At 42.0% G+C, this 245,042-nt stretch overlaps 1 long non-coding RNA gene and 1 pseudogene across 1 annotated transcript; both read left to right on the plus strand.

Moving 5' to 3' along the window:
• The first annotated feature begins 29,836 nt into the window (after positions 1-29,836).
• LOC106635478 (uncharacterized) lies at positions 29,837-231,601 on the plus strand. Its single transcript, XR_010109811.1, has 9 exons — positions 29,837-30,115; positions 96,752-96,848; positions 137,033-137,125; positions 212,242-212,414; positions 219,067-225,909; positions 226,582-226,786; positions 230,620-230,726; positions 230,811-230,916; positions 231,464-231,601. It is a non-coding gene; the product is annotated as an uncharacterized LOC106635478 (long non-coding RNA).
• On the plus strand, positions 31,168-35,483 carry LOC134728969 (large ribosomal subunit protein uL13-like; annotated as a pseudogene).
• Positions 231,602-245,042: the final 13,441 nt, after the last annotated feature.

The following is a 245,042-nucleotide window of genomic DNA, read 5'->3' on the forward strand; positions in this document are numbered from 1 at the left end:
TTGCAGATGGGAACTCATGCAAAGGCAAGGAAATATGAAGCTGTGTAATTTGTGTTCAGTGGGAGACTTCCACAGGCTAAAGATGGCCCACTGGGACCCAGAAAGAAAACAGCATAGCTTCTTTTCTGTATTTATTTTTATGTAAAAAATCTTTACTAATATTTAGTGTATGATTTACAGTTGGGCATATGTAATTTATCAGTTAAGTATAGCTGTGTGGTGAGTTGCATGCTCAAAAATGCTTTACCAAAAGGGGGCGCCCATGATCAAACTAATTTGGCTACTACTGCTGGAGTGGCAGAATTGGGGGTCCAATTCAGGCCGGCAACAGTGCCAAAGGAGTCTAGATAATTATGTTTCTTGTAGTCCAGGGTATCTCAAAGTATGGTCCACATATATATACCTAGAATGCTTGCTAAAGAAAAGTGAATTCCCAGGCCTATCCCACATCCATAAAATCAGTATTTCTCAGGAAGAGGGTCTGGGAATTTGTGTGTTTAACAAATTCACCAGGTGATGCTTATGGTCTTAGTCTGCTCAGGCTGCCATAACAAAGTACCACAGACTGGGTGGCATAAACAACAGACATCTATTTTTTCAGTTCTGGAAGCTGAAAGTCCGAGATCAAGGTTCCTGCAAGGCTCAGTTCCTGGTGGGGGCTCTCCTCTGGCTGGCAGATGGCCACCTTCTCGTTGTGTCCTCATATATTGGGGAGAGAAGCTCTACCCAGACTGGAGTTCAGTGGTACAATCTCAGCTCACTGCAACCTCTGCTTCCCAGGTTCAGGTGATTCTCATGCCTCAGCCTCTGGAGTAGTTGGGATTACAGGCATATGCCACCACGCTTGGCTAATTTTTCTATTTTTTTGTGGAGACAGAGTTTCACCATGTTGGCCAGGCTGGTTTCAAACTCCTGACCTCAAGTGATCTGCCTTCCTTGACCTCCCAAAGAGTTGGGATTATAGACCTGAGCCACGGCTCCTGGCCTCTTCCTCTTCTTATAAGGACACAAGTTCTATTGGATCAGGGCCCCACCCTTATGATTCATTTAACTTTAATCCCCTCCTTAAAGGCCTTATCTCCGAAACAATCACATGGGGGAATTTAGAGCACCAATATGTGAATTTGAGGGGGGCGGGGCAGGACACAATTCAGTCCATAGCACTTATGTTCACTGAAGTTTGAGGACCACTGCTCTAGTCTAACCAACAAAGAAACAGTAAAACCCGTGATAGCTTCTGACGGTAAGCTCCTTTGTTTTTGAGTCTGCACCGAGAGGATGAGCTAGAGGAACATGGGATTTCCAGCTCCCTGCCTTGCCTTTCAGACCAGCAGTGTCCACTAGAAACATAATGGTAGCCACAAATGTGAGCCACATGTGTAATTTAAAGTTTTCTATCAGCCACAATGGAAAAATGTTTAATGAGACTGTGACATCAGTAAGAAACAGGTGAAATTACTTTTTAATAAGTAGTTAATCTATTATATCCAAAATATTATCATTTCAACATAAAATCAACATAAAAGATTATGAGTAAGATATTTTACATTTTTTGTATGAAATCTTTGAAATTCTGTGTCATGTTTTACACTTTTATTTTAGCACAGCTTAATGTAAACTAGCGAGATCTCAAACACTTAGTGGCCACATGTGGCTACCGGCTACTGTGTTGGACAGGCAGTGCTAGACTATCCCAAGCTAGACTATTCTGCTTTGAAGAAGCAAAACAGACCAGGTGTGTTGTGTAACATGCTGTATAAGTACCGTTGTTTCTAAGAAAGGCTTTATGATTATGATTAGTCCTGAAACGTTTTGGTTAACATGACTCTCCTCTAACCAGAAGTTTAAGATGTCAAGTTTAAGCAGAGAACAGAAGCTGATGGCTCATCCTAGCAGTTGAAGAAATTGTCACCGTTCAATGTTCTGTTTACCGTTTACATAAGAAATCACAAGCTGCCAGCCAGGGCTGGCTGATGCCTGAGCCATGCTGACTTGATCATGGTTTTCCCTTAAATTAAAACTGAGCTGCATTTGATTTATCACCCAGAGCTGTCACTTCTCACCTCCAGTGAACCTTTCCTAAAACCACAATAAATGTCACTTCAAAGGTTCAGAACTGGATTTCAATGGTGAAGAGCATATTCATCCTAAAACAGGCTCCTTGAAACAAAACAGGGTTTGCCATCAGTGTTGGGAATGGGGAGAGGATATGGAGACACTCCCCTGAATTTTGTATAATGAAGAAAGCATTTGGCTGATCATGAGCTTTACCCATATCCACAAGATCAAGTTTGGGATCCCCAGGGGCAAAGGGTGTGTTATTGGTGCTGAACTCTGTCTTGGGAGCCACTAGAGCCCAAGAGCTTCTAGTTACTTTTGAGACAAGAAATTCTTGTTTAGTTGGAGTAACTTGGGGGCATTTGGTTAGAGAAGAGAGTTTGGTGAAGAGGGCATGACACATCACCCTCATGTATTTGAGAGCTTCTTGGAAGAAGAATTAGACCCATTCTACATAGTCAACAGGGCAGAATTAGAACATATCTTTAGTTCAAGATAAATAAGATATTTTTAATGAGATTGTGACATCAGTAGTAAGACACAGACATCAGATTGTGCTTCCGTATGGAAATATTTGTTGAGTAGCTACTTTGGGTCAAGCACTGTTATTTATATTATTTTAATGAAATTTCATAACATTTCTGTAAGGTAGGCATTATTAGCTCGTTTTCATAGATGATGAAATTGAGGCTCAAGGATGTTAAGCACCTCCCAGAATAGGTGCTTTGAGTTGGAGGGAGGTCTCCCAGTCACTGAGCCTGTTGAAGCAGAGGGTGCAACACCATCTGTATGAGCTGGGAGGTGTCAGCCATCTTGATAAGCTAATAACTGCTACTCTTTACTTGTGCTTGTTTTGTGATAAAAGATATTACAAATTTTGATTTATGTATTAAAGTGACATGGCCAAAGAGATATTACATAGACTAGTTTTCAAACTATTAAGAAGAGAAATTCTTTTTCCTTCCTGCAGATGGAAGCTTCAGCAGCAGGAGCCAGGCCCCACACTCTCCTGCTCCCAGTTGGTCTGTGGTGGGATATGGTGAGGCTCAGCTGTTTGCTGGTCACTTCCCCTGGTGACCAGTTAGTATCCCAGAGGAATCACAGATAATAGAGTGATGTGAAATGAACTTAAAAATAAATGTTTAAAACACTCAGAGGAATAAAGGGAAAATAGAATCCATACAGCAAAACAAGACCTTATAAAAAAGAACAGGCAGATTTGAACAAGAGATAGAAATTTAGAAAACAAAAAAAAGTAATTAAAATAAAAATCTGTCTTAACATGTTTATGCTGCTATTAATAAAATACCTGAGACTGAATTTACAAGGAACAGAAATTTATTTCTCACAGTTCTGGAGGCTGGGAGTTCAAGATCAAGTTGTATAGCAAGGACCTGGTGTTTGTTTCCAAGATGGCTCCTTGTGGCTTCATCCTTGGAAGGGCAGAAACACCATGGTCTCGCATGGTGAAGGATGGAAAGGCAAGAAGGTGAACTGTCTTTGCAGCCTCTTTTGTAAGGACATTAATCCATTCATGAGGCCAGAGCCCTCTTGACTTCATCATTTCCCTAGAAGCCCCACCTTTTAATACCACCATGATAGGGATTGAATTTCCATATGAATTTTGAAGGGGACACACATTCAAACCATAGCAGTGGTCTAGACCAGGGATCAACAAACTCTAGCCTGTGGGCCAGCTGCCTGATTTTGTAAATAAAGTTTTATTAGACCACAGCCATGCCCATTCTTTAGCATATTGTCTTAGGGTGCTGTTGAGCTACAAATAGCAGAGTTGAATAGTTGAATAGAGACCATGTGGCCACACACTCTAAAGTATTTACTACCGGGCCCTTTAAGAAAATATTTGACAAAGGTTGGTCTGGACTGAATGTGAGAGAGAATTAGTGATTTGGAAGGTAGAGATAAAGAAATCACCCAGGATACAGCACCAAAAGATAGACAAATGGAATATGGGACAGGAGGTTGAGACATGGAGCACAGAATAAGCACAACACATTCGTGTCACCAGTATCTGAGTTCCTCCTTTTCTACCAGGGTGCACTTCTAGACCACACAGCTTAGCTGGTTGTGGTCAGGTGGACCTTGTGATTGAGTTCTGGCCAATGAGACATGAGCAGGAAGGAGGAGCAGCACTTTGCTCTTGCCTGGACAATCTCTCCTACAATCTCTCACATACTCTCTTCCTTCCTGAGAAGATGGAAGTTCTTCTGGCTTCCTGAGTGACCAATTCTCCCTTTCCTCTGCTCAGCTGCCTCAGTTTGAATATGAATTAGAAAGAAACCACTGCTAAGCCACTGACATCTTGAGGTTGTTTCTTATGGCAGTTAGTCACTGATAGGGTTTGGCTGTGTTCTCACCTAAATCTCATCTTGAATTGTAGTTCCCATAATCCCCACATGCCATGGGTGGGACCCAGTGGGAGGTAGTTTAATCATAGAGCGGTTACCCTCATGCTGTTCTTGTGATAGTGAGTAAGTTCTCACAAGAGCTGATGGTTTTATAAGGGGCTTCCCCCCTCACTTGGCTCTCATTCTTCTCTCTCCTGCTGCCATGTGAAGAAAGACATGTTTGCTTCCCCTTCTTCCATGATTGTAAGTTTTCTGAGGCCTCCCCAGCCATGCTGAACTGTGAGTCTATTAAACCTCTTTCCTTTATAAATTACCCAGTCTCAGGTATGTCTTATTAGCAGGTATGTCTTATTAGCAGACTAATACATACATTTTGATTTATGTATTAAAATGATGTGGCCAAAGAGATGTTACATAGACTGAGTAATAGTTTTCAAACTATTAAGAAGATAAATTCTTTTTCCTTCCCCCAGATGGAAGCTTCAGCAGCAGGAGTCAGGCCCCACACTCTCCTGCTCCTGGTTGGTCTGTGGTGGGATATGATGAGCCACCCTGACTCGTATAGATTTAATAGAAGTTCCAGAAGGAAAGAATATCAACTAGTGCTTTTCAAATTTTAATGTGCATATGGTTCACCTAGGTGTCTCATTGAGTTCTCGATTCTGATTCCATAGGTCTTGAGAGGTGCCAGCTATTTTGCATTTCTAACAAGCTTCCAGGTGGTGAAGCCACACCTGGTCCATACATCACATTTTGAGTAGAAAGAGAGAATGGGGAAGAGGCAATATTCAAAGAGAGAATGGCAGAGAAGCTCCCAGAGTTCAATATGCCAGAGTTTACTCTTTGTCTGTTTTCTTCTGTGTTCTTATTTCCTAAGTAAGGAGACACTTACCTTCAAACAGATGACTATGTTTCAACAGACTGGGGGCTTTGGCTCAATTTCATGTCCCTGCAAGTCACTTTGGCCATCTCAGTCGCTCAGTCACATTTATGCACACATGCACACACACAGAAGTGATTGTGGAAGCCCAATGCACAATGATTTTTTTTTGGCGCTTTTCCATATTTTATGATCCTCTTTGCAAAGATGCCTGTTCAAGTGCAACACACCATTTCGTCTCCATGCCTACTCCTTTGTGGTCACAGATCTAGTGATTCTGGACCTCACTGGACTCTGTGATCCCTGGACAAAAGAACACCTAGAAAGCTTGGGTGTGGGGCTGACCCTGAGGCTCTCAGCCTAGACCACATGGAGTTAGAATGGGATTGGAACTACCCCAGCTTGGTGGGAATCCCCTGGAACTGAGAAGGCGAAGAGCTGCCCCTGTCAGCAATGCTGTGCCCACCCAGGCTCTTCTCCAAAGGTGGTGTTCCTCTGCTCTAAGACCATGGTGACAGCAAACAGGGATAAGAAAGGTATCAGCACTGGGGCTGGAACCTATGGAGTCCTCAGCTTTCCCAAGCAGATTTTATGCCGGAGGAAGTCCAATGTAAATGTCATTTGCTTTACATGCTGGATTGGAAAATAGACAACTTGTGTGTCTTATACAGTGGAACTTGAATTTCACAGGTGAAAGAGATGCATAAAAAACCTTTACAAAGTTGTAAAAGGTTTCTATTTAAACCAGTACTTCCCATTCTCACAAATGACGAGTGTACTATGGCAGAGTCGAAATTTTCTTCTTTAGGTGCACCTAAAAGTTTTTGCTAGCCTATATAATTTGTATGTCCACAATTATCTATCTATCATCTATCTATCTATCTATCATCTATCTATCTATCTATCTATCTATCTATCTATCTATCTATCTATCTATCTCTATCTATATTTTATTTTTTATAAATAGAGACAGGGTCTCACCATATTGGCCAGGCTGGTCTCAAACTCCTGGGCTCAAGTGATCAATTGCCTTTGCCTCCCAAAGGGCTGGGATTATAGGCATAAGCCACTGTACCTGACCCAATCTTTTTTGCTAAAATATATCTTGCAGTGCCCATGAAAGAATATGTTCAGAATTCATCTCTAAAATGGATACTGGTTTTACCTTCATCCTACCAACAGAATGTATTGTGACTAGAGCTACCTCCCATCTCTTGGGGCAGCAAGTGGGGCCTAATATCTTTATAAGATATAAACATAATTAAACATTAATGGCTAATATTATTGAGTAGTAACTGTGTGGCAGGCATTGTTGTAAGGGCTTTATGGTTTTTTTTTTTCTTTTTTTTTTTTTTTTTGAGATGGAGTCTCCTTTCACCCAGGCTGGAGTGCTGTGGCGCGATCTCGGCTCACTGCAAGCTCCGCCTCCCGGGTTCATGCCATTCTCCTGCCTCACCCTCCCGAGTAGCTGGGACTACAGGTGCCCGCTACCACCCCTGGCTAATTTTGTTTTTGTATTTTTAGTAGAGACAAGGTTTCACTGTGTTAGCCGGGATGGTCTCGATCTCCTGACCTTGTGATCCGCCCGCCTCGGCCTCCCAAAGTGTTGGGATTACAGGCATTAGCCAGCGCCCCCAGCCTTTATGGGTCTTAACTCATTTGCTCCTAATACAGTCTCCCACAATGTAGCTACAGTTATGACTCCCATTTTCTAGAAGAGGAACCTGAGGCACAGGGTGGTTAGGTAATTTTCCCAGGGCACAAGGAGTAAGTAGTAGAGTGAGGATTTGAACCAAGCAGTCTGACTCAATAGACCATGAGCATAATGGCTATACTGTGTGTTGGCATAGCAGAGCATAACTTTTCTCCTACCTTACCAGAAAATGAGCACACTGGAAGCCTCTGTTTAAGCCTGGACTTTGGCTGTCCAATGTGGTGGCCCCATGTGGCTACTGAGCACTTGAAATGTGCCTAGTACAAATTGAGATGTGTGGTAGGAGTAAAATACATACTGGATTTTGAAGACAGCGTGAGAGAAAGAATGCAAAAGATCACTTTTATAATTATTTCATATTGATTAAGTGCTGCAATGATAATATTTTAGATATGTTGAGATGAATAAACTATATCCTTATAATTAATTTCACTCTTTTTACTTTTTAAAATGTAGCTTCTAAAAAATTAAAAATTCCATGTATGACTTGCCTTTGTGGTCAGCATTTCTATTTGAACAGCGCTGGCCTTGGCAGTTTGCTCATTCGTTTGTTCACTCATTCATTCTGCATGTGTTGGCAACCAATAGGTGCCAAAAGAAGCTAGACTCTGAGGATACAGCAGTTAACAAGACCAATTTGATTCTTGTTGTCAAGTAGCTCAATATTCCAGAAGGGTGGGTGGGAAAAGGAGGTCTTAAAGACCCTAAGAAATAATTATGTAAGTAGTTAGTTAATTAACATCATTATTAAGTGTTCAAAGAGGGAAGGGGGTAGCTAGGAGAGATTGTACTAAGGGCATCTAACCCCTGGGTGCCATTCAGTAAATGTTATCCATTCAATAAATATTTGTTGAGGGAATAAATGAATCTGGGGGATTAGAGGAGCTTTCCTGAGGAAATAACTTTCAGATAGAATTCTGCAGAGATGGGAGAGAGTCAGGTGAAATATTGGCAGCTTCTCCTGTGATCGCAGGCCCTGTTGTGTGGGTGGCTTTGTCTACTCTCCCTTTATATAACAGATGGTTGTCTCTGGTTGGGTTTGGGTCTGCCCATTTTGATGCGGTGGGTAGAGGCATGGGGAGTTGTGTTCCTTGGTATGAAGAAGGGTGGTCTCAGCCACTGGGGGCATCCCAGGGAGATGGGCACGAGGGAGGGCACCTTCCCTTCCCTCCTTCAGCATCGCGCAGTGCCCAGCCCCTGGGGCCTCGGTTTCTCCCACAAGGAGGCTGTGTATTGCCTCCTTTCCCTTTCCTCCTGCTCCTACTAGGTTTGCCTCTGCAGCATTTTCCTTTGTTGCACAATCCATTTGACAGGTTTTTATTTTGTTGTTGTTTCTGCCCAATGTAAATGAGATCTCCAGTAGGGAGAATGACTTTTAAATCTTTTGTGACCCTGGAGTACAAAACGTTCCCAATTCCTTCCCCTGAGCAATTTTTATTTCTGTGGCAAGTCACAATAGAGTGCTTATTTTTGTCAATAACAGTTGGGCAGCAGGAAAGGTGGGAGAGGCTGGCCCCATGAAGCTGGGTGGCTGGAGTTTGCTGCTGGTAATGGTAACTAGCCCGAAGTGGGAGGGAGCTGGGAGCTGGAGCTGGGCTGGGGACAGAGGGCAGCTGTGGGCAGCCAGGGAGGAATGTGGGCACCCGCCCTTGGGCCCCTGTGCAGACCGCGGGGAGTTGATCTTGGATCAGCCTCCTCTGGACTTTTGCAGACACGATCCCAGGTTGCCAAGTTACCCAATGAGCCAGAAAGCAATAAAACCACCCTAACCCAGCTGGGGGTGGATTTTGCTTGGTTCAGAGCCTATCTCGCCTGGATCTTATATTGGACTTACACAGAGGGATTTATTCCAGGATGGGTAACTATTTTGGCAGGAAAATCAGGCACTGTGCCCTAAACATACTGGGCACTTAATAAATATTTGTTAAGTCAGTGAATACAAATTTGCAGTAAGGAATACCATTTTCAGTTAATTCGGGGCAGTTGGGCTGCCCTGAATGAGGTCTCAGCTGGGCTGGTTGTCTCAGCAGTCTTTTCCTGCTCTAAGATTCTGCAGTTCTCTGAAATATGCCTGGTCAGGGACAGGCTTCTGACCTGGAGGTGGGTTACGGTCCAGGATTTGTGCCTACCTAGAGGTCACTGTTTCTTCCTTACAGCAGGGTGTCTCGACCTTGGCACTGTGGACATTTGGGGCTAGAGAACTCTTTGTGGCAGGGGCTGTCCTGTGCACTGGGAGGTTAAGCAGCATCCCTAGCCTCTACCTACGAGATGTAGTGGCACCTCCCTCCACGCTCCAAGTGGTGAGAAGCAAAGATGCCTCTCTATCTTGCCCAATGTGCCCTGGGAGATGGGGGCAGGGGACAAAATTGTCCATGTCTGAGAACCACTGCTCTACAGGAGTAGAGGGAGACCGTGTGCAGATGATACCAGGAAGTACATAATTGCAGGCCGTTTCTGCTGCGATATATATCATATGGCTTGGAGGGTGTGTGGATTTATCTTCCCAAGCACTGTATTTAGCACACATTAGAATTGCCTGCTTTGTCTTAGTGCCCACTTGTTGGGGTGGGAGGCCTGGGGGAAGGAGGAGGGCTCCTGCAGCACAGCAAGGCCCAGGAGGTGGTTCACTGCACACGGACAACGCCCAGCACACTGCATCGTCCTCTGTCCACAGCTCCCTCCTCTATTCCTTGGGGATGGCAGCAGTTCTAGACACTGAATGTCCACTGAAATCACCTGGGAGGCTTTTCAGGACTTCGGTTTAATTGGTAGCAGCTAGCACCTGAGCATCTCTCACTCTTTCTTTTTTCTTTTCCTTCCTTCCTTTCTTCCTTCCTTCCTTCCTTCCTTCCTTCCTTCCTTCCTTCCTTCCTTCCTTCCTTCCTTCCCTCCCTCCCTCCCTCCTTCCTTCCTTCTCTCTCTTTCTCTCCTTCTTTCTTTCTCTTCGTTTCTTTTTTTTTTGACTGAATCTCACTCTGTCGCCCAGGTTGGACTGCATCTCAGCTCACTGCAACCTCCACCTCCTGGGTTTAAATGATTGTCCTGCCTCAGCCTCCTGAGTAGTTGAGACTACAGGTGTGCACCACCACGGCCTGCTAATTTTTGTATTTTTTGGTAGGGACAGGGTTTCACCATGTTGGCCAGGCTGGTCTCAAACTCCTGACCTCAAGTGATCCGCCTGCCTTGGGCTCCCAAAGTGTTAGGATTACAGGCGTGAGCCATCGCACCCGATCGCATCTATATTTTTCTGAAGCCGCTCAGGTGACCCATCTGTGCAGCTGTCCCGCTGAGAGTCCCTGGTGTGACAAAGAGCCTGGGCTCTGCAATCACGCACCCCTGGCTCTAGTCCCAGCTGGCCAAACTTCTCTGAGGTTACTTGTTGACGAAACTGGGAATAATAATTGCTCCCTCCCAAGCCGTAGTGATAGGTGAAGGAGGTAATGTTTCAAGGAAGCTCTTATTGTGAGGTGCCTAATAAGTGCTTATTAATGCCCTTCTCCTTTCAGGCCGTCCTTCCCGTAGCCACATCCTTCCCTCCCGGTCTCATTCCCTCTGGCTCCGAGCTGGGTCTCCAGGCGCTCTTTTGGGATCTCCATGTGGCTGATGTGGGGTTGTCTGTCTTGACTCCCTATGGAGCCTCTTCTGTTTTCTGCACCTGGAAAGAACCAGTTTCTGCACACTTTTGAGGCCCTAGGCCACAGCAGGGCTCAGAGGGATTTCCCAGGTACTTCTAGCAAAGCTGACCTGAGGGGCCAGCAGTGAGTGCCAGGGCAACACAGGAAACATTCCTGGCTGGCGGTATGTTTCCATTTGTCCTACTATTTGTGTGTGTGTGTGTGTGTGTGTGTGTGAATAGGGAGTGGGTAGGTGGGGCAAAGTAAGCCTGGGTCACACTTAGTAAGCCTGGGTCACAGGGGTCAGCTGAAGGTGACACGAAGAGGAGAGGTTCTGTTCATTCTGTCACTCACTTATCCTTTTATTTATTTTTTTAAATGGCCCACTGTAGATGCAGGCCCCCGGAATTAGAACAATGCTTTGGTTATGTTGAGTTAGGGAGTGATAAATATCCTTGAGAAGAATGCTCTTGTGTAGGCCTGTTGGTCTTGGGGCTACTGACCCAACACAATGTTTAACCAGGGGCAACGGGTTCCTGTGGACATCTGGCCTGAGCCCGCAGTTAAACCTACCCCCTCACCACTTTATCGAGCAGAAATTCGTAGTCATGGGTGTATTCACATGGAGTTGAAGTAGCCCTGTAAATTAGCACAAAAGTTAAAACCTCACCCAATTATTTCCCTAGTTCATTCTCTTCCCTTGGATTGCAGTGCTTGTCAAATATAGGAAATGAATGTTCTTCCATGGTTTACCAGAAAAAGTCATCCTGGCAGGCAATTTTTTAAAACTGGAAACTCTGGGTAGATTCTTTGACTTTGCCTAATACTAATAAGAAACCTAGTATGAACATTTTATTTGACCAGTGTTCTGAACCAGGGGTGATTTTTGCCTTCCAGAGGACATTTGGCGACGCCTGGAAACATTTTTGGTTGTCACAACTAGGGGAGGATGCTACTGGTATCTTAGCGAGTAGAGGCCAGGGATGCTGCTAAACACCCCATAGTGCACAGGACAGCTCCCCACAAGGAAAAATTAGCCCAAAATGTCAATAGGGTTGAGGTTGAAAAATCCTGTTAGAGAAGCAAGTGTCCAGTGCTGGCACTGGGATGTGAATTCCAGGCGCTTCTGTCCAGCTAAACCCCAGCTCTCCCCTGCTGGAACAGCTCGCTTGGCTTGGTGATGGTAATGGTTGGGTCTGGGCACACTCAACCAAATGATGATGATAACTATGTTCATGATTGTATTTCATTAGTACCTACTCGTGCTGAGTCCAGAGCTGGGCCCCTTACAGATATTATCTCGCTGAATATGCCGGCATCACAGCCCTGAATGATGTAGATGAGGGAGTAGCACCTCAGACAAGTGAAATTGCCTGGCTGCGGCCACACAGCCAGTAAGCTAAGGAATCCAGGTTGGTACCCACACGCCTTCCCTCTAGAGCATAGGTTGCCTATTATCCACGTAACCAAGGGAAAAGGCAGTGGCTAAGCAGCTGCGTTATTTATTAATTTTTTCATTTTTAATTTTTTTGAGACAGAGTCTTGCTCTGTCACCCAGGCTGGAGTGCAGTGGCACAATCATGGCTTGCTGCAGCCTCAAACTCCTGGGCTCAAGCAATCTTCCCATCTCAGCCTCTTGAGTAGCTGGGACTACGGGCGTGCACCACCACACCTGGCTCACTGCAATCTCCATCTCCCGGGTTAAAGGGATTCTTTTGCCTCACCCTCCCAAGTAGCTGGGATCACAGGCATGCACTATCACGCCCAGCTAATTTTTGTATTTTTAGTAGAGACAGGGTTTTGCCAGGTTGGCCAGGCTGGTCTCAAACTCTTGACCTCAAGTGATCTGCCTGCCACAGCCTCCCAAAGTGCTGGGATTACAGGCGTGAGCCACTGCGCCCAACCTTGTAGCTGCATTCTTTCATTCAGCTTTGGGACAGATGTTTTTCAGGAGTTGGTTGTTCCCTCCTTTAGGTAATCTGCTGTTGGATCCAGTCTTCACCTTTGTCACTTTTTTAGATGCAGGGTCTCACTCTGTCGCCCGGGCTGGAATGCAGTGGTGTGATCATAGTTCACTGCAGCCTTAAACTCCTGAGCTCAAGCGATCCTCCCACCTCAGCGTCCTGAGTAGCTGGGACTACAGGAATGTGCCGCCACACCTGGTGATGTTTCAAAAAAAATTTTTTTTAAAGAGATAAGGCTCTCACTATGTTGCCCAGGCTAGTCTTGAACTCTTGGCCTCAAGTGATCTGCCTTGGCCTCCCAAAATGCTGAGATTACAGGTATGAGCCATCCCACCCAGCCATCTTTGTAACTTATAACCCTATCTTGATGCATTTTCTATGAATAGTGATTTTGGCCGGCACCCTTTCAGAAGTGACAGTAATATCATTTCACACCACAGGCAGGGTAACTTGCTTGAGTTTCTCAAATTGCTGGCTAGCTAAGGAAAGTGGGTGGCAGCCCCTGTCTTTCTCTGTTTACCTCCAGGTGTTCCCCACCAGCCAGAATGCTACTGCTCCCATTCACAGAGGCTGTGGGGATATGGAAGTTTGGGGACCCTCCAGGCTGGCCATGTGTGGTGTCTGGGAAGACTCCTGTCACTTACATGCTGTCACCCACCAGCTGTGACTCAGAGGCTCCCTCTGGGCAGCTATGGAGAGGTCCCAGGGCACACTGGGTAGCTAGGCCAGAGACTTGATTCTAACACAAGTTCCCACAAACAGGCTTGTCGCATGGCTTCTTTGGGTCTCGGATTCTGCATCTGAAAATTAGAAGATGTGCTAATTTACAACTCTTTTCCCTTTTTGTGTCTATAATTCTGTGACTCAAGACAGAGAAACATTTGACTTCCAGTCTAAGGAATGTAAGGGGAAAGGGAAAGCTCAGAGAGATTCTCATCGGCCAAGTCAGAAGGGAGACTGGCTCTTCAGACTTTCAGAAGCTTCTGTGGCCTTTGCAATGTCCCACCTTTGTTATTTTGTTTTCTTGTGATTAGCAGTAAAACCCTGCATGTGGGGTGTCAATGAGGAGGAAGGAGGCAAACTGATTCTGGGGCCTTCACAAATGCTATCCTTGGCCGGGTGCAGTGGCTCACACCTATAATCCCAGCACTCTGGGAGGCTGAGGCGGGTGGATCACCTGAGGTCAGGAGTTCAAGACCAGCCTGGCCAACATGGTGAAAACCTGTCTCTACTAAAAATACAAAAATTAGGTGGGTGTGGTGGTGCGTGCCTGTAATCCCAACTCCTCTGGAGGCTGAGGCAGGAGAATTACTTGAACCTGGGAGGTGGAGGCTGCAGTGAGCCGAGATTGCACCACCACACTCCAGCCTGGGTGACAGAGCGAGACTCTGTCTCAAAAACAACAACAACAACAAAACCACAAAACACTATCCCTTAGATCTCACTCCATGTTCGGCATTCCCAGACCATCTCTGTCTTAGAGAGGGCCAGGGGACTATCTCTCCACTTCTGGCAAAATACTCCTGAGTAAATTCTCAGTCTCTCTCTTTTGCCCTCTCCCAGATACACTCTGAGCTGGCTTCCCCTCTCCCCACCCCTGTAGGGTGAGACTCTGCTTGTACTCAGAGGCCCTTTCATGTAGGCAAACACAACATGACCTCGCACTGCCTAAACTCCGCTATTCTGCACCTAAGGGGGTTCCTTATTCGCGGACTGGCCAGAGGGCAAGCTCCGTCAGATTCCGTCTCTGGGAATGTTCCAGTTAGAAGTCTCAGGAAGTTGCTTGTAAGCAGAAAACACTAAGGCCGAAAGATCCTGATGAGACGGGCATCAGGTGAAGCTGAGGAGAAAGCTGTGGACACTGGCCTGTGAGGACAAGTGGTCTCGAGGCCCCTGAGAGAAGGAGGGGTCGGCTGTAGTGCCCAGCAGCTTTCCTGTCCCAGATGGCACATGATGTACTGTTGTGGAGTCCCAGGGTCCTCCAGGGTCGTTGCAGTGAAGCCACCATGCATCCAGGCTGAAATATGGGTTCCTGTGACTGGAGGGACCTGAAGTAGAGGACTCTGTGCTTCCCCTGTGATCTGAGGAGCAAAAGAGATGCCACTTTATCAACTAAGAGGGACCCTAGGGTTAAGGAAACAAAAGTTACCTGTGGGTAGAGGGTTCAGTGCTTGACTGGCATGCCAACTTCCTAAATTCCTATGGCTATAGGAAAAACCACGCTCTTGGAAAACTCCCTAACAAGAGGAACTAGCAGGTAAATTGTCAGACCCCTCCTAAACCTGATCTACCTCCCAGACCACTACAACTCTGACTGGACAGAGGACCAGCCTTGCAGACATTCTTTTCTGATAAGCCACTGCAGACCTTAAACCAGTTTCAGCCAGCTGATAGAGGCTGCACACACACTGACTTTATGTCTTATAGTTCATCTTTCAGCATAAAGAGCCAAAGTCCACCTTGTGTTAATGATAAAACCCCACTCCAAAGTGAACACGGGATGTATGCTATGTATATGTTTACCCATTATGCATCTGTTTGGCTCCCCTCATAAATATGTGAAGCTTTCCCTCCAAACCTACTGAATATGTATGATACAGACCCTGTGAGGCATAAAACCCAACCTGTTCTTCCCCTCTTTGAAGAGAAAGGACCTTTGCTCTGCACTGGAGACTTTCTCTTCCTAGTTTGCAAACTGTATTGCCAATCAAGCTCTCCTTTCTACCATGTAGCCATCCTGGGGCCTTTTGGATGACACTCTTTAGCTGAGAGCACCAAGAGCAGTATTCTTCTTCCTCATCTGATTCTTCCTTGAAGAAGGAGGTATTTCTCACTTGGCGGCACTAGGAAACCAAGGTCACAGCCCATTTTCCAGGTGAGGAACTTGAAAGGTGAAAGATACTCATTGAGGGTCAAGATTTGCATTTGTGATGGAACCTGGGCAAGTCTGGATAGGCCATTTCCTGCCCTGAGCATCTGCTGCACTCAGGATCGGCCGCTTCGGGGTAGACAAAACAAGTTAGACAAGGCCTCTGCCCTCTGTAAAGTGCACCAAGAGACACAGCAATTAGAAGAGGCTCTAACAGGATTTGTTTTCTGACTTGCCCTTTGCTTAAAAGTCTCTTAGTACAAGTGGGACTTTGGATTTCATGAGGAATAGTGCAAGTATAAAATCTATTCTTTAAAGCCCAGCTTGGAGCAGGCCCTAGGCAAAATTATGATCTCTGTGAAGTTGGCTTCTAGCTCCACGAGGCCCTTGTTTCTGCCTGTCTTGCCTTCTTTCTTCATTCTTCCATCTATTCTCGCAGCTCCACAGCCACCTTTCCCTTTCACAAAATTTCCCTCTCTAGTAAAGTAAAAAAATGACTGTTAAGACAGTGTTACTTATACTCCTGGAGAATTTTACCTTTTGAGGACAAGCAGCCTTAAACCAAAGCACAGTTGCATTTGTACAGTAGAAAGAAAAGCCCACTGCAATAAAAATACTTAGCATTTCTTCAGCACCTTCTGAGCACCTGGCAACTGCAGTCTACATTGTTGCTTCTCTATCTAGCAGCTGTTCCATGCCAACCTTCCTTCTCCCTGGTTTTGTGTTTCGGGAAGGTGACTGTATCCCAGTGTTAGGAGGAGCACATTGCCTTGGTCTAATTCAACCATGCTCCCTGGATTTCTGTGGTGGGGAATTGACTTAGCATGGAGATGTAATGTAACCTTGCCAATGACACATAAGGGGCTTCTGGGCAAGGTTTTCCTCCTCGGTGTAAGCAGCATCTCGGGACAATCTGCCCTCCTGCTCTCCTGCTGGTTGTTGCTCCATGGGGTTGTGCTGCTTGGAGCATCTTCTGCCATCTTGTATCCATTCAGAAGCTGTGTTGAAGATGGCACAGCAGAATGATGGTGAGTATCTGAGTCCTTAATGACATTAAAAGACACTGCTTAACAGCTTTGGAACTTCTCGTTCTGGGAGATAATAAGTTCCTTATAGATATTTTTCATGATACTTTTAGTTGGGTCTTCTGTTATTTAGAGCCGAAAGCATCCTAATGAATGCCCTGTTGAATGTTTTATGTAGATCGTCTCACTTGATCCTCACAACTTTATGTTGATGAGAAAGCGAGGGCTTGGACAACTCAAATGACTTCCCAAATCATGCAAGCAGCAAGTGGGGCCTCAAACACACATACTTGCCTTCGAAGTGCTTTGCCATCAACCATTATGGCCCCAAATCTGGGTCTTGCCTCTACCTACTTCTGTGACCTTAAATAAGTCCCTTAACCTTTTTGGGCCTCAATTTTCTCATCCATGAAGAAAGGAACTATACTGGGTGACCTCAAATGTCCTTTTCAACTCTAAAACTATAAGAATAAAATTTCAGCTCTAAAATTCCCCATAGAGGACCAAGTCCAGGCACCATTATGCAAGAATGGAGGTCTCGATTTTGTTAACTCCTTGGATGCAGATAAGATAATCCAACTCTGCGTAATGTAAGTAGAAACAAATGTATTGTAACAGATCAGGTGGATTACAGTCAGAGTAATGCCTAGGAATGACCTGGTGAGGAGCTTATACCCCATGGCGGCCCACTGAATTCTGCAGCTGATGCCAGTGCTACCACCCTACTGGGCACTGGAGGCCCTTGCTGGTGGCCTTAGAATGACTTCTAGACTGTTTTTTAATTCTTTACTTGCTCCAGGGTGAAAGTCTCAGATAGAAGCATTTAGGTCCTATGGACTTAAGCTGTAGGCCCTGGTTGCCAGGATCTGGGAGATCAAGTACCTTAGCGTGGGTTTCCCCTGGAGCAACCCTGAAACAAGGAATTGAGTGTGAGTGGCTTATTTGGGAGGTAATTCAAGGAAACACTGGTAGGGGAGTGGGGAAGTCAGATAGGGAAGGGAGTGAAACAATAAAGGGTTTGTTATCAAGCAAGTTCCCCTGTGAGCAACTCCAGCTTAATCCTGCCTGGGATTCTGAAAGACAGTGTAGGCCATGTGCCTCAGGGTTATCCCACTGAGAGGCATGGTGGGGGGTCTAGGCTATTTACCCATCAACTCTTGGCAGTCATTGGCTGAGGGTCTGCTGGGTAGGGAGGTAAAGTGTACATCCCTGGCATTCTCTGCTTGTCCTGCAAAGTGGGCTCTGCAGGCCAGAGCAAGCCCTCAGGCATTGAGTAAGAGGAGTTGGCAATTGGAGTCTGACGTTGCACAAGCACCTGGTGTTTACTGCCTCTCACCAGCATTCTTACAAACATGGGAAGAAAGTAAAGATGCCAGGCAGCCCCAAATGATCAATACCCATCACAGGTGTCTTGTGAAATCTTGTCAAGCAGACAGCAACACTGTGGGGGAGGCTGCAGCCCACACAGACCTGGGGTGCTTGCAGCAACTGACTCGCTTTTAGGAAATGCAGCTGTGCAGGCCCCATGGTGTCTTGTGGCTTCCTATGTGTCCTCTCATCTCTTATGGGACCATAATCTTCTCAAAGGCAGAAAGCACCTTCAACATTTTAAATTCCCTTAACTCTTACCAACTGCACTCTTTACAATGCTCGGCACATAGCAGTCACTAATACTTTAAAAATTAAGTTCAGTGTTTTCATAAATACCATAATTTTTACTTCATAGAGGTTGATGAAAAACTAGAATTGTTCATATTTAGAAGGACCCCGTAAGTCAAGCAGAGCACACCGTGTCCACGCCAAATCCCCTTTGATAGCATCCTTGTTGTGACCGGTGGTCACAGGTATTGTCCAAGGACTTCCAGGGGGCAGTGTGGTGTCATGGTGAAGAGTGGGGCTCGGTGGGTGGCCTGCCTGCCTTTGAATCCTGGCTGAGCAATTTATGCATAGTCTCGGGCAAGGTGTGCCATGTTCTTTAGCCTTAGTATTTTTCTCCACAAAATGGGGATAATTGCAGTGTCTGCTTACATAAGGCCGTAAGCGTTAAATAGAAAAAACAGATATAAACATAAGTCCATATACAAATAATATGCATACATATATATTTATATATCTATACCCGCATCTATATAAATACAGATATTTAGCACAGAGCAAATAACAAACATTCCATCCCCAAGGTGGCTGTTATTATTCCAGAGACAAGTTATTCCATCCTCCTGAAGGTGGACTTTCTTATTTGGGAATAGCTGCTATTGTTAGCCAGTGTATCAACATATCAAGCCCAGATCTTTCAATATATCAAGCCCAGATCTTTTGTGCACACAAGGGTTCAATCTTCAAACTGTGTTTTAAATTTCAGTCTCCCAAAGAAATAATTTTTAGTTTTATTTCATTTTTAATTGACAAATAATATTGTATACATTTATGAGTATAAAGTAATATTTCCATACATGAATACATTGTGGAATGATCAAATCAGAGTAACTAGCATATCCATTACCTCAAATATTTATCATTTCTTTGTGTTGAGAACATTTAAAATCCTCTCTTCTAGCTATTTTGAAATATACAAGACATTATTATTAACTGTAGTCACCCTGACATGCAGTAGATCACCAGTACTTATTCTGCTTGTCTGAAACTTTATACCCATTGACTGATGTCTCCCCTTTCCCTGTTCAGCCCCCCTCCCACCCCAGCCTCTGGCAACCACCATTCTCCTCTCTACTTCTATGAGTCTGACTTCTTACGATTCCACATTTAAGTGAGATAATGCAAGATTTGTCTCTCTGTGCCTGGCTTATTTCACTTAACATAATGTCCTCTAGTTTCATCCATATTGTTGCAAATGACAGAATTCCCTGTTTTTTTTTTTTAAAGCTAAATAGTATTCTACTGTGTCTCTCTACCACACCGAATAATCCATTCATCTGTGGAGACACTCTTAGGTTTGTTTCCACATCTTGGCTGTTGTGAATAGTGCTGCAGTGAACATGGGCGTGCAGATGTCCCTTTGGCATATTGATTTGTTTCCCAAAGGAATAATTTTTAAACATGTGTTGATCTTGTTTTGCCTTCTGAAACTACAGAGGATAATTCTTTTCATTTGCATGATTTTCTTTTTCTTTCTTTTTTTTTTTTTTGAGACAGTGTCTCGCTGCAATGTGATGCCCAGGCCGGAGTGCAATGGCGTGATCTTGGCTCACTGCAACCTCTGCTTCCCGGGTTCAAGCAATTCTCTTGCTTCAGCCTCCTAAGTAGCTGGGATTACAGGCACCTGCCACACGCCCTACTAATTTTTGTATTTTTAGTAGAGACGGGGTTTCACCATATTGGCCAGGCTGATCTCAAACTCCTGACCTCAAGTGATCCGCCTGCCTCGGCCTCCCAAAGCGCTGGGATTACAGGCGTAAGCCATTGCGCCCAGCCATGATTTGGATTCTAATAAGAAAAGTGTGTTGTCACTCCTAAGCGTGTTTCCCAAGGTGTCTTCTGAAAATGCTACACTCCAGAGGATAAAAGTCACAATACCCACTTGTACCTTAAGGGCTCTGAGGAGTCCTGCAATAAATTGTTCCTAAAACTATCTTGAAGAATGCGACATCTTTTAATATCCCTGCAGTTCCTTGGCATGGATTTTGATTTGTTTGCTCTCTTTTCACCAAGGTTCTTGATGTTGGCCACAAATACTACAGACATTGAAAATAAGTGTTTTTCTTTTTCACAAAAACATAATTTAATACTTTTTTTTTTGGAAAGAAGTTAAAAAACTTCTTTTTCCACATCTTCCTCTTGCTCTTTTCAGAAGGGCATTTTCTACGGTCTGCACAATTGGAAAGAAACAAGAAGGGGACACAAAAAAAGCCTGCTCTCTCTGCACCTTTTTCTGCCCCTCATGTGGAAAACTCAGGTTTCTTAAATACCAGCTGCTCCCACCCCCAGCAGCTAGAGGTCATGGAGGAATTCCACATAGTACTAAGCTTGCTGCTCTTTCCCCATTACCACTGCCCTTGGAGAGTGGTTTTCCCACATTGTGAGCATAAAAAATTAAAACTCAAAAAGGCGGGCATCTTTTCACCAGAACCTTCTCCTCTGCACCCTCTTCTCAGTGCTCCTAAATCATCAGCTCTGGAGAGGAGTATCTGCTCCTTTCATAAAAGGAGCAACTGGGCTCCTCACCCAAGCCAGTAGTTTCATAAATACCATAAATTCGGTGTTTTCATAAATACCATAATTTTTACTTTATATAGGTTGATGAAAAACTAGAATCGTTCATATTTAGAAGGACCCCATAAGTCAAGCAGGGCACAACTTGTCCATGCCAAACCCCCTTCGATAGCATTCTTGTCGTAACTGGTGGTCACAGCTATTGTCCAAGGACTTCCAGGGGGGAGTGTGGTGTCTGATATTTTCACAGCAGAGCATGGCGTCTGGGTTCCAAGAGGGAATGTTCTAAACGTACCTTGAGAGAAAGCTCAGTTCCAGGATTTGAATGACAATGGCTGCTCCTCATTGTTTCTGCCCTGATCAAGGCGCTCCTTTTACAGGCAAACCATGTAATTAGGTTTGAGGGACAGTGCCTTGGGGAAGCACAGAGCCACAGGACCTCAGTGCTGGAAGGAGACCTGGAGATCACCAAGCCCAGACTTTCCCTTTTACAAATGAAACAGCTGCAGCCCAGAGAGGTGACGTGCTTTGACCCAAGCTGCAAAGCAGAGATGGCTTCTTCCTCTTGCTCCAAAGATACGATTCTTTACTTTCCTTTCTGCTGTTCTGTGGGTGGGGGTTATGGGGAGGAGGGGAGGGCATATGGTTTCACAAGTCTGATTTTTACCTTTCCCCCATTTGCAGCCAAGAAATGTATTGCTGTGCTTAAGATCTCTTTCATTCATTCGATAAACATTTATTAAGTGCTTACTGGGTGTCAGGCATTGTGCCAGGGCATTCTTTCACTGCGTTTGTTAAACAAACATGATTTATTTCTCTCTGAAGCTGGTAGAATGAGGCCTCAGGCTAGTTGCTATATGCACAAAAGCATACCAGTTTGTATATTCTGCTTCCTGGCACCAGACACTTTGGCCCCAGTCACCAAAGAACCCCACTGGTGTTTCCAGCTCCTTGGTATCTCTTGAACCCAGACAGTCCATGTCTAAGGCCTCTGAATTAAAGCTTTACAGAGATGACCCACAGAATCTTTGTGTACCTGTCTCCTTGCAGAGGATAAGAGGTGGCCTCTTCCTTGAACACCCTGGTGGTAGTGTGGCCCAAGGGTGGCACACTTGTGCCAGCCCCCACCTCCACAGTGCACGAGGCTTGGCTAAGCTAATTCGGGCTGTCTCTCAAATTCTTAAATTTGGCTTAAATTTGGTTGGGTGCGGCTCACGCCTGTAATCCCAGCACTTTGGGAGGCTGAGGTGGGTGAATTACTTGAACCGGGGAGTTTGAGACCAGCCTGGGCAACATGGCAAACCCCATCTCTACAAAAAATACAAAAACTAGCCAGGCGTAGTGGTGTGTGCCTGTGGTCCCAGCTACTAGGCAGGATGAAGTGGGAGAATGGTTTAAGCCTGTGAGGCGGAGGTTGCAGTAAGCTGAGAGTTTGCCACTGCACTCCAGCCTGGGTGAAAAATAAATAAATAAATAAATCATACTTAAATTCAATAATTATTCACTAAGCACCTTCTATATGCCAGTCTCAGGTCTAGGTACTTGTAGGTATCATTGAACAGAACAGGCCAAAATCTCTGCCCTTGTGGAATGCACCTAAGAACTGGCTGGCACCTCCCTGTGGATTCACTGGTAACTAAATCCAGAGAATAAATGACACATAAGACAGGCCCCAGAGGCTACTTACCAGGATGGAGTAAGGAAGTGATAATGAGGGCTTCCAGAGGAATAAACTTTTTCCACCCCTCAGGCTTTCTGGGCCCTGACTTTGCTGTGCTCTCAAGCAGCTATTGCCCATGTCTTTCCTTATAATTGAGAGCTCTGATCTCTGGACACTCCTGCAGCTATGGGCAGTGGAGGCTGTGCGAGGAACAGCCTTACCTCCATCATTCAACCTGCAGAGAAGGGGGCTCTGTGGTGACTGGGGACAAGGTATCCAACTTATTTCTGCCATTGACCTGGTGGACAGAGTCTAGAAGGATGTTCCACTAACACTGTGGAACTCAGAAGTATTAAAACTCAGTATTTCCCTGCCCCATCAAGTCAGAAGACTGAAGAAGCAGCTGTTCCATTACAGCCAAGGTTTTCAAAGTGTGGTCCTTGGACCAGCAGCCTCAGCATCAACTGGTGTGTGTTACTTATTCTTGCTTAACAAGTTACTCTAAGACTTAGTGACTTAAACAACAAACATTTCTTATCTCACAGTTTCTGTGGCTCAGGAATCTGGGCATGGCTTAGCTGGGAGCCTCAGGCTCAAGATGTCTCATGAGGTTGCTGTCAAGCTATCGGCAGGGGTGGAGATCTCATCTGAAGGCTTGACTCAGTTTGGGAGGGAGATCCACTTCCAAGTTCATGCATGTGGTTGTTGTTGGGCCTCAGTTTCTCATGGCATGAGCCTCTACATATGTCTGTCTTATAGCATGGCTTCCCACAGGGCAAACGTTCAGAGAGGGTGAGAAAGCACATGAGATGGAAGCTACAGTCTTTGGAGAACATATGCTTGGAACTGACATTCTTCTGCCATATTCTATGCGTTAGAAGTAAGTTCAGTCTACATCAGGGAAGGCTGATGTAGGAGTGCAGATGATTGCGTGCCTTATGCAAGAGGCTTATTTTAGAGCTGCCTACCATACCTGGAAACTTATTAGACATACAAATTGTTGGACCCCATTCCAGACCTACTGAATCAGAAACTCTGAGAGTGGGGCCCGGGAATGTGTGTTCTACACTCCTTCTGGGTGATTCTGATGCATGCTTAAGTTTGATAGCCATTGGCTTAGAGTAGGGGATTGGTGAACTTCATTTTAGGCACCAGGGGCCCCTACTATCTCTGCCTCAGCTACTCAACTCTGCCACATAGAGGAAAAGTAGTTATGGACCATATGTAAATATTGGATATGGCTATGTTCTAATACGACTTTACAAAAAGAGGCAGTGGATGGGATTTGGGCCCCCAGGCTATAGTTTGTCCACCCGTGCTTGAGAGTAGCAGGGACTTTTTATGTGATCAGCATTAGATGGTGTTACCTCCGTATTTTTTTTTCTTTTTAAATCAGGCAAAGCTGTTTTCTCTGTTTCCTTCCAGAATAGTCTGAGATAATTCTGACTCCCCAGCTCCTGAGAGATTACCAAGACTCAGAAAAAAGGATTGTGCATATGCTTGAGTTTTCTGACGTGTTTTTTTGTGGCTGCCAGTAAATCGCAAGTTCTTTGAGATAGTGTATGATGGAGGCTATGAATATGGGCTTTGGAGATAGACAGATGTGAGTTTGAAATCTGGTTCTACCGGCACTATGAACGTGGTGACTTAGCCTCTTTGTGCCTCAGTCTCGTCATCTGTAAAATAGAGCTGATACTAGCGTGCACCCCACACAGTTATAAGCAGTTGTTCTAATTACCTACTGTCAGGTGACCAATCACCAAATTTAGTGGCTTAAAGCAACAACAGTTGGGCAGGTCTTCCACTCCAGTGGTGTCATCGGTGGCTGCAGTCATCTGTAGGCTGGGTGGCGGTACATCCAAGGCAGTGTCCTTTGTCACTCACGTGGCTGCCAGTTGGTGCTGGCTGTCAGGAGCACCTTGCTGTCTTCCACATGGCCTCTCTCTGTGGCTTGATGTTTTCACAGCAGAGCATGTGCACTTCTTGGGTTCCAAGAGGGAATGTTCTAAGCACAGACAAGTCTTGGGAGCTGCACAGGATCACTTCTGCAGCCACTGTCAGGACTAGCTCAGATCCCAGGAAAAAAAAAATTGCAGCCATCTTTAAGCCACTCCAGGAGTAAATGAAAGTAATCACAAGAAGTGCTTGTCTCATGCCTGGGCTACAACAGAAAATAAGTACTAAGTACTTACATTAGGAAGCAGAAACTCTCTTGCCTGGTTCTTTGTGTCCTGTCCATGAGGGCTTATTGCTATTCAGTCAACAAGTGTTTCTTCAGGGCCTGCTGGATATCTCTGGAAGGTCGCCAGTAGGATTCCTCTCCTCTCTACACTCTTTAATGATGTAGTCAGTTTCCTACATGGGTTATCATGACACTTTGGTTTCCTGAGAGCCCTGTAGGCCTAGCACTCTCCATTCAGAAGCTACCTGCCCTTCAACAAGCCCAGGGAGAAAAGAGGTGGGTTGGACTAGAGGGATGCTCTGAGATGATTTGATTGGAACAAGGGTCTTGTCCCCTCTCAGCTGCTGAGATAAGGATTCTCAGCCACAGAAAAGGACAGTCTGTGGGTAGACAGAGGGTCAAAGAGGACTGTCAAAGAGAGGAAATGCCCTCTTATGCTAATTCTCCATAATGGAGACTCCTTTGAAATCTGTCCCTTTGTTAGAAGCCCTTGGGGAGGGGAAGTGCTGACTACTTAATTCCCACTAGGACACATCTTTTGGACAATAAGCAGCCCCCAAATTTCACAGCATAAGAAAATGAAGCTTGTATTTGGAAAGTTTATTCTAACTGGGTGTGAAGGCCTATCTCAAGCTAGAATAAAGTAATAGTTGCCAAAAAAAAAAAAAAAAAAAAAAAGGCAGGTAACATGAGTTAAGGGGCTGGGTGTCCCATAGTAGGGACTGGTGAGGACTGAGGGAAAATGGAGAGTGAGGCCCCATTACAGGGGTAGTTGCTGTCTATCTCCACTTGTGCTCTATGGGCAGTTGTGGCTGGATCTTCACATTTTTAAAGAAAAGTCTGAAATCTAGACTTTTAATTGGAATTTTCCACTTACAAAATGTTGGCAAATAATATAAAAATTTTAAACTACAATGTTGACCCATTACACACACACACACACACACACATACACACATCAGTGGTCAAAGTACTCCTGGCAGGTGTCCTGCAAATTGACCTGCAAGAGATACAGGCAGGAGGCTGGGCGCGGTGGCTCATGCCTGTAATCCCAGCACTTTGGGAGGCCAAGGCAGGCAGATCATGAGGTCAGGAGATCGAGACCATCCTGGCTAACATGGTGAAATCCAGTCTCTACTAAAAATATAAAAAATTAGCCGGGCATGGTGGCGGGTGCCTGTAGTCCCAGCTACTCGGGAGGCCGAGGCAGGAGAATGGCATGAACCTAGGAGGCGGAGCTTGCAGTGAGCTGAGATAGTGCCACTGCACTCCAGCCTGGGCGACAGAACGAGGACTCCATCTCAGAAAAAAAAAAAAGAGATACAGGCAGGAGATTGGACCCTTTTCCTGAGCAATATTTCTCCTTATTGTTTTAGCTTGAGGGCCATATCACAGAAGAAAAAGAACAAGGGCAAGGAGACATTGGGTATTTATGGAACATTTTGGGGGTAAAATAGTTCTGAAAAAATAATACAACCTTTTATCTTTACTTATTTTGTCACCAAAATGATGTCACCGTGCATGAGTGCTGATCTCTAGAATATCAGCAAATGATTAAGTTTTGATAAGGTTCACATAAAAGAGCAAAGAAATGTCCATGTCTACCCCACTGACTGTTTGAGGGCTTGTGGTGTCTTCCTATTTTAGAGGAGGAAATAGAGATTCACTGAGGTTCTTTTAGGAACTGACTAGAAATCCCAAGGAAATCCTATTCTTGAACTGAACTACTAAGAATATCTACGCTTGTATCCAGGTAAAACTACATGTGTTGAAGAGAAGTAATTATGACTAATATTAACTTGTGAAGATGGGAAAGCAGGAGAGATTTAGGTTAAATATAGGAAGTATTTAGAGATTAGAAGGGCTAAACAATGGAAAAAAGCGGAAGGCTTTTTTTTTCTTTTAACATGGAGTTTCTAAAAGAAAGAATGAACAGCTTTCTTCCTGATATACTCTGCAAGCAATTCTGCTCAGAAGGGGGTGGGTGAAGGAGGCACCCTATGGATACTTTTCCATCCTGTGAGTTTTTTCTTGGGCCCAGCAAACAAAGGCCCCCCAATTTACTAACTTACCAAAATGATTTACCAGCTGTCTCTTCCCCCAGGAGTTAAACAGGCAATAAAATAAATGAAATTCCTATTCTTTAGTACTTGATCCCCATAAATCATCACCCACCCAGGGTGAGCATTTATCTCTAAGGCGTCACAAAATATTTTAAATGCTATCTCCTTTATTTTGAATGAATTAGCAAAGAATCCAATGATGATAAATCTAAGTGTAATATAATTCTGCAAGCAGTAACTGATGAATTTCAGAAAATGGAGACTGTGTGTGTGTGTGTGTGTGTGTGTGTGTTTGTTTTGCAGGGAGTAAAAATTTTGGGGGGCTTCTCAGTTTCTTTTATTCTGTGCCAAACGTTTCCTAGGATTAGATCACTTTTGGAACTTCAGGTCCTCACAGAGCAGTTGATAGATAAGATCATATGGGATATTACTTTCCACATTTGGTTACTTATGCAGTCTATCTTGAACTAAAAGCTATTGTCCCAAATAGGGGGCTTTTGTGTGGTGCTGGTGAACACAGGGGTGCTATCCTGTCACCATGACAGCAAGCATTTGCATTAAGAGCAGGCTCCTCAGGCCACATTACAGTCATGTGGTCTAGAGGGACCCCTTTGAAGCTCCTGTAATCTTTTCCGAGCTGATTGTTAACATCTTCTGAACATAATCATTAACCATGTTCTGTAACAGATAATTACCTCCTAGAGTTAGCATATTCTATCCCTGAGTGGTCTGTGACATTCTTATAGGGTAAGACCTATTTCAGTGTTACTTTACCTAACCAAGCAAAATAGAGCAATTTGATTTCTTAAAATCTGAGTAAGTTTCCCTTTTACAGAAAAATATTGTGTTGACCCTGACATCATGTGTATCTGTCATCCTGTGCCCCAGGGCTGTTCTTTGCCCCTGTATTTGAATACCTACCACAGGAAGCTTCCGAAACGCCACAGGCTCCTTTCTTCCTTCTGTATCTCCTCGTTTTCCCATGATGTCTGCATACTTATTGAACTTCTACTGCCAGTTTTTTGTTTCAGATTTATTGCATTCACTTACAATAAATATTACTGGCATATAGGCATACTTTTCTTTTTTTTTTTTTTAACAAGTTTTCCCTCTGGATTTCTCCTTATTGCCTAACATCATTCCCTAAGACTCCCCAGGCTTGCGCCGTGACCGGGGAAATTCATGTTTCTCTCTTTGCTCTTGTACAAGGGAAAGCCTCCTGTTTCAAATTCCCTAATCTCAGCTTAGCTTTGAGGGGTACATTCAAAATTTCAGGAGAGCTAGATGAAATGGATGATAAAAAGAGTGCATGAGAGGAAAAAGGAAAGAAAAAAGAAAACTCCAAATCCGAAGCCATGCTAGAGATTGATCTTCCTAACATCTAAGGATATGATTAAAGCACTGCACTATAATATCCTGTTGTTACACAAATAGGATGCAGAATCATTACGATAATAAAGAGTGCTTAGGTGTTTTAAATGTCACCTGGCTGGGGTACCCAGAATCTAGAGGTCAAGCATTTGATTGTGATACCCCAAGATACCTCTTGAGGGATTGGCGTGGGGCCAGGAGGAGGGAGACTGTGAATCATACATGTCTACTCCCCACCCTGCTCATCTTTCTTTGCCAGTAAAATTTGACCAAAATGAGCACCCAAGCTATAAAAGTGCCATATTTTCTGAAATCCAAATTAGGACCCATGGCAAAGCCATCATGCTTGTGTTGGTGATAGAATCAATGTCTCCAAACTCATACTACTGAAGGAAGTAGTCAAACCTCTGCTGTGAAAGAGCAAATGGCCCAGGAGAAGAGGCAAAAAGTCTACCTGCTGGATGAGGGGTGTGGGGTTCCCTTGGGGAGGAGCTGCTCTGTGCTGAATACATACATACATACATATATATAATGGTGTCTGTATGTATATGTATGTCTAATATATGTATATATGCGTGTATATTATGTGTATATATAATTTTTAAACGAGCCACTCTGGTCTTTAAAACAGCAGCTGGCTGGGCCACCTCTATCTACTCGATTTGCTTCTGGCTCCAGGTGACTGATTCCTACAGCGTTACAGCTCCTCTTCCTCCACCTCCTGCTCAAAAAGCCCGGAAAATAGGGCCAACTCCCTATTTGTGCTGTACTCCAGGCAAAACTTCTATCATAATCAGCTCCCTTGTGATGCAGAAACCAATGAACTTGTGCTATGAATGCCCAATAGTGAACCAAATGATACATTTCTTTTTCCCAATTGAGCATTGTTTTATTTAATATGCTCATACCTTTCTAATGGTGGGTATAAAATTGTCATGTGTCTGGGAAAAACAAATTGAGCTCTGATAGTTTGTGTGTGCACATGTGTGGAAACCTCTTTGATTAACACTAGCATGATTGAGTCCTTCTGTGGTGAGGTGTTAAGATTGGGGGCACGGAGACCCCATGCGACCATCTTTCTGAAGGCCTAAAGCAGAGGAAATTCTTGAGGTACAGAATATAATTATCCCAAATAGAAGGCAGCTGAGGTTCTGGAGTTAAGATTTCCTGCGCTTACACACAGTCGGGTATTTCAAGAATCTTGTCATAACCGATTGGACACACTTTTCAGGGATGAACGGCAATGTGCTGGGGCAGGAAGGCAGCAGCTGGCTGTTTGGCCAGTCCATTGTTCTGCATTAATTTGACTTTATTTATTTATTTATTTTGGTCAGAGACCCAGTGGTGATGAGCTCATTTTGAATCTCTCTGCCTGCCACATGTCAGTTCCAGAAATATTCCAACGCAACGTGGCATTTGTTATGTGTCGTGGGATCCAGGCTGATCAATTGGATCCAATCAACGTAGATGAGCTTTATTCACTAACAAAATTAATAAACATACGTTGTGACCTGAGCCAGTCAGAAGACAGCTTATTCATAACATAATAGCTCAGTGCCTCTGGGATGAACTGATCCAGTTCTTGATTCATCTCAGCCAGGGGGTCTGCAGAGGCACTGTCAGAGAGCTGCACTGATATCCCTCAGACAAACCGATTAAATCTGCACTAATCAGAGTGCCCAGTGCAAGTGCTGTCAGTGCCCTTGAATATTGCCAGGAGGATCAATTGCTTTGGTTTGGAAAAATAGATGTGTTTCTATCATTGATGGAAGTTATTATCTGGTGACAATGTTCTAGTACCTTGGTAATGTCTTTTAATTAAAACTGAGGAATAAATTCTGACCATGACCACATGTGTATGCTACTCAGGGAGCAGGTGGAAAGAGAGATTGAATTTTTCTATTTCTTACATGGAATAACACACAAACTCCATTCAATGGCTTACAAGAGTCAGCATTACTGACTTCAGTCTGCCATCTGATCATTCCCTGTCCCTCTCTCTTTGTGTGCTATTCTCCCCAGATGCTGGCTTGTGTTCCTGCCTTAGGACTGTGCTTGACAGCCTCTGCCTGGAATGGTTTGTCCTCCAGATGTTTGCATGACTGGCTCTCTCTTGTCACTTACATCTCAGCTTAAATGCCACCTCCCCATGGAGACCTTCCCTCATCACCACATAGTAAGTCCCCATTCCCTCACTCCCTATTACATCATCCTGGTTTATTTCCTTTCTAGCACTTAGTGCCCCCTGAAAGTCTCCTGCTGAACAGGTTATTTGTCAGTAGCGTAGCTCTCCTGAGTTCTCCACTGTGTCCCCAGTTGCTGGCACTGAGTCTGGCACGCAGTGGTGCTTAATCAACCTTGCTGAATGACTGAATTTCTCTGGCTCCTATATCTGCTTTTGGACAAGTCAGTGGATGTAGGGTTTAGAGGGCAGAACATTTCACCAAAGGGGTTAGATGCTGCTAGACTGGATGCTACCTCTAACTTACAGGGTGACCTTGGATAAGTCACTCAACCTTTTTGAGCTAATTGACCACTTCCTCAGCTCTAAGACAGTGTTTCCAAATGCTGGTTTTGGTTGAGACGGGAGCAAGTTGGATAATAGGTATTTTCTGTTTTAATCATTCAAGTTTTAATCTTGAAGGGGATGGGAATAGGCTATGGAATTTTATCCCAGATGAGATGGGAGAGAGGTACCTACTAAGGGGCCAGTATGCAAATCATTGAATAGCTTCCACACTATTTAACAAATATCCAGTCGGCGTACCATCTGGGAGAGTGGTTTTCTTTCGTGACCTGTAGCCAATGAATATTTACAGACCAGTAAAATTAGATTATTAGTAAATGAAAAAACTAACACTCACCTTAGAATAGTTTCTGCCTAGATCCCCAAGGTCCAGTTCCTCTCACACAGCTTGTGAAGAAAGCTTAGGCAAAGCTCCAAGCAGAAGCTGAGTTGTGAGTAGTAAGAAAAGGGTCCCTGTGCTCCCCTCCCCATGGGGCCCCAGGCTGCTCTTTTATCCTGTGCTGAGGGCAACCCCATCCTTCATTCTTACTCAGCACCTTCAGGTTCAGGAAGCCTGAAAAGCAGATTCGTGAGGGGGGTGGCTATATCCTTTCCAGCTTTAAAAGGCACTGCACCATAATGTGTTTTAAAAGACCACAGCAGGTTGAAAAACGGCGAAATGCAAATGACAGAGTGCTTGTGTGAAAGTGGAGATACTACTCCCAAGGGTGGGGACTGAATGCTGTCCTCTAAGAAAAACAGAAAATGATGCTGTTAACTAAAAACAAGAACAGGAAAATCAACTACGCATATATTCTTCAAAGAAAACGAGGGGATTTTCACTAGAAGTTTTGGAGCAGTAGTTTTGTTTCAATAGATATGAGTGGAACTGATGTGATTTTCTGATATTATTACTTGTTTCTTGCATAGCAACCATCCAGCCTGCCCCACTACATTCATACACTAAGTGGAATACTTTTTATTTTCCTCCTGAAAACCAAAAGAGGAAAAAAGATAACTTTTCAGAGAAGCTTTCTATTGAAAGAAAACTCTCTGCTGCCAGTGAATAATTTTCCTGTGCTCTACACAAAACGTAGTTATTTTATATCCTATCAGCTTATGTTCACCCAGAAGTTATTATTTTTTATTATTATTAGTTTTTTGAGATGGAGTCTTGCTTTTGTCGCCCAGGCTGAAGTGCAATGGTGCAATCTTGGCTCACTGCAACCTCTGCTTCCCAGGTTCAAGTGATTCTCCTGCCTCAGCGTCCCAAGTAGCTAGGATTATACATGCCCGCCACCACGCCTGGCTAATTTTTGTATTTTTAGTAGAGACAGGGTTTCACCACGTTGTCCAGGCTGCTCTCGAATTCCTGACCTCAAGTGATCCACCCGCCTCGACCTCCCAAAGTGCTGGGATCACAGGCATGAGCCACTGAGCCCGGCTGCCGAAGTTATTTTATTGGAGGGAAAACATGATACTTTTTATTAAAAACTATTTTGTTTCTAAAAATTGACTATTTCATACACATTTATTAGGTTTCTGGCTATGATAATTCTATCGCTATAGCAGACCATTGGCTCTGCCAGGAGCACCTAGAAAATCTGGGTAAGGTACAAAATAAATGTATGTTTAAAAGCATCAGAAAGATACCACGCCTGGTATAACCTGAAGGGCCAGATTCTGGAAAAAAGAAAGGCTCATTGACATAAGCCATTTTTAAAACATGCTACTTTCTCCTTGGCACATTTTATGAGTTTAGGCCTGGGACAAGAAGCTGAGAATTCGGGCAGAGGATTGATTCCCAAGATCCAGGGCAGACTTCTGAGTTTTAAACAATCTCATGAAACTGCAGAGACAAAATCTAGAGTCCATATTTGCAGAGCAACCAGGAGTAAGGGTCCAAGATTCTAGAAAGAAGTGGAACAGAAGCACTAGTTTTCCCTTCAAGTCATTTACTGATTAATATCTGATTATCTGATTAATACTGAGGCAAAAAAAAATGCAACTGGAAAGCTGATGAAACAGAATGGAATCAAAGGCAGTTTTGAAGAGACAAAAATTTCAGTTCAGGGCCCATCAAGAAGGAATAGCCACAGGAAACATACTAGATTCTATGTTGGGAACCATGGATCTTGACTGGGCTGAGGAGATGAGCCTCTATAAAATGCTTGGCAGAGAATAGGGTGCACCTCCTCTGAGGGGCTATTATATAATGTAGAGCTTCTACAGCTTTTCATGTACAATATTCAGCATTCAATTAAAAATTATGAATTACACCAAGAGAAAAAAGTAAACTGGAAAAACAGATCAAGAAATGACCCAGACACCGGAAAGATCAGACATTGGTATTAAAATAACTGGGATTAATTATTCAAGAGAATACATGACAAAATGAAGAATTTAACTGAGAATAAGAATTTATATTTCAAAAGAACCAAATTCAAATTCTGGAAATAAAAAACACTACAACTGAAATTTAGAGCTGAGTAGATGAGTTTAACAGCAAATAAGACACAGGTAAAAAGAGTATTAGTGAGTTGTACAATAGGTGACTAGAAATATTCATAGTGAAGCATGGAGAAAAAAAGATGGAAAAATACATGAATAAGTATGAGACGTGCAGAACATGGTGAATAGGTCTAACATTTGAATTTGCGTTTAACAAGGGAATGCATTTAACAATGGGGTAGAAGAATATTTGCAGAGATAGTCAAGAATTTTCCAAAACTGATGAAAGACATCAAGCCATAGATACAGAAACTCACTGTGAACCCAATGCAGAATAAATACAATGAAAACCATGCCTAGACGCATTATAATAAAACTGATGAAAACCAAAAACAAAGAAAAAAATCTTAAGAAAAGTCAGAGGAAATGAAAAGATATGTTACTTTTAAAGGAACTACAATAAGACAGAAAGCTAATTTCATAACAGAAACAATAAGATCCAGAAGGCAGTGGCAAGATATCTATAAAGTGCTGAAAGAAAATAATCTTAGCCAGGTGTGGAGGTGCATGCCTATAGTTCCAGCTACTTGGGAGGCTGAAGTGGGAGGATTGCTTGAGCCTGGGAGGTGGAGATTGCAGTGAGCTGAGATTGCACCACTGCACTCTAGCCTGGGTGACAGAGCCAGACCCTGTCTCAAAAATAAAATAAAATAATAAAATAAAATAAAATAAGAAAATCGTCATCAAACTAGAATTTTACATTAAAAAATTGTTCAAAAGTTTAGCCTAGAAAGAGACATTCCAGGCAAATAAAGAACTATATTTCAATGGCAGAAAGATAAATAAATATTTTAAAGAATGGGCAAAAGGCATAAACAAGTATTTCCTAGAAGAAATACAAATGGTAGATTAACATAAAAAAAGGAAAAGAGAGTAAAGAATCAAAATAAAACTGTTCTAAGTTCCAAAGCATATTTCGTAATTCATTAGATCTTTTGGCTGGATGAAATAATAATAGACACTATACCAACCTTGAATAATGAAGCCAGGAAGATAGAGCTTTATCTTTTCATTTTACAGAACACATTTTATCTCATCTGCTTTACAGGGAGGAAACACAGAGGCAAAGAGGTCAAGATACTTGCCCAAATTTATGAAGGAAGTGGTAGTAGTAGGACTCATATTTTACTGTCCCTGTAGTCTTAGCTCTTCTTAGACCCTTCGACTGTTAGTGGAAAAAGGCAGTTCAACACCGGTGCCTGTCCTCTTGGGACTTACATTCTAACGGTAGGAGACAGACATCAAACAAATGATAAGGACTTTGAGGAAAAATGAAGCAGGTAAGAGGATAGGAGGCATAAAATAACCTTTCCGGAGAAATAGATCGGGGGCCTTCTGTCAGAGGAGGTAGTGTTTGAGCAGTTACCTAAATAAAGTGAAGGAGCCTTTCCCAGGCGGCTGCCGAAGATGGCAGAGGTGCAGGTCCTGGTGCTCGATGGTCAAGGCCATCTCCTGGGCCGCCTGGCGGCCATCGTGGCTAAGCAGTTACTGCTGGGCCGGAAGGTGGTAGTCGTACGCTGCAAGGGCATCAACATCTCTGGCAATTTCTACAGAAACAAGTTGAAGAATCTGGCTTTCTTCTGCAAGCGGATGAATACCAACCCTTACCGAAGCGCCTACCACTTCCGGGCCCCCAGCCGCATCTTCTGGCCGGCAGTGCGAGGCATACATGCTGCGCCACAAGACCAAGCGAGGCCAGGCCTCCGTGGACTGCCTCAAGGTGTTTGACGGCATCCCACCGCCCTACGACAAGAAAAAGCGGATGGTGGTTCCTGAAGCCTACAAGAAAGTTTGCCCTTCTGGGGCGACAGGCTCAAGAGGTTAGGTGGAAGTACCAGGCAGTGACAGCCACCCTGGAGGAGAAGAGGAAGGAGAAGGCCAAGATCCACTACTGGAAGAAGAAACAGCTCATGAGGCTACGGAAACAGGCCGAGAAGAACGTGAAGAAAACTGACAAATACACAGAGGTCCTCAAGACCCACGGACTCCTGGTCTGAGCCCAGTAAAGATTGTTAATTTCTCGTGCTTGGCCTGGCCTGCCCTTCCTCCATCGTCGCCCTGGAATGTGCGGGACCCAGGGGCAGCAGCAGTCCAGGTGCCACAGGCAGCCTGGGACATAGGAAAGGGTCTTAGTTACTGCCTTCTGACGTTACTTGAAAGCGCTCGGAGAATTGTGCAGGTGTAATTTATCTATGACCAACAGGAAGAGAAACCAGTTACTATTAGCACAAGGGAGCCGGAAGACTAATTGGAGGGGCCCTACCTTGTGAGTGGAGCGCCTGTTTAACTTTCTACCTGGTCATATACTATACTCTGCAGCTGTTAGAGTGTGCAAGCGCTTGGAGACAGCATGAGCTTGCTGTTGTACGCAGGGTATTTATAGCAGCACAGACTGGGAAGATGGGCAACAAAGGGGATACAGGCATTGCCTATGCTCCTCACCTGTATTTTGTAATCAGAATCAAATTACTTTTAAAGAAAAAAAAACAAAGTGAAGGAGCAACTCATGTAAATGTTTGGGAGAAGAGCATTCTAGGCTTCAAGCAAAAAGACCAGTATGACTAGAGCAGAAAGAGTGAAGGGCAGAGCGAAGTTGGGACAAATAGCTTTATGAAGCTATGTTGAAGACTTCAAGTTTTACTTTCAGTATTGTGCAGTCATTGGAAGACTCTGAGCAGAGAAATAACAGGATCTGACCTAAGTTTTGAAACAATGACCCTGACTGCTATGTGGAGAATAAAGGGCACTGACAATAGATTCAGAGTTTTACATTAGTCCAGAGGGTATTATATTAGCCCAGGCAAGAACTGATTGATAGAGGCCTGGACTAGGATGATAGTGGTGAATTAATGATAAATAGTTGTATTTGGAATATATATGCTAAATAAAGCCAATAAAGTGGGAAAGTAAATTAGTACAGCCATTATGGAAAATTGTATGAAGGTTTTTCAAAAAACTAAAAATAGAGTGACCATATAATCTAGCAATCCCATTTCTGCTTTGATATGATTAGGCTTTGTGTCCCCACCTGCATCTCATCTTGAATGGTCATCTCCATAATCCCCGTGTTTCAAGGGAGATACCAGGTGAAGGTACTTGAATCATGGAGGTGGTTTTCCCCATGCTGTTCTCTTGACAGTGAGTGAGTTCTCACGAGATCTGATGGTTTTATAAGGGGCTCTTCCCACTTCGCTAGGTATTTCTCCTTGCTCGCTTGTGAGGAAGGTGCCTTGCTTCCCCTTCACCTTCTGCCATGTTTGGAAGTTTCCTGAAGCCTCCCCAGCCATGCTGAACTGTGAGTCAATTAAACCTCTTTCCTTTGTGAATTACCTAGTCTCGGGCAGTTGTTTATAGCAGTATGAAGATAGACTGATACATGCGTATATGTCCAAAGAATTTGAAAACAGTATGTCAGAGAGATATCTGCACTCCCATGTTTATTGTGGCATTATTCACAATAGCCAAAATAGGGAATCAACCTAAGTTTCTATTGACAGATGAATAAAGAACATGTAGCATATATACCCAATGGAATACTATTCAGTCTTTAAAAAGAAGGAAATTCTGTCATGTGGGGCAGCATGGATATTATGCTAAATGAAATAAGCCAAGCACAGAAGGACAAATACCACGTGATCTCATTTATATGTAGACTCTAAAACAATGGAATGAAGAGAAGAATGGTGGTTATCAGAGACTTAGGGGTGGGGGAAATAGGGAGATGTTGGTCAAAGGGTATAAAGTTTCAGTTAGACAGGAGAAATACTTTTTTTGGAATTTATTGCACAGCATGGTGACTGTGATTAAGAATAATATGTTGCTGTGGGAGGATTGCTTGAGGCCAGGAGTTGGAGACCAGCCTGGTCAACATAGTGAGACCCCATCTCTGTTAAAAAATAATGAAGAAAAGAAAAAAAAAAGGCTGGCGCAGTGGCTCACGCCTGTAATTCCAGCACTTCGGGAGGCCAAGGCAGGTGGGTCATTTGAGGTCAGGAGTTTGAGACCAGCATAGTCAACATGATAAAACCCAGTCTCTACTAAAAATACAAACATTAGCTGGGGGTGGTGGCAGGTGTCTGTAATCCTAGCTACTCAGGAGGCTGAGGTAGGAGAATTGCTTGAACCTGGGAGGTGGAAGTTGCAGTGAGCCGAGATTGTGCCACTGCACTCCAGCCTGGGCGACAGAGTAAGACTCCATCTCAAAATAATAATAATAATAATGTATTACATATTTCAAACTTAATAAGACATGGAATTTAAATATTCTTACCACAAAAGCATTTGAGGTGATGGATATGACAATTAGCTTGGTTTAACAATTCAACATGTAAATATATAGCATCACTTTTTACCCCATAAATGTGTACAATTATAATTTGTCAATTTGCAATAAACACAACAGAAAATAAAATAAAGCCCACAAGATTTACTACAGGATTATTTTTGTGGAATGAGGAAAAGAAAGGAGCCAAAGATGATCTCAAAGTCCTTAGGAACTGAGGGAATAGAGGAAACATTTTGCATTCGCAATACACCAGGACAAATACTGCTAGAAGTAAGAATAATGGGTGTATCAGCTAAGGCACCTAACATGAGCATGAGGTGGAGTGTGGCTATGAGAGCTTTACTGTGCTCCATTTATCTTCTAGTTTCCATTGTCTTTCTGATTTTGTAAGTTTTTATTTTAGTTCCCTTCTTGGAATGGTCATTGCCTGATCCTGGTCCACTGATCTTAAGACTACATCCAGGCATTACTACCAAACTGAACCCCCAAAACAGAGCTCCCTGGTCACCAGGATGGGCTCTGGCTCTTTGCCTCGAGCTCTGCGCGGTCATCTGTGGAACCTGCAGCAGAGATCTAGCTATCAGGGGCAGAGTTATAGTAACTCACCAAAGAAGACACCTCCCTCCTCTCATTGGAACTGCAGGATGACATACCCAGCAGTGACCTCAGCCAGTCTAAGGGTACTCTATGGGTCTGTGGCTTAAGCCAGTCAAGGTTCACCCATGGAACTGAGAGTAGGGTCAGTTTTTCCCAGTGCACACAGTGGAGGTAGACATATGAAGGAAAATTAAACTTCCTTTTTAAAGAACTAGAGAAAATGCATGCTGAGTGGTCCAAATGGAAAATACCCATTCCATGAGGGAAGAGCATGCTCAGGAAATGGGTAGACAGAAAAGCACTTGGGAACATATGTGGTGCATGAACAATGACCCACCCAAGAATAATTATTGGGAGAACGTGATGTAGATAATCTATTCTGAGCTCATTTATAGATAAGCATCTCTGAGGACACACACTTAAGTTGAACCCCATCCCGCCTTTAGGTGTTATAAGGAAATGATAATGTGTGTGTCTAAGTCAGAGCTAGTCCTACCAAAGCACAGAAGCTTCTAAAAAATAATGCTCATGTGGACCCTTTTTCAGTCATCTTAGAAACCAGCCATTCCTCTCTCAGATTGAAGGCAGTACTAGTCCTGCTTCTGGTTTAGAGAAGAGTTCAGAGATGGAAGATGGCTGGTCTCACCAAATGCTGCATCACAGGTCATGCTGTGCTGGAGCTGAAAGGGATCTCAGAGGCTATTCAGTCCAATTCTTCAATTAGATGAGGAGAGGAAAAGCTTAGAGTTCTAGACACAAAATTACATATATATTTGAAGACTTATTTAACCTCTATGCATATTATATGGCCATTGTGCTCATAATTAGCTATTTCTGCTGGGTTCATATCTGAAGGAAGGGAAACTAGACTCTTATGCTATATACCCTTTGTCTGTTCCTGTTAGTCATTCGTTGATTAGAAAAATGCTCACTGAGTATCTATCACGTATCTGAAACTGTTTTCAGCTGAGAATACAGCAGTGAACTAGACAGACACAGATCTTGCCATTAGGGTCTAGAGGGAAAAAACAGAAAATGGTCAAATAGGTTGGGTGCGGCTGCTCATGCCTGTAATCTCAGCACTTTGGGAGGCCAGGGCAGGTGGATCACCTGAGGTCAGGAGTTCAAGACCAGTCTGGCCAACACGGTGAAACCCCATCTCTACTAAAAATACAAAAATTAGCTGGGTGTGGTGGTGTGTGCCTGTAATCCTAGCTGCTAGGGAGGCTGAAGTGGGAGAATCGCTTGAACCTGGGAGGCGGAGGTTGCAGTGAGCCGAGATCATGCCATTGTACTATAGTCAGATTATTTAGAAATTGTGGTATTATAAAGGAAATAAAACAAGGGTTGTGTAAACTAGTGAAAAACAAGGGAGAGCTACTTTAGATAAGGTGGTCAAGGCAGAATTCTCAAAATAGAGTAATTCAAAGAATTTAACTAAATATAATCTGAGAAAATTTCAACAGGCCTTGTTCAGCTCCAGACCCCAACGACAACTGAAGTTTGGACATTTGAGGTGACCCTTGAGCTACTCTTCTGTCTGATCCCTCAGGTTAAGATGCCCTAAGTTGCTGGGAGCTTCACCAACTTGGCATGGTCCAATTCATGGAGACCATAGCCAAGAATGGCCTGAGAACCAGTGAAACTCCACACTGGTGGTCTGGAGAGAGGGAGCATCAGGACATTCAAGTTTTGTGAACTTTAGCCCTGTATGTTTCCAAACAGAGTCAGCAGTGCAGAACTTGGAATCCAAAAGTCTTGAGGGCCTCTTAATTAGTTCTTTGTTCCAGGAAAGAAGTCTGGAAACTTCATGCTGTTGAGAAAACTTCCAAAACAATGAACAACTTGGAATGCTCACAGATCATCAGAGCCACTCTCCTTCTTCCAACCTGGTGATAATATGTATTTATTCACATGCCCTTTGCCCACTTCCCCCTCTTCTGTCACTCTAAGCTCCCTGAGAAGAGGATCTTCAATTCATTTATGCCTCCCGGAGCTCCTGGAACAGCACTGCCTTACAGATAGCAGGTACTCTATGACTGTTTATTCTATCAGTGAATCTGGCAATTTGCAGAGCTTATGTATCATGAGTCTGAGCTTTTTCAGCTGGGGCCTCCCAGAAAGGCTTGGCTCCTGGTCCTCCAGCAGAATAATTCCATCCTTGGGAGTTGAGAACCATCTGGAGTGGAGGCTCCCAGTGGGGAAGATGGAAAATCCAGCATTGAAATCAGGCTAGGCTAAAGACAGAACGCCCTCAGAACTCACATTCCAGTGAGGTCCTGAAGGTCTCTGCCTGAGCTGGAGTCGTGGACCAGAATGGGGGCTTCTTGAGACTCCTCTTTGTACTCAGGGCAGAGGGCTGAGCATCTCACCTGCTTTACCATCCAGAATGCCAGGATTCTATCCTAGAATTTGTATTCAGATGGAAACCCTACTTTCCTATTTTTGGCTTTGAGTCAAAAGGAAAGTCATTCTAAATGAAGAACATACTTAATGACCTTTCCCAAATGGAAGGCAAGATGCCCATAGCCCACAGTGTTAGTCTGAATCAATTCCTTTCCTAGCATGAAAAACAACAATAACTTCCGAGGAAGGGGAGTGCCAGAGGGGGACCTGAAAGGCTCTGGGGGTACTTTAGACACTCAGTAGTTGATTGTTTCCAAAGGTAAACCGATACTTTTACCTTGCTGGCTTCTGAGCAATTTGTGGGGGCATGTGTACCAGGCTTCAATAAAATACCATTGTGAGGCTGAGCACCAAGTGCTTTGTGTGAAGGCCAGATCTGTGTCGGTGTGTGATGTGCAACCACGTATGGGCAGATGCCTGCTGTTTGGAAAGAATTGCAGGGCAATTAAAAGACTTTTTGAGAGTTGGCAATATTGTTAATTCCTTTGCCATTTTATATGAGCAGGAGGATTAATTAGTGTTGGCTTTATGGAGTTATATCTAAATGCATATGTTTTGGGTTAGATATTTCTTTTTACTAGATTAGTCAGACTTGTTCCCAACTGTGCAGGCCACCTCATGGGATTCATTTGTGCTTGCCTGAATGCTTCTTGTTTGCTAGAGTGTGTTATCCAGGGCTGACACCAGAATCATTTACAGCAAGGCTGACTCTGTCCTCACAATATTACTTTTGAGGAAGAAATCAGAAGAAAAATGGGTAGGTATTTAGACTCAGTCACAGACTCAGTCACAGAATTTCTTTTGTTTTTGTCAATTTCTGCAAATGACTTTTAAAAACAGTCTTATTTTCCCAATTGTATTTCTTTGATATTTCTTTGTTTTCTTTCTTTTACAGAAGACAAAAAGAGACAGAACTCTTTGCAGTAGGGGCATCTTTTTAATGAAGCTCAGAATAGCCCTCCAGAACCATTTACCCAGACCTCTTCAATGTTCAAACATGAGCCCGTGAAGCTCCCAGTTCCTCCTTCTCTCAATTAAGCCATAATTAGCAGAATAGTTCTTCTTAGATACTTTGGTGACCTTGGAAATATAAGATATTCCAGAAATAGATGTATTCATGATTCTCTTATTGCACATGGTAATGGGGGTGGTTTGTCTTATTCATTTCCCAGCACTGGTTCTAGCACATGGGGGTGTATAGTCAATGTTTATTCATGAATGTTTGGCCCAGGGCTTGGGCCATCATCTGGGGAAGGGGTTCTCCATGTAGCTTGTATGAGGTTTACCGAGATGGATTGTTAGCAGAGTTATTCTAGGCTCCAGCATCCTGAGTTAGGATTCAGTAGATCAGAGGGAGGGTCCAGGAATCTGTATTGTTAACAAATGCCCTGATGCGTTTGGATACACATGCCCTTCGGACTGCACACACTGCAGGGAAAACTGCTCTGGGGAAGATGGCATTTTAGAACTTCAGAGGAAAAGTTTCTCCCACCCAGCTTAGGCTCCTTCCCATTTTGGTTCATGCCCAGGTTCTTCTCTGAGGATCCCCCATGATGACTCCCTCCTCCTTGGGTTGTTGCTTGGGAAATGTCTCCAGGTGCCACCCCCCATCCACCTTCTGCTTTCAGACCACTGTGGAGTCTACTTTGCTCCAGATCAGATTCCTGCTGTTCCTCCGGAGCCACCTGAGACTAGCATGACTGGATGGGACCCTCTGGTTTTGCTCTAGAGTTGCACACAGTTACTGAGTGACCAGAGTGCCTGGTTTAGGTGACCTTTCGAGGCAGCTGTGCTGTGTGTTTGACACAAGACAATGAGTGATATTCATTATGTGAGCTTAGGTGTATGAGTGAGATGATATATCTAAACTTGGCACAGTGCAGGATTCAGAACATAGGCTCCCTATGATATAGATGTTTCTCTCTCAGTGGATGGAAACCCCTTGAAGGCTAGAACTAGGTCTGATTTGGAAGAGCTCCTGAACTAAACTAGACCTGGGATAGTTAATTTTACCTGTCAACTTGACACATAACACTGGTTCACTGGGAGCCCAGATGTTTGGTGAAACATTATCCTGGGTGTGTCTGTGAGAGTGTTTCCAGAAGGGAATAGAATGTATGATAGGATAGCTTGCTCTCCCCAGTGTGAGTGGTCCCTATATAATCCACTGAGGGCCTAAATAGAACAAAAAGGTGGAGGAAGGGAGACTTCACCTCTGTCTGCTTAAGTTGGGACACCTGTCTTTTCTTGTCCTCATTCCAGGACTTACATCATTGGCTCTCTGGCTCTCAGGCCTTTGAACTTGGACCAGAATTACATCACTGGCTTTACTAGGTCTCCAGCTTAAGAATGACAGATAGTGGGACTTCTTCGCCTCTATTATTACATGAGCCAATACCTCATAATAATTCTCTTTATATCTCACTGGTTGTGTTTCTCTGGAGAATCTTGACTAATATAAGGCCTCCTGAGCACTGGAGCTAGAGCTGGCATTCACCTGAACATTAGATATCAGTCTAATATACTCACAAAATAAACTAAATAGCAAATAAAATAACTAAATAGCAAAACCCCAGGGATGCATCAGGTGGGCAGTCTTTAGCAACAGCTAAACACTGAAGGGGATGTTGACAAAGTGATATAGGAGGTAACTATGCACAAGGCCTTCCGAGCAGACCTGGTCAGTAGCACATGGCAGGAAAACATCTTCACATTCAGAAGCTGGGAATACTTAACAGCACCCCTCCTCATCCTCTCCCCACTGCTGAAGGAGCAGAGAAAACATTTTGGAGCAGGCAGATCTTGGTGTGTCTGCATTACATAAGAGTTGTACTTCTATAATAGCATAAATGTGTGCAGTAGCTAACAAAGAGGAATGGCTGTCTGGTAAGAAGCTGTATTAGTTTGCGAGGGCTGCTGTAACAAAGTACCACAAGCTAGGTGGCTCATACAATAGGAACTTATTGTCTTGCAGTGCTGGAGGGTGGAAATTTGAATCGAGGTGTCAGCATGGTTGGTTCCTTCTAAGGATTGTGAGAGTCTGTTCCAGCTGGGCATGGTGGCTCACGCCTGTAATCCCAGTACTTTGGGAGGCCGAGTACTTTGGGAAGCCCAGTACTTTGGGTGGATCACCTGAGATCAGGAGTTCGAGACCAGCCTGGTCAACATGGTGAAACCCTGTCTCTACTAAAATACAAAAAAAATGAACTGGGTGTGGTGGGGCACACCTGAAATCCCAGCTACTTGGGAGGCTGAGGCAAGAGAATCACTTGAACCCGAGAGTCGGAGGTTGCAGTGAGCCAAGATCCGCCGCTGCGCTCCAGCCTGGCCAACAGAGTGGGACTCTGTCTCAAAAAAAAAAGTCTGTTCCATGCCCGCCCCCATCTTCTGGCGTTTTGCTGGCAGTCTTTGGCATGTAGGAATATCACCTTGATCTCTGCCTTTTATCATCACATAGTATTTTCCCCGTGTGCATAGCTGTGTCCAAATTTCCCCCTATTGTAAGGATACCAGTCATAGCGGATTAGAGGCCCTACTACTCCAGTATGACCTCACCTTAAATAATTACATCTGCCATGACCTTATTTCCAAATAAGGGCACATTTTGAGGAGCTGAGGGCTCCTTGTTGGCTTGTTTGTTTGCTTTGTTTGCTTGTTTGTTTGTTTGTTTAGAGATGGGATATCGCTAGGTTGACCAGGCTGGTCTCGAACTCCTGGTCTCAAGCGATCCTCCCATCTCAGCCTCCCAACGTGGTGGGATTACAAGTGCGAGCCACTGCATCTGGCCCAACTTCAACATATGAGTTTTTGAGGGACGCGATTCAACCCATAGCAGTGTCAACCCATAACAGCAGTCAACTGTCTGCCACATGAGGTAAAGCAACAGGATTAACTTTACCATGACAATCTCAGCTGTTCTACTTTCTTATTTGCATGTATTGTTTAATTCAGTCTAAAGATAACTTGTGCTCTTTAAATGTTAGATGATAATAATAATGATAAAATCAATTGGAAAAGGATAAGGTCTAGGAACTTCAGAGAACATAAAAAATTAAAAATATCATTACTGTCATTATCATCATCAGTCCAGCCATTTTTGCATCTACCTACTTCCTTGCTATAATAGCCATAAAAAAACCCCACAGCCACTCTACTGGCAAATAATATTAAAGCCCTCAGATAGAAATCTAAGAAGCAATAACACTGTGTAGTTACTAAACTCCACACTCATGAGAATTGTTAAGTAACTCTAATCATTTATGAAATTTAGTCTACTGGAGTCATAAAATTGATTTTTCAAACACTTATATTCGTTATTTAAACACTCGTTTCCAGACTTGGCCATAGAGAACACATAGAAAAGTCAGTTTATTCATTTCAGACATTTTGGGACTATGTACATGTCAAAATTTATAAATATTTTAAATACCTTTTAGAGCTATAAAGTTATTATGTAACATTCTCTTAAAGTAGCTGAATCTATTTATTCCAACTTTTTATTTCAATGGAAAGCATAGTTCCAAGAAAATAAGAGCATGATATTTTCTACTTAAAATCTTTTTTTATAAAGCTTATTAAGAGGCATCAAATAAAGACAATAAAGAACCTTGAAACAGAATTATTTTTAACTTTTAAAAATAATTTTTCAGTCCTTGCTGCTGTTCCCTGGAACTTTCTGATGAGTGCTCATCAGTGGGGCAGACAGGTGCCAATCTGTGTTGGCAATTTGTAGGAAGGAGGCACCTGACTGGTGGACCGTGTCTGACCCAGTAAGAGAAGATGCAGGCCGGGCATGGTGGCTTATGCATGCCATTCCGGCACTTTGGGAGGTTAAAGTGGGCGAATTGCTTTAGTCCAGGAGTTTGAGGCCAGCCAGGATGACATGGTAAAACCCTGCCTCTATTAAAAAAAACAAACAAACAAACCCAAAATTAGCCAGGTGTGGTGGCACACACCTGCTGTCCCTGCTACTTGGGAGGCTGAAGCAGGAGGATGACTTGAGCTTGGGAGGTGGAGGCTGCAGTGAGCTGGAGTGCTACTGCACTCTGGAGTGAGACTCTGTCTCAAAAAAAAAAAAAAAAAAAAAAAGAGATGTGTGGGCTCGGGGGAGGCTGGCTTCACTGAGTCATGTGTTATGTGTATGGGAAAAGACCCTACCCAAGAATGGCTGTGCCCCCCACATCATGAATTTGGAAGGGGCTGAGATTCGTCTGAAGCTGCTCCATCCTGTGCATGGCCTTTTCTGTTCTTTTCCTGTCCTTTTTCTTTTCCTTTCCTTTTCCTTTCCCCTTTCCTTTAAGATTCATCTGAAGCTGCACCATCCTGTGCATGGCCTTTTCTGTTCTTTTCCTGTCCTTTTTCTTTTCCTTTCCTTTTCCTTTCCCCTTTCCTTTAAGATTCATCTGAAGCTGCTCCATCCTGTGCATGTCCTACCTGCCTTTTCCTTTTTTCCTTCTTTTCTTTCTCTCTTCTTTTCTCTTTCAAGTTTCACTCTTGTCACCCAGGCTGGAGTGCAATGGCATGATCTCGGCTCACTGCTAACTCTACCTCCCAGGTTCAAGTGATTCTCCTGCCTCAGCCTCCCAAGTAGTTGAGATTACAGGCGTGTGCCACCATGCCTGGCTAATTTTTTATTTTTAGTAGGATGCAGTTTCACCATGTTGGCCAGGCTGGTCTCAAACTCTTGACCTCAGGTGATCCAGCTGCCTCAGCCTCCCAAAGTGCTGGGATTACAAGTGGGAGCCACCATGCCTGGTCCTGCATGGTCTTTCTCTTTCTCACATGATGTTATGCAAAAAAGGTCTCTGTCTAGTGAAGATGTCCTAGGTGACTACCATACCAGGGCCACCACTTCTTTGGCTGGGCTATGGAAGAAGTAACTATGCCAAGAAAGGGCCTGGGCCTTGGAAAAAATGTTTTCCTCATGCCCTCACACAGCAAGGGCAGACCAGCTAGGACTCTTTTCATGGGATATACACAGGGCCCTCTTCTGAACTGCAGAGCCTGGAAAATTTGTACCAAGCTTGTTCCTTCCCAGCAGCCCTGCCCTTTGATAAACTTCAATGTCACCAGCTGCTTTATTTGCTCCTGCTTTATTGATGCCGCTCTCATCTCCTCTACCAGCCACACAAACATGGGGCACTCACTGGAGTGTAGCTATGTCTTTAAGTGAAATTCACATAACATACCATTAACCATTTTTAAGTTTACAATTCAGAGGCATTTATACATTCACAGTGTTTTGCAAACATCACCTTTACCTAATTGCAAAACATTTTCATCACCCCAAACGTGAACTCCACACCTATTAAACAGTCCCTCCCCCTTTGCCCCCAGCTGCCCTAGCTCCTGGCAACCAGTGATGCAGTTTCTGTCTCTATGGTTTTACCTATTCTGGATATTTCATATAAGTGGGATCATACAATTTATGGCTTTCAATGTTTGGCTTCTTACAGTTGCCAGGATTTTTTTCAAGGTTCGTCCATGTCGTAACATGTGTAAGGACTTAGTTCATTTTCATGGATGAATAATATTCCATTGGATGGATGTATCATTTTTTGTTTATCCATTCATTGATGAATGTTTGGGTTTATTGCTATTGCTATGCCCTCTGTTTTCTTTGTTTACTTCCTTTTTTGGGCAGAGAACCCTAGGCTAAAGTCGTTGACTATGGACTCATGGGCGTCTTGAAAATGTGACATACACAGTGTGTAGACTCTGGGGGACTGAGCTTTACCATTCCAGAAAGTGTTTGTCTCTCTCTTTCTGAAAGGACTTTCTGACTTGATCAGCCACCAGCTTGGGACTAACAGCCCTTCCTGCAAGGGTGTTCTCCCTCAAATGGGTAGCACTTGCACTTTCCATGGAAAGAGCTGGTTTCATCTTCCTTTCCTGGGAACTCGGCATCACTCTTGCAGGTTGTCTTTCCTGTCTCATAAGCTTGCTTTTTGCTTATTTTTATTGCTCTCACATTTCTCCAAAGACTCATAACTTCTCATACTCCAAGCACAGAGGTAGGGCTTGGAGGTTGTGATATAAACCCAGCAAGTGGCTAGCTCTTTTCAGTGTTCATGTTTTCCCTACTTGAATATGGGGCCTATGGAAATGTTAAGTTGCCTTGCAGTTTCAGAAATGCCAAGTGCTAAAAACATTATGTGTTTAATGGAAGGCCTAGGTGATTTTAAAAAACCTCAGCTATCAGGCTCCTTGTGGCTAATGGCAATAACGCTGCCCAGGTAGGCTTTGAAGGACAGGCCATAATTCTTACTTGGGGCTCTGCTCACTCCACAAGTCATTCCAGCTCCATCTTCAGTTTTATAATGTTACCAGGGTGCCCATTGGTATTAAAGCCCACGGCGGCCCAAGAATTCTCCTGTCAGTTGTATCAAGTGTGTCCCTATAAGCTCTACCATGTACCTACAGTCCTAGGGCTAGAGCTGGTTTTGGCTTACTTTCCTCATTGAAACGGTTTAGGTTCACCCAGAGGTGACTCTACACTTGTAAAATCCCCAGTCTGCTGGCATGATTAAGTGATAGCTCTTTATTTTTATTTTTATTTTTTTAATATATGGAGTCTTACTCTGTCACCTAGGCTAGAGTGCAGTGGAACGATCTCGGCTCACTGGAACCTCCACCTCCCAGGTTCAAGCGATTCTCCTGCCTCAGCCTCCAGAGTACCTGGGATTACGGGTGTGCCCACACCTGGCTAATTTTTTTTTTTTTTTGTAGTTTTGGTAGAGAAGGGGTTTTGCCATGTTGGCCAGGCTGGTCTCGAACTCTTGACCTCAAGTGATACGCCTGCCTCGACCTCCCAAAGTTCTGGGGTTACAGGCATGAGCCACTGTGCCTGGCCGACAGCTCTTTAAATGTGCAGAGTGTTCTCTACCATGAAGCCCAGGTGGGCCCTTATGACATATGGGGAAACCACTTCTAGCTGCATAGCATGTCGGGGGGCCTTGCTGGGCCCTTCTGGCCCACACCACTGATGTCTCCTTTAGTTTGTACTTTTAAATTACAAGAGTGAGAGGATCACATCACAAAGCCAAAGATTTCAGTTCTATACTGGATGAAAGAAAAATTTATCCTAGCCCTCTCTGTGAATGTGTGCCTAATGAGTTAGAAACAAAAACCCATAAAGTTTTCCTGTTACTGTGAGGCTTGATTCACCTGTTTATTCAGGCTTTTCCTGGAGTTGGGGTGACTGACGGGTTGCGTGTGGTGGAAGGGCCTCCTGGAGACCCATGAATGACATCTGGGCCACTGTGTTTTTGGACGATGTTCATTAGGTCAGAACTATGGACAGGGAGGAATGTTTTCATTACAAGGCTTAGTGCAGCTTCACGAGAAAAGGAATCTAGGGAAAGCTTCCAACACCCAAATTATGCTGCAGGCACAGGACCAATGGTGGCACTCTCTCTCCTCCACTCCCTTCTGCCTGACCCTCCCCTGTCAACACTGTCTCAATTTAGTTATAAGCAAGACCAAGCAGAAGTTCTCCCTTACCGCCTCTCTCCACGTCATTACACAAGCACCTTCCAGAAAGAACACAAGGGCCAGCTCTGAGAAATCTAGGGTAATCCGCTTCGTGACCTGCAGTGGAAGGAATTTGGGCCTTGTGCCAACATGCTGATGCCACGAAGGTTAACTAGTATTAAAAACAGGGTGGAGAACCCCATCAATAAAAGGAAGTAAGATTTGGGACTGCTTCTGCAGCCTCATTAAATAGGGAGTTTTATCAGGGGAAATTCTGCACCCATATGGGGGCTCACCCTGGGTCCTCAGTGCTCACACTGCCCTCTCCTCCTACTCTCTCCTGCCATGTGCCTGTCTCCTGGGAACAGTCCCCCCAGTATTGTCCAAAAAGCTCACACCTCCATGGTCTATTCTGGATAAATGCAATCAGTGAGGAATGTTTCTCTGTGAAATGGGACCTGAGGCTTGAGGTCCTTAGGTTTGGCATGAAAGGAGACAGGGGAGGTGGGACAGCCCCAGCCCCAGGGAGTCTCTCCCTGCCTGCTCCAGGCCCTCGGCTGGGCACATTATGCAGGCTGACTTGATGTATACTCCCTGTGATCCTGTAGAGTACAAATGATTATATTCCAGATGAAGAAACATGGTCTCAGAGAAGTTAAGTTTATTTATTTTGCTCCTTGCTGTTCTCGAAAGATTTGAGGTATTTAGCAAAAGTGCTTATGATTCAAAAGGAAAACAATACAAGCTTGATGGGGAGAGGGAAGATAAAGGCAATGCTTGGAAGGCGTGATAAGCTACCCAGAAATGTACACCATGCTGGACTGGTCGAGTGGTCAGAGGTGGCCATACATTTGGCTCGGGGTTTCCTAGAAGCCAAAACAGAAGGAACACAATTTATATTTAGAAAAGTGAAGCAACTGACACAGGAAGTAGAGTAGCCAGGATTTGAACCCAGGTTTTTCCAATGCCAAAGCTCATTCATTCCCTCATTTGTTTGTAAGGTGGGACTTGTGTTGTGGTCTTCAATGGAGGCTGAGGTCCAAGTCACAAGAAGTCCAAGGCACAAGAAGCTCAACTGCAAGTCCTGCCACACAGTGACAACAGCCACCAATGTGCTGTCAAGATTTGGATCAAACACTCCATGCCAGGCTCATCAAGAAGCAGCTAGATGGGGTCTGCCCCCTACACATTCCCCTCCCAGTGGCCCCTCCCTAGCCCGTATGGGTCCTCCTAGCACCCAGGCCATGTGTGGTGAGGGGCTGACATCTCATCAAAGGAGAGGGGATACTTTCCCTTCTTGGATGCCACATGTAAAGACTGGGGAACCATATGAAGGGAAACTACTTGGCTGGAGGTTTGCTGAGCTGTAGAATCCACAGGCTCACCCTATGCTGTCACCAAAATTCAGCATGATGAGAGAGCTCTTGGACAGGTCAACCTGGGTCCTGGAGGGAGAGGGAACATGGATGTAAAGACTGGTGCCCACACAGGCCTATACAGCTCTGAAGGCAGAGGCCCCCTGGAGTCGTTGGTACCAGTCAGACTTGATGGGATTGTGGGGCAGTGTCTCTGGGAAGAGGAGAGGGCAGCTCCAACCCTATCACATTCTCCACAGCCCTTGGAGGGCAGGAAAATTATCTTAGAAGGTTGTCGTCTTCTTGGCTCATTCTTAGAAGAGTTACCAGGGCAGGTAAAAACAAAAACCAGAACCCCAAAATCCTTTAAGGTAGAGACTTTGAACAAACTGTTGAAATCTATTAAGTCCTTAGTTTGTTCATCTATGAAATGGGCATAGGACCCTCTCCTCTACCCCCTAAATTTTGTGAGGCTTCACCGAAACTGTCTCATGGGCCTGATTCACATAGGTCACTTGAAACATGGTTGTGGAATCTGGTTTCATGTTATCTTTGTTTTTGTCTTCTTTTTTTTTCTTTTTTTTTTTTGAGTCTGTTCTGTTCTGAGGAATCCCCAGGCTATACTGTTCTTGTGAATTGCAGTCCTGTCTTCTTACTTGTACTGCATTAAAATCTTCTGGAGAATTTTAAAAACATATATTCCTGAGCCCACTCAAGTTTCTGTCTCCATCTGCCAGAGGGAAACACTAGAATCAGAAGGTTAAAAGCTCCCCAGGTGATTCTCTAGTGAAATATGAGTACTTCAGCCTCGGGCTATGCTTGGAAATCCTGAGTGGATTGTAGGTGTTATCCGCCCCTTGCTCAAATAGCACTCCTCTGCTTCTATAAAATTTGTGAAATTCCCACGAGGCTCTCACCTTGGCCTGAAAAGCAAAGTTATTTAAAAAGAGTGCAGAGAGCCATTGTTAACTACTACTATTCCAGCTCTGATGGCTTATTGAATCAGCTCATCAACCTCAGATGTCCCTGAAGGAGCAGGGCTTCTAGATAGATGCCCTTTGTTGAGTGAGTCGCTGAGAATTATTCCAAGCCATAGAATCTTGCTTGGGCAGCCAGTGAGAGGTGGTACCTTGAAGAGGGAAGAAAGGGGAATAGAAAAGGAAGCTAGTCTCTCTCATTTAATTAGCCTTTGTATCATGAATAATTTTTTCACTTTTTATTTGAAATAATTTCATTCTGTAAAGTAAATAGATTAAAAACATTTCTGGCATATAAAGTTATAAAAATAGTACAAGGACTTTCTTATATATGTTGCTCAGCTTCTTCAAATATTAACCTCTCAGAAACCAATTCTATGATCAAAACCAGAAAACTAACATTGATAGGAAAGAACTTTACAATGAGAATTACAAACCATTGCTCAAAGAAATCAGAGATGATTCAAACAAAGGGAAAAACATCCCATGCTCATGGATAGGAAGAGTCAATATTAAAGTGGCCATACTTCCCAAAGCAATTTACAGATTCAATGCTATTCCTATCAAACTGCTAATGACATTCTTCACAGAACTAGTAAGAAAACTATTTTAAAATTCATATGGAACCAAAAAACTCGAATAGCCTAGGCAATCCTAAGCAAAAAAACAAAGCTGGAGACATCACATTACCTAACTTCAAACTATACTGCAGGGCTACAGTAACCAAAACAGCATGATACTGGTACCAAAACAGGTACATAGACCAATGGAACAGAACAGAGAGCCCAGAAATAATGCCACACATCTATGATCATCTGATCTTTGACAAAGCTGACAAAAACAAGCCATGGGGAAAAGGCTGTCTATTCAATAAATGGTGCAAGGATAACTGGCTAGCCATATGTAGAAGATCAAAACTGGATCCCTTCCTTACACCACATACAAAAATCTACTCAAGATGAATTAAATACTTAAATGTAAAACCACAAACTATAAAAATCCTGGAAGTTGACCTAAGCAATACCATCCTGGACATAGGAATGGACAAAGATTTCATGATGACATCAAAAGCAAAAATTGACAAATGGGATCTAATTAAGAGCTGCACAGTGAAGGAAACTATCAACAGATTAAACAGCCTACAGAATGGGAGAAAATGTTTGCAAATTATGTAACTGACAAAGGTCTAATATCCAGAAACTATAAGGAACTTAAAAACAAATTTACAAGAGAAAAACAACACCATTAAAAAGTGGGCAAAGGACAAGAACAGATACTTTTCCAAAGAAGACACATATGCAGCCAACAAGCATATGAAAAAACTCAATATCACTGATCATTAGAAAAATGCAAATCAAAATCAAAAAGAGATACCATCTCACACCAATCAGAATGGCTACGAAAAAGTAAAAAATAACAGATGCTGGCAAAGTTGCAGAGAAAAGGGAACACTTAGACACTTGGCAGGAGTGTAAATTAGTTCAACCATTGTGGAAAGCAGTATGATGATTCCTCAAAAATCTAAAAACAGAACTACCATTTGACCCAGCAATCCCATTACAGGGTATATACCCAGAGAAATATAAATCTTTCCACCATATTGACATGTGCATGCATATGTTCACTGCAGCACAATTCACAATAGCAAAGACATGGAATCAACATAAATGCCCATCAATGACAGATTGGGTAAAGAAAATATGGTACATATACACCATGCAATACTATGCAGCCAGAAAAAATGAGGTCACGTCTTTTGCGGGAACATGGATGGAGCTGGAGGCCATTGTCCTTAGCAAACTAATGCAGGAACAGTAAACCAAATACCATGTGTTCTCACTTATAAGTGGGAGCTAAATGATGAGAACTTATGAACACAAAGAAGGGAACAACAGACACTGGGCTCTACTTAAGGTTGGAGAGGAGCAGAAAAAATAACTATTGGGTACTAGGCTTAGTACAAAGGTGGTGAAATAATCTGTACAATAAATGTCTGTGATACGAGTTTACCTATATAACAAACCTGCACATGTACCTCCGAACCTAAAATAAAAGTAAAAAACCCAGCTCAGTGATCAAAACCAGAAAATTAACATTAACATGAAACAAATTACAGATTAATTCTGTGGAATTCAATTAAAATTTGATTTCAAATTAAATCATTCAAATTTCTTCAGTTATCCCACAGATATCCTTTTTTCTGGTCCAGGATCCCATCCGGGATCCCATATTACATTTAGTTGCCATATTTTTTCCCCAGCGTCCTTTAACCTGGAACAGTCCCTCTGTGTTGTTTTTTTATGACTGATGCTTTTGAAGAGTACTAACTGGCTGTTTTGTAGGATGAACGCCAGTTTGGGTTTGCCTGATGTCTCCTCTTGATTCAATTTAGGTTATTCATTTTTGGCAGGAATATCACAAGAGATGATGTTGTTCCCTACTAAGGACATTACAGGAGGTGGCACAAGATTAAATGTTTGCACTTTTAGAAGAACATCTTAGAAGGGCATATACTTATTTTTACAATGAATACACAGTTTTTAGCAATAATGAAGAACAGGTGAAGCTGCATCCTGAACCTGCTCTATAAGCTCTCCTTCTCTGCCCTCCTGCACCACATCTTAACCTTAGCACTTGGCCTTTCTTTCCACATGCTTCCTTCGCTAAGCGTGTCTGCCTAGAATATAAGGACTCCTCTTAGAGGGGCGAAGTACTTTGGGAAAGATTTGTACAATTGCTCATGAAAAGAAGCCCAAAGAGTAATAAAAATGTAGTAACTGCCTCTAGTTAAGCACATTTTTTTTTTTGGAAAGAAAATTGGATGTAATAAAAGTTGAATGTGGTTGAAGAAACAAAGACGTTTATGCATCTGTGTGTGTGCAAGATTTGCCAATAAGGGAAAAACTTAAACAAACTGCAGAAAATATAGTTGTTAGTACAAAATTAGCTCATGTTTCAAGTGGGTAGGAGTGAAATACTTCAAAATAGTAGAGAAAGAGAGGAGCTGAATGGAACTGTGAATGAGAAAGTAAGAGCCAGGACATTTTTGCCTGCCCTGCACAGTTAGAGGTCACATAATTTTAGGATAAATTTTGCCAGAGTGACAGCATCCAGAATGTGCTTGTGTTGCATGGATGGATCGTTTGCCTCGCTTGGGTCCTTTAGGAATAGATTAAAAGCTTTATCATAGGAAAAGTATTAAAAGCACCAAAGACGAACTTCAGTTTTATAATTGTTCATCCATTTGATGATGTTGGCTGAGGTCAAGAAAAAAATAACCAGAGAATAAGAGGGCTTTATTTTTAGAGTTGAATGCCAATGACCTTATTTTTGGAGAAAATCATATTGTACTCAACTTAAAAGAGGAAAACAAAAGAGAAAAGGACAAAATACACAGAAAAAAGAAAATACACAGAAAAACATTTCCTGGATCAAACACTTAAACATTTTGGCATCGTTTAAGATCTCTTTTTATCCATATACCCACAGAGAGGTTTGCCATCTTATAATGAGACTGCACATGCTGGTTTCTATCCTGTTCTCTTTTTAGTCCTTCTCTTTTTCTGCTTAAAAGTAACAACTGCTTATTGTAAATTAAAAAAATCAAATGTTTTAGATCATATGTTTCATCCAAACATTATGATGCAGAATATGAAAATCTCCCCTAGTGATAAACATTTAAATAGTTTGATGTATTTTACTTGATTTTCTCTATATCGTCTTGGAGCTTAGTTTTTTCACATAATGTATCTTAGGCCTAACACCTGTCTAATGGATATAGAGGGGGTCACTTGACCTTTTTGGCATTCGAAGTTTCTTTTCTTTGGAATATGGTGGTATGAAATGTGCATTGATCACCTGCCTCTTAGGAGTTTCTCTCATTTCTTATTCTATATTTTGGGAGCATCTGTCTCCATTTGCTACCTCATCTCTGTTCAAAATTCTCCTGCATTGACTTCACGACACTGCTTCCCATCTCACCACCCTCTCCTTCCTCCCTGCTCTCCTCAAACCAAGGGCTCATTGCTGTTTCCTGATCCCTTGTCCAGTGTCCAGCCTGGTTTTTCATCTTGTTTCTCACACATGGCTCTTTCTCCCCCAACTCTGGCTTGGATCCCCCCGCCCCATGGGTGTTCTTCCAGGGAGACTGCGTACCTCCTACAGCTTCAGCTCTTAAGCGGGACCCTAACTGGGAATCTATATTCATTTCCTAAGGCTGCTGTAACAGAGTACCACAAACTGGGAGGCTCACAACAACAGAAATGTTTTCTCTACAGTTCTGAATGCTAGAAGTCTGAAATCAAGGTGTTGGCCGGCTATGGTCCCTCTGAGGGCTCTAGGGGAAGATCTTTCCTTGCCTAAAATTCTAGCTTCTGCTGGTTGCCTGCGATTCTTGGCACTCTGGTTTGTAGATGCATCACTCTGTTGACAAAAAGAGTCAAACTCTGTAAAATGGTAGAAGAGATGTATTCTGAGCCAAACACAAGAGACAAGTGGCTCATAACACAGCCCTCAAGAGATCCTGAGAACATGTGTCCAAGGTGGTCAAGGTATAGCTTGGTTTTATACATTTTAGGGAGACATGAGACATCAAATACACTTAAGATATACATTGGTTTTGTCCAGAAAGGGGGGACAACTGGAAGCTTCCAGGTCATAGGTGGATTCAAAGATTTTCTGATTGATGATTGGTTGAAAGAGTTAAGTTATTGTCTAAAGACTTAGGAATGTCTGGGTTAAGATGATGGGTTGCGAGACCAAGGTTTTGTCATGCAAGTAAGGCCTCCAGGTAGCAGGATTCAGGGAGAATAGATTGTAAATGCTTCTTATCAGATGTATAAGTCTGATAAGTCCATTTCCAAGTAAGATCACATTCTGAGGTGCCAGGTACACATCCATTTTGGGGGGACCTTATTCAACCCATTACACTGCTGTAGGTTATATTACCACTTTCCTTTTAGACATTTTTTGTTTGTTTGTTTTTTGTGATGGAGTCTCACTCTGTTGCCCAGGCTGGAGTGCAGTGGTGTGATCTTGGCTCACTGCAAGCTCCGCCTCCCGGGTTCACGCCATTCTCCTGCCTCAGCCTCCTGAGTAGCTGGGACTACAGGCGCCCACCACCATGCCTGGTTAATTAATTTTTTTTTTGTATTTTTAGTAGGGACAGGGTTTCACTGTGTTAGCCAAGATGGTTTCGATCTCCTGACCTCGTGATCCTCCTGCGTTGGCCTCCCAAAGTGCTGGGATTACAGGCTTTAAGACATTTCTTTGTTCATGTTCTGCAGATGTTTTCAACTCAATATGTCAAATAATAACCTTATTTTCACACCAATCCTCTAAGCAGAACCTGCTCCTTCTGAAGGGATTAATGGAGTCACTTTCCTTCCAGTAACAGGCTGGGGATCTTGGCATTTTCATTTCTTTTCATCTCAATAATCACTTGCCAGGCTCTCTGACTTCTCCATCAGCTATTTTCACATCCAGCCTTTCCTTTAACCATCACAGCCACTGTCCTTGTGTAGAGCTTTGACTCTGATGACTGGAGAGGCCAGAGAACAAATGTAATGATGAAAAGGGGGTGTGACACAGTAGGGAGGGACATGGACTCTGGTGGGCTGAGAAGCTGGCCTCCTCTGGAAGTATTCAAATCTAATTCCACCTCCTCCTCCAAAACTCTGGAGCTCTCAGTCTTCCTGTGTGCAACCCAGGTTCCACTCCTTGTGTCTCCAGCCTGGGTTAAAGTAATCATTTCTTTCTTTCTTTCTTTTTTTTTTTTTTTTTAAGACGGAGTCTGGCTCTGTCGCCAGGCTGGAGTGCAGTGGCGCAATCTCGGCTCACTGCAAGCTCTGCCTCCCGGGTTTACGCCATTCTCCTGCCTCAGCCTCCCAAGTAGCTGGGAATACAGGTGCCCGCCACCACGCCCAGCTAATTTTTTGTATTTTTAGTAGAGACGGGGCTTCACCATGTTAGCTAGGATGGTCTTGATCTCCTGACCTCATGATCCACCCGCCTCGGTCTCCCAAAGTGCTGGGATTACAGGTGTGAGCCACCGCGCCCAGCCTAAAGTGATCATTTCTTAAATACATTACCCATGGTAGCCCCAGTCCATCCATGACAGAGAGACTTTCCTGAAATACAGATTGGAAGCTGCTATTTTCTCTATTAAATTGTACCAGGGCTTTCCATTCTCTATGCTGGTGACTGGCTTCCAGTATGCAGACACACACATTAGGCAGTCTGCAAGAGGTGGACAGGAGGGAAATTTTGGAACTATGTATATTCTGATGTTAAAAAAGATGGAGGCCGGGTGCAGTGACTCACACCTGCAGTCCCAGCACTTTGGGAGGCTGAGGCAGAAGGGTGGTTTGAACTCAGGAGTTCCAGACCAGCCTGGGCAACATAGCGAGACCTCATCTCTACTAAAGATAAAAGAAATCAGCTGGGCATGGTGGCCTATGCCTGTAGTCCCAGCTACTTTGCAGGCTGAGGGGAGAGGATTACTTGAGCCCAGAAGGTCAGGCCTGCAGTGAGCTATTGCACTGCAGCTTAGGCGACAGAGCACAGCCTGCAGAAGAGCCAAAGCTTCACCAAAGTGCAAAGAGGGTGCCAGTGGAATTCATCCTAATGCCGCAATGGACATGAGCCCAGGGACAAGTTTTTAGTATCTAGTTTTAACTAAACTCTAGTAAAATGGACAAGGGGTTTGAAATTGCTTCAAGGACTGAAGAAGATACTAGTGTTGAAGTGCAAACAAACAAGAAGCTAAGTCTGGTTCCTGCCCTTGGTCAGCTGCTTTATGAGGTAACAGCAATGACAATCTATGGAGCCCTGCCAAGCAGTTGGCTAAACAAATTCAAAGTTGTGAAGAAGACTGTTTGAAATGCAGATGTTAAATAAAAGTTTTGCTAGGTAAATGTACATTGTGCTTTGAGGATGTGCCTCTGCCAATATGAGGCCATCACAATCAGCAAGGCATTTAAACTTAAAATCCTCCTTTTAAGTTAATATATATTTTTATCTTTCATAAGATAGTATGACACATTAATGTAGTGAATCAGATATATAATTTCTAAGTAAATAAACACAAATACCCATATTAGCGTTATGTGCTTAGAGATTTTTTAAATGAATGGAGTGTGTGATCACAAGTTTGGAAAACAGTGGTCTACAGAGTCAGGTTCATGCTCCTTAGCACTGCATGTCAGGCCGGTAGTCACAGTGCCTAACCTTCTGTTTAGCCTCGCCTCCACTCTCTCTGTCTCCATGGGCGAAATCTAAGGCTTATGTGTCCCGCTATGGTTTGACCGTATCCCCCAAAAAGTGCGTGTTGGAAACTTAACTGCCGATGCAGCAGTGTTGGGCGGTGTGGCCTAATGAGATGTGATTCAGCCATGAGGGCAGAGTGAATGGGTGAATGCCATTGTCACAGGAGTGGATTCATTACTGTGGGAGAGTGGGCTTGTAATAAAACAGGGAGTTTGGCTCCTTTTCCTCATAACTTATACCACATTTTGAGGCAGAAAGAAGGCCCCTGCCAGAGGGCAGCCCCTTGTTCTTGGACTTCCCAGCCTCTAGCATTGTAAGAAATAAATTTCTGTTCATTATAAATTACCCAGTCTGTGGTAGTCTGCTATAACAGCACAAAACAGACTAAAGCCAATTTGCACACTTGGTTCTTTGGCTTCGGTTGTTTTCTCTGCCTGTCAAAGTTCCAGTCTCCTCCTCTTGTAATGTTTCTCTCCTCTCCAAGGTGGGATCAAACGCCACCTCCCCTGAGTCTGTCCTTATTCTCAGTCACTCTTTCATTCCTGTCTACTCTTGCTCACATGGTTTCTCACACCTCTGTTCAGCTTCTACGCTTGGGCAGGTGCTGCTGGCTGGTGTGTGTGTGTGTGTGTGTGTGTGTGTGTGTGTGTGTGCGCATGTGTGCTGACCCTGTGCTGCGTGACTGGAAGCTCCCTGAGGAGGAGCCTGACTATTCCTCATTCTTTGTCACCCCTCCTCTTCCCTTCTGTACTCCAACAAGGTACTTATCCATTCAATGCATTTTTTACAGAATTGACCTTTTTTTTTAAAATGTTCTCATCTTAATGACCTTTTATACTTGAGCACAGTCTACATTTCCTGTACAAAGAATGAGGATCATTAGTAATTGAGGAAATGATGAAATCCAGCCATTCTGACACTGTTCCTTATCTAGGATCTCTCGCTTTCTCCCCAAAGCTGCTTATTAGGGAAGTTTTTACAGTGATAGAACATGGCGAAAGAGCAGAGGACAAATCTCAGAAGGACAATGAGATAAAAATGGAAGATTTTCCTTCTGGTTCTTTTGTTACAAAAGCCTTGTTTTATAAACAAATTTATCTACCTGCCAATAGCAGAAGTCACTTCTTGGCTAGAAAAGCATTTTCTTTTCCTTTTTCAGTTCTGTAAAACTTATGTTGTATCCATTTTTAGGCAAAACAAAAACTTTTTTTTTTTAAACCTGGGTATGAATAAGTTATAAATATTAAATGCAAAAGAAGGGAGCTTTTATAGTCAGTATTACCTATGTTGGTACTAACCTCAGAAAGGGCTACTGAAGGGAGCTGTATGTGGCAAGATGCTGCCAGTTCTGTGACTTTCTTGTTTGCCTGCTGCATTACTTTGGACAGCTGCCTAGAATGACCTTTATTTTTTATGGTTGAGCTGCACATGTAACAGTGAAGAGAAATCTAACATAGTTGACTCCATCTTGCTTCTAACCTCACAAGCTAACTGCCTTTTCTCATTTCTGCATGCAGGCCGAGATAACTCTGGTAGAAATTCAGTTTATAGTTTAATTTAAAGCAAAGGTGATAACAGTCCCTTCCCAAAACTAACCCCTGAGGAGATAAGGAGGGTATACACACTAATAACCATGTTGTATTAAAAATGTACAGGAGCCTTGTGACCTGACCAAGGACAAGATGTTTTGCAACCTTTTGGACTCCTGCTGATGCCTGGATGTCTGTGGTCACTTGTTACTGCCTGACCTCAACCCCTAACCTCCTCCTTGTTTCCCTTTCCCCAATATAAAAACAAGCTTGAGATTCATGCCTTTATTTTCATTTTTTCAAGATGGAGTCTTGCTCTGTTGCCCAGGCTGGAGTGCAGTGGCACGATCTCGGCTCACTACAACCTCCACCTCCCAGGTTAAGCAATTCTCCTGCCTCAGCCTCCTGAGTAGCTGGGATTGCAGGCATGTGCCACCATGCCCAGCTAATTTTTGTATTTTTAGTAGAGATGGGGTTTCACCATATTGATCAGGCTGCTGTCAAACTCCTGACCTCATGATCCCCCCGCCTTGGGCTCCCAAAATGCTGGGATTACAGGTGTGAGCCACTGCGCCTGGCCGAGATTCATGCCTTTAAAGATGGTTCTTTACAACACTAGTCTGCCATCTTCTTGGTTTGTTGGCCATTGAAATAGTCATTTTGCTTCCCCCAACACCTTGTCTCTTGACTTACTAGCTGTTGTGCAGTGAGTGGTATGAGTTTTGGACTTGACAACACACATATAAACCAAACAAAAAAGTAATTTTCTATTAGTGTGTTTAAGCAAGCATAAGAAAGCATAAGAACATGCATGTGTTGTAAGAATGATAAAAAGATAATATCTAGTTTTGGCTAAGTGGTGGGGCAAAGCACTTCTTGTCTCCTGTTGGCAGGAGTTTGAATTGGCATAATTTTTCTGAAAGAAAATTTGGAAAAATTCTTTAAACACTAAAAGTGCGTATTTTTTTGATGTAACAATGCCATTTCTAGCAATGTATTCTAAAGATATAATTACAGTTTTGAACAGAGATTTAGCTATAAGGATGTTCATTGTAGCATTGTTTACAATAACAATGAAAATTAGAAATGACTTACATGTCCAATAATAGAATATTGGTAAAAGAAATTATAGTTTTTCCATACAACAGAATAATTAGCAGCCAGTACAAACTGAGTTGTAGCAGAATTTTTAATGATACAATATATTGTTAAGTCAATTAAGCAGGCCATAAATAGTACATTCAGCCTGATTGTAATTTGTTACAAAAAACAAGCGTGTGCAACTTTGATTTTCTAGCTTCCTCTAGCAACAAGAGGCTACACTTGTTTTTAGTATTCATATCCTGTGGCTCTATTCCCCATCTAGTTTGATTGCATGATATTCTTTCTTCTAGAAGATTCCCCTTCCCTGTGTCTCATTACCTTAGCCTGGAGCTTCATGTCTTTGCAGGTCACCTCTTTTTCCCTTAATATCTCTCTTCATGAGGCTTTGCAGAAACATGGACAATGGGTTAATTCTCCAAATGCAGGTTAGACTGAGCTGTGATGTATAATGCAACTTTGCTGCGTGCTTGGGTATAATATATGGAAATTGCAAACAAAAAAAAAAACTTAAAATTGATTATGAGATACATTTGCTCCTAGAAAACTTAAGCTTGTGTCAGTTTCACCCACTGTGTCCTGTAATGGCTGTTTCTTTCCTTTTCATCCAGCCCATGGCCATTTTGCAAGGACTAACTTATTACCTCTTGCCAGAGTGTCCTTCAGCTTTTCTCTTCCCAGGAGTCCTTGCCACCAATCTCTCTGAGACCCCAAAGAGGGAAAAACAGCTTCCCCAAAAGGAAACATAATTTGTAGAAATGAATTCCACCCACATGAAGGATAGTTACATTTACATTAATTGTGCTGAGTGATTTAACCTAGTGTGTGAAACCTCCTCATTTCATAATGGGAGTTCAGAAAAGGCCATGAAAGAGATCTTTTTCTCGCCACACCTCTTACTCCCCCAAACAAAAGGACAACTTGACCCAAAAAGAAATATCAGCTATCATTCTGGAATGCAAAACTTCTTGTGATAATAAAGGAAAATACTATATCGTTCTCCTATGCTTTTGCTTTTTTACCAATAGTGTTAATAACAACAAAAAAGAAATTCAGTGTCAACTAGAACACTTATTCTACCTATAGATGGGTGTAGAAAACCCTTGAGATGTGCCCTAAGATATAAGCAATAATGACCTCTAGGTGAAGAGTTTATTAGTTAACTATTCCTGTGTAAGAAATTATCCTAGAATTTAGCAGCTTAACACAACAAACGTTTATTATTTCACAGTTTGTGTGGGGCAGGAATGTGAGTGTGGCTTAGTTGTCTTGGGGCCTCTCACAAGGCTGCAGTCAAGGTGGTCAAGACCCTTGATCTGAGTCTTAGCTCAAGGCTCAACTGGGAAAGGCTGTGCTTCTACACTTCGGTGGCTCAGGTACTGGCTGTTGGCTATGGGCAAGAGATGTTAGTTCCTTGCCATGTAAGCCTCTCAATAAGGCTACTTCCAACGTGGCAGCAAGTTCTGTGTGTGTATGTGAGAGAGAAAGTGGTGGGGAGAGAGAGAGGGAAAGGTCATAGGCTTTTTAGTAGTCTAATGTGTTGGGGGTCCACAACACTCACCCCCTGGCTTTGATGATTCAGTAGGAGGACTCACAGGACTCAGCACATAGTCATACTCATGGCTGTGATTTATTACCGAGAAAAGATAAAGCAAAATCAGCAAAGGAAAAAGGTGCATGAGGTAAAGACCAGAGGGAACCAGGCACAAGCTTCCAAGTCCTCTGACAGTGCAGTCACACAGGACAAACTTTACTCCCCTAGCAGTGAGCTGAAACACGTATGAGATGTTTGTCACTAGACAACCTCATGGGAGACCCAATTCCCAGGGTTTTTATTGTGGGTTAGTCACATTGACACCTGATGTCTAGCACATACCCATATTCTAGTTTCCAGAAGGAAGGCTGATGTTCAACATAACTGTTGTTGGCACAAATAGCTTAGGCAGAAAGTGAGTCCTTCTTATCCAGGCATGGGGGGAACCCTTTCTCATGAAATGCAAAGGCCAGTCTTGAAAGCAGGACTGTCTAAGGAGAACAGTCTCAGGCCTGCTATGTTAACTCTTTTCTGCACACCTAATCTTAGAAATGACACCCATTGCTTTTTGTGTATTGTGTTCCTTAGAAGTGAGTCACTAGGTCCAGCCGCAGGCAAGGGGAGGAGCTTACAGAAGGACATAAATGCTGGGAAAGAAGTGTCACTGCGGGCTGTCTTAGTGACTATCCAGTACACGGGGTGATTTTACTTTTTCTCATTTGTATTTTCTGTTTTTCTCTCTAATGATATGTAGTACTTTTATAGTAAGAAAAAGCCAGAAAAACATAATTATGTATACAACTTTGGTGGAAGAAAATTGGGCTTCCAGTTGGTACCATCTGCACACGTAGGTGTGGGTTTTTATGGTGTAATAATTCTCGATGGTGTTAGAGATGGTGAAGTTACCTATGAGGAAACATTGGAATGTTTCTAGTTATAAGGATAAGTGCTGGATTTAAAAAAAGTTTGGTGTTTTTAACAGCAGCAGCAGTGGTAGAGGAGCTGAAGTTGACAATAATTTGCGAAATGGCAGGATGTGGAGGCTAAGGGAAACTCACCAGGCTCCAGGAAGCTTCAGACCAAGGCAAATATTGTGCCTTGAGATGTTTGTCAAGAAACCCTGCAGGTCATTGTTTAATGTATGTCAATGTGGGGACAGCTGCAGGGACAGAATGAGGAGGTGTGTAGAGGGTGGAGGATGGAGCAGAGCACTTCTACCCTGGGCTGTGTGTAGGGGGCGAGTGGCAGGGTAGCAATTTCACTGCTGCTCTGAAGGGAAAGAAGAGATCTGGGAGAGAAGGATGAGGTACCTCTTCCCTCTCTGCTTTTCAGCTCAGAATTTCAGAGAGGAAGGGACTCTGGCCTGGGAGAGGAAGATGAACCTATCATATAATGACTGAGAGCTGTTGCCTGCTGGTCTAGTGTTATGGTAGCAAAGATGCCACTAAACTTCAGAGGTAGACAATGGCACAGGGACTCAGGAGTACCCTTGCTGTCAGGCATCAGAATCATGGACATTTTATGAGAGAGAGGTGGGGGGCAGGGGAGGAGAAGAGCAATGCATTCAGAAGGTCTCCTCTAGCATCCACAGCACCCCACACTTGTTTCGTCTTTCTCCCTCACAGTCATTAAAACCTTCTAATGCGCTATTATTATTTGATTATGCTTGTTTTTTGTCTTTTCTCTCCACCTTAATATAAGTTCTATGAGGACAGGGATTTTGTCTGTTTTGTGTCTGTTGTATAAACAGGCACTCAACAAACATTGTAAAATTGAATTAAAAAACACATATGCTAGTACTTCACATTCATTGCCTTGCTCTGTTGCTTATTGGTATTTAAATAAAACTGCATGTGTTTGCCTTTTAACTTTGTGAATTCATCGGTAGAGCTCCATGAACTTTAAAACAGATTTGTCAATATTATAAGTAAAATAAGCTAGACACAAAAGGCCACATATTATATGATTCCATTTATATGAGATGTCCAGAATACACCAATTCATAGAGACAGAAAGTAGATTAGTGGTTGCCAGGGGCTGCGGGGCAGAGGGAGTAGAGAGTGACTGCTAATGGGTATGGGTTTCTTTTCTGGTATAATAAAAATGTTCTAGAATTAGATAGTGATAATGGTTGCACCACTCTGTAACTATACTAAAACCCACTGTAGGAGAGAAAAGTAATATACTTTCCTCATCTATTGCAAGGTTCATGACCGACACTCCTATAACAAAAGACAGATTAACAAGAGAAAAGGGTAACACATTTGTATTAGTTCTCATGCTGCTAATAAAGATATACCCAAGACTGGGTAATTTATAAAGAAAAAGAGGTCTAACGGACTCACAGTTCCACATGGCTGTGGAGGCCTCACAATCATGGCAGAAGGTGAAGGAGGAGCACAGTCATATCTTACATGGCAGCAGGCAAGAGAGCTTGTGTGGGGGAACTGCCCTTTATAAAACCATCAGATCTCTTGAGACTTATTCACTGTCACGAGAACAGCATGGGAAAAACTCGCCCCATGATTCCGTTCCTTTCCATTCAGTCCCTCCCATGACAGGCGGAGATTATGGAAGCTACAATTCAAGATGAGATTTGGGTGGGAACACAGCCAAACCATATCAGCATTTATTCAACCAAAGTTTTATAGGACATGAAAGACTTCAGAAATGAAGAACCCAAGACTCAGGGAAAAGTGTCTATTTTTGTGCTTAGGTTTGATGAAGAATGGATAGTCATGTAGAAGTATAATTGCTCAAAAAGAAGGTGTGGCCTAATGGTAATAAACTGAGGGGAACATAGCAAGGCCTGTTTGTTCTTTCCCCTGGGCATAGGGCAGGACACCTGTTACATGAGGGTCTTATGACCTACTTTCAGGGAAAGCAGGTCAAAGAATTCTCTTATGGCCAGCTGTCACACAGAAAGGAAGGAGAAGGTCTGAAAATGGCTTCTTGTTTCTGTTTTCTTCCCAATTTCCGAGGCATTGTATTTTGCAGTAACATGTCCTGAATCCTGATGCCACTGAATTGTGTACTTGAAAAGGATGAATTTTGTGGTATGTGAATTATATCTCAATAAGATTGTTACTAATGACCCACAGATTTGTCATTAATTTCCCATGAGGTAAAGGCAGTTGTTTCTTTCCACAGATAAAATCTAATAATATCTTTCTGCAGATATATCAGGTAGCTTGTTGGCCACCTGATTTTTAACTCCTTACCATCAGGTGATATTAGGCAAGTTACTGGCTTGACTCCTGGGGCCTTATTACTCTCCTTTGAATAATTAGCACACTAATACCTACAACTAAGGGCCATGTGGGAGGTCAAATGCATTGGCCCATGCGTGAAGCCTACCACTGAGCTTAACAGATGGACAATGAGCTCAGTCCCTATCCTTTCCTCCTCCTACCTTAGAAGACCTGTAAAGCACCTGGGCCAGTGGCAAAGCAAGTTATTAGAATCTGATCACTGAGGTAGGATCCGTTTCCTGGCATCTGAAATAACACATCACCTCTTGAAGCCTGTTTCTCTGCAGCAGTTCGGCATGCTTATGTTCATTAGTTGTCACAGAAAGTCCTTGTCACTTGCTCTTCGTTCTCATTAAAATCCAGAGCACAGGCTCTATGACTATTACTGAGTACAGACAGACTCCTCCATGGCTTCCTGTTGGCCGGGTGGCTCTGCAGCCTTTCCCTCACACACAGCAGTGCACTGGCAGATGCTTCACAGTCAGTTCTCTGGGGGATATATATATTCCTGATTTGTAGCATGTGCCAATTTTCATGGTGTAAATACTCCCACCGTGGCTAATTTCAAGCTACCAATGTGATATTACTGAACACAGAGTAGGGAGGAGATGGGCACAGCCAGCTCTCTCTCAAGATGTGCAAATGTGCCCCAGCATACCGCTGCCTTTGTGGGATAATTAAACCATCACTGCTTAGCAGAGCTTGTAGGCAGCTACTAGACACAACTGCTTAGAAAGAAAGGGGTTTCCTCACATGAATTTTCACAGCATGGCACCTCTGCTGGGGCTTCTGATTTCTGAGAGCTCAGCAGGTAACACACAAAATTATGAGCTTGAAGCTAGGGTTGAAAATCTGCACAGGGATTTAGGGAGGAGGTGAAGAGGTGGTTAAGATCCCACAGTAAGCCTGTTTTGGAGCCATATATATTTTTACCATGTGTGCACTAGTGTTGGAGACAGCACATTCAGGTCATTCAGAAAGCATCAGACATTATGACTTGCAGCCTGTAAGAACTGAGTTTATGCATATTTGACAAGGTCAGAATCACATAACTAAGGTCTAAGGATTACAGGATGCATGATAAAGAGGAAGGCAAAGGTGTTTGGTGAGTTGGCAGCCTCGTACACAGAAGCTACGTAAACCCAAACTAAGGAAGCCCGCAGTCCTCTGTTGGGCTGGCCCATCCCCTTTGGGGTGGCAGGTTAAAGACGGAATGAGTTTCTGAGAGCAAAAACAAATACTGATTGAGGTGATTATGGAAATGATTTTGAATGCTGAGGCTGTTTAGAGACTGTAGGATGGAATGTGGAGGTGGACATGTGCTGTTGTTTGCTTTGAGAATCATCTGGTTAAGGACAGTGGGTTGGTTAGAGCAACCTACCTTCTATAACAAACAAACCCCAGTGATTTCATACAAACACTGTCTTTCTCACATAACAGTCAAATGCAGGAGTTTCTTGTTTGGCTGGAAGTGAGGCAGCTCTACTTCAGGTAATCATTCAGAGATCCAGGTTGACAGTGCTGTCTTCAACGTATGACTTTCAATATTTCCCTGTCAACAATACCAGCCAGCAAATAGGGGAGCAGCAAGGAAGGAGAGAAGGCATACCTAATTTAAAAAGTATTTAATTAATTATTTATTTATTTTTAGAGACAGAGTCTCGCTTTGTTGCCCAGGCTGGAGTGCAATGGTGCAATCACGGCTCACTGCAGTCTTGAATTCCTGGGCTCAAGCAATCCTTTTGCCTTAGCCTCCTGAGTAGCCAGGGCAACAGGTGTGTACCACCTAGCTTGGCTCATTTTTTATTTTATGTTTTGTAGAGACTGGGTCTCCCTATGTTGCTGAGGCTGGTTTCAAACTCGTGGCTTCAAGCAATCCTCCCACCTCAGCCTCCCACAGCACTGGGTGTCACCAAGCCTGGCCTGCTATCTATGTTTTAACCACATCTGTTCCATTCACATTTCTCTATGGGCTCCCTTTTGCAACAGGAGCAATTCTTGAACTGAGTGAGCATTAATTGAAGACTCTGTGCCTTTATGACAAGTTCTGTGACTTTTCAATCATTGAGTAGACTCTGGCTGGGCAGCCGCTTGCCAAGAAAAGACCTGCATTACAGAGGGGAACAAAATCTTTGGTGGGCAGTAAGCTCTGTCTGCCATAGATGGGAGCAAAATGTGCTCAAAACGGTGCTAACCAAGAGTTTTCTTTTGTTAAGACTATCTGTACTTAAACAAGCTGGACAAGTTAGCATTTTATCTCATATGTTTCCTTTCAGAGGAAACTTTACATTAGTCAAGACAGTGTGGTTCTATGTTAAAGTGATAGGGCCTGGTGAATTGCCCTGGGTCTCTCCCCAGCAGGGCGGTTCTTGAGGGTGTGGCCTTTCAGCACTGGGGGAGCTATTAACTGAAGGCCCCCTGCCCTTCCTTCCATAACAACTCCTCTGATTCTTAGTTCCTGAGGCTCTTGTTAAATCCACTAATTTACTAACTCACTGCCCTTGGGATTTTAATTGAAACCAGCATGAGTAACATGCTTTGGCAATTATTGGGACAAATAAAGTATCGTCCTTTACCCCCAACTAAAGCCACTTGCTAAGGATTCAAACCTATTCCATTTCTTTTCATGCCCAGAGATTTCTAGATTTATTTCCTCAGATTCAAGCCTGGAAGACAATGAACAGTAGATTAACATATTGAAAACTGATGTTTTGGCCAGAGAAAATATCTGTTCCTCAGTGTTTTGCATATGTGGGGGCACAGTGATCCACTTCATTTGTTCTCCTCATACAGAAAAGCAGACAGTTAATTTAGCTTATGGCAATCAGTGTAGATGTCAGGCAAGTGACCGGGCAAGACTGTGGTGCTGATTGCAATAAACAATGGGAGAGAAGAGCCCGGCCATGGCTTTGAAACTGCCTTTGCAAAATTATGATGGTGAGAGAAATCTGACATGGCTCATTCCATCTTGTTTCTAGCCTTACAGGGTGGTTGTCTTTGCTCATTCCTGGGTGTGGGCCAAGCTGACTTTGGGAGAAATTTATAGTTTAAACGATAATAGCCCTTCCACAGAACTAAACTGTTCTTGTAAAACTAATGAAAGGCCACCAAGTTAGGGGGATGAAAAGGGCTAGAATACCAGCCATTATTCTGCAGCTCATAAGATTTGCAACTTCCCCAATTACTCTTGCAGATAACATCACTATTGTAGAACCTAGGACTGGCCTTTTGAGATGTCTTTTCAGGTTTTTGCATTTCTAACAATGGGATGGCCCCACCTGGACCTGCCAACCAGTCCTGTGGCCCCCACCCAGGAACTGACTCAGCCACAATAGGACAGCTTCAGTTCTTATGATTTCCTCTCTGACCCAGCCAATCAGCATGCCCCCTACCCTAGCCCCTTGCACACCAAATTATCTTTGAAAAAGCCCTAACCTATGAGCATTTGGGGAGATTGATTTGAGTAATAACTGTCTCCTCATGTCAATTGAACTCTTTCTTTACTGCAATACCATGATCTTGGTAAGTTGTTTTTGTTTGTGCAGCAGGCAGGAAGAACCCATCGGGTGGTTATAGCTTGCTTAGGTGAGCACCGTGCAGAGGAGCATGAGTCATCAGCTATCCCCAAGATATTCACAGATCTGTTCAAATGTGAAGATTGGCAACTTCATACTTTTCTTTTGATGATGTTCCAAAAGCCATTTGGTGGGCTTTAATATTTGTGCCCAAGATAGTCATTCAGATGAAACCTCCTTTGCAAAGATTGTAACAGTGAGAAAATTAAGACAGTGAAAGAGACCTGACCTAACTGACTCCATCTTGCCTTTAAACTCCAAGCTGCCTTTGTTTATTCCTGGGGTAGGCCAAGCTAACTTTGAAAGGAATTTAGTTTATAGTTTAACTTTGAAACAAAGATGATAACAGCCTCTCCCCAAACAAACTCTCCCCTTGCTTGGTGTATTAGTCTGTTTTCACAATGCTATAAAGATACTACCTGAGACTGGGTAATTTATAAAGGAAAGCAGTTTAATTGACTCACAGTTCTGCATGGCTGGAGAGGCCTCAGGAAACTTACAATCATGGCAAAAGGGGAAAGCAGGCACGTCTTACATGGCGGCAGGTGGGAGAGTGAAAAGCCCAGGGGAAACTGCAGTTTATAAAACCACGAGATCTTGTGAGAACTCCCTGTCATGAGAACAGCATAGAGGAAACCACCCCCATGATCCAATTACCTCCCACCAGGTCTCTCCCTCAACACCTGGGGATTACAATATAAGACGAGATTTGGGTGGGGACTCAAAGCCTAACCATATCACTTGGAGACCAGGTTGCCTTTGTAAAACCAATAATTAGTGACAAGATTAGAGATTATGGTTCAGGAGTCTTGTAGCTACAGGCCACAAGATCACTAATCACCCCAGTTGCTCCTATAGATAGCATCACTATCATAAAGATTGGTGTTTGAGATATTTTTCAGACTCTGTATTCTGATGGATCAGCTGGTGCCACCCAGACCAGTAAACTGGCTCATCTCATCTCATCTCATGGTCCCCACCTGGGAACAAACTCAGTGCAAGAGGACAGCTTTGACTCCCTGTGATTCCATCCCTGACCTGACCAATCAGTATTCCCCATTTCCTAGGCCCCTGCCTGCCAAACTATCTTTAAAAAATCCTAGCCTCTAAATTTTTATGGAGGCTGAATAAAACTGCAATCTTCTGATCAGCCAGCTCTGTATGAATTAAACTTTCTCTATAGCAATTCCCCTGTCTTGATAAATTCACTGTGTCTAATCAGAGAGCAAGATGAACCCATCAAGCTGTTACACAGCCTTCCACAAAAGACAATGGATTAATGCTACCAACTATTTCCAGGCAGCTCAGCCAGTGAGGGCTAAAAACATTGAAGATTTCTGTGTTGAAAATCCCCTCTTCCTATCTCACTCTCTATTGCCTCTCTGTAGCTTCTTTTTCCTTTTATTGTTGTCCTTGATATTTCACCAATGTGAACTTGGTAGGGAGTATGGCCCTCAGATGACAAACCAGATCCCAGACATTAGACCCTCCTAGAGTTAACACTGACCAGAGGTGTCTAATTGCCAGGATGGGGATATGCCTTGGAGCCAGTTTTCTTCTACATGATTGGGGTGAGAAATTGAATGGCTCCCACAGGGCTCTAGGAATGTGGGTTTGGCTGCAAGAACTCCAAGTAGCCTGATATTATGGAGTCTTCACTGAACAAATGCATTTTCTGCACTAGTCAAGATGAAAAAATATCAATTCTTATGCAGACAAACAAGATCAAAATATTCAATTGTGTTTATTTTCTCTGAGTGACAATCCATCTATCTTTTAGTATTTCCCTTACTAGGAAAGTTTAATGTGGAAAAATACTAGAGCTCATTCAGGAATGGCAAATAGATAACATTTCGCATGTGATCTCTAATAGATTGGTTGTGCCTGTCTGGAGAGTTATGCTAAGCAGAATTCTGACACGGCATCTACTTTTTGCATGAAAAACAGTCACAGTTGATTAGTAATGTCTGCCCTGGGTGCGGGAGTCAGAGCAGTAGACATGTTTACCACATTCACTCATTCATTCAGTCACCAAATATTGAGTGCCTATATTGTATGCAAGGGACTCTTCTAGGGGCTATGGCACAGTTGTAGTTGCTGAGGTTCTGTTCTAGGTAGAGGGCAGTGTTCTAAGAGCTGACTGTATTTACTATTTCTAAGTGACCCATCAATTTACAAGTCTTGATAGGTCAAATGATTCATCCAAGGCCACAAAATCAGTAAGAGTCAACAGGAACACAGGACTCTGACTTCCTTGTTGTCTACCTTGTGACCCTCTCACCATCACCTGGGTGAACTGTTTATCAGCATTTTTTATTCTAAAGCTGTAGTTGCAGAAAATTTCTTGACCTACTCCCATCTTTTTGGTCAATGGTGGACCTTCAATGTGGGCTGCAGCCTGGGAATAAGGAGACTTTTCTTCCTTCTTGGAACCTTCCATGCAGAATCACCTGCCGTTTTCAAGAATGTAACAGAGGCAGCAAAGCAGGTGGAAAATTCCTCTTTGTTGGCAAAGACCAATGTGACATTTAGTTGAATGAGGATATTATCCAAAGGCCCTATAGGGGTTAACAGTGCCTGCAGGGAGTGGGAGCTCCATGGATCAAGGTATCACATGGTAGTTGGGTGAGTTTTTCCATGTCTGAATTCCAGGAAATTTTCCCTGATATGGTTCTGTTGTTCAAAGTAAGCCTGTTCTGCCCAGGGCTTTTGAAAGTAGGCGTGTCTAGATGGGTGGTGGAAGGGCACCTGGGGGGAGAGATTATATTTTCTCAGTAGAATCCAGCTTATTCCACCAGTTCCTGAGCTCCCCACTGCACACCCATACTTTGGGGAAGGGTGTGTGTGCCTCCCTGCTGGGCTTTTCATCTGAACTTCAAAGCACTGCAAAACAGACTACTCTATCTCTTTTCCTGCTTGGTCTCCATGGAAAAATGGTGAGATCTGACCTCCTCCCAGTGTCTGAACTTCCTACTCAAAGCTTTGGAGGCCCTGGATTAAGATTCCAGGAAGGGCAAAACCCAAGCCACAAGTGGGGAAGGCTTTGTTTCATGCACATGAATCATTCTTTCAAAGAAATCATGAAGAAGCTCATTTATGTAACTGTGTCTATTTAAGGATTTTTTGAGAGGGTTTCTAGGAAGTTAACAAAAATCTGAGATATTCTAAAACACCTCTACCCATGGGGCACTGTTCTAACAAGCTCACTATCTGTCATTAGATGTAGCAGCAGTTGTTGGGGCCCGGCCCAAGTCCCCTTAGTCTATGGTGGACATCATTCATAGACAGCTCCTGTACAGGCACAATGGCTTCCTTGGCTCCCTGGATGAGAATATTCTCTGGCTGTGCTTCCTGGGAACAGACTTGAAGTGCTGGGGAATCAATACTCCAGGAGCCTCGCTCAGCCAATAAGGGACACAGTGATAAATTCTGAGGTGTGTGCTGCACAGTCCCTAAGAGGGTCCCAGTAGGACTGAGTCCTGGCTGTCTGCAATTGCAAGTTTCTCATTTATACTCCTTAATTGGCTCGCTTCCCTTCCCTATCTCAACTTCCAGCTCAGTCATTGTGCATTCTGGTCACCTCCACAGAAACACTTGCACCTAAATCCTGGTCTCAGGGTTGGTTTATGGAGGAACCTAAACTAAGACCTGACAAACCTCTATGTCTTCTGCAGGGCCAAGCTGCCAAGAACTTCTTGAGGTCTGCAGTCTTCTCCTCTCTCTGTTGTTAGGTAGACGGATGTTTGCCCAGCCGGGATTTACCTTTTCCAGGGCAGGAGGCATCACAGTGTGGACAAAGTAAGATTCACAACTTGATGGAGATACCAGACTGACCCAGAGAGACTGCATCATTACTAAGCCCAGCACCTGCCTGGGTGGTAATAAAGAGGGAGAGCTCAGTGTCAGTGGCCATGAGATGACCTCCCCCTGGTCATTGACACACCAGGTGGTGACTGTGAATCAGCGTTTAAGAACATCCACATGATCCTGATGGGGGGCTAAAAGCAACTGGCTGGTTTGGGAAGATGAGTAGCTGGCAGTGCCCACTCTGTTGGGGACTGTGGGCAGAGGGAAGGTATGATCAAGTGATAGTCTCTGCTCTAGAGGAGCACAGGGTCTCTTTTCCTTGTGAAAATCAGTCTCTTTATTCCCTTTGAGTAGCTACATAAACCATCTCCTAGTAAATGCCAAATCCTCAGGCAAAATGGCCTTGTGTGCCTGGTGCAGGACATATTAACCATGTCATGGGTTTGAATCCACATTGGACCATGGTTACAACCGAAGCCAACTGACCTTCCTCCTCTTCCTGTCATAGCTGAGGTTGAATCATATGACTTATCAGACATCTTTGTCTGCCCTACTTTTAGGTGACACAGCTAGGAAGAACAGTCACTCGTCCCCAGCCCAGCTGGAGGGCTGAGCCACGTGTCTATAGAGTATCAGTGACCTGTGGCCCCTGCTGCTTGTAACAAGTGTAGGGCCAGGTTCAGTTGTGTGGTGTTGGCAGGGAAGGGGGAGAAGGAAAAGGGGGAAAGAAAGAACCCTTTTGAAAGGAGTAGTCCTTATTTGAGAAATAGGAGGCATTCCTTTTTGGTGCATTTCTTTCTTCCGCACTTCCCTGTGGTGCCTTCAAAGGCCTGGCCTTGCCCGTGCTCTGGGCTCCTCTCCACTCCTTCAGGACCAGCTAAGCTGGAAACTAGTGAGCACTGGGAGGTGACCAAGTGCAAATGGGTTAACATGTTGCTAATGATAATAGCTAATACTTGTTGAGCGCTCACTTTGTGCAGACACTCTGCTAAGGACGGCACAAGAATTACTTTGTCTAATTATCTCAACAATCCCAGGAATTAGGCACTATAATTAGTTCTATTTTTAAGATAAGAAGCTGAGACACAAATGTTAACTTTCCCAAGATCACACTAGTAAGGAGTCCGGCCAATATGTTTTTAACAAAGGTTAATTCGGTACCTTCTATGTGGTATGAACCCCAAATATCAGAGAGAGGTCTCAGTTAATTTAGGAAGTTTATTTTACCAAAGGACGCATGCCCATGACACAGCCTCAGGAGGTCCTAATGACATGTGCTCAAGGTGGTTGGGGCACAGCTTGGTTTTATACATTTTAGGGAGATGTAAGACATCAATCGACATATGTAAGAAGTACATTGGTTCTGTCCAGAAAGGTGAGACAACTCAAAGCGGGGAGGGGGCTTCCAGGACATAGGTAGGTAAGAGACAAATGGTTGCATTCTTTTGAGGTTCTGATTAGCCTCTTGAAAGGAGGCAGTCAGATTTGCATTTATCTTGGTGAGAAGAGGAATGACTTTGAGTTCTGTCTGTCCTTTGTACACAAGGAAATTCCTTGTGAGGAAGGTATGTAGGTTTTTTTAAAAAATTATTTTATTTTGTTTTATTTTATTATTATTTTTTAATTTAGTAGCTTTTTTAGGAACAGAATGTGAGGTAGGTTTGCCGTAAGCAGTTCCCAGCTTGACTTTTCCCTTTGGCTTAGTGGTTTTGGGATCCCAAGATTTATTTTCCTTTCACAGTGCAAGGCATTTATCCTAGGTGAACAAGACAGGCTCCCCCTCTAGCAGGTAAGGTCAGGTAAAAATCCAAGAGGCAAATCTAGGAGCAAACTCTAAGATAGTGATTAGTACCATGCAGATAATTAAAGGACTGAAGTGCTGGAGCTGCTTAGTGGCCCTTTTCACCTAGGGGATCAGAGAAGGAAGGCTTTTTAGGAAAGGTGACATTGACACTGCAGTCTTAGGTCAAGGAGCCAGCCTCTGAAGATGCTGGGGAAGAGAATTTCTGCAAACAGTTGCTGCAGACAACATAGCTGAGGCAAGGACAGAAAGGAGAGGGAGAGACTCCATGAGAAGAGGGAAGGGAGACGGGGCCCTTCCAGAGACTCCCATGTCACATATTTCATGTGCCTTTCAAAACTGAAAGGGGCCCTGAGGCTCTCCTGTAGAAATTAGGACAGGCGGGTAGGTCTTGTGGTTAACAATGTGATGAGGACCAGGGCTCCCAGGGTGGGACCTGGTTCACACCCAGCCTGCTCCTGGGCTTGGCACTCTGACCTCATCCGGGAGGCCAGGCTGTGCTTCAGGGTAGGAGTTACCCAGAGGTGTGGTCAGAGGGCTTTGTATCAGGCCCACGTTATCTCCACTCTTGGCAGGACAAGGCCTGCACAGCCGTCTCTGGGCTTGGTGCCAGCATCTCTCATTGAAAAACAGTGGGACTGATTGTAATGATGTTTTGCAAAGGAAACAAGAGAGAGAACGTGACGTGGGCTGAGATTATAGCTCACCACATTTCAGGCCCAGGCGAGTTCCAGTAGCAAAGGTTCGAACTCCTCCCTAAGAGTGTTTCCAGGAAACCCCAGGGTGTGAAACTATAGTGCCAGATGTTCTAGTAAAACAAAAACTTCCCAGAACAAATAATAACAATAACAGAAGGGTAAATTAGTCTCGTAGATATGAGAGAGAGCGAGCGAGCTCCAACACTGTAACTAGCAGGCATCTGAGTGGTTCTGGACAAATTCCATATGCCACATGTCTTGTTTCCTTCTATCCTCTAACCCTTCTCCTCTCTGTGATTTATGGGACCAGCCCGTCTGAACTGCTGAGAAAGCGATCTCAAAGAGGCAAGCAGCTGGCAAAAGAGGATGTGCAGCCACCCACAAACAACACATTTCACACATTAAAAAAGATACTCCTGATGGCATGTGTAGACCACATGGTCAAGGCAAAGCTCGCCATCTAGGTCCTGAGCTATAGTTCTGTGCTATGGAAGGTGACGTATGTGGCACACTATGCCAGCAATATCCCAAGGTGCTTGAATGGAACAGCTCTCCCAAACAGACAGAGTTGTGTGAGTTGCTTTGCAGAACAAATGCCTGAGAAAAGGGGGATACATGTGAGGGCTGAGGACTGTGAAGAGCTGTTAAGCAAACATCATCTACGTTAGGTGCTTTAAAAGCAGGTCAGGAAATTTTCATGTTCATGCCAATTCCACTGTAAACCTGGATTTCCTTAATGCCTAAGTCTTAAGATGTTCTGATAAAATCATTGCAATCTGGGCAAAGGTGAGGGTTTCACTGGGATGGACTCTCCTAGTTTCCTTGTGTTTGGTGATGGGAAGAACAATGAATGTGTCACAGATTTGCATGGGATCAAGTAGGGACTCTGTGCACAATGGTGTGTGTTGTTCCCTGCATAAAGATGTTTGGCCAAGGGGATGAAAGTGGGACTGAAACCCCTAGCCAGCATCCTTGGCAAAGTTATTTTCTCTGGTATGGGTCTGTCAGTCCAAGGAAGGGACACATTTTAAAAATTGGTTCTTCTAGCAGGATACTGTTTCTAATTCCCACAAAGATGATATTTTATGAATTCTTTTCATGAAGAAGAATACTTTCCATACCATTTTTCTATGATATGAATCTCTTCCTTCACTCCCCACCAGTTTTTTTTTTAATTATTATACTTTAAGTTCTAGGGTACATGTGCACAATGTAAAGGTTTGTTATATATGTATACATGTGCCATGTTGGTGTGTTGCACCCATTAACTTGTCATTTACATTGGGAATATCTCCTAATGCTATCCCTCCCCCCTCCCCCCACCCCACAACAGGCCCCAGTGTGTGATGTTCCCCACCCTGTGTCCAAGTGTTTTCATTGTTCAATTCCCACCTGTGACTGAGAACATGTGGTGTTTGGTTCTCTGTCCTTGTGATAGTTTGCTCAGAATGATGGTTTCCAGCTTCACCCATGTCCCTACAAAGGACATGAACTCATCCTTATTTATGGCTGCATAGTATTCCATGGTGTATATGTGCCACATTTTCTTAATCCAGTCTATCATTGGTGGACATTTGAGTTGGTTCCAAGTCTTTGCTATTGTGAATAGTGCTGCAATAAACATACGTGTTCATGTGTCTTTATAGCAGCATGATTTATAATTCTTTGGGTATACACCCAGTAATGGGATGACTGGGTCAAATGGTATTTCTAGTTCTAGATCCTTGAGGAATTGCCACACTGTCTTCCACAATGGTTGAACTAGTTTACAGTCCCACCAACAGTGTCAAAGTGTTCCTATTTCTCCACATCCTCTCCAGCACCTGTTGTTTCCTGACTTTTTAATGATCGCCATTCTAACTGGTGTGAGATGGTATCTCACTGTGGTTTTGATTTGCATTTCTCTGATGACCAGTGATGATAAGCATTTTTTCATGTGTCTGTTGGCTGCATAAATGTCTTCTTTTGAGAAGTATCTGTTCATATCCTTTGCCCACTTTTTGATGGGGTTGTTTGATTTTTTCTTGTAAATTTGTTTAAGTTCTTTGTAGATTCTGGATATTAGCCCTTTGTCAGATGGATAGATTGTAAAAATTTTCTCCCATTCTGTAGGTTGCCTATTCACTCTGATGGTAGTTTCTTTTGCTGTGCAGAAGCTCTTTAGTTTAATTAGGTCCCATTTGTTAATTTTGGCTTTTGTTGACATTGCCTTTGGTGTTTTAGTCATGAAGTCTTTGCCCATGCCTATGTCCTGAATGGTATTGCCTAGGTTTTCTTCTAGGGTTTTTATGGTTTTAGGTCTAACACTTAAGTCTTTAATCCATCTTGAATTAATTTTTGTATAAGGTGTAAGGAAGGGATCCAGTTTCAGCTTTCTACATACGGCTAGACAGTTTTCCCAGCACCGTTTATTAAATAGGGAATCCTTTCCCCATTTCTTGTTTTTGTTAGGTTCATCAAAGATCAGATGGTTGTAGAAGTGTGGTGTTATTTCTGAGGGCTCTGTTATGTTCCATTGGTCTATATCTCTGTTTTGGTACAAGTACCATGCTGTTTTGGTTACTGTAGGCTTGTAGTATAGCTTGAATTCAGGTAGCGTGATGCCTCCAGCTTTGTTCTTTTGGCTTAGGATTGTCTTGGCAATGTGGGCTCTTTTTTGGTTCTTTATGAACTTTAAAGTAGTTTTTCTCCAATTCTGTGAAGAAAGTCACTGGTAGCTTGATGGGGATGGTATTGAATCTATAAATTACTTTGGGCTGTATGGTCATTTTCACAATATTGATTCTTCCTATCCATGAGCATGGAATGTTCTTCCATTTGTTTGTTTCTTCTTTTATTTTGTTGAGCAGTGGTTTGTAGTTCTCCTTGAAGAGGTCGTTCACATCCCTTGTAAGTTGGATTCCTAGGTATTTTATTCTCTTTGAAGCAATTGTGAATGGGAGTTCACTCATGATTTGGCTCTCTGTTTGTCTGTTATTGGTGTACAGGAATGCTTGTGATTTTTGCACATCGATTTTGTATCCTAAGACTTTGCTGAAGTTGCTTATCAGCTTAAGGAGATTTTGGGCTGAGACGATGGGGTTTTCCAAATATACAATCATGTCATCTGCAAACAGGGACAATTTGACTTCCTCTTTTCCTAATTGCATACCCTTTATTTCTTTCTCCTGCCTGATTGCCTTGGCCAGAAGTTCCAACAGTATGTTGAATAGGAGTGGTGAGAGAGGGCATCCCTATCTTGTGCCAGTTTTCAAAGGGAATGCTTCCAGTTTTTGCCCATTCAGTGTGATATTGGCTGTGGGTTTGTCATAAATAGCTCTTATTATTTTGAAATATGTCCCATCAATACCTAGTTTATTGAGAGTTTTCAGCATGAAGCACTGTTTAATTTTGTCAAAGGCCTTTTCTGCATCTATTGAGATAATCATTAGTTTGGTTCTGTTGATATGATGGATTACGTTTATTGATTTGCATATGTTGAACCAGCCTTGCATCCCAGGGATGAAGCCAACTTGATCATGGTGGATAAGCTTTTTGATGTACTGCTGGATTTGGTTTGACAGTATTTTATTGAGGATTTTTGCATCGATGTGAGTTGAGAGAAGAAGGCTTCAGATGATCGGTAATGACAAACTTCTCCAAGTTAAACGAGGATGTTTGACCCCATGGCAAAGCAGCTAAAAACCTTGAAAAAAGATTAGACAAATGGCTAACTAGAATAAACAGCATAGAGAAGACCTTAAATTACCTGTTGGAGATGAAAACCATGGCACGAGAACTACATGACACATGCACAAGCTTCAGTAGCTGATTCGATCAAGTCGAAGAAAGGGTATCAGTGATTGAAGATCAAATGAATGAAATGAAGTGAGAAGAGAAGTTTAGAGAAAAAAGAGTAAAAAGAAACAAAGCTTCCAAGAAACATGGGATTATGTGAAAAGACCAAATCTATGTCTGATTGGTGTACCTGAAAGTGATTGGAAGAATGGAACAAAGTTGGAAAACGCACTTCAGGATATTATCCAGGAGAACTTCCCCAACCTAGCAAGGCAGGAGAATTTCCCCAACTTAGCAAGGCAGGCCAACATTCAAATTCAAGAAATACAGAGAATGCCCCAAAGATACTCCTCAAGAAGAGCAACTCCAAGGCACGTAATTGTCAGATTCACCAAAGTTGAAATGAAGGAAAAAATGTTAAAGGCAGCCAGAGGGAAAGGTTGAGTTTCTCACAAAGGGAAGTCCATTAGACTAACAGCAGATATCTCAGCAGAAACTCTACAAACCAGATGAAAGTGGGGGCCAATATTCAATATTCTTAAAAGAATTTTCAACCCAGAATTTCATATCCAGCAAAACTAAGCTTCATAAGTGAGGCAGAAATAAAATCCTTTACAGACAAACAAATGCTGAGAGATTTTGTCACCACCAGGCCTGCCTTTCAAGAGCTCCTGAAGGAAGCACTAAACATGGAAAGGAACAACTGGTACCAGCCACTGCAAAAACATGCCAAATTGTAAAGACCATCGATGCTAGGAAGAAACTGCATAAACTAACAAGCAAAATAACCAGCTAACATCATAATAACAGGATCAAATTCACACATAACAATATTAACCTTAGATGTAAATGGGCTAAATGTTCCAATTAAAAGACACAGACTGGCAAATTGGATAAAGAGTCAAGACCCCTCAGTGTGCTGTATTCAGGAGACCCATCTCATGTGCAGAGACACACATAGGCTCAAAATAAAGGGATGGAGGAAGATCTACCAAGCAAATGGAAAATAAAAAAAAGCAGGGATTGCAATCCTGGTCTCTGATAAAACAGACTTTAAACCAACAAAGATCAAAAGAGACAAAGAAGGCCATTACATAATGGTGAAGGAATGAATTCAACAAGAAGAGCTAACTATCCTAAATATATATGCACCCAATACAGGAGGACCCAGATTAATAAGGTGAGACTTTAACACCCCACTGTCAACATTAGACAGATCAATGAGACAGAAAGTTAACAAAGATATCCAGGAATTGAACTCAGCTCTGCACCAAGTGGACCTAATAGACATCTGCAGAACTCTCCACCCCAAATCAACAGAATATACATTCTTCTCAGCACCACATCACACTTATTCCAAAATTGACCGTATAGTTAGAAGTAAAGCACCCCTCAGCAAATGTGAAAGAACAGAAATTATAACAAACTGTCTCTCAGACCACAGTGCAATCAAACTAGAATTCAGGATTAAGAAACTCACTCAAAACAGCTCAACTACATGGAAACTGAACAACCTGCTCCTGAATGACTACTGGGTACATAATGAAATGAAGGCAGAAATAAAGATGTTCTTTGAAACCAATGAGAACAAAGACACAACATACCAGAATTTCTGTGACACATTTAAAGCAGTCTGTAGAGGGAAATTTATAGCACTAAATGCCCACAAGAGAAAGCGAGAAAGATCTAAAATTGACACCCTAACATCACAATTAAAAGAACTAGAGAAGCAAGAGCAAACACATTCAAAAGCTAGAAGAAGGTAAGAAATAACTAAGGTCAGAGCAGAACTGAAGGAGATAGAGATACATAAAACCCTTCAAAAAAATCAGTGAATCCAGGAGCTGGTTTTTTGAAAAGATCAATAAAATTGATAGACCGCTAGCAAGACTAATAAGAAAAGAGAGAAGAATCAAATAGATGCAATAAAAAATGATAAAGGGGATATCACCACCAATCCCACAGAAATACAAACTACCATCAGAGAATACTATAAACACCTCTATGCAAATAAACTAGAAAATGTAGAAGAAATGGATAAATTCCTGGACACATACACCCTCCTGAGACTAAACCAGGAAGAAGTTGAATCCCTGGATAGACCAATAACAGGCTATGAAATTGAGGCAATAATTAATAGCCTACCAACCAAAAAAAGTCCAGGACCAGACAGATTTACAGTTGAATTCTACCAGAGATGCAAAGAGGGGCTGGTACCATTCCTTCTGAAACTATTCCAATCAATAGTAAAAGAGCGAACCCTCCCTAACTCATTTTATGAGGCCAGCATCATCCTGATACAAAAACCTGGCAGAGATACAAAAAAAGAGAATTTTAGACCAATACTCCCCAACAGTTTTTTTTTTTTAAACACTTCCAGAAATGTCTTCTGGGATCTTAATAAGTGATATACAAAACAAAGATTCAGTGGTAAAATAAATTTTAGAAATGCTGGGTTAACCACAAAAATATTTCTTTTAATTGCAGGATTTCTCAGAGCATTTATTATATGACCTGCATTATAAATTTCCCGGAGGTGGTTGCAGTGAGTAGAATTTCCCAAACATACGTAACTGCGGTAATATGAAGGGTGGTTCCCCTCCAAAATTCATGCTGAAACTTAATTTCCATTACAACAGTGTTAAGAAGTGTGGCCTTTCTGAATTAAGTCATGAAGGCTCTGCCCTCATGAGTGGGATTAGAACCCTCACAAAAGAGTTTGAGGTTGAAGGGAGTGTCCTTTTTGCCTTTCTGCCATGTGAGGACACAGTGTTTGTCCCCTCCTCAGGATGCAGCAAGAGTGCCATCTTGGAAGCAAGAGAGCAGACCTCACCAGACACCAGACCTACCATTACCTTGAGGTTGGACTTCCCAGCCTTCAGAACTGTGAGAAATAAATTTCTATTATTTATAAATTACCCAGTCTGTGGTATTTTGTTATAGCAGCACAAACAGAATGATACAATGACTGGGGAAGCATCTTAGAGGACTTGTGTTCTGTAAATATTTATAACACTGTTTTAAATTATCAGTGCTTCATTTCTTGGATTTCCAACTGGGAGAAGATTGCCCTGGGAACAAGTCATTCTTTGTTTTATCAAATGAGAGTGAGTCAGCACAAATTTCAACCAAGTGCCTTGACTTCCTAGTAGAGTCACAGCCTCCTTCGTGGAACAGATATCATGCCTTTACAAAAGCACTGAAGGAATATTTGAGGGTTCACAAAGCCTTTAGCACATGGGAGGGCTTCTCTTTGGATGGATGCTGTGGTTTAACAGCCACTGGACAGGATCTCCATCATAGACAAGATCTTCTGAGCATCAACGACCAATATGATTCCTTGGAAACTAAGAGGTTTGGACGACATCTAAGAAAGAGAGTAGGAAGAGGTAGCAGAATTAAGAAAAAAAAAATTTAAACTTGCTGGCAATAAAGAACCATCCAGAAAATGTCTGACGACTTCTCTGACATGAATCTTTCAAATATGAAAAAACATCTGTGACATCACCACCCCACTCCCCCACAAAAAAACAAACAAATTAAGAAACCAAAAAGGTCAGGATGTTCTATGCCCTTCTACTTCTTTCCCATGTACTTCACTAGAGTCACTGCAGGATTGAGGGAAGTTTATGAAGGGCTAGAGTTTCTAACTAGACCCACGGACCACAGCTCTCCTTATAGTCCTGAAGACATAACCCAGAAGGGTAAAAAAGGCCTGACTGCCAGATGGGTACACAAGCTGTCTGCTCCACTGACCACAGGTAGTGAGGGGGCCAGCCTGAACTCCAGCACAGAGTAGAATTTGGGAACATGTTCTGTAGCTAGTTACTGCTCCTGGAAAGCCAAATAACAACAACTTCTCAAGGCCTCTCAGGGTTGGGAAGCTGAGAAAACTCTTCAATGCATCCACATGTTGAGGAGCTATTGGATTATTCTTCCCAAATTCAGATGGAATTGCTTATCATTTTATTTTGCTCATTCAGCTCTGTGATTCATGTAAACTGGAAGTATTCTGACACAGAAAATCACCAAAATTATAGCAGCTACCACTAATTTTTACTAAAATATTTTGGTTTGCTCTCCTATGGGTCTAGAACTAGTAAAAAAAAAAAAAAAAAAAAAAAATTAAAGGGCATCACTGTATCGTAATAATCAAGTCCCACCAGTGAGAGGTATTTCTGCTTTTGTGCTTGGAAAAAGGAAGATTTCTTACACTGATTGGAAAAGCAGATGAATTCAAATGCAAATTATCTTGCCTGCCTGTGGGGTTAGAGGAGGTATACATTATAATGATTTCAATACCCATTTAAATGTGGCTGTATTTGTCTTCCCATATTTTTACTGACACCTATTCTCTGTGTGTTTGTAAGCCACATAATAAAGAATTTGTTGAGTTTTAAAAGTAATTTCCCTTTTTGTACACTGAGCTATCTCCATGAAAGAAGTTCTACAGATGTTTGAGAAGAATGACCATATGTTTTGGATTGCGCAGACAGTCCTGGTTAGTGCTTACTGATTGATTAGCGATTGTTAATTATTTTTAGCTCCTCATTTCACTCCCCTAAGTGTCCTGCTTAGGTGATGAATTATACGATCTCCCTACTTACAAGTGGGAGAAGTGAATAGGTGGAAGAAATGCCATCATTGCCAAATTTCTAACTATAAATGGATGTTTCTCAAAGGAATGACAGGCTATCAGCTGTATCTATATCAGCTATATGTAAGAGTGTAATTAGGGACATAATGAAGATCCATTTGCAGAGAACCCAAAGGGAATGACAGGAATTTTAGGACAAATGAAGGAAAACACCACCTATGTGACGCGAGCAGATTGCAGAGAGAGAATTGGAGTTGGCTGTGATGACTGCGCAGCTATGGCTGCACCAGAGGCTGCAGCGTGGCAAAACTCACGATCAAGTGTCTTGTAATTCTTATATTTTGCTGCCCATCAAATTCTATACATAGAAATAATACCAAGAAAGGTCCAGGAGGGAGGAAGCTGTGGGCTGTCTATGCCACCCTGCCATTATAGGGAGTCTGTTCTCTGTTGCTCCTGATTTGAAGTTCAAAATACTCTCTCAGATTCCCTCATCACCCTCACAGGCAAACACTTTCTCTGGGAGCTGAGCAGGGCTATTTGCAGGCGACTGTACTCTGATCACCATTCCATCTCTTCCAATCTGACTTGCCTCTGCCATGAAAGCCACGTTAATTATCAATATATAGGCCTTACAGTCCCCAATTCACCCTGCAACTTTCAATGTCTACCATACTTGCTGTAATGGATGGAATTCCTGTATTCATTTCTTTACAATGAGTACTATTAGGCTTTCTTATTAGAGGGCACTGGAGGACACTGTAGAAGAAAGAATCTCCTGGCCACTTTCTGCTGCTGCACAGTTGATGATGGGGTGGGTGCAATGACATCTAATGGTGCTTTGTCTTAGACATCAGCCCAGAACCCGTGGCCCTTTGGCAGTCTTGTGACCTGGCCTACCTTGGGGATCACCTTCCCACAACCCTCCCAACATGGACATTGTGTACTCCAGGCCTCCTACTCACAGTGGTTCCCCAGCTCCCTCTGTGAGCCCTCCACCAGCTGGCCTTGCTTGCTCTCTAAAAGAGCTGTTTCCTGCCTGCCTGGTGACTGTGGACCAGCTCTGGTACAGGCAACCCAGCAAACTGCTCTGCCATTCACTGGTCTGCAGTTGTATCTTCATTGTGGTCTGAGCCTCAGCCTCTTCCAGTATTACTCTTTCTTGGTACTGTCCCTTAACCCTAGTATATCTTTTAAAGTTCTTATTATATCTTACAATTCTCCTATCATGGCTTAATTCTTCATGGTAAATATTTCACCTTTAAAAGAGATTTATTAAGAATTTATTGTTTGAACCAAAAGCTTTATTAAAAACCTAAAAACTATAATATATACTCATGCTGAAAAATGCAAATAATATAGAAGGGTATACATTGAAAATTGAAGGTCTCATTCTTCTCCACTCTCCCCACTTTTGTTTTATAATCATTTCTACGTCCCAACTATAAAAATCATTTATAACTTTTAATGTACTTTTCTACAAACTTTCTGTGCATCAATAAACATACACATAGATGTTAACTTTCCTGTTATGCTCTTAACACAGTTTTGAACCCTACTTTTTTCTTTAGTTAATATATATTGGGCAGCTTTCCATATCAACACATTTTATTTTTAAAATATTTATTTGTTCATTTAGTTATTTATTTTCCAAGAAATACAAATACACACTTATGAATATCAAACATCAAAGAGGTATAAAAAGAAAAGTGGGCCAGGCATGGTGGCTCATGCCTGTAATCTCAGTACTTTGGGAGGCTGAGGTGGGCAGATCACGAGGTCAGGAGTTCGAGACCAACCTGGCCAACATGGTGAAACTTGGTCTCTACTAAAAATACGAAAATTAGCTGGGCGTGGTGGTGTGCATATGTAATCCCAGCCACTCGGGAGGCTGAGGCAGGAGAATCACTTGAACCTGGGAGGCATTGGTTGCAGTGAGCTAAGATTGTGCCACTGTACTCCAGCCTGGGTGACACAGCAAGACTGTCTCAGGAAAATAAAATAAAATAAAAGTTTCCTGAATTACCACTACCTCTTTTAATCATTTTGGCTACCACCATAATTTTAAAAATACACACACATTTATATGCAGGTACACATTTATTTGAGTCATCAACTTTAGATAGTATTTATTAATTTTCCCATTTAGAAAAAAGAAGTGCAGCTCGCCACCGGCACTCATTTAATTTTACATAAACACGCTCTTCAAGGTCAAGCAAATCTGACTGATTTTCAGTGTGAAAATAAAATATCAACACTGTTCTTGGAGTTATTTCTAAATAGAACCAATATCAGAATCTTCCGAATAATCAGAATCATCTATATCGGAAAAGTCAATCTCATCAAATGAATCTTCAAGGGCCAACAACTGTTCGAGAATTCTAGCATTTGACATTTTCAGCGATCGAGAATTACTGTATTTTGTTAATATTAATGGAAATACCACCACTAAAAACAGAATGCTATCAATAGAGTGATGTCTTTTGTTTCCAAAGTCAATATACTAGAGCAATTTGAAAATGTGAAAATAATAATAAAAATGAGATATTGCATAGCAAAATTATCTCAGGGTAAATGTGTGGCTACAATTCCAACCGCCGAGTATTCTCAGGGCAAATGGGAAAAGGGTTAATTCCCTAATGTGTAAAATAAGAAATGTAGGATGTCCTGGCTTCTTCTACTTCTATCACCCTTGTTCCCTCTGAGCTTTGGTCAGTCATTATATTTTTTCATATCCTCAAAATTTACATTTGTTGGTTCCATGTACGTTTGCACATTTGCAATCAGACTTTCTACTTTGTATGTAGATTCTAAAGGTTGAATTTGTGGCTCATTTCTGTAATCCCAGCACTTTGGGAAGCTGAGGTGAGAGGATTGCTTGAGCCCAGGAGTTTGAGACCAGCCTGGGCAACACAGTGAGAGCCTGTCTCTACAAAAACTACAAAAATTATCTGGGTGTGGTGGCACATGCCTGTGGTCCCACCTACTTGAGAGGCTGAGGTGGGGGGATTGCTTGAGTGTGGGAGTTCGAGTCTGCAGTAAGCTATGATCATGCCACTGCCCTTCACCCTGGGCAATGGAGTGAGACCCTGTCTCAAAAAAAAAAAAAAAAAAAAAAAAAAAAAAAAGTTGAAATGCAATAAATACCATTTATAATATAATTAGGTAACTATTAATCCTAGTAAAACCAACTAGCAGGAATGAAGATTTAGAGAAGGAAATGGCATTCTATGCCACAAACAAAAGACTGTCTCAAGTCAAATGTATTAGTTTTTCTTTACATTGTTGTTACCAACCATGGGTTCTTGGGCTCTCAGTGTAATAGAGATTGACATGAGGCCAAAAGAGTTTTCCTAAACAACGCTTTATGGGAGCTTATGCTCAGACAAAGGGAGACAGCTCAAAAGAGAGATAATTCCCTGGCTCACTCTCCAAAAAGACATGGTATAGCTTTTTTGATTAGGCAAAGCTCCAGAATTGACATGGGGGTGGAATATGTAGGCTGGGCTGGGCAAAGCACATGAGGGGTAGGGTATGCAGGTCAGCATTATCTGGTTGCAGATGGTTATCTTGAGTAATGGGTCTCATGGGCCACCTGGTGGTCTGCCCTTTCCCAAAAAGGCTGTGAATCAATTGCTCAGTCTGCCTTCCCAAGGTGGGACACTGCAAACTTCGTTGTCTCCTAATGCCAGTTCCTGGAATTCTTTATGTAAAAGGACTATTACTGAGGTAGCGGTGTGGGCTTTGTGATCAGTGGGAATGCACGAAAGAAGGCTCTAATGGGGGTGAGCTGAAGCCAAACCCTGTCTCTACTCTGTCTCATTGTGATAATTACTCAATTTTTTTTCACAATTTAGTTTATATTATATATGAAGTGATTTTTCTGTACAGTTTTTTTTCCTGGAGTTTCTAATTATCTTTCTTTTTTTATTGTTGTTTGACCAAAGAAACATGTCTTTAAGAGCTTCCAGTTTCTTAATCGTAAATAAAGCCATCTTGTTTTTGAAGACCTTCACAGAACCTGGTGATCTTTTGTTTTAATTTGGATCAATTGCTTCCTAAGTTGCTTTGTAAGACTGCAAAAATTGTTGTGCTAAATTTTCTTTTCACTGGGTTCTGCTAGTTACTTCCTTTTTCCCCAGAAAACATGTATTATTTTTTCTTGCATTATTTTTTGTTGTTGTTGTTTAAGGCTATGGAGAAATGTAGCAGGAGAAGTCGTGGACAAAATCCCTCAGACACCAGATTGTGGAAGGAAAGAGTTTTATTCAGCTGGGAGCACTGGCAGACTCACGTCCTGGTAACCGAGCTCCCTGAATAAGTAATTCCTGTCCCTTACAAGGCTCTCAACTCTAAAGGGGCCGCATGAAGGGCGGGGGGCGGGGGGTTGTGATTGATTGAGCAAATGAGGGTTACATGACTGGAGGCTGCAAGCACCAGTAATCAGAATGAAACAGAACAGAACAGGGAGTTTCACAATGCTTCCTCATACAATGTCTAGAATCTATAGATAACACAAGTGGTGAGGTCAGGGGTTGAATTTTAACTACCAGGCCCGAAATGTGGCATGGGGCTGTCTATGAATTTCACTTCTGCCTATTCTTTTAACTTCTACTTTTTCAGCAAACAAGAAATTAAGTATAAGACAATATGAGGAGTGGTCTCCTCTCTCATTTCCCCCTTTGAGACCCTCACTGTCTAGTGGGAGTTCTCACTTTCATCCTCACTACCTATGTCTTCCTGCAAGACAGATCGATAGTGATTCATATAGTACACTTGTGCTGAAGCATTTTGGTGAACTAAGGTAGCAACAAAGCTTTTTATCATTTGGAGGAGTACAGGTAGCAAACAAGGGAGTAGGTAGGTTCCTATTACTACTATAATTCCTATTATAAGAGTTTTAAATCCTCTTATCACTGGGAACCATTTTCTAAACATGGCCCCAGGATCAAACCCATGCCACACTTGCACAGGCACATGTGCCAGCTTTGTTGTGTCTCTAACTATGTCTGCGACTACTTGCCCTCGATCATCTATGTGTAGGCAGCAATTAGTAAGGTTAAATTTTCCACAGGCCCCTCCTTCAGCTGCTAGTAAGTAGTCAAGAGCCAATCTATTTTCATAGATAGCATTTCTCATCTGAGTTTCTTGTCAGGCCAGTAAAGTCAAGGCTTGGCCGGTTTTATTAGTGATGATTTCTAAGACGGCTTGCAACCGTATGATTCGGTTGAGCATGTAAATGGGGGTCCGTTATCCCCACAAGCCATCTTGTGTCCAAGTAGCAGGCCCATAATATTGTATAATTCTTTCAGGGGGCCATTCATCATCTTTCCAATTACCTATGGCCATGCTTCTCCTTTCGTGGGAAGCATGGGCAGGGAAGCCTAGAAGTTCACCTGTTTTTATGGGCAGTAGGAAGAAAGATGGTTTAATAGTGCCAATAACACAACTACCTGTCCATTGGTCAGGCAGCTTAGCATAGGCTCTATGCCCACATATCCAGTATGTGGATTCAGTGGCAGCTATCCAGTCCCGATGGGACTCCAGGTGGGTCCACACAGTCAGCAACTTTGGAAATTTACTAAATGGATTCTTTTCAGTGTAGTTTGAACTCCACCAAATGGCTGTTTTGGTAGTTGTCCACGACAACTGAGCCGTCCTACAGGGTGGGTAAATTCTTTTCCTTCTCTAGCTATGCAATACTGCCCAATAATTGAGGCTTTTAGGACCCAGAAGTTATCAGGATGATTCTTTTGGGCTGGGAATTCACAGGGAACGGGGTCTGTAGGCACTAATTCTCAGGCTTCCCATGGCCACTGATCTCCCATTATGGTTCCTCCACAAACATAACATGAGGTGACATTAAGAGACCAGCTACATGCCCAGCTAATTGCAAAAACAAGTTTCTAGTTTTTCCTGGAATTTCTGGTACCAGCACATTTAGTTCATTATAGAAAGTTTGAAACAGTGGTTGGGGAAAGCATTTTTGGACTTCTCCTCATATCAAGATATGGACTCTGGGATCAAGACCAGTCCCATCAATTCCTAGGGTTACATATTCCCCTGTTTTCCAGCGGGGATCTAGTGGGTTAGCAATTATTAGTTCTAATGGGTTGTAATTTCCACTAATGCAAGAAGAGTTACTTTTTCCTTTCTGGACACTGACGGGGTCTTTGTCATCTTTTTTAAGTAGCCCAAATGATGCAAGACCAGTATAAGCAACCTCCACAATTTCCTAATTCATGACATACATACTTATTTTCTGTGGTCAAATAATTACTGGAAATTATAGAATAACTTTCTGCATTGTTAGATTTCTGAAAATGCCTTTATTTTGCTCTCATACATGATTCATATTTATCTGGACCCCTAAAGTCTAGTGTATCAGTCTGGTCCAATCAGGAGACAGAAATTACAGAGTAATTTGAACAGGAAAAGTAATATAAAGAATTATAAACTTTAACAGAGAATTGGAGTAATGAGGAATTATTAAGTAAAAAGGAAAGAGAACTCTAAAAAATATAGGAATGACAGATACAAGGAGCCATTCTACCCCTGGGCTGAGACAGAGCACCCAGAAAGAGCTCCCCTCCTCCTCTCCTCCTCTTCCCAGAGCTGAGATCCAGGTCTTGTTGGAAAGGACATAGATGGCTCACTGCATAGCAGGGGAGTCACTGTGGTACCACGCCAGTTGGAAATTGATCTTCTAAGGTGCTATGGAAAGCTGGTCATGGGGAGGTGTCTCACCAGATGCACTGCACTACAAAACTGCTCAGAGGATGATTCCAGGGGAACAGACTTCCAGCCTGCTGTTGCCAGCCTTGTGCTACAGGACTCAGCTACTGGAGAAGCTTTGTAACTGCCCAACCAGTTCATTTTGCTCACTGCCTAAACAGAGCCAACTTATCAAGACAGGGGAATTGCAATAGAGAAAAAGTTTAATTTACACAGAGCATGCTGTATGGGAGACCAGGTATCAGGGGTTTTTAAGGATAATTTGGGGGGTAGGGGACCCAGTGAGTCAGGAGTGCTGATTTGTTGTGTCAGAGTTGAAATCACAGGGAGTTGAAGCTGTCCTCTTGTGCTGAGTCAGTTCTTGAGTTGTGAGCCATAAGACCAGATGAACTAGTTTATCTATCTAGGGTGGTGCCAGCAGATCGATTAGGGTCTATAAAATATCTCAAGCAGTCATCTTAGATTTTATAATAGTGATGGTATCCCCAGGAGCAGAACCTTGCAGCCTCTAGCTTCATAACTCCTAAGCCATCATTTCTAATCTTGTGACTAATTTGTTAGTCCTGCAAAGACAGTCTAGTCCCCATGCAGAAAGGGAGTTTGTTTTGGGAAAGGACTGTTAAAGTCTTTGTTTCAAACTATAAAATAAGTTTCTCTTAAAGTTAGTTCAGCCTATGCCCAGGAATGAACAAGGGTAGATTGGAGGTTAGAAACAAGATGGAGTCGGTTAGGTCAGATCTCTCTCACTGTCATAATTTTCTCAGTTATAATTTTTGCAAAGGCAGTTGCAGCTTGGTGCTGAAGAATCTGCTTGTGCTATAGGAGCCCACCAAGGGAACATTCCAGAACCAGCAAGCAAATAAATCTCTTTTCCCCAGGGATGTCTCTTCAGGGCTCTCTACTGGCAGTGTTTCAGTGATACCAGGTAAGGGAAAATAATTAAAGGATCCAGATCCATTTTCACAGAGCAAGCAAAAAGGGAGAATTTGGAGCCAAGAGGCCATAAATCAATAACTGGCATGTGTAGGTACAGAATGACTCGTGTCATTAGAATGTTAAAGAATTTGCTCGATTGTCTTCTGATAGCTTGTAATGCAGATGAGAAGTCTGATGCCATCTTAGTACTTCTTCATGGGTGACTTGTTTTTCCCTCTCTGAGAGGTGTTAGAATATTCATCTTTGGAGTTCTGAAATCTCATAAGAAGGTGTATAAATGTCACTTTTCCCGCAGTTCACCTGCTTGGGAGCCTGTAGACCTATCCCAATCTAAAGACTTGAATCTTTAGCTCAAAAAATTCTTATGTTTGTTTATCCTATTACTATTTCCTCATGCAAATTTCTCTTCTCTCTCTTTTGAACCAGTTTGTCTCTTGTCTCTCTTGTCTCTCTTTTGAACTACTACTAAGCAGATGTTGGACCCCCTGGATTGGTCTTTGTCTTTTTCAACTTTCTTTTCAAACTGTAACCAAGTACTCCCATTTTTCTAAGAGGTGGTTTAATTAATTTTTCCCTCTCTCTCTTCTTTTATTTCTTTTCTTCTTTTTTCCCCAGTTCCCACCTCTTAGCCCTTTAGAAATGCAAATATAACCTTCACCTCCCCATCACCAGACATTCCCTACAGGGCAAGTTCATCTGTCTGCTCCAAGATAGACCTCTCCTTGAGAGTTGACAGTTGATTTGCAGACCAACGCATGCTCCCACAGAACTCTCACCTCCAGCGTCTTGCCTCAGGTAGGTATGTTAAAAGCATGCCCATTTGGCCACTTTACAACTTGGAAAGCACCAACTCAACTGCCCAGTAGATAAGGAGCCCCTGCCCTTGCTCATTTTCTCCCCTACCTTATAAAAGTGTCTACTTTCTGTTCCAAAAGTGGAGCACTAAGGCAGGACATCTGTGCCTCTTCCCCAAGCTAGCTTCAGAGTAAATATACTTGCTTCATATCAGACTTCGCTCTTTTTAATTGGACTCTCTGCATGCAGTGAGCAACTAACCCACATTTCAATTACAAAACTTTCTCTTTGTCACTTAGTTTGAAGCTCTTTGAGATTTCCTTGGCTTTGTTTTGCAGATCACCAATTCAGCCTTGGCCATGTCTATGTTAATATTCCACCTCTCTGTTGAATAATTTCATTTTGTCAATTATATTTTAAATATCCATGTACTCTTCCTTTTTCCTGATGCTTTCTTTTCATAGGAGCATTCATATTTTGTGAAAGCAAAATCCTCTTGAATCTTTCTGAGGATACTTATTTAGAATTTTTAAGTTTTCTTCTATTCCTTGAATTTTCTGGTTCCTGGGAGGGTTTAGTTGTTTTATTTGGTCTTTCCCTTTCATATTTCTGATTTCCTTCAAAAATCTAGCTTCTTTGAGATTCCTTTTATTTATGAATGAACGACTTAGGCTGACAGGTACAGAGGGCTGTAGTAGGTTTCTTCTGTAGTTTTGTAGGAAGGTTTTCCCAACAGATTCTTGAATGTGATGGCTGATTTTTGGTGTTGGGTAAGTAGGTGAGTTGTGCCAGAAACCAGTCCACTTTGATCCCCAGCTGTGGGGTATACAAATTGAGTCATCTGATGTAAGGGGCAAGTGGTGTCCACCTTGCCTTAATAGGACATGAACCTCAGCATATCAAAGGCTGTTTTCTGAAATACTTTGACTGAGATTTTCAATTTTATATCCCTTTTATAGTCTGAATGTGCATGAAGGATTTATGAATTGATTAACTTTTTATCAGCCACCTATCTTGAAAATTGTTATCTCTTGTTTAGTATCTTATTTCGGAAAGCAGCGTCTTCTTGAATCTTGTTTTCTCTGCCCAATTTTTCATTTTAATTTTATGAGATATTAATGACATTTTTGAGATATTTATGAAATATACACATAGGAAAAATTCCTAAAAGTGTGTGAAAGTGTGTTCAGTCTTAACTTTGAGAATCACTGGGTTAGGTGATGGAAGTGGTTGTGGCTGACTCAATTATTAGCCATCTCAGGGTTTTTCAAACAATTGATGTTATTGCCTTTTCCCCACCTACACCTCCTCAAGTCACTGCACAGAAGCAGCAGCCAGAGGACAGAGGAAGGGGAGAAAACCCTGCGGGTAAGATGGGTCTTGTGCCACCATCAGTTTCACCCCTGATTTACTATGTGACCCTAGGTAATAACCATAACTGCTCCTATTGGCTGAGGGCTTCCTATAGGTCAGGCACTGTGCCAAGTCTTCTACATGCATATTTCCAATCATTTCTCACAATAATTCCATGAGAGCAACCCCATAATCACCCCAGGCTTACTGAGGCTCAGAGGGAATACTACGGTGGTTACGTAACTCTGTGAATATATGAAAACCCACTGTGCTATATGCTTTAAATGGGGGAATTTTATGGTATATGAATTGTATGTCAACAAAGCTGTTATTAACTGGTGTATTTTTTCCAATCTGAAGTGGAAGTGATTAAAATTATGAATAAGATTAAGCATCTTTTCTTATGTTTAATGGTAATTTTTTTCTTTACATAACTTTTATTCCCTTAAAAAACTTGGGTTGTTGGCCTTTTACTTACTGATTCATTAGAGCTCAAGATTGGTCTACCGCATGTTACAAATATTTTCCTATGTTGCAATTTGATTTTTTTTGTTTTATTCATGTTCTTTTTGCCCATGAGAAAAGACCAATTTTTATTGAGGTAAATTCATTCAACTTTTCTTTATGTATTTAGGGATTTGCATCATGGTTATTAAGGTCTTCTTAACCGCAACATCAGCCTCAGGGTGATTAAAAAAAAATCCATGCTTTCTTCTAGTACATTTATGATTTCTTTTTAAAATGTTTAATGCTTTATCCATCTGGAATGGGAGTAATGTGTAGAAATCTAGCCTATTTTTTTTCCAGATGGTTGGCCAGCTGTCCCAACATAATTTAATAATTAATATATCTTAGCTTCATCCATCAGAAATGTCATGTCTACCATGTATTAAATTCCCATATGTGTTTGGTTCTATGTTTATACCCTTTATTCTATTTCAATGATGTTTCTGTCAATTCCTCCATCAGTACCAAACTCTTTTATTGCTGAAGGTTTATAATTAATTTAAAACATGGTGAAGTTCTTGCTTCTTTTGCTTCTGTCTGGGAATTTTCATGGCTTATCTCTTATGCTTAATTTTTTTTTTTAAAGGATGACTTTAGTTTAAATGATCAAGTTCCAATAAAAGTTTTGTTGGGTTTTTTATTTGATAGTGTAGAATTTATACATTTAATTAGAGACTATTCCCTGCATGGTTAAAGATGCTCTCCTTCCTGGTTTCCTCCAACCTTTTGATTTCCCAGCCCTGTCTCTTTCACTCTTTGATGGTCCCCAGAGTTAGGTCGTTGGTAAGAGGACTGTATAATTTATGGTCAAACCTGGGACACCTGAGATTAAACAGTTGCTATTAATAGTGATGCTGGGACAACAGGTGTAAACTAGGACTATCCCGGGCAAACCTGGATGTATGCACCCACCAGTCACTGGCCCCATTCCAATGTACAGTTCTTTTCCTTTGTGATCTTAACCATTGCCACGGCATCAATGACAACCCATGTGCTAATTATACTAAAGTTTGCATCCGACTTTTCTCTTGAACTCCTGATCCCATATTTCCAACATTATGCCAAGTATCTCACCCACATGCCCCTCAGCCACCTCAAACTCAAGTTGGATTCAGCATCCCTTCAAAGTGGGCTCCCTTCCTGCCTCTCAGTGAACTCAGCCATCCTGTCTTTAGAGCTGGATACCTTGCCAGGACCTGGAACTCATCCAACTCCCTCGTTGCCCCTGCCAGTCTCCAAATCCTTTCAATTCTATCACTGACATAGCTTCTGAATCCACCCCTACTTCTTATCATTGTCCTTGCCTTACTTAGGGTCTCATTACCTCCTCTCTGGATCATTACAACAGCTTCCTTTCTGGTCTTCTTGCTCGAGGTTTCTCTCACTTCAGTTCAGTCTCCTATCAGAGTGAACATGTTTAAATGTGATTGAGTCACTCACCTGCTTAAAGATTTGTGCTGGCTCCACCTTGCCAAATTCCCTGTCATGGTGTGTAAGATCACAATCTAGTTCTGGCCTCCAATTTCAGTTCTCACATCTCCTGACCCAAATGTACTTTGCTAACACTGAAAGTCACCCCATTGCCCAAATACGCCCTATCCTGTCCACAATTCTGTTTCCGCATAAGCTGAGCTCACTAAAATGCCCTCCCTGTTCTTCTCTACCAAAAGAAACCTCCTCAAAAAGATAAAACCTTGTCTTCTTTGTGAAGCTTTCCCCAATTCTCCCAGGCAGTGATCTCTCTTTCTAGCACTCCTGAAACTCCTCTTCCTACCTTCCATCCACCTGTTACACTGTGACCCCGCTGTCTGTTAGATGTCTCCCTCATGTACCAAACTGGCTGCTCATTAAGGGCATAGATGTGTTTCCCCAGAATATGGTATTTGAGTGCTTGATAGATTTTTGTTAAATAAATGTATAAATGATCATATGAATGGTTTGTGACTACCTATGAATTCCATTAGGTAGTCACAAACCATTCACGTTATCAAGAGCAATATCCAAGGGCAACCTTATAATAAATTCAAATTATTAATAGTAGGAGTTATATAGGAGGACCTACTTTAGGTATTATTTTAGGCCTTTCAGAGATATTGTCTCCTTTAGTCTTCAAAATAGCCTGACAAGATAGGGTTATTTTTTTTTTTCTTACCCGCTTTACTGTTAAGGAGTAAACAACACAGGTTGAAGGAGATTGAGCAGCTTTTTTAAAGGAGCAATAGCTAGTAAGTGGGATTGGAACCAGTTCTACTTGACTCCAGAATCCACTGTTTTCTCCCTTTCTAAGTTCACTTGGAGACAACTTTTCCCTCCCAACATTGCCAAACCTGGGACACCTGAGATTAAACAGGTTGCTATTAATAATGATTTTTTGGGATCACATCTGTTTCTCACCATCCTTGACATCTCTTTTTCTCTTCCCTCCTTATCTCTTTACCCAGAAGCTGGTTCAAGGGCCTATGTTCTCTGGCTTATGACCCCCAGGTTGTTCCCAGCACCCTCAGGCCATCGAGGGGTCATCTATTACTGCTGTCCAAGGTGAGAATGAACTGATGTGAGAAGCAAATCTGCTTCTGTGTACCAATGGGGAGGGCCAGACAAGGCTCGTGGGTCTCCTGCTTTCCTCCAAAAAACACATAATCCTTTAACAGGGGTCCCCTGGAGACACTGCCTTGTTTGTTGTTCAACACAGAGTGGGTGAGATGAATGGTGGGAAATAAGGCCGAGAAGGAAAGACCTCGTGGAAGCTGCTGCTCAGGCAGATGTTTCAGGATGCAGGAGGCTCAGGCCACAGCATTAGAGGCTGCCTGCCTGGCCTATGGGCAGAGCAGTTTCAGTTCATAATCTTATTTAAACATTATTACAATGAACAATACATGCTTATTGTAGCAAACTTAGATAATTCAGCAATCACAAGGAAAAAAATCACTCATAATCTGGCTATAATGTGTAAACTTTAAAACATTTTTTTCTATCCCCCCTTTTCCTCAAGGAAATAGTGTTCTTACTGTGAATACATTTGGATGTATATATTTCATGGTTATTGAACAGTCTTCCTCCACACCATTTTGCATGTGTTCATGGCAGTCAGGTAGATACACTTCAGCCGCTGTCTTGGTGTGGCCTCCTGTGGTTTAGGAATGAGGGAGCTGGGACAATTGAGGAGGCAAATGGCAGCATCAAAGTCAAATGACTGACCCAAGGCCACCTCACAATTCTATAACATTTGGCTTAGACACTGTAAGTTAGGACAAGAAGGAGCTTTGGAAATGACCTTGCTGGGCATCTCTTTATGTTTGAAGACACTGAACTGAGAGGAGGCGGCTCTTGCCGTAGGCCCCTGAGGCCATCACTGGCAAGTAGGACCTGGAACCCAGGAATCGTGATTCTTTGTCCAGAGCTTTTTCTGCTCTTTCACAAAACACCATCTTGCCTTCTTACAAGAGTGTGAAGAATTTGGAGAGATTTCACTGATCATGGTGACACAGAGGTTAGAAGGTAAGCGCTATGAGGGAAGAAAAAAGCAGAAATTATGTGGAAAAGAGAAAGACAAAGTATGAATGATCATGATCTTTATTAAAGTTTGAGGTAACTGTAATTAAAATGCGGATGGACTGTTAGGGATTCTGATAGATTATAAAGAAGAATTGGAGAGAAGCATGTATTTTTTGATTGTCAGTAGAGTGGGTTATAAAGGGTCACAGCTGATATTTACAATAGGTAACCATGGTGTCAGGAAGGTGGCTTAAAGTAGACCTTCAAGGAAAGTGATAGTATACCCTTTGAAAGTAACTTGCTCAGGTCACAGAGCTATAATTGGCCACTCTGAGCCAGATAGAACCTGCGTGCTCTATCTCACAGGACCATCTGAAATACCTCTCAGAACTGTCCATCTGGGGAAAGAAAAAAGGGAACATCTATCTGTTGGTTTATTTGCCCTATGGTCAAGTGTTGCTCTGCAAAGTGTTAATTCCCCTGCGCTTCTGGGTTGCTCTTATCTGAATCCATCCTTCCTGGCTAGTCCCAGGGTGGGACATGAAAAGCTTGTAGAGGAGAGGTGCTATCAGGTCATGCCTGCTTGAGCTGGTCAAAACCTAGACAGAACTGGTCACTGAGGATGGATAAGAGGTGAGGCAGGGAAGATTAGGAGTTGTGTACAAGAAATATTCTATATATTTGAACTAGAATGCAAATCTGGCTGGTTCCAGACAGAACATCCTGTGCAGCTGAGACTTCTTTCATTTCTAAAGACTTTTCAATGTATATTTCCTCCAAAGCTTATATTCTTTTCATCATAGCCCACAGGGTAGTCTGCCATGATTGTTCCTGCTTGAGTCACATGATACCTCTAGAACAATCACTGTGGCCAGGGAGGCATGTTCTATGAAATGACCGCTGCTCTCTTTAAAATCATGTTTGGAGCTTAGTGAAAGGTACATTTCTCAGAAGACAAAACAGTGGATGTCTCTTGTGATAGCAAATAATAATGATAGTTATCAAAACCTCTGATTCAAAGGCTCATGGTGCTTTCAGTTTTACTTAAAGCTCAGTTTTCATAGGAACTCGGTGAGATAGGTAGAAAATATTTCATACAAGAGATAAAGAAGATCGGTGCCTCTTTGGAAAAAAGCCTCTAAAATATTTGTGGGATCTCCCTGGTCTCTCCCCTCTACTAAGTGCACAGAGAAAGAACACCTTGAGTATTGCATCCAGAAGGCTAGGCAGAGTTGGTATTATCTGAAGCAAATTGGAAAGGAATTTCAGAGATAAAGACTTAAGAATAGTTTTAATGGCTTTATTCCACAATAGCCTTCCAACATAGATTCAATTCAGTGTTGCTCAGTGGATTACAAATTTGAATGAAACTCAAAGGAATCATTCCACTAAATGGATTGAGACATTCTATCCAAAGGATGTGGGCTTATTGCAGAGTCCCCTTGCCATGGGTGGAATGGCAGAGCATCCCATTTCTGAGCTTTCTCTACCTGGCACCTTTGTTCATCACACTTAGAACTTCTTTGGTTGGTGAGATGTGGACACTCAAAATCCTCTGGCCTGTTTTAATTGGACCTTTAATTTCATTCTTTGTCCTGGTTAATTTTGCTAAATAAACCAAGGCAAGCAGGTGGCTTCATGTGGTTACTATTGTTACTATTAAAAGCTATGATTAAGACAGCTCTGCACACCTAGTTTTAAACTCAGGCCTAACTATCCTACTTTCCTAACTCCATCCCAAATCCTTTGTAAGACTTATTTATTTATTTTTATGTATGTATTTTTTTTTTTTGTAAAACAAACAGGATGGACAGCTGCACTCAAATCTGTATTTTGGATAGATTCACATCATTTTCTCAAGTAAAAAGCACATGCTTTCAGTGCATTTTCTTTTTTTCTCCCTTTTTTCCCCCTGGTGCTGGAGTTCATAGAATTCTAATTCACATAAGTTTTAATATTTCACCCAGCTGGACTGTGTATTAGGGGCTAAGTTTTCCTTTCCCCTCATCTCAACTTTTGTCTTTGACTCCTCCATTTGCATCTCTGTCTCTCTGGATTTTTCTTTCTCTATTCAGGCCTTTCTCCATAAATTTTCCTGTAGAACATAAAGGAAAAGATAAATTCCTGATTTGACTTTCGGTGCTGGGGTATTGTCAGAGACATTTGAACCAGAGTGATTGCATCCTGAATAGGGGTAAAATGAGTCTGAGACCTACTGGGCTGCATTCCCAGGAGGTTGGGCATTCTGTCACAGGATGAGATAGGATATTGGCACAAGGTACAGGTCTCAAAGACCTTGCTGATGAAACAGAGTGGGGTAAAGAAGTCGGCCAAAATCCACCAAAACCAAGATGGTGATGAAAGTGACCTCTGGTCGTCCTCTTTGATCATTATATGCTAATTACAATGCCTTAGCATGCTAAAAGACACTCCCACCAGTGCCATGACAGTTTACAAATGCCATGGCAACGTCAGGAATTGACCCTATATGGTCTAAAAAGGGGAGTAATCCTCAGTTCTGGGATTTGCCCAACCTTTTCCCAGAAAACTCATGAATAATCCACTCCTTGTTTGACATATAATCAAGGAAAAAGCATAAAAATAGCCAATCAGCAGCCCTCAGGGCTGCTCCATGGAGTATCCATTCTTTTATTCCTTTACTTTCCTCATAAACTAACTCTCACTTTACTGTATGAATTCAACCTGAATTCTTTCTTGCATGAGATTCAAGAACCCTCTCTTGGGGTCTGGATTGGGACCTCTTTCCAGTAACAGTATGAAGGTGGGGGAAAAAGGCCCCATCTCAGAATAAAGAAATAATAAGTAAGGGATAGATGGTAAGAAATTCTGGAATTCTGGGGGTAGGTTTTGGAAATTTTTTCCCTAGAAGAGGGTAAGGATCAGCATGTTGAAGCCAGCTCCAACTCCAAGTTCAGTAATGTCATTTTGATAACTTGAAATTGGCCATAGTGAAAGTACACCACCCAAATTGACATACATTACAGGTCTCTCTGGAATGCTGATTGTTAAACATTTACTAGTGAATCATAGGCATTTCCATAGAGTGTGTTTGCTTTATTACAGCTAGGAGGCCTGGGTTATGTTTTCCTAGTAGACTTTATGTAAAAAGCCCATTTGTTCCATTGCCCCTCCCCATACCATGTTCATTGGGTGAGGTGCCAAAGGCTTTGTACCAGGTGTCTGGAAGGTAGGGTTCCGATCCAAGCTGCTCTTCTGCCTGGAACTGTCTTCCTCAGGTAACAGCTTGGCTCTCATTGCTTCCTCCTTCTCTTCCAGTCTTTATCAAAAGCCACCATCTCAATGAGGTCTTTCCTGACCACCCATTTGTCCCTGCAACATGTTCATCACTGCACATCCTGTCCCACTTTCTCTGGGCTTTTCCACGTCCTCTATCATTTTCTAACTATATACTTCATACTGTATACTATGTTATGTTTATTTTGCATCTCTCCTTCTGGAATTAAGCTCCTCAGCCTCAGAAATCTTTGTTTGTCCACTGGTATATCCCAAGCACCTAGAACAGTGTTCAGCACACAGTACATTCTGAATAAATATTTGTTGAATGAATCAAATAAATAATCCTATCTCTAAACAAATTGGTATTACAATTTGGTGAAAGGTATAGAATGGCAACTTTAGTCTTCTAATCTGCAAAATAATGATGTATTTTGTTTTATTTAAGGGGATTTTTTTTTTTTTGCTAGAATCAAGTGAGATAATATACAGGAAAGCAGTACTTTAAAATACAAAGAACTTTGTCAAAATAAAAGGCGTTTGTACTGAATGTAATTGGTTTCTCATAAAAAATAGCCACATTATCTGAACTCTAATTTGATGTTCCTTCAGAGGGTATTACCTCCAGAAGGAAGAAAGGAAGGAAGTGGGAAAGAAGGGAAAGTTAAAGAATAGCAAGAAACAGAATAGGCTGCCCCAGACTGAGCCTGCTCTTGTTAATGTACTACTATTAGGACGATACTATTTTTAAAATGAGGGTTGAAACTGCCCCTCATGCTTGGCTAATGACATGGTTACATCATAAAAAAGTCATTCTTCTCTGGCAATAAAATGCTACTCTTTTAAAATCAAGGGATTCTTATAGAGTAAGAAAAAAATCAGTTGTTTACTGATACCTGGAAAATTAAATTCATTTCACATGGGAGGAAACTTTGCCTTCCAAAGAGCTATTTCTGCATTAGAAGAGAGACTGATTGTGGAGTTCTATGTATTTATGAGATACCTGTGGCACAAAACACTCAGTTGTAATGTGGTTTCATAGAAAAATTATGAAGTAAGTTGCCAAGGAGAACCAAAATCCATTCATCCATCCATCCATCCATCCATCCATCCATCCATCCATCCATCATGGCTAATGTTATGGACTCTAATTCAGAATTTTGGATGTGAATTTTACCTCCATTACTTAATAGCTGTATGATCTTGGGCATGTCTTCTTCATGTAATTTCCTCATCCATAAAATTGGAATAATATTAGTTCTCACCTCATAGGATTGGTCTGTGGATTGAATGAGCTAATATACATAAAGCTCTTAAATAGAGCCTGATATATAATAAGGACTATGTAGGCGTTAACTATAACTAATTTAGCCAACATTTATAGAAACCCCACTAGGGGCTTGGTAAAATGAGGCTGAGACTTACTTGGCTGCATTCTCAGATGGTTGAGGCATTCTAAATCACAGGGTGAGACAGGATGTCAGCACAAGATACAAGTCATAAAGACCTTGCTGATAAAACAAGTTGCAGTAAAAAAGCCAGCCAAAACCCACCCAAACCAAGATGACGAGACTGACCTCTGGTTGTCCTAATGACTACACTCCCACCAGCTCCATGACAGTTTACAAATGCCATAGCAACGTCAGGAAGTTACCCTATATGTTCTAAAAAGTGGACCCATGAATAATCCATGTGTTTTTTTTAGCATATAATCAAGAAATAACCCTAAAAATGGGCAAACAGCAGTCCTCAGGGCTTGTCTATGGAGTAGCCATTCTTCTATTCTTCTACTTTCTTAATAAACTTGCTTTCACTTTACTCTGTGGACTTGCCCTGAATTCTTTCTTGCACAAGATCCAAGAACCCTCTTGGAGTCTGAATTAGGACTCCTTTCCTGTAACAAAGCTATTACTTATAAGTGGCATTTGAAGTGCAGGGCAGTCTTGTGGGGTGGATCCCTCAACCTGCTACTCCAGATAGATAGATAGTGCCAGGTTTGAACTGAATTAGATGACACCCAGCTGGTGTCTGCTGAATTGGTTGGTGTTTGTGGAAAAATCTCACACATGTCATATCAAAAGTATTGTGTTGAGTGGTGTGTGAGAGTAGGACGTTTTGGTTTTTCCTATCTTTTAACCATCTGAGAATGCAGCCCAGTAGGTTTCAGCCTCATTTTACACAGCTCAAGATGGACTTGCTCTGATTCAGACACATCTGACAGCTTGTCATCTACTCTCTTGACCTACCAGTTATATATCAGGGTTTCCACAACTGCCTCCTTGGTTTCAATTAATTAGAGCAGCTCACAGAAGTCAGGGAAACACTTCCATTTACCCATTTATTACAAAGGATATTTTGAAGGATACAGATGAACAGCCAGATGGAAGAGATGCATAGGGCAAAGCATATGGGATGGGATTCAGAGCTTCCATACCCTCTGTGGCAGGCTACCCTCAAGGAACTTCCATGTGTTCAGTTATCTAGAAGTCACCAACCTAGTCTTTTTGGGTTTTTATGGGGGCTTCATTATATAGGCATGATTGATTACATCATTTGATATTGGTGATCAACTTAACCTTCAACCCCTCTCCCTTTCCTTGAGGTTGGTGGGGTGGAGATGAAAGTCCCAACCCTCCAATCCTGTCTTGGTCTTTCCCATGGCCAACTCCCACCCTGAAGCTATCTAGGGGCTGCCAGGTGCCAGTCATCTCTTTAACATACAAAAGATACTCTTATTACACTGAAGATTCCAAGGGTTTTAGAAGCTGTGTGCCAGTATATATGTGTGTGTGTGTATATACACACACACTATATATAGATATATATATACACATATATATATATCTTATCATAAATCACAGTGTCATAGTACTAGGCACACCTTTCCCTATCATTATTCATCTGTGAGAACAATTTTAATAGTTGCATAAGTATTCTGCAAAATATTTATGGATATACCTTAGTGCAGTGCTTCTCAAATTACAGTCTGCATTAGAATCACTTGGACGCTTGTTAAAGCAGATTGCTGGAAGTTTCTGATTGAGTAGACCTGAGACACTTCCTAAGGATTTGCGTTTTTTTTTTGTTTGTTTGTTTGGTTTTTTTTTTTTTGAGATGGAGTCTCACTCTGTCACCTAGGCTGGAGTGCAATGGCGTGATCTCGGCTCACTACAACCTCCACCTCCCAGGTGCAAGCGATTCTCCTTCCTCAGCCTACTGAGTAGAGGGGATTACAGGTGCGCACCACCATACATGGCTAATTTTTGTATTTTTTTTTTAGTAGAGATGGGGTTTCTCCAAGTTGACCAGGCTGGTCTCAAATTCCTGGCCTCAGGTGATCTGCCTGCCTCGGCCTCCCAATGTGCTGGAATTATAGGTGTGAGCCACCTCACCTGTTCAGAATTTGCATTTCTAACAAGTTCCTGAATGCTGCTGATATTTTCCTTTGGGGGCCATACTTTGAAAACCACATCTTAGTTTATTTAACCAATTTAGTATATTTAACTATTTTTTGAATAGTTTGTTTACGAGGTGTAACTCTGCCTAGGAAACCTCTGGTCAATCAGAATTCTTATCAGTCACTGACAGGTAAGTGTGAGTGAGTTTATTAGCTTAATGAGGACTATAAATCAATCTCCGAGATTCCTATATCAGATACACCTCAGGCAGCGCTGTAGAACCTATAGCCTCACCTGTACCTTATTTTGTCCCCTATCCTGGGGATTAGTAGTCATCAGGGAGAGGTCAGACCAGCTTCATGCAGGTGCAAGGAGCCCAGCCATGATTCACCTCAGGCCCTCACTCCTACATCTCTGAACACCCACCACAGAGCTTCTTTCTTGATGCCTCAGTGTGGGATTCCCTGGGTATCCACTAGGCTTTCAGGTTGTACCATTCAGGGCAGTTAATGTCCCACCCCTCATGTTGGCAAACTCCACAGTGCATCCCTCCTTGTTTTATCCTCCCTCCATCCATCTCCCTAGAATCACACTTCCCAACAAAGTGTTCTCTTTTAAGTCTTGGTCTCAGGCTCTGCTTTCTAGGGCACTGGGTTGGTTAACCCCTTTCAGTGCAAAATGTACATGCTATGCCACTTTCTTCCATGTTTTCTTAGTGAGGGAAAGGCAGAAAGCAAGAGTTCTTAAGTTGGGATAGGTGAATCAGGCTTCAGGATGTCTGTGAACTCTCTAAAATCCTACACGAAATTGTGTGTTTGCATGCATTTTTCATTTTTTTCTGGGAGAATCCACTGCATTCAATAGGTCATCAAAGCAAATAACCAAGAAGCGATAGAAAAGGGAGAAGAAACAAAAGGAAAAATTTAAGATCTAAGGCAATGTTTGAGAAGACAGATAGAAAAGGGATACCACATGTAATCTGCTGAGTAGCTGGGGTGATGGCACCAGGGAGGTGGTGGTGTCGGGAAGTGATGGTACCAGGAAGGTGATGGTACCAGGAGGGTGATGGCACCAGGGAAAGGAAAAGTATAGAAAAAAAGTAGGAAAGTATAGAAAAACAGTAGGGGTGAAAAGTCATGATAACTTTTTCCCACCCATCATAAGGGTCATGGCCAACACTCCAACCAAATGCAGGTTAACAGGAGAAAAGCATAACAAATTTATTTAATTAGGATCTATGTGACACAGGAGGCTTCAGAAATGAAGACCCAAAAGCCCAGGGAAAACTGTCTATTTTTATGCTTAGATTCAATGAAGCTGTGTAGAAATGTGATTGGACAAAAAGAGGATGATCTAATGGGAATAGACTAAGGGGGAAATCCATTAAGCCCTATCTGTTCAGATCCTTCTCAGACTCTCTGTGTAGCATTCCTTCCTCCTGGGTATGGGACAGGACCCCTCTGAATGGGGGTCTTCAAGGGAGAAGAGAGAGAGTGATCTTTCTAGGTTTTATGGTTTGCTTTGTGGGAGAGGAGTTTTAGTTTCTATGACCTGCCCTGGAGGACAGCAGTTTTGGTTTCTATGATTTGCTTTCAGAGAGAAAGAAGGGCAGGAGATAGGAGCATGGGAGGTCAGAAAGATCCAGTTTCTGAGGTTCTTCCAAACTCCATTAGTTCAAAGTACTCCACATGCCAAGATGGTATACTTTGGGGTATTATGTTCTGAGCTCCAGCAAATAGATGAAAAACATGTTTCTCTGATGTTCAGTTGGACCTAGGTCAGCAGCTGGCATTCTAGGAATGCTCAGATAGCCCATGGTGAACATCCACATTGGAACTTTCCCCTCTCTGCAATGGAAGCCTCTGTTTCCTGATTTGTCAAGGAAGGTGGTTGGTATTAGTGATTTCTAAAGAACTTTCAGCAAGAAAATAGTGGCATCTTCTGGTTCATATCCCTGTGGTTTGATTTTTGGTGGTTGCTCCCTTAGGAAGACCTAGCATTCCCTGGTTCTGCCAGGAGTAGACTGAAGTGGCAGCTTTCCTGAGAGCCCAGCTCTGTCCTCAGCTTGGTCTCTATCAAGCCCTCACCATCTGAAGTGTCACTCTAGAATGAAAATTACATTAATTGAATTTTGGGGGGTTGTGCCTTTGGAGGAGGCAACCCGAGAGTCAAAATCTAATTTACATACTGATAAGAGTTGAAAAATGATGCCTTCTAATGAACAAAATGCCTGCAACTGGTCTGGCTTGATATTAGCATAAAAGGGTTAATCACTTTGGCATACAGTTAGAAGGTAAATTTGCCTGCAAAAATCCATCAAAATGAAGGGTTCTCTCCATTGCAGTTCATAAGTAATACTGACAGGCCTGAGAGCAGAAATCAGAGTCTGATGAAAGACCAATGTTTTGACCCTGTTCTATTCATTGGTTAAATTTCATTTGGTTGGTGAGAGCCCTGAAGAGTGAGGTGGGGAAATCCCCAACATCTGGGAAGTGGCAGCCCATGATCGCCTTGGCTGGAAGCTCCCAGTTTAGTTTCTCTCCTCCCTTCCCTTTGAAAGGCGAGGGGTCAATAGCTCAAGGCTGGCCAGACTTCTACAAGCTTCACAGGACCTTTCAACTCAAACTATTTTCATGACACCACCTAGCCACTTTGATTGACTTCTGTTTGCCACCAGAATTGTCAGATTGTTTTAGGCTCAGGTCTTTTTGGCCTTCTTGAGTTTTTATTGGTCCTCTGTTAAGGAAGTGAGGTCATGATCAGGTGTGTGTGTGTGTGTGTGTGTGTGTGTGTATGAAGATGACTCTGACTTTGTATATGAACGTTCATGGCAGCATTATGCCTATAGCCAAAAGTGGAAATAAACATCCATCAACAGATGAAAAGATAAACAAATAGTGGTATACCCATCCAATGGAATGTTACTCATTCAAACGAATGAGATAATGTTACAGTGTGGATGAACCTCAGAAACAGCACACTAAATGAAAGAAGCCAGGCCCAAAGATCACATATCTCATGTTTCATTTTTGTGAAACATCCAGAATAAGTAAATCAGATTGGTGGTTGCTATGGGTTGGGGGCGGGATAGGAGGGATGGCCTAACAGATTTTCTTTTGGGGTGGTTCAAAGGTTTTGGAAGTTGGCATAGGTGTACACAACATTGTGAATATACTAAATACCAATGTATTGTAAACTTTAAAATGCTTAATTTTATGTTATGTGAATTTTACCTCAAAAAGAAAACTTGATTATTCTGAATGCAATGTGGAGGATGGATTAGAAGGGGCAGGTTGCAAGTCTATTGCAATGGCCCAAGTGAGAAATTATAATAGTTTGAACTAGGGTCATGTCTATGGAGGTAGAGAGGAGCAGAAGATCTGAGAGACATTTGGAGGTAATTGTTAAGGATGTACACCTGCAAAAGTAAACCCTCATATTGAGAGGTGACAGCGTGCTGGCAGTCATCACAGCCCTCACTCGCTCGCTCTCGGCGCCTCCGCTGCCTGGGCTCCCGCTTTGGCAGCACTTAAGGAGCCCTTCAGCCCGCCGCTGCACTGTGGGAGCCCCTTTCTGGGATGGCCAAGGCCAGAGCCGGCTCACTCAGCTTGTGGAGAGGTGTGGAGGGAGAGGCGCCGGCAGGAACCGGGGCTGCGCGCGGTGCTTGCAGGCCAGCGCGAGTTCCAGGTGGGCGTGGGCTTGGCGGACCCCGCACTCAGAGCGGCCGGCCGGCCCCACCAGCCCTGGGCAGTGAGGGGCTTAGCACCTGGACCAGCGGCTGCTGTGCTCAATTTCTCGCCGGGTCTTAGCTGCCTTCCCCCGGGGCAGTGCTCGGGACCTGCAGCCCGCCATGCCTGAGCCTCCCCCAGCCCTCCGTGGGCTCCTTTGAGGCCCGAGCCTCCCTGACGAGCACCGCCCCCTGCTCCACGGTGCCCAGTCCCATCGACCACCCAAGGGCTGAGGAGTGTGGGCGCATGGCACGGGACTGGCAGGCAGCTCCACTTGCAGCCCTGGTGTGGGATCCACTGGGTGAAGCCAGCTGGGCTCCTGAGTCTGGTGGGGACTTGGAGAACCTTTATGTCTAGCTAAGGGATTGTAAATACACCAATCAGCACTCTGTATCTAGCTCAAGGTTTGTAAACACACCAATCAGCACCCTGTGTCTAGCTCAGGGTTTGTGAATGCATCAATTGACACTCTGTGTCTACCTACTCTGGTGGGGACGTGGAGAACCTTTGTATCTAGCTCAGGGATTGTAAACGCACCAATCAGCGCCCTGTCAAAACAGACCACTGGGCTCTACCAATCAGCAGGATGTGGGTGGGGCCAGATAAGAGAATAAAAGCAGGCTGCCCGAGCCAGCAGTGGCAACACGCTCCTGTTGCCTTCCACGCCATGGAAGCTTTGTTCTTTCGCTCTTTGCAATAAGTTCTGTTGCTGCTCACTCTTTGGATCCACCCAGCGTTTATGAGCTGTAACACTCACTGCGAAGGTCTGCAGCTTCAGTCCTGAAGCAGCGAGACCACGAACCCACCGGGAGGAACGAACAACTCCAGATGCGCCGCCTTAAGAGCTGTAAGACTCACCGCGAAGGTCCGCAGCTTCACTCCTGAGCCAGCGAGACCACGAACCCCATCAGAAGGAAGAAACTCTGCACACATCGGAACATCAGAAGGAACAAACTCCGGACACACCGCCTTTAAGAACTGTAACACTGCGAGGGTCCGCGGCTTCATTCTTGAAGTCAGTGAGACCAAGAACCTACCAATTCTGGACACAATATCACATGGGCTCCAATGTGGTGTCGAGATGAAGGGGAAAAGGGAAATGGGGGAAATTTTTTGCTGGGGGTGTTCCCAGATGAATTCTTTGCTTTATGTGCTTAGAACTCCTTGCTTTTGTAGGTGGACGTGTGGTAAAATGTGTTATATTTGCAGCCATTGTACAGCTATGCCATTGTGGAGAATCTTAGGCTTCTTGTGGGGAAAGTATCTGGGAGCTTGTGTGTTGGTCACATTTCTATCATGTCATGTCTGAGATGCCTCCCTGGAAGTGAAGACAGCCGTATCAGAAGTACTGATCCGGCACTGGATGGGAATCTCACACACACATACACACACACACACGCACACCCCGCATACCTGCTAGGGGGCTGACAGCATATGCTTTGATGTGCATTGGCACGGATGAGTCAATACGCTTGTTGAAACCAGAGAGAAAAATATGTCATGTTTTTCCCAAACGGTGTTAAGAAAGTACAAATAAAAAGAAAAGCATTCAAACTGACCACATGTAATTAGACTAGGTGAATACCCTGCCTTCCTCATTCCCTCACTGAGCCTCCCTAAGATATGCTTTTGGAATAGATATATGTATTTTTTTTTCCACAACAGGAGAAACTCGTCTTGAGTATCTTCTGCTTTTATTATAAAAATAGTTGGATTAATGAGGCACTGACTGGCAGTGGAACAGTCTAGCAGAACCCATTAATCTGAATGCATCACATCTGATATTATTGTTCAAAAGCCCTCTTCCCTCTCCCTCTCTTATCATCTTTCTCCAAAATAAAGAATATTATTTTTTAAATTTCAAAAGCAAGGAAGGCCCTAATGAGTGTATTTATCATGAATTAATCTCCTTCCTAGGAGATTGAAGGTCCTCTGGGTGGGCCTTGCTGCTAATATCATCCTCCTGAGTGTGCAGTTATCTTCTAATAAGCATGGTCTCTATCATTATTGCTTAATAGCTTTATTAGATTACCTAGGACGAAGGCTGTCCCAGGCCTTAGTCAAAGACAGTTTAGACAGTTCCGTCGGAAGGGCTGGCGGCCTGGAGCAGGATGACACCCCTGGGGTTGGAGTGTTGAATGGAGGATGTGTCTCAACCCCCCTGGGCCTGCTCTTGCCTGAAAGTACTTAGTGGTTGGCCCAAGGGCTGGCACTCCTCAGGGCCCTGGCCCCTGCCTTGGGTGTGCTAAAGTGTGAGTAAGTGTTAGAGTGCTCTTGACTTCAGTCCTTATATGTATTTTTAAAAATGGTGCGAGGTGTGATAGGGGTCACGCAGTGAAGCAAACCAGAAACCAGCAGTGAAATCCAAATGTATTTATGAAAAGAAAAAAAAGAAGGATTTCTGAAATATAACTTTGGAAAATTTTAGAGAAAAAAGTATACACACACACACACACACACACACATATTTTTAATTTTTATTTTTGAGACAGCATCTTGCTCTTATCACCCAGGCTGAAGTGCAGTGGCATGAACATACCTCACTGCAGCCTTGACCTTCTGGGTTCAAGCGATACTTCTGCCTCAGGCTCCCCAATAGCTGGGACCACAGGTATGCCACCACGCCTGGCTATTTTTTTTTTTGGAGAGATGGGGTCTCACTGTGTTGCTCAGGCTGGTTTCAAATGCCTGGGCTCAAGTGGTGCTCCCACCTTGGCTCCCAAAAATGCTGGGTTTACAGGCATGAACCACCATGCCTGGTCTATTTTTTATTTTTATTTTTTAATACCTAAGTTGTACATGAATCAATCATACTTATAAAAATTTTAGATGTAGCCAATTATTTGCATTCACTACCACACAGAGATCATTCTCTACTTCATTCCCCCTCCTTTCTCATGACACCTCAAAAACTTCACTAAGAATAAAATTCTTGAGCAAAAACGAAATTGTATATTACACATGCATTGAAGAAATTTGGGCCTGGTTTGAACTTATCACAATCTGAATATTTCTTTAGAAACCAATGTTTTCCACTTTAAAGAACCCCTGGCTTAAATGCTGGCATAGAATTTTATAAGACCCTGAAGCTTTTAAAAGAACAATAACGTTATGAAAAATCCAATGACATGGTTAGACCATAGAAGTGATTAAAGTTTAGTGGAGAAAGCGATTCAATTCTTGGATGAAAAAATAATAATAGCATCCTAGCTATGAGGACTGGAGCAAACCTTTGGTGCCATTTGGTCTTGAACCCTCATTTTACAGATGAGGAAACTCAGGTCTTTCCAAGATGAAGGTTTTCTTGAAATTGACACTCCTGCTGTACGTGTATTGTCCCTGATATTTAAAGTGGTGCCTTTTGCCAGTCAAATAGAATATTCTTTTACCTTTTGATTGACTCAGCTTGGTCATCCCATTGTCCTCAATATGCTCTGCTAGTTTATTCAACAAATACACCCTGAGCACCCATCATAGCCAGCCCTGCGGGGACCAAGGTGGCAAGCCCAGGTCTTTGGAAGAAAGGAGCCCACCAAATACACTAGTGATTATATTATATTAAGCCCTATAATAAAGGCAGAAATACATTCTTGTTTGTATGCCTTTGTGGGTTTTTTCTGCCTCTAACTCTCTTCCTACTCCTTTATATCCCTTGTATTATCTTTTATGACCTAACTATGCCTTCAGACTACTGTAGCCCACAATGATTTCTCCCCTATGACTTTTTATGCTCATAGTTAAGGTGACAATATTTGAGAAGTTTATTGTTATCTCAGTCACAATAGGTTAGGTTACACTGGGGAAACAAACAACCTCAAATTTCTGTGGTTTTACATAACAAGATGTATTTCTCATTTATACTACATCTGCCATGTAGGTCAACAGGCGGCTTCTGTTTATTGCAGTCATTCAGCAGGGTCCTGGCTGACAGAGGCTCTGTCTTGACATGTGCTTCCATGATCACTGCCACGAGGAAAGGAGTTTGGGGTTCGGTTTAACTAAGTGGTTAAATATTTTCCTGGAAAAATGACACCCATCACTTCTTATTTTCTTGTCCAAAACAAGTCCTATGACCACACCTTACTTCCGGGTGGGTGAAGTACAATTTTTTCTTATATGTGGATGGAAGAGAATCTGAATATTTATGAACATATGAATGATTACCACAATTGTATAGATCTTATTAGTCTGCTAGTATTTCAGGTACGTTTATCTAATTTTATCAAATTATAAAAATCTTAAAGGTAGGGGACCGTGTCCTCCTTTTTTTATTTTGTAAAACCATGTCCAGCAGAGGGCACAAAACCAGATCCTTAATACATTTTTATTTGACATTTTGGTTTGAGATTTTGTAAAATCTTGTTTAATTAAATCTAGTTTATGTTTTCTTCAGGATCTGGACTTAACTTGTAAATTGAGGAGCTTCAGAGACATCTAAAGCTCTATACTGTTTAGTATTCCTTGCTGGCAGAGCCAAGGGAGGAGTTTTCCAGGCAGGAAGCCTGAACTCACTGAGGCCTTTTCTAATTCTCAGACCTGTCTAAATGTCTTCAGTGATCCTCAGTCGTTTAACACCACTCCCAAACTGCCATTTGTTCAGTTTATAACAAACCGGGCTGGTTGACAACTCAATGATCAAGTGTCAAGAGTACACAGACAGATGACCTTTAGAATCCTTCTGAGATTCTTTAAAGTTTCTTTCAAGGAAGATGGCAACAAAATAAATCTTGTCCCTTTAAATTTGCTGACATCCTCCTGAGACCCAGGGCCTGTAAATAGCTGGGTACTCATCTTTATGAAGCTTCCATATCTTAAGCTCTTGAGTTCCATCCATCCAGGCCTGTTCACAAGCACTCAGTTCCTGAGCTCTTATTTCACCTCTTGTCTGTGATGCCTCCCAAAACTGTGAGTGCTTAAGACAGACTCAGAATTAAAATTCAGTGTTCTTTCAAACTGATTATTTACATTTTTGTTCAACATTTATTTTAAGAAGAGGCTACTTGAGGAAGAATGGTGATGCTTGATTACTGATGGTAGCACAAAAGCTCTCCTCTGCTGCCCTAAAAAAATCAGCTCTGACTCTATATCAGTTACCAACATAATACTATGTAACAGACCAATCCAACATTGTGGTTTAAAACAATAGCCATGTAAGGGCCGGGCACAGTGGCTCACACCTGTAATCCCAGCACTTTGGGAGGCCGAGGTGGGCGGATCACGAGGTCAGGAGATCGAGACCATCCTGGCTAACATGGTGAAACCCTGTCTGTACTAAAAATACAAAAAATCAGCCAGGCGTGGTGGCGGGCCCCTGTAGTCCCAGCTACTCGGGAGGCTGAGGCAGGAGAATTGTGTGACCCAGGAGGTGGAGCTTGCAGTGAGCTGTGATCGTGCCACCACACACCAGCCTGGGCGACAGAGCGAGACTCTGTCTCAAAACAGCAACAACAAAACCAAAACAATAGCCATGTATGATTTCCCATGGGTCTATGGGTTCACCAGCCAGCTGTGCTCATCTGGCCAGTCTTGGCCTCTCCCAGCTGGGCTCATTCATGCATCTGTTCAGCTCGTGGGTCAGATGAAGGTGAGACAGGATATTTCCCTTGACCCCTTTGCAGGACTTGTGAAGGGGTGGTTTGTTTACTCAGCCTGCAGCTCTGAACCCCTCATGGTGGGGGGCGGAACACACAGGTGAGTAGGTACAGGAGCCGGGGTGAACGAACACTGGAACTGGCTGGTCGCTCCTCTCTGGCAGAAGCAGGCTCTATGTGGGTCCTATGGCAGCATCCAAGTGTGTTACAATGCTCTTTGAGCTCTGCTGTCTGGAAGAGGGTGTCTGTGACCCCTGGAGCTTCAGAGGGCATGTGTTACAATCAGTGCTGTCTTAGCATTTGCTATCCACAAATGGCTAAGTGTCACCCAACTGAGTGGAGGGTCAGGGTGCCAGCCTTTTACACCCTGCCCTCTTGGTACCTGAGTTCTTGTCCAGCGTCCAGGAAGAATCAGGTCACATGAATGAATTGAAGGGTGGTGTATGCAGAGGATTTTATTGAGCAGTGTAAGTGGCTCTCAGTGGGAAGGGGAGCTGGAAGGGGGATGGAGTGGAAAGATAATCTTCCCCTGGAGTTCTGCCGTCCTTGGCTGAACTCTTCTCCAAAATCCTGCTGTCAGGCCATTCCTCTGAAGTCAAGCTGCTTTTATCTGACATCCAGCTGCTGCTTTTCTTTTCTCCTTCTCTGCTGCCCTGCTCTGCTCTCCTGCTAGTGGAACTTGGGGTTTTTATGAGTACAGGGTGGGGGTGGGGCTGGCAAGGGTGGTTTTGGAAAACCAACATTCTGATGGGAAAACAGGGATGTGTGAAGTTCTCATTTAGGGCCAGGGATCCAGGTTTGCCAGGGACCCCACCCTTTTCTATGTAGTATTTCCCTGCCTTATGTCCATATCAAAGGCTGCTTCATTGAGGGCCACAGCTAGGATTGCTTTGATCTCCTCCATGGACCTGTCACATGCCCATGTCTCACGCCCACACATCCCTCTGGCAGGCTAGCTTCCCTGGGTTCTCATGACAGTCACAGAGAAACAATGGAGGAAACAGGAAGACTCACACATTTTGAAGAGCTTTTTAATGTGTCAGATTTGCTACTGTCCCATTGGCCAAAGGAAGTCACATGGCCCAGAGTCAGAGTGCGTGGGGCCTGCACAGTTACAGGATGAAAAGCCTGAATTTAAGGAGGCCATTAATTAGGGCTGTTCATGCACTCAATCCACAAAAGGCCGCAAACACGCACATCCCACACTGACAACCAAAGTTTCCAATGATCAGGACCTACTATCTCAGAGGCATTTATTTTGGGAGGAAATTTGTGTTCTGTTGCTGCGCATTTGGGAAATTACTAAGCTCTTACTGTGTATGATTGGCCACCAGCTGGGTGAGGTAGGAGTGTGACCACTGGACCCTTCTTTCATTTGGGTTTGAGACTCTGGCTGCTCTGAATTACTAGAGCAATCTTGTGCAATGAGGACTTGGTCATTGTCATTATCATGGTATTGGTCATGCATTTGCAGATAGATGGTAAAACTGATGTTTTTCCTCTTGGTAGGATTTAAATTTAGAAGGGAAGGGCAAGGGGTACAAGGTTTTCCATATAATGGCTTTACTCCCTAAGGAGATGTGGTCAGTCTTGGAGAGACAATAATGTCCTCAATCACAATTCAAGAGCCACTAAAATGATGTAATGCAAACAGTTTTTTTTATCAAAGGCCACAGAAACTAATTTATATGTTGTACTTTTCTGACCCTTTCTATCTTCCTAACTACAGGAGATAAATGATAAATATTACTAAAATATTACACAATTCCAGAGGGATCCCAGAACCTCTTCAACACTGCATTTGTATTATGTAGTAAAACTTCTCTTTAATTTGGCAGAAAGTATGTTTTTTTTAAAAATAGTTTTTGGAGTCTGCAAAGAAATGCCTTGTTTGAAGTGAGTTCCTTATCTCATTCAAACTGGGACCTGCCTGTTAGCTAGGCATGCCACATTAACTGCAGCTCACATGTAGTGCCAGGGGCGACCAGGCTGTTGCTTAACAAGGATGCATAATAGCTAATTGCATTTTAGGCCATTGGTTTGTCACTGTGACAGTGCCAAGTAATGGTTTCACAAGTGAAGCAGTGAGTCCAATTCTGACTCACTTATGAGCCTGAAAATCATAAAACAGTCTGCTCCCCAGGAATATGATGTTCTCAAGGATTTTGGCTTGTACTGTAGCATGTCCCATCCACTGTCAGACTTGATTGAAATCTGTGTCTCTATTATGGATCCTTGATGTCAATCATCAATTGTCATAATCCTCAGAAGTACTTACTTAGTCTTTTCCCACGTTCTGCATCAATAGCCTGTGGAGACAAAGGCTGCAAACCAGGAAGGCAGTGTTTAACCTTCCTAATTAATGGCTTCGGATGAGAGAACATCTCCAAGGTGCTCAGAAGAAAGAGATTCTAAGGAGATTTTATGCATTGCTCTTTTGAGATGCTTTGCATGCTGGTGTATAATTTGCAAGTACATAAGGAAGTGAATGCTCAGAATATAATATTCAGAGCCCATCTATTTATGTTTGTGTTTAATAAGTTCTTTGTAAATCTCAATTTAGCAGATGTCTTCTGACTCTAAATAAAGCTCTTCATGAGGGAGTCAGTGTGGCTGTATGACAAAAGTCACATTATCATTTGAGTACAAATATTTGCAAAATAGAACAAACTGGAAAATTGAGGGGAAAATACCCACTGGAATTTGTGACTCATTAAATTCTCATGTGCATGACATATTGGGAAAAACTGTGCAGTGCTTCGTTCAGAGGATCCTTTCCCTCTTCCTTTCTTGGCTTTTGGTGCTAATAAAAACTTTATGGAATGTATGTGTATGTGTGTGTCGTCTCATGCCCCACTTTTTGCATGAGAGCATGTTCCTAGATGCGTTTATAATGTGTGTACGTGTTGTATTTTATGTTGCAAAGTCCAAAGGGTACATGAAATGGTCACTGGTCCATTGGCAGGCTTATTTCTAAGGGATGTACAATGGCTTTGTGCCTGTAATAGCCTGCTCCTCACCCACGCTCAAGTCTTTGCCCCCAAGATGACATCTCTCCAGTCTCTATCTCCTTCCTCTCTTCTGAATTTGCACGTTCTGTCTTTTTGCCACTGTATGTCATTCTGTGACTGCATCCATGGTGTTCAGGTTGTCTTGGTTCTGATTTTAGTCCCAGATGTTGACATTCAATCTCTATCAGCTCCATCTTCTGTAATCTCTAAGCAGTCTTGTTTCACTTCTACATTGATCTGAGGTTTGAGGGGTCCTGGCTTCTCTGGGAGATGAACTTAAACAGAAGGGGCACCAAGATGGCATTTACAAATCTCTCCAGAGCTTCAGCCTTACAAAATTAGTTATATTCCCCCAAAATAAAACTCCCTTGCTAATCTGCTAGGGTGCCTCCACCAAGGGAAGGATCCAAATAATTCTCAACCTGATTTATGTTTTTGGCCTCTGTTTCTTCTAGAACTAAGAATTCCATAAGTTTATTACACACTATGTAAAGTAACATTTTTACTTTCTCTAAGACATCATCCTTCAAGCCTTGATTCTAGAATGTGGGGGCTCTCGACCCTGATGACTTCATCATAGCTTTTCCTGATTTATAAGTATCCCAGCCTGGCGAACATGGTGAAACCCTATTCCTACAAAAAAATACAAAAATTAGCCGGACATAGTGGTGCGTACCTGTAGTCCCAGCTACTTGAGGGGCTGAGGTGGGAGGATCGATTGAGCCTTGGAGGCTGAGGTTGCAGTGAGCCAAGATCATGCCACTGCATTCTAGCCTGGGTGACAGAGCAAGACCTTGTCTCAAAAAAAAGTGTATGTGAGTTTCCTTCAGACTTGGAGTTTCCAGACTGAGAATTTTATTTATTATGATTAGATGACAATGTTTCTATTCATGGGTGCAGACATAACTGAGAAGACAGATGCCTAGCCAATAATTCCTTCTGTAGGCTACTCAGAAAAGAACTGCTCTTATTTGCAGTTTCCATCAGCAGGAAATACCCCTGTTTGAGGTTTGTTCTTATTATTCACTGTCTTCTTATAGTAAGCCTACCATGTCTTATGTCCAAGTTTCCTGTCCAGTTAGGATTCTTTTTCCTTTGCTCTGAATGTTTCCACTTTCTGATATTATATTTAAGTATCCAATTAAAGCATTATTTTCCATACTGCCAATTGGTATCTCCCATTGGCATTTTGATAGGGGGATTCCCATTTATGAATCATCCAAGTAGAGATGGAAAGTAAGGTAGTTGGATACCAAGTTCTGGAGCTCAAAGGAGAGATCATAGGTAAAAATATAAAGTTGGGGTCATAAGCATTGGATGATATTGAAGCCATGAGAATGGATGAGGTCTCTCAAGGAGATAATGTTGAGGAGTGAGAGGAGAATGTTCTTATGACTCAACTCACAATGACACTTCAATTCTACCTGGTTGATATTCTGCTCATCACCTGATTACAATTATTTGTTTATGTCTTCACTTGTACAGTACTGCATCTTACAGCACAAAATTTCTCAGCTTCTTTCAAAGATTTGATTTTTAACTGTTGTTAGTGGTTTATTTTTTGGTAATTACAACTCATCGAAGATGTCATTCAGAAAATCTTTTCTTTTTGTCCCTGGTAGTCAGGGAAATGATGCCTCTCCAAGAGGGACTGTCCATCTATCTCACCCTTGCCTCCTCTCCTACCACCACCTCCTTCCTCACCTAGTTGAGATGTCCCGAAGAGAGTTGTATGAAAGTCACCAATACCTCAGGATTAGGAGAAGCATCTAGGCTCCAGTAGGCAAATATTTCTCAGGACCATGGTCAGCATAGCACACTTGTCCTGATTTCCACTCTGCCCTCTAAGCCTTTTTCTTCTCCTTTTAAAACAGGGTCTTGCTATGTTGCCCAGGCTGGAGTGCAGTGGCTATTCACAGGTGTGATCCTAAGTGCACTGTAGCTCTGAGCTCCTGGGCTCAAGTGATTATCCTGCCTTAGCCCCTTCAGTAGCTGGGACTACTGTGCCTGGTTTCTCCTTAGGTTTTAGTCATTGCTATGTCTGTGAGTCTCCATCTTCAGCTCCTGGTCTCCGTGATTGTTTCTGTCTTCCTAGGGTCAATAAACAGTGTTTGTGTAGATGAACTATGTTTCTCAAAGTTTTCTCTGCTGCTCATTTCCCACCGTCACATCTTTCAGCTGTGTCAAAAGTCCAGGAAAAGTTGGACGAGTTACCCCTCACACACTAAAATGATGAATGAAACTGGGAAAACTCTAAGGACACAAATGTGACCTATGTGATAAGCTTATATATGGCCATGAGAAAACAGTTTTTCTGTGTCTCCCAGTAGAGTGTCAGTTTGTGTGAGAGAGAAATGGACAAATACTCTTGGAGACGAGTAGCCATCAAGAGATTGCCAGGGAGGGGAAAAAAGCTTTTGGGATGTCATTTTCAAATACATGCATTTATCAAGAAAGAACCATAAGTCAACCAACCTCAAATGCAATATGAGAAATAACCCTACTGGCAGTTGAGAGTTGGGAGCTCCTTCCTCAAGAAGGAATATGTGAGATCTGCATGTTCCAGTCTAGCAGCTTCTGCAAACTGGAAGAGTTGTTCTTCACCCCACTCAGTTAGGGATGGAGCTTGATGTCATGGTGAGATCCCTAAGAACATGCAGAACTTCCTGAGCATGAGTAGTGTGGTGCCTCGGAGGACACACTCTGATAGCTTTGAAGCCAGTGGAGGATATCCAGCTGTTTTTAGGGTTGTCCTGATGTGTGGGATGTGTTTAATCTTGGGTTGCATGTTTATGTTCATAATTATGCAGACTGCTTGTGACTCATAATTGTGTGCATGCCATCACGGGCGTGCCTCTGGAGGCATTCTCATGAGATTAGGGAAATATCTTGATGGGGTTTGTGGGTCAAAAGATTTGATTGTATGATGGATTCCTGCTCTATTCCTTTACCCTAAGTTAGAGTGTATTCTGGTCTATTTCTAGGATGTTTCCAGTATGTGTGTGTGTGTGTGTGCATGCGTGTATGTGTGTATTTTTTATGATAAAATAAGAATGCCTACTTTCAATTTGGTAAAAAAATCCACCCAGCTCTCAAAATAAAGTAACTCCAAATCCGCTTAGTAAAAACATATTCTTATTAGAGCTTAACTGCGGCTGAAGGGTGAGGGACAAAAAGAAATCTCTGGAGTCAGCAGGATTGCCCAGGAAGCTTGCATTCATTGCCAGTATCCACTCTTTTCTGGTTCCTGTAGCCCTGTGTCCTGGCACTGTGTTCTTAGCCTCTGTCAGTTCCTTCCTGCTGTGCCCCTGCTCAGCTGTGAATACTGAAGCCTTCACAGGGTTAGAACTGCCCAGTGATTGAGCAAAGCTTTGCATTCTATCAGTGTGAATGTCCACCGTGGGTGATGCCTGGATTTAATCTGCAACCTGAAGGGATAATCCTTTGGTTATCTAAAGGGCACTAGATACCCAGAAAGCTGTAGCCTTTATTCCCCCTCATCATCACTATGTGGACCCTGTCTGCATGAGGAAATTTCTGTCCCAGTTTTGAGTTTGTCCACCATAGTGGTCTCAGCATTTCTTAAAGCCAAGCCAGCCCGCACCACCAACATATTTAAAATAGTATGTTCTTACTCTCATAAGTCTTGTATTGCTGTTGGTTTCATTAGTTGAGTATGTTACAGGCTAAACTATGGTCTCCTCTAAGGTTCCACAAACAATTTGAGGCCAAGAGAAAATAACTGTGACAGTACTATGTTATTAATAACATAAAATCAATTCACTCATTAATTGCATGAAACCAAATAGACAGTGGGGCAGCAACGATTACAGATTTTCTCTGACGTGGTTCCCCTCCTCAACCAGTTCCCTTTGGAGGCATGCTAGGCTTGTTGGCCCACTGCCCTCATGATAGCATGATGGCAGGGGAGTAAGAGGACTGAAATAGCTGAGTGTCTCTGGGCTGGATCTTCACACAGTCTTTAATTTGGCGAGTCATGTCTTAGGCATGGTAACCTAATTATTTCCTGGACAGAATTAACTACACATGTATATTCACCTTCTCTACCTTACCTGCTATCAAAGATCACATCTTTCTCCAGGGCCCTGATACTACTTTTATATCCATTCTCTCCTGCATCACCAGTTACTCCTTCTGAGCTGGTGATTCCCAACAGCATATAAATATGCTGTAAGATCTCCCATGTTAAAAGACTTTCTCTTGACTCCACTTTTCAGCTCGCCTAAATAGAGAAACTTTTGGAATGCATTATCTATACTCACTGCCTCCATTTCTTTATCTCTCATTCATACTTTAACTTCAGTCAAGTTTCTACCCAGCAGTCCCACTTAAATGTTTTTTCTGTCCACTGAAACCATTCTCCTTAAGGGTAGGTACCAATGGCTTCCATGCTGTCCATCCAAAGGGCTGTTCTCTGGCCTCATTAGATTTGACCTTTAAGCAGCATCAACCACTCCAGTTGTTGGCTGGTTGACCTTTCCTCCATTTACCATCACTTCCATCTCTTGGCTTCCAAAAAACACTGAACTCTGTTGGTTTTCCTCCAATATCATCAATTGATATGGTTTGGCTCTGTCTCCACCCAAAATCTCATCTTGAATTGTAGTCCCCATAATCCCCATAATCCCCATGTATGGGGGGGGGCGGGGACCAAGGGTGAAGGTAAGTGGATCATGGGTACGGTTCCCCTCATGCTGTTCTTGTGATAGTGAGTGAGTCTCACAAGATCTGATGGTTTTATAAGCATCTGGCATTTCCCCTGCTTGCACTTCTCCTTCCTGCTGTCCTGTGAAGAAGGTACCTTTCTTCCCCTTCTGCCATGATTGTAAGTTTCCAGAGGCCTTCCCAGCCATGTGGAACTGTGAGTCAATTAAACCTCTTTCCTTTATAAATTACCCAGTCTCAGGTATTTCCTTATAGCAATGTGAGAACAAATTAATACAGCAACTGCTCCTTTTCAGCCTCTTTTGCTGGTTTTTCTTTCTCTACCTAATTTCCAAATGTTGGCACATCTTGGAATTCAATCTTGAGCTCTTTTCCTTTTTCATCCATACTCCTCGCAAGGTTTTAGTATAACATCTCCTGGTTAAGTCTAACTTGGACCTACCCCACTTAGCTTCTTACTCACCTATCCAGTCCCCTATCAGTTTTTCTCATTTGAATGTCCACATGACTTCTGAAACTTAATGTGTTACAAATGGAGGGGTTTCTTTCTCTCACAAACCTAGTCTTCTTGAGTATTAACCTTTCCAATAAATGGCATTACCAAACTCTCAGTTGCTCAAGCCAAAAGTCTAAACATAATACTTGACTTTCCCCATTCCTTCAACTCCCACATTCAATCGCTCAGAATTCTTGTTGGTTCTACCTCAAAAATAGATTTAAAATCTGTCCAGTTCTCCCCATCTTCACCACTGCCATGTAGGTCCAACTGGCATCATTGTGTTTAGTCTTGCCCCCTTTCAACCCATTCCCTAGTTAACAAAATTAGTTTTTTTTTCTTTTTCATTTGAGACAGTCTTGTTCTGTTGCTCACGCTGAAGTGCAGTGGCAGGATAATGGCTCACTGCAGGCTCCACCTCCTAGGCTCAAGCAATCCTCCCACCTCAGCCTCTCAAGTTGTTGAGACTACAGACACGTGCCACCACACCCAGCGAATTTTTTATTTTTTGTAGAGATGGGGTCTTGCCATGTTGCCCAGGCTGGTCTCAAACTCCTGGGCTCAAGTGATCCTCTTCCCTCAGACTCCCAAAGTACTGGGATTACAGGTGATTTTTTCAAATAACATAAACTAGATGTGTCACTCTCCTGCTTAAAATTCTTTAATAACTCCCTATTTCTCTTACAATAAATTTTGAACTCACCTTGACCTATAAGTTATGTCTAATTTGTCTGCTGCACTTCTCAGATGTATTTGATACCATGCTTCCCTCTCATTCACTGCTTCCTAACCACACTGGCCTTTCTGTTACTCAAATGCATGGAGCCATCTTTTGCCTTCAGGCATTCTCATTCACCGTGTCTGAATCCCATTCATTCATTTTCACACAGCCATCTTATATTCAGGGCTCAGCCCAAATATTACCTTTTTTAAGGACCTCTTCTGACCATTCCTTCTAAAGTGTTCCCCCATTTTACCCTCTATTGCCCCACCTGGTTCTTTCTTCCTAATGCTCATTATAATATGTAAATATCTTATTTTTTTAGCTAGTTGCTTGATTATTATTTGTCCTTCTCCTTTATTGGATTGCAAGCTTTATGAGCAGGGGTCTTATCTGTCTTGTTCAACTACGCTTGCCACATAGTTGGTGCTCTGCAAATATTTGTTGAATAGATGAATGAATGAGTAAATGATGAGTGAATGTCTCTGGAAATCATATTATTCTAGAGCCTCTTCAACATCACTTTGCTTTTACTTTGCTTGAGGATTCTTCTCCCATGTCTGTTACTGATTTCCCAAACAAGAAAAAGTAAAGTTCTAAGTGCCCAAGTATTCCACTCTGTATAAAGTTTGTAAGCACTATATTTAGAAGAGGTTGGCAAACATAAGCTCTCAAGTTCGATTAAATTCTGGCACAGTAAAAGTACTAATGGAGACAGTGAGCTCTAGTTGATATCTGGACAGGGAGTTTCTGACCATTTGTATCATATACGTCTATGAAACAGGCAGTTCTTGGAGCATAAGACATAGCAAATACAATTTAGTACTTTGAGGGAGACTGACTCTTTTAGCCAAGCTGGCTTAGTCTGTTTATTATGAAGAATATTGATCATAAGATCCAATTTGATTTGGCCAGTCATGTTATCAAGGAGTAGACTTGCAAAAATCTCTAGACAGGTAATCTTACTTATGATAAATTAGATCTCTGCTAAGAAATTCTCTAAGGTATACAAGTACGGCACCAACTAAAGATTGTGATCTGCATCTTAGCCCTAGGCCTATAAATATAACTCAGTCAAGTTCATGTCCACATTTTCATGATGTATCCAAATATGCATTTTGATTCGGACACTCATAGCATGTCTTTTAAATACAATTCTCAGACCCAAAGAGTTTGGTCAAAATGGTCCTACCAATTTAATGTTCTTCTGTTTTTTAAAAATTATTTTAAGTTAATATACCAAAAATTGACTTTGTTGTATGTATAGTTTTTTATAAATTTAGCACATGTAAAAATTTATGAAACTACCTCTGCAGTTAGGGTACAGAACAGTTGCAGCACCAAAAGACACTGTTGTTCTACTCCCTTTTAGTAACACCCTACACCACCCCAACCCCAACAACCACTGATCCATCACTATAATTTTTTTCTTTTTGAGGATATTATATAAATGGAATGATACAGAACATAGCCTTTTGATACTGGCTTCTTTCACTTAGCGTAAATACCCTTAAGATTCACCCAATTTGCTGCATGCATCAGTAGACTGTTCATTCTTATTGTGAAGTAGTATTTCATTGTATAGCTGCACCTGTTTATCCCTTTACCCAATGAGGGACAGTTAGATTGTTTCCAGTTTTAGGTCGTTAAGACTAGAGTTGATATATACATTTGTATACAGGTTTTTGTGTGAATGTATGTTTCATTTCACTACAGTAAACATCTAGGAGTGGGATTGCTGGATCATATGGTAAGTGTATCTTTAACTTTATAAGAAACTGCCAAAATGCTTTTCATAAAAGCTGTGCTGTTTGGCATTCTCACAGCAATGTATGAGAGCTTTAGCTGACCCACATGCTTGCAGCACTTACTAAATCAGACTTTATCAACTTCTTAACTTTTGCTCTGTGACAGACACTTTTAAGAGACTGAAAAGACTAGCTGCAGATTTGGAAAAAAATATTTGTAAGTCACGTATCTGACAAAAGACTCTTGAATATATAAAGAACTCTCAAAACTGAAAAAATTAAGAACACAGTTTAAAAATTGGCAAAAGACTTACACAGGTATTCACTAGCAATGATATATAGGCCAGGCACAGTGGATAATGCCTGTAATCCCAGCACTTTGGGAGGGATTATATTTATATTTACCTTTATAAATATGGTCACTATTTTCAATTTTATTCATTCTAATATGCATGTAGTGATATCTAATTGTGGTTTTAATTCACATTTCTGTGATGGCTAATGATACTGAACAACTTTTCATTGATATCTGTATATCATTGGGTTTGTTTGTTTTTTTTTTTTTTTGAGTCTCGCTGTGTTGCCCAGGCTGGAGTGCCGATATGTGATCTCAGCTCACTGTAACCTTTGCCTCTGGGGTTCAAGCAGTTTTTATGCTTCAGCCTCCCGAGTAGCTGGGATTAAGGTGCATGCCACCACGCCTGGCTAATTTTTGTATTTTTAGTAGAGGCAAAGTTTCACCATGTTGGCCAGGCTGGTCTTGAACTCCTGGACTCAAGAGATCTGCCCTACTCAGCCTCCCAAAGTGCTGGGATTACAGGCATTATCCACTGTGCCTGGCCTATATATCGTTAGTTGTATCTGTTTAAGTCTTTTGCCAGTTTTTAAATTGGATTCTTCATTTTTTGAATTTTGAGTGTTCTTTATATATTCAGGAGTCTTTTGTCAGATATGTGACTTACAAATATTTTTTCCAAGTCTGCAGCTAGTCTTTTCAGTCTCTTAAATGTGTCTGTCACAGAGCAAAAGGTAATAATTTGATAAAGTCTGATTTATTAATTTTTCTGTGGATTATGTGTTTGGTTCACTTCTAGGAACTCGTTGCCTAACTCCAGATCACAAAGGTTTTCTCCTAAAAATTTTAGATTTCTATTTTCACCTTTTAACCTATGATACATTTTGAGTTAATTTTTGTGTAAGTTATGAGGCCTAGGTTGAGGTTTCGTATTTTTGCATAAGGATGTTCCAACACCACTTGTCAAAAAGACTATCCTTTCTCCACTGAATTACTTTTACCTTTGTCAAAAATTGGCTATACTTGTATGGCGTATTTATGGATCCTCCATTTTGTTCCACTGATCTATATATCTATTTATGACCAACATTATGTTTTTTTGATTGCTGTAGGTTTTACTAATCTTAAATTTAGGGAGCGTTGTTCTTTATTCTTATTTTTAAAAATTGTTTTGGCTATTCCAGTTGCTTGTCTTTCTGTATAAATTTGAGAATTGGCTTTTATATGCAAAAATCCTGTTGAGATTTTGATAGAAATGGTATTAAATCTCTAGATTAATTTGGATAGCGTTATCATTTTTTACTTTGTTGACTCTTCTAATTCACAAACATGGTATATTTGTCTGCTTGGGCTGCTGTAATGAAATACCATTGACTGAGTTTAGTTTAACAGCAGGAATTAATTTTCTTACAGTTTTGGACACTAGGTGTCCACGATCAAGGTGCCAGTAGGGTTGGTGTCTGGTGAGGGGTCTCCCCTTAGGTTGTAGATGGCCACCTTCTCATTGGGTCCTTATATGATCTCTTTCTTGTGTATGTGTGGAGAGAGAGAGAGTGGGCTCACTGGTGTCTCTTCTTATAAGGACACTAATCCTATTGGATCAAGGCCCCACTCTTACAACCTTATTTAACTTTGTTTCCTTAGCGCCCCTCATCTCCACAAATATAACCCCTTAAGGGGTTAGGGCTTTAACATATAATTTGTGGTGGGGGTGTACAGAAACATTCAGTTCTTAACACCCAGTATGTTTCTTCATTTATTTAGGTTTTCTTTAATTTCTTCCATTAGTGCTTTGCTTTCAGCATATCTTATATATATTTTGCTAGATTTATAGCTAAATATTTTCTCTTTGGAACTATTGTAAATGGCACTGTATTTTTTTAAATTTTAGTTTTCTTTTCATTTTTCTTTAACTTTTATTTTAGGCTTAGGGATACATATGCATGTTTGTTATATAGGTAAACTTGTGTCACAGGGGTTTGGTATACAAATTATTTTGTCACCCATGTACTAAACATAGTACTCATGATATGGTTTGGCTGTGTCCCCACCCAAATCTCATCTTGAAGTGTAGCTTCCACAATTCCCATGTGTTCTGGGAGGGGCCCAGTGGGAGGTAATTGAATCATGGGGGCAAGTCTTTCCTGTGCTGTTCTCACGATAGTGAATAAGTCTCACAAGATCTGATGGTTTTATAAAGGGGAGTTTCCCTGCACAAGTTCTGTTATTTTCTCTTGTCTGCCACCACGTAAGATGTGCCTTTTGCCTTCTGCCATGATTGCAAGGCCTCCCCAGCCATGTGGAACTGTGAGTCCATTAAGCCTTGTTTTCTTTATAAATTACACAGTCTTGGGTATGTTTTTATCAGCAGTGTGAAAACGGCCTAATACAACTCACTAGTTATTTCTTATGCTCTTCTTCATCCTCCCACCGTCTACCTTCAAGTAGGCCCCAGTGTCTGTTGCTCCTTTCTTTGTGTCCATGTGTTCTCGTTATTTAGCTCCCACTTACAAGTGAGAATGCATGATATTTGGTTTTCTGTTCCTGCATTAGTTTGCTAAGGATAATGGCCTCCAGCTCCATTCATGTTCCTTTAAAGGATGTGATCTCATTCCTTTTCATGGCTGCGTAGTATTCCATGCTGTATATGTACCACATTTCCTTTATCCAGTCTTGTCATTGATGAGCATTTATGCTGATTCCATGTCTTTGCTATTGTGAATAGTGCTGCAAATTTGAATGCAAACATTTTGAGTGCATGTGTCTTTGTGGCAGAATTTATATTCCTTTCAGTATATACTCAATAATGGGATTGCTGGACTAAACGGTAATTCTGTCTCAAGTTCTTTGAGGAATCATCATACTGCTTTCCACAATGATTGAACTAATTTACACTCCTGCCAACAGTGTATAAATGTTCCCTTTTCTCCACAACCTTTCTAACATCTGTAATTTTTTGACTTTTTAATGATAGCCATTCTGCTTGGAGAGAGATGACATCACATTGTGGTTTTGATTTGCATTTCTCTAATGATTACTGAAATTAAGCATTTTTTTCATATGCTTGTTGGCTGTGTGTATGCTGTCTTTTGAAAAGTGTCTGTTAATGTTCTTTGTCCACTTTTTAATAGGGTTGTTAGTTTTTTGCTTGTAAATTTGATTAAGTTCCTTATAGATGCTGGATATTAGGGTTTTGTCAGATGTATAGTCAGATGTATAGATGTATAGGGAAATATTTTTTCCCATTCTGTAGACTGTCTGTTTACTCCATTGATAGTTTTTTTTTTTTTTTTGCTATGCAGATGTTCTTTAGTTTGATTAGATCCCATTTATCAATTTTTGCTTTGTTGTAATTGGTTTTGGCATGTTTGTCCTAAAATCTTTGCCTATTCCTCTGTCCAGAATGGTACTTCCTAGGTTATCTTCCAGGGTTTCTATAGTTTTACATTTAAGTTTTTAATTCAGGTTGAGTTGATTTTTGTGTATGGTATAAGGAAGGGTTCCAGCTTCAATTTTCTCTGTATAGCTAGCCAGTTATCTCAGAACCATTTATTGAATAGGGAGTCCTTTTCCTATTGCTTGTTTTTGTTAGCTTTGTTGAGGATCAGATGGTTGTAGGTGTGCAGCATTATTTCTGGGCTCTCTATTCGGTTCCATTGGTCTATGTGTCTGTTCTTCTACCAGTACCATATTGTTTTGGTTGGTTACTATAGCCCTGTAGTATAGTTTGAAGTTGGGTAGCAAGATGCCTCCAGCTTTGTTCTTTTGGCTGAGGATTGTCTTGGCTATTTGGGCTCTTTTTTGTTTCCATATAAATTTTAAAATAAATTTTTCTAGTCCTGTGAAGAATGTCATTGGTAGTTTGATAGGAATAGCATTGAATCTGTAAATTGCTCTGGGCAATATGGACATTTTAATGATATTGATTCTTCCTATCCGTGAGCATGGAATGTTTTTCCATTTGTTTGTGTCATCTCTGATTTCTTTGAGCGGTGGTTTGTAATTATCATTGTAGAGATCTTTCACCCCCCTCCCCCGGGTAGCTGTATTCCTAGGCATTTTATTCTTTTTGTGGCAATTGTGAACGGGATTGTGATCCTGACTCAGATCTTGGCTTGGATGTTGTTAGCGTATAGGAATGCTACCATTTTCTACGTTGATGTTGCATCTTTAAACTTTGCTGAAGTTGTTTATCAGCTTAAGTAGCTCTTAGGCAGAAACAATGGGATTTTTCTAGATATAGAATCATATCACCTACAAACAGGGATAGTGTGACTTCCTGTCTTCCCATTTGGATGACTTTTATTTCTTTCTCTTGCCTTATTGCTTTGGCCAGGACTTCCAATACTATATTGAATAGGAGTGGTGAGACAGTGTATCCTTGTCTTGTGTCATTTTCCAAGGGGGAATGTTTCCAGCTTTTGCCCATTCAGTATGATGTTGGCTGTGGGTTTTTCATAGATGGCTCTTATTATTTCAAAGTATTGAAATATTCAGTGCATAGTTTATTGAGGATTTTAAACTTTAAGGGATGTTGAACTTTACCAAAAGACTTTTCTGTATCTATTGAGATAATCGTGTGGTTTTAGTCTTTAGCTCCATTCATGTGATGAATCACATTTATTGATTTGCATATGTTGAAGCAACCTTGCATCCCAGGGCTAAAGCCTACTTGATTGTGGTGGATTAGCTTTTTGACGTGCTGCTGGATCCACATTGCTAGCATTTTGTTGAGGATTTTTGCATCTATGTTCATCAGAGATATTCACTTGAAGTTTTCTTTATTTTGCTGTTTCTCTGCCAGGTTTTGGTGTCAGGAAAATGCTGGCCTCACAGAATGAATTGAGGAGGAGCTCCTCCTCCTCATTTTTTGGAATAGTTTCAGTAGGAATGGTAACAGCTCTTCTTAATACATCTCCTAGAATTTAGCTGTGAATCCATCAGGTCTGGGCCCTTTTTTTTTTTTGGTTGGCAGGCTCTTTATTACTGATTCAGTTTCAGAGCTCATTACTGGTATGGTTAAGGATTCAGTTTCTTCCTGGTTTAGTCTTGGGTTGATGTATGTGTCCAGAAATTTTTCCATTTCTTCTAGATTTTCTAGTTTTGTGCATAGAGGTGTTCATAGGGTCTTTGATGTTTTTTGTATTTCTGTGAGGTCAGTGGTAATGTCCCCTTTGTCATTTGTAATTGTGTTTATTTGGATTTTCTCTCTTTTTTCTTTATTAGTCTAGCAATCTATCTATTTTATTAATTTTTTTCAAAGAACCAACTCCTGGATTCATTTATCTTTCATATGGTTTTTCATATCTCAATTTCCTTTAATTCAGCTCTGATTTTGGTTATTTCTTGCCTTCTGCTAGCTTTGGGATTGTTTTGCTCTTGCTTCTCTAGTTCTTCTAGCTGTGATTTTAGGTTGTTAATTTGAGATCTTGCTAACTGGGGAGGAGCCAAGATGGCCAAATAGCAACAGCTCTGGTCTACAGCTCCCAGCGTGAGCCACGCAGAAGACGGGTGATTTCTGCATTTCCATTGAGGTACCGGGTTCATCTCACTAGGGAGTGCCAGACAGTGGGCGCAGGTCAGTGGGCACAGCGCACCATGCATGAGCGGAAGCAGGGTGAAGCATTGCCTCACTCGGGAAGCGCAAGGGGTCAGGGAGTTCCCTTTCCTAGTCAAAGAAAGGGGTGACAGACGGCACCTGGAAAATCGGGTCATTTCTACCCGAATACTGCACTTTTCCAACGGGCTTAAAAAACGGCGCACCAGGAGATTATATCCCGCACATGGCTCAGAGGGTCCTACGCCCACGGAGTCTTGCTGATTGCTAGCACAGCAGTCTGAGATCAAACTGCAAGGCAGCAGCAAGGCTGGGGGAGGGGCGACCACCATTGCCCAGGCTTGCTTAGGTAAACAAAGCAGCCAGGAAGTTCTAACTGGGTGGAGCCCACCACAGCTCAAGGAGGCCTGCCTGCCTCTGTAGGCTCCACCTCTGGGGGCAGGGCACAGACAAACAAAAAGACAGCAGTAACCTCTGCAGACTTAAATGTCCCTGTCTGACAGCTTTGAAGAGAGCAGTGGTTCTCCCAGCATGCAGCTGGAGATCTGAGAACGGGCAGACTGCCTCCTCAAGTGGGTCCCTGACCCCTGACCCCTGAGCAGCCTAACTGGGAGGCACCCCCCAGTAGGGGCAGACTGACACCTCACACGGCTGGGTACTCCTCTGAGATAAAACTTTCAGAGGAACGATCAGACAGCAGCATTTGCGGTTCACGAAAAACCACTGTTCTGCAGACACCACTGCTGATACCCAGGCAAACAGGGTCTGGAGTGGACCTCTAGCAAACTCCAACAGACCTGCAGCTGAGGGTCTTGTCTGTTAGAAGGAAAACTAACAAACAGAAAGGACATCCACACCAAAAACCCATCTGTACATCACCATCATCAAAGACCAAAAGTAGATAAAACCACAAAGATGGGGAAAAAACAGAGCAGAAAAACTGGAAACTCTAAAAAGCAGAGCACCTCTCCTCCTCCAAAGGAACGCAGTTCCTCACCAGCAATGGAACAAAGCTGGACGGAGAATGATTTTGACGAGTTGAGAGAAGAAGGCTTCAGATGATCAAACTACGAGCTACAGGAGGAAATTCAAACTAAAGGCAAAGAGGTTAAAAACTTTGAAAAAAATTTAGATGAATGTATAACTAGAATAACCAATACAGAGAAGTGCTTAAAGGAGCTGATGGAGCTGAAAGCCAAGGCTCGACAACTACGTGAAAAATGCAGACGCCTCAGGAGCCAATGCGATCAACTGGAAGAAAGGGTATCAGTGATGGAAGGTGAAATGAATGAAATGAAGCGAGAAGGGAAGTTTAGAGAAAAAAGAATAAAAGGAAATGAACAAAGCCTCTAAGAAATATGGGACTATGTGAAAAGACCAAATCTACGTCTGATTGGTGTACCTGAAAATGACGGGGAGAATGGAACCAAGTTGGAAAATACTCTGCAGGATATTATCCAGGAGAACTTCCCCAATCTAGCAAGGCAGGCCAACATTCAGATTCAGGAAATACAGAGAACGCCACAAAGATACTCCTCGAGAAGAGCAACTCCAAGACACATAATTGTCAGATTCACCAAAGTTGAAATGAAGGAAAAAATGTTAAGGGCAGCCAGAGAGAAAGGTCGGGTTACCCTCAAAGCGAAGCCCATCAGACTAACAGCAGATCTCTCCGCAGAAACTCTACAAGCCAGAAGAGAGTGGGGGCCAATATTCAACATTCTTAAAGAAAAGAATTTTCAACCCAGAATTTCATATCCAGCCAAACTAAGCTTCATAAGTGAAGGAGAGATCTTGCTAACTTTTTGATGTGGGTGTTTAGTGCTATAACTTTTCCTCTTAACACTGTCTTAGCTGTGTCCCAGAGATTCTGGTATATTGTATCTTTGATCTCACTAGTTTTGAAGGACTTCTTTATTTCTTCTCTAATTTTATTATTCACCCAAAAGTCATTCAGGAGAAGGTTGTTTAATTTCCATGTAATTATATGGCTGTGAGCAATTTTCTTAGTATTGATTTCTATTTTTATTGCATTCTGCTCTGAGAGTGTAATTGGCATGATTTTTAAAAAATTGCTGAGAACTGTTTTATGCCTGACTGTGTGGTCAATTTTAGAGTATATGCCATGTGGTAATGAGAAGAATGTATATTCTGTTGTTTTTAGGTGGAGAGTTCTGTAGATGTCTACTAGGTCCATTTAGTTAAGTATTGAGTTCAGGTTCTGAATATCTTTGTTAATTTTCTGCCTCGAGGATCTGTCCAATCCTGTAAGTGGGATGTTGAAGTCTCCCACCATTATTGTGTGGGAATCTAAGTCTCTTCATAGGTCTCTAAGAACTTGCTTTATGAATCTGTGTGCTCCTGTGTTGGATACATATATACTTAGGATAGTTAGGTTTTCTTGTTGAATTAAGCCCTTTGCCATTATGTAATTTCCTTCTTTGTCTTTTTTGATCATTGTTGGTTTAAAGTCTATTTTGTCTGAAATTAGGATTGCAACCCTTGCTATTTTCTGTTTTCCATTTGCTTGTGCCATTTTCCTGTCTTTATTCCCTGTCTCTTTCAGGGATGCCAGTGAGTCATAGATTTGATCTGTTTACATAATCCCATATTTCTTGGAGGTTTTGTTTATTCCTTTTCATTATTTTTTCTTTATTTTTGTCTGATGGTCTTATTTCAGAAAGCCAGTCTTCAATCTCTGAGATTCTTTCCTCAGCTTGGTCTATTCTGCTGTTACTACTGCAATTGCATTATGAAATTCTTGTAGTGTATTTTTTAGCTCTATCAGATCAGTTAGGTTCTTTTTTACACTGTTTTGTCTGTCAGCTCTTGAATTGTTTTATTGTGATCCTTAGATTCCTTTGATTGGGTTTTGATGTTTCCCTTAATCTTGATCTTCATTCCTATTCATATTCTGAATTTTATTTCTGTTGTTTCAGCCATCTCAGCCCAGTTAAAAACCCTTGCTGGAAAACTAGAGAGGTTGTTTGGAGGAATGAAGACACTTTGGTCTTTTGAATTGCCTGGTTCTTTCTCATCTCTGCATGTGGGTGTTCCTTTAACTGTGGTGTAGATTGAGTACACTCAATAGACTTCTTTTCTGGATGTTTTCAGAGGGTGAGGCTTTGTGCAGGGTCTTTGTAGCTGAATTCTTGTTGGTTTCACAGTGGGTTATGTTTGTCAAGTATTTTTGGTGTTGAAGTTTGGGGTGTGATCCACTAGGTGGCACTTAAGCATAATGAGCCCCCAGGCTCTTTGTTTCTTCCCCAGACCAAGGACAGCATGGGCAGAACCGCTGCTGTGGCCGCGACAGAGGGGCTGTCGGTTGCCTCTGGGAGTCTCTCCCCAGGGACACCCAGAGCCACTGCCAGTGGGTGCGCTCAGCCAGGGCAGCTGTTCTGCGATCCTGAGCTGGCGGCCCTGCCTGGTGGAGAGGGCAGGGTAGGGGCTCCCCGGGAAGAGGGGCTAGACTCCTTTCTGTATGGTGGCTGCTGTGTGCTGGAGGTCCCAGCCTAGAGACTAGGCCCTTTGTTCTTAGGTTGACTCCGGCATTTCTTCCTGGGAGAAATGCTGGGCTGCCTCTGATTGAAGTGTTTCCGCAGGCAGGGTGGCTGTGCTGGCGTCCCAGGTTAGGCGGCCCCCAGTCCGTGAGAAGTGAGGGTGGGACCTGCATAGGGAGGGGAACAGTCCTGCCGCTTTTCCGTGAGGCAGCTGCTCTGTGCTAGGGGTCCGTACCATCCCCTGTCCCAACAGACTTTCTAGGCCGGCCCTCCCTCTGGGAGCTCTGCCCCAGAGAGGCGAGGAGCTGCTACTGGCCCGATTGCCCTGGTGGGGGTGGGGGTGGGGGGGACTGCCGGGGGTGATGGGTGGAGTCCCAGGTTGAGAGGTCTTGCCCAGTGAGGAGAAATGGGGTGGAGGATCCATGTAAAAAACGATCTGAATGCTTTTTTGTAGGGCAGCTGCACTGTGCCGGGGGGCCAGTCAGTCCCTCATCACTCTGGGCTCTCCAGTGCCTGAAGGCAGCAACAGCAAAGGCTGCAAAACAGCAAAGATGGTGGCCCACCCCTCCCTCAGGGAGCTCCCTCTCAGGGAGGCGTGGAGCTGCTACCATGGTCACATGTGGCTGGAGTTCCAGGTCAGTGGGTCTTACCCCACCAGGTGCCATGGAAGTGAGGCCTGCAGACTGTCTCTGCTCAGCCCCTTGGATTCAGCCCCTTTCCCTTAAGGGAGCCTAACCTACCCCTTTGCCAGAGCTGTGGCTGCTAATGCTGGGATGCCCGGGGACCAAAGGCTCCTAGGACCCTGATCAGTGGCTCTGCCCAGACTCCACCTAGCTCTGTGTGTCAGAGTGAACCCTGGTAGTAGGTTCATGAGGGAGACCTCCTGACCTCAGCGTTGCAAAGGTCTGTGGAAGAAGCGTGGGTCCCTGGGATCTCTCACTCACTCAGTGTTCCCATGGAAGGGGAGCCTCCTCTGGCTCCTTGCCTCTCCCAGATGGGTGGTTGTCCTGCCTGGCTCCTCTCTATTCTCTGTGGATCGAGTTATTTCCTTGATGATTCCCAGTGTGCACACCTGGATGTTTCCGGCACATACTAGCTACTTCTAGTTGGCTGTCTTCGATCAGTCTTTAAAATTTTAATTTTCAGTGTTTGTTTTGGTATATAGAAGTAAGATTGAATTTTGTGTGGTAACCTTGTATCCTGAAGCCTTGTTAAACTCACATATTAATTTATTGGTTTTTTTTCTATGTGAACAGTCATATTATTTATGAATAGGGACAGTTTTATTTCTTCCTTTCTATTCTGTATGTCTTATTTCGTTTTCTTGTTAGTTACTCTGGCTAAGACTTCCTGATAGTGAATGGGAGAAGTAAAAGTGAATATTCTTGCTTTGTTCCAGGTTTTAGCTTGAAAACATTCAGCTGACCTTAAGTATGATGTTAGCTGTAGGTTAGATGCCTTTTAGGAGGTTGAGGATGATCTCTTCTATTCCTGGTTTGTAAGAATTTTTATCATAATGAATTTGGATTTTTTTTTCAAATGCTTTTTCTGCATCAGTCTATAATCATGTGACATTCCTTCTCTAGAACTTTAATATGGTGGGTTACATGATTGAGTTTCAGACATGAACCAGCCTTGCGTTTCAGGGCCATACCCTGCTTGATTGTGGTGTGTTATTCTTTTTATACACTGCTGGATTCAATTTACTGATACTTTGTTGAGGATTTTTTCATCTATGTTTATTAGAGAATTTGGTCTTTAATTTTCTTTTCCTTGTACTCTTATTATGCAGTTTTGGTATCAGGGTAATGGCCTCTGACTTCGCAAAATGAGCTAGGAAGTATTCTCTGCCCTTCTATTTTCTGGAAAAGATTAACATAATTTGCATGTTGCTTTTTAAAATGTTTGGTAAAATTCACCAGTGAAGGTATCTGGGCCCCCAAATTTTTGTTCAGAAGTTGTTATTAATTCGATTTCGTTGATAGTCATAGAACTATTCTGGTTACCTATTTCATCTGGGTGATTTTTTTAGTTTGTGTTTTTTGAGCAGTTTGTTCATTTCACCTCAGTTGTCAAATTTATGTGCATAGAGTTGTTTGGAGTATTCCCTTATTGTTCTTTTGATACTGTGTGGTCTATAATGATAGTCCCTCCTTCATTCTTGATATTGGCAATTACTGTATTTTCTCTTTTTCTCTTTGTTAGTTTTGCTAGAGGTTTATCAATTTCATTGACCTTTTCAAAGAAGGAACTATTTGTTTTACTAATTTCCTCTTTTTTTGCTTTCAGTTTCATGGATTACTGCTGTTTATTTCCTTCTCTCTTCTTGCTTTGGGTTTATTTTACTATTCTTTTCCTAGTTAAAGAGGAAAAGACTATTTGAAGCATTTATTTTCTTTTACTATAAACATTTAATGTTGATTTCACCCAGCACTGCCTCAGAGGCATATCACAATTTTTGATGTGTTTTATTTTTATTTTCTGATAGCTAAAATTAAAAAAAATTTCCTTGAGACTTCTTCTTTGAAACATGGATTATTTTGAAGTAAAGTGTTTGGGGATTTTTCTGTTATCTTTGTTACCCATTTCTAATTTAATTCTATCATGGTTAGAGGTCATACTTTCTATGATTTCCATTCTTTTCATTTTGCTAAGGTTTATTTTATGACTCAGGAGATGGTGACTGTTCCATGTATACTTGAAAAGAATGTGTATTTCACTATTGTTGTGGAGAATGTTTACTATATGTTAACCAGAGCAAGTGGATTAGTGGTGTTGTTCAGTTCTTCTGTGTCTTTGCTGATTTTTTTTCCATCTACTAGTTGTATCTATTACCTAGAGAGTAGTGTTGAAGTCTCCAAACGTAACTGTGGCTTTTTCTGTTTCTTGTTCAGTTCTGTCAGCTTTTCTTCAAGTATTTTGAGACTGTGTTGTTAATTGTATATGCATTAAGGAATGTATGTTTTCTTGGTGAATTGACCCTTTTATCATTATATAATGTCCCTCTTTATCTCTGAAAATTTTCTTTGTTATAAAGATACTTTATGTGATACTAATACAGCCATGCCACTTAATTTTTTTTTTTTTTTTTTGCCACTCAGGATGAAGTGTAGTGGTGCAATCTTGGCTCACTGCAGCCTCAATCTCCCAGGCTCAAGTGATCTTCCTGCCTGAGCCTCCAGAGTAGCTGGGACTATAGGTGCCTGCCACCATGCCTGACTGATTTTTTATTCTTTTGTAGAGATGGGGTTTCACCATGTTGCTTAGGGTGGTCTTGAACTCCTGGACTCAAGTGATCCACTCCCTTCAGCCTCCCCAAGTGCTGGGATTACAGGTATGAGCCACTTCTACTTTTAACCTACGTATATCATGATGTTTGAGGTGAGTTTCCTATATATAGAATATACTTCAGTAGTTTTGTTTTTCCCTTCTAACAATCTCATTATTTTAATTGGTTTGTTTAGACCATTCACAATTAATGTTAGTGTTGATATGTTTGGACTTAGGCTTACCATTTTATAATTTGTTTTACATTTGTTCTCCATGTCTTTTGTTCCTTTGTCTCACCTTTCCTTCTTCTTTTGGGTTATTCAAATATCTTTAGTAATCCATTTTAATTGTGACTTTTGTTTTTGAAGATAGTGGTGTTGGTTTTTTTGAAATCTTGTCATAGGAAATATTGTTTGTTGATGTTTAAAGAGTTTCCACTCCTTGTTATTGATTTAGTGATAATAATAACAATAGCAGCAGCTATGGTATAATGGGCACCTGATTTCATCTTATCATGTCATTGAATTTTTTGTTATTATCTTTAATGGTTGCAGAATATTCCATCATTTGGATATGATATTTTATCTAACCTCTTCTTTGATACTGGACATAAATTTCATTTTAGGGTTCCACTCTAATAAATCATGTTACAATGAACATCTTTGTGTTTTGGGTTTTTCGTCAGAATATTCTTAGGCTTGGAATAAGTGCCCTTTCCATACCTAATCTATAATCTTTATAACAATGCTGCCAGGTTAAGATTTTTTAAAATTTTATAGCTAAATCAAACTGAGATTTAAAGGGCTTAAATATCTTGCTCAAGGTTACCTTAATGATAATGGGAGGAATCAGAGGCCAACACTCATCTGGCACCAAAGCCTGTGCTCTTTCCATAGTACCTTTCACAGATTTGGCACATATGACTTCATTGCACAGAACTTCACTAATGGTCATAGCTCAGTCTGTGAAATTACCTAACTGTTAAAATGATCAGTGTAAAACACATTTTGTGTCATGGCAGATAATCCATTTTTCCTGAGCCTCATGACTCATGTGAGAAAGGCCTTTTGTTCCCTGTGACCAGGAAACCCACAGGTCACAACATGTGAGCAAGATTCCCTGATGATCTGTCTCCAGCCTTAGGGAATACCACACTACTAGTATGGATCTACTACCGATAGTTTAGTTATCTTTATTTGATAATGCTTCTTTTCTTTTGCTTCAGATGGTGTATCCCAGTGTTTCTTGTGCTTCATTGTTAAATTGGGATTGTATATTGATACAGTGGTCTATTGTTTCAGTTTTTATTGGATCATAAAGCTCCATAAAGAATAGATGGTGTATATTTGTTTCTGATGCTGTTACGTCCTTGGACTCTGCCAGTGGATGTTTTTATAGTGTCTGCTGTATTTATTATGTGTGTTATTCTTGTGTTGCCACAAGAATCCTGTGTTACCATTTATTGTAAATCAGATTCTTGCTGTTTGTGCTGGGTGTTCAGGCTCCAAGAGGGATCACTGAGATGCTCCAACTATACACCCTATAAATTCTGCATTCTCCAGGAACTTTGAGTTATGTCGTAGAGATGGTCTATTAAGCCACTTAGATACCAGGCATCAATTTTATTTTGCTAACGATAATCAAAAGATGGTTCATTTATCATGAGATGTATATTTGGATGCGATCATCTGAACGTGTTCTGCCCTATTAAAGCAATGTTTTAAATGTTTACAAGGAGAAAGGAAACTAGCGTTTGTTGAGTATGTACTGATAGAATTACTTTACATGTACTATCTTCCATAATCCTCTCCTTGAGTTTGAAAGGCAGGTACTTTTAACATATTATTTCACAGATTTTGAAATTCATACTCAAAGACCTTAATTCATGCAAGCCCATATAGGTACTGATATGCAGCTTAAACTATATGACTCCAAATCCTGTAAGCACTTCAAGCAGAATGTTTGCCCCACCATTTTTTCCCCATGCCAGCTGTCATCGATCATCTATTTCCAGTGAACTTCTGCCTTTTCCAATTATTTTAGTGACTGACTATAATTTTGATTCTATTCCATAATAATAATAATTAACAAAGAGAAAATAGTGTAATGATGAATAGCACAGACTTTGGAACCAGACTATCTGTGTTCAAACTCCAGCTCTGTTATTTATTGGCTCTGCAACTTTGGGCAAATCATGTAACTTCTATGTGTTTCAGTTTCCTCATTTGATTTGTGGGGGATAATAACAGTACTTAGAGGGTTGCTATGAGGACTACATGAGTTATTATTTGTAAAGATCTTCGAATAGTGCTTGCTACATTGAGAGTCCTATACATAAATGTTTTTCAAATAAGTAACATTTATTTCTAATTTATTGTGTAGCAGATGCTTCACTAAACATTGTAAAGATGATGCAAATATAAGGGTGCTTCTATTATCACCTCCATTTTATGAAGGAGGACACAAAGGCTTAGGAAGGGTAACAACTAGTCCAAGATCATACTGGTGGAAAGCTCACTGTGTAAAACTTAGAAAACTAAAATAAATATGAGATAGCAGAATAAAGCTCACTCACAGTTCTACTACATAGAGATTATTATTGCTAACATTTGGATTATTTCCCTCATTTTATGCACATTAACATAGATTACTGAAATCATATTGAAGGTATCATTGTCTATCTTCACTTTCTTCCATAACATTATTTTTAAAATTTTTATCATGTCATTGAATTTTTTGTTATTAACTTTAATGGTTGCAGAATATTCCATCATTTGGATTTGATGTTTTGTCTAACCCCTTCTTTGATATTGGACATAAATTCCATTTCAGGGTTGTGCACTAATCATGTTACAATGGACATATTTGTCTGCATTTTGGATTTTTCCTCAGAATATTTTTAGGCTTAGAATACTGTGCCAAATAATCAACATGTTTAAGTCTCTAATAAACAAATAGGCTAAAATTTTCAAAGGAGCCTAAAAATAATTATAAGGAAAAAATGTAAAAAGAAACGAATCAGGTTCCAAAGATGTAGGGTTTTTTAAAAATTAGAATTTTCCTTTTAAGATAATTGTAGATTTACAGGTATTGGTAAGAAATAATACAGAGATCCTGTATACCCTTTGTTCCATTTTGCTCCATGGTGACATCTTGTAAAACTGTAGTACATTATGACAATCAGCACAGCTCATTGATACAGTCAAGATACAGAGCATTTCTTCTTCTTTTTCTTATTCTTCTGCTTTTTTTTTTTTTTTTCTTTTTTGATTCTCTGTCATCCAAGCTGGAGTGCAGTGGCGCCATCTCGGCTCACTGCAACCCCTGCCTCCCAGGTTCAAGCAATTCTTGTGCCTCAGCCACTTGAGTAGCTGGGATTACAGGCACCCGCCACCACGCCCAGCTCACTTGTATTTTCAGTAGAGATGGGGTTTCACCATGTTGGCCAGGCTGGTCTTGAACTCCTTGACCTCAGGTGATCTGCCCGCCTCGGCCTCCCAAAGTGCTGGAATTACAGGTGTGAGCTACTGCACCCGGCCAAGATACAAAGCATTACCGTCACCTCAAGGGTCCTTCGTGTTGCCCTTTTGTAGCCACGTATACCTCCCTCTAACCCCCATCCCTGACCCTTGGCAATCATGAATCCATTCTCTATTTTTATAGTTTTGTCATTTCAAGAATGTGATATACATAAAATAATAAAATATGCAATTATTTAGAATTGGCTTTTTTCACTTAACATCGTTCCTGGAGATTTGTCCAAGTCTTGTGTGTATCAGTAGCCTGTCTTTGCTGAGTTGCCTTCCACGGTGTGGATGTACCACCATTTGTCTAACCATTCACCCGTTGAAGGACATTTGGGTTGCTCCTGGTTTCTGGCTATTAAGAATAAAGGTGCTATAAACATTTTTGTACTGGTTTTGCGTCACTATGACCTTGGCTTTCCTTTTCGTGCAGACCTGTAAGCCTTGGGTTGGCAACTTCTCAGTTCAGTCCACAGTGCCCACTTCTCTGGAGCTCTATGGAATACACTAACTTTCAGCCCCTCCAAGCTCTGGATCCTGTAGACATTGCTCACCCCTTTCTCAGGGCCCACCCTGCATGCACTGCACACACTGTGTTGGAGGCAAACAGCAGCCAGCCAACCTGCCTGCAAGTGGCTCGCTCATGGCTCTCCACCTCTGCCTGCTACCCCATCTTCTCCACCTGCTCCCACATGGCAGGCTGTCGTCACAGGCAGCCTGTGCTTAGCTCTCAAGTTGCACGCCCCTAATGCCTGGCTGGTTTCTCAGGCAGGAGGAGAGCTGTTTCCTGCCACCAGCATCCACCACCTTGTTCTCTTTCAGCATCCTCTGTAGGTCTTTTCTCTCCAGCCAGTCCAGACTCACTTCTTTTTGGCACCTCCTTCAACTCAGGGACTTGGGTTTTCTCTACACACAGCGGGGAGCATTCTGCACGTATATGGGATTGCAGTGCTACACCCTGATCTTGTCAGGTTTGTCTCCTTCCCACTAGCCGGCAACTCGTTAAGGCTAAAATTCATTAATCTTCATACCCTACAAAGAACCAGTAAAGTGCCTTTACATAGCATACCAATATTGAATTAAATGAATTAAATGAACGATTTAATAAATGACGAATTTCTTGAAAGCATCGAGGAAATGTCCTGATAACACAGATTCCGGCTACATCCCAGGGTTCCACCCTTCTGCTGGAAACTTGGCCCATAAGCCTTGCAGTCCTCCTTGGCTGCTAATTTTCCAACCGTGGCTTTACACCTGTTTCATTTTACAATATTTATTGGGAAAGCATTTTAGCTGCTTATTATAGTCAGATATCATCCGTGACAAGCCATTTTCCTTGAATTAGCCCAGTGAGAAATATTTCTAAAGGCATTAAATGAAATCATCCAGACGCTTCCCATGGCCAGCTGGATGCAGCAGCCACGTTCAGCTCCCCCGGCTTGAATACAGAGTGGTTTATGTTTTCAGTCGGCTCCAGGCCGCAAAGCTGCTGCTAATTCTCCCACTAATAAATGGGGCTTTAACAAATTCTACTAAGTAAAAGTAACAGGAGCATTTACAACTATGTTTTCAGTAAATTAGATGAGATAATGTAGTGCCTGGTGCATAGTAAGCGCCCAGTAAATGGTAACTGTTGTGATGCTGGACACTACACCAATAATGGTTATGGAAAAATAACATCAAAGATGAAGCCTGTAGGGAAAAAATTTTTAAAGGTTGGTAGAAAATAAGGTCATATAAATAATTGCTTGAAGGGTTAGGAATAAGGAAAATAGGCCAGGCCTGGTGGCTCACACCTGTAATCCCAGCACTTTGGGAGGCCGAGGTGGGTGGATGGCTTGAGCTCAGGAGTTTGAGACCAACCTGGGCAATATGATGAAACCCCGTCTCTACAAAACAGAAACATTAGCTGGCTGTGGTGGCATGTGCCTGAAATCCCAGCTACGTGGGAGGCTGAGGCACGAGAATTGCTTGAACCTGGGAGGTGGAAGTTGCAGTGAGCCGAGATTGTGCTACTGCACTCCAGCCTGGGTTACAGAGGGAACTGTCTCAATTAAAAAAAAAAAAAAAAAAAAAAAAGGAGTAAGGAAAATAATGCTGAAGAAAGAAAATCATTTTAATTAAAAATTAAAAGGATGAAAATAGAGGAGTTAGGAGAATCGATAGAAAGTGAAATAGGCAATGTGCATTTCATAACGTGTTTAAAAATGCAAGTTACGTGCTTCTGCATTTGTCCTGGAAGATCGCACGCACTTAATCAAATCACACTGTCTCACACTGGGTTTCCAAAAACTGACATACACCCAAGCAACATTTCCGACAACATGGTAAGTAGAAAATTGTGATTATTTCCTTACATAATTATTTCAGAGAATTTTGAGTAAATACAGACATTCCCACTGAAACTTGAAGTTATAAAACATGTACTACACCACTCTGAGGTTCTATCTGGGCTCTGAAATACCACCTGTGATGTTACCAAGATGCCTAAACTGGTGGGATGTGTAGAGAAACTCTTATTAACTCCAGGATCAGGACCCTTTCCCCCAAATATCTTTTCTTAGCTTCTTGATGCCATATTTCTTTGCTTTTGTTATTAAATATGAAAACATTTATCTTGGCCAGCCTTAAACTAAATGATCAATCTTGGTTTTAGTAATGCCTGTTCAAAGTACTACTATATTAATATTAGTTTTGGATGTGCCAGTCTTTTGTCACTTGAGTTGATAAATCTGGAGATAGAATTTTAAAGCACAATGCCTCTGGACGATTATCTTTTGTTCCAGGGTGAATAGAACACTGATTCTTACATAGCCTGTGAGCAAGAACAGGGTGATTTTGGTGGAAATAAAATGCAACATGAGTTTTCCCAGCCAGCCATGCGAGGTCCTCAGCTGAGGGACAGCAAGATTGAAGGACGATCGAAATGAAAGAGGTTAACTGCGGCACAGAATTTCCAATGGGGACTGTGTTAGAGGTGGTAGCCATGAGACAGGGCCAGCTGACACCCGTGGGGACGCACTGCAGCAGCTGGATGAATGAGGGCTATGAGCGACAATGAGTTTGGAGCCGATTTTGCCATAGGTCAGAGAGAACAGCTGGCAGGATGTCATCTCCCCATCTCCAACCAGCAAATAGGTGGCAATCTTTTACTCTAGCAAAGAGCTAGAAACAAATATTTCTGCATTAGTAACAAACCACGGAGGTAGTTTAAGGGATTTTTTCAATAAATAGATCTTGAGGGAGGCAGTTATAATAAAGCAGGATAATTAGCAAACTTTCCTAGGTAATATATTCATAGGACAAGGAAAATCCTAATTTCCCCCTTGAATTTATTGGCTGGCTAGAGCCAATTATATTTACATTTTAAACTCACAGAAAAATATCAGTAACTACTTTTTTTTTTTAAAAAAAAACAACAACTAGGGATACAAATAATGACAGCAAAAATCCATTTTTTTAGAAGTTGGCAAAAAACAGTATTTTATGAAAATAAAAGACATAGTTTATCCCAGTGGTTTAAAATTAACACAAACATCTTTTAGACACTTATCCTATCATAGCAACATATAATTTAAAACAACTTCCTTCAGATTTAGAAGCAGTACTTAAACAGAACTGCTAATTGACACTTAGTGAGAAACAATTTATGGTGTATTTCATTTTTCATTGCTATAAAACTGGTTTAAAATAATGAGGCTCATGAAGGATATGACCCAGACCATAAAATGTACTTATTAGAGTTGTTTGATAAATCACAAAGGGGAGATTCTCACCTCTTAATAAGTGTAAGGCACTGTGATGTGAGAGCCAGACACAGAGAGGGTGCGGCAGGTGTCCTGGTAGCACGTGGGCCCTCTCTCTCTCCAGGTGTTGGAGAACGGTGCGTCTCTGAATGTCCAGCCACCCTCACTTCCCCTGATCTTTAGTATGCAATCTAGTGTCCAGACACAGTGAAGCTGGATGCCAGGGTAGGAAAACAACCTAACCAGGGATCCCATCTGGGTTCTGTCAGACCCTGAAGATAGGACCAGCATCCCCAGGCTTACAGCTTCCTGTAATCTAGCTAGAAATGCTCCTCCCAGGGCCATCCCTGTACAGGAGCTTCATTCACACATTCATATGCTCATTCGTCTTTTTGCTTTTTCATTCCCCAAATGTGCCTTGAGTATCTACTTAAACACAGCAGACATGGTCTCCACCCCTCTGGAGCTTGCAAGGGAGAACGGGGAAGGTGTTAAATGCATTGAGGGGGACTACAGAGCACATGGGAACTCTATACAATGGGGACATGGCAGACAGGAAGACTCCAATGATGAGGGATCCACGAAGGATGGGGAGGCAGGGAATGGGGCACCTGAATCCCCTAAGGGAGTTGTAAACCCAACTAGATTGTTTTACTGACCACAGGCGCTGCTATTCACAAGGTTATGAGCCAAGAAAGTACCAGCCATTGCAACCTCAAGGAGCTATGGATGTGCTGAGAGCTCAGTAAATGAGCAGGGACTCAGGGACAGGTCAAAGAGGCTGCAGAGGTGGGACCTTTGAGACCAGAGTCAACTGACTAAGAATAAAGCAGGCCTGTCTCTTGGATGGGGTAACTGGGCAGCCACCCTAGGCTTGTAAGATTTCTGTCTTTAACAATATCCCAAGGGTGCAATAGAAGATGTCAATAGTATGGCCTCCTTTCAAGTGTGTTTCCCAGAGCAGCCCTAGCATTAGCTGAGTTGCCTGGGAGCCCCATGCCTTTCTGTCTGTGGCCCTGACTATAGTGCTATACAGTGGGTGCTATCATGGATGGGTTTTGCTCATTTCCTGAACAAAAACAAGATAACTAGTTGCACCTCAGCAGCCTTGGTTCAGGGAGCATTTAAGACCTGCCACAACACTGGAAGTTCCAGCAAATGTCCAGAGAAGCAGGCAAGGGAGATACATCTGAGGACCCCTTCCCTTGTCATTATCATATTACATAAGCCATGCCCTTTTCTGTCATAGACACCCCTTCCTAGAAAGAAACTATGGAAGACAGATGAATATGAGAGATTAGGCGTTTTGCCTGAAAAGGAATATCATCCTTAGAGGATGGTTCACATTAAGGGATTGTACTGAGATTATGGAATGGAGTAAATTTTTTTCCTCGCTAGCTGGTGAATGAGGCACCTCATAATTCACTAAAAAACCATGTTTCTTCGAATGTAGTTAATTTATGACCCCACAATTTGCATAATGGAATATTATATATCTATTTAAAATAATGATTCAGGTCTATATTTGATAACTTAGAAAGCTGTCCATGATACATTAGAGTGAAAAAGCAAGTCACAGAACTTTAAGTATACTTTAATTCTGTTTATGTAAAACCGTGTGAGTGTACTCAAGCATAAAACGAAGTCTGAAAAGGTGTTCACCAAAATATTAACATGGATTATCTCTGGATGATAATATCAGATGACTTCTTTTTCACTTTCTTCATACTTTTCTGGATTGCCTTAATATGCTTCTACAGTGAGAATGCTTTGTTTTTATAGGAGCTAGGTTAATTTTAAAAAAACTTATTAGTAACTTTTGAAAGTGGAATTCTTATTTACTTAATTCCTTGCAGATTATTCTTTTTCTTGGATAGGAAGCCAAAGTACTCTTCAGAGATGCATTGCCTAGTTGAGCAACTTCACCATAGCAGTTTCTGTCTGTTGCTGAGAGGCTACCTGGTAACTTCCTACAGCCAGCCATCCTATGTGAACTGTAACTTCCCCGTAAGAAAAAAATATCTATCTTTGACATTATTGTGGCAGATCCTCCAGAGAGTCTGAAGACACGGGCTCTTCCTATATCCTTGTAACTGAATTTCTAGGGAAAAAATAATTCATGAAAATTGTTAATATCACTTTACTTTTTTAAAGTACAAAATAAAGGCTAAGTCGTCAAAAGAAGAGGTGAGAATTTGAAGAACACTGCTCTTTGGGGAAGGAAGGACACTAGGTTGGGTTGAATTTGCTTCCTAGCCCATTCATGTTTATTATCAGGAATTTGGAGGTCAGCGTCAGAGCATAACCTTTCCAATGAATATTGCATACCAAGCCGTCAGCACTGGCATTTCAGAGAGTCTTCCAGGAGCTGGCGGTGAAGCACAGTGACCTAATCCAAATCAGAGTGGAATGAAGTCTTGAAAGCACCATCCTTCCCTCTCTCGGCTTGGGTAGCAGAAAGCACATTTACTCAGTGACAAGGAAACATTGTGTGCTGTGTCCACCGTGTCATGGATATCCTGGTCTAAAGTGACAGGATATTGGAAGGAAATTGTTTTTTAATCTAAAATGTGTTTAGAGTTTCTAAACTTAGTTTAGTATTTTATGATTGGATTTTCTAGAAGAGACACAGGTAGATTTGAGCCCTGACAATACGCTGGGCACGTGGAGAGCTATCTAAGAACAAATGCCTGCTCCGGCAGTTCAGACACAGGTCCTGGCTCACCCTCCAGCCCCAAACCCTTCTGCTCTCCTCTTTGCTGGCTTGTCTCCGGCTGCACCAGGCTCCAGCCACAACAGGATTTTTGCTGTTTCTCAAATACAACAAACATGATCTGGTGAAAGGCATTTGCTGTTTCCTTTCCTCTGCCTGGATCTTCTCAGCTCAAACATCACCTAGCAGAGTCTCCTTCCCTATAAAGATAGCACCCTACTCTCTATGCAGTCACTCCTACACGAGCGTGCCCCTGCTTTATTTTATACATAGCACTTATTCCTCCCTAATCTATTGTGTATTTGCTTATTTGTCTACCCCCACCAGAATGCCAGCTTCATGAAAAGAACTATTGTATGTTTTGTTCACTACAGCGTCCCTAGCACCTAGAGCAGTGCCTGACACATGGTAGATATCCAGTAGGGTTTTGTTGAAATGAATGAATAAATGAATGATTGAATTCACTTTACCCAATGCACATGTTCCCAAGTAATTGTATATAAGTTAATTATGAGTGGAAACATTTTAAATGCACTAGGAAAAAGTTGTTCAAATGAATCCTATCTTTAACCAATTCTATAAAAGGAATTATAATTCCCAGCTTGCCTTTTGCTTTGATCTGAGTTTTGGAGTTAGATTTTCGTAACAGCCAGATCCACCTGTATGTGGCTCTGTGCATGATGGAGAACATTCCAAGAGTCATCTAGACTCATCTGGGCTTTCTGTATAAATGGTATTGTGATTAGAGTTCTCACTACTTCTGGATCTGTCTATTGGCCCCTCATGAAGACCAGTAGAACTGAAGGACATGATGGAAAGGAGGAATGATATTAAAATATTAACAGCCAGTATAACCCCCATCTCCTGCTGTGGCAGGGCTTAACCCTTTAGTTGGTGGATCTTGGGTAGGTCTAGGGGCTTCAAGGCAGCTGGGGCGGGGCAGCAGCATGACACGTGCTGCTGCCTTCAGGCTGACCATCAGCTCCAGGGAGTGGAGCTTGCAGATTGCTCAGGCCATATGCAGGTGGATTTCCCTGGTAAGTGCCAAAGTCGTGGATCTACCACTCGGCTATGAGGCTCTCCTGGCCTGGGCTGGGAGCACCTGGCACAGTGCCTACACTTGGTGGGTGCTTAATTAACGTTTGATCATTGCATTCATTATCTGAGAGAACTTGGTGAGAAAATCTAACTTGAAAGTGCTTTTTCATCTGCAGAGGTGCTTTTATCACTGGCACAGTGAGGGTTTTCTCATAATAGTAGCATGCTAGGTCCAGTGCTTTATTTAAGTCACCAGGAGAGGGTAACAATAAAGTCTGCATAGGCCAGATCCAGGTTTTGTGGAGCCTGAACTGCTTACAATTTGGGTGGTCCTCTTTGAGAGAATGAATACAAAATTAGAGAGTCTAGAAAGAGGCCTGGGTACATAAGAAACCTGGAAGCGTGAGCTTCAGTGGTTTGACAGTGAATCTGCTTCCAGGTCTGGGTGTGCTGACAGCCTTGGGATTTGCCTTTATCAGGCAACTTCTGGGGTGGGCTTGCTGAGGTCCTGTTTGCTGGAGGAGGCAGTACGCCCTGAGAACTATCTTGTCCTAAGGAATGGTTGAGCCTACTAATAACGATGCCTCAGTCATCATAGAATCAAGTCTGAGAAGAGCGCGAGGTCTTCTCAGAGCTGCTTTCTCTCAAGCTCTGTAAGATACAGCAGCCCAGAGACAAAAGCATAGAAGACATGAGCGGCATCTTCTTGCCTCTATTTTGAAGTGGGCTGCAATGCCGGAGCATGCTGGTGTCACACAAAGGTGGGGGTGGGGACAGCTTGATGCTGGCTGCAGAGACCACCATCTGGGTATCTTCCTGCCCTCCCAGGCAGCAGTGAAGGTTGGGAGATTTTAGTATAAAAGCCAAAATTGACAAGTGAGATCTAATTAAACTAAAGAGCTTCTGCACAGCAAAATAAACTACCATCAAAGCAAACAGACAACCTACAGAGTGGGAGAAAATTTTTGCGATCTATCCATCTGACGAAGGTCTAATATCCAGAATCTATAGGGAACTTAAATATACAAAAATAAAACAATCCCATTAAAAAGTGAGCAATTGACATAAACAGATACTTCTCAAAAGAAGACATTCATGCGGCCAACAAACATGAAAAAAAGCTCATTATCACTGGTCATTAGAGAAATGCAAATCAAAACCATGATGAGATACCATCTCAAGCCAGCCAGAATGGTGCTTATTAAAAAGCCGAGAAATAACAGATGCTGGTGAGGTTGCAGAGGAACAAGAAGGCTTTTACGCTGTTGGTAGGAATGTAAATTCATTCAACATTGTGCAAGACATTGTGGCGATTCCTCAAGGATCTAGAACCAGAAATATCATTTGACCTGGCAGTCCCATTACTGGGTATATACCCAAAGGAATATAAATCATTCTCTTATAAAAATACATGCACACGTATGTTCACTGAAGTACTATTCACAATAGCAAAGACATGGAGTCAACCCAAATGCCCATCAATGATAGATTGGATAAAGAAAATGTGGTACATATACACCATGGAATACTATGCAGCCACAAACAGGAATGGGATCATGTCCTTTGTAGAGACGTGGATGGAGCTGGAAGCCATTATCCTCAGCAAACTAATGCAGGAATGGAAAATCAAACACCATATGTTCTCACTTATAAGTGGGAGCTGAACAATGAGAACACATGGACACAGGAGGGGAAAAACACACACTGGGGCCTGTGGGGCAGAGGCTGCAGGGAGGGAGAGCATCAGAAAAAATAGCTAATGCATGCAGGGCTTAATACCTAGGTGATGGGTTGATAGGTGCAGCAAACCACCATGGCACACATTTACCTATGTAACAACCTGCACATCCTACACATGTACCACAGAACTTTAAAGAATGATAGTTGTCCTTTGAGGGGCACATACGTGCTGGGGAACTTTATGTGCATTCTCTCTAATTCTTACAGGAACCCCGCGAGATAAATATCATTAACCCTGTTTCCAGGTGTAATAGAATGTCAAATTTGCTCACAGAATGTGCAGACGTGCAAAGACAACGTAGACTCTATTTTCTCTAGCTGACTTGAACCTTCTTATGAGTCCACACCCTGCTGGGTAGCACAAAACTGACTCTTGCCAATTAACAGTGTCTCAATGTCTTCTGGTTTATAGCCTCTTTCCTATTTAAATAGTCAAGGTTTCCTAAGTTAAATTCCCTATCAGGGCTGTTTTCATTTGTCTTTTAATTAGTCTCTTTTGGATGACTCATTCTCCCTTGATGATCCCGTTCTCTTGCAGCATTTCTTACTCCCTGCTTCTTGCCCACAGATGGTCCTGAGTGTTTGTAGGACTCACTGGGATTCCACAGGGTCAGGGATGGGATTTCTGGACTCTCACTGCTCTCTAACAGGGGAGGCTGGTCTGGTGTACACCAGGTCTGGGTGGCCAGGGGAGGAAAATGGACCCACTGGTCTTCGAGGGTGACAGGTGCCTGGAACTGCCAGGCTCTGGTTGGCTGTCCTGTAGTGAAGTCTGCACGAGGCAATGACTCAGCACCTTCGTGTCCTGTCTCTGTGCTGGGGCACATGGAAACTTGTGGATCCCTGTATGTCATGTACCGGCCACAGGGATCCCCATGCCTTGGGCGGCGGGGGATCACACTGGCTTGCCACTCTCCCAGTCCCTCTCTTACCATGATCCCTGGGGCTGGAAGGGGCCATGCTTCCACTACCTCCATGTCCCCTGCAGGTTCTCTCCAACTTGGCATGCATGACAGCTCTGTGGTACAGCTCAGTGGCCTTCTAACTTTTTTTTCTGTCTGTGTCCTCAAAACCTTCTAAAAAGCTACAATCTCCTTTAAAGATGCCTTTTATCTAAATTATACTAGATGCCTTTTATCTAAATTAAATAGTTGCAAAGGATGTAATTATTGGTATCTTGCAAATGTTGGTATTTTAGGGTACAACTGTTATATCACTCTTTTAAACTTATCCAATAGAATCTAAATACCATAGTGATTTAATACCCATGTTTCAAAAAAACACATGAACGAGCTCTTTTTTATCAGTTGTAAGTTACATAATGTTTATCTCTTTCCTTGAAATTGTATTTCCATTTCATTTCTGCAGAACTTTATCCTAACATGATGTATTCTTATGCTTGAAAGTCTTTTATGAATTACCCTATCATTCTTCTCAACAAAAATTTGTATATAAGTTGAACATTTTCAATTGTTATTTTTTTTGTCACCACAGCACTCTCCTAGAAAATTTATTATGGATTAAGTTCAATTAAAATTATTTTTGATACATAGTTGATCAAAGTTATACATATATAGGTACACACACATACACACTATGCATTTTATGGTTAGTTATTTAAACATAGGTTTTGCACCCTAGGACAAGGCTTCTTGGTGAGATTGGAGGTGAGTGCCTTTCTCTGTAGAGTCAGGGAAGGGCACTTGTGTAGGGGGAGATAGGAAAGGGTCACAGACACACACTGCAGGTGGAAGAGGACACTGATTTCCTTATAATGATCTGGACCCAGAGGTGCCTTGGTAAGCAGGAAGTTTCTGGAAGTCTGAAGACCACTGTGCCCCAACCCTGGCTCCCCAGGTATTAATAAGGGAGTGGCCACACTAGTTCCACCCTTTCCTTCTCTGGGACAATAAACCTCATGTAAATGCACAGGCTTAGACAACAGCAAGAAAATACAAATAAGGATCAGTGCTTTATAAACGTCAATATATTACCTGTACCACAGAGGTAAGGAAATTAGGATGTGGAGATGTTAAAAGAGCTTGTCTACATATTAAGCCAGTTGGTGGCAAAGCAGAGATTTGAAATCAGATTGGAATCCTTCCTCTCTACAGCACTGTGGTTTCAAAGTGAGCCCATGGATAGCCGCATCAGCATCAAGTCTCTTTTCAAAGTGATTTAAAATTCCTGGGCGCCACCTTTAAAATTCCACACGCCTCCAGTGTGTCTGGAGGTGGGGCCTGAACATTTATTTCTTTAAGAGCTCCCCTAAATGATTCTGAAGCTGGGCCAGGGTTGAGGCACAAGAGCCTACATTTGTTCATGAGCACAGAGGACACCCTGCTCCCAGAAGCAGCATTCAAGACCCAGGTGGGAGGAACTTGGCAGGAGATAGAAGCTGGAGGTCTCCAGAGGGGCACCTTCTTGTTGGTTTTTTTTTTTTTTTTTTTGGAGATGGAGTCTCGCTCTGTCACCCAGGCTGGAGGGCAGTGGGGCAATCTCGATTCATTGCAATCTCTGCCTCCCGGGTTCAAGCGATTCTTGTGCCTCAGCCTCTTGAGTAGCTGGGATTACAGGTGCACACCACCAAGCCCAGTTAATTTTTTGTATTTTTAGTAGAGATGGGGTTTCGCCATGTAGGCCAGGCAGGTCTCGAACTCCTGACCTCAGGTGATCTGCCCGCCTTGGCCTCCCAAAGTGCTGGGACTACAGGTGTGAGCTACCGTGTCTGGGCTGTTGGTTGGTTTTGTTGTGACCATTTAGATGGCCTTGCTTTGAAGCCCAGGCTCCAAGACCTGGGAATCTTAGGTGCCAGGGGTATCAGGAGGGAGGAGGAAGCACACCTTCCTCTGGCAGCTTCTGCTCAGGGCTGCTTTTAAGGCGCCTGTTGTGGATTCTGGTGCTTTGCTTCTGATCTCTGGTGAAGATCTCTATGCTCCTGGAAAATCAGCCTGGAGCAAACTCAGGGTCTTGGGATACTGGTTGCCATCTATCTCCAATATCGTGGGGAACAGCCCATCATGAACTGATCTCTTTGATAAACTCAGCTCAAGGACATCCTTAGTGCTTTGTCGGCAAGGCAGCCCTTTTCCTTGGGCCCTCTCTGGGCCCCTTCCATGTTGGATTTCCTCCACAGCTGTTATGACTTTGACAGTCTTGGGACTAATTCCCTACCTTGCAGGGCAGCTAAAAGGGAGGGAACACTCATTGCAGTCTGACAATCTGAGCTTTCTTCTGGGGCAGAATGACCTTAAGGAAAGTCGGGTGTCATCAACAATCACCAAATCCCAAACCCAGCTCTCCGGCTATACTCCGCTTAGAGCTGGGTTTGGGAGAACTGGGTTAATGCACACCTCTTTCTAGCAAGGAAAGATGAAAACATTTTTCCTATGCAGGAGGGCCAGAGGGTAAGTATTACAGTGGAGGGAAAGATGGTAGATCTATTTATCACTGTGTTGTCACTTGAAGGGAAAACAAGCTTTATTCCCACTTGCCATGGGGCCCAGGTGGATGCCAATTGAGTTACTAAATTTCTATCTGAAAAATGGTGCCCAATACTAGAGCCTTCAGGGGACATCCTTAATGGGAAGCATTGGCAGAGCAATAAATATCGGGCCGCAGTTCTTGCCTGGGCATGCTGACTCCAACGCTGATGCTGCACACTTGTTTACTCATCTTTTTCTGGAGACAGTCCCCAGACTCGGGAATCTGAGGGATTGTCCCAACAATACTTTAAGCCTTCCATTAGGCCTCTGTGCCAAGCACTAATGAGGCCCAAGTCCTGCAGCAAAACTCCAGCCCCTCCTTCCTCATCAACTCAGTTTTACTCTTTCTGCCAACTCTGGCAATTGACTCATGAGAAATCCTGTTAGAGGATTTTTTTTTTTCCCTCTTTAAAACCCACTCACTCCACACCTCATAAAGGTTACAGAGAGGTGCAGTAATGGTCTGGCAGACATGTACCTAGTGAGATAAATTTTCCATTGTGAAAGCATCTACTCCTCAATTTGGTTCTGATGTAGAAGGAACAAAATCCCTTACCTGACTTCCTGAAAGTTGCCAAGATGTGACATAGAAAGCATATGAGGAGCCCAGGGGATTTGGTACTGGTATCTCATTAGAGGCACTGAAATTTATGATATATCAAAATTTTAGTGGGAGGTTTAAGGAAGATTCAAGATTTGGACAGTTAATGCTATGATTTCCTTAAAAGCATGAGGCACTGAGTAGCAATGGATATTTTTGATCATCCAAAAAAAAAAAAATCCCCTTCTCTATGGAAACTTAAAGTCTTAAGAAATAGTTTAATTTCAGCTCTTCTGTCTACAGGCAAGAGAGTAATCTCTGGTCGCAGAGAATAATCCCTGTCACTAACATCACGGAGAATTAAAGACACAACTGCTAACACCTTCTACCTCTCCAGGAGAATGGCTTTACCAATGTCTTCCAGAATGCCCAATCAAAAGAATTTTCCCGATTTCTTTGTACCATTAGGCAGTTCTACATTTATTCAATCATTCAACAAACTACTGCTGTGTTGAATGAACAAAACAGGCAGGTTCTCTGGATTACAGCTGAGCAAGGGGGAATTAAGGATGAGTGGGGAGGTGAAGATCACATAGTCCAGGGGCTTGAACCAGGACCCAGATGCTGCCAGTAGTGTAAGGAGAGGCACACAGAGTTGTGATCTGTTTTGAAAATGTAATGATAGAACTCACGGAAGAATAGGAAACGAAAGGATGGACAACTGGTTTCCAACAGAAACAACCTGGGGGATCCAGGTGCATAAGATGAAGAAGAGCAGAACAGGCATACTTTTTTTCCTCCTGCAGTTCTGACCATTCTTTCCCTTTTCTTTGTGAGTTTCTTTCACTTTGTAAGTCCTTTAAACGTCGATGTTTTCAGGAAATTTATCCTCAGCCTTCTTTTCTCCCATGTGAGTTATTTCTTCCACATCCGTGGCTTCACTTACAAAGCAGATGACTCTCAAAGCCATGCAGACAGCTCAGGCCTGTCCACTGAGTTCCGTATCCATGTTGCCCACCAAACACTGGGTCTTTTCATGGGGATGTTTCTTAGGCATTTGAATTTGAACGTGTTGAAAATGGAACTCCCCTTCTCCCCCAGCCATCTTCCACTACTCACTATCTGTCTGTGCTAACTTGTCCTGCTCCTATGTTTCCTGGCTTCGGTCATTGGACCGCCAGCCTGCAGGTCACCCAAATCAGCATCCTGGAAGGCATTTGAGATCCTCCTTGCCCTCTCACAGCATTCCTCTTCTCACTCTATGTTATTGACTCTCTAGCTTGTATATTTCTTGGCTCTGCCTTCTGCTCTTCATCTCCCCCTCCAGCTTCACAATTTCTGTCCTTGTAATTTCTCATCTAGGGACCACAATGTCTTCCAACTGTTCCCTCTGTCTCAGTCTTGATTCCTTTCAATCCATCCTCCATGCTGCTCCCAGAATGATCTTATTCTCCCCTCCAAAGCTGGTAGGTGGCTCACCACCTCCTTAAGAATAAAGCCCTTTGCACATTAGCTTAAAACTTCCAAAGCCCAACTCCTGCTAACAACCACAGTGTCATCTCATTTCACGCTTGATAGAAGTCATCCTTGCACCTTCCTTAATACCTATCTCATGACCTTTCCTGTGCAATGTGCCCTGGGGTTGAAAGGCCTTCTCCTCCTCTCCCTTATTCACTTGATTTGTACCCACCTTCAAATTCATTGAAATCCTCCCTTCTCTTGGAAAGCTTCCCTGAGTCCTCCGGCTGACGTGGGCACCCTCTCTCTGTGTGTTCTTATCCCTTCATTAGGCATTCTGTACCCCAGGCCGTCACTGTTAATTGACTCCAGTAGGTGGCAAGTTCTGGAGAACAGGGTTTCTTTCTTATGTTCTTCTGTATACTTAGCACCAAGCACTGGATACACTGGTAACCATCAATACATTTAGCTCAATGAGTGAACAAACTGGTTTTTATGCATTTTGCAGAGAAGCTCTATGAGAAATATAGATCCTGCCAGGCGCGGTGGCTCACACCTGTAATCCCAGCACTTTGGGAGGCCGAGATGGGTGGATCACCTGAGGTTGGGAGTTCGAGACCAGCCTGACCAACATGGAGAAACCCCATCTCTACTAAAAATACAAAATTAGCCAGGCATGGTGGTGCATGCCTGTAATCCCAACTATTCAGGAGGCTGAGGCAGGAAAATTGCTTGAACATGAGAGGTGGAGGTTGCGTTGAGCTGAGATCGTGCCATTGCACTCTAGCCTGGGCAATGAGAGCAAAACTCTGTCTCAAAAAAAAAAAATATATATATATATATGTATATGTGTGTGTATATATATATGTATATGTATATATATATGTATATGTATATATATGTATATATATATATATATATAGAGAGAGAGAGAGAGAGAGAGAGAGAGATCCATATATACAAACTATGGTTTCATCTTTTTTGTCTTGAAAAATATTATTTATTAATATCCCTTAGACTGATTACAATAAAAATACAGAAAGCCTTGACTGAGTCTCAGCTGTGAAGAATAAGACGATAAAATTCACACACACTCATTAACTAGTATCCTCTCTTAATCTTGAAATTGCATCCTATTGGACAAATGATTTATGTTTACTGTAGGAGTGTAAACAGCACTCTAATTCATGAATATTAAGCAGCATCTGTATGTCATTTAAATAAGGGAATTACTATCCTGGGAAAGTTAGAAATGGGAAAAGTAAAAACAAAAATGAAAACAAGAAAAAAATTTGGAAGAGCTCAAAAGGTTTGTCTTACCATTGGCATAAATTATAACTCTCATGGAGCAGGAACACTGCCTGGTTCACTTGGCATTCCCAATGCCAAATGCATTGCTTAGCCCAGAATACGTGAAGAAGGAAGGAAAGAGAAAAAATAGGAATAAAAGATGATGAAGACTGGATGACATGGGAGCAACAATGGGCACATTTTAAAAATACACGTGCAGTTTGTTCTTACATGAGACATGCACAGAATTTTCAATGGAAGGGTGGTCACTCAACTTCATACTTAGCTTTTTTTAACCCACCTTTCTACTTCTGGGACAGGAAAAGCCTGAAACTATGCTTCTCAGACTTCTTAGCTAGCTGGCTTACTAGATTCTGCTAGTGGGAGGTAGTGATGGGAGACTACCAGCTCCAGGCAGCAGTAGCAGCAATGGAAGCAGCATCAGTGGGCAGCAAGCGCCTCTCCTGGGTTCCTCCTCAGTAGCCAGGTGATTCCCACTGTGGCAGCCAGGAGAGTGCAGTGGACATGGGCCAGGACATTTTGTCCCCCTTGCTCTTCTAAGCCCTTTCCACAGTTACTTAGCTTTGAGAAATTTTGCAGTTTGGCTTTTTGTGCTCCCCAATCCCTCCAACACCCCATGAACCATTTACCTGTATGAAATGCCCTCTGAAATATCTGGAATATTTTCCATTTTCTTGATTAGACACTGGCTGCTCCACAGACATCGACCACCAGACATTGACAAATGCGTAAATTAACATATCCATGTTTGGTTAAAGGTATACAAAGCCTCTTTCAACGGTAAAATGCATTTGAAACCAAATAATACATGAAATAAAGAAGCCAGTTGCTAGCAATGGGTATATTAAGTGTAATCTCTCTTTAATAGTGGGAGATTCTTTGATTTTTAAATCAGAAAAGGTAAAGAGATGTTAGTAGCCTCAGAGGCCTCTAGACCAGGTCATCTATCAGCCAGTTGTCTGCCTTTGGCAACCACCTCAACTCTTTCTGCCTTAGTTTCACTCTCTGTAAAATGAAAAGGGCCCAATTACAGCTCTCAGTAAGATTCTAAGACTGAAGTGTCGGGGATTTATACCTTTGAGTAAAGTCTTCCTTGGACAGCTGGGAGGAAAATCCCGCAGATATAAGGAGACTCTGGGCTTGGCTAGAGCTCCCAGGTAGCCTGAACCTGATATGCATATCTGTGGGCATCCTGTTAGCACATCGGAACGCCATTCCTTGCCAGAGGTTTGTCTTTGCTGTGCGCCTAGGAATCATTTCAAAAGCTGTGGATGCCAAGTCATTGCCGTGGCAGTGACCTCTTATGACCCTTCCCATTATACTCACAAATGCAATAAAGCAAGTTCATGCAAGGTGCGTATGATGAAATTAATAGCCCTATAACAAATACGAGGATTGTGCCAGGAATCTGTCACATTATTAAATACAAAAGAACATTTGTAGACATTGCAAGCCTGCTTTCTGCTGGTAAGTTTGCTCTGCTATATTATCTTTGATTTATGTCTCTTAATGTGTTCCCCAGTCACCATATATATTTTGTTAATATTAATGTATTTATGCATCTTGAAATCACCTAATTAATCCCTTGCTTTCCCAATGAGTTATGTAAGTTGGTGGATTTATATGATAAATATTATAATGAAGAAAACACAACAGTGGAGCATAAAATACTAACTTGATTTACCATACCCATGGCAAAGAAGTTTAGACTATGGTTTCCCCTCTGAAATTAACTAATATTTCTTATTGCTTTTCGTAATTAAAACTTATCTCTTTCCTATATCCTAAGGGTACCATTTTTATTCCTGAAAATATGTAGGAGCTACTATGTATCAAGTCACTGTGTTGGGGGTTTTGGAGAATATTAAACTAAGCAATAAACACACTCCCCTCCCTAGGTACTTAATTTTATTTATTTTTTAAATCTAGGACAATGTCTCTCCATTCAGCACTATTGACATTTGGCATTTGCAGCCAGATAATTTTTTCTTTTCTTTTCTTTCTTTTTTTATTTTTTTATTTTTTGAGATGGGGTCTTGCTCTGTCACCCAGGCTGGAGTGCAGTGGCACCATCATGACTCACTGAAGCCTCGACCTCCTGGGCTCAAGCAATCCTCTCACCTCAGCCTCCTGAGTAGCTGGGACTACAGGGGTGCACCACCATGTCTGGCTAATTAAAAAAAATTTTAGTAGAGATGGGGTGTTACTATGTTGTCCAGGTTGGCCAGATAATTCTTTGTTATGGGTGCAGGTTCTATGAATTGAAGGATGCTTAGTACCACCCCTGGCCTCTACCCACTATATAGCAATGCACACCTTTCCAGCTGTGACAACCAAAAATGTCTCCAGACATTGCCAGATGTCCCACAGGGGGACAAAACGGCCACCACCACCTGCCGTTAAGAACCACTGCCCTGGTAGGAGATTTAGGCCTCCATTCAGGCCTCTAGATGGTTAGAGCTCTGCGAGGAGCTCCAGACTGAGCTCCTCACTGCTTTGGTCACCTCTGTCTACTCAGCACTTAGCACAGTGCCTGGCACATCATGGAGCCTAAATAATACTTGTCGAATGTTAGATGAATAAATACACATATCACAATGCAGAATAGGCCAATAGCGAGGTATAAATAGAACACTAGAAGAGTCCAGAAAAGGAATACACTGATACTGGAGGGATAGGGGCCCAGGAAGAAGAATTCCTGGAGGAGAGATTGTGGAAAAATGAGGTTGAGGAAGGCATCTTAAGCAGAAATGCTCTGAGAGTGGATGAGGATGAGCTGGGAGATCAGTCGACCTGGAGTGTAGGGTGGGCAGAAGATCGGTTGAAGATAGGGCAAAAAGAACTTGAACTCAGTTCATGGAAGGTCTGGACATGCAAGTTAAAACCACAGTGAAACGTCACCTCACTCCAGTAAGACTAGCTATCATCAAAAAGACAAAAGATAACAAGCATTGTCAAGGATGTGGAGTAAAGGGTACCCTTACACACTGTTGGTAGGAATATAAATTAGGACAACCATTATGGAAAATAATATAGGGTTCCTCAAAAAGAAAAAAAATGGAACTACCATATCATCCAGCAGTACAACTACTGGGTGTATATTCAAAGGAAATGAAGCCAGTATGTCAAAGTGATATCTGCACCCCTGTATTTATTGCAGCACTATTCACAATAGCCAAGATACGGAATCAACCTAAATGTCTATGTGTGAACACACATGTGAGATGATTAATGGGTATATTATTAATTGTGCTATAGTTTATAAGAGAAGAAGGTTGGAACCAACATAAATGTCCACCCTATGGAATTGGTTAGATACACAACCATAGCAAAGAATAAAGCGGCTGTTCATGTAAATATGGAATGACCACCAAGAGCTATTGTTGAATGAAAGAAGCAAAGTGCCAAACAGTGGCAAAACATGTTACCATTTTCATATCATTATGATAAAAAAATGAAGGATGAAATTTCAGAAAGTGTATTTATAGATGCCTAAAATATTTCTGGAGTATACACAAACTTGATGAAATTGGTTGCTATTGGGAAAGGAATTCAGTTGCTGGAGGTCTGGGGCAAAAGGAGAATTCTTATTATGTATATGCTTTTGAATTCTTTGAATTTAGAACTTGAAAATGTACTACCTATGCAAAGAAATTAAATTTAAAATATTAAAAGTGATTGTCCACAAATGATTTCAGTTCAATTCCTGATATGTTTATAGGTATAACAACAACAAGAACCAACAACCTCAAGCAAACGTGTTATTTATAACCCAAGCTGCCTTCTAAGGGAAGTCATTGCCCATGGAGAGTGAGTCTCCTTGTTCTGCTGAGCATAGCAATTGTTTCTACACGTGAATTTGGGGGTAGGTGCAGAATTTCTCTGCATAAGAAAGAGATTCTTCCCAGGAGGCGGTGGTTGCTGTAAGCTGAGATCCCGCCATTGCACTCCAGCCTGGGAGACAAGAGCAAAACTCCGTCTAAAAAAAAAAAAAAAGAGGTTCTTAGGTTAATTTAAGAGAGAATAAGTGAGAAGGAAATTTGGGATGGGAGAGAGTAGAAGGAGATGTGATGAGAGTGAAAGGCTGGGTTTGCTACATGGGACAGAGATAGACTATAAAAAACTGAAGACCAGAGCAACCAGAATGAACTAGACAGAATTGTATATTGTTTTTCTTGGGTGCGTAATGCGATGTTGCTTCGCTGTGATCCTCAAATCTTAATTATGGTACATGCAACAGTTCTGAACATCTTTCAAAGGGTTGTTGGGCAGACCAAATGCATCATTATACACAGGTGCTTTGAATAGTGCTTGATATATAGTAAGTACTCAATGTCTTAGTTATTAATAATAATTATTACTATTTGAACTTGTTTTGAAGGTGAGGATTTAGGAGAGTGGATACTTAGTTTGGGTCAATTCCAGAGTAGAGATCAATGGACAAGATGCAGAGTGAAAAACAAAATTACAGCAGAAGCTGGGAATTGGAGGTCAAAGATGATATAAGTATAAATATTTGAGGATCTGAGGAATTTTGGGGAGAGAGCTTAGGGCTTTGGGCTTTGATAAGAGGGCATGAATTCATCTTACCTAGATCTTAAGTGTCTGTGAAATCCCAGCTAACATCTGAGTTACAGAGCTAACAAGCACCCCAAGTTCCTATGGCTCTGATTACAAACGGACAGCAAAAATGTTCCCATATGCCCTGACTGAAACTCAGCACCTGCGTGATCCCGAAGTGGACACTGAGGAGGCTGTCAGGGAAGAATCTGATATTGAAATGAAGGTCATTGCTGCCCATCTAACATTTTATAGCTAGTTTTGTAATATGGTCTATCATAATGAAAACCAATAGCACACTTACAGACTGTCATTATCCAAATTGTATAGAGATTGTTACTATGGTTTTGTAGGTTACAACAGTGAATGTAGCTCCTGGAGGAGCCCACCCAGACATATCCTGCACTTCTGGGTGTCTGTTGGATATAGAAAGTAGAGGTCCGATTAGCCTCAAGGTCATTGCTGAGACCAGAGTTTGCTGGGATTTGATGCGGTTATTTACAATGTTGTCTTCTAGGAGGTAGTGCCTCTAGGGAATTACATAACACCACCGGCAGCTGTTGTGTAGATTTAAACTGAAATTGGGTTATAAGAAAATGGTTTTGGGAGTCAAAACACTTGGTGTTTCTTCCTGTCTCAATTATCTGATTGTTGTCATTAGAGCCCCCAAATTATTTAACTTAACTTTGTTCCTACAGCAGGTTTTGTGTCGTGGGAGGAATTTTTTAAAGCAAGAGTAAACTGATTATTCATATTTATTTCCCTAGGATATAATGTTACGTATGAGGGCAGCCTGAAATGATGATTTGGAATCAGAAAGCCTATGTTTGAGGGCTGGCTGTACCACTTAGCTGGCAAATTTGGGCTGTCCCATGAATCCCCACACACAGGATTTTCCTTTTTAAAGGTTTGCATTCTCTTTGTAAATGCTCATACCTCTGGGAAAGTGCCATGCCTGAACCCTCCCACCTTCTCTATCTATCCATCTATGTTTATGTATCTATGTATCTACCTACCTACCTACCTACCTACCTACCTACCTACCTATCATCTATCTCTAGCTAAGCAATCTATCCTTTACTGTTCATTAAATTCTTTTGTAAAAGCAATATCTGAGTAAGGAGGGGAACCAGAAGTGGTTGAGGCTGAACAGAACATTTCTGAGTCTTTCTGCCCTTGCCCTGGCTGGTGCTGATCTCCTGGTTTTCATACACAGGCTCTGGCCCTCCTTTCTAAACAAGGCATATCCTGGCAGCGGGAGAGCATGGTAAGGAGATCTCAGTGGCATTGGCTGCTTACTTTAGGACCGAGCCTGTGCATTACAGCCTGGGCAAGCTCATCTTGGATGGATCCCTGATCCATCCTGGAACACATCCACTGTGGCAACCTCATTCCATTTCACGTTCCAGGCATTTGTCAGAATGAACTCATAGGCTCCAAGATGGATCAGTGCCTCTGCTGGAGCCGTGAAATCTGACAGTTGGCAGCCTCCTTGCAAAGTGGGTCTCAGCAAGTCTGCTTAAACTGGGTGATTAAGCTCTCGGTTGTTCCCTGCTTTGGGCTAGTTTGTGTGCACTGGGTGGCCTGCCTAGCAGATTCATGCATTTGTGAATTCCACATGTATTAAGCACCCTCTGTGAGCCAGGCATTCTGAGCCACTGAATATAGAAAGGTGCCCAAGACCTCCTTGATCATCCTCATTCAGATGCAGTAGCTCTGCACTCATCTACAGGTGGGTCTGAAACCTTCGTAGCTTTTCAGGGCTACCCAGCTTAATACCAACATTAGTTAATTTAAAGTCCATGGAGAATTTCTTAAAATCCACTGTCTTTATATCATACTGTGTGTGAAATTTAGCTAAGGCTGACAAACCAGCACCAGCCACGAAGTGAGGATGGGGCAGAGACAGTCATTGTGCACTGCCTTTTGCCGTGCGGGGAGCCAAATCCTTTACATTGATTGTCTCACTGGAACCTTTATAGAACGCCACCAAGCAGACAAAGTAACCCCCATGTAGATGAGGACATTGAGTCTCAACAGTTATTTGCCTAAGCTCCTGTGGCTCTGTGTAGTGAGGATGAGGCTATGATGTGTGGAATCTGGGATGGTCTCATTTTCAAAGCCCAAATTTGCTCCTCAAGCTGCTTTCAAGAGCTTCTTGGAAGCAGACCTTTGTCCTCTGTGTGCCCCTGGCACTGGGCTTAATGAATGAATGAGTGAATGGTGAACCACTGATCGATGGGTTGCATCTTTGTTCACAATTTTTTTTTTTGAGACGGAGTCTCATTCTGTTGCCCAGGATGGAGTGCAGTGGCACAATCTCGGCTCACTGCAACCTCCACCTCCCAGGTTCAAGTGATTACTCCCACCTCAGCCTCCTGAGTAGCTGGGATTACAGGCATGCACAACCATGCCTGGCTAAGTTTTGTATTTTTAGTAGAGATGGGGTTTCACCATGTTGGCCAGGATGGTCTTGATCTCTTGATCTCAAGTGATCCTTCTTCCTCGGCCTACGAGAATGCTGGGATTATAGCACTGTGCCTGGCTCACAAATATGTGTTTGATGAGTTCTTGATGCTGGCATATGCACAAACGGGATGGATGGAGACTCAGTTTTTGGGGTCATATCAATAAAAAGCAGGGATCACATTTTCTATTTCTTTGATATTCTATATTCTGTTGATGCTATCTCAATACCTGTTAATACTCTTGCTGCCTGAACTCTTACCACTATTAGAAAGAGCTCAGGTCTCTGAAAGATCACACCACATCGGGTGAAACCCAGTGGAGGTTTTGAGCATTTGCTCAACTAGTGGAGGAATACTTCAGACTCTTTCTTCCTTTATCTGCGTCATCTTTACTGTCTGACAGAATTGAGAGATTACAAGGTCATTTCTAACTGTTTCTGGGACTTACTGCTGCTTCCTTCTCCACAGCAATTTAAAATCTGTCTATTCACACACACACACACATACACCCCTTTTCTACAAACAAAAGTTTGTTTGCTCTATGTAGAAAAATGCCACCAGACGGCTAATTTGGCAGCTTTGTTGATTACCCATTGTAATGAGCCTTATTACATAATTAAAAGAATTTTTTTCTTAAGTGCATTTCACTAATTAACATTTTACACATTCTGCAGTGGACACTTTAAGTTGAATCAGAGACATAATTATGTCATTTCTATGCAAAGAGCAGCTTATGAATTTTTAATTAATATTAAATCTGTTGATTAAAGGCTAATTCATAAGTAAACATATTACAGCTCACCACGGATTGCTCTCTAGAAGCTTGCCTTTGTAATTTCTGTGGTCCCTTGTCCCTTGCTAAGTGTCAAGGACTAAAGAAAAGCTGCCCACACAGATTCCAAGGAACAAAAGTAATCCATGTCGAACTCTGTCTGAATTTTTAACTACCAGTGAGCTTTCTGTGTTCCAGCTGCTTTTAAAGTTGGAAGCACTTGGAGGGAAGGTTCAAGTAGGCAATGGAAAGCAAGTTGGCCTCACTTGCGCTTTATTTTCTTAAGCACCAAACTGGAGAATTGTACCCTTATGATGCACAAGCAGCTTTGCTTCCTGCGGCCACATCAGCCTGGGTGCACTGAGGAATTGGAGGTTCGTATCGTGTCTGGGGCAGCCTCTCCTAGGAAAATCACTGGAACCTCAGCCAGCCCTCGGATAGGGAGGAGTAAGCTCCTAGGTGCTCCTGAAGGAAAGCTGTCTTCTCAGCTACTGATATGGTTTGGCTCTGTGTCCTCACCTGAACCTCATCTTGAATTGTAGCTCCCATAATTCCCACGTGTTGTGGGAGGGACCCAGAGGGAGATAATTGAATCACGGGGGCAGTTTCCCCCATATTGTTCTCATGGTAGTGAATGAGTCTCACAAGAGCTGAGTTTTCTGAGGGGTTTCCCCTTCCACTTGGCTCTCATTCTCTCTCCTGCCACCCTGTGAAGAGGTGGCTTCTGCCATGATTGTGAGGCCTCCCCACCTACGTGGAACTGTGAGTCCATTAAACCTCTTTTTCTTTATAACTTACCCAGTCTTGGGTATGTGTTTATCAGCAGTGTGAAAACGGACTAATACAGCTACTTTGGGGAGCATTTCCACTGCCCCTTCCTTTTGGGTCCACCTCATGCCGGGGGTTCTGGCTGCCAATGCCCTGGCCCTGGTCCTGGCTGCACTCACACAGGCTATGAATGTTGCACGTCTTACACGCTAGATGGCACAGAAATGGCCATCCTTCTCCTCAACAGTCAGCTGGCAAAACTTTTGAGGCACTCCTTCCTTAGTCGCACCTTATTTGAGGCCACAAAACTGTTTTGCTTCATAATCCTGGTTTCTATTACACTTCTACCAGGCTGTCTGCCTTGGAGTTGGCATCCTTGTTTTAAGGCACTTGCTATTACTTGTAGATTGCTTCTCATTTCTGCTTCCTACAGTTTACTTTAAGTAGCAAGTTTTTATTAGTTATTTCTGTGGAAGGCATAACAAAATCTTCAATGTAAATTCTATAAATTTCTACCTGACCATTTTACTCATTTACCATGGATTAGCTTTGATCTGTGCCTTGGCCTGGCAGTTCTTTCTGTAACCTGAGCTCCCTGTCCTACATCCACAGACTCACAGACTGTGTAAGAGCGTGTGTGTGTGTGTGTGTGTTTTGCTTTCCTTGGTGGGAGGAGTCACTTCTGCTACTAGGAGGGTCCATGCTGAGAATGATTGTGTGGGACTGTGTTGCTTTCTACATCTCTGTTTAACAAATCCACCCTCCTCACACAATCTCATTGTTGACAACATTAGCACACAATATTATGTCATGTATTTGTATGTATTTAGTAAAGTTGTCCACATCTATCACCTCATTTGATCCTCATAATTCCCATGTAAGGGTAGAAAGTATTGTTATTCTGATTTTATCCAAAGGTAACTATGTCACAGAAAGGATAGTTGACTTGCCCATTGTCCTACAGCCGCTTACTTGTGAAGGCAGGAACAGACTCTAGTCCTTAACTGTTACTTCATTGTTGCTCCTAATCATATTATCCCAGAAACCCCCACCCTCAACCCCTCCATACCCGTATTCCCATCTGGTGCGAAGGAAATATGGAAAAGCTTAGCCATAAGTCTTATGCTCTTGATCTCCCAATACTTCTCCAACTTAGTTGATCAATTTTTGGGATAAAGGCTTCTTATGACTGAAGTGCAAACATATCAGAACTAATACTGTACCATATCATACCATACCATACCATACCATACCATATTCATATCATCAAAGTCATTTACCCAGAGTGATTGAGTTTAGTGGTTTCTTTCCCAAAAGCATATTTTTCTGGATGTGAAAAAATCACATTGGCCTGAGTCCTACAGATTTGAGGATCCAAGATAGCTCTTCATGGTGGAGACAGCTTGTAACTGATCACTGGGGGCCATGAGGTTCTAGCCTGGCATAAGCTGGTTACGGAGCTGACGACTTGATCTTGAAGGGACGTTGCTGGCAACGAAGGCTCTGCTTGAGACCCAGTGACAGATGTGGGGGGCCAGACATTCTTTTATGCTGCCCTAGTCATGTACTATGATTCTTCTTCATTCCTTTCCTTAACTTTCAGACAAAATGTATCTCTAGATCCTGAGTCTAAGGGCCAAAGCTTTGTCATTAAAACTAGAATCCCAGCTTTGGCCTGAGGAAATCGGGCCACTCTGGCCTTATGTCTAGGAAATGATGCTGTCTCTCAGCCCTGTCTGGATTTTGTGATGCTGATCAAGTTACTGCAGTAAGAGGTCTCTTCATTCAAAAACAATTCTTAGCCCTCTGATCTGCCGTCCTGCCAGCTGCCACATTAGAGGCTCCTATGCTGATCCTCACACCTGGACTTCTTGGCTTGAGGATGTCACTTCCCCATAGATCATGACTATTTACCCATGCTACTTCCTTCTCTCCCCTCATTTCCTTTCAAGCCATGGACTGCCCAAGATGAGGACCTCAGAGTGGCTCAATCCAAACATTTCTATAAAATTCTAACAATTTCAACAGGGAAAGACATTGTTGAAAGTTTTTTCTTTCAACAGATACAGAGATCAGATGTGGCCATATACTGTGCTATTAGTTTCCATTTGACTTTACAAAAAAATCTGGGTACACTGCTTTTTTAGACTCTTTCATAGCATCAAAGTTCTACAGGCATAGGGCCTGAAAATCACTATATGGTATACAATTGCTTATGCAGTGAATGAATGAATGAACCTGAAGTCTACAAATTTCAGCTCCTCAGGGCCCTAGTGACCTGCCCTCCCCTCCCTTACTCTTTCCTCTGTACTGGCACACTCAATGCTTCTCCAATGCACCCAACCTCTATCAGCCCAACATCTTCCTATACACACTTAACCCCCTGGAAAAGAGCCTAATCCAGAGGTCCAGGATGGAGTTTCTTCAGCCATCTGCAACTTACCCTGACCAGAGCTGCCCTTGGCAATGGGGACGGAGTTTAGGCCTTGGCAAAAAGCCCAGCTATCAGAACTCCAGCCCCAGCTTAGGCCCAGAAAGAACGGAGGAGAGTTGTTGTAGGGCCTCAGAAGACTCTTCAACCTAACCCTGTACTTTCTCTGAAAGACAGCATGGATAAGGAAGTAACCCAGAAATCTACAGAAGGAAGAGTCTTAAAGGTTTACCAGGTAAGATTGGAAGAAAAATCTAAGCTCTTCTAGAATAGAGCCCAGTGTTCCTCATAGACTTAGCACAGAACCAAACCTAGTGAGAATGATCTGGTGTTATTTTAATCCACTCTCTTACCTTCTGCCTTACTAGTCAACTAGTCTCCAGCACTGAGTTCACATTAATTCTTCTAAAACATTTTCCTCCTTGTCCATGATTCAAGCTGCATTTATATTCAGGATCAATTGCAAAGCGCAGCCAAGCCCACCTTTCTTCTCACCTTTCACTGGATTACCTGGTCTTACCCGAGGCAATTCTGCAGCTCTGATTCACATCCCGGTGTGGGTCTGACCACTCAGACATCTGCAGCTAATCAAGTCACTGGTGATCCAGTAGAGGAGCGAATTAGTTAGGGAGGGCTGAGCTGCTGTAACAAGATCCAGCAAAAATGTGTGGGTTCAGGAACATAGAAATTTATTTATCTTTCACATCCAGGGAAATATTCCAAGTCAGTGGTTGACTCTCCTCATTATAGTCATGTGTTGCTCAGCACTGGGGAAACATTCTGAGAAATGCCTCCTTAGGTGATTTCTTTGTTGGAGAACATCATAGAGTGTACTTATAAAAACCTAGATGGTATAGTGTACTACATACCTAGGTTATCTGGTCTAGCACATTACTTCTAGGCTACAAACCTGTATAGCATGTTACTATCCTGAATATTGTAGGCAACTGTAACACAGTGGTAAGTATATATCTAAGCACATCTAAATATAGGAAAGGTACAGTAAAAACACTGTATTAAAAGATAAAAAATGGCACACCTGTAGAGGGCACTTACCGTGAATGGAGTTTGCAGGACTGGAAGTTGCTCTGAGTGAACCAGCGAGTGCATGATGAGTGACTCTGCAGGCCTAGGACATTACCCTATACTACTGTGGACTATAAACACTGTACACTTGGGCTACACTAAATTTATAAAGGTATATTTTTTCTCTAATAAGTTTATTTTAACTTTTTAACTTTATAATATTTTTAATTTTCAAAACCTTTTTGGCCCTTTATAATACTTAGCTTAAAACAGACACATTGTACAACTGTATAACAATATTTTCACTCTTTGTATCTTTATCCTATAAGTTCTTTTCTATTTTAAAAATTTTGTTTCTGCTTTTTACTTTGTAAAATTTTGAAATTAAAAAACGAAGACACAAACACACACATTAACCTAGGCCTGTACAAGGCTAGGATCATCAATATCACAGTCTTCCACCTCTGCGTCTTGTCCAGTGGAGGGTCTTCAGGGCAATAATACATAGAACTGTCATTCCCTATGACAACAATGCCTTCTTCTGGAACACTTCCTGAAGGGCCTGCCTGAGACTGTTTTATAGTTAACTTGTTTTTTTTTAATAAGTAGGAGTACACTCTAATGATAAAATGTATAGTAAACACATAAGCCAGCAACATAGTCATTTATTATCATTATCAAGTATTAGGTACTGTATGCAACCTACCAGGCAGTAGGTTTGTGTACACCAGCATCACCATAAACAAGTGAGTAAGGCATTGCACTATGACTTTACAATGGCTACATCACTAGGCAACAGGAATTTTTTTAGCTCCATTATATTCTTATGTGACTACTGTTGTATATGTGGTCTGTGTTGATCAACATGTTATTATGCAGTGTATGACTGCATTTAGGGTCCCAGGCTGATGACAGCTCTGCCATCATCAACACCTGACTTCCGAGGTCACTTTGCTCTTTGCCTTTCCCACCAGGAGGGACACAAAAAAGAAAGCATAGGAGAGGTATAGCCTGATATTGAGCCTCCACAGCTTGGAAGTTACCCACATCACTTCCACTCGCATTTTGTAGTCCATTAGTCACACCTCTAAAACTGCAAAGCAGGTTGGGAAATGCAGTCCAGTTACTCGCCCAGTCACATACAATGAGAGGAATTGGGTTTTGTAAACAGCTAGCAATCTCTGCCACAAGGAAGGAGAACACACACACATTGGAGACTGCAGATCACATGTTTGCAACATGAACCAAGGGAAGAACAATTCTCAGTAGTGGCAAGCTGTGAAGGAGATCAATTTCCAAAGACTCTAGGTACATATTTCTCTCTTATTGTGGTATTGAGGGATAGAGTTAACAGAGGAGATTTGAGGTTTCGGCACATGCATGCATGCATGTATGCATCCATCCGTCCATCCACGTATCCATTCTTACATTCAGTTAATTCTTTTGGAATGACATTAATGGAAACAGGCCAACAGTGTGTTGGGGCAAAAGTGCAAATGAGCTTGGCTGGAATGCAGGGCCCACGTTAGAGGTGTAAGTTGGAAAAGACACTTTCGAGGCTGATGGCATAGGGAGAAGAGACAGAAGATCAGGACCACGATAGAAATTAGTTTCCATGACAGACAAGAGGAAACTTCTGTGTCATTGAGCTAGCCACTTAGTGTAGAATAATAGCAGGGAGAGATCAGAGAAATAGTAGAAAGAGATCAGAGGACAGGATGGAAGGCAATTGCCAAAAAAATTAGAGATAAGATAATGAGTCCTGGATTAAGAATAGAACTATAGACATAAAAAAGAAAGAAAATGAGCTGGACATGGTAATCGATCTGACATGAGACATGAGAAAAACGAATTTCTGTGCCTGTCATACCTGATGCCATTGCCAGATGAAGAAACTGGGAGAAGAGGGTGGTGAAAAAGTGCTAAGTTTTCATATCCAAGTAAAGATATCCCATGGACAACTGGAATATAAAACTCAACAGAGAATGAGAAATTATGGCTAACAGTTAGAGGCTTGGGAGACATCTTCATGTGAGCAATGTTGACATTTGTAGTGGGTAAATTAGGAATTGGTATAAAGACAGAAAAGAATAATTTGTCTTAGGATAGAATCTGCTATGATATACAAAATCAGGGATATTTTTGTTTCTGTGGAGATATTACTACAATGGTTTTGCTCAGGGAATCCTGACCCCTGGAAAGCAGCAAGAAGCACACGCAGTGACATATTCCATTTTTATTGTCTTTTTTACACGTGGACACAAATGTCTTCTTAATTGAATGTCCTCATTTGTCTAAATTCTGGGAGAAAGGTTGGAGGGAGATAAAACCCAGGGAGGTGAAGTCATTTGCTTTTAGTTGCACGAGTTAATGGCTGTAGTAGTAATATAACTCGAGACCATATCCATTAGGACAGTATTCCCTGAGTCTGAGAATCAATAATCTATGGTTTCATTAAAGCAAAAGCATGCTGCTTCAAGAGAAAAGCATGTCACTGTATTTCCTGGCATCATAAAAGTTATCTTAATATTGAAATTTTATCCCTATTGTTCAGAGAGTCATGCTTTGTATGTACTGTTGAGTGTTTGAATCCTGAAAGCTAGCCCCAAGGAACCCTTGATGTGGCTGGATTTGGCTATTTTAGTCTCCAGTCAGGCTTCCATTCATTTCATCTCTGAAATCTAATGATCTCATCTAATAAAATTATAAAAGAGTCTAAACTGCTCAGGACTTAATCAGCTTAGTCCAAGAGAATTAAATCAAAGCCCTAGGTGTGTACACTTCATCGCTCAGATGAAATCTCACCCTGGGAGACAATCTTATTATTTGGTTACTTATTATTTGGGAGGCTGAAAGATTGGGAGGAGAATGCATGAATTTAAAAAGATATGCCATTAACCTAACAGGATGGAGGCAGCTTTGTGGCTTTACTAGTGAAGCATAGTGTAGAGGGTAGGGGTTTGGGCTGTAGACAGATCTCTCAGATCCATTTCACATGCTGCCACTTATTAGTGATGTGACATTGGGAATTACTGAGCCTTGGATTCACCGTCAATTGAATTGAATTGAGTTGAATTGAATTGAGATAATAGAACTAACCTTGTAAAGTTATTGTAAGGATTGATGGAGATTATACATATAAACACATGTATATATATTCCAGCAGTATGTTTTTAAAAATACATAAATACACATATGTGTGTGTGTGTGTGTATATATATATATATTTATCCTACAGTGTGTATGTGTATTCTAGCTGTGCCTGTCCTAAAAATACAGGTTGTCATTGTTATTATAATCACTAATTATTATACATATTAAATATTGTATAATCACTTGTGTTTACATATATTAGAATATTGGATGTATTATAATCACTAATTATTACATATATTAATGTATTGTTTTTGATTAGTACACCATTAAGTATGTAATTATTACTTTAAAAAAACAGCAGTAGGCCCAAAGAATGGGGAAAAGGCTACAGAACACAGTGAGGAGATACATTTGTTCAGCCTGCATCATGACAGACTTCAGGAAGCGAGAGAGAGAAATGTAGGGTTCACACATTGCCTTCTTTGAAGAGGCTTAGTATGAAGAACACAGCTATGGTGATGGTTTCTAAAGAGTAAACTTCACTGAGTGTGGCCCTGAGAAAGCTTCTGGGGACAGTCCACTTCATGCCTTATTCCAAGTGTGGAATAGAACACATCTCTTTGAACTGAAGTAGGATGAACCCAACATCATGAAATCCCAGAGATTCTTTTACTCACTGTGGTGTGGGGAAAGCTTGGTAGCATCAGCCTTAGGATGGGCAAGTTACTCTGATTCCTTTTTAACAAAAGCAAAGTTCTCAGTGGAATTTTCTATGACTGTCGGATCTGTGAACCATCAGAGAGACCTCCTCAAGAAGATATAAATTCATTCATTCATTTGAGCACCGATGCTCTGCTCTGGGCCAGGCACTGGAAAGACAGAGATAAGAGGCATAGTCCTTCCAGGCTTTCAGGGGCCTGACAGTGTGGGGAGCTGCAGGACACACAAGGAATACTAGAAGAGAGGGAGCCTCAGCCATAACGAAGGCTCACAAGTGCACAGCTCACCGATCCTGGAAGGCTGGGGATAATGATGACTGGCATGCTGTTGTTTCCTAGAAGAATTCCCCTAAAATTCTAGATTCACCAGTCACAGCATAGCTTTTATGCCTCAGAATCCTACTGCAGGCTTTTGGCCCAGAAGCTATTTGAAACTTTTAACAGTGGATCCTGTTGGGACTAAGCGCTGCCAAAGTAACAACTGGTATTATGGGGATATTTATAAAAGTGCTTTGTCCTTTCCAAAGGGAGAACTGTTTAGCATTGAAAAAAGAGGTGGTAGCGCTACTAAGGACTATTCTCTGTGTATCTGCAAATCAAAGAAAGTTTTGATGATGTCTACTTGTACTCCTAAAATATACAGCTTCTGCGATTTAACTCTTCATTCCCAGTGCTATCTTAGTTCCAGTGGATAATAATGGCTCTGCAGGTCTGGACTGCTGTCTACATGAATGAAACCCTGAAGAGTTGTGCAGGGCACAACTAACTAATCATGGCAGCTTTTCTTTGGGCAGCTTCAGATGACAAAGGAGAGACTTCTCTTTCCTCCCCTGTTATGGATTAGAATTGCTTATAAATATTGCAGAAACGAGAAGGCATTTGTATCTCTTTCCAGTTACGTGGACCTTCTTACTTTCTCTCGTCTCTTCATCTATGATCTGTATATGAAGAGCCAGGCCTCTTGGATTTGCATCTATGTTCTATATCTGGGACCTTGGACAAATTTTTCCACTTTTTTTGAGCTTTATCTGCAATGTAAGATAATAATGGCTAGCACTTATTGAACTCTTACCATATGTCAGGCAATGTTCCAAATGGTCAATACGTAGTATCTAATTTAATGCAAACCCCTCAATAAGGTGGTATTCTTATCAATTTTTCTTCAGGAGAAATAAGCAAGGCTTAAACCTTGGGGTCAAGGTGTAGCCAAGGTCACCCAGTAATAAACTGCAAAGGCTGGGATTTGAATCCAGGTCTGTTTGGCTCAGATGCCTGTGAATTTAACTAGGCCACCTGGATTGATATATTATAGTCCCCATACAAAACTGATTTCTCTTCTAAATTAACAAATTGTTATTCTAGTTTATCATTGTTTTAAAGTAGTCATGTTGATGCTCAGATGTGCCTTGAGGCGTCTGATTCAGTGAACAGGTAGCAACACCTCCTCCTAGTACTGCCTTTGACTTAACACTCTACAGAATTAAATAATTCTAATAGAAATTTTACTTTATTTAGTATATTAGGCGATTCTTGCATTGCTATAAAGAAATACCTGAGAAGGGGTGACTTATAAAGGAAAGACGTTTAATTGGCTCCTGGTTCTGCAGGCTGTACAGGAAGCATGGTGCTTGCATCTGATCAGCTTGTAGGGAGGCCTCAGGAAGCTGACAATCATGGCAGAAGGCAAAGGGTGAGCAGGCACGTCACATGGCAAAAGCAGGAGCAAGCAAGAGAGAGAGAGACAGAGAAAGAAAGAAAGAAAGAAAGAAAGAAAGAGAGAGAGTTGGTGGGGGAAGTGCCACACACTTTTAAAAGACTAGATCTATTAGCCGGGCATGGTGGCGCCTGCCTGTAATCCCAGCTACTCTGGAGGCTGAAGGAGGAGAATCGCTTGAACCCGGGAGGTGGAGGTTGCAGTGAGCTGAGATCATGCTACTGCACTCCAGCCTGGGCAACAGAGGGAAACTCCATCTCAAAAAATAAATAAATACATAAAAATAAAATAAAAGAGCAGATCTCCTGAGAACTCACTATCACAAAGATAACACCAAGCCATGAGGGATCTGCCCGCATGATCCAAACACCTCCCCCAAGGCCCCTCCTCCAAGGCCCCTCCTCCAGCATTGAGGATTACAATTCAGCCTGAGATTTGGGTGGGGACAAATATGCAAACTATATCCATTAGACATTACACTTTTATATTGTAATAAATATCCTCCATTTTTCAAATGAGGTTTCAATCGACTGGATATTTTTTCTCTACTGCTCAGCATAGTCAGCAATGAATTTCATGCACTTAAAATGTTGTACCTCTGCCTGAGTTATTAATATATTCTAGCAACAGCAATTACAGAATCTTTTTGCTTCCCACTTTGAATCGTTCCCTCAGTTGGACAGAGCACCAGTTGTATTAATAGCAATTTGGGTTTTTTAAAATGAGAGATTAAAAATAATCTAATCAATTGTCTGGGCGGCTTTCCCGTGAAGAACAGGTGTTTTAAAGTAATTCAGCCCCTATCTTTCTCCCTGGAATAAAAGAGATGCAAGTGAGCTTGGGCCCCATACACGTATGCAAAGAGCTCCTTGTGGGATGCTGGATGCCCCAAGACTGAACTCAGGGTCCACAGCTCCAAGTTCAAGGCCTTTTCCTGGGTCGATTCCAGCACAGTGTGCTGACTGAGTCATGTTAGGTTTTGTTTCTTACCTTTGCTTTTTTACTTAATTTTTCAAGTAACTTTTTCTGATTACAAAAGTAATACATATTTGTTATTCAAACTTTTGAAAAATAAAAGCACAAAGAAGAAAAATAAAGATGCTTAGAAAGCCAACACTTAAAGATGACTGCTATTAACATTTTGGTGCATTTTCTAGTACATATATATGTGTATACTAGAAATACGTACTGATATGTACTAACATGTATCTATTTTTAAAATAGTATAATGGGTACATAAGTTGTATGCTGTTTCATAACTCTATTACTTTCTTATTGCTGCTGCCATAATAAATTACCACAAACTTAGTGGTGTACAACCACACACATTTTTAAAAATCCCTATAAGTTAAGAGGTATAAGTCTTGAAGGGCTAAAATCAAGGTGTTCGCAAGGCATTGCATTTTGGAAGCTCCAGGGGAGAATTCATTTTCTTGCTCACTTGGGTTGTCAGCAGAATCTAGTTTTCCCAGCAGTTGTAGAACTAAGGATCTCATTTCCTGCTAGAAGAACACGGAGGTCCATCCCCAGCTTCTAGGGCTGCCCACATCCTTTGGCTCGTGGCCACTTTTCCTGTCTTTCAAAGCCGGCAACAGTGGATATCGTCCCTCTCATGTTGTATCTCTCTCACTGCAGCTAAGAACGTTTCTCAATTTTAAGGATTTAAATTAAATCGAATTAGGTCGGGCCCATCTGGATAATCCAGGCTGTGCTCCCCATTTAACAATAATCTTAATCACATCTGCAAAGTCCATTTTGTCATGCAAGAAAACATAGTTACAGGTTCCAGAATAAGGACATGGGTGTTAGTTGGGGGGTGGGGGGGGGGGCATTATTGTAGCTACCAAAAATAACCTTGTGAGCATCCATCTATGGAAGTGGTTCTCAAACTTCTGTGTGTATAAGATTTGTCTGAGGAACTGTAGATTTGGGGTAGGGCCCAGGAATCTTCATTTCAGCAAGTTCCTCCTGTGATCCTGGGGCAGGTGCTCCATGAATCACACTTAAGAAAGATTGGTTATGACATCCACTGTCCTAGAATGTGCGTTTTAATCAATGCATAGTGTGCATACTATATTTGTCTTTTATAAGTCTTTCATAATTTTCTTGCTAATTCTATATTTGTACCATCTGTGACTATCTCCTTACCATATTGTCCTTTTAGTGCAAAAACCTTGCACATTCATGAGCAATTCTATGCTTTGGTGTTTAGTGTTTTGTTTTTGTTTTTGTTCATTTACTGGAATGTTGAGGAGCTCGGGGCCTCTATCCTTTAACCCTTAAGAAGAGGCTGACAGCACTACTGATCATCTGCCTGTTGCAGGGACTGGCCATGTTCCTCTCCAGCAGCATGTTTGACCATTGTATTTCTATTGCTGGAAGCTAGACTGATCACTGGGGATGGCAGAGGATGCATTTTGCCAAGTTTGTGACTCACCCAAAACCCCTGGGTTCAGCATTTCCACCTGAACAGGAAACTTTCAATGTTTAATTTACTCTTAAAATAAAAATATTCTGTGCCTGAGAAAAGGGCTTAGAAAAGCCTTACAAATGGCTTCCAAACATATCCAAGGCTTTATGGTGCACAACATTGAATGACTTAAGTAGAAAGGAATAGTGGCACAAACATCTTCCTTCAATTACTCAGTTTTAAAGTTGAAAAAGCATTTGGCAGAAAAGTTTGCATTTTCTTATAGCTGGGGTTTGGAAAAGAATGGTAAGCTATTCAAAGAATATCATCTGACCATCCAAACATGTTCGGGAACCTCAAAGTCTGCCAGACTCTCTTAATCGCCTTTCTTAAGAAATCATTTACATAACTTTAAGAAAGATCTTGGCATTTCCATCATTTCCATCATAAAGATTTGTTTGGTTTTATTTTTTTTAGTCCCAGAAAAAAGCTGGTTATGTTAGAATCTTGGAAAATTAAAGTACATGAATTTTTTTAAGTCAAAATCTTTATAATTTTATAATGAAATACCTTGTGTGCTCTCTTCGTTCTGCTGCAGATTGAGATTTTAGTTTCTAAGATAGTAATTGATATCATGAAAGGAAACATAGCTGAGACATTTTACTTTTTATGAAACAATGAATCTGTTTACAGGTGCAATCAGTAGCCAGCTACTGTGAAATTAGTGACTGGCATAAGCTATAGAGGCCAAAGTGGGCTAACGAGACACTGGAGGCAAGTCCAGAGCGACAGACACCAGAGAAGATTTCACTCTCTGAGCAGATGTTGAAGAGAATGGCCTAGAAATGGACTGTTTAGTGTCTAAAGGAAATTGAGCCTTTTTTCCCCTTTGTTTGCTACAAATAAACTATTCCAGGGCCCAGTTTGCCCAAAGAGAAAGAGATCATACATGTATATCTTTGCATGTGTGGGTTGTGGTGAAGTAAACAAGAGAAAATCTGGGTGGAAGAACTCTCTCTGACAGATGAGCCCTGACAGTCCTTTCAGCACTTTCAAAATGTATTTAAAACAAGTTCTGCAATGTAATAATAAACACCGTCACCTTACTTCTGCCCTTTGGAGACACTAAATGGAAGACAGAAGTTCTGGAAAACAGAAGCAGAGGGAGAGAAGAAGAAATTCTAGAAAGGTCCAAGTAAAACAGAGCAATGATCACTCATTAAAAAGCAGTCTCAACTATGCCAAGTGCTAGAGAATAGATGGAGCTACAAGAACTCTAATTGTGAGTGAGAATGTAAAATGGCACAGCCACTTCGGAAAATAGCCTGGCAGCATCTTATAAATTTGAACGTACACTTATATGACCCAGCGATACCACTTTTGGGTATTTACCCAAGAAAAATGAAAATGTGTCAAAAGACTTGTACATGAATATTCATAGTGGCTTTATTCATAATAGTTAAAAATTGGAAACAACCCAAAGAGTTCATCAATAGGTGAACAGATTTTTTAAAAATGTAATATATTCATACAATGGAATACTGCTTAGCGATAAGAAGGAAATATACTATTGATAATACATGCAGCTAAATGAATGAATCTCAAACACGTTCTGTTGAGCAAAAGAGTCCAGACATAAAAGACTAAATATGGCATGTTTCCATTTAAATAAAACTCTAGAAAAGACTCATCCCATCTACAACAGATGTGCTAGTGGTTATCTGGGGCTGGAGGTGGAGGTGGGGATTGACTGGGAAAGGGCACAAGGGAGCCCATTTGCGTGGTGGAAAGTTTTTACATCGTGATTTAGGTAGTAGTTACCTGAGTGTAGACATTTATCAAAACTCACCAAACCGTACACCAGAGTGCGTCTATTTTATTATATGTAAATTGTGCCTCAGTAAAGTTGATGTAAAAATGTAGTTACAGAAAAGATGATAGTATGCTTCAGAGCCACTTTACTACGTTGTACATAATTATGGCAAAAAGTGAAAATACTTCAGAGTGGTTTTAAGAAGTGCTAATACAAGCCTAATTGCTCTGTCATAGGTGAGTGAGTTGTTAGACACTTAAATCTCTGTAAGGGAATTCTCTCCACTTGTCAGGGGACACACACACACACACAAACACACACACAATCTCAGATGTTCAGAGGAGATTATGAAAGTGAGAATCACTTTGTCCTTATTTCTACATCTATTGGCTCTTCCAGGTACAGGGTATTCTAGGATGAAAATGTGGTCCTCTCCTGTCAAGGGCATGCAGTCTAGCAGAAGCTTCAGTGATCTTAACAAGGACTCACAGTGACATGGGATTATTTAACCATAATGGTGACAATAACAGCAACCATTTATTGGGAGCTTACCGTGTGTCAGGCACTGAGCTGTGATTGACATTCTACATCATTTAATCTTCACAACAGTTTTACAACCTGGGAATGCTTAGATCCCTATTTTATAGAAGGAAACTGAGGCTCAGAGGTTTTAAGTAACCTACCCAAGACTACACAGTGAATGATTAGTGAATGGCAGAGTTGCAGTTTGCTCATCACCATCACGCAGCCCGCAATAGCCCCGTATTTAGTCTTTTATGTAGTGTTGATGATGGGGTGGTTGACTTGAGGGTTAAAGAATATGTTACCATTTGTCCAACCTGCTCAGAACCCTCCTGAAATTCCAGAGAAGTGCAGGTTTCTTCCCAAACAAGTAGAAGTGCTATTGTTACCTTTGTCCAGATTCTCCTATGTTTCTGGACAATAGGCTAAGCTCTTTGCAATTCCTTACCCTGACATTCTTTCACCCAGGGAGGCTGCAGAGCTGAATAATATTCTTGGATTTGTGTCTCTCATCTTGTCACTGATTAGTCCTAACTCTTCCTGGCACGGCTCCTGCCAGGCTATTTCAGGAAACAAAAATTCATTACACACATCCTTATTGATTTTCCCTCTCCTTTGCTTATTATTGAAATGCTTTTCCTTCCATCTCTTGAAGAAACTGTGTTGCAATTACTGGAAGCTTTGCTCACCCCAGCAGCCCACCCCTGGGCCGGAGGGCCTTTGCTGAGGCTCCTGGGAGATGGGGCAGAGGCAGCATCTCTCTGCTTGGTCCTGGCAGAGGGAGGCGGTTTATTATCTGTTTCTAAAGTGGCTCCTGGGGGTGTGACTTAGTAGTATCCCATTAGATAAACACTGGAACTGTTTCTAGTGATCAGCAGTGCCTCCTGGTTTCCTCAGTCTCCTTTCTCAGGAGTTTGGGGTATAAATGCTGCAATGAATATCCAACCACCCAGCTTTGATGGCTAGGTCAGGAATATTTGACTTCTCTGCAGAGCCAAGAGAGGAAGAGAAACTAATTTTTATTGGGTGGATATACATTTTACAGAAAATAGTGTTCTTGAGTACCTATTATGTGCTAGGTTCTGGAATGCATGTGAGCAAGGCAGCTATGGTCTGTGCTCTCATGGATTTTATAGTCTGGTGAGGGATATAAACAGCAACAACAATAACAGTAAATGCAAGTAAAACGCAAACTAATAAAATTACAATTGCAATAGGTTCAGTGTCAACAGGAGGTTTCCGAGATAGAGAAAAATAGTCAGGTTTTATGCAATATCACGTGTTACATGCAATATCACGAATCTGCCAAAACACTCATGAAGTGGATACTCGCCCTGAACTTAGAGACATTCAGTAGCTTGTTCCAGGTGACAGAGAGCCAGGTGCAAGACTGGGTCTGTCTGACTCCAAGGCTAGTGCTCTTTCTGCTGTGTTCTAAGGCACATGGAGACCCCCCCCAAGGTAATTGGAGAGTGTGGTTGAATTTCCAGGCTGTGGTCAGGTCTCAGTGTGGTGTAGTTCCCCCATCCTGTCTGCAAGCTCTCTGTCTGCCAGAAGAAAAAAGAAATCTCAGTTTTCACAATAAATCAATGATGGACTTGGTATAATGTGCTCCCTAGGGAAGGCCTCATACTATTTGTTAGTTACACAAGGCTGGGTCTTGGTTTCGCGTGGGTGAGTTCTACGTGGCGGTACATTTTGGCAGGAGATGGTCCCTCTGCTCTGGGGGATGCTGTTCTTCTGGACCACAGGCATGTGCCCTGTAGGCTTCAATGCAGCCCATCCCTCGCTCTGCTAGGCCTGCCTCTTACATGTTCATGGTTACTCACATTTCTGCTCAGGCCTCTGTCTGACGTTGGTGCCTGCAGCCCCTTCCCTTGGATGGCAGGGCGAGCAGAAGCCACCCCTGCTGGGTAGACAGCAGTCAGGGTTGTAGGCTCACCCAGGGGGTATCTCAGAGGGCATGGGGGGGAGGGGGCTGCCGGGAGGCAATACTTCAGGAGCCTGGTTCTCAGAGCCGCATCCTGGAGAGGAAGAAGAAAAGTTGGCAGCAGGCTGGGAAATGTACCCGAGAGCAGGTGAAGCCCCTCTTGTGAGTGTGCACAGTCCTGGAGGGCAGGGGAAAATCTCAGTCCAGGCCAGAGCGAGGACCGAGTGGGGTGAGAGTAGGAGCCCGGACACGGGCATGGGGAGTGTCACCACCAGTCTGCCAAGATAGTGATGCAGCTGTGCCTGCCTCCCTACCTGTGCCCCATAACAACAAACAAGTGACTCATTCCACTGTGCTCTTTTTGCACAGGGCACACATCACATACCTACACAGAAATGCTTCACAGGTTACAATACAGGTGTGTAGAGCAGACAAAACAAAACCCTTGATCTCCTGTGGCAAAAACAACTCCCATCTGAAGCCCGTGACAGAAACTGCACCTAGCTGTAACTTTAGGCTTGATCGCTGCAGTGTTTTTCAATATTTTCAGGTTTAATCTCAGTCAATTCAGGATAACTGCCCCCACCCCTTTTTTACCTTCAGGGGGACCTAAGCTCCCTGGCGTCACATGCTATCTGGGCATTAGGGGTATAGTGGAGGTGGAAGGTAGATGGTTTGGTTCTTGGCTGGCATCTACCTGAGTGCAAATCCTCTTGTCTGGTCATTGGTGACTGGCTTATATCCTATCAGCATTTCCAGAGATGCTCACAGCTCTCATTTGGTCTTAGTCAGCAGGTTCTCCCAGACCACTTGACTATTATAATTATTATGATGTTGGAGCTATGCAAGAGAAATTCGCAGATCCATTCCCTGTCTACTCCCTGCTGTTGGAACTGTCTTTCCCCATTTTTGCCTGGCTATGTCCCATACATTCCTTGTCTTCTACCCCTCAATCTAAATTAAATGACTACCTATCTGACAGCTAGGTACTTTCCTTTCATAGTATTTATCAAAGTTTGTAAACATCTATGAATATGTGACATCTGTATTTAAGGTCTCTTCCCACATCCCCACGTCCCTCCATCATAAACCCCGTAATGGCAAGGATTTTTGATCTATTTGTTTACTCTTGAATTCTCAGCACCTTGGAAAATGCTTAGTACATAGAATTCACAAAAATAAAGATGACTGGATACAACTCGAGGCTCCGTAAGTCCAAGTGACTTGCCCAAGATCTCACGGCCAATCAACAGAACAGCAGCACTCTAACCTGACCCTCGGGTGGCCAATAACAGGGCTGTTTCCAAAACACTGTGCTGAGTGAGGTTGTCTTTGACAAGGTGTTAAAAATCTGACTACTAATTCTCAGATTCTAAAGACCTGTTTTTCATTAAGAAATGCCAAGAGTGTTAGTTTGTAATGTGAAAAAGGAGGCACCCAATCAAAAGTGGCTTTATCCTGGACTACTGGGAATTATGCTCCTGCCGTCACAGCACTCCCAAGAAATCCTGAAGAATTCCTTGATGTGGGACAGGCTGTGCTCATGTCAGGGAGCCAAAAGAAACACAAGGGAAAGGCAAAGCCTCTTTCCACTGACCTTGTGGGGAAACCGTGTCCTGTCTGCATTCCTAGACAATGGCTCTCAGAGGCAAGTGGGCAGGGCTGACTCCAGGAGTCTCCTGAGTCTCTGATTGTGGAAGTTGCCGTCCGGATCCCTGCTTGACCCTATGGGATATTAAGAGGCAGTGGTGAAGGGGGAGGAAGTACCACTGGCAAAATTTGATCTCTGGCCTCCTGTCAGTCTGTCCTCCTGGTGATAGGGATAGTTCTTGTGCTGGGGTTTTGTGGAGATGGGCATGGCCATCTAGATGGGTTGGGAAGGGCAGAAAGTAACTTGTTTTTCTCACTAAATGAGACTTCTTCCCTCTTTCACAGTTGATCTCAGCTGTGAATGGATTTGTCACCAGCTTCCAAGTAAGATTAGTTATGGTGAGGATGGTTTGCTCCATGCTAACTTGGGTCATGTAGCTCACAGTCTGACCCAGTCCAATGCAGGCTGAGGAGTCAGTGTCCTAGTGCTGAAATTGGCTAAAAGAGAAGTCATTCAACAACAAAACCAAGAAGAGCATTAGCTACCAGGGCCTTTGAACTTGATCAGGCCATGCAGTGCCCCTCAACCCAATATTCATTCCTTGTCCCACTGATGCCACTGCCTCACATCCAATAGGGTCACGATGACCTTGAATATGGAAAGGACTGATTTGTCACCCTCACAAAGTGGCTGTTAGTCTCTCTCAAGCTTAAGCTTTTGATATTACAATTAATTCCTCATTATTTGTCAGTAAGGATTAGGTTTTGTTGTAACAGAGATCTGAATATAGTAACTTAAATACACAGTGGCTTAAATCCTTTCACTTAGGGAAATCTGGAAGAAAGCAGCCCAGAGCTTGTATGGCAGCTCTGTGAAGTCATTAGAGACCCAGGCTCCTCTATCTTCAGCATAGTTCTCAATCCCCCAAGTCTTCTTAGAAGAAGAAGAAGGCTGCTGAAGCTCTAGCAATCATGTCTGTATCCCAGGCAGCAGGAAGGAGGAAGGAGGACAACAGCCTCTTTTCCCAGCATGTCAGGCATCCTTAAATCTCTTCAAACAGTCTTCTTGGAAGTCCCGTATGATACATCTCACTGACCAGAGCTCAGTCACATGGCTACTGCTAACCACAAAGCAGGCTGACAAACATCTTTCAGCTGTGTGCACTGCTGGACCAAATAAAATCAAGGTCCTGTTATTAAGAAAAAAGAGAGAGGAGTAGGAGGCTGCTCAGAGTTTCTGCCACATTCCATTTAAATATCTTGGGGCTTTTTTTCTGTCTTCCCGATATTGGGATTCTTCAAAAAGAAAAGCAAGTAGAAAAAAAAAAAGAAAGTCAAACTAATCCAAACTAATCTATTTTGTTACTATCAGATCTGATTTTTTAAAAAATTCTAGAAAAGAGATTAGAATCTCCATCTCTATCTTCATTAGGGTGTCAGCTTTTAAAAATACCTTCCTGATATGTACTTTCTTTTCCACCCACAGGTCTGGAGAAGCTAGATGCCAAGTGTGGCTGTGGACATCCAGAGGATGTCCAGGTAGACAGAGAGCTCTATATCTATCGAAGAAGCAAGGGCTGAACCCACAGACCTAGGGGTCCACAGGGTCAATGGGGGTGGAAGCCTTAGGAGGTAATGAGCAAATGTGAAAAACAAGGGGAAGGGGCCCCCAGAAGAACTCAGGGGGAACCTAGCTTATGTTCTTCTCTATTGTTTACCTCCCACTTGGACAATGTCTCTGGCTATGCATCCCCATTGGAGAGTTTCTATGACAACCATGGAGGAACTGTCCACAATGTGCTTTGAACTCCTCAGAAATCAGGCACTTAGCCAGCACAAAGCATTGGTATGAACTTGTGGCTAAACTTCAAGAGGTTCTCAGAGAGAACATGTTGTTTTCCTTGAAGTACTTGTTTCTTCCGTAATTTCATATCTAATCTCCCAGCTTCACACATAACAGATTTGCTTGACAATGTCCTAAAGGATGGGGACAGTCTTGGCTTTCACATGAGAAGAGCTAATTAGAACAACTGATTTTACTTTGGGAGAAACCAAGTTTCCAGCATGCATCTAGTGATAAATTATGAAAGCTTTTCTCAGTACTCCTGCCCTATGATCCTTCCCTCACTTCATTAAGCCTGCTGCATCTTGCATGGATGGAGGTCACCGATGGCAGAGAAGCTTCTTGGATGAATTGCAGGGTCTCCCAACTCTTCAAGCAGCATCCTCTGTGCTCCCACTCCTGTGCTCATCTCTACTCCTGAACTACAGTGCCATCTTGTCATTTGTCTGTTTCAATGTCTGTTTCTCCAACTGGACAGTAAACCCTTGGAAAAGAAGAACCAATCTTATTTAAATTTGGTATCCTCAGCAACCAGGACAGTGCCTGGTACTTTCCAGGTCCTCATTAAATGTTTGCTGGATGGATGGATGAATCAATAAAAGAAAAACTCCAAATGAAACAGTTGTGGAAACTAAACAGACTTCTTTCTTTTTTTTGACTTTTACTTTAGGTTCAGGAGTACATGTGCAAGTTTGCTATATAGGTAAACTTGTGTCACAGAGTTTGTTGTACAGATTATTTCATCACTCAGGTATTAAGCCTAGTAACCATTCATTATTTTTTCTGTTCCCCTCCCTCCTCCCACCCTTCTCCCTCAAGTAAGCCGCAGTGTTTGTTGTTCCCTTCTTTGCATCTGTGAGTTCTCATCATTTAGCTCCCACTTTATAAGTGAGAACATACGGTATTTGGTTTTCTGTTCCTGCGTTAGTTTGCTAAAGATAATGGCCTCTAGCTCCATTCATGTTCCTGTAAAAGACATGATCTTTTTCTTTTTTATGGCTGCATAGTACTCCATGATGTATATGTATCACATTTTCTTTGTCGATCTGTCATTGATGGGCATTTAGGTTGATTCCATGTCTTTGCTGTTGTGAATAGTGCTGCAATGCACATTCGCATGTGTGTCTTTATGGTAGAATGCTTTATACTCCTCTGGGTATATACCCAGTAACGGGATTGCTGGGTCGAATGGTAGTTCTGTTTTTAGCTCTTTGAGGAATTGCCACACTGCTTTCCACAATGGTTGAACTAATTTACACTCCCACCAACAATGTATAAGATTTCTCTTTCCTCTACAACCTTGCCAGCATCTGTTATTTTTTGGCTTTTTAATATTAGCCACTAGAAACTGAACGCACTTCCATCATCAGGCTGGGACTGGCTGGCAAGTCCATTTTCATAAATAGACTGAGTTGACATGGCATAGTATTTTATTGCTTTGACTTCTGACACTGGTATTGTGTCAAATGCCAGGTATGGGTCATGAAACATGGACACACACACATCAGAGAAGGAGGTGGGGGAGAAAGGAGGAGGAGAAGGAGGCTGAAGGAAGAGGAGGAGAAGGAAAAGCATAGAGCTTCTGAAATTCTGTGTGTGTGCAAACATAGTGATGCACTCATCTGTTGTTGTATCTTACAGGGGCATAGTGTTACCAAAAAGGAAAAACCGAAAGGAATGAAATGAACAATAAAGTGGTTTGGAGAGGAAAGGCTATATAAAATAATTTCTTGGAGGAAAAATGAGAATCCATGTGTCAGTGGTTCAGCAGTGTGATCTTTAAGGTGGTAAGAAGAGGCAGTGAGTTGCTGAACCTGACCCCAGCTCCACAGCTCCTGGCAAACCTTCATCCCCTTCTCATGGGTTCACCTCTTGTGAAGCTGTCCTTTTCAGATCTTTGTGAAAGGATCCTTGCCAAGCTGACCGGCCTTGTCAGCACCATACTTCATTGTCTTCAGATATCATCTAGGCCATCTGGGCTCTCGGCCATCTCTCTGGAATTCTTCCATAACTTTCCCTTCAGAGGCATCTTTCTTCAGGTCATTAATACAGGTCCCTGCTTCAGACATCAGTGGCATTTGCTTTACCTCATCTTATGTCTTCCTCCTTAATATGATTAAAAACTGTATCTTTAAAAGACTGAGGATAGAGAATGTGAGAAAGGTCTTCACCATTAGCCTCTGACTCCCTGATCTTCCCACGCCAGTGAGCTCACTGGCCTGAGAGAATACACAACTTGGAAAGCAGTACCTTAGCCTGCTCTCCATTTTTGATTTGACCATTTGATTGCAGGAGACTGGTGAGCCCTTAGCCCTGTTTCAAAAGAAAGATGCAGATCCTTGTGATCAGAAAAGGGGTATACCTGGGTTAGCCAGTGTCCTAAACCAGGGGTCTGCAACCACTGGGGGCTGTGGAACAGTACTGGTCTGTAGCCCATTAGAAAGCAAGCTGTACAGCAGGAGGTGAGTGGCAGGTAAGCGAGCTCATTACCGCCTGAGCTCCACCTCCTCTCAGATCGGTGGTGGCATTAGATTCTCACAGGAATGTGAACGCTATTGTGAACTCTGCATGCGAGGAATCTAGGTTGCATGTTCCTCATGAGAATCTAATGCCTGATTATCTGAGTTTAATCCTGAAATCATCCCCCCTCCTCAACCCTGGTCCATGGAAAAATTGTCTCCCACAAAACCAGTCCCCGGTGCCCAAAAGGTTGGGTACCACTGCCCTAAACCCTAGGATAATATTTCTCGAGGTGTAGTTTGAAGAACACCGGCATCAGCTTAACCAGGCATAATTATTAAAGATGCAGTCCCATTTAATAAATGATATTGGGAAAACTGGCTAGTCATATGCAAAAAACTGAAACTGGACCCCTTCCTTACACTTTATACAAAAATTAACTCAAGATGGATTAAAGACTTAAACATAAAACCTAAAACCATAAAAACCCTGGGAGAAAACTTAGGCAATACCATTCAGGACATAGGCATGGGCAAAGACTTCATGACTAAAACACCAAAAGCAATGGCAACAAAAGCCAAAATTGACAAGTAGGATCTAAGTAAACTAAAGAGCTTCTGCACAGCAAAAGTATCATCAGAGTGAACAGGCAACCTACAGAATGGGAAAAAACTTTGCAATCTATCCATCTGACAAAGGGCTAACATCCAGAATCTACAAGGAACTTAAACAAATTTACAAGAAAAAAACAACCCAATCAAAAAGTGGGGGAAGGAGATAAACAGACACTTCTCAAAAGAAGACATTTATGTGGCCAACAAACATGAAAAAAAGCTCATCATCACTGGTCATTAGAGAAATGCAAATCAAAACCACAATGAGATACTAGCTCATGCCAGTTAGACTGGCGATCATTAAAAAGTCAGGAAACAACAGATGCTGGAGAGGATGTGGAGAAATAGGAATGCTTTTACACTGTTTGTGGGATAGTAGATTAGTTCAACCATTGTGGAAGGCAGTGTGGTGATTCCTTAAGGATCTAGAACAAGAAATACCATTTGACCCAGCAATCCCATTACTGGGTATATACCCAAAGGATTATAAATCATTCTACTATAAAGACACATACACACATATGTTTATTGCAGCACTGTCCACAATAGCAAAGACTCAGAACCAACCCAAATGCCCATCAATGATAGACTGGATAAAGAAAATGGAATTTTTTTTTTTTTTAGCTGTAATTACTCTTTTTTAATTTAATTTTTTTGTTTTTTATTTTTAAAAAAATTTTTTAGTATTTATTGATCATTCTTGGGTGTTTCTCAGAGAGGGGGATTTGGCAGGGTCATAGGACAATAGTGGAGAGAAGGTCAGCAGATAAACATATGAACAAGGGTCTCTGGTTTTCCTAGGCAGAGGACCCTGCGGCCTTCTGCAGTGTTTGTGTCCCTGGGTACTTGAGATTAGGGAGTGGTGATGACTCTTAAGGAGCATGCTGCCTTCAAGCATCTGTTTAACAAAGCACATCTTGCACCGCCCTTAATCCATTTAACCCTGAGTTGACACAGCACATGTTTCAGAGAGCACGGGGTTGGGGGTAAGGTTATAGATTAACAGCATCCCAAGGCAGAATAATTTTTCTTAGTACAGAACAAAATGGAGTCTCCTATGTCTACTTCTTTCTACACAGACACAGTAACAATCTGATCTCTCTTTCTTATCCCTACATTTCCCCCTTTTCTATTCGACAAAACCGCCATCGTCATCATGGCCTGTTCTCAATGAGCTGTTGGGTACACCTCCCAGACGGGGTGGCGGCCGGGCAGAGGAGCTCCTCACTTCCCAGACGTGGCAGCCGGGCAGAGGGGCCCCCCCCACCCCCTAGACGTGGCGGCCGCCGGGCGGAGGCGCCCCCCACCTCCCAGACGGGGCGGCCGCCGGGCGGACTAATTTTTGTATTTTTTGTCGAGATGTGGTTTTGCCATTATTTCTCAGGCTGGTCTTGAACTCCTGGGCTCAAGCAATCCACCTGCCTCGGCTTCTCAAAGTGTTGGGATTACAGGCTTGAGAAACTGTGCCTGGCCTGTTCTCCGATTTAACATTGTTTTCTGCGTGTAGACTTTCAGGGAGACTTTGTCCTGTTAGAGAATATAGTGTCTCTGAGTGGAATGGGGGTATTCACGGGATCTTTCCTTCACTCCTTCCATGAATGTTTACCAAGTACCTACTATGCATAAGATCCTGGTGATACAAAGGTGAACACACTCGGCTATGCTCCCAGAAAGTTCACTGTCTTGTGGGACAGACAGACCCAGGAGTGAACAATTAACTGATACGTGCCTATAGGAAAAAGGAGTCTGGAGGTGACAAAGAACACAGGGAGGAGTCAGCAAAGGCTCCCTGGAGCAAATGAGTGAATTGATGAGTAGGGATAGCAAGGTGACCAGAGCAGTGTTCCAGGCCAGAAGCCCACATGAGCAAAACCAGCAGAAGCATGGAGAGTGGGCTGTTGGTACTTCTGGGTGGCAGAAACAACACATGATGCAAAGAATGGAAGCTGAGGCCAGAGGAAGAAGATGGAAGACCTTGAAAGCAAGTCAAGGAAATTGGACTTTGCCCTGTAGAAGACACTAAATCGTCACTGAAATGTCTTAAACAGGAGAGAGATGTGATCAAGAACCAAGATTTAAGGTGGTGATGGAGGAGGAGAAATCCAAGGAGAAAATGGAAGACAGATAAGGCAGAAAATATGCTTTACAACTTTCTGTTCTGTATTCTGTTGGAATCTAAATATCCCAATGAGTGTGGCAGATTGAACAGGGCTCTTAGCCTGACCAGCTTATTGAAAAGACAAATAAAGATTGACTTGTTAGTAGCTGGTAATGACAAGCACTATTCCTTCTTGGCCAAGCAATCTTCTTATAATTGGAGAAAGAAATGCTTGTCAGCCTAGCGAAAGGTTTTCATACACGCCTCCAGGGATCTGTGAACCCTCTGAAATTGTGTGTAAAATTCTGCACATTTTTCTGGGAGAGGGTCTATAGCTTTCATCATATTTTCAAAGGCAATCAGGACACACAAAGTGAGAAGCTGAAGATTAAAATTCAGATATTCTAAAGATGGCCTATTCTTTGGGCTGACCTGATCCTAAATAGGAGAAAGACCCGAACGAATGTTCATATGTATTTTAATGGAGAAATTTTAGGTACTAGACTCCTCACAGTGAAGTACACACAGAAATTTGCCATCCTCATCTCTAGTGTAAATGCGTTTATGGGACATTTTTCTAGGTCAGGTGCATAAGCCTGACCCTCAACCCTACAGCTTTAGAAATGGAAAAGACAAGGTGACCTGAACAAAGAGATGAACACTGCTCAGAGGGAATTGCTGCAGTTGGAACAGCAGACTGGTTTTGTATATGTAGGGACCGAGGGCTGAGATCTCTGAGGCCCAGGTGGTCTGTTGAGAAGAGGCCAAGGTACCCACCTCCTCTAGGCTTTTGTTGTTGTGACTGCATCTACATACCAGCAAACATGTGCTTCCTCCCTGGCCTTGATTTATGGTGACAGTTACTTGGTACAGCAGGTGGGTAGGAATGGTTCTCTCAGCAGGAGAAAGTCTGCCTCTGCTGCTTCATGACCTGCTATTCTGTAATAATGAGCTTCACCCTGTACCATTGCTAAGGCAGCTGTCCCCTTCAGAGTAGCCACATTAGAAAGGTTAATGCATTCATAGTGAGCTTAGAAGGGGCAGGGAGTAGTGTCCCAAATATGTATATGTGTTTGTGTGTGTGTGTTTACATTCAGAGTCTGGCAGATAACCATGAAAAGGTGATGGTACCTACTCATTAATCTAATTAATATTGGCCTCTCCAATGCTCACACATTTTTTGCCAATAGTTTGGAATTCATCTGGGCTCCAGTTTCTTCCTTTGCAAAAGAAAGATATTGCACTAACATGATAATGTCACTCCTGCTTAATACCTTCATTAAACACCCACTGCCCCCATTCCTTAGAGCCACAGAATCCTGGGGTTTACAAGAAAGGTTTTAGGTACTCCTTTCCTTCTGTATTAGTCAGGGTTCTCCAGAGAAACAGAACCAAGAAGATATATGTAGAGATAAGAAAGAGATTTATTGTGAGGTTGATTATGGAGTCTGAGAAGTCCCAGGATCTACCATCTGCAAGCTGGAGGCCCAGGAAAGATAGGTATAGTTCCAGTCTAAACCCCAAAGCCTGAGAATCAAGAGTGCCAATGGTGTCAGTCCCAGTTAGTATCTGAAGGCCTGAGAATTGAGGGACCAATTATCCAAGTCCTGGTTGGAGTCTGAAGGCTTAAGAACCAGGAGTGCTGACGTCTGCGGGCAGGAGTAAATGAATGTCCCAGCTCAAGCAAAGAGGAAATTTGCTCTTCCTCCACCTTTGTTTTTTTCTAATCACATCCTCAACAGATTAGATAATGCCCACCTGCATGCATGAGGACAAAATCTTCTTTCCTCAGTCTACTGATTCAAATATTCATCTCTTCGGGAAACACCTGCACAAACACATCCAGAAATAATGTTTCACCAGCTATCTGGGCATCCCTTAGCCTGATCAAATTGACACATAAAATTAACGATCATACTTCCAGTCAGGAAGCTCAGCCTTTATCTGTTTTCTACAAGATTTCATTGAGTAGAAGAACCCACTAAAAACATTAAAGATTCCAAAAAGTAAAGTATAAAATCTTTGGTCAAGAAACAAAATATAATAAAGAGTGGGTTAATCCAACAGCTAACTGGGAAGTCCATTTTTGATTTACTAAAATGGTACCAGAAAACTCAGGTTTCCGTACTCAAGTCCTCACACGGCTGGAAAATAGAAAGCTGATTCAATTCCCATCGCAATGGGTGGTAGCTCACATTGGAAAACTCAAAAACAATTCTCCCTGGCTGCATTTCTCTGATAAGTATTGTTGCTCTGTGCATGTGAGGTTTCAATCAGTGGAAAGTTGGCAGTCAGCTGAAATTTAGAAAGCAAATATGCATGTCAAGGTACTGTTTACCAGGTAAGAGTGATTTATTTTATCATTAAAAATTTAAAACCTTAATGTGATTCCCAAGATGTCTGATTTAGAGAAGGCCAGAAGAAAACTGAAGAGAAAAAGAACTATAGAAAAGTGAGAACCATGTAACTGAGCTCTTTCCAGAATGTAAACTCTGCTTCGGCTGGTAGAAATGGATTAGTATAAGTAGCTATTTTGCTTGTTGGCTAGTTTGCTTGTTTTATACAGTTTTTATTAGTAGATTTTCGGTTCCACCCCAATCTCACTAAATAACTGGCATGCTGGAAAAATGTTCAAAGACTGCTGGTTTAAAGGGACAACTTTTAGTCTGTCCAAGGAGCCCATATGTCTAGGCCTGGGTCTGCCTAGGAAATAAGGACTTAATAATCATTAGTCTCCTTTACCAGGTCTTTCACAATTGGGCTTCAAATCCCACTTTAGGCAATTTCCACCATTATTTCTCCCACGAATAGCTATGGATTACAACCTGTTCCCTCCACCCATTATATTCACTTGACCCTACCCTTCCCATATTCCATTCACTTTACCAGGAATACACTTTTTTCCTTCTTATCTATCTGGAAAACTCCAAATCACTCTTCAAAACCCAGCTCAACTATCACCTCTCCCATGAAGCCTTCCATAGCACTCTGTCATTCACCATTTCTTAAGTCTTCATCGAACTGCAACGTGAATCTAAGTGATTTTTTTGTTTTCTAAATCACGAACTCCTTTAGGTTAGAGGTTGTGTTTTATTTATTCTTATTTCTTCAGTGTGCATCACCTGGCTAAACATAGAGAAGGTGCTTAATAAACATTTTTTGATGACTTTTAAGGCCTCCGAAAGCTCTAAAGTTCTGTTTTCTATGACTTAGCAATGGAGTCAAAAATTTCAGAGTTCCAAAAGACCATCCAACAGCCTATTCTGAAGACTATTATTTGGGAACCAAAATAAAAGTATCATGATTGGTCACTAGTTGCCTGGAGCTAGTTTATTGGCATTTAACATTGGCCCAAGCAACTCTCATCAATTTCCCTTTTTAGAATCTATCTACATCCTGTGAGATCAGAAACTTTCAGACCTGTCACCATTGAACATAGAATGGGAAAAAACAGTCTGTGATCATCAGCTACCTTTAATTTTTGGAAGCACATTGAGGTTTACTGGCATTCAACAAATAAATCCCAATATAGTGATTTCAGCTTGCAACAAATTGGTTAAAAAGGAAAGGGAGTAAATGGATATTTTTGTGCTATTGTTACCATGCAATCCAGCTGATATTTTCATTTTCTTCTCCTTTTCTCCTTTCTTTCCTCAACCTTTCTTTTCTTGGTGCTTTTATATTTGGACTTTAAAATAATGTGTTTATTCATAAATATTTTTATGAATGGGAAAACAACAGTTGGTTTTGCTAAGAGTTCTTCTGGATTATAGAAGCTAATTGGAGGTGCTATTGTAATGGAGAACAGCAGACATTTACATTCAGTTCCCAAGATGTTAGATTCTAGCAAATCCTTTAGGAATACAAACTGCCAGGGTTTCATTCTCATAAGTGTGTTTTTTCAAAGCAGAAAAACTGATAATGAAGGTTCTGCAGGTTCTAATTATCTCGGTAGCCTTCTAGTGGATTATAGCAGCTATAACACAGACCCAAAACTATGGTGGCTTAGAGGAGACAGGAACTTGTCTCTCATCTGACAGTTCAGGTGAAAGCAGTCTGGGGCTAGCTTGGTAGTTCCTCTGTATCAGGGACCCAGGTTTCCTCAATCTTGCTGCTCTGTCGTTCCTAGGGCATCCTGCTTCCACACCATCCAATCTGTCTCACACCCATGTTTGCATTTCAGCCCGTGGAAACCAGAAAGGGCAAATAGAGTGCCTGTCCCTTCCCTCTATCGGCAATGCCTGGCTGTTGCACACATCACTCCTGATCATTTCATGTTGGCTAGAACTTAACCACGTGGCTCTGTGCTGGTTAACAACCAGGTGTTTTATTCCTACAGAAGAAGGGAGCATGGGTCTTAGGAGACAAATGCCAGTTTCTGCCATGTCGTCAATTCACGAAGTTTCCTCATTTTTGGTGGTAATGACAGTTACATCTGTTTTATACAAACCTCTGTTGTTGTTGTTGTTGTTTTTTGATTAAGGGGAAGCTTGTATGTTGGCCTCTGTGGACATATATGGACTCCTCAGTTGCTGAAAGTTTGATTGATTTTCATCCTGAGTATCTCAAAAACAAAATCATTAGAACATTCAAATCCAAGAGCCTAACAGTCCACTGGAATTTTATGAACAAACCTAAAAAGAGCAAAAGACCCTAAGCAACATTGCCATCACATACAAAATTTTACTTTGAAAGCAGGGTGGGGAAATTTTCCCCTCAGGTGCTAAGGGTCCCTGGAAGAATGTTCACTGATCATGGACCACTGTATTGTTTTCATTTTTAAATGGGGTTGCAAGCTGCAATTCTCACAGCAGGCTTACCACAACTCCCTCCCTTACGCTTTCCTTACATTTTAAAATTTCTTTACACTTTTAGAAGTTCCTTCATATCATTTCATGTTTATTTCCCCACCTCCACCCCTTTATTCTTTCTGGTTGTGGGCTCAAGCTTTCTTTGACTCTTTCTTGGAAAAAATATACTGTCCAATGAACAACAAAGTACCAGGCTGGCTCCACTCTGCCTGTCTGTAAACTCTCCCTCACTGGCTCACAACGGTGCCTGTTATTTCCACCCCTGGAGGGGCTCCTTTGGATAGGATCATTTTTTTCCGCTGTTTCTCCCTAAGGAGAATAACATCTGAGCAGCCATTAATGCCCCAGGGTGGACTGCATTTCAGATTAGCCACACAGAGCAGAATTAAAGCAGAGGGCAGAGGCATATTTCCATGAGGGACTGGGAGTTGCAGTTCCTAGAAAACAAAGGCTGTGAGCAGGGAGTGAGTCCCTGGCACAGAGGTGACCTTGAGCATACACCACATGACCTCTGTCTCTGCTCCTGCCCACAGCGCCCCGTTCTTCAATATGGTCAACTGTCATTTTTCCGAGAGCACTGTGTAAATACAGCTTCAAACCTGAGCCCATTTCCTGGAGCGTGTAAGCCCCTCCTATATGGAAATTCAGGAGCTGGCACTGGTCAGCAGCACCCACCGGTGAAAGGTGGGTATGAAAAGGAAGAGTAAACAGAAAGCCAGAGCACCTGTGGGTAAATTTGTCTCCCTGCATGATCTACCTACCACAGGCTCTGATGGTATATAAACTATGAAGCAAAGAACGTGGTGCTTCTGTGGTTTACAAGTACTCTTTTCTGATGGCAGAAACGTACTGTCTGAGTCAGGATAGTAATAATAATAGTAATAATATCCAACCTATTCTGAGCGCTTCCTTCATGCCAGGTGCTGTGCTTCTATATACCTCGTCTGGATTAATCCTCACAGCAAATCTTCGACGCATATATTATTAATTCTGTGTTACAGATGGGAAAGCTGAGGCCCTTCAAGGTGAAGTTAATGTTTCCAAGGTCAGAAAGCTACTGACTAACAGCAGGAATTCAAAGTCATACCTGTCTGACTCTGAAGCCCATATGCTTAGCAGAAGGGGTTGTAAACTCTAGGTGATGAACTCTTTGAGCATGCGATGGAAGCTATAGGTCTTTTCTGGCAGCATTCCAGCTTTAGGGAGTTTAAAATGTGTATGCACAGACAGTGGGATCATCTTGTCACTCTACCTCCCACCATCCCCACAAGGTTAAAGAGCGCCTGCTTTGTTCTAGGAGCATTCCACACTGTAGGGCTACTGCTCCCTACCTTTCTGGACAGTGAGGCCCAATTTTCCTGTGCCCTTCTTCATAAGAAATGAGAAAAGCCCTGATTCCAAAGTACTTGTCTATTTGAAGAAAAAGCCCAAGGTGGGAGAGAAAGGCTGTCCAGTACTCAGATCATTCACAGCCTGTCTGAATTCTGCCCCAAGAGGATGCAAATGAGAATAAGATCAGTTCACAGCCCGGGGCGTGAAGGGACTGGGCATGTCCCCTGGACCAAAGGTAGCCTTTCATTGGGAAGTCTGGCCTCTGACCTGGAAATGCAAAACAGACCAGAGGGCAAAGGACACTCTGGAGCCAGCAGCTGCTTTCCTGGAAAGACTGAAAATCTACCATGGGTCCCAATTAACCCTGCCTGGGCTAACCAGGGGCCATTTCAAGAGGCCCAGTGGTGCCTTTTGTGAGTAAATAGGGCCCTTTGGGAGTATGTATCCCCCTTCATTGCCCCTACCATTTATTTAATACTAATTTACGTATTTTATAAACATACTGTGGTTTTTTCAACCTTTGTGGTGAATTCCCCCTGATCCTCTCCACCTTTTTTTTTTTTTTTTTTGGCAAAATCTTAAAATTTTTGGTATTTCAAGGAATCTGCAAAGTCCAAGATGTCTTACCTTAATAATAGGAGTCCATGCACAGCTGTAATAATTGGTCCTCTAGGTATAAGTGCTCCCTGACATGAGTCACAGACTTATTCTCAGTGACAGCATTGGAGTGAAGAGTCCTGTGTGGAAGTCATCGAAGCTCATCAAGAGGGGCTGCCAGCCCGCTGCCCCTGGAATATGGGTCACCTTTGAGAGGAAAGGAGGGGCTCAGACGGGAGGGAGATGGGAGCAGGTGGCAGTGAAGCCCCAGCTTGGCTACCTGGAGAGGTTTGCATTGCCACCCAGAGTATGCCAGCGTCTCAGAAGATGGAACACGGAGCAAGGCCAGCAGAAATGATTTTGAGCACAGGTTTTGCTATGCTAGGAATTGGTGATTTACACATGAAGTTTTGTAGATCATTACTTCTGGATCCTTAGATGAAGAAACCTCTGGTTCCTTATGGTAATACTGTATTGTTGGGAATAGAAAAATAAAAGTGTAGAGCTTTTAAAGAAATGAAATTTGACCTTTAAAATAAAGGCTATGCCTCAGAATGCCTTGTGAGGGGTGATCCCCTACATGAAAAAACTGAAAGCCTTTTAAAGGAACCAGATTCAGGAAGGGGATAAAAAAGTGTAACATGGAAGCAGCTCAGGGGAGCTAATATAGGCAGTTTAATTAACATCTCCTGAGCAGGTGAGGATGGGCAGAGACAAGGTTGAGCATAAATCATTAGCTTTTGTGACTTTTTACTCTTTCTAGGTAAAGATTAATGGAAGAAGGTGATCTTTGTTATAACTATAGAACAACTGGTTGCAAAAGTTGCACTCAAGCAATTAATTACTCATGGTATTTATCCTGCAATTAGAGTATGCTGCCACTAATTCTCCCCTGCTCTCCTTTGCCTGCTCCAAACGACAAGGCTTATCAACGAACCACTTCCTAACAATATTTTTTCCAGTTTAATTTTATGTAACAAGCACTTACTCAATCTGTTAAACATTAAACAATAGATAAGCCATAATGGTTATAGGCTTTTAAAGATATAAATGTCTATGAAAAATCTGGTAGTTTTCTTTCTAACCATTTTTTGAAGTACCCTTTTTATTATGAAATATGTTATATATACAATAGGGAATATATAATATATATGCAATTTAAGAGCTGATAATAAAGACTGACAACCAGTGTAATCACCGAGAATACAACATTGCCAGTGCATCTGAAGCCCTCTATGCATCCCTCCCCAATTGAATCTCTCCTGTCTCCCATGAAGATGTATCCACTCTGTCAAATGTTGAATTTATCATTCCTTGCTTTTCTTTATAGTTTTTTCTTATCACACTTGTATGCATCCTTTAAAATATAGTATTTAGGTTTTCTTTTATATAGCTAGAATCATATTTATCTATTGCTTTGGCCTGTTTGCTTTATTCTACACTATGTTGACAAGTATAGCTGTTGTTCATTCATTTTTACAATGGAATAGTTTTCCATTGTATAGATTTTCCAAATCTATTTATTCCTTCCCCTGTTGATGGACATTTGGGGTGTTACCAGTTTTGCTGTATCACAAATTGTCCTGCTATGAACATTCTTGTTTTTATCTCTTTGCACACATGTACCATCCCGACTGTATTCCAGCCAGGAGGAAGGAGAAAAGGGAAGGGGAAGAGCGTGCCCCTTCCCTTCCATGCAGAGATCACTTCACATGTATCCAATTGGTGAAAATGTAGTTGGGTGGCCACACTTAGCTTCAAAGGAGGCTGGGAAATGTAGTTCGTACCCAGGTGAAAACTCAGAAGAGGGATTAAGAGTCAACTGCCTGTTTCTACCACAGGGTTTCATACCTGCTAGAAAAAAAAAATGTGTGGACAAAATGTAATTATTGCTTACCATGTTCTGTTTTGTCCATTAGATCAAGGTTTTAATGATTTAGTTTAAATCTTCAAGGTTTTGGTCTATACATCATTGAGAAAGAGCTGATAACATTTTTCACTATGATAGTAAATTGCATATTTCTCTTTATAGTTCTATGAATTTTCGATTTATATATTTTGAGGTTATCTGATTAGGAATACACAAGTTTAGAACTGTTATCTTTTCCTGATAAATTAAACATTTATTTATATATATTGACTCTCTGTCTCTAATAATGATTTTTGCCTTAAAGTCTATTTTTGCCTGCTATAAAATAGCTATACTACATGTTGTTACTACTTGCTTAAGTATAAAATTTTTAAGTTTTAAACTTTATTTTGTTTTAATTTTGTGTGTTTTTACGTAGCTCAATTTTATGCCCCCCACCCCCCGCCCCCCCCGTCTGACCATCTTTTTAATTTAAACTTAGGGAAGTTGGTCCATTTAGGTTGATTGATTTACTGATGTATTTGAATTCATTTCTACCATCTTATTTTATGCATTTTTTTCTTTTCTCCCCTTATTGCCTTACAGTAGTCCCCCCTTATCCATGGGGAATATGTTCCAACATCTCCAGTGGATGCCTGAAACCACGGATAGTACCAAACCCCATATATACTATGTTTTTTTGATTTGATAACCAAGATGGCTACTAAGTGAATAAGGGACAGGTAGTGTATACAGCATGGATACACTGGACCAAGGGATGATTCACATCCTTGGTGAGATGGAGCGGGACAGCTCAAGATTTCATCATGCTACTCAGAAGAGTACACAATTTAAAACTTATGAGTTGTTTATTTCTGGAATTTGTTATTTAATATCTATGAACAATGGTGAACCATGGTTGACCATGGACAACTGAAACTATGGAAAGAGAAATCATGAATAAGGGGGGGAACTACTGTATTTTAGATTATTTAAGGCTATCATCCATATTAAAACTTTTTCATCTTAGTTATAGTCTCTATTTCTATGTTTTTCAATGTTCACCCTAGACTTATTATTATTATGTGAAGCAGAGTCTCGCTCTGTTGCCCAGGCCGGAATGCAATGACGCAATCTCAGCTCACTGCACTCTCTGCCTCCCAGGCTCAAGCCATCCTCCCACCTCAGCCTCCCAGTAGCTGGGACTACAGGCACGCACCACCATGCCTGGCTAACTCTCATATTTTTTGAAGAGGTGGGTTCTCGCCATGTTGCCTAGGCTGGTCTTGAACTCCTGGGCTCAAGCAATCCACCTGCCTCAGCCTCCCAAAGTGCTGGGATTACAGTTGTGAGCTACCGCATCCAGCCACAAATGTTAATATTCATATTAATTCAGTGAAATCTAAAGTTAATCAATATTTTTCTCTTCCCCCAGAAAAATGTGAGAAATTTAACTCCTATCACACTCTGAGACATGTACTATTTCCCAGTATGTTTGTTCTTTTCCGTAAGTTCCCAAAGTTAGACATTATTATTGTTTTAAATAATAGAAATCTGACACTTATTTGTTCTCAACCCTTTCAATATGTTATTCTGTCCTCTTCTGTTATTATTGGTTCTGCCGAGAAGTCAGGTGTTAAGTCAGTCTAATGTTCTTTTATAAGTAATTTTCCTTTTCTCTTTAGCAGATTAAAATATTTCACAGTATAAGATCTTCTGTTTGACTTTGGTGTTCTAAAATTTAACAATAATTCTAGGTTTTTTTTATTTGTCCTCTTTTAATTTACCCTGCTTGGGATTCACTTCTTGGGCTTCTTGAATATGAAGATTTGTATCTTTTATCAGTTCTGGAAAATTCTCATCTGTCATCTTGACATAGGAGTTAAAAAGAAAGTATTTAGGCAGATAGTGAGGGTAAAGAAGTCCTCGATAAAGTTTTCCTTTTAATGAAACTGGAAGCCATTAATTATCCTTAGCAAACTAACACAGGAACAGAAAACCAAACACTGCATGTCCTCACTCATGAGTGGGAGTTGAACATTGAGAACACATGGACATAGAGAGGGGAACAACACACACCAGGGCCTGTTGGGGGTGGGGAGTGAGGGGAGGGAATTTAGAGGACAGGTGAATAGGTGCGGCAAACCACCATGGCACACGTATACCTATGTAACAAACCTGCACATTCTGCATACGTATCCCCCCCTTTTTTTAAGAAGAAATGAAGAAAAAAATTATTATAAGAAAGTAAAAAAAAAGTTCTCCTTTTAATGAAAAGAAGCCCCAGATCATTTTCTTTTCTTACAAAGAGCAACCTGTAAAATCAAGCTGCAGACATAGACAAGCAAGCTGGAAGCTTGCACGGGTGAATGACGGCAGCTGTGCCAATAGGAATAGGCTACCTGGGACTAGGCATGATCAAAAGGGCAGCTCCATCTTCCCTTCTCTTTGCCAGCCATGTGTACAGTAAGGTGCAGACAAGATGGCATTGGCCAAGTGGAAAGCCCATTTGCATAATAAGATTAAGATGGGGCAACCAGCCTTCCCCGCACTATGTAAACATCAGACCTGGTCAAAACCAATCTGTGGGCCGTAAATAAATCAGACACTGCCTCCTCGAGCCTGCCTGTAAAATCTGCTGTGGTCTGCTGCAGGCTGCCTTTTCCCTTTTGGATGCCCGTCTCTTGTGAGAGGGAGAGAGCTGCTCTCCTTTCTCTTCCTTTTGCCTATTACACCTTTGCTCCTAAACTCACTCCTCGAGTGTGTCAGTGTCCTTAATCTTCTTGGTGCAAGACGATGAACCCCAGACACAATGCCCATTTAATCTCTTTGAATATTGCCTCTTCCCCATTCTCTCTGTTATCTCCTGGAACTCTGGTTAAACCTTCTGTGTCCTTCATTTCTCTTAATCTCTCTTCCAGGTTTTTCATTTTTTTGTTTCACTGGGCTAATTCCTGTGTAATTTTTTTCAGATCTATTTTTCAATTCCTGAATTCTCACTTTAGCTATGTCCAATCTACTATTTAAATTACTCACCAAGTTTCTAATATCGGTTATGGTCTTTGTGTTTCTAGCAGTTGTATTTTCAAAAATTTTGCCCAATCAAATATAATAATCTTTTGTTCCTTAGTATCTTTAATTCTTCTTTTTCATTGTTAAACATTTTAAATATATTTGTTTCATATTTCATATCTTATAATTTCTGTATCTTTCGCCTTTGCATGTCTACTTTTTTAGTGATTAGGTTTGTTTTTCAGTTTGTTTCTTCAGACGATAGCTCACAATGCCTCGTTTCCTTATGTGTTTTGTGATTTTGTTGCTGTGATTGTGGTTGTTGTAAATTCATTAATTCTGTGGGAATTAATTGAAGCCTGGATTTAAAATGCATCTCTTCTAAGAGGATTTGATCTGTTTCTACCAAAGACCTTAGGAAGCTATACTCCAAGAAAATTTTAATCTAAATTTTCAATGTGAGATTTTTTTGGAAGTGCTAGTGCAAATCCTTATCCCAAAATCTTCATGACAGATACTTACGGTTGCTAGGGATTCTTAGAGGAGATTTTTTGTCTTTATTTTCTTCTCTACTAATAGTCAAGGCAAAAACAATTTATATCATTTTCCAATGAAAGATGAAGTTTTTTCCCCTAGTTTACCTCTGAGGGTCTGTCCTTTTGGATGTTCTGGCTTTTTTTTTTGGGTGGAGGGCAGTGGGCTTCATTCCAACCTCACATAATGCTGGAGACCCAGGCTTTTCTCCTGCCATGCCCCACCCCACCACATCTTCAGTCCTTTAAACCTAAGTTTCAGGACATTGGAGATTAACAGTTGCCCCAGACAAGTGCTTCAGTGCTCTCTTGCCTCTTAGATTTGTGTGTTCTCATTGATTTAGATTTCTGAGGATTTCTCTTACTTTTTTTTTTTTTTTTAACAGACTTAACCATGCCCTTACAAGGTGTTTTCTTATATTTTCATCCTATACTTTTAGATGTTCCATACTAGACAACTTGTTGGCCATATTTCTGAATATGGGAGTCTTTCCTAACATTTTTTAGTGTACATGCTAGAATTTGATTAGAATGATTCTTTGTAACAAAACAAAAATCCTTAGCATCATATTCTTCCATGACTGACTTAACATGGCCTTCAAATGCTTTTAAGCTGTCTCATTCAGCTGTTGAAAGCTTTCTATCACAGGCACTCTGCCTATCTAAGCCAAGAAAGGCAAAAATGTGTCATTTTCCCTGGTAACTCTGAATTACTGGTGTGGCTAACCGAGTCTAAGGTAACGTTCATCATCCCCACTTCCTGGGATTCACACCCTTGTGTAATCTCCTTCCTTTGAGTGTGGGCAGGATATGTGACTTGCTTCTAACCAACAGAGTACAGCAAAGGTAATGGGATGCCCCTGATTACACAACATTGTAATGTCTGTCTTGCTAGAATACTGTTTTCCTTGCTGGCTTTGAAAAAATAAGCTGCCTTTTGTAAGCTGCGTATGGGGAGAGCCACTTGAGGAGCTGAAGGGAGCTTCCAGCCCACAACCAGCTAGAAACCGAGACCCTCAGTGTGGCAGCCTGTGAGGAAATGGATTCTGCCAACAACCACCTCAGCTGGGAAGTGAGTCCTTCCCCAGTTGGGCCTCAAATGAGACCTCAGCCCTATAAGATGTCTGGATTGCAGCTTTGTGAGAGATCTTAGAGCACAGACTGCTGACCCACAGAAATTGTGTGATATGGTTTGGCTGTGTCCCCACCCAAAATCTCTACTTGTAATCCCCATAATCCCCACATGTCAAGGGTGAGACCAGGTGGAGGTAATTGAATTATGAGGGTGGTTTCCCCATGCTGTTCTCATGATAGTGAGTGAGTTCTCATGAGATCTGATGGCTTTATAGGTGTCCAGTAGTTCCTCCTGTGTTCATTCTCCTTCCTGCCACTCTGTGAAGAAGGTACCTTGCTTCCCCTTTGCCTTCCGCCATGATTATAAGCTTCCTGAGGCCTCCCAAGCCATGTGGAACTGTGTCAATTAAACCTTTATAAATTATCCAGACTCAGGCAGTTCTTTATAGCAGTATGTAAAGGGACTAACACACTGTGAGACAGTACATGTGTATTGTTTTAAGCCACCAAGTCTATGGTGTCAATAGATAACTAATTGGATATTAATTAGTTGATACAATTGGTGATGGCCATTTTGAAAAATGTTATGGGCCAGGCGAGGTAGCTCATGCCTGTAATCCCAGCACTTTGGGAGGCTAAGGTGGGCGGATCACTAGGTCAGGAGTTTGAGACCAGTCTGGCCAACATAGTGAAACCCCATCTCTACTAAAAATACACAAAAAATTAGGCAGGCATGGTGGTGTTCACCTGTAGGCTGAGGCAGGAGAATCGTGTGAACCCAGGAGGCGGAGATTGCAGTGAGCCGAAATTGTGCCACTGCACTCTGGGGTGCAGTGGGTGACAGAACGAGACTCTGTCTCAAAAAAAAAAAAAATGTTATGAAGTTGAGTTTAGGCTCAGCAGTAGAGAGTTGATGATCAACTGGTCATGCATGCTGGGGTAAAGAATCAAGCAGGCGACACCAGTGCCCATTACTTGTCAACCCAGGCCTAACCTATCAGAGGTGTTTACAGGATGGTCTTAGTTTCCCTTTGAGCTGTCCAGATCCTCAGTAATCTGGGAGTCCAATACGTGGCTCACAGGCCATGATTCATTAGCCAGAATTTTCTTAAACTTCTTTAGCTAATACAAAAGAACCAGTGGGGACTTCACTTGACTGCCACCATTTATAACTGATTACCACCAGATATCATGTTAACAGATTTGGATTAATTAGGAATGGTAATTTAAGAAGAATGTAATTAATTATGTACTTCTGAACCATTTGATTTTAATTCAGCTACATTGGGGCATCATAAAGAATGATAGACAAAAAATAAGGTAATTTGAAATAAAGACTCACCATGGGCTTAATTAATATTTGAACTACATTCAATACTCACACCAAGTGAAGAACCTCTTGACTCACCATTATCAGTAAAAAAAAGTCATGAAAATGGATTTCTAAGCATGATGCACATTAATTTTAAAAAGGTTGGTGCACCTGACCTAAAGATATGGGCACTATCTCTAACATTTTTACAACTTTCCTTTCTTGCAACATGTGCAAAATGAAAGAGAAATTATACAAGTATCCCTCTGTTAAGAAGATAAATTTTTCAAGATCATGTCCTCTTGACTCAGAAGGCAGTGGTTCCCCAGTTACTTTAGTCAGTTAGAGTGAACTCTTGCTCATTAATAGTGATCAAGCTGAGAGATTTTTGCATGCTGACTTCTTTTGGTGACTTCTTATCAATGATTATAGCTAATAAAGATGGGGGAAAAAAGTGTTTTTCCTCTTCGCACACATTAGTCACCTGACACAACACCTCTGCCACCAGATGTGTAGGGTTTTTCTTCTTCTTCTTCTTTTCCTATGCACTAAGCAATTCTCCAGCAGATACCAGCTGGCTATCTTATAAATCAATTCAATTTTGAAACTATCTACCTGGAGATCAAGTCAGATCCCACAGGTTAAGGGCTGAATCCCACATGACTGCTCCCATTTCAGATGCCAATATAAAGTCCCAGGTTGTGATTTATCCTTCTGACAGACTACCCAGGGTTCCCTTCATCCCTTTCTCAGGTTGGATTAACTTGCCAGAGTGGCTCACAGAACTCAGGGAAACACTTTACTTACATTTACGCATTTATTGTAAAGGATATTACAAAGGCGACAGATGAACAGCCAGATGGAAGAGACGCCTAGGTGAGGCATGTGGGAAGGGGCATGGCACTTCTGTGCTCTCAAGATGAGCCATCCTCTAGCCATCTCCATTCGTTCTGCTATCTGGAGGCTTTCTGGACCCAGTCCTTTAATTTTCTTTCTTTTTTTTTTTTTTTGAGATGGAGTCTCACTCTGTCACCCAGCCTGGATGGAGTGCAGTGGTGCGATCTCAGCTCATTGCAAGCTCTGCCTCTCAGGTTCATGCCATTCTCCTGCCTCAGCCTCCTGAGTAGCTGGATTTACAGGCACGTGCCACCATGCCTGGCTAATTTTTTTTTTTTGTATTTTTAGTAGAGATAGGGTTTCACCGTGTTAGCCAGGATGGTCTCGATCTCCTGACCTCGTGATCTGCCCGCCTCGGCCTCCCAAAGTGCTGGGATTACAGGCGTGAGCCACTGCGCCCAGCCAAGTTCTTTAATTTTCTTATGGAACTTTTTTATGTAGGTATGACTGATTACATCATTGGCCATTGGTAATCAACTCAACCATCAACCCTTCTTCCCTCCCCAGAGGTTGGAGGGTGCGGCCAAAAGTCCCAGCCTTCTAATCCTGCCTTGGTCTTTCCAGTGACCAGTCCCCAGTTAGCTAGGGGCCCCCAGCCAGCAGTGATTTCATTATCATGCAAAATACACCTATCACTCCAGAGATTCCAAGGGTTTTAGGAGCCATGTGCCAGGAAACCGGAGGAACACTAAATGTGTATTTCACAATATCATAATACCTTACCTGCAACTTGTATAAAACGCCTCTGCTACTTCCAGAAACTTTTTCAAAGTGAATGTTTCTCATTTTAGAACATTTTAAGATAAAACTTAAACAGAATTTCCTCTGCTTAGCATATAACAACTGTCTAAACACTATTATCAAGTGAATACATAAAAGAATTTAGTTTTATACTAGCAATGTAGTACTTGCAGTGTTTTGCGTACTGTGAGAAGATTAAAAACACACGTACACACACACACACACATTTTTTTCCTTTCCTGTCCACATTATTCCTGCAAGCGATTTACGTTCCTTCTTTTTACAAATGAGTAAACAAGGTCAAGTAACTTGTTGTAAGTCGCACAGCTAGAACATGGTAGAGCAGAGATAGGAATACTTGTTGATTTGACTGCAAAGCCTGAGATATTTCCATTCTGTCACATTGTCTCCAGAAATTAACCCAAAAACCTACTGTCATAAGTCAAATGCTTTCACTTATCTGTGTCCTTGCTGACCCATTAGCACAGCTAGTGGGCAATCTCCTAGCACTGCCCAGCTTTGATGTTGAATCACATCAGGACGGAAACATATCCTCTCTTCCATCTTGCACCTGCTCCTTTAGTAATGTTCCCACCTTGGCTGACCTGGGAGGTCTGATTTGGAATGTCAATTTCAGGGAGCCCAGTGCTCAACAGCAGGCCTGCTCTGTGCTCTCTGCTCCCTACTTTTGCGTAACAGCACCAAATTGCCTAAAATACCCACAGTGGAGATTTGTCCTAAGAAGTGAGGACTGGTCAGCTGTATGACTATCTGGCTAGGTTGGTGTTTAAACTGTGATAATCATGGAAAGACACTTTGTCCCAAGTCTACAGCACTAAGAGGATGAAGCATATTCACTTGCTTATTGATTGGTTTTTATTATTTAATGACTGCCTATTGAGTACTTAATGTAAAGAACTTTGTTAGATGCTCAGGAGCATAGAGATGTGCAAAAGCTGAGTGAGTGAGAATGGTGGCCTGGGGGAGAGGAGAAACTGTTATGGAAGTCAGTTGTCTTAAGTGAAGAACCAGTGGAGCTGTGTGAAGATTAGGCAAGAAAGCTCTCAGAGGCCTTTTGTGACTGAGCCATACTTATGCAGGCAGGCCCTGCCACTCGGGAAAAGGGTAAGAGAAGATGCTGAACAGCCAAGAGACAAGACAGTGAAGGGAAAGGAGCTGTATCCTGGTTTGCCACCATCTTGACATGCAACATTGGATACGTCCCCTCACCCATCTGATTTTCAGTTTTTCATTCCCAGTGATAATCTCCAGCCCTCTTCCCTTCTGTCTGGCAGAGAGCACATATCTGGGGCCCACTTCTAGACCTGCTGGCGACTGGCCCAGCCTTTGTGCCTACTTCCCCAGGCAGGCCTGTGCTGAACACATGGGCATGGCTGAATGTTTACTGTCATGCAAAGCAGCTGATGGTGAGTAATATACCACGGCTCGCTCATTCCCTTCCAAGTCATGTTCAGTGAAAAAGCATGTGTGCAGAAAAGTTCAGAGTAGTTTCATGGCATACCCAGGAGTGCTTGGGAATGGCTGAAAGAGCTAGGGACTGCTTACCATGTCTGGCTGCCAGCTGCCAGCTGCGAGCTGCCAAGCCTAGGGTTTCACATCTGAGCTGGGTTTCCTAAGCTCGGCCGTAAGCCCGTGGGCAGAAGACTGTCTTCGTGCCTAAGAGGAGCTGTATACAAACAATGAATCAGTGTCACGACGGTTGGCTGGAGAAAATGTGGCCAGTGTCCAAGACAAGTGCCAACAAGCTGGCACAAGTGGGCCTGACCCATCAGCAAGAAAAGCTTTGAAAATCTGAGGATTCAGGGATTAGGGAAAAGAACCTTGAATTCTGTCCCAGTTGCAACTTCCATTCATTTGACAAATAATTTTTGAGCCCCTGCTACATGTCAGACCTCTTACAGGCAGGCACATGGGGTACATCAGTAAAGAAAACAGACCAAGATTCTTGCCCTTTTGAAGTTTACAGTCTATAGGATGGATAAATGATAAGAAATAAACATAATGAATCAAGGCATTTTACCGTATATCAGAAGACAAGTGCTTTGGAAACCAAGAAAGAACTAGGTAAGAGGGCACCAGAGTGGGGAGAAGGCAGTAGGTTGCAGTACTAGCCTTTAATTACTTTTATTTACTTTATTTAATTTTCTTCTGCAACCAGTGGATACCCTCAAATAGAACCATTTTAGAAGTTTGAGCATTTAGGTAAGAGAAGGAATTTGGGATGGGATTGGGTATAATGGACAGTTATGCAGGGAAATGAGAAATATCAATGGACCAGACCACAGAAGAGGGTTATCCCCAGAAATCTTGCAAAAACCCTTTTCTCAGGCTTGGTCCACCACTGCCTCCAAAGTGTGGCCCTTATCCACTGTACCATACTCACCTCCCAGAACCTGGGACAGATGAAGTGTGTCTGTCTGTCTGTGTCAGGGGAGGAGGGCAGGTAAGCACAATTACCATGTCAATCAGGGCTGTTTTGGAGACATACTTTCAAATTTCACTTTCCTAGATTTTCTGAGTTAGAGTAACCATCTGCAAAGAGTTGTCTATCTTGTGGACTGCAAGGACCCAAACATGGGGCCATCTATTTGATTTTCTTCACATAAGAGAGATGAAGGTTTTTCAATGGACAATTGCTGAGGCTGGAATTAAGTACTGAATGTTTGTTTGCCACCAACATTCTTACATTGAAGTCTTAACCCCCAATGTGATAGTGTTTGGAGGTGAGGCCTTTGAGAGGTGATTAGGTTTAAATGAGGTTGTGATGGTGAGGCCCCATGATGGGATTGGTGTTCTTATAAGAAGAGGAAGAGACTGGAGCTCACTCTCTCCTCCATGTGAGGACACAGCAAGAAGGTGGTCCCTGCAAGCCAGAAGAAGGCCTTCACCAGAAGCCAAAACTGTTGGTCTTGATCTTGAACTTCCCAGCCTCCAGAATCACAAGAAACAAATGTCTGTTGTTTAAGCCACTCAGTCTGTGGTATTTTGTTATAGTAGCCCGAGCTGACTACAACAGCTAGTATTGCAAACATTTGTTTGAAGAGGTAGACATAAACTCCAAATTCCAAAAGGGGCCCTAAATTCTAAGAGAAAATATACACTCCAAATTTTAGACATGTTCTCTCGGGACTTCCCACAGAATCTTACTGAAGGTTAGAAGACAAAGATTTTAAGTAAATGGTTATGGGTTTTATGAGAGTAGGATGGTGAGGGGAGGTGTTGGGCAGGTTTTTACTGAACAGGAGGCCAGTGTTCTGAGGGCCCCAGTCCAGCCTGTCCCCACATGCTGAGTGCCCTGAGGTGATTCTGCCTCCTGCATCGCTGAATGCAGGTGGATGCAGGTGGCATGCTACCACTGCCTTGTGGATTGTGAGCAAGATCAGGCTCTCCCGGAAGAAAAGTGATGGAGATAATTAGGGATGGAGAAATAGGAGGGTACAAGTCCCACAATAGCGGGTACAGTTAAGAATCAGATAAATAAAAGTTGTCACTGATGGTATCTGAGGAAAACATTGGTGATCAGAAGTGTGAAGTGTGAAAAGAGGGAGGTCAAGAACAGATATTTTTCAAACAGAAAGAGTAAAGCAGCACTCTAAGGTAGGAAAGTCTCCTTGTATTGACCAGCGACAGGCACAAGAGGATGTTCTGGCCTGGAGCAGTGGGGCTCATGTGTGGACACCTGACCAGCACTAGTAAAAGAGTCTGCTTTGAGAGGGTGAAAAAGCAGATCAGGAAACCCAGGGGCCTTTTCTGCCATGGCTGTGCTCCCTTTGAAAGGGAAGTTTGGCAGGAAACAGTTGGAGGGCAAGAGTCTCAGAAATCCATGCCCCAGGTGCTCAGGAGAAGCTGAGATGGTTTCTAGGCTTCTAACCTGAACCAGACCCAGTGTCACCCTTGGAGGGTGTCCACATCCTCCTGAAAAGAAGCCAGACCCCCTCCTTAACCTAACTACAGCCATGAGACAAGGGATTTAAATGCTAGGAAGGGTAGCATAGTCAACCAGGCCTTGGAGCTTGTCTGATCAAGAGGTTTCTTCTGAACACCTACTCTGCTCTGATGTTTGCTTCACATGTGCTTATGCTGAGCTTGCTAATAGGGGACTTTGTTTTTGATTAATAAAACGAAGACGAATTCCTGGTCATGAGTGGTCAGGGCCTCAAATAGCTTGTCCCGTTCTCTATCTCAGGGACTCTTAAATGACAAGTCACCGTTCTGAGAGGGATAAAGCAATGAACAAAGTTTTGGCTGCAGACTGTGGCAGCAGGAGTGGAACCTGCTGAAAAGAACCCTAGATAGAGTGGTAGGCAATTCATATTATAGATGGTGGTATGTTTTTGCTTGTGGCACAGAGCAGAGAATATGGATGGTGGAGTCAGTCCAACCTGGCCGCAAATCTTGAACACTGTCATTTCCTTGTGTTTTCCATACCTGTCTTATTGTTTTCTTGTTGAAAAACTTCAAATAACACTGAACAGTATAAAGTTAAAATGAAGATTCCTTGAGTTATTCCTGCACTCTTGTTCCCAAGGGGGAAAACAGTGTTAAAATTATTGGGTGTTTATCTATCTTTTTCCATGGCATTGCCTAACCATGACTCCAGCCATCAATATGGATTATATAAATGCATATAGTCTTGAGCTTTTTATACACAAGTGGAATTATACAATACATACTGCCTGAAACTCTCTTTTGCTTACTATAGTGATAATTAATTCCACATCCATATATATGGATATATCCCATTTTAAAAGCTGTGTTGGATTCCATCCTGAGTATTGCTCATAATGTATTTGACAAGCTCTCTGCTAATGGTCGTTTTAATACTTCCACTTTTTCTTTTTGCTATTAAAAACCATGCTGCAAAAAATCTCATGTATCTATATATGTGTATACTTGTTGAGTATTTCTACAAGATATGTTCTGAGAAATGGAATTGCAGTGCTGACAAGTATGCATGCTTAAAATGATGACTATATTGCCAGATTTCTCAAGGAAAGTTGGACCAATTTGTATTCCCACCAATAAAGAATGAGTGGCTTTTCCCTGCACCTTCCGCTGTGTTTTTATTGCCATTATTTACAGTATGTGGCGGATACTCAGCCCCGCACTTAGTGTGCTTGTTGGACATGAGCACTGAGTGTGTTCTCTTTACTGTTGTTACAGAAACTCCCTGTAACACCAGCTCACTGTAGCACAGCTTCGGATCCACAGCCCAGAACTTTCTGCCTCAGTGGTAACCATTATGTGCAGTCAAAGCCCAAGGCCATCCTTGTTCACATGACAGCTGTCATTGCACAATTCTACACCATAAATTTATGCCAGGGAAAATGTGGGCAATATATTTTTCCTCCTTATCTACTTTAAAGCCTGCTAGCTATCAGGGAATTTTTTTTTTTTATTTTTGGTTTGGCTCCAGGTGTGGCCAACATTGCCAGGATCTTCTATAAGATTTAGCATTCCTATTTGCTTTTTTTCTTGGCCAGGATTGAAGGCAAATAACCAGAGGCAAGAGTTTCTAACAGATCTTTCTCTCATCAGTCAGGGATGGGGTAAGGATTGAAGAAAAGGCTCAATGTCTCCACTCCCCCACTTCTGCACCCCCCAACTCCATCCACAGTGATTAAGAGGAGTGGAAAGGGACCCCTCCCATCTCCAGTAGACAAAGTAGAGCCCAATCTCCCCACATCTTTGTAACTAGAGCAGCATTTCTTGCCTTGATCTGTTATGTATTGGGTTTATATTTAAGATTTAATTTGTCTGCAAATGTTCCAATGCTTTACACTTTTTTTTTTTTTTGCAAATGATTGGTGGAAAACAGAAAAGAAGCCTGTCTCCAGCTTTGATCCCTGATTGATTCAGCTCTAGGGCTATTACCATAGTAATAGCCATCAACCTGCCCTCCAGCCTTCCAGCCCTGCTCTCAGATACTCTCCTAGGGGGCCCAGTTGGCCTGGTTTGGGGTGTCTAGGGGCCCTCCTTCCCTGCTCAGCACTCCACTCCTTTGTCCAGTCTTACCCTTTGCTCCCAGCATGTCATTGGATGGCATAGTTAAATCCCCTATTGGCAGTCGATGGTAGCACTAATTCTTCCGCCTTCTGGTCCTAATGTTTGTCTCCCTCAGTTTTGTGGGTCTGCTGCCTCTACCCCTACCTCACCCCTCTAACCTGATTGATGGTTGAAGACTTCCATCCCACTTTGTTCATATACAACAAGGTTGTCATTTTTACTAAGAGAGGGAGGGAACCACAGACGTAGAGAAATGAATGAATTTCCAAAGTACACATTTCAGATCCTGACTTTAATCCAGCCAAAGATTTGGCTGGCATTGATTAAATTATATTTATAGCCAGTCTCTAGATTCTTTTCCCCACCTAAATCTTGACTTGAATATAAGAAGCACAGATTCAGGGAGAGCCTAATAGTATACACATGTCAAGAAATCTGGTGTGCTATGGTGTGTCACCATTAGTTGCATTAGGAATCCCGAGTCCTTAAATTCAATATGAAGTGGTTTTTGTTTGTTTGCTTTTAACATTGGAGACTGCTTTGTGGAAAAGACTATTTAATTTGTTAAATGTGCAAAGCCAAAAACTGTTATATTTTTCCCTTAGGCCGTTGAGTTCAGCTTATGGTGATGGAAAGAGAGATGTCAATAATTCCACATTTTCCGGCTTGCATTGTTTGATGAAAGGTGACCCCATTCCCTGAGTTAAAGAATGCTGAAAGAAGACCAGGCTTGAGGAGGAAGGATCATGCATTTGCTTTTGGACCTGTAGAGTTTGAGGTAATTGTAAGATATCCCAGTGGGCATGTCAGGTAAGCAATTGGATTCACACTCTGGAGCTCAGAGACGGGATCTGGATTGGTGGTATAGTAAGTATAATGAAATAGGTACATTTAGGTGCTATGGAAAGAAATCTTAGATGTCACACATGCTCAGTGTACAAAAATGAGATTTTCATCTTTTGTAGTAACATTACCCTATAATGATATAGTGCTTTCCAGTTTGTCTAGCCCTTTCAGATCTATTATGTAATTTGAGCACCATGACACCTCACTGAGAATTACTATTTACATTTTACAGTGGAGAAACTGAGGCTCAGGCCCTCAAGTTTTAGAGAACTTGGTGGAGTACACTTGACTCTCCACCTCACCAACTCATTCTTTCCTCTAGTTTCTCTGCCATACCCAAATGGGTATAAAAATAGAAACCCTATATTAATAAATATGTTACAATACTGTTTAACAAAATCCTATCCAAAGAATACCAGGGTTACAAAAGAGTGTGTTTGCCTTTATGTGTGGAAGTGATAAGTTCTCTGAATATTGGAATGGCTACTCTGTTCTATGAAGACCTTCCCCCGAGGGATAGCATTATACCACATAGAGACAGTGCAGGGCAGGCACTGCTCAGGTTCATTTCTCCCCAGTTTTTCCAATAGTTTGCATTGATTTTTCTACTGTCTGAGTTTTAAAACCTCTGAAATTTTTGGTCTCATCCTGTGTTGTATTTTCTAGTCCAAACCAAATCCAGGAAATGTCATATGATCATATAAAATCTTTTCATGAGTATAAAGATGTGGGATGGGGATGTGTGTCTTTATTTTGTCAGAAAGTCTTTGCCAATCCTTAAGAAACTGGTAAGTCTCAAGTGATACAGACTCCAAAAAGGTTTTTTTTTTTTAAGAGAAGTTTCTATTTATAATGTCTCATGATGAAGAAAAAAAAGATTTAGAAACCAATAGGAAGCAAGCCTCTTCTTGTCTGGAAGTAAGGAATCATGACCATAGCTGATGTGCCACATCCTCTCATGGATGATTTCCCCTATAACGTCCTTATTTTAAAACTCAGGATGTTGCTGCTCAGAGGGGTAAACTGACTTTCCTGTGGCCACAGAAGTAGTTAATTAGAACAGGGTTTCATGGCTCATGACTTGGCCCACCTTGCCACAAGACCCCCTAGATGGAAGCAGAATTTCATGTGGCAACCTAGAGGATTGTTTTGCCATTGTACCCTTGCCTTCAGAAGGCCACATTTACATTGTCCTTATGTACTAGAATTTATATGGTTTTGTTACTGGTTCTATTAAGACAGCTAGAGGAGATTACATGACATGCCCCCAGCAACTCGTGTTTACATTTAACTTTCCTTGTATCCAGGAAAGGCCTTAGAGCCAGTGAATTGGCAAAATTCCTTTCCTCTTTTCCAGGTAAGAAAAGCAGTCTTTTGGAATTTAACCTAAGAACTGGTAGAGTATCTCTTAATGTAAAATACCTGCATTAATTAGGGTTCTCTAGGGAAGCAGAACTGAAAGATAAATAGATAGATGCATACATACATACATACATACATACATAGAGGGGGTTTATTAGGGGAATTGGTTCTTGTGATTATAGAGGCTATGAAGTCCCACAGTAGACCATCTATAAACTGTAAGGAAAGGAGGAAAAGTCAGGAGTGTGGCTCAGTCCAAGTCTGAAGGCCTTAGAACCAGGGAAGTCAATGGTGTTACTCTCAGTCCAAGGCTGGGGGCCTGAGAACCTGGGGGGGTGGGTGCTGGTGCAAGTCCCAGAGTCCAGAGGCCAGATAACCTGGGATTCTAACATCCAAGAGCAGGAGAAGAAAGATGTCTCAGCTCCAAGAGAGGAGAGAATTATTCTCTCTGCCTTTTTGTTCTATCCAGGCCCCCAGCTGATTGGGTGGAGCCCATCCACATTGTGGATGGCTCTTTCTTGCTTAGTCCATCAATTCTAATGCCAATCTCCTTCAGAAATGCCCTCACAAACACATCTAGAAATAGTGCTTTACCAGCTGTCTGGATATCCTTTAATCCGGTGAAATTATACCTAAAATTAACCATCACAGTATCTAAGTTGTATTTCCCCATGGAATTGTTATCTTCATAACCATTCATAATCTAGTCAGTTTTTTCAAAGTTGACTAGAAAACAACTGAACATTTTTCCAATACATCTATATCTACATCGACATCTGGGTCTGTATCCATATTTATCTCTACATCTGTCTACAGTTATATGCAATGTTCTCTAGAAGGGAATATACCAACATGCTAACAGCTACTGTTGCTTGCAGGTAGAATTATGGGTAATTTTTATTGTTTTATATATTTTATAAATTTTCCACAACACAATTGAATTAGCTATATAATAAAAAAGATTTTTCAAAAAAATTTTTTTTCAGGCTACCTGTCTGGGATATCACATAAATTTCAGGTCCACCTAAGTGATTGTGGGAGTGAAGGCAGTCACGTGCTCAATAATCTTGTTTAACCGAGAAATGATATAAAAACAAGTGCAGAATAATGCAGCACTGACCTGCTGATCTATGTTCTGTAGCAATAAGAGGAAGTTGCTGGAGAGGCTTCTGGAAGGGGAGCAATTTTCAGCTGTGAGTTGACATGTATGCTTGACATCATGGTAAAAGAAGAAGAAAGAGGCTGTGAGGATGACCAAGTTCAGGGTCAGCTGTGAGAGCAACCACAGTGTGGACACAGCACAGCAAGCTGATTGGATTTGTAGCATAGCAGCTGAGTTGAAACTATGGCACTGAACATATGCATATACATTTACTCCTTGGAGGGGCATCCACATAAATATTTGGTCATAAATATAAGAATTACATATTAGTATCTATGATTCCTTTAGTTGCAGATGGTTGACTAAAGCAGTCATTATTTTGGAGTCCTAATGGGGTAGGTATTGCTTGCCTGAAAAAGGTATATGTACTCTTTTTTCTCTTTATGAAAAACTAACTGGCAAAAATGGACTTTAGGTCTGAAGTTAGGCATCACTGCCCCCCTGGGAGGTGCTGCAAGACTCATTTGTATCAGGTGCACCAAGTGGTGGCCAATATGTGAGAGTGAAGAAACTAGGGATATGGCCAAAGTTCTCATATTCATATCATAACATAGGATACCACTGATATCACCAATGTTTGTATGGGGTTTGATCAAGAAGAAACTGGAATCTTCCACCTTTACCAGGCACCAAAATTCTATTGATCTTCCCCACACGACAAAGTTCCTCCTTCTTTTGGGAATGTATGGAGAAGTCTATTAGTGAGCACTGGTTCCAGACTTCCCACTGGAATCTACAGATTCTCGTGGAACTTACTAACACCACTTACTATAGGAATACTTTTTTTTTTTTTTTTGAGACAGAGTCTTGCTCTGTTGCCCAGGCTGGAGTGCAGTGGTGCGATCTTGGCTCACTGCAACTTCCACCTCCCAGGTTCAAGTGATTCTCCTGCCTCAGCCCCCACAAGTAGCTGGGATTACAGGTGTGTACCACCACACCTGGGTACTTTTTGTATTTTTAGTAGAGATGGAGTTTTACCATGTTGACCAGGCTGGTCTCGAACTCCTGACCTCAGGTGATCTGCCCAGCTCCTGACCTCAGGTGATCTGCCCAGCTCGGCCTCCCAAAGTGCTGGGATCACAGGTGTGAGCTTGAACCTGGGAGGCAGAGGTTGCAGTGAGCTGAGATTGTGCCACTGCACTCGAACCACCGTGCCCAGCCCAGTACAGAAATTCTAAACAAAACAAAACAAACAACAAAGAGCAATTACAACAAAATCTAGGTACTATACCAACAATGTTACATGGTAGTTATAATGTAGGTGCAAATATTTATGGGAGTCAACATAAACCAATTTAATCAGAGTCTGCTTGTGTGGAGAAAAAAAAATATTACTGGAAATCCACATGAGAATACTTATCAAATAGACCTGATGATGATGAACTACAAGAGGCTGGTTATATGTCAATATTTTCATAGCAAAAATATATTTAAAATATACACATATATGTATTTAGATATTAATATGTTATACATATTTAACAGATAGACATAGCATTTCAGTGGGTTAAACCAGAACAAACAGAAAAAAAAGAGTTACAAAAACTGTGTATGTTGTTAGAAGTGTGTGTAAGCCATTAATATAGAAAAAAATGCTATTATACTTGCAATGTTTTATACTTCCACAGCCATCATTAACAAAAAGTTGTGAGTAAGTAGTGATTCCCTAAACTAAAATTTTCCTTTCCTCACTTTGGACAAATACCATGTGTATTTTTATGAACTTTCTATTGCATGTAACAAGCACATATTCTGAAAGAGTTCTGTTTCCAGTATAGTGAAGTAAGTTTTTTATCTAATAGCCTGACTCTCTGACAGGTAACAACTATAAAGTCCAGACCAAAAATCCCCCTTAAAAAACAACTATTCTTTGAAGGCTCTGGAGAGTGTAGAAGAGCAGAAAAAAAAGGGAGTCAAATTCAGACTGCTGAGTTTTACCCTCAGGGCAATCATAATGTTGGCATGAAGTTAAAACTTCAATAGAAAGTCTGTGCCTCTCTGGTGAGAGGATTTAAGGGAAGGTGAGCCTGTGTGGCTCAGCAGTCAGCTAATGTCTTGGGCATAGTTTATACTCAGAATCTGGCATTCCCTTCTCTGGTTTTCTCCTTTCTGGGTGATATGGTTAGGCTTTGTGTCCCCACCTAAATCTCGTCTTGAATTGTAATCTCCATAATCCCCACGTGTCAAGGAAGAGATCAGGTGGAGTTAATTAGATCATGGGGGAAGTTTCCCCCATGCTGTTCTCATGATAGTGAGTGAGTTCTCATGAGATCTGATGGTTTTATAAGGGACTCTTTCCCCTTCACTTGGCACTTTTCCTTCCTGCTACCTTGTGAAGAAAGTGCGTTACTTCCCCTTCACCTTCCACCATGATTGTAAGTTTCCTCAGGCCTCCCCAGCCATGCTGAACTGTGAGTCAACTAAGCCTTTATAAATTACCCAGTCTTGGGCAGTTTTTTATAGCAGTATAAAAAGGGACTAGTATACTGGGGTTTCCCATTATCCTCCAGTGATTCCAGTTGCCCTAGATTCTTTCCCCTAAATCTTCCCACACCCTGGGCAGGCAGTGTGCATTTTGAGTCTAACCAAGTTAATTGCTTTCTAAAGAAAGAAAAAAAAAACACCCTTTGAAAAAGTATAAAAGAATTGAGAGTCTCCACAACATAGTATTGATATGTTAAAGACATAGTCCAAAAGTACTTAAGAACCAGGAAGATGTGACCCATTCCTAAGGGATAGGACAATCAACAGATGTTAACTTCAAAATAATGTAGACATTAGAATTGTTAGAAAAGAGCAATGTAGACATTGGGATTGTTAGAAAAGCAGCTGATATAACCATGCTTAATCAGGTAAAAGAAAATATGCTTTATCTCACAATTTTGTTTTTTTGGTAAAAGTGCCTAAAATCTATTCTCTTAGTAATTTTTCACTAAATAGTACAATATTATTAACCATAGTTCTCATGCTGTACATTAGATTTCTAGACTTATTTATCCCACATAACTGCAACTTTGTACCCTTTGACCTCTGTCTTCCCATTCCCTCTCTTACAACCTTCCCCACCACCCTGCCCCTGGTAACCACCCTTCTATTATCTGTTTCTATGAATTCAAGGGATTTTTGTTGTTGTTGTTGTTTAGTTTAGATTCCACACATAAGTGAGATTATCCAGCATTTTTCTTTCTGTTCTGGTTTAATTCACTTAGCAGAAATGGAAAAAAATCCTAAAATTCATATAGAATTACAAAAAACTCCAAGTAGCTGAAACAATCCTGAGAAAGAAAAACAAAGTTGGAAGTATCACACTTCCTAATTTCAAATTATATTACAAACAATAGTAATCAAAACAGTATGCTACTGGCGTAAAAAAAAAATGTACAGACCAATGAAACAGAGTAGAGAGCCCGGAAACAAAGCCACTCATATATGGCCAACAGATCTTCAATAAGGTCACCAAAAAGATACAATGGGAAAAGAATATTTTTTTTCTACAAAACATCCTGGAAAAATTGGATATTCACATGATAAAGGGTCAAAGGGTACAAAGGTCAAAGGGTATGAAGTTTCATATGATAAAGAATGAAATTGAATCCTTATCTTACGCCACATACAAAAATCAACTCAAAATGAGTTAAAGACTTAAACATAAGATCTGAAACCATAAAACTCCTAAAACAAAACACAGGGAAAATCTCCTTTATTGATGTTGGCAAGAATTCTTTTGGATATTGCACCAAAAGTACCAGCAGCAAAAGCAAAAATAAACAAGTGGGAGTATATCAAACTAAGATATACTTTTAATGGATGAAAAAATAAGCAATCACAGCAGAGAAATAGAAAATTTTGATATACTTTCTTAAAAGCGAAAGAAAGGGGTAAAGTTACAACAAATGTGCAAAATGTGCATAACCCGGGATGTGTCATGGTGGTGTGTCAGGCACGTGACTGCCATCTGTCACAGATGCCTGAGTGAGAAGGTGGTGGGAACAGCTATGTTACACAGTAGGGAACTGCTGACCCTTCTTTTCATTGATTGGCTGTTCTGTTTCATTTTTAGGAGAAGATTGTTACATTCAGGCCTGTGACTTAAAAATAACTATTAAGGCTCGGCGAGGTGGCTCACGCTTGTAATCCCAGCACTTTGTGGCCAGGGCGGGCGGATCACAAGGTCAGGAGATCAAGACCATTCTGGCCAACATGGTGAAACACCGTCTCTACCAAAAATACACAAATTAGCTGGGCGTGGTGGTGTGTGCCTGTAATCCCAACTACTCGGGAGACTGAGGCAGGAGAATTGCTTGAACCCAGGAGGTGGAGGTTGCAGTGAGCCGAGATCGTGCCACTGCACTGCAGCCAGGTGACAGTGAGACTCCGTCTAAGAAAAAAACTATTAAAAGATGTATAGGCAATTGAAAATTGTATTATTACATAAAGCACCATAAAATTGACAAGAAATAAGGCAAAATATCAAAGGGCAAATGGGTAAAAGACATGGACACACAATTCCTAAAAGAAGAATTATAATAGGTAAATAAATGTATGCAAATGGCCAGCCTCACTACTCAAAGAAATACAAACTGAAGTGTTAATATCACTTCTTGCTAATTAAATTGGAAAAACTTTGATGATAATATTCAGTTTTAATTGAAGGGATAGGAAAATTGTGTATTCATATGATATGTACAAATCTCTTTATAAAACAGTTTAAATGTCTTGGACAATAGTTGGCAGTATGCATCAAGAGCTACAAAAGCATTTATATTATTAAATCTAGTAACACCAATTTTGGACATTTAGGAAGTAACCTCAAACATTAAAAAGCTACATAAATGAGGTTGTTCATCACCAAGTAACTTAACAGCAAGAAATAATTTTAAAAAGGTAAAATTAAAGAAAAACTGGGCCCAAGCCCCAGCTTCATCACTCAGACAAGTCCAGTAGTGGGTCATATTGGCAGTTTCTAATGGACCATGCTTCCCCTCTGCTTGCACCTGGCATAGGCCAGTGGTTGGCTTTAAGCAAAAGAATGCAGTGGGAGTGACATTGTGTTCATTCTGGACTTAAGTTCTAAGAAGGCTTTTGCTCTTTGAGTAACTCTGAGCCACCATGCGAGAAATCCAATTACCCTGCCGGAGAGCCCACAGAAAGGGAGAGGCCCTGAGACCCCATGGAGAGAGTGACCCAGCCATCCCAGCTGAGCCCGGCCTTTTAGCTGTCCCCAGCCAGGTGCCAGACATGGGAGTGAGCCATCTAAGACATTCCAGCCCCAGCCACCATCTGATGCAGCATCATGAGAAATCCCAAGTGAGGTCAGCAAAAGAACTGTCCAGCTGATCCCCAGTCCACCCACACAATCATTTGAAATAATAAATTGGTTGTTGTTGCAAACCACTAACTTTGGTATGTTTTCAAATGTAGCACTTGATAACTGAAGCCCCAGATTAATTAAGGAAACTACTCTACCCTCATATTCCTCACCTGCAAAACTGAGTAATAATTATAGTGTCCTGAAAATAGATTTGTCATGATGGTCAAATAAGATAATGTGGTCAAAGTTTCGGAGCCTTTTCCGCCAAAGTCTGGTGTCAGAAGACAGTGAATAGCATTCGTGGGTAGTCTGGAGGGTGTGGCTTAAAGTGTCCTGCTAAACATATGCTATTTCTTAGAAGGCTTGTGTTGAACGTCATAGCTAGTTTTGAATTCTCTGTAAAGGGTCCCTGTCATTATTTTTAAACGCATCTTCTCCACTTTATACGCATTCTGGTTATCTTGTGTCTTCACATCCTCCTGCAGCATCATAGGGAAGCCTCATGGATATTAATACTCCATTTGAAAGATGTAAGTACCTGTAATCTATAAATGTGGAACAAAGGATAATCACTGGTAAGAGGAGACAAACAAGGAATAGTCAAGAAAGGCAGAGGAGTCCAAGAAATTACCAGGTCTTGGAAACTGAGGGAGATTTAACAGTCAAGTGTTGCAAAAAGACCATTGGGTTGGGTGCCTGGTAAGCCACTTAATGTTCAAAGGAATGATTTCTTTGGTGAGGAGGCAAGAGCCATGGGTAGAATAAATGTGGACAGAGAAGGCTTTTTGAGGATGTAAGGAGAGCAACTGATAAGAGGAAATAACTTCAGGAAGAAGCGGGGACATAGAGAAGGTTTTTTTCTGTTTTGTTTCATAAGAGAATAATGCTGCATGTGTTTTTAATAATGGAGAGAAAAGCAGTAAAGAGCAGAGAACTTGGATACAAGAGAGGGGCTGATAAGAAACAAAATCCAAGAAGAATTGAGAAGCTTAGGGTGGTTAATGTAAGTAAAGGAGTTAGGACCAGAGAGGGAAATGAAAGAACCATCTCTGTAATTGGAAGGAGGGAGGAAAGGGTGAGGGAAGATACAGAGACATTTAGAAATGGAGGGAAGAGGAGGGAAAATTCATGTTCTGCAGCATCAGTTGATTAGGGATCTAGGTCACCTGCAGAGAAGGGGCAGCTGGAGGCTTGAAGAGAGTGGGAAGATTTCCTATACTGGAGGAGCGATAGGGGAATCAGATGGAGGTGGGTAAAAATCCAAGTAGCAGTGAGAGGCTCATTTAGGGTGGAGAATGTACATTTATTATGGCATCAGTTCTTGAATTCCTAGGATATTACAATAGGCAGGCAGAGAGAGAGACAGACAGACAGAAACAATGGTGGAAATGGGTGAATTGGTGTTTCCCAGCAGTAGGGATTGAAAAGACAGGTTAAGTCTGGAGAAATGTCAGAGTGTCACAGAGGGGACGCTCATGTTACTAGAGCATCATTGACCAAACCAGGTGGAGTGTGACTTGGGCTGAAAGTGTGCCGGTGGACTAGGTGCATGTGATAGGGTCCAGGGTTGGGACATGATGGATGTTGAGAATACTCTCAGTAGGAATGAGGGAGTTAAAAAATGTTAAAAAACAGTCAGAGACACTTCACATTAACAGCTCTTAAAATTTGGACCTTGCCCATAATGCTGTGTTTCAAAGTGCAATTATAATTCTGAATGTCTGAAGAGTATGGTAGCTTGAGGAAAGAAAGAAAGAAAGTGATCTTGAAGTGTTGTCTTGTGGATGGTATGAAGGTCAGTTTTATGTGTCAGCTTCGCTTGGCTATAGCCCCAGTTAACCACTAATATAGGTGTTGTCATGAAGGTATTTTGTAGCTGTGATTAAAGTCCATAATCATTTGACATGATGTAAGGGAGAGTGTCCTCGATAATCTAATGGGCCTGGTTCAATCAGTTGAAAGGCCTGGGAAGCAGAGCTGAGGTTTCCTGGAAGAGGAAGACGTTTCTACCTGTGGACTGAAGCTTCAGTCAGTGCCTGAGAATTCCAGCCTGCCCTTCCTGATGGCCTGCTGTATAGATTTTGGACCTGCCTAGCCAGCCCCACTGTCACATAAGCAGTCCTTTCCAATAAATCTCCTAGTCCTTTCCAATATTATCTCCTAGTGTTTCTGTTTCTCTGATTGAATCCTGACTGATGGAGAAGGGATGGGATAGGGAGAAAGTCTGTAAGCTTCTACCCTCTCCTGCTCATATCATAATTGTGGCACTTAAAAACAAAACAGGTGAAAAGATGGATGTAATTCAGGTTTGAGATGGAAAGAATAGAAGATAGATGAATGGATGGATGGGGAAGTGAAAGAGTGAGTAAGTGTATGAGTAGATGGTTCCATACACTAAATAGGAATAAATTCTCTCTAAAATAGGAAGAAAAAACTGTTATCTCCAAGTCTTTTGTGGGTGAGATAAATGCTAAAGAGTACTTCTGAAACCTAAAGTTATTGGTAAATATAAAATATGTGTTTACTATTTTAAGCATCAACTTAAAATATGAAACTATGAGAAACATTTTCAGTTGGTGTTGCCTAGAGCTGTTCTGTGCACTCAGCTTTCCAACATTAAGCAAGATGTGAGGACATGCTCTGGTGGAAATGTTGGCCTCTTGTTTAGTAGATATAAGAATGGTGGACTTGGTTCAGGACTTGATTGAACAGGAATCCTTTCCACTTTTCTCTCTCATGCCTTTTGCTCTTCCCTGGAGGTGGAGGAGAGAAGTGGAGTAGAACTCAGTTTTGCTTAGCAAATGTTTCCAGAGTGGCTCTTGTGAGCAGGTGAGCCTGACAGGCAATAGAGGGACTTCAAATACCACACAGAAAAGGTGGAAATTGTTCCTTGCTATTCCATCAACCAAACCTTGACTTAATTCATTTCATTAGGAAAGTTCAAGAAGGTTTTAAATTTCAGACTCAAAAGTCTGCACCATCTCTCTAGAAACAGTGAAGTATTGCCTCCATCAGAGAGCCCCTCTGATAGTTTATAGGTGTGTCAGATCAGATGAAGCAAATACATATGAGAGAAGATCCCACATTGTGTGTTGACTCCCTGCCCCAGGGTCTCATACCACCATGGGGCCGTCTCTGTAAGGATGTGGGAGAATTTTCCTATACGAAGATAAGCAGAAGCCCTGCTTCTGTCTGATACCTGCCCACTGCTGGTGCTATGATTTGTCTGGACCACAGGATGACATGGCACAAGTTTCTGTGAACAAGCTAAGGAAACCCGTTGGAGAGAAAGTATCCTAAAGGAAGAAGGAGGCTGGGCCCAGTGGCTCATGCCTGTAATCCCAGCACTTTGGGACAGCAAGGTGGGCAGATTGCTTGAGCCCAGTAGTTTGAGACCAGCCTGGGCAACCTGGTGAAACCTTGTCTCTACAAAAAAATAAGAAAATTAGCTGAGTGTGATGGTGCGTGCCTGTAATCCCAGATACTTAGGAGGCTGAAGCAGGAGGATCACTTGAGCCTTGGGAGGCGGAGGTTGCAGTGAGCCGAGATCATGCCATTGCACTCCAGTCTGGACGACAGAGTGAGACTCTGTCTCAAAAAAACAAAAACAAACAAACAGAGAAGGAGCTGGATATGTTGAATTGGCTGAGTCACAGCCTTAATCATCAGAGGAGTGCAGTGACACTAAGGACAGTGTATGGTCCATTGCTGGATTTGGATACTCTGTGGAACCTAAGCAGAGAGAGAATTAGTGGTAGGAACTGCAAAAGCTGTCCTGCTGAAAACTATAAATATCAGAAAGTATGGCTTTAGCAAGAATTACTGAAATGGGAGGGGAGAATTCAACTTCCATTTGCCATAAACCAAGCAGCTATAGCATCGTGGAAAGCCAGGGTGCTGGTGGTGATACGGCAGGGTCCCAGCTCTGGGCGAAGCATGTACTGTACCCCGCAGGAGGGAGCTTGTTCATCAGCATACAGTAGACATGCCCTGGGACTCCGAGAAGTGCTGAGGACCTCACACATGAGACATTGCTGTTACTGTGACCCCAGCTCTACCCATAGGTGGATCTAAAGAAGGTAGGGTCACAGGAGGACTCAGAGGACTTGCTGCTTCCATCTGGTGATGAATTCTTCTGCCAAATAAAGCCTAGAGTACCATGAAGGGTCAGAAGTATTACATTGTTCATTACAATTATTTTGCTCAAACAGTTTGTTAATTCTGTTATCCTATTTGTTTGTAGGTGTAGTTCAATTAAGTGCCAGCCTGCCCTGTATATAATTCTTGGTGTACGCTTGTGTTTTTGATCAAGAAAATTGAGCTATAGTCACTTTCACTTTCTTCTGTTGCTGGGCTGACTATATTCTGGAGACCTGAAATGTCCCTCCAAGGGACATTTAATGAAGGTCTCATTGCCTACTGACCTATGGGCATCAGGGAACTGGGCTGAGTTACAGTTAAGGATGGCGTATGGCTCTGTCTGCTCTTAACAGCCATTGACCAAATTGTACAGCCCCTTTATTAGAAGTTCTTGAAACCCTATGTGCACAGCAAGTTTTTCCCTCTCTCTGGTGGACCCTAAACTTCTTTATTTTTAACAGTGAATGCGACTGTGTGCCTCTTGGGGGACTTCTCCTGATGCACAGCCAAAATGTAATGTTTTGTTCACTCCTTCCTCTGAGAAGAGGACTGGACCAGCCTATGAATACTAGAAAACATGCATTTGATTTCTGCTTTCAATCATTTTTTGAGATTTATTGTTCCTGGTTGTGTACCATTAGACAGAAGTGATGGGATCAATAAAACTTGGAATTGTCTAACAAGAAAGGGCCAGTTTCTTGCTTATTATATTTGTAATAACAGAGTCCATTGGGTAGCACTCTGGTCTGTGAAAGTCAGTGAATCAATAATGCTCTTGTGGTCTGGATAATAATATACCTTGGCATGGTGTGAGTGATGCCAACAGGTGGGCGGGGAGGCAGGGAAGGAAAGGTCTCATGCCTTTCAGGTTGACACTAAGAAAGAGGCATCCATTCCTTTCCCTGTTCTACCATACTCTCCTAATGTGTATAAGAAATTATTCAAAGACAGCAACAGATTTCCCTCCTGACCTTTATAGCTGCTGGTTTGGAATGATTTTTGGCTGCTTGCTGGAAAAAAAAATTATTGCAGAGATGAATTGTCAGGACATCCGCTCCCCTTCCCATCAGCTTTAGAAACATTTTGTACTGGAGGTAGTGTGTGTGTGCAGAAGAAACGCTATGGAAAGTGCTGTAGAAACAAGTGTGGTTTGTTGGCTACCAAATCTCAAGGCTATGCTCACTGGTCAGAATGGTTGGTGTCCAGACCCCCAGCCCCTCAGATTCTGAGATGTCTCTGTACCAGGGTAGCACCAGGGATGGGTTTTCTCTGAGACTGTCTTTTCATGATACAGTGTAAAATGTTTCCCATGAAAGGGCAGAGCTGAAGAAGCAGTGCAAGTCCATTTGAAGACCTCTGGAAGGAAACCCCCAGCGGCTCTTTTTTCACTGAACAAGCATTGTGGGAATTTGGGGCTCGGCTGTGTAATTTGTCCTCTTCTCATTCATTCAGGTACTAGGAGAGCAGGGCAGTATGGAAAGGTGCTACTTCAAGGGAAAGGCTTTGAGGTTATTGCAAATGGTGGGGGACTGGGGTGGAGTGGGCTACAGGTACAGTGACCAGAAGATGCTGAATTCCAAACTGTTTCCTAAAGCCTTTCTTCTGGACTCGACAGTTTTCAAATCTAAAGAACATATTGTGTTGTTTGCAAAGGAAATATTGTAATGGCTTCTTAGTTCATCCAGGAAAAGAGTCTGTCACTAATGGGCATTTTGTAAAATGGAATCCTTCTAGGGAGAAGGATAACTGGTCAGATTTGAAGGTTAAAAAAAAAAGGTCTTGACACTGATCTCGGTTTGCAGAGGAACAAGAAATTCTGTCTGACTTCTTTTCAGTGGGAGCTAAAATTTTAACCACCCCAATTGCACTCACTTATATGAAAACGTTAATGTTAAACAAATAGGCAGGGATTTCTTTTATTATTATTTATGGAGGAGAATTTTGCCATCAGGAATCATGTTGGCTAATCTGCTTTGGCCAAATTCTCCTTAGAGACAGTGATTAATAGAAGGAATGGGTGGAAGATTAGTATACGCACAAGGCTATTCAGAAATGGGGGTAAAATGTTAATGCGGTGACCTTTAAATCTTCATTTTTCTTTATTTCCCTGAATGCTAATTAAAGGACATGTTCAGCACCAGGAGGAATTTGCATCCAAGTCCGTCTCCCTGCTAAGTGGTATTTTGAGAATTCCGAAGCTTAGTCTCAGAGAAGAGCTGACCTGAACTTGCCGAGGCTCCCACTGCATTGTGGCTTTTCTCTGGAGAACAAAAACTGCCATTGTCCAGCAGCTCATTAGCATGACTGTACAGCCTCCGGAGTTAGCAAGGTAATTAGTTTTAGAGGTAAGTGGAGATGGGGGGAAGTTCGAAGCGCAGCATGTTTATCGAATGCTGTCCCCTGGACAACAGAGCCACTGCCTGCTTGTTAAAGAGACCTGAATTATTGCCTGCCCAGAGCTCCCAGACCCTTGGAAGAAGCAATGTGGTAATTGGGGCCTTCCTTGAAGCAAAGGGCAAAGGTAAATTTGTAATGCAGGCAATAACCTTTAGAGTGATGCCAAGGGATGCTGTCCAGAAAACATTGCCTTCATGCAGGGAGGGCAATAGACTGAAGTGCATGCTGAGTTTGGGTTGGGAATTCCTATTATCTGGGAGGAAGAAGAAACAGCTCAGATTGAATTAAAAGGAATTAGAGTTGTTAGGGAGGAAAAACTTTTGGGACTAAGTTTTATAAGGGGAGCTTTATATCAGGCATATCCTTTTCATAATGAAACTACAAGGCAGTAACATTTAAGCAAAAGTTGGATAGACATTTAAGCCTGTGTCTTCAGCTGTACTCTTCTGTAAAATGGGCATATTCGACTACCTACCTTCCAAGGTTATTCTGAGGTTTAAAGAAATTAATGTTAAAAAGTACATAGTAAAATACACATAAGTATTTTGTATTATTATCATCATTGTTACTTATCCGTAAGCAATGTACTAGAATATGTACTAGACTATGGGGTCTAGTACATTGGGTTTGGGTAGGAGATTGAACTAAATGACCTCAAGACTCCCCTTAGCTCTTGGGTCCTATGACCCAGTAGATTAGTGGTAGAAGTATTTTGTGCCACAGATCCCTTGGGAGAGTTTTTATTTAAGGCGCACCTATTTTTTTGAGTCCCAACAGATATCTGTGGAATAGTGGTTACGTCTCTACTTTTCTTGACCCACTTACAGAAATAGGTATTTATTTATTATTTATTTATGCCCTGCTTTGTTCCTAAAATATTTTAGGCAACACATTTAAAGTAACTTTGAATACGCTTTGGAACATGTACTGAATTAAACTCTTTAGTCTTGCCTCTTGTTGAAGCATAGATTTTAAAAAAGGATTTAAAGCCATCACTAACTATATTGGTAGACTGTGGTGACTAAAGCTACTATTCCTCTTTTTTTCTTTCCCTTCCTTTCTTTCCTTCTTTCTTTCTTTCTTTTTTTTTTTTTTTTTTTTTTTGACAAGATCTCACTCCTGTCACCCAGGTTGGAGTGCAATGGCACTATCACAGCTCACTGCAGCCTTGACCTCCCTAGGCCCAGGTAATTCTTCCATCTCAGCCTCTTGAGTAGCTGGGACTACAGGTGTGTACCACGACGTCTGGCTAATTTTAAAAATTTTTTTATAGAGACAGGTTTTGCCATGTTGCTCAGGCTGGTCTTGAACTCCTGGGCTCAAGCAATCACCCACCTCAGCCTCCCAAAGCACTGGGATTACAGGTGTGAGCCACTATTTCCAAAAGCTATTTCTAGTACTGAAGACCTACTCCTTCGATAAGCCAGTCCTCTTCTCTGCTGACTGCCCCCTCTGTATGTCCCATTCATCCACTTCACGGAGTCATCAGGAAATTCCACCAGCACTAGCAGCACTAGCAGCACTAGAGACTGGCCCAGAAAGGGGATCACAGGGTAAGAGCTTTGTGGTGGCTCTCTCCTAATCAGGTATAGAAGGAGAGAAGGAAGCAATAACTTAAACCACCTCATTTTACCAAGCAGAGTCATTGGCCAGTATCTCTGCCAACTCCTATCAGAGATGATGCTGTAGATTCCTTATAGACCCTACTTTGATTTATGTTTTATTCTGGTCCCTTCCTGATGCCTGAACTGTTTTTTTTTTTTTTTTTTTTTCTGGAAAAGGTTATAAAATTAAAGGAAAAAATTCCATTCAAAATAGCATAAAAATAGTAATAATAAATTTAACAAAAGAATCCAAGGCCTCCACAACATAACATTTACAATGTGCAGAATCCAAGCTAAAATCATTTGACATACAAAGTGTGACCCAGCCCCCCAGAAAAGACAATCAATGGAAACCTATCCCAAGATAACCTAGATTGGAATTCTCAAACAAGGAAATATCATAGCTATGCCCAATGAGATAATGGAATACATACTTGTAATAAATGGGATTTAAAAATCATAGCAAAGAAATAGAAAATATTTTTTAAAAATCAAATGAAAATTCTAGAATGGAAGATTACAATATCTAAAACAAGCGAAAATTACTAGATAGCCTGGATAGCAGAATAGAGATGATAGAAACGTGTCAATAAACTTGATGACAGAAAAAGAGAGAGAAAAGATTGAAAACATAAACAGAGCTTCAAGGATGTGGGGATAATGGCAAAAAAATCCAACAGATATGTAATTGGAGTTCCAGGAGAAAAAGAGAGAGAAAAATGGGACAGTAGGAATATTTGAAGAAATTCAAACATTTCTTCAATTGCCAAAAATTTCTCAAAATTGGTGAAAGATGTAAATTTACAAATTCAAGAAACTCAATGATCCCCAAACAGGACATAGATGAAGAAAATCATGCTTAAACACCTCTTAGTCAAACAGTTGAAATAAATCCGAATATAAACAGAAAATATTGAAAGCAGCCAGGGAAAACTGATACATTACCTAAAGGGGAAGAATGATTTAAATGACAGGAAGGTGTCTCCTTAAAAAGTCCAGAGGTCAAAAGACAGCAAAACAACGTGTTTTGCAGACTTAGAAAAATAAAACCTATAAATTCTGAAGTTTACATTCAGCAAAAATATTCAAAATGAATATAAACTAAATATATTTTTGGATAAAGAAAAGTAAGAGAACTTATCAGGAGTTCTGCACTACAAAAAATGTTAAATAAATCTCTCCAAGATAAATGAAAATGATACTGGAGAGAAACTTGAATCTTCAGGAAGGAATAAAGATTACTTAAGATAATGGAACAATAGGTAAATGTAAAAGATGATTTTTCCCTCTTTGTTTCTTTAAAATAAAGAGAATTATTTAAGAAAAAATAATGTTTCATGTAGGGCTATAATATATGAGGAAGAAATTCATATGACAACAAGAGAATAAAGAAATAAAATATAGGATAAAAGAAAAGGGATTGGAGCCTATTTTATGTAAAATGGTACAATAATAACTTTAAGTAGTCCGCAAAGTTAAGGATATATCTTGTAATCACTGCAGCAAATATTAACAGTAATTAATACTGTAATGCAAAGAGTATAAAAGTAATGCAAGGAGGTATAGCTAAAGTGCCAATAAAGTAATTAAAAGAAAAAATCTAAAACATGTTAAAATCCAAAGAAGTCAGGAAAGAGAGAACAGAAGAACAAAAAACAATCAGGCAAACAGGAAATAGATAATAAAATGGTAAATCTAAATCTAAACATATGGATAAATGTATTCAATATTAGTGAGTTAAACAGTTCAGTTCAGAGGCAGAGGTTGTCAACATGGATTTTACAAAGCACTACCTAACTATATGCTGTCTATAAGAGTTACTTTAAAAATAAAAACAATGTAGGTTGAAGGTAAATGGCTAGAAAATGGATATACCACACAAATTGAAAATAAAAGAGACTGGAGTAGCTATATTAATATCAGAAAAAAATAGATATAAAGGAACATTTCTAAATGATAAAAGTTTGTTCATCAGGAATACCTAATAAACATAAATGTGTACATGCTGAATAACAGAGCTTCCAGATACATGAAGTAAAAATGGACAGAATCAACTGGATACATGTCACTATTATGGCATCATGTAATTATGGGTTTAGGCCCCATGATTCCAATTTAGGTTAGAAGGCATTTCTTAATGCTTTCTATATGTTGGCTTTAGGTGATGCAAAAATAATATGACAAGATCCATGTCTTCAATGAGCTACAGTCCTACTGGGACATGAGACTGTGCTTATAATATGATGAAAGAATAAGAAAATTTTAAAGGTGAGAAAAGAAGATTTTGTCTTCCTTTCATTCCCTTAGTATTGATAGGTGGGACTAAATAGCCACTTTTCATGACAATAACAGCTATAACAGGCAGAGCACAAGAACAAGCAGAGCTATAACAAGCAGAGCACAAGAAGGAAGAGTGCAGATCCAGGACTGGGACACTTAACCAATAATAATACAAATAGTGAGTACTGTTAGTTGATTTTCCAGGCTCCTCTTCTCACTTGTAATGGAATTACAAATTATTTTGTTGGTCATTGACACTAACCCCAGATTCAGAAGGAGATTTGATTAGAGTAGTGTGAGTATAATCTCATTGCTACTTCCATAGCAATTGGTTTGGGGTGAATACTGTTGGGTGACAGCAGAGGGAGATTATTTCATTTCCTGTGATCTGTGTTCAAGGAATTATGGTGTTTTAATTGCTGCTAGTAGCACTTTACTTTAGGATGAAACCTGGTACATACATGTAAAGCACTTTTAACAGTTCCTGGTGCAAAGTAAATGCTTAACACGTGTTCTTTATTGCTATGGTTTGAATGTATGTGCCCCTCCAAAATTCATTTGTTGGAACTTAAACCCCAAGGTGATGGTATTAAGAGATGGAGCCTTTGGAAGGTGACTGAGCCATAAGCGCTCTGCCCTCATTGATGGGATTAGTGCCCTCATAAAAGAGCTTGAGGAGCTAGTTCTCCCTTTTTGTCCTTTTGCCCTTCCTCTCTTTCTACCAGATGAAAACACAGCAGCAACAGGTGCCATTTTGGAAGCAAGAAGCAGAGAACAAGCTCTCACTGGGCATTAAATCTGCCGGCATCTTGATCTTGAACTTCTCAACCTCCAGAACTCTGAGAAATAAATTTCTATTATTTACAAATTACCCAGTCTAAGGTGTTTTGTTATAGCAGCTCAAACAAATTAAGATATCTGTTTATTGCTTTTGGTATGTGTTTGTGTTTTAATTTTCTTGGAATGTAGAGCAGAGAGACAAAAATCACCAAATTTTGGTGACATGGTTGAAGCTCTGGGTCAAACCAATCTTTAAGTCCAGCCTCTGAACCTTGCATTAAAGTCCTTTATAGTTTAGATTGGTTAGGATTAGGTCTCTTGATGTTTGTTTTCACCTTGAGGGTTCCTAACTGCTACGGGGAGTCAGTGTGATTTAACTCTAAGTGAAGAAGAACAGTTTAGCGGGATGATCCTGCACATCTGCATGGTGATTGAATTTATGTCTCCTATAATTGTATATACAAAATGAAATTTTGGACTCTACAGGACAGGAGACTTTCCCCAACTTCTACCCTCCTTTATCTTTTGCTGATTAGTATTGCAACAGGCACCTAACCAAACTCTCTGGCTCTGGGCCTGTCCTGTGTCTTCTAATCTTCACACAGCTGCCAGCATTATCTTTAAAAGACAGATCTTATTATTTTACACAAAAAACAGACACACATCTCCATGCAGCATCTGCTTAAAGTGTTTCTGTGGTTCCTGATTGCTGACTAGATTTCACTCAACTTTTTAGCATGGCCCACATGGAGCTACCTCAGCCTCCTTAGAGCTACCTCTGCCCCACCTTTTCAGTTTCAACTCTTAGGACCCTCTCCTACAAACATTGGGGTTCACTGTACCCTGAAAATGTGATAGTCTTGCGTGTCTCCAAGCCTTTGCATCTGCTATTCCCCATGCATGCAAGGTCTTGCTCTTACTTTCTGTACAGGAGAACTCCTCTTCATCTTTGAAAACCCTCAACTCAAATACCAATTGGTTAAGAAATATTTCTTGATGTCCCCTGACAGAACCACTAGGATATGTATGACTTATTATAGGAATTTGACATTTCACAACTGTGGGCGCTAGTTAGTTGGTAAACAGCCTTTGGGAGGTTGTTGTGTTTATCTTGAAGGCAGGAAGTTGAAAAGGGAAAATGGAAAAGAAGAACAAATTGGGACCTGAATGGTGCCTATGAGGATGAACTGGAACCCGTGTTGGTCTGGAACCTTGGTTGGAAATCCAAGCTTTCAACTTTAATGATGCGGATGTTCTGCAAGAGAAGCTGGTGCACTTTTTCATGCTTGATATGCACCTGGCCCAGGAGTCAGAGAAGCTGAAAAACGATCCAGCAGGAGCTGGAGTCTGTGTGGGCCTTGTTGTTGCACCACCGTCCGCCTCCAGGCAAGACGACTGGTAAGCAGCTGCGTATGTGGGATTCCCAGAGCACCCCTGCCCCTACCCCAACCCTCCAGTGTAAAAGAAATGTGGCGATTTCACTTCTGCTTTCAAGTTGCCTGTAAAACAGCTCTTGTGACCTGTGGCAACCTAGAACTGTGCAGGGAAGGGGATTCTGAGAAACACAGATCCAGCTTAGCTGATCGACCCAGTACGATCCCCCATATCTTCCTTTTGTAAGAGAAATAGTTCTTTGCAGGCATGTTTCCACTATTTGGGTGTAAGTTCTTTTGATCAGAGAACTGGTCTCACTTATATTTGCATCTGAAGCACTTACCATGTAGTAGGTACTTACTCAATATTCAGTGAAACAACGGATTTTAAAAACCCATGTTCATACAAATGGCAACTTAACACTGAGTATCGTCCATGTTTCATTAATATCATTTCTTATATACACTTTGTAATGGTTGAAAAGCTAGTGTTTGGCACATGTTTGTACAACCAGCTGAACTGCATTCTGGAAAACAGATTTCCTACCATAAATGCTGGGACTGAATTTCAGGGGAGAATAAATCTATTTCATTGGTGAATTTTGGTGGGATACGACCTCTAAGGTTGACAGAATAAAGCCTTTTTTTTGGGAATGTATTGCAAAGCTTTCCAAAGAGGAGGCAAAGGTTAATTATTTCAAGCATTTAGAACTTGGCAACAAGTAGGGTGGAACAAACATACTGACTAGACATATGCTATAGAATATTCTGTAAAGATCTCTGTCTACAGTGGTTTAACAGAAAGCTGAACATATGGCAGGCTTTGTTTGTTTTTTTTCCTCTGGAATCGTCTGTCAGGACATGAGCTACCGCCTAATTATACTCACATTCCACTCCACATTTTCCATTTTTGATCTGATTTCTCAAAGCCTTCAACCACTCACTTTAAAGACATTAAAAATATTAATTTTATCTCACCTGCAAAAGAGTTGTAGATGTTTTTGGGAGATGCTTTTAAAGAGCAAGGAATATGGACTTCATATCTTGGCTCTCAGACTCTGCATTATACCAAGCAAACGTGTTTTCTTAGAAAGGTGATGATTTATCATCCTACTAAAGAGAGAGAGGCTAGGAGAGAATGGTGGGAACTATTAGGATCAAATTTTTGTTGTTGTTGTTGTTGTTGTTTTTGAGACGGAGTCTCACTGTGTCACCCAGGCTGGAGTGCAGTGGCACGATCTCGGCTCACTGCAAGCTCTGCCTCCCGGGTTCACGCCATTCTCCTGTCTCAGCCTCCCGAATAGCTGGGACCACAGGCACATGCTGCCACGCCCAGCTAATTTTTTGTATTTTTAGTAAAGATGGGGTTTCACCGTGTTAGCCAGGATGGAGGATCAAACTTTTTTGCTTTGTTGAGCACCTACTATGTGTGAGGCACGTCTCAACAGAACAATGTTTCTCTAAGTGTAGCCCGCTGATAGCTTTCAAGGGTGAGGTGAAAACCAGTTCAAAAGAACAAGTCTTTTCTTTGGATCATATATGCAAATGATTGCATAATTTTACAGATTTTTGTTTTTACTTACAACTAATGTCTAGTAACTTACAAACTGAAGTATTAAAGCTTACTGAAATTTGATATTCATAAATTAACACATTAGGAGAGCCAACTAAGGCATAATAGCTATGCTATTAAAATGACTTACTTATTTGGAAAAGTTCCTATTGGGCATAGAACCCTTTTATAGATTACTGGAATTCTTGAAACTTGTGAGAAAGAATGCATCCTTATCAGCACAGAATATGAGTTTTGCTTTGGATGATTGTGGCTTTTCATTGCTGTTCTACCATTAATCAACTTCTATTTGTAGCTCTTACTTCTGTTCAAAGCTTGTTTTGTGTGTGTACAATGCTGCACGGTAGTTTTTGGGTTTCTATTTAGTTTCTCTTCAGTTCTTGTGATCATTGAGTTCCTTCTCCACTGAAAATTGGGAATAGGTGATGTTAGTGGCTCACACAGTCTTTTGCCTTGCTTAAGGGGGCCTCACTCAAGTTAGCATTCACTGGCACAGAGAGACTACAATATTATAGAATAATCAGAGGACAGACAGCGAGACACGTGGCACTGTCAGGGGGTCAGTTTATTTTTATGGTAATCATCTGTGTTGATGCTTTTCCATCTAGTAATTATTTTTAAGACCAATGTTGGTAGTAAATTAGTTTTCCCGATGAGGTAGCCTTCAGCATCTGCCCTCAAACTCCAGGGGAGGCAGGCAACAGACTGGCCTTCAGCATCTTGTCTCACACCAGGAGTGAGAGCTGAATGAATGGCCCAGAGTAATAAATGCGCTGTCACGCTTTGCCGCTTAAATATTTTATAACTTTTAAGCTCTATTAAAGGAAGTGATGTCAAGAGTATTTAGTGGAGATAGCTTTTAGCAATGGCTTTTTATTAAGAAAGATGACACCAATCATATAACTGATGATGAAGTGAAATAAGATATTACCTCGCTGAAGATGGGCTTATTATCTCAGCCCCTGGAATGGTTGGCTGTTGTTAGAAATGATTGGGCAAAAGAGGGCAGGAGAATTTACAGGCGTGACTCAACCAAAATGTTTGCATCTGGGTTTCCTTAGTGGGGAGACACTGATGGAGGAAATGATCTGTGACTAGCACAGTTTTTATTTTAGTAAATGCCAGTCTTTACCATTTCTGAAGGAAGCAGATCCACTACTCCTGAAAAAAAGTGCATCCTTTCTCTCCAGCGTTCTTATGTGCTGGCTGATGGGAAAGATCTTTACATTTCTCAGTCTCCTTTCCAGGAAGGGATTCTGTGACTTGCATTTAGTGAGTGCAAGACTGACTTATCCATTAACGTAGGAGGCATACTGCCCAGGGCCCACAAGACTTTTAGGGGTCCACGAAGATGTTTTAATTTCTTTTAAAATCAGAAGAAAAAAATTAACTTTTAGGTTAAAGAAAATGTTTTTATATATAATATGAGTATATCCAGCTTCATCCCAGCTCAGTTGTTAAATGGAATTTTAAATTTTTTTTTTTTTAATGGAGGAAGAGGCCCACAAAGACAGAAGTGCCTAGGGGCCCCACAGATAACACAATGCAGACCTAAAGGCTTATGGATTGCTGGGAAAATAATGTTTGGGTGCTTCAGCGTATTTCTGTGGGGACTCGGTGAAGCTCATGCCAGGGTACACTGCAAGAAATGTCAAGCAGCAGGCAAATGACACTGCACAGCGAGCTAGGAGGCCTGCGCTCACATCTTACCTCTGTCATATCTGCTTTCAGAACACTGAAAAATTCACCTGGCCTCCTGGGCTTTATTTCCTCACCCCTAAAAAGAAGGGTTTGAATTCAATTTCCAGGATATTTCTAGTTCAGAAATTCTTGTATTCTAATCCAGAACAGGGAGCAAGGGGTTGAAGTGTCTTGTAAAAAATTTTAGCCAGATGGTAAAAGTAACATTTATTTGTTACTTCCTGAGCTCATAGTAGGTGCTCAATAAACCATTCTTGAATAAAGAACTTGGATGGTGCTGGGTGCCTGCAAAATATTCTGCTCTCTGAATCTCTAAACACAGGGTAGAAGTGTAACTCTCTAGGAGATGCAGAAGGCAGACAACTGGCTGTGTATTCCCATGGCCCTTTCTAAACCCATGATTCCTTCTTGTTGAGAAAACTTGAGCTCTTATTTCCCAGCCAGGTTTAAAGACATTTGTAAGCTGACAGTCTGTTGTTGGATTTTAAACTAAGTTGGCAATAGGATTGGCTGTCCCCAGGCTATATGAGTCCAGCTTGCCCTCCCCAAATGACAATATCCATGGTGGGGTTGCCCCACTACTCAGCTCAGGCATCTTCTGTCCACCGAGTGCTTGTATGTCTGAGCTCTGGCAGTCTTCTGCTACTGGAAGTTGTGGCCTGGGTAGGGCTGAAGGTTAGCTGATCCCTGGCTTTTTTTTTTTTTTCCCAGAACCCTAAAAGAAAGACAGATATAGTGACAAGAAGGGTTGTCTCTGACCGCAACAGCCCCCTACACCCCCTTTGCCACCCACCGAGGTCATAAAAGTTGAGTGGTTGCCAGTGGAAGCTCAGAAGCCCTCCCTTCCAGATTCCTGAAAACTAATCTCCAAGAACTCTAGAAGCAGATGTGAGATTTTAAATTATCTTTATTAAAATGCCATTGATAATTGCACAGTAGGTAAAATGGACATAGGTCTTGTTCTCTAAGACCATACAGATCCCAAAGGAAAACATCAACTAAGACAGAAAGCTGATGAGAATGAGTTCATTAAAATATGATTGTAATGTTGCCTTAGAAGAAAGTAACAGCATTGAAACTCTGGACCTTCTTCAGGAAAAATGCTGCAAAAAGACATGACCCATATGGCCTCAACTGTAAGGCATGTTGGGATCTCAAAGGGGAGCTGATAGGGAAAGGAGAGAGCCCAAAATTGGTGTGACCTTGGGCTAAGGACAGATTTTAGGGCTTTTCTTCTCAGACAGGATTGTCTGGTTGTTTCAGCAGAATTAGAATTATACTCTCTCCATCTCTGAAAGCTATGATTAGTGTGAGAGAAACTCTGAGCCATGCCTTCACTTGGGTAACATGCATACATAGACAAGAGACTATATTATGTCCGTTTTACACATGAGGGTGAAGCCGGGGGTCAAAACTCAGTGCATAGAATTCCACTCCACTCACCTGGAATGGTGCCCAGGATCTTGCCTTCCAGTTTGGTATTGCAACTGTTTTGACAAGGGCAGATACAGATGAAGGTTGGTCCACTGGGGAGGGAGCCGCCTGGTTCTAAATTCTATACCTTGATTGATTACCCAGAGAAGATTCAGAAATTGCTGGCAGTAACTTTCTTCTCAATCTCAAGCATGTTTTGCATGGAAAATGAATCATCTTGCCTTTTTAGTGCAAACACAGGGAAAACTCATAAATGATGTGTCTGCTCTTCTTTCATGGCCATAATTCCTGTTTTTATTTTGAACTTTTAAAAAACACTTCTTAATATGGTGTACTATAAACAAATGATTTTATGCTATCGTTTGCCAGATATATATTTAATTATGTGATTGATCCTGAAAAATATAAAGCCAATTTGGATATTAATGAGAAGACACTGATCCCTTTTATCCCTCAATGCACACATTTTCAAATTACTCCTCATCTCTGAGCCTTTGCATCTCTCAAGTTCAATTTTACCCATTTTGCTGTTTCTTTTAAGTCCTGATTAGATAGGGTGGCATTCTGACTTCTGTGGCTGCCTTCGGTCAATATTTGGTTCTGTTTTCTACTTCATCGTCTCCCATCCTCGGAAGATTCTTTAAACAATAGGCAGGCCAGCTTTCTATCAGTGATTTCTGTTAGACTCTGATCAAAGCAATGACCCTTGTTTATCATTTCTGAATATTATACAAATTTGCAGAAATGACAAAGTAAGAGGAAGCAAGGCATATAACATAATGGGAAATGAAAACAGACCATGGAATGAAGTATTGCGGCGTTAATAACAGCAGCAGACATACCGGAAATTTGTACTATAAGTAAGCATACTCAATAAATATATCTGAAGACATTTGAAATATATAAATATTGTCTTCTTATTGCCAGTGTTTGGTTCTCCATTCCTCCTTGATCTTCAGTGAATGCTAACAGTGGGAGTGTGAAGAAGCCAGAATTTAGTGTTGAAGGGCCAGATACTGTCCTGGACACTTTACTTACTGTAGTTCATCTATTTCCATGGTCACCTCCAGAGTCAGGTAATTCTATTACCATTTTCCAGATAAAGAAATTGAGGGTCAGAGATATTAGGTTAACTTATTTGAAGTCACACTATTAGGAAATGAAAGAACTATTTACTGAAGTCAGTTTTATTCAGAAACCGACGCTCTTTTCCCCACCACTCTTTACTACTTTCAGGAGAAAAATGGTCTGGCAAAATATACAGATTCATTTAGTAATAACTGTATTGGCTCCCTGAATTATTACACTAATATGATTATATTTTATTATAATATACTATACATTATAAATGGTATATTGCAATATATATTATTACATACATAACAATTCTTTTATTATTATATAAATATTATTGTTTATTACCAAATGCCAATGTGAGGGTCAGAGGTCAATCAGGCATGGGTTCTATCATTAACGAAATGTCCGTAGCTATAGGAGCAACATGACAGAGCTACAAATAACTACAATGCAAGGTCAAGCATATGCTCTGGGAGGTCAGAGTATGGAAAGCTTCTGACTAGGAAGGTTGGGGAAGTGCTAGAAGGTGATTTTTGAGATGGGCTCTGCAATATGGGTTATATTCACACTTATGGAAATGAGAAAGAGGGCATTCCAGGCAAGGGAAATGGTTTGAGAAACAGAAAAGAAAACTACACTTTGGTGGATATCCACCGGGTGCCAGAATTTTGCATATGTTGTGTCACTTAATTCTTATAAGAACCCCATGGAGTGGTATTGTTGTTTGTCCCATAACCACCTCGAACTCAAAATGTCCAAGCTGAACTCATCACTTCTTTCTGCCTCCTCTGGCTCCAGCTCCCTTGTGTCCTGTGTGTCTGTCTCAGTTAATAGCATCACTGTCCATTCTGTTGCCCAAACTTGAGTCCTGCTCATGATTCTTGCCTCTCCCCACTCCGCCCATCAGCATCATCCAGCCCTGTTGATCCCAACCTCTAAACATCCCTGGAGTCTACCCACTTTCCTAGTGCCTGGCTGCCTTGGCCCTGGTCCAGGCCACATGATCTTTCACGCACTATTGCAACCACCTTCTGCTAGCTGGCCTTGCTGCTCCTGGTCTTACCCTCCCACCCATTCTCATCCAATCCATTCCCCACACAGCAGCCAGAGAGATCCTTGTAGGATGCAAACTGGGTCACATTCTTCTGATTAAGACCCTGTGATTGCTCTTCATTTCCCTTCAAATAAAGTCCAAATTCTTGAACAAAGCTTAAAAAGCCTTCATAATCCAACCTCTGCTTCCTTCTCCAGCCTCATTTGGGACCATTCTCCATTGCACCTCCAGCCTCCAGTTACTCAAAGTCTTTCAGTTCTCTCCTCTGTACCTCCCTCTGACTGCCCACCACTCACTGGACCAGCACCCAGATTGAGCAACTCCCCCATCCCTCCACTTCAACCCAGAGGGTGAGCTGCAGAGCTACAAGAACTAAGTCTCTTTGTTCACCATAAGTGTTTTTTAAATGAATGCATTGATTTTAAAAACTGGGGCTCAGAGGGCTTTAGTTACTTTTCTGAGGTAAAACAGTTAGTTAAGGGCAGAGTTGGGGATCTGAACAAATCTGTCTGTATCCAAATCTAATGCTTTTCTCATAGCATCATACATGGGTAAGTGGGAGGCACTCAGGAATTCACTTTGCCTAGGTCACAGCATGCATATAAGAGAGGACTAGGAAACAAAATGGGAAATCATATTGCAGGCCTAATCATATTGTATATGGCCTTGTGCCCTAGGGTAAGGAATTAGGACTTTATTCCACAGACTCTGGGGAATCATGGATGATTTGGGGCAAGAAGTGACAAGAGCAGAGTAATTAGGTTTCCTTATGCCTTCCAAAAGTGAAAGAGAGGGCAGAGGAACAGAAGAAGAATTTGGGGCTTTTTGCCATGACCTTCACTTATAAAATAACACCACTTACCTTGTATGACTTTTGTGAAAATGAAAATAAATATGCAGGTAAAAATGCTGTGTAGCCATCTCCCTCTTAATACATGTCACTGTGGTTTTCTTTCTCTTAATGTTTGTTAAAGGGGACGCAGACGTTTGTAGCTGCTTCTAGAAGACACTGAGTGGACCCTTTGGGAAGTCACTCTCTGGAGGTGGTGCTGAGAATGTAAATGAAGGTTTCCGGCTACTGGGAAGTTATAGACTTGTTCTTGGAGGCAAGAGAAGCCACAGACTGGAGCAGCTGAAAATTTCCCAAGTGATAGACTGGGGCAAGGGACAGGCAAGGTGGAAGGTGCAGCTGTAATGAGAGATGCCCCAGGAGGAACAGTTGCCAGAAGACACTGCTGGCAACCCCTGTGAAGGGGAGCAGCTGGAAACCAGCATTGGGAACAGCATGGAACAGCATGAAGAGGGGGCTCTGGCTTGGGCTGGCCCCAGCCTGATTTTCCCTGGGGGGAGAGGAGGGCTGTGCTAATTATCTGCTCAATATCAAGAGGGCACCTGGAAATAAGTATTTTGTTGTAAATAATGATAACTATTTTCATTATTATTCCATTGACTGAAGAGAGGAAAAGACAAATCCAAAGCCCACCAAGTCTGTCTGTGAAATTGCACCTGAAAAAGGTGGTAGATATAATTCCCATCCAGTTAAGGCACAAATTAGCCTGTAAGAACAGCTCCCTCAGCCCAGAGAGTTTTGCAGGTGGTCATGAAAGTGAACTTGGGACTTAGGTTATCCAAGGAAGGTCTGCTGAAAGGATGATTTTTATGTACTTTTCTTTGGACTCACTGTTTGGAAAAGGGCATAGTGGTGTAGCAGGACAAGCTGCAGACAAAACCCCTCAGACACTGAGTTGAAGGAAGGGCTTTATTCAGCCGGGAGCTTCGGCAAGACTCACGTCTCCAACAACCGAGCTCCCCGAGTGAGCAATTCCTGTCCCTCTTAAGGGCTTACAACTCTAAGGGGGTCCGCGTGAGAGGGTTGTGATCGATTGAGCAAGCAGCGGGTATGTGACTGGGGGCTGCATGCACCGGTAATCAGAACGGAACAGAACAGGACAGGGATTTTCGCAGTGCTTTTCCATGCAGTGTCTGTAATCTATAGATAACGTAACCGATTAGGTCAGGGGTCGATCTTTAACTACCAGGCCCAGGGTGCGGCGCCGGGCTGTCTGCCTGTGGATTTCATTTCTGCCTTTTAGATTTTACTTCTTCTTTCTTTGGAGGCAGAAATTGGGCATAAGACAATAGGAGGGGTGGTCTCCTCCCTTAGTGGAATGTGCAGGATAGGAGTTATTGTAGAAGCCCCAGTGGCCTGGGTCAAGGCCTGGACTTGAGAGGAATACTTGCAGGTTTTCTGCCACCTTTAACAGGTTACATTTCCAATTGGCATTAAGAACTGCATACAATCTTAGAGAAACCAACTTTCAGGAACAGGAGATTAATTTTCTCTTCTTGCCTTCCCTAGCACAATAATGCATTCTGCAAATACCTGGTGGGTTAATTGACTGGAACCCTCTAAACTGCATTTCCTATGGCTCAGCTCTGGGCTACAGGTCTTCCTGGGAAATTATTAAGCAGGTGAGGTAGAAATGTACGGAAGTAGAGGTCAAACGTTCTGAGTTCTTTTCTCAGCTCTTCTAAGAATAAACTGATATAAATGATGTCTACAACTGACCAGTTTTCCCGATGGCACTCAAGGGTTTTTTTTTCTCACATCTTGGCAATGAATATGACTCATCTTCCAGTGTAACAGGTCCTCATAAGTAAAAGCTGAACATATAATTTTGACCAAAACTCATGTAATTTTTCAAAGAATTAAGTTTAATTCATTAGCAGGGAGAAAATGTTGTATGTGGGTGCCACAGGCTAGATTTTCTTAAGTTACCTATGAAAAGATGATGTAAATGGAGCTGGTTTAAAATTACCTATATCTGAGAACATCCCAAACAAACGTTGGTTTAAAATGATTCTTTCAGTTGAATTGGACTCTTTTGCAAGTACAACTGAGAGAACTGCCCTTTAATTTGGATCTAGTTTAAATTATTTAATGAATCCCCTTTCTCACTTAATTGGACATTAGGTTTAAGAATGAATAAAAGTGCTTCATGTGCCACATAATAGCTAAACACTGTCTGTGGCAAGCAGCAAAACCAGCTGACATTCTTGAAGAGACGGATCAGTGGTCTGGTCTCAACCTCAGGCCTGGGAAAGCCATTAACCAAACAACTTAAGTTTCATTTTTAATTTAATGCACTGTGTTTAATGCAAAATGTATGGGCATCTTGCGAGGCAGTGTGCTCAATTGTGGGGAATGGCTGTCATCCCAGTGGGTTTATCTTGCAGGCTTGTGGGGCTGCTGTTATTTCCTGGTGGGTGTCTAAGGGAGGAGGCAGGAGAATGCAGAGAATGTGGGGAAATGAAGACTTATGAAGCAGTCCTTTGATTAGATTCGAACAGGCTTCTTTATCCTGTGTGTGTTAGGCTCTGGTGTGCCCTGAAGGAGACTGTGAGTGAGGCTGTGGCTGAAATGCCACACCGGTCCTTGCTGGCTTTGAGACTGCTGGGTCATTGCAGGAATCCAGGAAACAGAATTCAACAGACTGCTGTGAGACACTGATAAAGTTATAGAAATGCCACCCTGAGAAAGGGAGAAAACAGGAGTTCAGAAGGAAATCCACTCTGGATGCTCACAGGACCACTTTCCAGAGTCTCTGCCCTCACCCAGCACATATTTCCTGGGTGCCTACTATGTGCCAAGCACCAGGCTAAGGTCCTTGGCCTGCAAAATCTTGGTTTTGGTAGATATAATTCCTATCCAGTTAATTAAGGCCACGTTAGAATTTGTAAGACTTAAGATACACAGAACATTCGGTGGAGACATGAGAAACAGTGTGACTAAATATTCGGGACATCAACTTAACTCATTGCAGCAAACATATGTCACATACCTGTAACATGTTAAGCTCTGTGCAAGGTGCCAATGACAGGCAAAGCAAGAGCAGACCTTACCTGCATGGGCCAGGAAGGGCTTGGAGGAAGTTTACATGTTTAGATTAGAGACATAACTTGAGTCCCATTATGGAGGAAGACCCAGAGACTTGGGAAAATGTAGAATGCTGAGATAATCACAGGAAATTCTGAGAGAGAGAGGGAGAAAGAGATAAGTAGAGAGAGATTAGGTAGACAGATGGCAGTAAGGAAGTTTCAGGCAACAAGGCAGGAATAGAAGGATGTTTGAGGGCATCTTTGTAGCTTTCTCTGTAGTGCTATGCCACTGAGTTTTGGTTTTTATCTTGTAGGAGCTGGAAGCCAATGTAAGGTTCAAACAGGGGGATAACTTGAGCACATCCACATTCTAAAACAATTACTCTGGCACTCAAAAAGGAGAAAGAGTGTATCACAGGTTGCTGGAGCCGGTGGAGGGGAGCGTTCAGAAAGGCAGCAGTTAACCATTGGAATTGTCCCAGAAAGGTCAAGAAGGGCAATGACTGAAAATAGGCCACTGGATTTGGCAAAGAGGTCAATGGGGCCTTGTCCAGAATGGTGCTCTGGTGGCAACTGGATGACCCTGGCTTAAAGAGTCATTTTCAGGGAAGCAAAGCAGAGGCCCTAATTGTTCAGAATATAGTAGCTTTCTTGTGGTTGTTCTCCAGTCCAGTGAATGTGGTTTGCTTTGTAAGGAAGAAAACCCAAGGAGTGCAGGAGTCCTGGTGGCTCACTCATACCATCAGTTAATATAATGGCCCATGACAGCTGGACTGTGATGTGGGTTGTGTTGCCGCATGGTTTGTCCTTTAACCATGAGGACACAAGCGGCCTCTGGGGCAGCCTTTATTTAGCTCAGGGTCTTTTTCTCCAACTTGGGCTGCCAGCTTTCCTGAGTTTGTTGAGATTATCCTGATTTTTGAGTTTTCAGGATGCAATTTAAAAATAGGAAGCGTTGTCGTCATTCCTATGTCCCCAGTTACATTTGTCATCTTCTGAAGATGAGCCTGGGAACACCCTGAGGTTTTTTTTTAATTATTTGTTTATTTATTTATTAATTTTTTGAGATAGAGTTTTGCTCTTGCTGCCCAGGCTGGAGTGCAGTGGTGTGATCTCAGCTCACTGCAACATCCACCTCCCAGGTTCAAGCGATTCTCCTGCCTCAGCCCCACAAGCAGCTGGGATTACAGACGCCCACCACCAGGCCCATTAATTTTTGTGTTTTTAGTAGAGATGGGGTTTCACCATGTTAGCCAGGCTGGTCTTGAACTCCTGACCTCAGGTGATTCATCCCCCTTGGCCTCCCGAAGTTCTGGGATTACAGGTGTGAGCCACCACACCCGGCCTCCTCCTTGAGTTTGGATGGGGCAGGGAGGAGCTCTGAGCGCTGTGACAAATCGCTGATAACCCATTGGAAAGTCTATAAAGGTGGA

Source organism: Pan paniscus, chromosome 15, assembly GCF_029289425.2.
Source record: "Pan paniscus chromosome 15, NHGRI_mPanPan1-v2.0_pri, whole genome shotgun sequence".
NCBI lineage: Eukaryota > Metazoa > Chordata > Mammalia > Primates > Hominidae > Pan > Pan paniscus.